Source organism: Mchenga conophoros, linkage group LG19 (assembly GCF_057382185.1).
Source record: "Mchenga conophoros isolate Kocher_MC1m ecotype Shallow Benthic linkage group LG19, M_conophoros_male_GT1.1, whole genome shotgun sequence".
NCBI lineage: Eukaryota > Metazoa > Chordata > Actinopteri > Cichliformes > Cichlidae > Mchenga > Mchenga conophoros.
The window spans coordinates 23,366,140-23,652,809 of NC_140544.1; the positions used below are offsets into that span (position 1 = coordinate 23,366,140).

The following is a 286,670-nucleotide window of genomic DNA, read 5'->3' on the forward strand; positions in this document are numbered from 1 at the left end:
GGATTAGGCCTTGCAGAGTATCTCAAGGGGGGGAACAAAGCATTTGGTGTTGTTGATAGCTTAACTGACAGGAAGGCCGTAACTGACTGTTTCCATCCATCCATCCAATTTGTCTTCTACTTGTTCAGTTCGGCGTCACAGTAAATTCAGTAATCACATTACAATTACAATTATCTTGTTGCTTATGTTACAAAGATTTTTTCAGTTATCTGCATGATGGGTTGATAGAAAGAAAGAAAAAAAATGTCAAACATGCCTTTTTCTTTCTGCCCACCTACTCTAGAATCAGCTAATATTAGTTCACATGGTGGAAAATGGTGCAGCGTCTACAACATAAACTTAAACTTAAAGATTACAAATATAAAAGTTACGTTTGGATTTTATTGCATGAAGGAGAAAGTGCAAACAGAAACAACTTCATTGTATTACTAACACAAAATTGCCTCTTTGCAAGCATCTGCAAAGACAGCATGCAAAGACAAAGCTAACGAAGATCCCAGAATGATGTTACAGCTGAGTTCCTGCAGTCAGCCCGGCAGACTCAGAACTTCAGCAGGTACCAAAAACAGTGCTGAACAATCAAGCTTGTAGCACTGTAGAGTTCATTTCAAGCTCTATATCTTTCTACAGTGGAATCACAGTTGCAATGACTTTGAAGTCTCTTTGGAGCAGTTTTAAATTTTACTTTGCGTTGTTGGCTTTATGTTCAAACTTAAGCTCTAAAAGAACAATCGTATGACCAAACGATTGGGACTATGTATAAAAATGGCTGTAACCCCTAAACAGTTCATGCAAAACTTTTCTGCAAAAGCCTGAAAGTCTGAACTTGAATCACCTTTTGACTGTTTGATTTACAATCCAATTTGTGTCCAACAAATTATGGACCTTAAAAACCTGAATACTTGTAGCATTTGGACAACAGAACAAACAATGGCGCAGCTTCAAGAAGCGATATTTCCTTTCATCTTTCTGTACTGCTGCCACAATGACAACATATAAGGTATTTTTCATAATGCCGCTTGTGCTTCAGAAGACAAGTTATTCATTTTCTTTCATGTTACTTGTTTGTGGAGTTTGATTTACTTTGATAAGTTCCTGGTTAACAAATCTAAAATGTCCTGTAGACTTAATATGTTCTACATACACTACCATACCACCTTTACTTATTACGGTGCACTTATTTACAGTTAAGCTGAAAGACTAAATGAGTCATTTTCCACGGATGAACAGTAGGTTTTTATAAAATTCAACATATGTACACAGTAATGAAAACCTCTCTGACTGCACTCTGCCTTCTCATCCTCGTACTAGACCCGCTTGTTCTCTGTCTGGTGTTTAAGTGTAACTAATCTGATTGCTGCCATGTTTCATATTGACAAAGACATCCATCAGTGCTAATTAACTCTCTAACTGAAGACTTCCTTTTGGATGGTACTATAATGTTGCTGAATATTGATTTTTTTTTCTTCCCCCAGTTTTTATTCTTAAGTTTGTTTGGAGAAAAATGACAAATAAGAAAAAAAAAAGAAAAACTCTCCAGGATCCGATTCACGAGAAGGATAAATGTGAGAAGGACATGGTTTATGGATCAAGCAGTAGACTAATGGACCCAGGATATCACTGGTGCAGTTGCTGAGCCTAAGACTGCACATGTGTGAAGAAGATAAAGGATGGGGTTTAATTTAAAACTGAGGGGCAAAAAGAAAGAAAAAAACAGCTCCCAAACAACTGAAATGGATGAGCAGATAGGATCTGATGTGTTGTAGCGATACAAATTATTTTTGTAACTGCAGACTTTTCTGTGGAATAGTCCAGAGGGCAAGGATATTAAGTCGTTTTACACTTTGTACCTTTAAATTACCAATAAAATCATCCACTTTTAATCTTGAACAATCTTTTTTCTGCTGCGAACTATCTTCAAATAAAACAGCGTGCATGAAGTTTAAAGATGGTCCCAATTCCACACAGACTCATTGTTTTTACCAATGAATCAATGAAAGAAGTTTGTAGGAAACGTCAACTTCTACTTGAATGAGGCCCCAGGACCCTGACTGAACCATACATTTCATAGCAAACACAAGTTTAATCTAGTCTAAATGAAGTTTACTCCATGGCAATAAAGAGGTTCATTTACTTTATCTACAGGGGCACCACATTTTTGATGATTTCCTTATTGCTTTTATAATGAAAAAACATAGTTTCTTGCTGTTTTATGAATATGACATATTATTTTTCTTAATAATATGATGATTGCGTAGACTTTACACACCAGACAGTTGTAAAACACTAAATTAACTGTGGAGTTGAGCACCCTGCCTCACCACTGAAATTGTAAATAAGCAACAAAAATGAGCACAGACGAAAAGCAAAAGAAAATTATTCATTTCCTTTGAAACACTTATCTCCTGTGGAGTGGAAAGTGAGATAAGGTGAAGACTGCAGCAAAAGAGAACCACAAAGAGGTACAACAATTACAGACACTGCAGAGACACAATCACAACCTTCCACCAGAATTTTCTCACACTCGCCGTTTGAATCCTCACCTCCTGTATCTAGCCCACCTTCCTCCAAAACAAATTTTCGTCTCATCGTTTTTTATTCCTCCCCAGCTTTTATCAGGCTGGCTGTTGAGGAAAGGCGCATGTGGCTCCTTCAGTAATATGACATTTACACAAATTCACTAGACGTACTAGCGGGATTCTGCCCCCACTGTGCACCAACGTGTGCAAATACACCTCAGTGAGTCTTTTTTTCTGTCATATGCATATGCGTGTGCTTAAAAATTGGGTTGACAATCTCCATAACTGTGAGAGATAGAGGATTTTTGGGTGGAATTTTGTAGGTGCACGTACTAACACGCATGCTGTTTTGCCGTTTGGCAGACAAGCTGCAGTCCTTTTGATGTTGGTGAAACTGAGCTTTCCTCTTTCAAAATCTACAGAACCCAACTGTGCTGCTGAACCAGCAGCCATTATCTCTTTGCAATAACATCAATACTCTGTTTCCTGATTTGTTCCTTCCCCTCACTCCACTCTGTCACCACAAAACTCCATCACCAGATCTGTCTGGCTGTGAGCAGCCTGAGACAGGCGGTCATGGTGAATTGGCATCATGAGTCAGCTGAGCGTCGAAATCATGTCGGGCTTCTGTGTTTTTTTTCCCCTCACAGAGCTTTTAAGAATCGCTGCAAGGCAGCATTTTTGAAAAAGGTTGGAATACACTGAATGAGATGCAGATACAGATGAAATGAATCAGATTGCATTGTTTAAACTCTCGGGATGAGAGGGCGTAAAGAGGGTAGACACTGAGCAGATGGAAATGAATTCAGATACATCGGCAGAGGGAAGAAATGATGCAATGAAATTAAGATCGAGAGACAACTAAAGAGGGCACCTCAGCCACACCGAGAAGAGGGAGAAAATCAACAAGAAGAGTGTGTGTGAGTGTGCGTGGAGGGGGGCAGCCAAGTGTGCAAAAAAAAAAAAAAGTGTTTGCACCTCAATCAGTGAGAGTTCAGACGCAGGGTGACAGAAAGTGCAGCAAAGGGGATGATGAAGAGAGCGGTTTAAAAAGAGCGAAGGAAATTAGATGAATCAATGGAGGCGTCTCTCAGGTTATTTTTCATCTTTTGGGGTCAGTTCTATTCCATTACTTGAGGACTGTTTGTCCTCAATCACACTGTTTTTGAATCATAGCAAAGCGGAAAGGCCTGGAAAAGAAAAACACGGGGGTGAATTTAATTTCTCAATCTCCAAATTGATTTAGTGGAACCAACCAAAAGGCTACAAACTGACCTCTGAATACAGCTTATTGTGCTTCTGCTGAGCGCTGTCAAACAGACGGGATTTCAGATCAGTGCAGTTATGACCTGACCATGCTAAGATGATAAGATGATTAAATATCTAATTCACTTTAGATCATTAACTTTAATCTGCTTATACTTAGGAGGCAGAAGAGGCAGCCTGGCAGGAGAGGGAGGGGGAGAGGAGGGGAGGGGAGGGGAGAGGTACCGCAATCTGGCTTCCATATTTCAATATCCATCATAGGATCAGTTTTATCTTCTCTGTCCATCTGACAAAATGGAAAGAAAGGCTCTGGGAAAAAAAGGGAAGTAAAATGGTTCACAGGGAAATAAATGCAGAATTTCTTTTTTTAAGTGCAGGATCCATCTGCTGCTGCATTTCATGTTATTGATGTGACGTCAGCGAGGAGTTATAGACTGCACTTGTTTTAAAGGAACATTTCACAGTTTGCACGTCTTCTCTTTCCACAAGTATATCAAAGTGTGTTTACTATCCAAACTGCACCTGCCCTCTGCTCATTCAGCGAAAATCAAAATACCAAAGCTTGTAAACTGCTGGCAGCAGAGGCATTTAGTCAGTACAAGTGAAAATTGCCTTGCAGGTGTGTGAAAATTCAGTCAAAAATGATGGACTGCTTTGAAATATCATATCATGTGTTAGAATCCTGACAAACGACATTTCAGAGTCAGCTGAGCAACATTGTGTTCATTTTTTGTTGGTTTGTAAGCTTTTACCCTCCGTCAGTGGCGGTCCAGATGCGAAGCTGTTCTCAGGCCAGCTCTTATCTTGTGTCAGATGTCAGAATTTCACTTGAGCCTCTAGAAACATCCTCAGAGCTCTGGGAGAAAAAATAACCCTTGCTGTTTACTGAATTTCATGCAACAGTGATGAAACCCTGAGGAAGGTGAAGTGATTCTCTGTTAAAGATCTTTTTCACTTAAGGAATCTGTGCTGTCAGGAAGTGAAACTAGGGGCTTTCTGAAAGAAAATGCCTATATTTTACAATATTTTACAAAAGTCTCAGCCACCGCTCATTTCTTTATATTTTGCTAGAAAAATTAGAAATCACCGTAGATTTATTGAAACACGCAAATGAAATGAAACTACATTATATAAGGCTAAAACAGAGTTTGTACACTATTAATGAACATTTGGTATAACTTTAATTCTTCTGTTTGGCCCAAACTTTCTTCGGTCAAGCTTTAGTTAGGAACAGATCGACAGGCTTCTTGAAGGACTTTCAAAGCTCTTCTTGGGATGCTGACTGCCTTTTGTTTTGCTCTCTGTGGAGGCCAATCCATGACTGATAATCTTTTAATGTGTTTTTCTATCCAGGTATGTGTTTGTTGCATTGGGAGTTCTTTTAGGATCATTTTCATGCAGAAAAACGAAATTATTGCCAGCTGTTTTAGGCACGTCTTCTTTTGTCCACCAGTTTCCACAAAGTTTTTTAGGGACAAACATGCTGAGATATGCTAAGTTTTTAGCTGACAGATCTTTGGGATTTGCCTTGTTGGCACAAAAACACTATTTTATGCTTGTCAAACTGTGTTATCTTTTGGATTTTTGTAGATTCGACTAAAGAAATGTGAACAATTATGTGTTTTTGCAACAAGCTGGTAGTAACAAAGTGCCTAAAGATACAATTTAAAAATGGTATTTAAGGTTAGGTGCTTTTTCGACGCTTGAATGATTCACAGGGCAGTGTTAAGCAGCTTAACAAACAAAGGAAAATTCCTGTGAAAGTACAGGGACTGGACTGGACATGAGTAAAAAAGCAGCCAATGTGTAAAGAAAAACTTTGAAAGACATTCAGAAAGTCCAGAGAGTTATAGCTAATGGCCACTTTTAGAGGTACACAAAGATTTTGCCCCTGGGAAGCAAAGGTGTGGCTCAAAACTTTTGCACAGCTCTGTATATTTATGTATATTTAGTTAATTATCATTTCTTGCATGCAGCAGCGCCTCAATCCCTATAATTAATGTGTCATTTGCAGACAAACACAAATGTTAATCTTATTTCCCAGCATTTGAGTTCCTTTCACTGCTGCAATAAACATGAATTAGAGAAGTTAAATGATTCTCGACTTCCTCTGAACGCGGTGCAAACATTCTGGGAACAACCTCAAAATTAAGGTAGTGCATGTTGGCAGTGATCGCAGCTGACCCTCATTAACTCTGAGCACTCTTACTGCACTGCTGCAAATGTTTGTTCCCTTGTCCTGAGAAGACACTTTGGCAGGTTCATTGCACAACTGAAACCAAGCTTCTATTAGAATCTGCAATCTGCTCGTGGCAGGGAGACAACGCCGAAGCCAAACTATGCAGCTATCTTTGGAACAATACTGCATTTGCCAATCAGTCATGCCAATAATGTGCAACTAGCATGAGGCAGAAGTTGAGCTAACGGGCAAGAGGGAGGGTGAGGATGAGGGGAGGAAACTTGTGATTGTGAGGTGAAAACCACCTACAGCACAGTAATTACTGTCCATTTATTTCAAAGGAGATAAGCGGTGTGACAGGGGATATTGTGGGTTTCTCTGTGCGAGAACCCAATGCCATGTGGCTCACGAAAGGAAGGACAGACGTGGTGAGGGAAGAGTACAAGGGAAGAAAGAAAGATAAAAAGGGGGAGGAGTAGGGAAGAAAGAGAGTGAGACAGTGTGAGGTTACGCAGCTTCCATTAGTCGTCCGTTGTCTTCCAAGAACTGGAGCAGCGGCTAGATCAGGTTGCACCTCACTCAAACAAAGAGCTTTGGTTATTTGAGTCCTCTGCCATTGTGCCGGCTAAATTTCCCAAGGCAAATGTTGACAGAGAAAATTGATATTGAGTGCAATATTATTCTTCACCGATCACAAGGCATTTCCTTCATAAAAGTTGTTATCTGTGATGTCTGCATAGCATTCATCTGCTTTTATACAGGACTGGGAAAAATGCCTTTATTGAGAGTTTTTAGACACACAACTTAGATAAAATGAAACTTTAGTGTAAAACAAAAATTCATAATAAAACTTACTTTGTTAAGTAATACAGCTCAAAAACATACAATTTGACTTTTGAGCCAAAAGCTAATCAATAGTGGACTAGGCGGCGGACGGTAGCTATGCACGGCATTTTAAATAAACCCATAATCGTTAAGAACTGCCTTGAAATGTGAAGCAACCTAGTTCCCTCCAGACACACCGCTTATGGACTTTAATCTGTCATGTCTGTGAGAGAAAATAAAATCGTCACACCCGCAGGAAATATATGTCCTCGTGCAAAAAGGTTCAAGGGTCAGCTTGTCACGAAAAAATGTTTGAGCTTGCAGAAGATTAAGCCTGCAGTGTTTTGGAGGTCTGTTCTAAAGGAGATTGCAATAATCTTTTGTATGAAGATCCAAAATCTCTATACACACAATAATCAATACAAAAGACTTTGTGAGAAAGGTTTGAATCTTACTGTCACACATACATCACCTTGCACGGTGTGTTAGTATCAAAATGACAGTTTTGGGAAGTTAGGAAAACACATTCAATACTGAAAGTTTAGCAGTGAGAGGGTTCGGCGGCTGAATCAGTGATCTGACTTTGTTTGAACCGTGTTGACATTTTTGGTGAGAAGGGGGAGATCGCTGTCTACTTGAACTGGTAATAATTGTGTTGTGTTTGAGTGAAAAATAAAAAATCAACCTTCAGTTGCACAATAACACACTGCAGCTCCGTCTACTAAAGGTTCAGATTTAACTGCTTCTGATTTGCAGTAGCAAAAAAGTTTTAAAAGAAGAATTTAGGGTCAAAATAATAATGTAATGGCCATGCTTGCAAGTGTGACAAGTTGTCCACCAACGGCTGAGCGAGTGCCGTGAAAACTGTATACATATTTATGGTTGACAGCAGAGATGGGCAAATCGATCCAAATATCGATAGTATCAATGCCAACACTGGGTTTGGTATAAAATTGATAATAGAGTGATAAGATAAATACTTTGTATCTTCTATCTTCAGTAGTTTTTGGAGGAGAAATCAAAAAATGTACCTCAAACATGCATAATGAAAAATTTAGGTTAAAAGTATCCATACTGGTATCAGTGTCGGTATCTGCAATACTGGGCCTGTATTTACTTGGTATCGGATAGATACCAACATTTGCAATCTCACGCTTACCACATGATGAATCCTGATGAGTTTCATGATCCTCTGTCTTTTCCTGTAGTGCCAAATCAGATACTGAAGTGATACATCTGTTCTTAAAATCCAGGGATGATCCTGCAAAGTAGCCCTCTCCTGATTAGTGCTTGTCAATGTAGCATTAACCCCAACTCCTACCCTGACCCTCCAATTAAAGCTTGATTATAAAGGGGACCTGCAGCTCATTGTTCAGTCTCTCCTGGCTTTTCGGGTTTCATCTTAGTTGCAGACAGCAGGGGTGGAAAATGGATTTCATGTGTTCAGCCTAAATGTGAGCGGCTCCTTTTTTATGATCTGATCCTGGTGTTGGTGGACCAGATTTCTTTCTCTTGTTGACTGTTTTTGGTTGTCCAGTGCCTACTGGTTATGAGTAGGGTCACAGCATCAAGGTTGTAGTTTGGGATTCCAGTAGGGTGGACCTCAGATAACATGTTTTCTCCTTTTTATAGATCTCCCTTGCTGCTGGCTTCTTTAGGTCTTTTCTTTAATTCGACCTTTTTTGTTTTGTTTTTTTCTTTTTAGTAAGGAGAGGAAACTCTTGTTGGGAGCCTGGGGACATTTGTTGAGGTCCCCTTCCCACACTTGTGCCCCAGTGCCTGTACTTAATTGCATGAGTATAATGGACACTACTTTAGTTTGCAGTGACAGTTGCAGTCAGACAGTCAGTTGGGCTGCTATTTTACCACTGTGATTGTGCATGTCTTCTGTTAGAAATATATATATATATTATATTACAGTAATATTTTTACTAGAGTATACTGTTTTTGCCTGTTTAACTTTCTTGCGTTGCAGTCTTGTTTTTGACTTACTGATTTATTACTGCCTTATTGAAATTAACTTGCCACAGCTGCGCCTTGTCAGTAAATAATTTGTGTGCTTTACAATTAAGGTTAATTAGTGTAATATTTCCTGGGGTGTAATTTCCTAGGTGTCATATACAGTGTTTAATAACTTTATTAGGCCACCGCCCAATGCAAGGTTTGTGCCAGTATTGGTAATTATTAAAATAATTATCTCTACCGAGGAGGATATGTTTGTGGTAGCATGTGATTGCGTGTCGTTCTGCCTGTAAGCACGAAAGCTGAAAAAGTGTTGAATGAATTCTGATAAAACTTTGTAGCAGTGTAGAGTCGGGTCATGTTTACAGTCTGTTAAAATTTGGTATACATCCACTGAGTTCAACCGAATGATTTATTCAAATTTACAAAAAGTCTTATAACTTAGAAACTGTGATTCTTACAAGTGTTGGGTGTGTTGTCAACATGTAGAAAGTACCGTAAATATCATGACACATTTGACCTTTGACCTTCAAAGTCAATAGATTGATCTGAAGGTCAAAGTGATAATAATGTTATATTGAGCTATTTACAATTATCTTACTGCCATTGCTTGTATTGACAACATAAAGGCATATAGGGAATGGTTAATGGGGACGCTAAGTACCATGTTACTTTTGACCTCTGACCTCTACAAGGTCAAATAATGCCAGCCTTTCATAAAATTTAGTTTCTTTCAAGCTGTGTGTCATGGTCCTGGGTCATGCGACCCAGTGTTTCTGAGTTCCATGTTATTTTGTTATTTCATCTGTATTCTAGTTTCTTTTCAGTTATCTAGTTAAATTCATGCCTAGTTTACGGTTTTAGTTCATGGGTTATCAGGTTCCCCTTGTGTCATCATCCCTGAGTTAAATATCCCCTTGTTGTTGCGTGTGTCTTTGTCAGGGCTCTGTGTGCGGGCAGGCAGAGAGGAGGATCCAAATGCAGGACTCGGAAAACGGAATGCAACTCAAAAACCTCAGCTTTATTGCTGGCCAGAAAACAAAACATGAAGTGAGGACTGAACACCGAAACCAAAAACACACAGGCATAATCTGAGGGTACGACGCGACACTGGGCATGGGAAAACACAGGGCTTAAATACACAGGGTAGTAATGAGGAAATGGGCCACAGAAGGGAGACACAGCTGGGAGAGATCAGGGCTAACGAGACATGGGGAACAAAGCTGCACACACTAACATAAGACAAAGTCTTTCACAATAAAACAGGAAACATGAATCACAACTCAGAGACATGGACTCAACACAGAGACAGAAAATGAAACATGGAACTGAACTATACATGAAACCACCATTCCTAAAACATGGATAATAGAAACATGAAACTCTAATAATGATAATAATAATAATAATAATAATAATAATAATAATAATAATAATAATAATAATAATAATAATAATAATAATAATAAACATCACAACAAGAGAATGAGAAACAATCCAAAACACCAAGATAACTGAAACACAAAATACCAGAGAAACAAAGAATAATCCATGATGCAAAAGTGAACCAAAACATAATAAACTCAAAATACTGGGTCCAACGGACCCAGAACCGTGACAGTCTTATTCTGTCATGTTTCAGGTCTGCATGGTTGATGTTGTCAAGTTCGTGTCATGTGTGCTTCTCGTCATGTTTTCCTGTTTACTTTGAAAGTCCGGTTTCCATGTCGTTGCGTTCAGGTTTACGTTTTTCTGTGCATCATGTGTTCGTTCTAGTCGGCTGTTTCCTCATGTGTCTCCAATTCCCCTGATCACCTCGTGTCTATTTAAGTCCTCCGTCTTCCTGTGTTTAGCGTTGCGTCGTCTGTGTTACTTCACTCCATGTTTTTCATAGTCTTCATCGTCATAGTCTTCAGAGTTATCGTAGTTATCTCAGTTTTAATAGTTTCTTCCCAGTTTAGGTTCCTGTTTAGTTGTTACTCCTGTTCTGCTCTTGCTCTCGTTTTTGTTCATGATCACCAGCCACAATAAAAGGCTCGATATTTGCTTAGAGTTAATTCCGTCCACACCTGAGTCCTCCAAACACCCTCCACACGGTCTCTCCCACAGATCGTGACACTGTGCATGAAATTCTAATGCCTTTAGTTTGAAAACTTCTTAAAGTATGTTCAAAAACAAGAAAGAAACAAAATGAATATATGCAAAATACAGTACTATTCCCTTTACAGTAAATGTCACCCAAAGAGCGAGCTGCCTCGGCGAAGGTTTACGTTCTCTGAGTGAGAATGTTTAATCCACCAATATGTGTAATTAATATTACATTACATATATATATCTTTTTATTAAAACATTTTTAAAATATAATTTTTGTTGTTATCCATGAATTTTCAAATTTACAATTTTATTTTGAAAAGCAGAAAAAATATTATTTTTTGAGTAAGATATTAAATTACAGCTATTTACTTGCATTCCTGAACATTTTATTTTAGTGATTGAAGTTTATGCTTGATCAAATTCCGACTTCTCGGAGAAGTCGGAATTTGATTATAAAAACGGATTATAAAAATGCAAATTTCGTTAAGTTTTCTTTTTTGTTATATTTGTGCTTCCTTGTTTTTTGCTCTAATACATTTCTTAAGCATTGTATACTTTACTTACTTTAATACAAGGAAAAGTAAAAAGATTTAGCAAGCCTATGCTGCATGAGAAATGCAGGCGTATTTCTAGTTCTATATCTAATTTATCACAACATAATTGTCACTGTGTGGAAAAATCATGTTGATGAGATGAAAGAAAGGCCGCTGAAGCAAATGCACTGTCAGGAGGTGGTGCACTCCAGCCGGTCGTTGAGAATCGCTGATCTGACACCAAATCCACACACACAATGATTACGCATAGGGGCACAAAGCAGCACATGAAAGCAGCCCATAAGCCATGATAAATATAAACACGCCGCACATGTCCTGATGCATCATTTTGCAGGAATACTGACAGAAGATAAAGTCAGGCATACTCACCGGGGCAGAGCTACCACATACAGTACATTAAGAATGAGTCTTGTGTTGCTACCCTCACAGAGAACAGAGCCCCTCTTGATACACACACTAGTATTAATGATCACAGTCATATAGAACAAATATAGTAGACATTTCAACCCAACCAGCTTTTTTTCTTTGGAGGAGTTCATATCTTTATCCAGGGGGAGCTCAAGGGAACACAGTTAGAATGGCTCATTAACATCATACAACATACACATTCCCACAAATGTATACTCGCTTGTTTAAAAAAACATGTGCATACGCTGCAGCATATTTGCACGTCTGTATGGCTAACGTACATGCACTTATGTCTAACACACACTCGCATGCATCAAACCTCCTGTGTGCCCTCCTCAAACACACACTCAAACAGACTGTGGAATGTAGGAACTACATGGCGCCCAGTTTTGTTTTCTTTCGACAGTGTGCACTTCCCCTTAGGCACATCCAAAGAAAATATTTGTGTCTGAAACACTCTGAAAGTTCAGGGAATAATTCATTTCTGGGCTTCTTGATGAAAAAAGATTTTTTTTATTTATCTTCGGCCTGTGTATTTATAAGGGAGAGCAAACAAATGCGTGATTGCGTTCATGACAAAAAAAAAAAAGAGAGTTTGGTGTGTGCGTTTGTGTCATTTTCTGCGTGCGTGCTTTTAATACCTTCCTGCTCTTGTTTTCATGTTCTTTGCACACAGTGGTATTCGGTCCTGGTCGCTGGCTGAGTAAAAAACAAAAAAAGGGGGGGGCACATACAAACAGAAGGAGGGTGTGTGAATATGATGTGTGTGCTTGTTTGTTTGCAGGGAAAAAATCTTAAAAATCAGGAAATGACAGATATGTAAGCACCTTGAATGAACCCTCTTTAGCTTGTGTCAGCAAGAGAACCAACAATAACTGAGGGTGTTTAATGTCTCTTCTGCACATGTAAATATTTATATGCTTTTATTTTCATGCATTTCTCATATTTGTTTCTCATAGTTTACAGATATAAGAATGTTTATTGGAAGTTTCTTCCTGTTAAAAGGAAGTTTTTGCTTCCCATTGTCGCCAAGTGCTTGCTCATAGGAAGTTAACTGATTGTTGGGGTTTTCTTTAAAGTATTATAGGGTAAAGACCCTATAATACTTTAAAGAAGTATTATAAGAAGTATTATATACAACAGTTGCTTCAAGGAGCTTTATATTGTAAGGTAAAGACCTTACAATATAAAGCTCCTTGAAGCAACTGTTGTTGTGATTTATATAAATAAGATTGGATTGAATTCAATGACTCAGTCTCAGTAGAGTAAAAATAAGACAGCAACCTTCTTGAAAGTAAGAAAAATCGGTGGTTTTGCTGTAGTTACATTTTTTTCACATCTGGGAATCAGTTGCAAGTAGATGTGATGACCAATTGGTCTCCCAGACATTAAGCAGGCAGCCAACCACTTTGAAGGGTCACCTGGTCTGAAGCAGCCTATCTTCAAATAGTCAGTCTGACTCAGACTGACTGCAGTCACTCTCGGACAGATTGGCAAAGGGTTGCAAATGACTGCCATCTAATTAATAAACACAGACAGACTTTTTGCAAAGTGTTGGCAATTTAAGTCAGTCTTCACCAATGAGCGTAATTCATCTGTGGATTCAACTCAATTGGTTGCCTACTGGTTGTATTCTTGCATAAAACCAAGGTTGCTGAGTGAAAATGTCACTTTGATGTGAAATCGCTATCGTGCAGCAGCTATCTCACTGTTTGTGGAGGCAGAGTCAATTCTGGACTGGAGTTAATGCAAATTTCTGTTTAATGTGAATTTATACATACGTAGAATTTCCTTTGTACGTCAACATATTTGCAACAGAAGGCAACTAATTTGCAATTTTTAACCATTCAATTGCTGTAATTTGTGTATTATCACAAGTATATTGCATGGAATTCCCAACTTGACCCCATTCAATCACAGAATTACTTTTTTGACATGTCAAAAATACTTTGAAAATCACAGCTGACTCCAAGCGCTGGCAGACCTGCTTCCTCTCTTCGAAGTCACAGTTTCAAAAGCATCATTGTTTTTCTTATTGTGATCGTAGCATAACCTAGATAATATATTCTATGCAGATATACATGCTGATGTTGGTTCTGAATATAAAATACTGTAAAATGAAAGTATTTGGATGACTTTTAAGAATACTGTCTAAATATTTATTGACTGGCCGACTTCCCGGCAACATCTTATGATTCATTGAGAATCTTGGTAACATGTGACCAGCATTCAAATTTCAAATCTTACATCTCTAAAGTCACCCAGGCTTGTATTTTCCTAATAAACTGCAACTTTAACTACACACTTTTCCCTCCATCTACAAATTCCCTTTTCATGTTTCTCCAGAGCAGGACAACTATAATGTTAACGAAACTAAGTCGCACATCATCATTCTTGCTTTCCTTCAGCAGCGTCCAGTGATATTTAGAACTCATTTAAAAAATGTACAGCAGATGTGCTAAGACCTTATTCCAGCAATGGATCACCAATGAACTGATCAGGGCATTTTAACTACTCCATGGTGCTATATCAAAATCCAGGCTTTTGAGGTTGTAGCACCCAAAAAATGTGGAACAAACTGCCTTCTTCTATGGTTCATTTTAAATGTCTGCACCAAAAAGTTTGGGCTAGTATTAAAATTGTTGCTTGTACGCAAGTATGCCTGCACATATGTAACATATGTATATTGCTAAACACATTTATTAGACCACATGTTACAAAAGCAAGAAAACACAACTCTGTATAGATAAATAGAATTATTTTAATATATTGGTTCCACAGTAAAACAAAAAACAAAAAAATGCACCCCTGTTTTTTGTATGAATATAGCTCAGGGATTCAATGTGTAGTTTAACATCTTTATCCTGACAGATCGGGGAGTTTCACTGGCCTGGCCCACTTAAAGTCAAAGTGGGCTGCATGTGGCCCACAATGTAAAATGAGTTTGACATCCCTGCTCTAGTCCAATCATCTTTCTGCCTGCCTTCTTTAAGTTAATCACTCTGCGTACTTTAAATCTCACTGCTCATCTGTCATTCTCCGTTGCAGACGCCTTCATGGAACGCACCTCCTCCCCCTCTTTATCTTCACCGCCACCAGCGCCTAGACTCTGGGGGGGGGGGTCCTGCCCTAAATCCTATCACCACTGGGATTCCGTTCTGCTGCAATGGGCCATCGGAGTCTAATTGCCAAGTAGCTAAATTGAATTCTGTATATCAATAAATCACGTTCAGTTCCTTCTAATGACCTCTCCTTATTGAAATAACATTTATTCCAATCAAGACATTTAGCATTAAGCTCACGTCTCCTCATTACTGGATCTAACTAGCAGGCCTGCTAGCAGAGCCTTTAACTTCATCATTACGTCAAGGCTTCCACTAGTGGTATTCTTGGGCTAACTAAACAATAACTACTTGCACACACAAAAAAACAAGGTTTAAGTATCTAAAAGCAACATTGTGTACAAAACAATTAAGACAATTGGAAACAATTTCATGCTTTTAACGCTTTTTAAAATTATGCGTTTAAGAGAGTTCATGCTTTTTAAGGATCTGTAGCCACCCTGTAAAATACGTAGCTCTCACTTCATTATCACAAAATAAATCTCATCTATACATTATGGCTTAGACACATTAATATAATGCATTTGTACAAGAGAAATAGAGAGACTCGATGTGTGCATGGACACTGAAGCGGGACATAATCCACAAGTCAAAGCCTCTGGAAACAGCATGGAAATATCCATCTAAACAGCAACATTATGCAAAGGCAACAATAAACTGGTTCTCATGATAAACAGACTGTCATATCTCTATACCCAAGCCAGAGGGCAACACACTCAGTGACATCCATCTTCTTTAAGTAACGCTGCTCGTAATGGCACTGTGCATGGCGGGAGCAGAACACACACACAAGTTAACACTGCCAAACACACAGTATTAATATGCTCACTTGCACTCTCTCTCTCAGCCTGACACACATATATAGACTCTCCCAGTATTTAATACAACTGGGTAATGCCAGGGGCGAGGCAGAACTCATAATCACGAGTGTGTTTAACAGCGGTGTGACAGGCGGATGCTGCTTCACTGTAAGTAAAGCACATGTAAATAAGCGGGCTGAATTATTCAAGACGGGAGACTGGCTCGCTCGTGCTGGCTCACCCTCACACACTCAGATCCAGACATGCTGGGATAATCTCAGGAAAAAATGCCTTTGCTTGTCAAGGTGCAAACAGTCCAAGACGGAGCCAAGCAGGAGTGCTTATCATGCAGCGGGCGTAGTGAACTCACGTGATGTGCCTGCAGATTCAGGAGTTTGGTGAAGTTGTGAAGAGGCACATGTGGCTTCCACAAGGCTCAGGGGAGATGTCAGGGATGTGTACGGGATGACAGAAGAGTTTTGTGCTGCATATGACCAGATGGGGATGAAAGAAGAAAATAAAAAAAGAAATAAACATATTTCTTGCAACTTTATTTTACAGCAGACTTTTCCTGTTTTTTTCCAACTTGATATTCTTGGACTGTACTGGAGTAGCTTTGCTTTCATATACTGGGTTTCGTTGGCTCCCTTTAAGCCAACTTCGCTATGATTGGCTGCCTTTCATAAACAGATGGTTTGAACAGCAGTTGGGTGGGGCTTATGAGCTCATAGCCAGAGCTGCGTGCCTGAGATGACCATATTAGGGATTTCCATACTCACTGACATCCTAGAGATCCAAGAAAAAGTATTTGGAGCAGTCTGAAGACAAGGATTACTTGCACATACCCTGACAACATTAATAATAATATTATTATGACATTCAAGTTTGTCTTATAAATAAGAAAATGAGCAGTAGGACCACTTTAATTAAAAATTTCAGGCTTTAATATTTGATTAACATGGACAATGTGACACTAACACATGTACAGCATCTCTCAGGAACATGCGTCCAAGTGCACATCTATCTGTGATTTGTTTTTCCCCCCATATTTCACGTCTTGATCATAATTTACTCTTCAGGTAAAGGTCAATGTCTCTCTACAGTTTATTTCAGTGATAGACGTGGCACAGTCACTCTTTTTGCTGGCAGTTTTGTCTGCAGCCCTTTCCATATGATGGCTTTCTTGCAGCTTTCCCAAAGTAGCATTTGCTGCCATTCTTTGTCTTATTTAAACATTTTCGTTAGATGTTTTATCGACCAAATAATCAGCAGTGCAAATTCCTGCTATTTCATTATTTGCTGAGTGAAGTTGATAAGTCGAAATGTTTGCTTTGTTTGGTTTATAATGTCTTCTTTATGTTTCTAAAGCCCAAACTGGCATCATTAAATGCCATTATGATAATAGAAAACATCTAAAAAAAATGCTTACAAGCTGTAAAGGAAGGCGTATAATTACATGCACAAGGCAAGAAGGTGAAAGGCTCCTGTAAAGCGCTGCCAATAACAAGAGGAATGCCTGGACGCAGACTTTAAACCACAAATTTGCACAGACAACTTTCAGATGTGAGCCAGATTTTCCTCAGGCAAACAAAGGCATTTGTGGTTTGGAGTCTGTTAGCAGTGGTGTCCCTTTATTGAGATAGCTCACACAGCAAATAACTACACTCTAATAAGGGACAATATTGTTAAGGGTTTGTGACTAACACATAGCTTTATTAGGAATCAATCGTTTCATCATTCTACTCATGCCAGATCAATTATAACACATTAGTGTGTTATAATTGAAGGTCTAAAATGGACTATGTAACCTCTGGAATAACACGTGGAGAGAATCTGTATCAAAACCAATCTGTTAATATCTCTTTGGGGTTCCTGCAGCTTAAGGCGTGTTAGATTTTTAAGCCTTTTTAATATCTTTTTGTTTTCTAAGAAAAGCTGAAGGGAAAAAAACAAGATTAGGTAATGTAAGAGTTGCTTGGGTTTTGTGGTTTGGCTGAGGCTGTTTGTGAACATTGAAGCGACACATCCAAGATAGCTGATCTGAGATCTTCAGGGCTTAAACAAAGTTGCTGATTCCCAATGTGGCGAGTTTTGCACACTTGTTGCACAAAATCCACAGCGCCTCATATACATTGCCTGTTTTCAACCAAACCACAAAACCCTGCGATATTGATTGCATCTGCAGTTCCCTGTGACATTGCTGACAAGCAGCCAGTGCACCTGACCTGAGCTTCCCTGCAGTAAAATAAGCTATAATTGTTGCTGGCTGTGCTTCTGATCTGCCTAACTTAAATCTGAGAGTCATTCGGTTTTGATGTATTTCGTTTATGTGTTACCAATTAACTGAATGTGAGAAAAAAAGAGAGTCATAAAAACTGCCCATGTTTCAACATGTTCAAGGGATTTGAACTATAAGTGTAAGACGTGTTAATACCAATCACGGTCTGTTTTGTGCATTTTTTTCATTAATCTGAGGGAACCGTGTTGTCAATAACGGTAAATAAAACCCAAGAATATTTAACGATTAAAGCTTTTATGTGTGTGTGTGTGTGTGGGGGGGGGGGGGGGGGGGTAGATTTAAAGTAGCTAAAAATGAAAGAATATTTATATAAGTGGTTCTCCATAATCAAATCATGGAGAACCACGAGGCCAACTACAGCCTGACTCAACGCGTAACTCAGCATCAACCGAAACCTCTCTAAGTGAAAGCATACCCTCATACCTTACTTGCTTACTACCCACAGCCAACAAACTGCTGTTTTCACAACCCCAGTCTGCTGATGAGGCCGATCTTCCTGATTAAGCCTCATTTAAGAGACATGTGGGAATCAGGGCGGGTAGTTTGGTGAGATTAGAGGCACATTCATTTCGCTCTGTCACATTACCACAATAAACATCTGCAATAACAAATGTGTGAGAACCTGCGAGGTAACCACAGGGAGGGCAAAGAAAACACACCGTCAGCTGTGATGAAGCAGCACCTGGCTGTTAAAACATGCCTCTTTCTTCCACTCGCACATGTGATCAGTCAAAACATGTTCGACATTAATCGCCCCGAGGAATCGCGTAAATATGCCTGACAAGTTGGAAGGCTGTCTCGAAGAAAAGCGAGCAGGAGGACTCTTTACTGCCCACCAGCGGGAGCAACGCGAGAAGCAACGTGAAGCACAGGGGGAAGGTTGATCTCATGGTTGTCGGATATTCGGTGCTTTCTAGTAAATGAGCTAGGGGAGCTTTGCTCAACAGAAACTTGTACCTAATGCTGCTTTTCTGGCTGTGTGAAGTGTGTCTTTGTGATGGAGATTTCGAGGCTATTTTAAATATATTTATATAAATTCTTAATTTATTGAGCAAGAGGAAAAATAACACAATATTGGGTTACCCCAATCTAAAGATGAAAACAGAGAAAAAAAAATAACAACAACAAAAGGAAGTTAGAAGATTTTAAATAAAACATGTGCCTATAAAAATGTGGATTTATAAGTAATGTGTTTTTGAGAAAATATCTTTAAAAATTTAAGAAGTAGTGTCCTTACAAAAACATACAAAAGGCTATATTTTCAGAAAATCATCGTCTTTTTGCCAGATCTTTTGAAACTAATAAAAAATGCAGGGGCCGTTTAAGGACCATCCGCTCTCGCTTTTGTTTTCTGTTAGGGGAAGGTATTAGCAAACAGATCTGTGAATAATCAAATTACTGCAGAGTAAATGCCACACAGACCCACAGGAGCCGGGTCCCCAAAGCCCCTGAGACTGCAGCATTCATAGGCTCATCACAGGTACTGTACAGACTAATTCAACTCCAGAGATCTCGAAACCACTCTGCAGTTACTAAAAATTTACCATTTGTGATGAGTGTGTATAAAAAGGTTTAAAATAAAAATTCTTTTATTTTTATTTGAAGTCCTTTTTCTGAAACAAAACTAAAACTCAGTCCTGGTGAGGTAGGACATTTTCTGTATGGTGTTTTATTGTGTTAGTTTTTGTTGAATGTCTTTCTTAATTATGACATTTTCATGTGACCTGGCATGGAACCACAGACGTAGATTAGCAGTTCTGCTTTAATCTGGCATTACATTACATTACATCTTCTATTCTTTTGTATTTTTATGTACATAAATGTGTGTTGTCCCTGGTGAAACAATAATATGTACTTACAAAACACACTAAGGTCAGTTTGGAACATTTTCTGAGCACAACTTGACAGATGGATTTTGCTACGTTGGTTTATGGAGTCATGGGTTGTCTACATGCTGTAAGTGTGCTGCCAGCACAAAGTGTCCTATCAGTTAATTTTAGAATTTGGTATTTATAGTTTGGTATTGATTTCTGTTTCGTTTCTGTTTTCAAATCAGTTGAGTTCCAAGTAATTCCCAGAGTTGAGTTCCAGTTCAGTAAAAAAAATAAAAATAAATGTCTGAAATGTTTTCATTTTCACTTAATATTTTATATATATATATATATATATATATATATATATATATATATATATATATATATATATATATATATATATATATATTTTTTTTTTTTTTTTTAAACTTTGAAATTCCTATTACTTTTTTAAACTATAGGTTTTATTTTTATTACCATTTATGTGTTAATGTTTTTTTCCACACCCAGTTTTTAGTTCACTTTTAGTTATCTGTCTGCTCAGAACTCCTTTGAATCTTGGCTTCCACATTAGAATAATTTAAGGAGAAAAAAAGTCTAAAAGCTACGCTGATATTAATGAGAAAAAGCAAAAACTGAAGGATTTAAACAATAAAAGTAAAAGTAAAAGAGCAAATGTATTTTGAAAGTGAAAACATAAACTCAGAATACAACATTATAACCACTATGACTCATTCAAATCCCCCTGTTTGTAAAATAATCCAATACAAAGTATTTAACTACAGCTCGTTACTGTAACGCTCGATCTCGCTGTCTATTGGCTGCTGGCAAATGCCGCGGTCGTTACATGTCAACCAACAAATTAAAGCGATTCTCCTTTCACTAGATTTTCAGAGAAAGAGAGAGGGAGTGAGAGAGGTTGAAAGGTAGGTTTCGCGCTGCATCCTGGGTACATAGCTCCACTGTGATGCAGTGAGCCTGTTGTGTTGACTGGACACCAAAGTAAAGTGAAACTGGAGCGGGTCGGCTCCGAGGGGCTCTCCGAGCGAGTTACGATGCGTCTTTCACGGTGTTGAACAGTCGCGGTGAGCCATGAGCCACGAGCCGGTCGCCTCGAAGCGGAATTAGCCACTGTTGAGCCCCGAAAACGATTCCTTCTCGGAGGGGGGAAAGCAAAAATGAAGAAGCCGAGCGCCCTGCTCCCCGTTGCCGGCTTGACTGGGAAATGGTAGCGTGCTGTAGGGACCGCACTGGGAAGGATCATGGTCGAGAGGAGCAGCAAATTCTTGTTGATCGTCGTCGGATCCGTGTGTTTTATGCTGATTCTCTATCAGTACGTGGCCCCCGGGGTGATCAATTTCGGCTCCCCGCACGGTTATTTCACGGAAGAAGACGAGGGGGACATCTTCCCCACTCCGGACCCCCACTACGTTAAGAAATACTACTTCCCCGTTAGGGACCTGGAGAGGACGATTGATTTCCAAATTAAAGGGGAGGACGTGATCGTGTTTTTGCACATCCAGAAGACCGGGGGGACTACCTTCGGTAGGCACCTGGTGCAGAATGTCCGTCTGGAGGTCCCCTGCGACTGCAGACCGGGCCAGAAGAAGTGTACCTGCTACCGGCCGAACCGCAAGGAGACCTGGCTGTTCTCTCGGTTCTCCACCGGCTGGAGCTGCGGTTTACACGCAGACTGGACGGAGCTCACCAACTGTGTGCCAGGGGTCCTCAACAAGAAGGAGAACAAGCAGAAATCCCTGAGGTGAGACTGGGAGGTGTTTGGTGTAGTCAGGCTACTGTAGACTATGGAAAAGACACAAAGTGTGGTTTAGGTTCTAATCTCCCAAACTGCGGAGGATTTTGTTTGTCTGAAACTTTAGAGCTCTTCTCCATTGGAGGTACAATAAGGTCACTGAAAGCTCGTAAAAACTTACAGTTGATAAATAAACTTATGTCACTCAGTCAAACTGCCTTTCAGTTCTTAGCAGCTTCTTTCTGTTCATGACATATTTTACCTCATCCCCCTGGAGACATTTTAAAAGGCATAATAGTCACTGGTTTAAAGATCATCTCTCCTCATAAAAATATCAAAAGTCCACCTGGAGCAGGGTTTTTTTTTCTTTTTTAATCGCAGGATTGTTATTGTGATCCCAGAGAAGATAAAGCACAACAGAGGGTAATATAAAGGTGTTATAGTCTCATAAACGAATGTAACAAACGCATGAAAATCCCCACAGCTTCTTCACGGATGTGTTGTTCTCTGCATGGGACAGCATTACCATATAATTTTCATAAAGTCATCTATCTGTAGGTCGAGAATAGATGCTGAGAGGCAAATGTTGATTGACATTTCAACACTACACTGTCACGAAATGCCACAGGAGCTCAGCAGCATCTCTGACAATTGTTGATCGGTGCCAATATCAGGGTGCCCTCCCACTGAATCGTACACTGAGATTTGGCTGAATTTATTTCAGGAGGGCTGTAATACATCCAGGCAACATTTCCGCTCAGTAATAATCCCTCGCTTTGACTGCGAGGTACCCAGACACAATGCGCATCTTATTAAGTTATAACCCATTTCTTCTCCACGCCTTCCCCATTGTTGTTGCCCACATATTGCATCCCTCACCCAGACATATTGACGGCTGTATCAACTTCCATTTCACTGCACCCCTGTGGTTAAAGGGTACGCTTGTTGAATGGGTTATGTGTCTTTGTGTTGTCTGAGCTTGTTCAATATTTTATTTTGGCTATGGATGATCAATAGGACAAAGAGGGATTAGAAATTGTGGAAATTTGTCTGTCTGGCAGCCAGGCGTGGTGGAGATGTCAGGCCGGCTGCTCTGCTTCCCATGGCTGCTCAGACTGGGGGATCAGTGCTGCAGGCTGGGCTGGGCTTGGCTGGTAGAGGGGGAGGGAGATCGGGGGACCCTGCGGGGGTTTGGCTCCGCTCTAATCCGAGTGATTATTACCACTGGGACGCGCATACACACATACACATACACACACTAGCAGTGGTATTTGCTACTGGCGTCTGTCCTGACTCCTGTGGTTTCCCTGGGGCAGAGGTGATAACGTGTTCGGCCATTCTGCATGGAGGGCTGAGATATCACCGTGGATGCAGGATAAACTGCCTTTCATCACTTTGTGAACAGTTTCTGAGCCCGCGCGCACCTGAAGAGGCCACAGGAAAAGAACGAGACAAGAAGGCAGAGAAGATGAGAGTAAATATGCACGGGTGAGAGCACAGATGACAGACGATCGCTTGGCCCGGGTGTAATCGACTGTCTGAGCACTCGGGGCAGGAAAAACAAGGCACTGCAAGGGTAAAAACAGCCTAAAGGAAACTGTGCCGCTCCAAGCTGTGTACAGCGCAACTTTCACAAAGAAGAGAAGTGAATAACTGCAAAGAAACAAGAAGCGCTCTCTGTTTCTCTCTCTGTCACGGCTCTGTTTGTTCCTTTTTCTCCCTCGTTGCCTCTTTTTCTGGCCTCTGTCCTCATTGTTCGGTCCTCTTGTGGCACTCTTATAATGCTGGGAGCATTTATCTTGAGGGCATTGTCGTGCAAAGGCGAGTTAAAGCGTGAATTTAAAGGTGTCAGTGTGGCATTTCTCGGTGTCCCCCCAACCCGCAGCTTTCCGATCAACTGCGTATATTCGTAGTGCGTTTATGTTTGAGGAAGTGGGTTTGAGTGAATCTATGTCTGTGTGAAACGGAAAATGATTATTTAAAACAGACCTATGTAGCAGGAGCAGTTGTTGTGCTGACAGATCCAGCATCCCTCTCTCCGCAGCTGTGCGCTCATACAGCTGTCGAGTGGATTTTACACAAACGTCTCAAATGCTGCAAAAATAAAATGTGAATTAGGACCATTTCCATCAGCTGGATTGAGGCACATAAATACACCACCTGGCTGTCAACGAAAATATATATCTGCAGAAAAACCTGGATAAAGTCCAGACAAACAAACATATTTAAGATTTAATAGTGGACAAGTCACTAAAGATGGCTACCACTACTACTACTGTAAGGGTATGTGAATACATCCCAAACTCATTCAGTTTGGCTTTGCTTGGTATGCTGTGCTCTATATGATATGGATATTTCCTGAGTTTTAATGTAAGCCAAACATCTATTTCATGTCTATGTCTTTATGTTCACACGCCCTTAATGAAAATCGATGAGCTTTCTCCCACAGTGTTTTGGCAGCACACCAGTCCTTTTCATCCGTGTAGCAGGCTACCAGGGTTAGCCTTGCAGTGTTTCCCCGAGGTTAACTGTCTCCAGAAGTGGATGGGAGGGTTGAGGAAGCTTATCGGTGGGGTTGCAGCTGTAATGACATCAGCAGGAGAGCCACCAGGGTCGTGGTCAGGATTGGCTTCTCTACCAGCAGAGCTTCTTGCAGCGTTGTCTCTTGCTACTAGCTTCATGTGGGATGCATATTAAGAAATAATAATGATGACTAGGAGATTTTAGGGCTGACTTTCGGACGCTGGGGTTGTCGTTGGGTTTAAGTGGAGCTAAAGTGTTTTAAAGCTTTTACTCGTCGCTCAGTCACATGGTGAAACAGAGAGCAGAGGAGAGAAATGACAGTAAAACAGAGCAGATGCACACACTGAGCTGGAGTGAAATTAAGACTCATATAATATGTAATTATCATTAATGAAATGTTTCATTCTTACATTGTTTTAATTTTTTGATTATATTTTATCCCATTTTAATTGATTTATGCTTTGATGCAGTGATTCCCAAATTGCGGGCGGGGCCCCCTGGTGGGCCACAAAAGTATTGCATGTGGGGCAAATTACTAATAGAAAATCAGTTTGAGATTACTCAAGTATGTACAGTTCCATATTTATTTAAATTTGTGTATTGATGTCAAACGTTAATTAAAACTGGTAATATGGGTTGGTTAGTCTGTGGTAGTACTCATTACTGCTTTTGTATTGAAGTTTGTGTCAAAGTGGCAGGTGGGTCACTCACTGGGCTCAGCAGTTTGCATATGACTTGGTAGCATTAGCAATTTATAGCCAAGAGCCTGTTTCTGTTTGTTTGTTTTAAATAAAAATTTCAAGGAAACGCATCACAATCACAGATTCCATGGGATTTTCAGGTTTTTAAGTAGGCTGTAGGACTCTTGACTTTGGGAACTTCTTTAACGTGATGATGAAATCAAAGAACTTTGTCTTTGCTTGTTTCGTTCTGCTGATTAAGCATACCAGCAAAAAACCAAAAAATACTTTCAAGCCTTTTGTGAAAGAAGTATCAATATGGTTTTTGTCCAAACAAGTGCATCCATTAATAAAATTCTGCGATATTTGACAGTTGCCTAATTTATTAACTGTTTCTAATTATGTTTATATGGGGGCATGTTGCCCTTTTAATAAGAGCTAGAGAGCATCATAATTACCCTTATGAGATTTCCAAAACATTTGTGGATTTGGGAGCTGTTTTGTATTGATGCTGTAACACTTTCCAAGCCCAGTTGTTATGGCTGGATTAGTTATTGATTGAACAGATGAGTCTGTTGCACCATTTCTTCTGAATATTTCCACTTGAAGAGAGCGTAACAGCAGCTTTAAAAACGCTGAAGAAAGTAGATAAAGTATGGTTTCTTTTTTTTTTCCTTTTAAATACAGTGAATCCTAATTTTTTTTTTTTTTTTTTTTTTGAAGAAAATAAAACAGTTGATTGGACATAGTTTGGTGTGGAGATAAATGTGGCAGCTTCAGAGCAAAGCGCATTAAAAGGAGCAAGCAGCGGCGTGATGAATAGTTGGTAATGGGGGAGACAGGTCTGGCTTTGATTGGTGATTAGATGAGATCGATATGAACAGTGGCATTGTGGGAGAAAGTAACTCACTTACTTAGCAGAGCGCCACTGAGAGTGGATTTGTCATCTTCCCACTCCTTATACCAGTTTTAATGTTCCCCACTGATCCCATGGGACACACTATCTCGCGCTCACACACGTCCACTAATAAGTGTGTGAAACAAACAGTCAAATGCAATGCTTAAGATATGGCGCTTCTAATTGGTTAAGGAGGTTCCTATCACTTTACTCAAATTAAAGCACCACTTTCAAATGGGGGAAACCATCTGTCCTCTGGAAGTGTGTGTGTGTGTGTGTGTGTGTGTGTGTGTGTGTGTGTGTGTGTGTGTGTGTGTGTATACACACACATCTCATGACTGTGTGTGCCTGTTTTTTTTTCTTTTTTTTTAATCCTGGCACGTCAAAGAGTGTCTTAGTAAGCAAAGTGATGGGGCTAATTTTACTGCCTTAGTCTCAGTCCTCTTTCAAATCGCTCCCTGTTTCTTTCTCCCCCACCTCCTCTTCAGCCCCCCTTGGCTTTTCTCTAGAACACTTTCCCTCCCTCCCTCTCCTTCCATCCTTTCCTCCCTCCTTCCGTCCACATGACGGTGTCACTCTAATCAAACAGCAGGCTTGCTTTCTGCTTGGTGGCTTTATGGCTGGGGGCTCTCTTGCTGTCTCTCTTTCACTTTTCCATCCATCTCGGGCCCGTTGTCTCTCTTTCCTTCCTTTGCCATCGTTCTCTCGCTCTCCCCCCGAGCGTGACTACTGCATTAGAGGAAATGTCTTTTCATGGAAGATTTGCTGCAATTTCCAAAATGGCTGCTTTGCCTAATGGACAACTGCCTTGGTTCTAATGAATGATTACATGTATGAGGGAGGGGAGGGGACGATGGCAGGGGGGGAACAGAAGAAGAGATGGCGGCGATGAAGAGCAATATGAGGAAGAGGATGGAATGAGTGTGGGACAAGAGGAGAGCTGTCAGGGAATGATTGGAAAGATAAAGGATGGAGGGGTGAAAACGTTTAGTTTCATTGCTGGGGAGGGGGCTAGTCAATTAGCACGGTTGTCAAGCACTGGGCATTACTGTTCTTTCAATAGGTCTGTTTCAGATTCACAGCACAAATCACTGCACCCTAAGATGGCTGTGTGTGTGCGTGCGTGCGTGCGCGTGCGTGCGTGTGTGTGGCGTGAGAGCGGATGCGTATGCATGTGGTAGCCCAGCATGATGCCAGTGCAACCCAGCATCCAGATTAACTTTGCAGAGGCAGCCACGGCTGATTGGCATATCATATGTGCGTGTGTGTGTTTGTCTATGCGAGCACATGCACGCGCTCATGTGTAGTCAGGCAGGTCAGTGTTAATCCAATCAGATTAGCTGGTTTTAAGCGCTGCCGGCCAGGAACACCAAAGCCGGTTACGTCCGTTCATCCTGTGGCTGCGGTTATAGTATTCCCGACAAACATTCCCAGATCAGTCCAGCCAGTTATTCCGTTCATGAACTCAAATCCCCTTTTCTTCTCAGGCAAGCCTGCTTATCTTCCTAGAAACCAGGCTCTGATTGGGTTTATCTCTCATGAATAATACCAGTAGCTGCTTTACTTTACCTGATGAATATCATGTTTGTACAGTGGACATGCAGTGATAAGTGTCTGGATGGATGTTTACATTTAGTCGTGGGAACATTAGTAGATTAATGGAGTTTTCAAAGGACACACAATTGATCAATGACAGTTGTTATGACCTGTTTGGTAATTAAGTAAAATATCAAACACTTGCTGTAGGAGGCGACAGGAAGGGCATCCAGTGTAAAAATCCATGCCAAATTAAATATGCAGATCCATCCACTACGGCGACCCCTTAGGAATAAAGCAGAATTTGTGGTTCAGCAGGGATAGCACGTTTGCAGTCCATCTTTCGGCAGACCGATGCATCATCAACTTCCAGAAATGCACAGTTAGAATTTTAGAGGACTGGGCGAAGACCACTCTCTATGCACGTTTGCAGGACCATACCGAAAGAAGCTTTATAGGTTGTATATCTGTACAAGCTGCCACCAGGCCGATAATCCAAAGTTCTTGCTGCTCAACCTGTTTTATTTAAAGTTTTCTTTTTAAAGCTTAAAATGCTTTAGTGTGGATTCGAATAATGAAGCCACCACAGACGTGCCAAAAGCTTCAAATATCAACTCGTTGCTCACAGCCTATTTGAGACTTTGACAGGACAGTGGATAATGTCAGGTGGATCGGTAAACACTGCACTACTAGTTCGTCATTTAGCTTTATCTTGAATTGGGAAAAATGATAATCATTTGTTATCATACAGCAAATAGTTTTGTTTTGGGGATTTTTAAAAGTTAAGTAAAGGTTTTGATTCTTTGTAGTCTGTTTAGTTGAATGCTGTTTCAAGATGTCCTCAAATAAAATGGTTATTTCTCTACTGTTAGAAAAAGTTGAGATGGATTCTGTATCTGTTTTCTCCTTTGGTAACGTAGAATTGACAGGTCTGTGCTTCACTGCTGCTTCGCGTTGACTTCAGGAGTTCAGCTCAGGTTCATTCTCAGGTCATTGCGTCAACGCATAACACACCCTCAGGATTCAGAGCTGAGACTTTAGCTCAATAGAATATGCCAATACCTCTGTTGGGCCTCATCACTACACACATACGCAGGGTTTTAGTTTGACTCTGTGCCACGGAGACCATCTGCAGACGTTTTGCAGCAAACGAAAGGTTGGCTTTGGTTGATCAGGGATGCAAATGTCTGATTAGAACCAAACTGTTGACGTTGGGCATTACAGAATCGACCTTAAAGTCAACATGAACCGGCACAGAAATCAAACCAGTACAGTGAAGCCGAGTTGAGGCCATTGCACGTAATTGATTGGCCGCAGCTGTTTCACCTCAGTGGATTGTAAGGGCAGGAGAAGTAGAGGGACTGCTAAACATCGTCTCCATTGATGGTATGTGAAAGGTTATCATTACCCTGCCTGCAAGACTTCATTATTGATTGAGTGCTATGGATTAGATAGGTTGGGTTTTTTTTGTCATTGATTGATTGAACTTGAATGACAGTAACATAGAGCAGAGTCTTACCAGACCAGTATGGATGTATGCTGAAGACGGACGACAGACACGCAGACAGAGAGAGCATGAGCGCGGGACAGAAAAGCAGGAGTGATGTGTTTCTTAATCATTACACAGCCCCTACCGCTCTGTGTGTCACTCCTTTTCTTCCACCCTCTGTTGCCGACTGTCAAATGTCAACCCTCGCCACCGCCACCGAAGTGATTCTGCGGCCCTGTGGACAAATAACCGTGCGGTGAATGATTAGCAGACATTTCTATGGCTGTTAATAAGGGGTGTTACGCTGCAGCAGCTCCGCCAACAGGATTACCGCCTATTGATTATCCTAGCCTAGCATTAGTTTTGCTAGCTAAAAGCGACTGGCTGATTAGTGAGCATTTCTATAGTGGTTAATGAGTGGTGCTGCGGAATGCTATGGTATGCTGTCCATGAGAATGGGATTACAGTCTATTAATCAGACAAGAGGCTCGCTGGAGTCATTAGCCAGCCCCGCGGCAAAGTCAGCGCATCTGTGGCTTATTTCTGGTTCCTAAATGAGGTTTGGCCTTGTCTCCATTGTCTGGTCTCTCGCTACATATCAACACTGAGTTTCTTGTCTTTCTTTTAACACCCAATGATTCCCTATTCTTTGATCGCACTTCTCATCTTTTGCCCTCCCTCACATCTTCTTTCCTTCCTCAGAGATGGAGAAGGACAGAGAGAGAGAGGGGGAAGGAGACATCCCTAGGGGAAGCCTCTCTCTGCATCCATTAACGGCACTGTCTTTTCACGTCCCTCAATATGACAAGTCCAGACAGGATGTGAACCCGGAGCTGCTCCTCATCTCTCAGTGTGCATTCCCTCTCCTTTATTTGTTAACAAACAAATAAATGCGACCGTTTTCTGCATGCTAGGATTTATGAATAATCTATTCACGAAGCTGATGTGTGTCTGTGGGTGCGTGCTTGCGTGTGTGCGAGCGAGAGATGGCCAAAGGAGGCATGTGAACGGAGAGGCGAGGCTGACAAGCGTGTTAATTGAATTGTGGGAAAAATGCAAATCCTGCACTGCCTCTTTGAGTTAGGGGGAGGAGTTTCAGCTGACTGTGACCGTCTCTGCTCACACACGCCCATGCACACACACACACTGAGCTAACTTTTACCGATCCCCCAAAAAAAACAGTTTTGCCTGCTACTATTTGACGCCTCTTCCCATCATTACCCATCATCCTTCTCAGTTTTTCTGCCCGTCATGCCATCCCAGGACCTCTTTTGTCTCTGTGTGTGTGTGTGTGTGTGTGTGTGTGTGTGTGTGTGTGTGTGTTCATATGTGTTTGCATGTGAGGGTCCCGCCAGAGTGGGGGAAAAATGAAATTCCTCGTTCTGCTACACTTGGTTTGTGTACTTTGCTTTAGGGCAGAGCTGTAGATCACCAGAGTTGCTCCTTGTTTTGTTTTGGTTGTTTTGAAAGTGCAGTGTGTGTCTGTGTGCGAGTGCATGTCCTCTAACTTCATTGGTGCATGTGTGTGTGCCGTGTGAATGTGTGTCCTGTGGGATCTGTGTTCACAGCACTGTACATTAATTTGATTTGTGAGCCTGCCCGTGACTGCATGTTTGCCTGGTAAACCACAGATGAAATGTGTTGCTTACATTGCTGCCAAGCGTCACTGAAAATGCATATTTCTGATTATCTTCTAATACAAATAATGAGCTTTGAGCTGTGATTTGTTACAATTCCTAAAAGCCAAGGTGTGTTTGTGAACATTTAGGTGCACCTTACCATTATTTCTACACAATGTCAGCTTCAGATGATGCAGTTTCTTGTTTCTGAGGCCCTCCCAGGGATGTGTCTCCAAAATCACTGCATTTACATGAATAAGATTGACGTTGCATAATAATATCTACATTTTCTAAAGGCTTTAAAAAGCGAAAAAGCTCGACGGTGGTCACTTTAAATATTAACAAGGACAAACCGAACAACAAAAAGTCACTCGCTGCTTTCTTTTCTCCAGTATGAACAGAGCGATAGTTGTGACGTCACATCTGCGCTCGCCTCTGTTCCATTGTTTCCATAACTCGCTGCCGCCTCTCATCCAAACTGGCATCTCCTGACTCGCCCTTGGATTCTTCTGTCGGATTAGTTCTATGTTACAAATGCCACTGGTGACATTGAGTGTTTTTGTCTTAACTCTGGAAACAAGCCCCCGAACTTCTGGTTTCATTTCAGCCCTCTGTGCACCATCTGTAGCTGGGCATAAATAATAAAAACTTCATCGGGCTGCTCGGAGAGATTTAGGTTTTTATTTTGTGCTGAGCAGAATTAAAGGCGAACCGCAGCTGATTACTTGTACCACAAACAGTTGCATGAGGAGCTGTCAGGTGGCAGCTACTAAAAGATGTTTCTTGCACACAAACGCACACAGATTATGCGAGAGGCCTGGTTGAGTTAAGAGTTAAATCCATACGTCTCCTTGTTTGAAAATCAGCACCGACTCTTGTTGATCTGAGCTTTAAATGTAGGGCAGGCCTCTCCTGTAACTGCACTAAAGAGACGAGTGAGAGAGTGTCACTCTGCCAAATAAAGGTCAGCGTTAAAGCTAATCCAGTTATACTATTCTTAGTGCCTCTTCACCTCTTTGTCTCTTGCCGCTCTTCCTTCTCCTCCTCTTCTTCATCTCACTTGGCTCTGTGGATCTGGGCTGCAAGTATGTCAGGTTCACCTTTGTTTTCCCCTTCTCTCTTTCGCTCTGTCAAAAAAAACTTCTTCATCCTGCGCGCCACCACCGCTGTCATTCCGAGTCCCCAGCGCGTGTCAGCTTCCTCCAGAGAGAGGAAGTGATGTGTCAGGATGCGCCTTTATCCGCCAGTGATCTGATCTGATGTGAGATTGAGATAAACACAGGAGGAGTATAATGTTCTCTCCCTCTCTCACCCTGGGGAACTGTACGACGGGTTTCTTTTTTCCCCCCACCCTCTGTCTGTGCCTTTTTTCCCTCATGTGCACAGACAGAAAAATCAGGTGGTCTTGGGGTAATTGCCAAGTTACAAAGGGAATTCTAGGGAGTGGGTCTTTCATGTCTGCTAAGCCCGTCAATTCCTTAAAATATCTCCTTTGATACCTTATACTAGAAGTTTAGGACGAAGTCTTGTAACAGTGAGATCACTGGTTTGATCCCCCATGATATGTAATATTTCTTCCGACAGCTTTGTGTTGTTACAGTCTTTAAGTAAGATACTAAACTTCCATCAGCTTCTAGTTTTATACTTTTTGTTAGCCTGTCAAATAAATGCAAAAAAATACTAAATTACTTCAGGAGCTCCTACAGATGCATAGTAGTGTTGTGACATTTTTTAGACTAGTACTTGAAAAGGATACAAAGTGTATCAATATTTCAGATTTTCCCCTGGAGTTGTCCTAACAACCACATAGATTGGTTACTTAGGCTTTAATAGGCAGAGAAAATCCAGTCCCACTGAGGCTGCACTGTTTTCAGCAGACAGTCTAGTGTCTTATATTTAAAACTGCTGTATTTATTAGAGTAGATACACATGGAGAGGCAAGGCTAATACCATAACCAACCACTTGAACATTGCATCCTTCCATCTTCTACCAGTTATAAAATCAGGGTCGTGGGGAGAGGATAGGCCAGTACATCCTAAACAGGTCACCAGTCTATGGCAGGGATAACAGAGAAACAGACAACTGTTGAAAATGACATTCACTCCTATGGCCAATTTAGAAATCCCAATTAACCTAACCCCATGCACATGTTTGGACTGTGGGAGGAAGCCAGTATACCCAGAGAGAACCCACTCGAGCACAGGGAGAACATGTGAACTCCATAAAGAAAGGACTCAGCCGACCAGTGTGGATTCCCAGAACCTCCTTCCTGTGAGGCAGCCGTGCTAACCACTGCACCCTGGTGCTGCCCGTTGCGGATATTTTTAGATAACTCCCCAACTAAGCCTGAACATCTGTTTCAAAGTTTATTTTCATACTTAGTCAATGGCATCCACTGCTAATACGCTTTCGAGCATTCCACTCCAGTCTCGGCCTAAACCCCGGAAATTTTGGTATGCTGTAATTATCTCCAAGGTAGTCCTGCTACCTCCTAAAAAAATATTTTATTAGACAACCGAACAGATGACCAAAAAAGGAGCTTTGACGAGTTCAAACGCATGAAAACGCATCACTTAGCGGTGCTTAAGAGGGCTTTGTCATGTCCCGGAAAGTAGAACATAACAGCCCAATTAGAGCTGAGTATGTAAATTAGATGTTTATGAGAGACAAGACTTATCCTGCCTCTTTAAGGCAAACAGTTAATTATGTGCGCTTCCCTTTAATGGAGTCTTCTCCCCATGGTTGAAGGCAAATGGGATCCGAAAGTCCCACCAAATGCTGATAAGACATGCCTTGTTACTACACTGGATATTAAGAGCTCGAGATGTATTGAAATCGTTCAGTCTTTGTTTTTGTGTTTTTCGCTTGTTCTGAAAATTGGACTTGTCTGCACATCCCAGTCTGTAATTACTCGACAAATGAAGCCAAAGTAATAACTATCAAACCGCTTTCCCAATGACTTCTTGTCACTCCGCTGCCGTCTATGAATTTCATATTCTCCTCTAGTGGAAAGCCAGGTAATTTGAGGTGTTAGCTCCAAAGCTTTGAACAAACGTTACCCCACCACCAATGAGCCTTTAAGCACAGAGAAGCTTTCAGAGGTGAGTGTGTCATTGTGAAGCAAGGTGTTCCCAGAAAATGAGTAAAACAAGTGAGATTGTTCTCTTTTATTTAAGCTTTTTTTCCTTTTTCCCTGCTAGGAAAGTAATTTAAACACAGTGTTGACTGAAAGAGGTGGCGAGGCAGAGGGTTTTGGAAAAAAAATGATTCAAATTAAGCAGCTGATACTCAGAAACACTACGCATAAACAAAGACAAATACCGGTTATAGGACTAAAAGGCTATTAATTTGCAGAAGGCAAGATACTAACTGTAATGCAACACTTAAACCACCGAAACAAAATAAAGAGAAGTACCATTAACAGTATTTGAAGAAGAAAAAAAAACACAGGAAAAAAGACCTAGGCAGTAGCCGTTTTCTCTGCTTCTGAGTGTCTATAGCAATAGATGAAAGAGAGTAGAGGTATTAAAGGTGCATGAAACTCCCTGGAGTCCAGAAAGATGTCACTTCATCACAACTTGGACTATTTCCCATTTGCGTGATGCTGGCCTTTTGAGCATCACAATGCAAATAGTCCGAGGCACTCATGCAAAAATGCAGACCGTGCTCTCTCTGCCACACACATGCTCCCTCCGTCCCTTACAGACTTTATGATGTTCACTGTTCCCCCCCCCCACATGTGCCTTTTCCCCCCCCCCCTCCCTCTCTTTTCCTCCCTTCCTTCCCATTCTCCCCTCGCTCTCTGCCATCTTTTGTCCGGCATCTCTTCACGCTTGACCGGCCTTGCTGTGACTCTTGACTTCAAAGAGCTACTTCATTCATCAGTCACTCATCAGAAAGAGAGGGCCATTCAGCGCTGCGCTAAAAGAGAGGGAGGGGACGAGGAATGAGTGTATAAAAAAGAAAAAAAAAAGAGTGTGCTTTGGGGGGGCGGGGGATAAGTGTATGAAAAGAGGGCACGAGAGAGAAAGGGGATCCGCTCTTGACCGCGGGAGACCTTGGGAGTCACAAAAGCAAAAAAAGGGACATGCTCCCACACATCCACACACCCATACAGAGTCCCTGTCAGCACTTAAACAAACTGTCTCACACTTGTTTTCCATCCTGTTGGGTGTGTGCAGATGCCTCGTGCACATTTCCTTCCATCGTTTTCTGTCAATCTCCGTTTTCTCTCTCTGTCTTTTTTTTTTGTCTTCTCATTCTTCTCATTTGAGCCAGCGGTGCAGAGGGGGCGTCGAGTCCCGTTCCTTCTGTAATCCCCTCACTGCACCTGGGTATTTTTTTTTTCTCTTTCAAATCTTTTCTACACGACCGCTCGCCACTATTTCTAAATGTGTATTTTCACTCCATTGGTGTTCACTGACATTCTCCCTCTTTTTTCCCATTCCTCTGTATTTTGAGGTGGCTGACAAGCTAGTTTTCAGGTCAGTGGGAATTGCTATTGCCTCCCCTCTCAGTTGGAGTCTGGCTCACACTCGACTGCATACAAACACACTCGCACACACAGATATGCACACTTATTGTTCATCCTGCTCTTTTTTCTCTTTTATAACCGGTTTATATGGACATGTGGTTCTGTGGCCTTGTACACACGGTTTCTTAACTTGTAAAGATTTCTTGTAGGTGCGCCAGGTGTCTTTCATCCACCTTCATGTCTTTTCATCATCCCGGCTTTTACTTGCGTTTCTCTCTCAAGTAATAAGTCACAACTGAAAGACTGTGACGCTCTGGGTGCTACGATCTGTTTTTGTGGTTTTTCACTCTGTATGGAGAAGCGATTTCTTTATGACTCACCTTGTTTGTGTGTGGGCATGTACCGTATGTATCTAAACTCTTACCGAAGTTAACCTTTCATGCTCAACAAGCAGGTTTTAATGTTTTTACAAGAGGTAATTATGGTCTTATGTAAGGATGCCAGTGCCTGTTGAAGGACTTTTAAAAGTTTGAAACGGCTTTTTGTTGTATAGAAAGTAAAAGTATATGCATACAGTGAACGGTAATATGTCATTGTCATTTTTATTATTATTTTTTGTGCACCCTGCAATTACTGTGTGCTGAGCGTAAGAGCCTAAAATAATATTTGACTGTTAAGATGTTTTGTTTTTTTCATATTTATTTAATTTGATTATTATTTTTTTTTTATTGTTAATATATTTTTTCCCATACAGCACAATTTAACAGTTTTTCTAAGGTGTTACGTAGGCACCCCTCACTATCTGGTGCTACTTGAGGCTTCACACTTTTTTCTGATGGGAAATTCAGCGTAAAAGATGGGTGTAGCATCCATTACTGGTTTCTGAAGCGCTGTTTTGAAGCTTCAAGATGTTTCCGTTCATATGTTGGGGTTCTGAAACCAGATCTGAGGAGCGAGGTGTAGCTCTGACGGTCATCCCGGATAATCTTCCTTTCTGAAACTGAGACTGAGTAAAAAAATGGAGTAAATGTAATGATAGACTGAACCCATGAACTCGGCAAGGAATTGTATACATAGGTCAAAATAGCATTTTAATTCCTTAAGTCCAGTTAGCTTTTTTTTTTTTTAAAGTGCAGATGTGTAATTTTGTTATACATGTACGATGGCAATAAAGGGCTATTCTACTCTTAAACTAATTCTTACACTAATTACACAAACTCCGGTCTTTACTTCTTCTTTTTTTTTTTTAGTTCCTGTGGCAGAAACTGTGGCTTTTGCACCAATAAGCTGAATTCGTTCAACAAATTTTTCACAGTCCATTGTTTTGTTTTTATAAATCTTGTGTTCATGTCTTGGGTGCACTATTATTGCAAACTGCGTTCTTAATCTATATCATCTTAAATTATGCGTTTGACACGACTCACTCTAAGCAGTGATCCTCTTCCTGTTTCAGCTTGACTGTTTGTTGCTACATTTAGCAACTTTGCAGACATTTGGTAGCATTTTTCTCACGTCAACCAACTGCTGTTCAGCAACGAAGGTCCTTCTACAGTCAATTGTCTCCTTCTGTGCCATTCAGCAAGTTGGAGAGCAGCATGCACTGAGGAGAAGGAAAAAAGAAATTCTGCCTCTTTTGGATCATTTTACTGTCAACGTCTGAAGCCCAACAAACGATAGTCAAGACAGCCCTAAGTGTAACTTATGTTTTTTGTTTATTTTTTTGTACCAAATTTGATTTCCTTCAAAATATTCAAACATCAAAGTCCTCCTCAAATACATTTTACGTTCATTTTATCAAAGCTCAGGATAGGTAGGTAGCTAGGATATTATTTCATAGAAATGAGAGATTTCAGAGTTTTATTATAATTGAATTCACTTCAAATGTAGTTTTCTTAACGCCGAAAAGAGATTTTAATTGCGATTAGAGGCAAAAATGTGAAATTAGTAGATACACAGTGCTGTTCATGCCAAAGCAGCTCTTTCTGGCATTGTTTTAGCTCTGTTTGGTAGAAGTAACGATGCATTGGGCCGTGTTTTTTAATATTTTACCATTCTTGTGTGTAAATAGGGACAAACAAAACATAAATTTGTAGCTTTAAGCAACACAGAAGCCCCGTTAAAGGCATTCAACTAATTAACCGCCTGAACGAGCCTGAGAAGCTTCAAAAATATTGACATGTTGTTTTTGTCGCTGCATTTTAAAAAGTGGGGGAATGAAAGCAAAGAAGAGAAATTGCGCCCACTGAGAATCCGTCAAAAAATTGGCAGGAGAGCTGACGTGTCCGCAGACCGCAGTGTTTGGATTTTAAAGTCAAATACCGTGTCCGTGTGCAGTCTTCATGAGCTGAACTTCACTCTAGCAGACGCACACACAAGCTGCTGGGCGCAGCTCTGCACCAACGGCCACAAAAAGCCCGGAGAGAGCAGGTGTAGAGACGAACATGAGTCACAGGTCTTAATAAAGCAGAAAAGGTGCAGAATAGTTAATGAAACACCTAGTCATTTTCCCCTTTTTGTTACTCTCGCTGCCACAGTGATAAAATGTGTGTTTCTGCTTTTGTGTCCATATATAAAAATATATCTGTATTTTTAAGTATTCATCTATATAAGTCTGCGTGTAAATTATGTACACAAACTCTGGCCCTATGGGGCTAGTCGGGCAAGTTCTTGTAAGCCTGGTGGCTGAGAAACAGACCTGCCAGGACATGCCGGCACACATGCACACTCCTGCTAAAACATTAAAACACCCATAGGAGAAAATGGATATGAAGGGAGAAAGAAGCTTAATAAAAGCGCCACGATGAAGGAAATTGGAGGGGTGGGATAATTGTGTTTGAGCAGGCAAACAGAAAGAAAAGCCTGGGAGAGATGATGGAGGTTTTTCTTTAAAAAAATAAATAAATAAAAAGTAAAAGAAACAGAAATCAAGAAGGTGAAGTGAAACTATCTCGTTGCCCCTCCTAACATGATGGAATGTTAATCAGTGTAAAGAGGTCAGCCCTTGCGGCGTTTTGTGCGTCTGTGTGAGAGAGTGTGACGAGGTGAAAAGGTCAGACATGGGTGTACTGGCTCTTTGGAGCCTCATCTTAAAGTCCTTGAAGTGAACGACTTTACACAGGGGTCCGTTACGACTTTCTTCACAACACAGTCGCAGTCACAAATTGTAGATAAACACCCGATGATGATCCATCAGTTTTGACAGATTTAGAAAAGTGGCCTCAGATATCTGTCGACTGTGTTTTTGTCTATTAAATATTAAAAATCTATCGCACTTACCATCTTTTCAGCTTCTCTTCCTTCACTCTCTGTTTTGTAAGTGCAGCCGTCAGCCTTTATGAGCAGCTTTTACCTGCCTGCTTTTTTTTTTTTTTTTTCATTCCCAGAAAGGGAATTATGCTGCCAGTGCATTAGATCTACAGGTTGGACCCACAGGATTGTAGATCATTAAACAGCCACAGAGCCATAATGTGTCGTCCACAGTAAAGATTTAAAACATGTTGTGCATTTCCTCTTATTAAAGAAGTCTGTGGAGGATTATTTCAGGGCAGCGATCGCCTTGGGGTGAGAGAAAAGGCTTTTGCGATATTGACAAAAACATCATAGACACCCCCCCCCCCCCCCCCCCTTCTGAATCGTGCACATTGGCGTTTCAACAAAGTGAATGAAAATTTCACTGCTTAAAAATAAACACAATGCATAAATAAAAATTGCAGCTGTGAGACTAAGATGCTTTTGTTATAAATGAACTAAAGGATTTTCTCCTACATGAGTCTTTTTTTGGTGGGTAAAAAAAATTCTTCACACCAATAAATTAAGTTGTATAGGAAACTGCCCGAAATAGTCTGTGATGTAAAAAGAAGGAAACACAGTCTTGGATTGGTTAAAATGGCAGGAGTTAGCATTGTACTAGCTGTACTACATATGATTTATCCTATGAAGAAACCCATCGAGAGAGATTTGAAGATTGTATGTTCAGTTTTTCATTAAACATACGAAATAATCAGTATTTTATTTTAACCAGATTTTTTTTACTTAAATGTAAAGCTCTCGTATTTGTGTTGTTTCAAATTATCTGTAGTAATTGTTCTTGTGTAAAAGATCCACTTTTAGTCTTCTCTCACTAACTTATTTGACACATCTTAAAGCAATTTGTGTATTTGTTCGGTCACTAATTGAATCTGGAGTAGCAGTTTGTGTCTGTACGTCTCAGCTGAGGTCATTTTTACAACTAAATCAGTCGAAGTAGCTGAGAGTGCTTTTCAGTTTAGTGGGTCGTATAAGAAATCGGGCTGTGTAATTTCACTTGGGAACAAAACAATCAGACCAGGAACTCGTTGAGAGGGCGTGCTGCTCGTCGACTCTAAAGAGATTCTGATCTTACTGGCGTCTAACTCTGTTACATGGAAGAAATTGTAAGATTTCCAGAAAAGTGTTCACGACGGTTCAGTCGGTCCTTGTGTTGAGAAACTGAGAATTCCAGTGAAATAGGATGACTCGTTTATTCGCAATCTCATTTTGTAAATAGTGATGTGATCCTTTGTTGTACATTGCGACCACATCAGGATACGTTTCTAAGGGGAATTTGGTAATGTAGTGTAGTGATCCACATCTGCAGCAGATGCTTCATGTTTGTTTAGCTGTTAAGGAAGTCCTCTCCAACTGGAGATTAATGACTAACAAAGAAACAAGGGCCATTGGGGGAAAAGCGTTTCCTTTTGGGTAGCATATACATCGGAATTAGTTTAATGAGTAACTGTACAAAGTCAAGGTGGTGACATGGATGTGATGAAACCTGATGAGGCAAGACACACTGGTTTAGTTAAAGTGGTAAAAGCTAAATAGGGTAGTTCTTAAACAGTGCTTTTTTTTACTCTACTGATCAGTTTCGTGCCCAAAGGATACTTTGGCATGCTGAATGGAGCAGCCATGGATGGAACTACGAACCTTCCAGTTGGATGACCTGCTCTACCTCCTGAGCCCGATAAAGCTATAAAGCAAAGCAAACTTAAATTCTTTCTCAGTGTTTAGCTGCTTTATCCAACCTGTCACCAGTTTTGTGTTGAAAATGGATTTCATAGTGCAGGTTCCATGCACATCTGCATTGGCTTCACTTTTCAAACCCGGAAGCTACGTCGATTTTTCATACGCTCTACACTTGTCGAAGTAGGGACAGCACAGATGTATTAATGATGGATCCATACCGCATACAGGAAAGCCTTGTAGACGGATTCACTGTTATGGCTTACTGGGACACTTAACAGACCTGAGCCATCGTTAGTACCTGTGCTTTCCCCACTGTGACAAGTCAAACTATCTGCTGTGCTGCTAAAAAGGTCTATAATAGCGTACTAATAGCGTAGTAATACAAGACATTACGCTAAAGTCGTCATTATTATCCTAGATGAGATCAGTCATTTTAGCTAAAGAGTCCACTTGCAGACACAGATGTAAAATAAAGAGCGTATTCAATCGGCAAGAGAGGAATAACAGGATGTATTTTACCAACTTTCTTTGCAAGGGTGGATTATACTGGGTGGCCGTGGCGGGAGTTACCTTATGTTAGGTAGGGACTCAGTGTTTTGTTCTGGTAACTGGTGAATTATTGTTAGCCTGTTGATAGATGCTTGTTAAACAGAGGTGCACATAAGAACATTAGCTCGTCTTTATTCTGCCAGTTCCCCAAATTATGCATCTAACAGAAAATAGGCATCATAGATGAAATTGATTTAATTCCCTGGGGTTCAGTAATTTTTTCTTTCGCTTGTTTGGCGTTCAAGTGCATTTTGCTGTCTGTCATGGAAATGGGAGAATGCTACCAGCGCTTTCATTGCTTTCCCTTTTAGGTGGATTTATTTTAATACATGTTTTTAGATAAGCTATTAGTGTGCCCAGAGCTGTTGTTGTATAAATGATAGAAAATTTGGCTGAAAGTTTAAAAACATAAAATAAGCCAAGATGGAACAAAAGATAAGGAAAAGGAAATGCCTTATTAGCTCCTTCAAACCCAGCCACTCTCCTCTCTTTGAAGAGTGACAGACTCCGACTGTCACTGTATTGGGGTTCATTCCCCGCTCTTGTACCCAGTGATCTGTGCGTGCGTTAGCGTGGTAGTAACGTGGCATCTCCATCCATTACTACATATGTATGACCACAGACACGAAGGCTGTCAGCTTCGCCACGCTTCGTTTTAATTAACTCAACTCTGAGGCGAAAGTGACTGTCGCGTGTTCGCATGAAGCAAGACGTTCGCATATGGTGTCTGACATGCTGCGGATATGTCGAAAGGAATGGGCGTCTTCTACATCCTGATCTTTCTCCCCTCTCTCTTGGTGTGTAATCACATGCTTATGTATCAGGTGATTTTCTCTATTTTTCTTTCTGTCTGTTCTTATCTTAACCGCTCACTCCATCATCTCTTCCTCTTCTCTTCTCCCTCTTCCTTTCCTCAGAAGCCGACAGCTGCCATCAGGCTTATTTCAGGCACTGGCGCACACACACACACAGGCACACACACACACACGCATCATCGCCTGCTCCCTCTTCTGTTTTCACACTTTCTCTCCATTTGTCACCATCTATCCTAATTTCACCGTCCTTCTGTTTAACTCCATCTGAACATACCTGCTTGTGAGCGAGCGCCTGTGTCCGAGTTGGACCGTCTTCTGAAGCTTTGGCCAACGCCAGCAGAAGAACTGGAGGAACACCAAAGAAAACTGGCTCCTCTGCTACTACTTCCTTCCTCCCTTCTACCTTCCTCCTCCCCACCACCCGCTTTCTACCTGTCCATCTGGTTGCCAGCTCCAGGGAGGAGATTTCTCACCATGTTTGTGTGTTTGTCCCCCCAGCGTCAGCCTCTTTGGGCACGCATCTCTCATTCATTTATAATGAGGTGTCAAGCCTTCCTGTCCCCGTGGCTGCACAGGCTCCCTGCTTTTGGCACACTCTAAGTCGTGTCTGTATGTCTACTTGTCCATCTCACTCTGTCTCTTTCCAATTTATGCATCTGTCTACCTGTCGGTTTGCCCTCCTGCCTGTCACTCCTTTTGTCAAATAAATAGGTCACCCACCTATCACTTTGTCCCTCCAACTGGCCTTCCTACCTGTCGATCTTTCTGTGCCGCTCTGCCGCTCGGGGTGTTCATTTTTCCCCTCACTTGTCAGCGTGTCAGATTAATTCTTCTGCGTCCTATAAATGAGCCAAGGAGTGGCATTTTGAACTATTGATTTCAGACTGTGTGATTGCTATGGGGATTTTCTGTGGTTCACTTACTGTTGACACAGTGTCACTGTGATAGGACACTTTGTTCCACCTTTATGTCAGCACAAGTCATTATTTACCACTCTTTCTTTTTTTTGTGTTTTTCTTCCATGGCTCCTCCTCCTCCTCCACGTGGCCTCTTCCTGAGCAGGTAAGACCTTTTCATCTGACCTCTTTTGTGTGTTCATGTAAATCAGATCAGTTGTCACAAGACTCAAAGTTACATCGCGCGAGTTTGCTAATCAAACAATTTGCACTGCCCTTGTGGCTTTACACACACACACACACACATGATCTCTTGTCCCCGAGCACGCAGACACAGACCCACTTTGTTCTTCACACATGCGTTTACAATCGCAGGTCACACTCGCACACTCAAGGTCCACGTGTGTTGATTTACTAAACTTGTTAAATGTTAACTCGACTTTGAAGCGCTGAAGGTCTTTGCGTCTGTGTTTGTTCTCCTTCGCGGCGTGTTTGTGCGTGCGCGTCGTCCTCCTGTTGGGACGTTTCAGCTCTCCCAAATGGGATTGGCCCTTTTCCTTTCTTCCATTCACCCAGCCTGTGGGACCCGTTTGTATTTGTGTGATTTCTTTATAAGTGTGAACATTGTGTAGTCTGCGCGCGTAAGTGTGCGCGCTGCTGTCTCATCACCTGCAGGATGTTGTTTTCCCTGAGCTGTCTCTTGTGATCTCTCTCGCCTCTGAAGCACCTCTTCTCTAATTTCCCATCGTTCTGTATTCTCCCCATTTTCTTTTCAGTTTTCTTTTTTTTTCCCCCTCAGCCCTCCTCTTTCTCCGGTCCCTTATCTCTTCTTTGCAGCCAAACCCAGCCCAGAAACAGCACCTGTGCGGACCTGTGTGTGTGTGTGTGTGTGTGTGTTGCTCTGGTGCACTCTAGTGTAGTCTGCAAAGGTGTTTCTCCACGTTCCACGGCTCACTCGTCTCTTGTGTCCAATTCATTTTCTTTTGTCTCTCTCTCACTCTCTCCCCACCTTTCCCCTGGTCTTCAGTCTTACAACCAAAAGTCTAGCTGAGCACCTCACTTCAGTGTGTGTGTGTGTGTGTGTGTGTGTGTGTGTGTGCGTGTGTGTGTCCTTGGTCACTGGTGCATCAGGCAGCACTGCAGTATTTTCTTCTTTGGTGAAAAAAAAAATCACCAAGCTTTGCTTCATCCTCTTTTTTTTTTTTTTTTTTTTTTTCTTCTTTTTTTCTATTTCTCAGTTTTTGGGGTATTTTTTTTTTTTAAATAACTAACCAGAAGGCCAACAAAAACAGCCAAAACAAAGTAGCTTCCATCACAAATACGCCAGCCTGTAGAGTCTGTTGCTTCGCTCCCCGGGCTGGCAATCAGAACACAGGCTCAGAGATATTTAATTGTCTCGGCATGTGGAGTTTGTAAAAGAACAGTCGGTATGGAGACTTTTGGGGAGGGGGTGGTGGTGCTGGACTCTCCTCCGCTGATATTTGTCGGAAGTTTTTTTTTTTTTCTCTCTCTCTCTCTCTCTCTGTCTTATTTTCTGTTATTTATTTATTTTTCTTCTTGCCTTGTTCTGTACCTAATGTACGCCCGCAGGGAAGCAGAAGAAAGGATGACCCAGATAGGGGGTGGGGAAGAGAAGGATTGAGGAGGAACAGAGGCTGCGCTGAGGTAAAAAAGTGATATTGAGAGAAAAGAAAGGGGAGGGGTGTGACAGTCGAGAAATTAACTGGCGACACCTGCTTCGTGTCATCGCTCCGTCGAAACGGGCGCTTTTATTCGTCTCCCTCGTCTCTCTCCTCAATCTGGTTTTATTTTTCTGTGTTTTCCACATTTCTTTTTTTTTTTTTTTATTTCTGGCGCCCGTGAACCGAAAAGGCGAGGGAATAGGAGGGGACAGACAGGAACATGTCAAGCTGGGAGGGAGGGTGCGAGGCAGAAGTCCCGTGCGCAGCTGTTTTTCAGTTCGTGTGTGTGCGGGCGCCTCAGCGTGTGTGTGTTCGCGAGCATGTCTGAGAGTGTGTGTTGAAGAGTTACTCTCAAACAGCATTATTAACTCATCCGGGTTTTGCATGAGTCGCCTCCCATTCCCAGACAATGCACACACACACACGCACGCACGCGCGCACGCACACTGTCTCTCTCACACACACACACAGTGCAGTGAGTTTTGACAGCTCCCCAGGCTCCTATCCTGGAAAGGCGAGACAGGAGAGCAGTGGAGCATGATGGGATGGTAGAAGACCCGGACGTTCATCTCTGAGCCCCCCAGCCCAGTTAATACTTAATGTCCCAGCATGCACACACACACACACACACACACACACACACACACACACACACACACACACACACACACACACACACACACACACACACCGGCATTTGTAGTACGTAGAGCTAGAAAATCATAAACACATGCACACACACACACAAGACGTAAGCATGCTTTTACACACACATATAACCTCTCACATACGTGCACACAAACACACACAGGCTCACAGTATATAAAATATTCAAGACCCCATGAAATAATGATGACCATTGATGGAATGAAACTTGCTAATTTAACTGGGACTCTCTCCTCTCTCCTTTGTTCGAAGGACAACAGACAGTAACTTGGGACTTGGATGCACACGCACGCACACCTTCACAGAGTTAATCACAGCAAGAGAGCTGAAGTGACAGGGCATGGGTACCATTTGGACCGTTTCTGAACCAAAGTGCGACGTCTGCGTGCGTGCACGATGGCGCACATGTTCACTCGGCTCATATCATAGTGAATGCATGTGAATTTTACAGTGGTTTGATTGTTAAGTGTGTATACGTGGAGTGTGCAAGTAGGGCAGCTGTCCCTTTTCCTTCGGTGCAACAGCTTCAGCAGTGAGTGGGAAGTGCGACAGTATTGCTATAATGATTAATAATGCTGGCTGCTGTTTGTAGCATTGAGATAGAAGTTTGGTAATCAGTTAATTAAATCAGCTAATTAAATCAGTGTTTGGAGGCGAGCGTGTTTTTCACATTTTGCTTTTCTGAATGGTTGCAAACAGTGGGAGGGAGACGGAGGAGAAGCCCAAACGGAGAGGAGGAGAATATGAGGGCCTGTTGAAAGCTGGACATCTTAGACGATAAGGCCACGTATGAGTGTGCGTCCGGGGCGGTCAGTCTGGGGGCCTGTGCGTTCGTGCGCAAGTGTGTTCACGTGTGTTTGCCGAAGGGAGTTCATGAACGTGTGTGTGGCCATGAGTATTTACAGCGTGTAAGTAAATGCACTCGCTCATTCACATGTGGGTGTTTTTCAGAGAGCATTATTAGCTCATCTGGATTTCGCTCTCCTCTGTGTGTTTAACTTAAACAGTTTCCAACAGCAACAACTTCACATTCGCCGAGAGGCAAATTATAAGCGTGTGTGCACGGTGCACATTTTCCACTGATGTCAGCACTTGGACGCGGAGTCACCTTATAGTGAAAGTTGTTACAATGAAATGCTTTCCCTTATAACAACCTCCGTTTACGCGGCGTTACCTGCCACCGATTGTGCTCTTTTTCTGGGTTAAGCTGTCAGATAACGGCAGAGGTGAAATGAAATGTTTCCTCTTATATTCATGAATTCTAATTTAGACAGCTGCTTGAGCAGCGGCGCGATTTGAATCACAGTAAACTTCACATTTGCGACTACATTCAAAACACAGTTAAGAGCTTTACAAAGCAGTGAGGAAGCGAAGCCATTAAGAATAATAGTATAATGAGATGGAACTGCTTGATGCGAATTAAAAGCACGACTGCGGGAAAAGAATATGCAAGTACGCAGCCGGAATCAGACTGAAAGAAAATAATGTGGAAGCTCGCCGCTAAGAGTGCAAAATGGTTCCGAAGTTGGGGTTGATTTTCTTTGCCTCAGCTCCTCAGGCTCTGTGCTTAAAGGCCTCAGAGCCCACTCCACACCCAGGCCCCCACCGTTTATTGCTTGGTGCAGTGCCTGCAACCTGCAGCACATAAAAGCTAAGACAGAATTTGTGTCAGCACTGCTCTGTGATTCTAGTCATGGTGACGTTGGGGTGTTTGATGTTGCAGAGAAGAGGAGGGAGCATTTGTTTGAGCCTCACTGTGTTGGTGCATAGTTTGGTTCACCAATGTGGACGATCCCCTGCCGCCCAGCAGATTGACACCCCAGATCTCTGTTTGTGGCGCCCTTTAATCTGTCTCCTGCGTCTCACCATAATCCCTCCCCTGCCAACCTGCGCTGACAGGTGGAGGTTGCGTTGGGGTGTCCTTGACCTCCACTGCATGATGGGTTGGCGAGGGACTGGATTAGACCAGATCAGGCCCTGCTCACTCTGTGCTTACGTGTTTCAGGGAGCCGGAAAGAGCTACAGGTAGCAGAAAGGCTTTTGGGGGATTTTTATTTTTCCAACAGCGAGTGGAATGAATCTCAGTTGAGTCAATATGTACTGTAGTATATTTTGCTGCAGCAAATGTTAACACCGTTAAGGGATAAATGCTGAACTGAGTTTTATCCCGCGTATCGGTCGGTGTGTTGCTTATGTTTTTTTTCCAAACTCTTTTAGCGAGAAGTGAAAATCTGGCAGCTAATAATTGACTGTAAGTAACAGGGATGGGAATCAGTCAGTCAAGAGCAGTGGTATCAAGGTACAGTCCCACAAATGATCACAGTACTAGCACCACTACAAATACCAGTTTCCATGCCACGATCCTCCAATAACAACAATGTTACACATAAAAAGTAACAAAAAATAACAGGACCTATTGGTGTTTAGGACCTAATAACACATGAGAACACAATAAATAGCAGGCTGGCTGTAATGAACATAAAAGATATACTCAAGTAAAAGAAAGGTGTTCCAGTTCAAATAACTCTATGAGGACATCTGTAATAGCAAAACACGAATCTAATGCTTTGTAAGATCCTATCATGCTCTTTTAAGACTGTTTCCTGGCAGAGGCTTCTGTCTTCCTGTCAGTTTCAGTCTGCTGACAGTAAGCAGAGTAGTGTAATGCAGCAGTCGTCTGAGGCCAGGCTCGCTGGAATAACCCAGCGCAGGTAAAAGCAAATTAAAACGTCATGTTTGCTCTCACTGACCACCTCGCTGAGACAAATAAGCTGGGTTTTTTTTTTTTATACTATATGAAAGTGAATGGCGGCTAACCATTTCTCCTTTAAGGTGAGAAAATAAGCCCATATTTCATTTATGCTGACTGTGTTTATATGCTAGCAGAGACGAGATGGGGGGGAACATGGTGGTGATTTGCTAAACACCAGCATTATCCTTGCTTGGAAAGCCCTGCGGGTCAGAATAGATAAATCTGTAAGGCTCAGGTTTTATCTGTGGAGGCACACTCACTCATATCGAGTGGTTCGTGTTGATGCTGAATAGAAGAGACCACAAAACTGATAAATGGAATAACAAATCTATAAACGGAGGATAATGTGGCAAACATTTTTTTTTTCTTTTTCTTTTTTTTTAAGCAACACTGCAGCTTTTCATAGAAAATTCCTTTCCTGTCCAAAATGAAATTTGATTAGCTGTCCCAGCTGAATGCTGAAAGGATGACCAGTGGAGCAGAGAGAGGAAGCCGACAAATTCCTTTATATACGTTTGGGAGTGTTGCTACGGGGAGGGATGCGGAGAAAATAATAAACAACACATTATTACACCATCTTAGACTTCTCTGTCAGTTAAGAGTCTACGGGGATGTTTGTTCGAAGTTACTTGTGTGGAAGAGGAGCAAATGAGTCTGCACATGATGCACAGGAGCAAACCTGCTTTTCATTTTCTGTTTGAAAGCACTCAGCCACAATAGGACACAAGCCTCCCCCCCCTTCTTACAGATGTAAGTAATAACCGTCATTTTCATCGTCAGATAATCGAGCCGGTTGTTTCCTCCAACTTTGGAGCTGTAAATGTGAGAAAAATCCATAGCAATTTACTCAAATTCTAGATATTTAAGCCTTGCGTCATTTGAAAAGTTCCAAACCAAAACGATTAATGAACAGAGAAAAGAAAATAATGATTTTTTTATGATAATCTAGTAGCTAATATGTGTATAATGCTGAATGTGTAATGTAATGGTTAATAAATTAATTGCCTAATAGTTTGAGGTTGCGGACTAATGAGAGAGGTTTGCACTGGCTCATCAGTTATATCTGTATACTAGCTAGGGCCCTTATTTTCCCAGTCTTTACACACTAAACGGGAATCCAAAACACAGGAGATTAATAAATCCTGCCCTGTCCTATACAGAGGCTATCCAGTAAAGCATAAATGCCCACTCACATAATAAATGGGAAGACTGTCCTCCAGCTGGAAGGTCTGTTTCCATATTCCCCCGGGAAAGGAAGCACCGATGTGGATGGAGTGTCCTTGTGTGAAGCACTTGCAGACCCTCCAGGTACCTGTTGGTATCACACATCACAACATTTCTGTGTTAAGGCTGTACCTGGCAGCCCCTCCGTTGCCCCTGGAGAATTGTGAATACCCTAATAATCACATAATGGATGCCGGTGGCTAAAAGGCTCCAGACTGCGCGATAGTTTTGAGCTTTTTAAAATGTTTCCTGCAGGGGTGATTAGCAATGTGGCCATCCGGTGTAGACAAGCGAGCCGGAATTCTCAGACGAAATGTCGGCTGCTAGAGCCGAGGTGTCCTTGCAGCTCGGTGATTGATTCGAATTTGAATTATGTTGCTCTCTTCCATTTCCCAACAGAGTCCTTGCTGACATCAGCTCCCCATTAATGAAGCAAAAAAAGGTCTCACCAAAGTGAATCTCCGAGCAGCTATTTCCTCTCGCCACACTGTTTTGTTTTGGTTTTTTCCTTAAATATTCTTCAATAATTTTTTTCTTTCTAGGACAAGATAAGAATTTAATTTATTTAGTTTAATTCCAATTAGGTGAATTTTTGGGGGCTCGAAAGAGGCCTTAACACTTCTGCACATTTCCCAACACGGGTTCATATCAGAGCGCAGCTGTCCGGCCCAGTCAGGCATAAACTGGTCTTCGGCCTGCCAGCTTCCTATTGCAAAGTCCATGTGATGTTCTGTTGTGCTGATGTGCAAACCGGCAAGTATTCCAGTGGATTTACCGCTTGCGAGTAGGCGTCATGTGTGTTCCCTCCTGCACCAGCAGTGTGGGCAGCACTATTTCTTGCTGTGTGCTATATGTGAGAATAGAAACGGACAGAAATATCCCATCCTGATACTCTTGAAATTGTTCCAAGTTCATGTGTGAACATGTCTAAACTGGAATACATCATATTAGGTCTGTTTGTTTTTTTTTGTTGGGTTTTTTTTTTTTCTGTCCCCCAAACTGGGAAAAACAAAACACTGAATCCTGCCTTGAAAATTGAGTCTGAGGCTTTTTATTGTGCAGGTGATTGAAATCCCGTTTGATCGATTACAATAATCACCACCGAAGCCATTTGGAGCCGAAAAGGTGCTTTTACATCACGGTCACCCATCTATTTTTCCAGCTGACCTCTTTCCACTACAGGCCTAGTTCCAGTCAGATGGGTATGGATCTGTTGTCAATGGCATCCTGTAGTTTTCTGCCTGTGGTCACTTCTTCTTATCCCCGCAGTCAGACTGTCCACCACACGTAGTTCGTGCGCTCACGTGTGACGTTTCGAGGAACAATCGATTCAATCACGTTGAGATTTTCTCAGAATGTGAAGACTTCACACTATGTAAGTATCGATGTGATTTGAGTTTTAAAGAGTTTTCAGCGGCACAGCTTGTTTTTGCAATTGATTAGAAAGATTTGTTTTCGTCGTGTTTTTTAAGCCTTAGTTTGATATTTTATTTTGCCTTGACAGTGACCGTGCAAATGGAGCCTTAACTCAGTAGTGTCTCTATTAAATCTCACATGAAATAAAGTCACAGTCATAACTACCATCTGTACTTCTTGGTAATATATTAGAAGATCTCTTAGCTGTGAGCAGTCGGCGAACAACTCTAAAAGTTGGCAGCAGTTGATAAAGCTGGAGTTTTGTACTAGGGTATTAAAAAATAAAAAAAAACATGCTTGAAATAGTCTCAGAAATATCTAAAGGTTGCCCAGTTTTTAACCATATTAGTGTATTTTTAAACTGCTGCTCTATATTCTGTGCACCATGAAGTTGATTTGCTTATTTGGAGGTTGAAACGAAATTAGATTTTACTTTACCCGTATCACAAGGAAGTCATAAGCAGACAGTCTTCCCCGTTGTCATTGGATAGGTGCTGATTTTTCTATCCGTGCTGGTTTCAAATTTCACCGACATTATTTTCAAAGACAAAATACACCTTCGGGTCGCTTTTTTTCCCCTTTTTTCCCTCAGTAGCTGCTTCCTTAACCTAAAATGTTTGCATTCCTGCAAATGTCAGTGTGTCAAGCTTCAAAATAATAGAGCACGCTGTGATGTGGTACTGTTTGATATAAGATACAGCTGCGAGTTTGTTTCTTGTGAACAGCTGTGAATGCCTGTGATGTATGTCTTTAACTTCTTTATAGATCTTTTTTTTTTTTTTTTACTGCTGCCAGGAGCTGATTGAACATGGGAGGAGAATAGGAGGGGGGGTGAGATTAGAAACCTACAGTAGAATTGTAATTCTCTTCATCTAATGGCCTACAGTAGAGTCAGGGTAATGTGAAAAGGATTAACGCTGGGATGAATGCACGAGAGGAGGGAGAGAGCCTGAGATTACAATGAGAGCTTTGTTTCTCCAACTATCGAGCCGAGGTTCCTGTAAGGATCCATTATTCTTGCTTTAATGCTGCTGTCTCAATGAAAAGTAGTTGGCGGCAATGCATTGTTTCAACAGCAATGGGGATATCACTGCAGTGCTATTCAGCATAATTTAACCCCCCTCCCCCTCCCCCCCCCCTCCCCCTCCCCCCCCCCCCCCCCCCCCCCCTCCATGCTCGTCCTTGCCTACGCCCCCCAAGTTACTTCCCGCCTGCTTCGTTGTGACTCTGCAATTACCTGCGGTGCTAAATCAGAGCCTGACAGCAGTGGCTAAATATGGAGCTTCATGCCCACCTTCACCTTATCAAACTTTCAGTGCTTTGCCAAGCAGGATCCTATCCAAGAGGGATGGAGGCCCCTGATAAACGTCCCGGTTACCCTGGACGACGAAAGTCCTGGGTACCGTTTATCAGTTATATGGGCTGGTTGTCAGGGAGCAGATTGTCAGAGAACAAGGAAGTCGGCGACAATTAGAAGATGGGTGATTTATGACACCTGATTTAAAAAAAGGAAAAAAGAAAAACAGCCGCTTTAGCGTTCGGTGTGTGTGTAGGCGTGAGCGGCGCAATCCTCAGCTGTGCGTGCTTGTGTGTGGATGCACTTGGGCGCGTTGATATGTCAAAGAGTGACAGATATTCCAAGCTTGGAGCTTGCAACATCATTTCCCATTGCTCCTCTCGGCACAGATGTTCGTCTGCGCACACCCTGTCTCACACACACACACACACGCACCCCGCTGCACACATACACACACATTATGGGCAGCTCACTGCATGCATCCCAGCTCCAGCTGTTCCAGCAGTTAGTGGGACATGGTAGATGCCTCTATTAGAGAGCCGCAAATCCCTGCAGAGGTGGAGAAAAGAGATGGAGTGAGCGATGGATAAGAAATGAGCAGAGAGGGATGAACAATGACCCCGGTGCTGCAGGGAGGGAGGGCGGGATCGCGCTCTGGCTCTGGCAAATCTCACAGCAGACATTCTGGACATTTCTGGATCCAGCTTCAGGGAACTTTGTGGAAGTGGAGGGAGAGAGGTACACACAGCAGGGGTGTGTGGGGGCTTTGTGAAGAGGTCTTGGAGCGGCTGATGAATGCTAGTGGAATGCTCCAGGAATGTCGGATGAGGCTTTTTAGGGGCGGCCTGCTTAGCGGAGGCAGATGTGGCCTCGGGGGAAATCACAGGATCATCATTCCATCACTGCTTACCTTTTTCTCTGAACGCACGTGCATCAGACACTTCCACACACACAGACACACATTCCAGTGGAAAGGGGAAAGTTTAAGGGATAACTTAACCCCCAGCTGTGGAGCTCGCTCGCCTCCAACCCTTACAGATGGTTTTATTTACTTTTTACAAGGATTTATGTTTGTGAGTTTGACGCTCCTGCCAGCTGCTGCTTGTACACAGGAGGTTAAATGCTACAAAATAAAGTACAGGGTTGGTAGAATCCCTCTGCTACAGCAGCATCTCTCTGGTACGCCGAACCGTGTCTGACCTCTACAGAAGTCTATAGTTTACTCCTCCAATCTCTCCTGTTTCGTTCTTATCCGTCTGTCCTGTCACTGCTCTCCCGGGGACAGGTTGTGAAAGCTCCAGATCACCGTCCAAAGCATTGTGTAGGTAGATCGGCCTCACTGTTAGGCGAGACAACACAGTGCAGGCCAGACGAACATACTTATCCAGCGGGCTTTTGGAGTGATTAGTTTTCCCTGTGTGCCTTGAGGTCGATCTCAGCAGTTGGTAATGTTTCCTGTTAGTCTGGAATGAACCAATGTGGGCGGATTAACAGATAATAGTCAGTGGGAAGACACGGGAAAAAGACACGGTGAGCTTTCAGCGTGGTGACCCAGTGTGGGAGGTATGCAGGCAGACTCTGATAAGGGCCAGACTGCTAACTGTTTCCTCCAGTTCCTACTGAATGCTAATCAAGAGCAGCAGAAGACAAGATTGGCTAGTTTTTCCTATTTTCCTCTATTGAGCGTCTGCTGCTTCCCTCCCTATCATCTCTTGTCCTCTCCTCTCATTCTGTGTTCCTCTCGTCTCTTTCGCTTTTCTCCGTCGCAGGCTGAGCAGGGATAGCAGTTAGAAGGCTTTGCAGATTTAGCATGAAAATGAGGGAAAGCACTTGGCTCGTCAGCGCAGACGTGTGTGTTTAGTGCTCAGTTGACTCACCATATGGAGGAGCTTTATTTGCATAGTATATTGTTCCCTTGGCACATGGTCTCTTGCGAGTTTTAATATACTCTCTTGTAACCAGCACATTAACACGGAATCACTAACCGGGACCTCCAGTCGCCTAGTCTGGCTTCTTATTTTTCCTCGTTCCACTTCCCAACACCGTCACCACAGCATCTGATCCAAGGATTTGTTTGGGATTCTCTTGGATTCACCCTGATTCTCCCCTTTATCAGTGCGCTCGTGTGCTCGTCTCTACATGTTTCTTCTGGCTGGGCACATGAGGATAATTACATATCAGCCTCCCACACAGTCTCTAATATCTTTCCAACAAGACAAAATCTCGCATTGTTCGTATTGGTGAGGGTAGGATGTGCTGCCGCACATTCGCGCACACACTTTCACACACTGATACTATTACTGTTATGTAGACATTCCATTGACTAATATCCGCTCCAAAACACAGGACATAGCTGTTATGAATAAATGCCCAACTCGGTGTACGATGCAGTCTGCAGCTTTTTTCCACATAGATCTGGCCAACTGAATGCTTGTGACTCTATTTACTGTCATGGTCCTAAATTTTTAGTAGATAGCGTGATGAGTTTGATGTTATTACAACATAAAAAAGGTGTTATAAAAGGACCTTCATAAATAGGGTTGCAGACTCAGGGTTAGCTGATTGATTGGTTGGTTGATACGCACTAATCAATACGTGTTATTGAGACAGTCAGCGGTGTTACTTTTATATGGTGAAAAGCACAACATCAACAGCTTTTCAAAAACACCCCTGTGCTTTTGGTAACTTTGAGCTCACCCAACCTAATGGAGACCGCTGGGTCTAACTTATTTAATGCTTAGTCTGAGTTGGCTCCAAACTAAGTGGCACCATGTCAAACGAGTCAACAGAGTGGCTGTGTTTTGTTAAAGTGGATTGCGAAGAAGCTGAGTGGAAACTCTACAAGCAGCACTTTTCATATAGCAGCAAAAACAACTGCTGTGCGTTATCTGAAACAAAGGGGGCTAACTGGTGTGCGTTATGATATCTTTTGTGTTCAAAGGCTGTGATCTCACGCGGCCAGCACCTGAACACGTGCACCCAGCCACAGTTCTGTTAACATGAAGCTGGATGTGAAGCCTTCTCTCTCATCAAAACAGGAAAACGGTATCTGAATAGGAATTTAAATTGCAGGATTCAATAGATCATGTGTGTTGTTGTTTAGTTTGTTGAGTTTGGGAAAGTCCGCTCAGAGTGTTTTTCATCTGGCAGAGCTTATGCCGGATGCCTTTCCTGGCACCACCAAAATAAGAACTACTAATAAGAACTAAAAGCGCTGACTTTTATGTTATGTTTTCATAAAAATATGCATGCAGAATTATTTTTTTCCCCCCCTTGTTGAGGGGTTAAAGAGTGTGATTTGAGACAATCAAGATTTCCTTTTGCTGATTTCAGACCTGCACACGATAAGCTACAAACAACCTTTTTTTTTGGTTCACATGAGACTAAATGGTTTTTCACGGTCTTCCAGTTTTTGCTCTCATTAAACATGTTACACCCTTTACCCAAACTCTCTATTCAGCTGGCTTTTTGTTCTTTTGTTTCTGTACGAGGACTAGTCCAATTACATGACCATTAAAGGAGATATTTATTCACTCTATTTTCATTTTTCTTGCCTCTCTAAAGGGAGCACTCCAGCTTTGACCCTTGGCCTTTGTTTACTTTCATTTTGGAGGATAGAATAAACCCGTCAGCTGTGATGTATATTTTTTCCATCAGCCTTTCACTTGTTGTTTTTCCATGTCATTCGTCTTCTATTGGAAGAAAATCCCAAAGCATGTGGTTGATTCGTGCTGGGAGAACAGCAGCCTTATGCCACTTTAGTTATATAAAGTAAATGAATAGATATATGTGATATATATATGAAACATATATGTGTATATATTAAAAAAAAAAATTACACATAACATATAATGTAATTACAAGGAGGTATTTCTGTAGTCTATTGATACTAGATAGTGGAAAAGGGGTGGGATTAAATAAGCTTATGCTTCTTCCTGCTCCTTTTTGAACATGGACGTTATTTGGAGTTGTGGTTGCTCGTTTTCCTTTTGTTTGCTTTGTTCATTTGTCTCTTTTAATTCTATTTTTTTTTTATACTTTTTCAACATGTTCAAAATAAAGATTCAATCAATCAATCAATCAATAGATTTTTATGCCAAATCCAACCAGGTGGCACAAATTCTGAAAGGCGCTGTTGATACCAAAACAGGTCTCTGGGCTTTTGATTTAGCACACTTTTTTTTTCCAAATACCAACATTTACAATTGTCCTGCTTTTGAATTCTGACTAAATAATTCCAGGTAGGCTCCTCAGCTGAATGCGTAATAGTTGCTGACAACATGAATGGTTATTTAAGCTGACACACACACACACACATATATACACACACACTGCATGTACCCTGTCCTCTGCTGTGTTGAATGTCGGGGTGTTGATGCTTGGTAAGTTTTTATCCCAGTTGGTTGGCGAGGAGTGTTGCCAGGATAGCAGCTGCTCCAACTCCACATTCCCCTGCATGTGATCCGAGATTGGAAACTCAGGGGAGCGTCTGACTCGGACAGACACACACACATGCGCACACGGTGAAAAACACATGTACTTAGAGCCACACATGCACAGCTTAGAATCACATAGACACATATGCAGGGTGAAGGCTGAAGAGCTAGAGAGGCTAGATGTCACGGGCCTTATAATAGAGGGATGCCCCCTTAAGCTGCTTCACAGCAGAGCCCAGAAAATCAAACTGTCATATCAATGAGCAGCTCAACACCCCCCACCACTACAAAAAATACTCCCCTCTACACTTCACTTTTCTTTTTCAGTCTCTCTTCTATCTCTCTGCCTCCCTCTTTCCATGCTGAGAAGCAGGTTTGAAGTTTTCTGGAGGACGGAGCGGGCTTTTCAATTATTTTCGGTGTCATTCGTAATGGTATAAGACGGATAGAGGAAGAGGGAGTCATGAGAGAAAAGGGGAGACGGAGCTGAGAGCAGAAGAGAACATGGGCACTGGCAGAGCAGAGCTGTTTGTGGCAGGCTAAATGGAGATCTAATTCAATTTTAGCTATGACCAAAGGCCAGGTTCCTTTGCTAAAAGCCTGCTTGCATCAAATGCAAACACAACATCTGTTTTTTTTTTCTTCTTCTTCTTCTTTTTTCTAAATCCTTTTCTTCCTTTTAACCCAAGACGGAGACATCAAAAGGGCATGGTTTTTCATCCCTCTTCAGTCTTACATCTTATCTTCTTTTGCCTTTTCTAATTCCTGTTTAAAGGTTACTTCATAACAGCATTTCCAGGTCTTCCCAGCTGCCCTCTGTGTTGGGTTTTGTGCAGAATTAACAGCCTTTTGAATCTCTGAATGCACAGTCAATATGCACCCAACAGATGGTGCCTGGCTCCACTGCTTTTCCTCTTCTTGTTTTTTTCCTCTCCACTAGCTAGGAACAATTTGCTGCTCGGTGTACGTTAGCTGCATGTTGCTCTGCATTGGTTTATTCTGCTCTCTTTCTCTTTGTCGCAGATGTAGCCTGAAATCACGTCTGTCACACTGGCCTTAATCTCACTGATAGCAGCTGCCAGTTGATTTTTTGTGTGTGTGTGTGTGTGTGTGTGTGTGTGTGTGTGTGTGTGTGTGTGTAGAATTAAATAAGCAGTTAAAATCCCCCTTAACGCTCTGGTCACTTGAATGTGTAAGTGTGTATTTAAAGCTGTTGGTCAGTGGATAATTAAAGGAATAAACTGATGTTGCAAGCTGGACCGACACACACATGCGCACACAAACTGTCTTGATTCAAGTTTCACTAGAAAACTTCTGTCTTATCTGAACAACAGCGCACTAGTGCAACGGAATAAGAAAAAAACACACAATAATGTGCAAAAGTCTTGAGCCACCCTCATTTCTTTAGATTTTACCAAAATGATAAATATGCAAAAGTAAATGGAAATGCGCTATGTAAGGCAAAAATAGAGCGAACTCAGTTTAAATAAAATTTCCAACGAGCTTGATAATCAATATTTGGTATGACTTTTATTCTTCTTGAACTCTGGGGCAAATTTTTTTTTTTTATAATTTCTTTAAAGTTACAGTATGTAAAATTTCACCACTAGATGTCAGTAGGTTGCAAATTCCTGTCAACTGAATTCTGTTTTCCTTCCTCCCAATCCAAGTGCAAAATCCTGGCTACGGTGGCCAATGTAGAACAAACAACTCAGTCTATTGTTCATCTGTAGTGAGTGTAGGATGTCAGTCGGCTGTTTACCTATGCCAGGCTGTAACACTTTGTGAAAGGAGTCCAATACAAGTTTAAGAATCAGGTGACGGTGATACTGAGGTGAGTTATAGAACTTTTCTATTATTAAGCGCTGGTGTTTTTATTGTTGTTAGCTAGATTTAGTGAAGCTTTCTTTAACCTGGATTTTTGGACTCGGACATTTAACAATTTGAGAATGTGATCAAACTGTTTATCAGAGAGAAAGTTTGATTTTTACACTCGAGCTTAACATTAGCTGCAATAAAATTAGTCTCTAACCAGCTGTTGTTGTTTAGCTGGCCTGCTGTCAGCCATGGAGACAGGAGGGCCGCATGTGTAATCTGACAATAAGTAACTGTGACGATATCAGGAATAAATAAGCATGTTTATGCACAGCTTTGTGTGTTAAAGCCCTGACTTCAGCTTAGGAGGTGAAGCTTGAGGTGAGGAGGAAGATGATGACGTTTTTAATCCACATTCTAGTCATGTTTTGTCTTTCCTGATGATTAAACATAGATCTGATTCACACTAATCGGTTTATATTTATGAGTACAACATTCTTTTTTTTCTATTAAAGTACCTGAAAACCTTTAAGTAGTCTTCAGGAATAGTTCTCCAGGCATCCTGTAAGCCATTCTCTTCTTTGGATGTTGGCTGCCTTTTGTTCCATTTTCTGTCAAGGTGATCCCACACTGCTTCAATAATGTTGATGTCTGGGCTCTAGGGAGGCCAATTCATGACTGATGTATTTTTCTATTCAGGTGCGCTTTTACTTCACTGGCAGTGTATTTGGGATTATTATCATGCTGAAAAATGAAGCCGTTGGCAATCAGATTGTTCCCACATGGTATTGCACGGTGGATTGAAATCTGACTGTACTTTTCAGCGTTTATAATTTTGTCAAGATCCCTAACAGCACTTTGAAAGAGCAACCCTGGAGAACTATTGCAGCCGTTAGGTGAACTCGGCCTCTAATAGCTGTACAGTGCTGCACCAGAAACCTCCTTAAGATTGATTTGGTCACCTGTTAATTGCTGCAGTCACGGAGTGCTAGTGAAGCTATTGAATGTGAAATGTAAACTAAAAGGGAGACTATTCACCTTTAAAGTAAAGGTCTTGCCTTTTATAACATGTTGGTTGGTGTGGCAAGGCACGACCTTTACTTTGAAATTCTCCAATTTCACCTGGTGACAACCAGCAACCACCTGCAAACCAGTCGGGGAATACATTTTTTCCTAGCAACAGGTAGTTATCTCCTAATCTATAGGCCTGTGTGGCTCATGGGCCTTACCCTTTCCCCTGTTATGCTCTGTTCTAACAGGGAAATAAGGCTAAGCTCCAAAGTCAGATGTGGCTTTGGTCACATTAAATAAATTTGCCTATTAGTGTCTCTAAAGCTCCAATATCTAATCGTTTTTGTTTAATCAACACAACAATTGTGAGCAAAAAGTGTGAAAGCCACAAATTGTAATTTTCCATGATTGTTTGCCTAAATATTTTTAGACCGTGACAGGTCTTTCCCATTTTACATAATTTCTCTTGTTTGCCTGTCACAGGCTGTTTTTGATAAAGGATTTTTAGCAGACTATAATGCAGTTAGTGTAATAGGGTTATTGTGGGGTTATTTCAAGTAGTGTTTATACCACTTAAGCGGACGAGTCATAACATGTTAATTAGCAAGCTTGTAGGCAGATATAATGACTTTCAGACGAGGGAGGACTTGCTGGGGTTTTTTTTTTTTTTTTTAAGGCCTCTTAAGCTACCAGGCTGTTAGCCATAACTATACATCAGCTTCTCATTTAACTTGCACCCCAAAATGTCAAACTGCTCTTTTAGGAATAGATTGAGCCTTATTGAAGAGATTGAAGGTAAGGAGGGAGGGAAGGCGAGGCGGAAGGATGCTATAGCCTCACAGCTTATTCGAGACAAAGCTGGAGCTGTGAGCTCGAGTTATGTTACTAGACAATAGTCTTCTTTCACCCAAACGCACAGACACACACAGCACAGGGGTTCTGTAGAAATCAGTTGTTGTGTGCCTGTTGCACAATATTTGGCTGTTATTATTTTGCTATGCCCCCTTCTTCCTGTTCTCCTGCCTCTGCTGACCATCTCTGATTGTAATTTCCTTGGCTGCTTGTTTTTGCCCGACTGATTGGAGGGGGTGGGGGTGTGTGTGTGTGTGTGTGTGTGTGTGTGTGTGTGTGTGTGTGTGTGTGTGTGTGTGTGTGTGTCTTGTGCGTTTGGACTTGCCTTGCCCTGTCACATGTATATAGCCTGTGTCGTATGATTGCGCATGATAACAAAGGCTAATTTTAGCTGTGAAATCCCCCTGACATTGTGTCTCCAAGTTGTGGCTGCATAATGAGAGAGTGTATGGGGACACAATCTAGGGAATGCCACCTTTATTCTTTAATTCCCTGGAATTTTCTTTCCCATTTTCCTCCACACCTTGTTCATGCCAGTCCCTCCCTCCAGGCACTGCTCATTAGCCCCTTGGCCCTCTCTAAACAGGTGGGGCATGTTTGGCACAGCCCTCCGACATGCAGTCAGGCTTAATTGGGCTTAGAGGACCCCTTAACCACGCACGCGCACACACACACACACACACACACACACACACACACACACACACACACACACACACACACACACACACACACATCCATCACTCATATTCACCCCTCCTCCTCCCTTCACACTTTTCCCTCCATTCTTAAAGAACCAATTGTCCCCGTCCTATTCCCCAGGGTGAGGTTGTGGTTCCTAGGCTGGACCGCGTAAATCCAGCCTCAGGCTTGTCTCCAGGCCTGGCTGACTCACTGACTGACTTCCCCCACATCTCCCTTCTCCCCGTTTTCAGTCAAAAAGATAATAACTACTACCAATACAAGCTCCATTGACATGCAGGAATATATTCCAAATTCACTGGGCTCTCCTGGCCTTTGGCTCCTCAAAGTCTCCGTGCTCGCTTTTTTCCTTCCTAACTCCACCTAGTCTTTACCTCTCCACTACCTCTTTTTCCTGACTTGTCTTTCTTTCCATCCCTGACTTGTTTCTAAGTAAACTTTGTCTTACTGCCTGAGAATATATTTATTTATATATATGTTTTTTACCTGAAGAGGATTTTTTTTTTACTTTTCAAAGATACTGAGATTTATCCTCATGTGACTGCAGTTTTTGTTTTTTGTTTTTCTTTGTGCTGCACATATGCTCAACTTTCCAGGTAATCGTGAAGCATCAGCGTGCCTATCTATGTCTGCGTAATTACACCCGCATCGGGCTGCTCTTTTAAAAATTTATTTCTTTTTTTTATCGTTCTCGGGCAAACGCTTGACACTACCTTAAAAGGATGTTTACTTCAAACGAAAGAAAAATCCCCAGTCTCGCTTTTTTGCCTCCTCGCCTTTTTTGTCTCTCGGTAACGAACACACAAGCGTACACTATCCACCGCTGCTACTGGCTCAGCAATATCTCATTATCCTGTTTATTCACACAGCTGAATGCCTACTTTCTCTACACGCGCATGCATATATACAGATGTAGCGCTGGAGCCGAGAAGTAAAGAGAGCGCCGTGGTGTGTCTGCGCGTGGAAAGGGTTGCGCAAGGCAGGTGGGGAGGTTTGAATGTTAACTGCCTTATCACTCCAATTTCACACTCTCGCCTCCAGTCACGCACGCACACACAAACACAATGCACGCACACAGAAAACACCCTGTTGCCTGCAGTCTCGTATGTGGCGACTGATTAACGGACAAACAGGGGGGTCTCTCTCCCTTTCTTTCTCACACACATGCACACACGCACACACATAAAGTGCACACACTAATCCCAGCCAGAGGGGAGGTTTGTGTGTGTGTGTGTGTGTGTGTGGCTGCTTCTGTAATGGGGCCACCTGTCTACTCATTAGCCTCGTTATCCAGCCTTTTAATTGCCCCCAAACTCCGCACAGTCTCCTCCTTCGTCTTCTTCTCCTCTTCTTCCTCCCCCCTCCCCTTCATTGGAATAAGTGAACTGTTGGGACATATCAATAATCTAACATCACCGCATATGGCGAGGATTATGTCACAACTTGCAGGTGTGTGCTCGAGTGCGTTTGTGCAATAGGAGTGGGTGAGGTTGCGTTGATTGCAGCTTTTCCATATGTCAGCAAAGTGATTGCTTTGACCTCAGTATCAGGAGGCATGTGAACATGATGCTGGGTGGAGGGGACTTTTGCACGCACGCACGCACACACACACAACAGGATATCAGGTTTAGTCTGTTACCTTAAACAGCGTGACGCTCCACCTTCATCCCTCTCATTTCCTGGCTCACATTTCCTCTGCTTAACTGGATGCACGATTATGAAAAAGGACTCTGATTACTGAATTTTTATTACTACTGCGCTCACACTTACAACAACGATTATTTGTCTCAGCTTTGGGAGACTATAGCAGATTGTTTTATTGGATTTTGTTTGCAGCTTAGCATACATTTCCACTTTATTTCCGTGCACTATTTCTTAAACTTGCTTAGAGTGCTTTATTCCACACTCTGCGATCTTTATACTCTCGTTGTGGTCCTTTTTGCACCCAATTCAGTTAATAATCACTTCTTTATTACTTTGGGACACAGCTGCAGCCCAGAGGCAAACTTAGCACACATTCTGCAGTTATTTGTCATAATCTCCCTTAAAACTGAAGATAAACTCAGATTTGGGGAGGGGTCTTTTCTTAAGATGAGCCAATTCACTCTGCATCACAAAATTTAACTGCTGTTTTTGGTCACAGTGATGAGCGTTACATGCTGGAATGAATATGAGGTTATAAGTGCGTATCACGGACACGAAAGTGGTTGCTAACTACTTTGATAATTATCAAACTGTCCCAGCTTGTCAAAAACGGAGACATTCGTCAACTGTCGTGCTAGCTGCAGGTTAACTTATCTGGATGGCTGAATAATCAATTAATCATCATTTCCACTCTAAATGTTGAGGGGAAACATCGACATTTAAGAATTGTATATCTGCTGCAGATACATCTCATACAGCCACATCTTCCTATCCTAACATGCGCGCATAACATAAAATTGCAAAAACATGAAAAATGATCTGCGATTACTTGTGCAACTTTCCTTGTCCTCCACCCATCTACCTCTCACCATATCCATCTTACTTTCTCCCGGCTCGCTCTCCCTCCGTCTGTCAGACAGTTCTCTGGGCTGTTGCCAGCCAAGTTACATGAGCGAACAGGCGGCCGAACATTCCTGCCGAACATAGCTTTGCACTCAGGGGATTCCCTCCCCTGTCTCTCTTTTCCTCCTGCCCTCTCTTTGTTTTTGTCCATTCCCGAACTGTAACGAACAGCTCCGTAAGCCGTGGGCTACACTTCCATACGACGCATTCTGCTCCCTGTTTGCTGCTCCTCTTTGTCTTGTAATCACGAAGAGGATGCATTTCTGTGCTGAAATGCAGCGAGCCATGAGTTATTTTGCACTCATGGCAAAAGCCAAGGTTTCACACGCTCTTTTAGTTATGGTCGCACAGCAACTCCCACTTGCATTGCCAACTTGCATTTTTTTTTCTTTTTTTTTGTGAAGAATACCTTGCTTGTAGAGAAGAGCTCGCCTGAATGCTTTGTTAATGACTGCAGGGGCTCTGAAGCATTCTCGGTGTTGGATCCAAATTTACTGCCCCAGTGGAACGACGATTCAAAATTGTTACTGTACATCATAATAAGACTCCTTTTTGGGGGCGATGCTGGCAAAATGTGCGCCTAATGGCACTGGTTTCATTCTCTTGACAAAATAATGAGTAATAAAGGCTGGTTAATACAACTACAGTAATTGTTGTTTTGCTAATCTTGCAGTCCTACCAAAAACTCTTGAGTCACCCCTCAGTTCTTTATATTTTGCTGGGTGACATAAATGAAATGGGAGCTATTGAAACATGTGCAAATGTACAAGGAAGTAGAGCAGGGCGATATTACCAAAAATATTTATCACTATATACATTTGAAAATTTGCAATAACAATATAACTGACGATATAATTGACACTAGACAAAACACTTTACAACTCCACAACTTTGATGGGTTTTTTTGCACTAATAATGTATTTTTACTTAAACTAGCAGCTGTTTTATGTGCATTAAAGTTCCTTGCTGACAGTTTAACCAAAAGGCATTTCCAGTGGAAATTGGCCGACATATCCTCAGTATAACCATGTATAATATCCACAAAACTTAAAAAGAGGTTATACACACACAATACGGTAATATTATGTTGAAGCACAGTACGTATCACTCCGCAAGGTTCCTGCCTACGATAGCCGTAATGCTCCGACAATCCATCAAGCAGTCCGGGTTCGTAGGTTAGGAAAGTCGTACTAAAACATTTGTCAGATTTTCGAGCGCCGTGTACGACATAAAATCGTTTCGAGGTCAGTAAACACAACCAGAATTCATACATAAGGCACACGGGATTATAAGGGGCACTCTTGATTTTCAGAAAAATCAAAGGATTGATTTTTAAGTGTGCCGTATTTTCCAAAGAACACGGTAATAACGACGGCCTGCTAGCATGCTCTACCAAAAATAGTGCTTTGTTGTGTGTCTGACGGACGAAAGCTAAACCAGTTCCACACCACTGAAGTTGCAGCATTTTTACAAACCAATTCTGGTTCATCCGTTTCATTCAACGATCCGCTGTCGCCCTTCTCATTCTCCATCGCCGCCATGCTTTTCCTGCCATGTGCGTATGAAAACAAAGGCACTGCGCATGCGCGGTTTTACCCATATTCTATCGCGATATTTCATTTTCTTATCGTTGCCCAACATTATACCGGTATTACCGTGAACAGTATATGGCCCAGCCCTACAAGGAAGTACAATATACAGTGCATAGTGGCTCAAAATCTTATTCATACTTCCATCAATGACAATTTTGAACCAAAAACTTCACATTTACGACTCCTCACTCTATAACACCTTTTGCCACAAAATTTCGTTCTAGTATTTGCGTACTTTGGGAAACCCCAACCAATTCTACCAGTTTCCCTTTCTTAATAATGGCTTCTTGACAGCCACTGAGACCATTTCTATTGAAGCTTCAGTGAACAGTAGATGGATAAACTGAAGGACCAGATTCATCTTTTAAATCTTTACTGGATTTGTTCCTATTTTTTAAGGGCATAACTTCACTGTTCATCTGCTGTAGATATTTTTCTCTAAACCTGTCACTTATTTTTTGTTCTTCACCTATTTCTTCATAATTTAAAAGAAAAGTCTATATACACATCATGTCAAACTATTCATTTTTTACTAATAGTTCTTTAGGAATCAGCTAGTTGGCGCACAAAAACTATTTTATGCCTCTGAAATTGTGTTATCTTTCCTTAGATTTGACTAAAGAAATTGAAACAAATTGTGTTTTCGTGTCAGGCTGCTACTGCCTAAAGATACAACTTAAAATTGGTTCTTTGCTGTGATATTGGTTGTGTGGAGACAGAGCACTGGCTCATCCCTTCAGTTAGATACCTTCACCTACTAAGACTGGATTGACTGTTTTTTCACTCATTTTCAGTGTCTGAAAGAAAGTCCAGAACTCGGAGAGATAAAAAGAAGAGGCAAATCCACACTCTTGATAAGCTGGAGCTAACCAGTGTTCAATATACAGACTGAATAAATGAGCAATTAGATCATTAATAGTGCTAATTAATTTCCTCTTACCTGTTCTGATCAGTTAATCAACGATTTCATTTTGCATCTTAATAGTGGCAGTAATCCTGTCTGTTTGTGAAGCTGAATGATGATGTTAATCGCGTGATAATGTGATTTCTCTAATGGAGAAAAAAAAAAGTACAAATCTAAGTTGCTGGTTTTGTGTAACTACTACAAAACCTGCTTTTGAATGTCTTCAATTTACTAGATAAAAACCACCGATTCTCATTTCAACATCAGTTCAAGCAGGGCCCTTTTTTACTTCTACTCTCAATCACAAATAGACGGCTCAGTAATATTGTCTCATTAAGCAAAATGTCATCAGGTTCTCTATTAAATGGTTTGATTTGCTGTTTTTTGGGGGTTTTGGACATTTAGTTGCACAAAGCAATCCCTTAGTGGATGTTCCACATGGTTAGGGACAACTGATTTTTCATTGTTTTGCCAAATAATGATTGCAGTTACAGGTCATAATGTGATATAATTCTGAATTCTGTTGCTCTGAAGGTTGGCCTTAGCCACGTTACCCCAGTCACATTTTCTTTGACACATCAGCACATATCCAGTTGCATCCAAAAATCTAAGTCAGGATGTTTTGATATATAGAAAATGTGGATACGCTAAATGGAAAATATTTAGAAACCATAAATTTCCTCTCTTGCTGTTGAGAGAACAAAGAATTTCTGTTAATGTCCTTAATATTTAACCACAAACGCTCTTGGATGTCTGCTTGATCCCACCGTGCTCCCTCTGCGTCCCCTCACCCCAGCGCTGTCCCCACTGTCTCCTGTTCCTCCCACTTCTCTCCCACTCTGTTTTCTTTCCACTCAGTCTCTCATACGTCTTCTGTGTTTAAAGTCCAAATTACCAAGGCAGGCTGTCTGAGTCCCGAGGCTGTTATTGATCAACTAACAAAGAAAGCGGTACAGGGAGGAAGAGTGAGCTAGGGCAGCCAGAAGAAGAAGACGCCCGGAGAGCTTGTCTGAACCGGAGGGTCTATTTCTGTCTGTCTCGGTGGGTCATTATTGGCTAGAGACACTTGGGACAGGAACAGGAAAACAGGAGTAGGGGGGAGGCCAAGAGATCACCTTTTAGAGGGACAAACGGGCACTATAAGTCAGCTTTGTGCGGGTGGGACGGTTCTGGAGCTTGAAGCCTGCCAACTCCGAAAAAGACTGACTACTTGATTTATGAAATGAGGTCAACATGTGTCCAACCTGACGATCAATTATTTTAGGCCTGTGTCGAGTGTGCGCGTTCATCCAAATGATGACGTGAAGGAAGTCCTCAGTGGTAGTCTGCTGAGAGTCAAGTCTCGACATGTTGATCCCTGCTTTCACTCCAACATGGCTGATGTCATCTGAATTTACAGCCATCTTATTCCACACACCAGCTCCTTTGCCAGCATTCAAAGTGCCTGTTATTGAGAGTTAAACCACACGCACACATTCAAAATCTGATTCTTATTTTTCGTTTTTGGTGTAGACCTTGTCAAATCTTGATGTTCGTTTGTGGTATTTGGGCGAAGAAATCTAAATGTGACAAGAAAAAAGAGCAAAGCCACACTTGCATATATTGTGCTAAAAGGAGAGGATGTTAAAGTCCGATTTCTGGCATCTTTTGTGGTGGTACTAATTAAAAACCGTTTATGTATCAAACGTAGCTGTGATGTTAAAAATGATGGCTGTAACTGTGATTTTATGTATATGTATATAGATATATAGAGATATATATATCTCTCTTAACCAGGCTCCTGTTTGACAGGTTTTTATGTCTGATGCATTTTCTGATGCATTTTCTGTGTCTCCTCCCAGGATCAAACTTGAGAGCTTTCGCTTGTTAGCCGAATGTGCAAACCAATACTTATGCATTTATATTATATGGTTTATATTTAAACGTGCTCTGCGTTCCTGATGCATTTTGTTTTAGTCTTCGTTATTGCCACCATGCAGAAGACCGTAAACTTCTCACTGGTCCACATGGTGGATTTTGACAGAAAGAAGTGATGGGATTTGATCACCTCTGGCCAATGTCTGATCACAGTATCCCAGTTTCAATCAATCCTTCCTACTTTGAACACATTAAGTGAAATAAAGTACATTTTAATTTGCTTGTTTTATCTAAAATGAGGTTCATTTTTACACAAGTTATCCTCAGCGTTTCTTCATCATCTTTAAGAAACAAGATGTGCTGCTGGAATTTCAAATCTTTGCATAATTGACCAGCAATCTGAGGATATTCGTGCACGTTTTTCGCCTGCTATTTCCGACCTTTTCGTCTGATTTTTGAAGAGAAATTCACCAGCCTGTGGCGTTGGCATTAAAGCGTAATGGTCAGTTTGGACTCTCCTTGCGGTGGTTTTGCTTCCAATTCCATTTTTAGAGGTGGAAAAAGTTCATTCTTGAGTGGATCTGGTTCCAGACTATTAATAAATCATGGCTGCGACATCATAGGGTGCTGTTGGCGTCACTGTGTTTATAGGGCCGGATGAGCATGATTTACGGATGTAAACACCCTCAGATTTATATTTAAACAAGTTGTCTTAACCCTTTCATGTTCTTAAGGCATTAAAAAACTGTTTGCATCTCTTGTGTACTGAAGCGAACCTCTGGTATTTCTTAAAAAAGAGATTTTAATTGGAGGACAACCTGCAGACCTCCTCACCCTAATTAATGGCAGTCTTGCTTTCTAATGTTTTACTAACTAACAGTAAAGTGGTAGAGAAAGATTTGGGTGTCGCACTTTCAGGGTGTTACTCCAAAAGGAAAAAAATAATTTCCTAGATTGGATGGGCTAAAGTAGACGACCCAGAGGGAAGGGAAGATTTAAACAGAAGGAAATAGAGGCTTAAAAAAAAAGGAGGTAGAAGTTGTAGAAGTGATGATTTGAGGTCCTCAGGAAACAGGGTTATGTTTTTTTCCGGGCTCTGAGGGACCGTAGCCAGCCCAAGTTCTGTGTGTTTCCTCTTGATAACACTCAGCAACCTCACTTGTTGTCACACTTACTTGCACTGTAGAGAGTCTGGACTGCGTTGTTATAGAGGGATGAGTCTAGCACGTTTTGTGTTTATTCAGTTGTCCTCCAAGTTGTCCACCAAAACCTGCAAGGAATCACAAGCATTCAGTGTTTCCTGACATCGTCGTAGTTTTGGCAAAGTTGGAAATGTGAGTAAAATATAAAAATGTGGAAAAATACAGATGCACACAAGAGACAAGGAGGAAAGGAGGGGGAAATTTCTCGAAATGGAAAACTACTGGAATCATTGCATGATGGGCTTGCTTTGTTCTTCGTCCTATCTTTGTTTTTGTCAGTCAGTCAGCTAGTGAGCTTCATAATGAGCTTATAGCCTCAATTTTGAATTCAGTTTTACTGATCAGGACAAAGTAAAAAGGGATGAAGTAAAAGAGATACTAGACAAAGCCCCGCAGTGGCTTCCTCACACCTCTCCCCATCAAGCAGTCGTCTTTTTTTGTCTTTTTTTTTTATCAGTGCTCCACACACCACCAGTCTGACGGGATAAATCCATAAGTGTTCGCCGATTAGTCGACGTGTTTCATAAATGTAATTTTGACTGCTTTTGCAGATAACGCAAAGGCAAACCGGCGAATCTTATGGAAGGAAAACAATGCAATGCATTTAAATGTAGTCTGCAGGAGGGGACCTTTCAAGCTGCAGTGTCATGACTACGAATCCACAGCCGTGCTCAGCCGGAGTATGACGATCTTTAATCTCGCCGGTGAGAGATTGAGCAGTTCATATTACCTTTGAAGCTGATTTGACAAGTGCACATAAGCTTCAGCTACGAGCCATGTCACCTGTGGTGGGGGAGAAAAAACCAGAATACCTGTTGTAATGTTCCGCTCCCTCAGAGCCAAGGGAAAAAACATGGAAAAGGGAGTGGCCTTGCTGGTGAGTGAGTAAAAATACGTGAGGCTAGGTGTGTGTGTGTGGGTTGAACCATCATTACCTTGGGATCTGAGTACACGGCCAGACATCATTAGGCTTTAAGGCGAGAAAGTCTCCGCGGCACTGGTTTCGCAGTCTGCCTGACCCAGCAGACACGACAGGCCGGCATGCCGTTTAAGATCATTTATTTGGCTTTGCGTGTGTGTGTGTGTGTGTGTGTGTGTGTGTGTGTTTGTGTGCGTGTTATTTATTTATTTTGCCTGGTAATATGCCTGAGCCTTCATTATAGCGGGAGCCATAACTTTGATAAATCACTTGGGCTTGGGGCCCTCACTGCTTTCACAGTATTAGAAAACTAATTGAAATTCTCTTCCGCCCCCTCCTAACTCTCTCCCTCGCTCTAGCTTCCCCTTTTTTCTTTTTCCCTCCCGCTCTGTTTTTCACCCTTTCCCTCGTTCTCCCTTCCCGTCTCCTGTATCGAGGGCCAAACAGTACCGTGTTTTTTCAGTGGAATGGAAGCCAAGAGGGGGAAAATGTCATCACTGATTTAATAGGCATATTCTTACTGAGACACACACACACACACACAGTTCACTCTGGGGAGTGTTAGGAATCTTGATAATGTCATCGCAGGAATCTCTATAATGTACTCAGGTGTCCTGCAGGCTCCAGTTTGACTGTGCCTCTCCTCTGTTTTTGATTAGATGGGTGCGATGGGGTGGGGTGGGGGAGATTTTAGGTTTAGGGTGATGGGATTTAGAGTTTAGATTCTTGTTTCTGTGGCTGTGATTTCCACCTCCCCGCTGTCTCCGAGATTGAAGGTCTGTTTGGTTCGTTGCCTGGGATCTCCCAGCTGCCACTGGATTGAGGGTTTAGTCGTTTCATTGTTCATGATCCCCCCCTTGCCGCTACTTGATTTGTTTCATTTGCAGAGATGTCTCTGTGCTGCAGCTACAATCGGGGTGTGGCTGTTTTGTCGTGCAGGGTCTCCCAGATGATTTTTTTTTTTCTTTAGCTGTCCGGGATCGCCTCATAACTGCTGGATTTAGTTTTTTTTGTCTTTATAATGATGCTCTATCTCTCAGCTGTGGCTAGATTTTGGGTTTATTTGTTTTGTTGTCCAGGATCTACCTCCTCCTGCTGCAGCTGCTAGTGCTGCTGGATTTTAAGGGATGTTGCCACTTTTTAATAGCCAGACACTGCTACTGTTTGTGTGACACTTGGGGCTTTGTGTCCACCCAGCAGTCCCGCTTCTCTCGCCAGGCGAGCTTTGTAGTATGAAGCCCAAGATTTAGCGATGAAAGCAGAGACTCTGTGTGTATATGAGAGGCGGCTTGTGTGTGAACCAGGCGATTTCGTAGAGTTCTGTCAGCACACAAAATTCCCTCTGCAAACATTCCTCTGATGTGATGCAGGCCCAGGGGAAAAGGGCAGCGTGTGTGCCTCTGCGTATGTGTGTTTTTGACAGTTGACGTGCGTCTGCTGCCCAGACAAATCCATACCGCCACTCTGAGCCACGCTGCAGGCACATAGTCACACATAAGCATACACACGTGGGTTATATGTGTGCGTTTTGGTTAATGAGGATGTGTTGATTGATTAGACTGCAGTAATTAGCTGGAGTGTGAAGGCCTAGAAAGGTCTCCACTCTGGTGGGAGTGTCCCCTCTAGAGAGATGTTGAACTGTGCTATGCACCATTACATCACACACAAACACGCACAGACAAACACCACAGAAATGGTTCCATCCAAATCCAAGATGTGGGATGAGTCATCTCTCAGAGAGACTTGGTGCAAGCGCGAAGGAAGGGGAAAGGATGTTTGCCGCGCGCGTGCGTGCGTCGGAGCCCGAGACAGAAGGATGTTTGCAGCGTGGAGATGTGTGCTGCACACATGAGATGTGCTTGTGCCAGCAGTTTCCTTTCCTGCACAGCATGGCCCCAACACTGACCCGATCCCTCTGCCTTACAAATCAACTCTCTCGCTCACTTCCTCCTCCTCCTGTGCTCATTTGCAGTTTGGCTTCCAGTCTTCCACCCAGATTTCTTTTGTGCAACACGGAGCTGCTTCTAGTAAATGCAAATAATGTGGTACTAAATATGACAAGCTCAGTGTGAAGCCCTGAGTTAGGAGCATGCACAATGAACTGCTTCGGGAAACCATTGCACACAGTGCCACCATATGGTCGGCTAAAGAACTGCGTGTTGATTTAGCGTTCTTGTTGGCATACTTGATGCGTGTAAAGAGGCGAATAAAATTCACTTAAAACTTTAACTGTGCATACACCAAATGTTCTGTACAACTGAGGTAACCTCTGCTTTTTTTCTCTCCTCCCTTTTGCTCCATCCTTGTCCCCAAATAGAAAGTTCTACTACATCACTCTGCTGAGGGACCCCGTGTCTCGCTACCTCAGCGAGTGGAGGCACGTGCAGCGGGGCGCCACGTGGAAAACCTCCCTGCACATGTGCGATGGACGAACCCCAACGCCCGAGGAGCTGCCCTCCTGCTACGAGGGGTCCGACTGGTCGGGGTGCACCCTGCAACAGTTCATGGACTGTCCCTACAACCTGGCCAATAACAGACAGGTACAGAGGGGGGGAGATCATAAGCATCAATGTTTATTTTAATCTCAATAACTTTAAGAACATCAGACACCAAATGTCTCAAATCACTGGAAAAGTTTCTGTACACCATGTTTTTCCCTTTTATTTTACCTCATAACACACAAGAAGGTGTACTGGCAAATTCTCATAGAGCTAGATTGTTATTTTACTATCATTTATTCCTGATGTTTAAAACTGTCTGTAGTCTTGCTTTGTCTCCTCTAAGATGTGTGGCCTGTCCTGGCAGTGGTAGCGACTGGTGATCGGGTACCGCAGTTTAAAAAAGCTCAGTTTGCTTTCTTATTAAAAGTAGCGAGGAAGCAAAAATCCATACCATAAACATAATGGAATCACAAAGCTTTGTAATGTATAAAACCAGCCTCAAACGTTGTCTAAAGTCAGCACAAAAGTGTCACCAGGAGTTATTCCTTTGTATCCATTGATTTGGTTCATAATTTAATACTGATGGACTTTTGTGCAGTCTTGTGTGCCGTTTCAGTTGAAGTGTGGTTGTTTTTATCCACCTGTCCAGGGATAATGGATGCAAATTAGATGCTGTGCAAATACTTTTAACTGTGTGCTGTCACTTTTTAAAAATAAGCAATAAAATAAGTTAAACCTGTGCACTGTAATAGGCCTTGACCGATATAGGATTTTTAAGGCCAATACTGATATTTGAAAAGAAATTGGACATTCATATTATTATAGATACAGATTTTTTTAACAGTTTTCACACAAATGGTCAAAAATGGTCCATCAAACTTGCATCACATCACCAGGCCTGACTTCTCTCCTATCAGGTTGCTTTATCACCGTGAGAATTACTGTACAGATGTTGAAAACACCAGCAAAGATGCACTTTGGCTTGAATTAAAGTTAAACAAGTTCTCCTACTACTTTATTTCATTTCTTACATATAAAAAGTGCCTGGTACACTTGTAAGATGAAATCTGCATGAGTGAAAATACACTAGATCTTTCTCCCTCTCTCTTACACACACACACACACACACACACACACATTTACTAGTACACCGTCAGGAGTTTGCCTTCTGGTCATAAACACCTCAAATTCGCACCTCGTTTTCTCATGCTATCTCAGTCTCCCACCTCAACGTGTTGGCCAGCTTATCTCATCTGAGCCTCGGGGTGTTATTACTCAGGGTCCTATGACTTATAAATGCGACACGCGCGCACAAACACACACACACATGCATACTTGAGGAATCCTGATAGACCAGCGGGCTATGGTGCATGCAGTGAATCCAAATTTATGTCCAGTCTGTTTGTTTACTGTACTTTAACAGCCCCCCCGTATACCCTTGCTAATGAAGTGATCTCTCACTTTGGAGCAAAATTTTCTTGGCTCTAATCTGCTCCTGCTACTGGAATTTCAGAGGGATATTTGTTACTGATACCAACATTTTAAAGATAACATATGATGTGCCGGCAAAATCAAAGATTTCAGGATCAAGGCTGGACGATGAATAGTGAAAATCCAAGTAATATTTGTACCACCTACATAAATTCTGTTGCACATGCAGTGAGTGACAGACACTCCATGGGCTCGCACAGCCGCCTTCACGTCCTTTTCTCCCGTCTTTAGGTTCGTATGTTGGCGGACCTGAGTCTCGTAGGCTGCTACAACATGTCCACAGTTCCAGAGAAGAAGAGGGCCCAGCTTCTCCTGGAGTCTGCCAAGAAGAACTTGCGAGACATGGCCTTCTTTGGCTTGACGGAGTACCAGAGGAAAACACAGTTCCTCTTTGAACGAACCTTCAGGTTGCGCTTCATCAGGCCTTTCATGCAGTACAACAGCACGCGGGCTGCAGGGGTGGACCTGGACAACACTACGGTAAGTGCAACATTGTATTTACCGGTAACTCTATAATGCCAGATGTATCATCTTTGATATACGAGTTCTCTTTTCCCCTGAAAAACCTAAATAAATTGCACAAAAGTAACAAAAGTAGTAGATGTAGCAAAAATTAACAAACAAAAGTTAAATAAAAATTACATTCCTTTCTTTCTTATTTGTTCAAAAATAAGAATTTTCTGGCAATTATTTTAAAGCAGCTTATACTATAATCATGCTGTTTCTATTTTAAGATGATTTATTTCTCATTGCGTTCAAATTTGTATTACTTGGCAGATACTTTATTTTAATAGAAACTGGAAGAAAAAGGAAGAAGTACAATAAGCTCAAACGAAAAATGAAGAAAGGGGGGGGAATTTCAAAAAGAGACGGAGAGAAAAGTCTGCAGTCTGATATTGCTGTGAAATGAGTTGGAATGACTGTTGCTGTTGAGAAAACAGCAGCTTTAAACATGTTCTTCACACTTGTGTGGGAGTTTTTAAGCTCAGTTCTCATCTTAAAAAAAAGAAAGAAAGAAAAGAGAAATCCTCCAGTATACAGCAGACTGGTGATTTATACATCAAAACCAGTTGGAGCAGAGAATATAAAATATGCTTCCGACAGATGTGGCGTTTTGTGTCGCATTTTGTTTAAAAAGTAGGTTATAAAATTGGTTTAAATCTTTGCGAAGCTGAATTAGTTTTTTTTAAAGGAATTCAAATAATTATATCAGCAGGTTTGGCGGAGACTGTTTACTTTAGACTGTCCTCTAAAGCTGCTGAAAGCCCACTCTTACCCTCATCCCTTCAAGATCTCAGTGAGTCATTTTTGTTTGAAACTGGTTTCTAAATAATTCGACGCCTGTTCTCAGATAGCCGTGCGCCTTCTCCCTGGCTTTCTTTTGCTGGTGTCCCCCCCCCACACCGCTGATCAAACGCCTCAGATTTTCTAACATCGACGCATCACGTCGCTTCCCCCTGTTATCCCACACATGGCTCGCAAATGATATCCGGCACTCCATCACAGATTTCAAAGGGATTCTCTTAATTAAACACACACACCCCCCACCTCCATGTTCAATCTGCACACAGCAGATTACAAAGCCAGCTGCATGGCACAACCAAACAACGTGTTTCTGTTGTCTCCACGCTGGCGATGCATTCTCTTTCAGTTCCCTCTCTCTGCAGACGCGCTATAAAGCATGTGATCAAATGTCACAATGGGATATTTTCGCAATTCCAACTTTGAAACTTTCCCAGCATCGCATGGAGGAAACTGAGACTATATTTAGTTTCTGGGCTTGTGCCTTGAGTGTTTTGGGAACTTTCTGGGCCTGAGTTTGTAATATTGAGCAGTATTGATGGGTCATTAATCAAAGAAATATCCCTGTGTCCCCAGAGTCAGTGTTTGGGTTAGGAGTGGACACAAGTTGATGAAGAAATTAAGGCTTCCACATCAATCCCAGAGCAATCCAATACCATGGCTAAAGTGATAATACATTCAGCTCCATGCATTTCCAAGCATATCGGCCTTACTTGTGATCCATCTCACTTCCCCTGTGAGTTTAGTTGACCAAAAAAGGGAGATGAGCCGCGTGTCAAGTATGATCACTGTGTTCTGACCTTCATCTCTCCACAGAGAGTTTTCTTTTTACTCCCGCCTACATCAACACTCCAGATAAGGGAACACTTTGTGTTTTTTGCATTGTCAGCAAGCGGCCAGGCCGTCCTTGACGCAGAGCACGAGGTAGAGCGTGACGCAGTCAGGTCACTGTGCTCCAAAAAGGTCCGCCATGACTGACCCTTTCTGGTTCCTCAAACTAGAGTGAGAGGTCAACTTTAAAAATCTTATGGAAACAATACCGATTAGAAATCAGTGCAATCTAAGAAGAAACCTGGAGCTATTGAAACTTTTAGAAAAGCTAATAAAAGCCTTCCCTGTTCTCTCCCCCCCCCCCCCCCCCCCCCCCTTTTCTCCATCTCATCCACCCAGCTAAATTTCTCCTGCTCTCTTCTTAATAGGTCCAGCGTATAGAGGAGCTCAACGAGCTGGACATGGAGCTGTACGACTACGCCAGGGACCTGTTCCAGCAGCGCTACCAGTATACCAGACAGCAGGAGAGGCGGCAGCAGCGCATCAAGAACCACATGCAACAGAGCCACCAGGGCCTGGGCATCAGCCTGTGGCCCTCCCGCAGCCAGCAGAGCTTGGTGTCGACACTGGAGGACGGGGACGGAGAGCGGGAGGAGGGCGAGGAGGGAGGTAGAACGGAGGAGGCGGGAAGCAGGCTCCCCACTGAGGACTACATGAACCAGATCATCAACCGCTGGTAGCAGAAGAATGAGAACAAAGAACAGACATGCATATGTAATGTGAAATGCAAACACATACACACACACTTACACTCACACACACTTACACTCACAGAAAGTGGCGCCTGCTTCAAAGACCCGACTGACTGGAAAAAAAAAATACAAAAAAAAAGAAAACTGACTTTACCAGAGTTGGGCTGCGGGAATCAGAATCCGAGTGGGTTGCTATGGAAACCTGAGCTTGGTCGATTGCATCAGCTCACATTATTGAGGTTTGCCCAGTTGTTATTAGCGCCTGCTTGACCTTTCCTCCCCTGTGCATTTCTTTGTCTCTCCCATCATCATTACTGACTGAGCAGAGGAGAGATATTTTTAAAAGTCGCTGACAGCTGAGTAACCCAACCAGCACTCCCGCCTCCGCTCCTCCTTCTGTATTCCTCTCCGTCTCTATGGCCTGATATGGAGCATGAGAAAATGAATTTAAGTCTGTGAATTCCCGCTAATCCTTGCAAAAAAAGAAAGAAAGAAAGAAAGAAAGAAAGAAAGAAAGAGGGAGAAAGGAGAAAATAAAGGACCAGTCTACTTCCTGGATTCTCCAATTTCAAAGGAACTGGGAGAGCAATGAAAATGTGCTGATTGCTGGGCCGAACAAAGAAAAAGGTGCGTCAGAGACTGCCCCAGAAAGATGGAAAGAAAAGTTGTGTAATAAAAGCTTTCCGCTTTACAAATAAAAAAATGAAATAAAAAAAATCTGTCATCTCACCCATGAACATGCTTTGGCCATGAAATAGTGACATTCTCATTTTAGGATGAATTTATTTGTATTTTTCCTTCTGTGTTGATGCTTTTTTTTTAAAAAGCACAATTGTAATAACACTGAGACCAACATTGCTGCCTAAAGAAAAGTAATTCCTTTATGTCTTTGTTTTTATTTGTTTTATAAGTCAAAGCAAATGGATTAGATTGATGTACTATGGACCATAGCCATTACTGAAGCCTTGCTTCTTAGGGGTGGGAATTTTTGTTTTTTGTTTTTCTAGTCAAGGTTTCCACAGCCCTTGTCGCTTGATAAGTTCATTATTTCTCTTTTTTTTTTGGTCTCCATCCTGCAGAGAATGACAGCCAATTACAGCGCAGAATCTCACATAGGTGCGAGGAAATCAAAGGGAGGGGAGAGGAGCAAGTGTGCTGCAGGTTGTTGCCAGGAACTGTGTGAGCGGCAAGCGCTTTGGAAGCCTTAACTCAGACAAATGCTTGAGATGGGAGCCATGGAACTTCTGGTCACCATGGCAATGTGAGCTCTTATTGCAGTGGGTGGCATTTTCAGTTTCACCGTTTATTCCCATTTCTTTCTTTTACCTTCTGACTGCGTTGTAAAAGTAGCAGTCTCAAAGAAGCTTCCGCCCTACCTGCTGAAAGGGCGCCCACAGCGCCGGTGACCCGCGGTTCGTTAGTGGGAGCTGTCTTTTTACCCTGAAGAACGGACAGGGCGAGGTAGCAGTGCCTCTATGTACTGGGAATCATAGTCACCATAATTATTGCTGATACTATGTCTGCATTACACTACAGTAATTTCTCTGACTACTCGTGAGTCTGTGTGGATGAGTGCAATTCTGCAAGAGTGCGTGTGTTTGTGTAAATAGTATGTACAGTATGCCTTTGATTGGCATATGTGTATGCCTTTGTAAATAGTGTGCCTGACTGACTGACAGAGGATGTGCGATGAGTTTTGCGAGTGAGTGGCTTCATGACCAATTATAATGCCTTTTTTGTTTTTGTGGAGGGCAGCATGTCAGAGCAGTGCGACCCTCACAGTGATGCAAGCCAATAATACTCCCCTCCCCTCTCCTCCTCCCCCGCGACCTGTCCTTAACCCTTGTTTTTTTTTGTCTGTTACCCATGATGAGGCTACGTATAAAGACTATCAGTACGACCACTTAAAATCCTAATGTGCATTTTTGTCAATCAGTCATAAGTAAGCTTAGTGGGATTTTTCTCCTTTTGTGACCTTAGTTCCCCTCTATGTTATTCAGTGATTTGGTCATGTAGCGTTATGTATGCAAACTGCAGGAGGGAATCCAAACGTGCTATCCAGCAGCTGGCCGTATCTTCAAAGGCTTTTCCACGTTCCCACAGGGGTCCGCTTTTTAACTGAAAAGTTAAATATTTGCATGGGGAAGACTGAAAAACTATTTCCACGCAGCGTGCCAGCTACTGGCACAGGTCGAGCAGGAAGCCTGTGGAAAGATCGGATTTAAATGCGTCTTTAGCCCAGGGTCATCATTTTATTGTTTTCTACAGTAAGTAGCTGCTTGAGTCACCACAAAGAGAACTGGAGACACAACTTCTATCCAGATCACAGGTAAAAAGAAAATTAGATTTTGAGTTCAAAGCCCAAGGTTGCGTAGGACCTCTGACGTGGTCACAGATGGGGCTCTAATGGCAGCAGTTTCCAGTCATCTGTAGCTAATCGACATTAAGTCCATAGCAGCTGAGAGATATCTGCAATTTTCTGTATTCTGCCAATGATTGTTTCCTTTCTATAACTGCTGGGAACTTATCTGGTTAGCTGAACACGTCTCAGGAATATAATCAATACTTTAAGGTCATCAAATTAATAGCGCCCAGCTCACTGAAAAATATGGTGCAAAGCTACATCTGTTCATTATCACTTAATCAAGACTTTGTGCTACAGTGGGATTTCGCTTTAGGCTTGAGTTACAGGCTGGAAACAATAAATGTATTTGTTTCACATGCATGGAAGGAAGCATTTTGAAAGAATTTGGGTTTAAAAGTGGATTGGAGTTGGAAAAAATCCCTCATCGACCCTGCCTGCAAGCAAACACTGTCAGCAATAAAGCGGGAAAACGAAGAGAATGTAAAAGTGGGACGGGAAGAATCTAAACTGAATGTAGTCCGCTGTTTGTGTCCTCAGGCAAAGGATGCAGGCAAACAACCTGCTTTCCTGGTATCCAAATACATAAGATGATTCATCTGGTTGTTAACGTTATTTTATTTTTATTTTTTTTTGTAAACAAAGGGAACAATTTAGCTGAAATTTAACAGGCCGGATCCTCCTGTCCTCCTGCAGATCTCTTTATTTGATCAGCTCTGTTTAAATCAGGGATGATTTATGAAGGAGAAAAGAACAAGGGCGAGGGGGGATGATGAAAATGTACTGGGACACATCCAGAGTCAATATGCTTCTTTTAAAGTAATGCATTAGGGAGAGGAAAAATGGTTATAGAACGAGAGAGCTCCCTTTTTCATATTTTTCCGTCTCAGTCATTGTATTCTTCAAACCGGAGATTTTTATTTATTTTTTTCCCCCCCTAAGCTCCGGGCGTTTTGCCCACAACTTCTTTTTCAGAGTCACACTCACATTAGTCCATGTTTTGGCTCGAAACCAATAATATCTGGCTCCGCATTAGTGGTTTCGGAACAAATAAGACACCAATTCTGTATCTCAAGAGCGTTTCATTTTCAGCGTCCCAGTTTCAAGTGTAGTAGTCCTCAAAAACACTCCCCGTACCTGAACAGAGTGTGAGAGGAAATCTCAAACCTTTCACCGAAATGATTCCAGTTACCGATGCTCTGAAGCTATGCTCAGATTTTTGTGTCTGATCTCTGTGTATATCTGATGTCTTAACAGCATTTTTCTTTGTGACAATGAAGCAACCCGGGTGTCGCTAGCATCATGCTTTTTATTTTTTTAAAGAGAGATGTGTGTTGTTTGTTTTTGTTTTTGAGTTGGTGTGCAGTCTGTCTCTGGCTCCTTCTGTATGCATATTTCTGGGATTGTTTCTTATGATTGCAAAAATGAATCATCAAGCCACCAATTAAAATATTTCATTTTTACAGACCGGGCTGTGTTGTGGTTGTCACTGCGTGTCATTTCTGATGTTTCCCATTCTGTCACTTTATTATCAAGCATGAAACATATCTCCCGTTTTTTTTCTTTTTTTTCTAGCTGGAAATTACATCCAAGGTACTGAACTTGAAAACGAGCCACATGTTCAATTACACTCAGTGATTTTTTGACAGCTTGACTGCAGGTTTCCACACTCCCATTCACAGGCCAATTTGTAACTAAAGGATTTCTTTCTTTTTTTCTTTTTTTTAACCTTTTGCCTACACTAACTGCAAAACTGTGACCCCCCATTAGGTTCCCCCACCTAATGACGGTCCTCAGTCCTGTCGCCAGTGATCTACAGCCTAATTCAATGTGCAGACACTCTGAGCCTGCCTGATGCACTTATATGCACACAAATATGCTTCTTCCTCTGCTGTGGCAGGTGGGTGTTTGCGAGGAAGAGGACAGCCTGTATAAATATAATTCCGTGTCCTTGGCTGAGCTTCCAGAGGAGAGAGGCCTCCACCCTGCCTCATCAACACACCAGTGAGCTTCAACTCTGACCTATCGAGGCAGGCGTAGAAAATAATTTGCCAGGACAGTGACGAGCAGGGCCAGTTGGCTGGAGGGAGATCAAAGCTGGCACGGACAAGAGCAAGAGTGTCGAGCAGATGAGGAATCAGAGAGAGTCTTTATGTAGGACATGAGGAAAGAGATGCTGGGTTTTTTTTGTTTTTTTTCTGCCTGACATACGAACAGAAGAGCGGGATGGAAAAGGAAGAGCTGCGAAGCCTCTCTGGCAGCTGGCAAATGGTGTATTAGACTGAACGCAGTCTTTAATCCTCCCCCTAGCTCTGGGTCGCTGTCATTCCAAGTGCAGCTGGACTGGACAAACAATAATGGCTCGACCGTTGCAGAGGGGTGGACAGCTTTTGTGTGGCTGAACGTGTGCATGTGAGTGTTTGGGAGAGAAAGCGCTCGCTCGCTTTTGCAGTGGGAATCCAGCTCCAAGTTGATTGTACGGACTCTGGCTGCAGTCCATTATTAGCAGGTCAAACTGGCTACAGCTCCTCAGTGCTGGTCCCATACGTGCGCCGTGCAAACAAAGAAACTCTGGCGTTATTACTGCTTATTTTCAGCGTGGAATTCTGCAGATAAGTTCATACCGAGTTGCTCCCTTACGTGCATCGAGCCAGGCTATTGTAGTTCTGGAGGACTGCCCTGTTGGCGCCGGCAGCTGGTCACGATGGAGTTTGGTCTTTGTGTCCGGGCTTGAGTCATTTCCAGCAGTGGCATGGCTTAGACCCTCATCGCCAGATATACAATGTGGATAAATCTCTCTACACAAACAATTTGCAGAGTTTCAGTACCCTGTTTTGTCAGATTGTGAATGCGGAGGGCGGTGAGGGAGAGACAGCAGTCCAGAGTGGGAGTACGCATTTTTCCCTTTAGCAATAAAATAAATATGATTAGATGGACCATCTGGGGCTGTTATCTGACCTTCCACTCCACGTCTGGCTAATCTCCCAGGTCAACACCAAATCACCTCTCGTGATACTGCAGGATTGAACAGAAGAATCTAACCTCCCAGGCAGTGCTCTGCTGACTTACACTAGTGGGAGTCCAATCTGAAGGATCTCACAATCCTATTAGGCTTGAAAAATGTGTGTTCATTATGTTTGTTTGCACGCACGTGTGTGTGTGTGTGTGTGTGGAGCTTTGGAGCTGTGGGACAGGAGCTCATAAAGAGCTGATCTGCTGCAAACTTATTAACCTCAACATAAAAGCCTGATAAATGTTGATGTTGGGGAAATGTAACAGGACACAAACCCGCAGGGGCTGGGCCAGCCCATGAGATCTAAAAGGCTGTTTAAAAGGGATAACATATTCACATTAAGTGACACATGGATCCTTCAGAGAACACAAAAAAATGCTACAGTGCAGGGAAAAAGTGATGCGCTCATTAAGCGTGTGCATTCTCAAAAGAAAGCACCTGGATGTTGTTTTTTGAACATTTTTAATGGACTAAGCAAATATTTTACTCAAACATATACATTTATCAGGGTGTAATTAAGGCTTCCCAACAAATTAATGCATTCTTATGAACTTTGAATTAATCAATTAAAAATATAGAGGTGCAGGCATCGGTTTGTGAAAGCGCCATGTAAGAGTTTCTGTGCAAGAGTAAATAAACGTGACTATATATTAACAGCTGAGGCGAACAGCGAACTGACAGCCTACACTCACTGCAGATGAATGACCAGAGTTGTCATACTGTAGCCACCAAGCCAGGATTATCCACTTTCAGTTCACCCAGCCTGCAATCTACTGACATCTAGTGGTGAGATACTGCATATTGTACCTTTAAGTTGTGGAGACGTTTCACCTCTCGTTCAAGAGGCTTCTTCAGTTCTAAAGCTAAAAGCTGGAGAATCCCAGCTAAAGCCTAGTGGGGGCTGTCCCCTTCAGAGGTGATCGTTGACCCGTTATTGATCATGTGAGGGTGTGGATCATTGCCATCACTGGGGGTTAAGGGTGAAACTACTGTAAGACCTTGGCTGACTTACTCACGTCACCTGAGGTAAATTTGTGAGTGGGGCTTGAAGCAATGCATTGTAGGTGGTTGACGTAAGCCACCACCATGCATTTGTGAAGTTTCTCCTGCGTAGAGATCCAAGCACTCCTCACTGCCCTGCACAGCATATGCTACATTGTTTAGTTAAGCTGTGGTGATGAAGTCCAGTTGCCTTCCTTCTTTTCAAGCTCTCGAGACTACCGTGACCTGAATGACTGAGAACCTGCGCAGATGTTTACGTACGGGTGTAAACAAAACGGTCCTCGTCTCCGGGTGTATTTATAGGAAGCGAGCTCAGATCAGCAAAGAGTGTTTGGTCGCTGTTATGTGGTGAATTAGCTTCATGTTAGTGACCCCAGCTGACCCTCATTATACAGTCAGGGACACGTTTAATTAGCAGCAACTCACGTGAAACGACAAAATGTATTAATATTAATGGAGGTTTAATTGAGGTCGTTTTGGTCCCCCGTCGAGGCTTTCAACCTCTAAAATGGCTGACGTGCGATAGTGTGAGGAGAGGGAGCCCACAGCCCGAGCTCGCCATTTCGAATGTGACCCCAGAGAAGATGGCAACCATCTCCCATAATTCATCTGAAGATGTCACCTTCCTGACAGATGAACAGGCCCTGTGGGCAATGTGTGTGTGCATGTGTGAGACGGGTTTTAGCTATACTTATGCGGACTAATGGGATGTTTAGGCCTGTCCTAATAGAGATATGGCTGAGTTTTCTGTGTATGTGTTAGATTTTGCGAGTCTGTCCGCATGGGCACGTCAAAATGAAGGTCAAAACCAGAAGGATAATTAATGTTGCTGCTTTTTATATAATGTTAAATCAAACCCTGGAACTGCTCCCTCTGGAGGATCAACTGTCCAATTTAATTTAGGCTGCTAGAGCGAGTAAATGAAAATGCAAGAGCCATGTCTCTGCACCCTGGGACACTGTCTCCGTACCTTTCATCTTCTTTATCAAGACCACACAACAGGTAGAAAGGCAGTCTGGCACATTTTACCAAATCTGCCCCACAGGGATTGTCTATCTAAAAGATATCGCACAAACTCAAGGTAAAGGTTTACAAAATGATCCCAGGTGCTCCCAGGGTTTTCAGTTTATCTACTTTTTCATTACCACATAACAAATACTTTTAACCAAAAGGACAGGTATGAATGAAGGATTTATTTCCCATGGTTATTACACTGTGCATATAGAATATGTAATTCCAGGAGCTGCATTTCAGAGTAATACCTAGAATCCCAAATACATATAGCTCAACAGCCACTACACACTGAACAATGCTCTCTCTTTTACAGTTCTACAACAGGTGAGTTTTTCAGATTTGGATCAGCACCGGAGACTTGACTTCAGAATATGCATGCTAATCAGTCACAACATTAGGAAGTGAAACATGTGTCTTATCATAGTGAAACGTGTGTAAGGGGTTGGATGTATTGGCACCAATTGAACAATTTTTCCTTGAAGTTGATGGGCAAGTATAGTATCTGAGTGAGATTAGGGTCATGGACTGTAAAGATTGATCCTAATTTGACATAGACAAAGTGTATGGAGACGGTCATGAGAGAGGTACAACAGTGAGTGTCTATTATGAACATAAAAAAGCATTGTCAGATTTTAATGTACCATGCAATACCATGAGGAGAGCAGCAGGTTGGGAGCAGCTTCATATTTCAACATAGCAATGATCCCAAATACACTGCCAATGTGGTAAAACTATACTTGGATAGAAAACAAACAATGCAACACTGTCAGTCATGGATTGGCCTCCCCAGAGCGTGGGCCTCAATAATATGGAAGCAGTGTGCAATCAACTTGACAGAGAACGGAACAAAAGGCAGCTATCCAATGAAGAGCTTTGAATGCCCTTCAAGAAGCCTGGAGAACTATTCCTGCAGACGACTTAAAGAAATTATTTGAAAGCTGAATAAGACATTTCAGGTCGTGTTGAAGAACAGCGGCAGTAAAGTGAACTGACGAGCCAGGGGGATGCTGGCGGGAGGGGCTCTTGCAAGGCTGAAATGAACTTTTTTGTTTCAAGTAATTAGCATCATAATTAAGCTGCCTGAATAAATAAATTGGGAGACTGAACCTTGATTTAAAAGGATTGTGTAGGCTTTCTAATGCCCCTTTCACCCTTTACAAAGTACGACAAAATAGTTTAGTCCAGTCCTTTGTATTCCCAGAAAAGCAAAACGTATCAAAAACAAAAGAAAGGGAGGAAAGTAAGCAAACTAAGGGAAGTCAGCTGTGTAAAGTCAGTAACAGGTTAAGTTGCTTGGTTCACCTATCAGCAGCTGGTAAAGAAAGTGAGGCAATGTGGAATGTGACTCCATATCTATCAGAATGACCCAGCACAACTTGAAATTCGTGGCCCTTAATTTCAACAACAGACTCCAGATATTCAAGATGAGACACAAGGTGAGCTCATATAGTGGCAATTGACAGTTTTTCCAAGGAATTATATGTTCTGGTAGCAGGTTCAGTTGAAAACTTAGCAAAGCCATCGTCAGGCAGCATTAAGCTTTATTCTGTGTTAGGCCCACAGTTTTTAATTGGTATGCCATGAGGTAAGCAAGAGATTTTGAGGAAGCCAGTGAATTTCAAGCAGTTGAAAGAGTAGTTTAAAAATACCACAATGACTCTGCTTTTTAATGTAACCTTTTTTTTTAAAGTAGGTTGTCAGTTATATGTGGATGAATAGATTTATTTATCTTTTTCTAGTTCTAATAAAACACCATCAGACAGCACACTAACATGTGTACACCCTCGAAAACCATTTAATGTTTTACTTAATCACACAGTATCCACAAGACTGTTAGAGTGAACACTAACAGAAAATAGCTATTATATATCAAATCATTGCACATATCATAAACCTCATTTAACCTAATGCATTGTAACATAATGCTCTTCTGCCAACTCAGCCAAGGTACTATAATTACACTGATGCAGGTCTATAAACACAAATAGGTTTGGATACTTATTTAAACGGACAATATCGAGATGATTTCATTATTTACAGTCATTACGATGTCCCTTAGTCTCTGACCTTTGATGTGCCATAGCACCAAAAAGGTTGAAAACAACATCAGGCTGTCTGTGCAGCAGAAGATATAAGTCATAGAAGCTGATGGAAGTGAATATGCAAGAACAATAATGGCCGCCCTGAGGGTGATGGTGAGGATGAGGAGCAGACATAGCGTGTTAGAAACTCAGATTTGACTTTTAAACTTTGTTTATAAACCATAAGCATCATGAATTCTTATATAAATTAAGAAAATAATACAATCATAAACTTAATACTCGAAGCAAAACTTATTTAACCATACAAACCGTGCATATTTATGAATGTATCAGTGATTTTCTTTTTATGCAATATGGTCTATGAACACAAAATCATAAGATGTGCAAGACACACACGAATCAAGAAAGAAAGGAGGCCCACAGAGACTGCCTGGAGTTCAGCTCTACAGTCCTGTTGAAGAATAAATATTGTCACACCAGATATTGACTTTCGAGCTTGTTAAAATCTTACAAACTCTGCTTATGCCTGATTTACTGTATTCCTATTTATGTTTCCTCGTGTTTCAATAAATATTTATCCAAAATATTAAGAAATTGGGAATAGTTCAAGACCTTTCCGACTGCTCATGCTGACCACTGTCAAAGGCCCATAGTGGACATATGGGTGTCAGAATTCACTCATAGAGCAATGGAAGAAGGTCCTGTTTGGTTTTATGAAGTGCATCTTGTGCATGTGTCAGTTACATCGGTAACAGAAGTCAGAATCTTTATTGTCATTGTGCTTTAAGTAGAACGAAATTGTGTGCAAACCCGTTCGGCTCAAGTGAAAAGTGAAAAGAGCGCATTTTTAAAAGAAAAATAAATAAGACAAGAGAAACCTCTGTATATAAAAAAAAAAAGAAAGCACTGTAACAGGAGACAGCAGGGTGCATGATTGGCAGAGGTGGCAAAAGCACAGGCATTCTACACTTAAAAATGCTTGTGTTAAAAAAATATTCAGATAAAGGTTAAAATACTGATTCAATTTCTTTGCTCAAGTAATAATTAAAAAGTAATGACTCTGAAATGTCCTCAAAGTATAAAAGTAAACAGGAGCTCTTTGGAAGACATTTCTACTGGGTATTTTTGTGAAAAGCTATCTGAACCTCATGTCATACTAATATAAAAATACAAGAATTCAAAATGCAAGGAATTACAAACTTACAAAACTACAAAATTTAGCTGGGATAGGCTTCAGCTCTCCCAGGACCCTTATGAGGATGAGCAGAAGAGAACGGATGGTTCTTCCTCCATCTCTGAGTAAAGTTATCAGTCATTCTTTTGTCTTTCTGAGAAACACAGCAGATGCACATTTAACTAGCAGACACACTGCACAGAAAAACTACACAGGGAAATGTTGTAGTTGAAATGATATGCTTTCAAAAGCAACCCCTTTCATTCCTTTTTTGTAGCATAAGCTAGATGCCGTAATACAGCAACCACAACTTCTGTACATCTGCACCAAAAAGATAATAAATAATGCATGAACTATATGCTTTTTTTGGTTCTTTCATCTCATCTCATGTAATTATATTTACCTACAAATACTTAGCATAAACCACTTTTTAAACAAGACAACATTTTACTGTTTTTAAACACATTTTCAACACATAAATACTTCCTTCTAACTGTATGACGTTTTTAATTCTCTTGTAATTTCTTTTTTTTTCTTTTTTTTTATTATTGACATTTTAGAATCACTATACAATACCATCAACTTCAGCTATCTTTCAGTACATATATTTTTTTTTCTTTTTTTCTATATTTAAACAACTAAAATATCCATACAATAAGAATGAAAGAAGAAGAAAAAAAAAAGAAAAAGAAGCAAAACAGGAAATAACAAACAACATAAATAAAAAATACATAAGGAAAAAGAAAAAGGAAAGAAAAATAAATAAATAAATATAGGGAGTGTGTTTTTGTTTCCATTAATATAACTAATATAACTAATATTTCCTCTAGTCTTCTAGTAGTTAACAAAGTCAAAATCTAAAGCAAAAGCAAAAACTGGCCTGCGTTTTCTAATGTAGTCCATCCATTTCTTCCATCGTGATACAAACAGGTCCCTCTTGTAGTTCACATCAATTCTCTTGTAATTTCATTCTTACCGTAGACTAGGAATGTCTTGTTATTTCAGCTTGTCTCATTAACAGTTTCAACACTGTTCAGCGAGTAGTTTACAGACATGTCTGCATCTTCCATGCAAACTGCTGAAGACCACAGCAATCACAAGCAGATCGATGCAGCACTGTACACCTCTTTGCAACCTCCAGTAATCACTTGCCAACTGTTTAAAACTAAGGTCTAAGAACAAAAGAAGAGAGCACAAAAAGCAAAGAAATGACTGAACTGTACAAATAGAAAAGGCTAAATAACGTTGTCTTTAGCCAATAAGAGCAGTTTATTGTAACTGTGTTCGAGTTTGAATTACAATTAAAAATTTAAAAAATATTCTATTGGAGTCTTTCTTCATTTGTGTTAATCATTTGTGTTTTCTCACAGTCCTTTTGAAAGTTCTGATTGATGGTTGATCATTGTGAAAGAAAGAACTCAAGTTTGACTATCTCCATTAATATAGAGATCAAATGTGCCTATGTCCTGCAGTTTTTGCTGGTGGGTTTATTTTAATTTTTTCTAAGTAGGAAAGGGACAACAGTCTTTAATCACATGTTTATATGTAATATAGGAGGACAGTTGAATAGTGGAACATCTGTGATGCACAGAAGTATTAGGTAGTATATAGTATAAGTAAGGTTAAGCTACTACATAATACAGCGGCACCCCAAAAAGTACAGTATATTTACACTGTAAGATGTAAAATTAAAAATTAACCATACAAAATGCCTGGAAATTTACTTAAAATGACTTACACTATAATTCTTCTTTCTTGTTAAATCTTGAACTATTACCCCCTTATTGTAGTCTATTTACTACTAAGTATTTGTAGGTAAATATAATTATATTGTAATTCCAGGTGATAATACGTGGAAATTCCATTTAATTCTAAGATAATTACACCCTTTGTCAGGCCCGTATTAAAAAGTGTTTGTTACCTGAAGCACTTTGTTACTTCCCACCTCTGACCATTGGGAAACAAGCTAAAAGAGACAATGGTAAGTCCTTGGTTAGTGCTATTGCCAAGAGCTGGCAATACTTTCTTTTCAAATATCTTTAAGTGGGTGCTGCTTTTTTTGTCAGTGGTTTTAATAATACGGCTTATTAAATTATGTATTTTCTGCTTCTCACTTCTTACACTTTTAAAAAATAATGTCCTTTCACATAGTTTACTTAAATCAGGAAAATAATTTTAGGCAACAACACTAACAACAACAATAATAATAAATATAAAAAGAAAAAGGATTTTGACAGTCTTTGTTTTTAATTAGTGAATCAATTATCAGCGAAATTTGCAGTTCACCGTCTAAGGCACGTCTTATTAGTTAATCATTTATTGCTGAGAGGTTCAGTAATTTTGAACAGGCAACATTGTGGTTGCCTAATGAGCCTGTCAGGACCCGCCCACTCCACAGCGGATCATGAATTCAGGAAGCTACCGAGCCGGCTTCGGTGAGACTAAATCATTAATTTTCTGTGTTGTGGAGCTTCATACGCTTGTAGCTAAGGCTGTTTATTGTCTTTTCAACAGAATTTGACAATTTGTGCGTGTAAGTAAACAAAAACAGGTGCAATCGGGCAGTTTTGCTTTTGTGCGGGAGGCGTTAGCTAGCATTAATTTCAGGTAGCGCTAGCTCGCCGTGAGTTTTCCGGCTTTGAATGGGCTCTGAAGAGTAAATATAGCAGACATTAGAGCTGGTTAAACCAGTAAAATTTGAACGTGTGAGGTGTTTGTTACAATTAGCAGTTAACTCGTGATTACAGCTATTATGACAGCTCTGAGGGTTGTCATTGAGACAGCCCGGATGTCCAAACTGTGCACTCATTGGACGGATGAGCCACGCTGAACTCTCCCATTGGATAGAAATGATGGCACGTTTTGTTTACAGCCTCAGCATCCTGCTCTGCTGTAATTAAGCGTAACACTATTAAAGAAATCTGTAACGTTATGATATGGCGATGAAGGGTTCATGCATTTCCTCCTCGTCAGTTTGTCTCTTCTTTTTGTCCTCTCAGACCTTATATCTTAGAGTTATTTAGAGTTTGACTTGCTGGTCACCCAGGTGTCTTTCAATGAAGTGTAGTGTACCCAGCAGATTATACATAACCACTGGTTCACTACCCATTGGTTGTTTTGTGGTAGGGTATTTGAACTCGCCCTTTTGGCCCAAAAAACACACTCGCCCCTTCTACCAGGCAGAGTATCATTATTGACCATAGCAAGATAACTTCCAACTACTGTGATATTGGATTAGTTACAGCAACACCACCAGCCTGAACCACTGATAGGATGCAGAATGGGTCCATTCTTTCACTGTGTACCTTCTGCTGTAGCCAGCCTGCTTTAAAGTTTGATGTTTTGTGCATTCAGGGATGCTCTTCTGCATACATTGGTTACAACCAGTGGTAATTTGTGTCTTATTCCCTTTCTTCCTCATTTCTGCCATCAGAATGGGGAAGAACTTTACATGCCTATATTAATTGAGTTTCTGTCATGTGATTGGCTTATTAGATATTTGTGTTTAAAAGCATTTGAACAGCTGTAAAGATGAACTGGCAGGACACATTTACATTTACTGGTGCTGGCTTTTGTCATTATATATTTATAGTCTATTCTTTGGAGATCTCTATCACCAGTTCCTGTAATAATGTCTCTGACTGAAGTAGGCAGCACTCGATTGATCAATTTTGTGTGGAAGAAGAGTGAATCAGGCTATATGTGAACATGCACAGAGCCTGAGGCGAAAGGTCTAGGTTAGTAGACAAAGCTGATAACTGCTGTTTTGATACCTGTTAATTCTGACCAGGTTTTTAGAGTTTATTGAGCCAGGTAACACAAAGAAACAAGGTTACTGGTGCATCCTCTTTAGGCCTTTAAAGGCTCTAAGGCTTTTTTTTAAGCCGTTCTAAATACTGAACTCCTAAAAAAATATTTCTAAAATGCAACAATATGGAAAACCTGGCATCATACCGATGTTTAAATTTGACAGATGATCCTGATACCAGCATTAATTATTTATTTCATTAATTTTTCATTGCTGTTTATTTGTCTTTGTTGAGCTCTGATCCAGGGCAAAAAATGATCAGACACAAAAAAAGTAAACCTCAGCCACCACCTTTGGTAAATGTTATTTTGTTTCCACACGGTAATCGGCAAGGTCTGACATTGCTGTGTGGTTAATAGCTGTGCATCCCAAAAGCAAGAAGAAAAATTGTCATATTAACATACGATAAAATATAACTAATATAACTTTTACAATCGTGAATAGGAAGCATTTTGTTATGTTATTTGCAGCTAAACTTGCACAGGTAAATGATTCTGCATAATATGAGGAATAAAATGTTTAAAAATCCAGCTTTGTTTAGATTAATTACAGTTTTTTTCCCATGAAGTGATAAATAATGACCAGGTGTTTCTTTTCTTTAATATTTAATTTATGTGTATTCTTGTATAATTGCTAAGTAGTCAAACATGTAGAATCAGTTGCACAGCTTGAGGAGATGATCTGGTACCTTGCTTTAGGTGAACACTTCACAACCGTGTTTGAATTTCTTAGCAAATTATCAGTATCCTACTGTGCCTGGCAAGCCTTATGTTGTCGGCAGCACTGCTGAAGGCGGTATCACGATGTTAATAAGGAGTCTTAAGGATATTTTCTGACACTACACTTGTTGAAGCAGCGCAATGTGTCCTACTATTAAGATGATTATAAAGTCTAGACCACATAATCATACATATGTGTAAAACAATAATATTAATTTTGTTTATTTTAATTTTAAATGACTAACTTGGAACCATTTATTGTTTGAGCAGACTTTTTATTTAATAACAGGATTTGATCAGATCTCAATATTATTCAGTGGAAAGCTGATAAAAGCCTGTTATGCACACCCTGTGGCACTGAATAATGGATCGTTCAGTGCCGTCAGAAATTAGAGTTCACCCACCATACTGTGGTCTTACAAATACATACAAAGGCAAAAACAACGCTCATTTTGTCCATTAAAATATAAGAATTGTTTGTCCTTGCTACTGAAACAGTTTTGCGTGTAGTTTAGTTAACAGACTAACATAAAAAGACCGCAAAGGAAGAACTAACTCCTTCCATCTATTTATTTTGTTGTCTGTTTATCGGAGCCGGGTTGCGGGCGCAGCAGCCTGAGCAGAGAAACCCAGACTTCCTCCTATCCAGGCCACCTCCTCCAGCTTATCCGGGAGAACACCGTGGCCTTCCTAGGGCTGCTGAGAGATATAGTTGCTCCAGTGTGTCCCGAGACTACCGCACGGCCTCCTCCTGGTAGGACATACCCACCTCACCCAGGAGGCTTCCTAATCAGATGCCCAACCCATCTCAACTGGCACTTTTCAATGTGGAGGAGCAGTGGCTTTACTCTGAGACCCTCTCAATTGACTAAAATCTTTACCCTGTCTCTAAGGGCAATCCCAGCCGCCCTTCTGAGGGAGCTCATTTCTCCCACTTGCATCCACCATCTCATCCTTTTGCTTGTGACCAATAAACGAGTGAGGTGGGGACTTAAATCGACCTTGCTCAGGAAGGCTAACTTTATTTTTGTCATATTGCTGTGCAATATAAATACAATAAAATCAACCAATTATGTTAAAATCAGTGCCCTTACAGCCACTGAATATTTGGTGTTTAATTAAGGTGAAATCCAAATATAAGTTGCTAAAAATAATATAATTTGGAAATGTTGTTTGCAAGAACTCAAGAGAGCATAAATGAAATTATATGATAAGCAAAAATGAAATTATATGATAAGCAAAAATGTGTAAAAATGGCAACATGTGTTTTCTATTTAAGCGCTGTTTCTCTTTCTTCAGAAGTCTCTTTGAAACATTTCCTTGTTTCAGGAGCTTTTACTCTGAGTTGAGATGTTGTATCCTACGGAGGGTCTTTTGAAGCAAATTCTAGGTAAAAAAAAAAAGCACCACGGTACAAAGGTTAGAACTGCACATAGACGGCCTCATTTGATCCCTGTGTTCCCTAAGTCCATATGGCCCCATCCATGAAGAAAACCAAGGTTTAAATATGTTCAATTCAAAGGTCATCTTTAGTATATAAAAGTGTCAGCAAACAGTAGCACCAACGCATTAGGACAGAGTGTAAGCAACTAAATGTTATTAATATACAATTAATAATATATGTTGGTTATACACAGTAGTTGTAGTATGTTATATCTGTATGTTTTTATTTGAGAGATAATTAACTGCATTCTTGGAAATCTGCATAAACAGAGCTGAATTTGTTAAAGGAAATGATTTATTGTTATTAAAGGTTTGACAGTGGCTACATATTGTGTTGTATTTCCGTTTCCATGTTTTTATTGTCTTCATCTTTCAATGGCATCTTTGTGGTCACTGAGCTTGTAGTTTGTTAGGATCTGCCTCTGTGTTTTATCTCTGTTGGCAGTGAGATGTTCAGCCAATTCGTACAGAGCCAGATAACATTATAATCTACTTTGGTGGCTGAGTGGGCTCCGTTCTTCACTACCGCATAGCACAATGGGCGGGATGATACTATCATTCACACTGTTTATTTTGAGCTCGACTTTAACAGCAATGTGGAAATCTTTAGCCTCACTTCCCAACTCTTCTGTTCCCTCAGGTGTAGGCTTGAGGATGTGGCTTCTGTGGATCGTGCTGCTCTCGCTGCTCTCTGTCGCATCTGGGGGTGCGGACTCAAAGGCTGTCACAACCACTCTTACAACCAAATGGGCTGATACACCGCTGCTGCTGGAGGCCAGGTATGACACTGCACTGCTCAAAGGGAGCAGCACTTTGGCTGCATTACATATAAATGACATTTCAAAAGGAGATAATAGATAAATCAGTGTTCTGAGGTCATTCATGTGACTGTCCTCTAAGTGAGTTTAAACTACACTTCTGTCTCACTGATATGTCCTTGAGGAAGACTGTGAATAATTAAGGGCTTTAGGTGTTGTGCTGTTTGCAGTAGCTGACACTATGCATTTCCAGCTTATGAGACCGCCACTTTCATATTCTCCTTCCCCAGTGAGTTCATGGCAGAGGAGAGCCAGGAGAAGTTCTGGGACTTTGTAGAGGCCAATCAAAACATAGAAGGAGAGCATGACGGTAAAGTAAAACTTTGGACTCTGTGGACAAGATTTCACTTTTAGTTTCTGCGCTGTGAGCAGCTGAATTTATGATGTGTATGCAGCATCTTGGCAGTAATTGCATTGTCGGGGTTTTAGCCACATACTCGTTGGAGCAATAACACAATAAAAAGTGTATCTCAGTTAGACCAGAACTGCTGTAACACAATTTCAAGGGGACCTATTATGCTTTTCCTTATTCTCTTTATTATATATACTGTACCAGTGGTGGTTACTCATATTAAATTTGGTCAGATTTTTCGATATTGAGGTCAGCGCTTGTGCAAGTAATCCCAGTGAAAACTCAGGCTTCAGATTGCTCTGAACACAGTTTTTTCTCCTTTTTTTGATTATGGCACCTTATGTTGTAAGTGAGAACAGATATTCTCTCAGCACAGCAGCCCCGTCCACCTGCTGTTCAGACCTTCCGTTTGTGAGGCCCAGCGAATTAGAAGAAAGTTTGCTTGCAGGGAGCGTGACCCTGAAGCGAGATAAGATCTGTGGTTATTGCCTCACAGCCCAGTGTAACATAAAAAAGGATTATTCTGAATTGTGAATTCTGCAAAGCTATTTAATATAGATTACAGTAATTAAATATGAAGGGTAATAGGTCCTCTAGGGAGGGGCGAGACCACACCGAAATCTTACGTGTGCACATTTGCTGTCCCCACACAGACACAGATCAGGCCTACTATGATCTGATCATGAAGAGAGCCAGTGCCTTGCTCAGCTCCGTCCAGTTAAACATGCTGAAGTTCGCACTCTCACTGAGAGCTTACTCTGCAACAGTACACTCCTTCCAACAGGTAACAGCAGGGCAATTTAAAGCTGTTTTGAAGGCTTGAGCATACATGTGAGTAGGATGATATTAGTACTGATTATGCTTTTTGGGTGTATATTTTTAGATAGCGTCCACTGAGCCTCCTCCTTCTGGCTGCTCAGCTTTTTTGAGCATCCACGGAGAGAAGACCTGTGATGCAGAGAAGTTAGAGGCACTCCTAAAAAGTGCACCTCAAAGGTAAAAAAAAGTCACATACATCTAAAGCAAAAGGATTACGAATTATATTATTAAGATTAAATTTTTTTTCTCTCTTCCAGGACAAAGCCATATCTTTTTAAAGGTGATCATAAATACCCAGGTTCAAATCCAGATGCTCCTGTTGTGATTCTTTACGCCCAGTTTGGGACGGCAGATTTCCAGAAGCTTCACCAAGTCATTCTATCCAAAGTTAATGAAGGCTCGGTGACCTACGTGCTTCGCCACTACCTGCCTGTAAGAATTGCTTTACTTCTAATATAATTTAAATGAGAAGATCACAATAGATAGTTTGAGATTGAGCGTATTTAGGTCACTACTACCGGTATGTGAAATTATCAATAAAGCAAATGCTTTCCATGTCAGGAATAGTTTTATAAGTGTAAGTTGGTTTATAGTCATGTGGTGAAATCCCAAAGTTACTTTGGGCTCCCGTGTTTTATCCTCGTCTTACAAAAAAAAATCTGCAGTTTAAGACGGTCCTCATTTACACCTGGGATGAAAAGAGCTTCTCCAGTTCCTCATGCTAGACTGCAAGTTTCTCAAGTTGGATTACTTTCCCCTCACATGCAAATCCATTTGATAGTGTTTTTCTTTTTTTCCCTCCCCCTGATTATGCTAAATTATTCTCACCATCTGTCTTTCAGGCAGGAAGTCCTGGGCACTAGAAAGGCTGTAACATTTAACTCTTACTCTGTGCATATAGCTCTGGGGCCAGACCAGGGACAGTTAGTGGCTTAAGTACTTAGCAAGCTGGTTGTCTGCACATGGAAGATAGTCAGCAAGCACATGCATTTATAATGTGAGTGGGATTTATTTTTTTTACAAGTGGGAACACAAGAACGTTCACAGAGCTTTTTACATTAAGAAAAAAATTTTTTTTTGTTTTGTCATCAGGTTAGCATAACTGTGTCTTTTAATCTGTTTGCAAATGCAATTAATTGCAATTAAGCGTTTTCTGTGTGTGACACAATTATAAGCATGTGATGTCCCATCTTTTCTTATTTTTCTTCTTCTTCTGCAGAAGTCAAGAGGAAAGAAGGTGTATCTGTCCGGGTATGGAGTGGAGCTGGCCATCAAAAGCCAGGAGTACAAAGCAAAGGATGACACACAAGTCCAAGGTGTACATACTCACAGGAAGACACACAGTCGATACACACATGCCCACAGTGTTGTAATCCCAGAGGAGTCCTGACTTGAAAATTGAGTTAATTGATTGTGGTTTCAGGGGCGGAGGTGAATGCTACAATGATCGGAGAGAATGATCCAGTGGATGAGGTTCAGGGATTCCTTTTTGGCAAACTCAAGTGAGTGACTCTGTGTCAGCCTATGATAAAAATTCAAAGCTTGGATTAGGTCCAGGAATTGCACCACACTCTCTCAGCCAAGCCTTTCTTTTTTTTTTTTCCTTTGTTTTTCCTCCTGTCTTGAAGCACCGACCACATCTGTGCTCAACTAACCAGAAATAATCAAATCAATCTGTGAATCCAACAACTTTTTCTTAATTAGCACTTAAGTCATTTAACAGATGCATGCATTCTGTCCATCTTTCTCACTAGGACCCTCTACCCGGAGCTCAAGGAACAGCTTAAAGAATTGAGGAAGCATTTAGTTGAAAGCACCAACGAGATGGCACCTCTGAAAGTCTGGCAAATGCAAGGTGGGCCTCTTTCCAAATTTAATTGTCTTATTTCAGACATCAGCAGATTTTTCTGTGTTTGCAGTTTCCTTCTGAGTGATTGGTTTTGACAATATGAACAGGCTCTGTAAGGAAGTATCTGTTTCTGGTATTACACGTGTAAATAAATAATGATACAGCACAATGAAACAAACTTGTCAAAACTGACCGAGTCAACATCTTGACAGGCTAGCAGAAAATAAACTGTGAGGCCCTCTTAATCTACAGATAACACCTGTGGGCATTGCTCCTGTGACTTAATTTTTCAGAGAATCAATTTTATGATCCTGCAAATATACCTGCAGGACTTGAACTTCGTTCTCTATCTATTACTTCCATAGCTATGGCTGACAAAGACAATTATCCGATGGGAAAAATCCCATGTCCTCATACCCATTAAATTCAAATCAATTGTTAGCTGACCCAGAGCGTCCTCTGACGTTCTTACAATTTCACAGGAATATCTCGTTACACAATCATTTTAAAGATACCCTCCTTACTCCACAAATGGGGGGAAAAAAAGATCATTTCAAGGTTTTTTTTTCTAGCACAGAATGGGCCTTTGGGGAGTGACTACAGACAGCAGAAAACACAATCGCCGCCTACAGTAAAAGCAGTCAGCCTGTGCTTCCTAGAAGCCCATGTCTTTTCTGGGATTTCCTAACATGTGTTAAATAGAAAAAATGCCCAATATGCTTAACTATTACCAACTAGTTGGTAGTAGTTTTCATTATAGGTAGAGGACTGGTTAATGCGAGTCAAACAGGTGGACCAAGAAATGGGTCCACCTCAAAACAGTATTATATGAGAGAAAATAAACTGTATCTGTAATTTCACATGCTAGCACCGTACATATACTGTATTTATTTAAATCATCTGTTAACCATGGGAGTTTCCTGAACTATTAGAAAGTTAAAAACGCTTTCCTATTCTCTGTCTCAACAACCCTTTGATCAGGAATAAATGAAAATAAATTAACATTGGCTTCTCCAGTTGTCTTCTGTTGCTTTAACCATGATGTCATTCCACCTGTAAATCAAACTAGCAGCTGAAAATGTATCTGTATCGATCTCTGATCTACGACTGCAATCGATCACTGTCCTCTTGATGCGTTTGAGCCATAATACCTTGAAGACATGAAAGCTTTGTCTGCAGCAATATAAAAGCATTGATTAAGATGACATCATATATTGATTAACAGTTCAAACTCACTCTCACAGATGCAATCACATATACTTTTTAATTTTGTCATTTTCTTTTTGATGTTATCGAGCAAATAAAAAATTATATTGGCTCCAGCTCATCTGTTATGTTTATGTTTCTTAAAGAAAACGCTTCCATATGTAAAAGGTCAGCCTATCAGTAGGTGTAATCAGGATGTGAGCGTTCGGCTGCTTTTATATTTGGCAAATAAAGGCTCCGAGGAGATGAGGAGGTTGAACTCGACTGTCAGACTGTCATGTGGGCGTCTGTCTTTATCTCCTAACCCTGTGGGGCTCATTAGCTCAGCCTGTTTACAAAGAGAGGGAGACCTCCAGAGGCTAATAATCACACAGACTACAACACCATTACAGAGATGCTCACTGCATTGAAATAATCCTCACTGCTCTCTTCCCTCCTTGCACACCAAAGCTCCATACACCCCTTTATCTTTTCCACACTTACAAATTAACGTGATGATAAGTATATCTGCGTTTATATCAATTTAAGGTGGCGAACATCATAAACATTATTCCTGCTCAACACAAACATTTCAGCATCGACACTTTAATGTGAATCGTAATTTGCCCATATGAAATGTCTGTGTTGTACAGAGCTGCAAGCATATAGCCTTAGTCCTTTTAAATAATCAAGAGTAAGTTAATGATCTTTGAAGCAGCCCTTGTCTTTGTTTTATGTCTAAGTGCTCACATGTCTTCTAATTATGATCATTGTTTCTTTTTTCTTCTTTTCCTGTGTTTCCTGTTCTTCTTACTAATTTTTCCACTCATCTCTTTCCCATTCTGACCCTCATCGCCTGCCTGAACATCCACCCACCTTCTCTTTTACAGATCTGAGTTTCCAGACAGCTGCTCGCATTCTTGCTGCTCCTGCTGTTGATGCCCTCAATGTTATGAAAGACCTCAGTCAGAATTTTCCCACCAAGGCCAGGTAGAGGAGAAACGAAAACACACACAGATACACACACATGAGCAGTAACTACAATAAGAAGCTTGGTTTGTGTAGATTTTGGATAGTCAGCAGTTTCACAGTTCAGTCTTCCTTTTCTCTCCCAGGTCAATCACTAAAACTGTGGTCAACTCGGAGATCCGTAAAGAGATTGGCGAGAATCAAAAGGTACATGTTTGATCATCTTCTATTTTTTCCCACTTGCCCTTTTGTAACACAATGAAAACATTTCTGCTTTTGGTTAAAGATGAAAATGAACCCTTTAGTCTCTTTCACTTTCTTTTAACATCATGAATGCAGTTAATAGGCCTTCATGTGCTTGTTAGACTAACACTAAATGACTTGATCATTTCAGGTATTTTCAGGTTTAGAAACCACATGTAATTGTTACAACATGAATTAAGCTGACTTAATTTATGCAACATTACCTCCGATCCCAACCTCAACACGATGTGTCAGTGTCTTTAGTCTTTATATTCCTCTCTCTGATGTCATACGTCTTTGCTGTGTGACTTGGGGAAAAAACAATACTGATGTCACATAAAAATCTCATTAGGACACAAGCTTTTCTTGTCTTCTTGCAAAGACCGGATGACGAGGCTGTTACAAGGCTCTTTTTTTTGTTTTGTTTTTTTATTGACTCATCCAATCGAAGGACTGATAGGCTTATGTGATGGCAAAGCATCTCTTGTCCATACATATCTCCACAATTCACAAGAATTGGTGCAAGATGAAGGTCATATTCGTTTTCACAAGATCTGCTGCTTCTTTAAAGAATATTAGTGTGATTTTAGTGAAACAAGATTAATTTGTCCCCCTTATGGCTGTTTGTGATCCTCCCTGACTTCTCGGTGGATTTTACCAGTTACAACAAAACCTAGACCTTTCATTAAGAACTTTACATTTTACAATAACCTGTGAATTCTGGTGGATCATAAGCTGCTACATCATTGATATTCTGGTTCCTTCTTTTGTGCCTCCAAGACCTTTTCGTTGGCATAAAGTGAGATCTTTTCATATCCATCAGAAATTTTTTATTCTTTGGGCTTCCCTGGAGTAGCTTTGTATGCTTCACAGTTCAAAATAACCTTTATAAATCTTATAGTGGGCGTTGGTGCAGCTGCTCAGTTCATCCGCTGTCTGAAAGACGTCACTTTAGCTCCTTCCCCTATAGATTTGCTCCCCTTTTAAGCAGTATTTCTTGTGATTGGCTGCCCCTCACAAAGTGAGAGTAAAAAAAACTCTAAAATTGAGTTTTGATCAGCCTGAATCATTAACTTTTAGCTCAGCAGTTCAGTGGCTAAGACTAAATCATCTGCTTTCAAACTGCTCGATTTCATCATCTGTCCTATGTTTGTCTTTCCATTATCGAGGATCCTTATTCTTTTAATCTTGCAGACTGTGTCCTCTAGTGGTTAGGGATAATTTAGCTTTAGCTGTTTACCAATTTAATCCACTAAAGAGGACGAACCGAGACATACAGCATTATTGCAAACATCCACAATCAAGTAGCTTTTGTCTCTCAAAATGAAACTGCCCCTCCTGGTTTTGTTTTACCTTTTACTTTGTGATCAATTGTAAACATCATCTGATTTGAAAGCATTCAGTTTTTGACAATGTGTGTTTTGCTTCGCCTGTTAGTGGAATAGGCACTCACCCCTTCTTCTTGTCAGTGTTTTCTCTCTCTCCTTTGCTTGGTCTCCTCTCCTGAAGCTGTGCTCACATTATCTTGGTGTGCAGACAGGAGTTCGGGCTGATGGTGGGGCTGAGCAGACAAACGTCCTAATTACTGAATCGGTGATTCATTCAGCAGGCGCGCAGAGTCCTACAGCGAGAAATGATTATTGATTGAAGTAGTTTGAACACGTGCACTTGCTCGCACACAGACACGTCTTTGTCTTTCTCTCACACACAGGCATGCATCCACACACTCACACAATTTAAGTGGGATGAACAATATTTGTGTTAATCATGTCTTGTTGTAATTGCAATGTCTGGAGTATGATTAATCTGATGTCTTTGTCTTTCTGTAATGAGATTTGACTGTGCCAGAACGACTTTGAGCTTTCTTTTTGCCTGTGCAGACGCACAAACACACATGCGGGTCTCTTCTCATAGACAGACATATTCACACACATTTACACACCCCTTCTTTGATAATTAGATTTGTTTAGTGTGGGGTTTAATTGCTCTAAACAGGCTGATTTTGAACAGAGTTGTCAGTGCTTGTTTAGAGCTGTCAACGTGACTCGTTGTGGCTTTGTGTTGACTGTTGCCTCTAGTTTTAAAGTATAATTGACTACATGATGGCTGGTTTTGATGTTGTTTGCCTCACAGCTCAGCTGGTGTTGAATGGGGAGCTTGACACAAACAGGATATTTAGTCATATTGACGTTTCTCTTTCCATAGTTTTTCAAAGGAACTCTGGGGTTGCAGCCCGGGGATTCAGCGCTGTTCATCAACGGGCTGCATATAGATTTGGACGCACAGGACATCTTCAGGTACACATAAAAAGCCATATTTTGAGCATCTAATTTGCAGTAATTACAGCACAGAAATGCATCTGTGTTGCTTTAACCTTTTGCAAATGAAAGTATATAATCAGTCAAGACCGTAGCTTGACTGATTATATACTTTAACAATTGTTTAGAACAAAATGTAAAGTAAAATTAAATTAAAGATTTTTGTGTGTGTGCGTGTGTTTGGGCTCTTAAGACCTGGGAATGTTAAGACAACTGGGCCTAAAACGGGGCATGAAAAGATTTGAATGATAGTCACAGAAGCAGCAAATGCTTCCATATGGAAAACTGTACCCAAGTGATATTCTTGGGTTTACTGGAATATTCAAAAATTAGTTCTTGTATTAGGTATTAATAGGTTGTGCTTGACCAATCGATAAAATAAGTTGAGAGTGAGACTGTATAATAACGGAGATTGTTGCTTTTTCTTTGTCATGTTTTTAAAATCTGATTTCACATTCACATCTTACCTGCTGTTTAATGATTTAAATAAGCCAGATCAAAACTGAAAATAATGAGCTCTACTTATACATCTCTTTCAGATAATAAGGCAGTCTAGATGCTACGCTCAAATTCTTGATTACAATACACACACACTGCACCACTTAACTCGCCTCTGTCCTTTGCTACCTGCAGTGTGTTTGAAGTGCTGCGCAGCGAGGCCCGGGTGATGGAGGGTCTGCGCTCCCTGCTAATCGAGACACCTTTTATTCACGACATCCTGAAGCTCAACGTCCAGCCCTCCGACTCTGACTACGCCGTCGACATCCGCAGCCCGGCCATCAGTGTAAGAGTGTCCGTGTTCACACACGTCCCTAATAACTAACTGTTGAATGCTGCAGCAAATGAGGGACTTAACCAAAATAAGCTTGGAAAGAAATGTGTTGTGTTTGGAAGATTTTTGTTGTGCAATCAAGTTTCTATTTGAAAAAATTTGGAGGCATTTCAAGCCCTCCAAAATTATCGTTGTGCTTTCCTTCCGCTAGCAGTAAAAAGTAATTTCTTGTTGGCTCTTGTCTGCTCATTCTTGTTTTTAAACTTAATTTAAACCATTTCCTCTTCACTGCATTCTCCTTTTTAGTGGATTAACAACTTGGAGACCGACTACAGGTACAGCTCATGGCCCTCCAACGTGCAGGAGCTGCTCAGACCAACTTTCCCTGGAGTCATCAGGCAGATCCGCAAGAACTTTCACAATCTGGTAAGAGCGCAGTTTATTAATCAGACCCCTGTGAATCCAAATAGGTCTGAAGCTTTTCTGATGAATGCTAACACGCATCTGTTGCAGGTGATCATTCTGGATCCGACCCAGGAGAACACTGTAGAACTGCTGAGCGTCGCAGAGATGTTTTATGCTAATAATATACCCCTCAGGTTGGTGTTTCTGTCATCAAGATGTATACATTTTTTGGACATTTTCTTGGGAATTAATTATCAGCTTTTATGAATTTGAATGCACAACATATCACTTTTTTATTGCTGTACAGTAACCAGAAAACTAAAATAAATAAATAAAATAAAAGAGGTGCTGCAGAGCATTGGTAGTCAGTAGAAATGTGTAGTTAAAAATCCATTTTTAATTTAAGAGTTTTGTCAGGGATGTTTGGAAGACCTTTGATACCGCGCTGCATGTGGCATCTTGGGATGGTTAGTTTGTTTGAATACTGATGAAGCAGGCAGCACACGCTCTGCATTTTAACTGTTTTTGGAAGCTTACTTGCTCCGTGTTTGTGTTTAGGATCGGGCTGGTGTTTGTGGTGTCTGATGAAGACGACATAGATGGTATGCAAGATGCCGGTGTGGCACTCGTCCGAGCCTACAACTACATCACTGAAGAGGTGGACAGTCAGAATGCATTTGAAGCCGTCATGTCGGTGAGTCCATTGTTCACAGAAACTAGGAAGTGAAAAAGACCTTTGTAAGACTTTATCTAATCTGTGTCTCTGTTACTCTTTGCCTGATCCAAATAGTTAACGCATCCCTCCTATCAGGTGTCTTCCCCAAAAGCCTTAAAAACAGCAGTTATCAAACCAATATTAAAGAAAAAGAACCTAGACAGCACATTAATGCAAAACTACAGACCAATCTCTAATCTTCCATTTATCGTTAAACAGCTTTCTCACAATGAACACCCGCTTTGATATTTATCAGTCTGGTTTTCGTAGGCACCACAGCACCGAGACAGCCCTTGTCAAAGTGTTTAATGACATCCGTATAAATACTGACTGTGGGAAATCCACAGTATTGGTACTACTGGACCTTAGTGCGGCGTTTGACACCGTTGATCATGATATATTACTGGAACGTCTAGAGAGCTGGGCCGGACTCTCTGGTACAGCACTCGACTAGTTCAAGTCCTACCTTAAGAATAGAAACTTCTATGTGTCAATTAGCCAATTTTCATCACAAAATATAGAAATCACATGCGGGGTCCCCCAGGGTTCCATCCTCGGGCCCCTCTTATTTAGCATTTACATGCTCCCGTTAAGCCAGATTATAACCACCAATAATATTAACTACCACAATTATGCAGACGATACTCAACTTTATATCTCAATGTCACCAGGTGATGTTGAACCTATCCAAACTCTTAATAAATGCATTGAGCGAATTAACAACTAGATGTCTCATAATTTCCTTCAACTGAACAATAACAAAACTGACTTATCTTTGGGCCCAAAAAAGATTGATTAAATATCAGTAATCAGCTCAAACTGGTCCAACTAGAAACTACCGACCAGGCCAGAAATTTAGGTGTAACAATGGACTCAGACCTGAACCTCCAGGGCCACATAAAAGTTATAACAAAGTCAGCCTTCTATCACCTGAGGAACATTTCTAGGATTAAAGGACTGATGACACAAGGAGACCTAGAAAAACTCATCCATGCATTTATCTCTAGCCACCTTGATTACTGTAACAGTATCTTCACAGGTTTACCCAAAAAATCAATCTGACAACTGCAGCTGATTCAGAACGCTGCTGCTCGTGTTCTCACTAGAACCAAGAAAATGGAGCACATTACTCCAGTTCTAAAGTCATTACACTGGCTCCCTGTAGCTCAGAGAATAGACTTTTTAAAGTGCTTTTATTAGTTTATAAGTCCTTGAATGGGTTAGCACAAGAGTACATTAGGGATCTGCTATCATGGTACAAACCATCCAGATCAGTTAGGTCCTCCAGCTCTCGTTTATTGACCGTCTCTAGAACCAGAACTAAACATGGAGAAGCAGCTTTTAGTTTCTATGCTCCTCACATCTGGAATACTCTATCGGGAGAATGCAAAGCAGCAGAGACACTGAACTCTTTTAAGTCTAAAATTAAAACTTACTTATTTAGACTTGCTTATGAGTAACTGATCCTATTATGGCTCTCTATATGTTTGTTTTAATTTTTAATATAAATTATTGTCTTGATTATTGTTTTATTGTAAATGCTTTCTTGTAAATGTTTTCTTGTTTTTTACTTTTATAGTGATTTATGCTTTATTTTTTGTTTTATTTTAATCATGTAAAGCACCTTGAATTGCCTTGTGCTGAAAGTGTGCTATACAAATGAAATTGCCTTGCCCACTTGTTCATCCCGTTCTCTTCTCTTCTCCCTCTTATAGATGTTTAACCGTGTGCCAGTTGGTGGTCGGCTGAGTGTCGGGGATGTAGTTAAAGTGCTGGAGAAGAAGTTTCCCTACGTCGAAGTCAGCAGTGTCCTCGGAGCCGACTCCAGCTATGACAGCAACAGGAAGGTGAGTCGAGCAGGATGTTTTTTCTGTTCATATTATTAATCTAAAATTACATTTTTATTAACACAGCAAATCTAAGTGTACAATTACAGTCAAAAGAGCTGTATGTAGCACCAGAATAAAAGGATAACTGAGCAACTCAAGAGTAGTTTGATAATTCATCAGTGGATGAATAGTGGTCATTTTATTAGGTACACACATTAAACTGCTCACAAACACAAATATCTGAGCAGACAATCACACGGCACCAACTCAACTGAGCGTCAGAAATGGGAAGAAAGATTATTTTAAGTCACTCTGACTAAGGGATGTTTTTTGGTGGCAGAGGGACTGCTCTGAGTATTTCAGAAACTGCAGATTTATTCCGATTTTCCCCACGCAATCATCTCCGGAGTTTATAGAAAATGGTCTGAAAAAAGAGGAGAGAAAAAAAATCAGTGAGCATCAGGAGAAAAAACCCTTGTTGTAGTCAGAGGAGAATGGCCACACTGCTTCATGCTGATAGGAAGCCAACAGTAATTCAAATAACCACTGGCTACAACCAAGGTATACAGAAGAGCATTTCTGAATGCACATCATGTTAAACTTTGAAGCAGCAACCACAGAAGACCACACTGCGTCACACTCATGTCAGCTAAGAAAAGGAATCTGACGTGGAGTATCTGTCGTCTGATGGCTGCTTCCAGTAGGATAAAATCATCTTAAAGTGGTTTCTTGAACATGAGAATGAGTTCACTGTACTCAGATGACCTTCAGTCATCAGATCTCAATCCAGTAGAGCACATTTGGGATGTGGTGGAATTGCAGCAACTGTACAATAGTATCATGTATTTAAGAGGTTTTTAGATGCAAGAATATTAAGTGTGATTTTGTTCTAAAAGAGAAATAGAACAGCCTTTTTAAAGTGGTCACCTAAAACTGACTGCAGAGCCGAATAATTAAGGGTTAACCAGATAACATTTCTTTCTTTCTTCCCTTTCAGGAAGGACGGGCATACTATGAGCAAACAGGAGTAGGCCCGCTGCCTGTGGTCATGTACAACGGGATACCTTACCAGCGTGAACAGCTGGACCCGGATGAACTGGAAACTGTCACCATGCAGAAAATCCTGGAGACCACCTCATTCTACCAAAGGGCCGTCTACCTGGTCAGTTACAATCACATTTACAATAAAAGCTCATTATCTGCCATATCATTATTTTATTAAGGGTTATTCTAAAATACAGGTTTTAGAGCATCAGTCACAGTTTCTAAAAAAAAAAATCTGTTGCTGGACTTTAATTCAAAACAACCAATAATATATCTCAGTTTCATCTTTTGATATTTTATATTTGTATTATTTTGAACAATATGCAGAAAACTGCATTTTGCCTTAATTTCACAAGCAAACTTCAAATCTATTCTCATTTTTAACAATAAAAATGTGTTGTTGTTTTTTCTAAAAAGTACTTCATAAGATATATTTATTTGTCAGTCCTTTTTCTTTTAATTAGGTTTTTCTTTCCTGGACCTGCTACAAAATCTTAGTGTAAAATTAAAGGCAGAAGTTAAGCCACCATAAAGTAAACTTGCTAAAGTACACTGTCTGTCTTTGAGGTCATAAAACAAATTCTCTTTTCAGCAGGATCTTTGTGAGCATGCCATCTGTCATTTTTCCTCTTTTAATGTCAGCCCATCACACAGAGGAGCCAAATCTTTGAATTGATTCTTTCAAAGGATTTCTAAGGAATTTAAACACAGCAAGCAGCATTTAATTTGGTGGCTATAGAAGTCTTACTGGTCAGCATAGCATTAGTCATCCTACCTACCTTTTCTCTTTTCTTTTTTTTAATGTTTAACTCAAACTTATTCAGAGAAAACTTTCTAAACAAGCACCCGTAACTGCAGTGAAAAGGCCATTAACATTTAAGAAGTGCTTTTTAAACTGTGAGCAGGGAAATCTTGCAGAGAAGGACCTCCTGCATGACTGTCAGCTCTGCAGCTAAAGCGACGACTCTGACTTTTTACTTTAACCTCGCACGTTTCCTCTCATGTCACTCGCAGGGCGAGCTGGCTACAGACCACGATGTCGTCGACTTCATCATGAACCAGCCCAGTGTTGTTCCTCGAATCAACCCCAGAGTGTTGTCCACCAGCAGAACCTACCTGGATCTGTCTGATACCAGTAAGTATGAGGGTTTCTTAAATTTCAATTTTTTTTAGATCATCCTCAGAAACTAATGTGCTGTCTGTGACATGGATGACTCAAAGCTTCATGTAGAAGCACAGTTAGTTTTCCAAATATTCTTCAACCATTACTGCTACTATTTATTTCTATTTATTTGATGATTATTATTTTGTTGGCGTTTTTTGCAGTACAGATATGATGTAATCAAAAGTTTGTATATTATAAAAACATTTGCTCCAGAATCGATACTTTACTCCTTTTTTTTTCATCTCGTTTTGCAGATAACTACTTCATAGATGACTACGCTCGCTTCTCAACGCTAGACACAGTAGAGAAGAACACAGCTGTGGCCAACAGCATGAACTATATGACAAAGAAAGGTAAGAGCACTCTGGCATCTGATCACTGAGTAGAAAAGCATGCCTGTGGATTTTTTTTTCTTGTTGTTACTTGTGAAGATAAAAAATTTCAAAGCTAAACTCTCTCCTGGTGTATTCTCCTTCTGTCCCCTCCTCCTCCTCCTCCACTTCCGCCTCTTATTCATGTGTTTTTAAATTCCCTGCATCAGGGATGACCACCACCAACAGGCATGGTAATCACCCTTTTTCTCCACATTATTCCCCCTCCTACTCACTTGCTCTTTTTTTCAGTTTTCTGTTAACGACATTGTTGGCACCGTGTTTGTGAATCCACCACCACTCCTCCATCTGTGTTCAGTTCTCAAAGGACACAAATGACTAATAATTATGCATGTGATAATTGTACACCAGTCTCCAAGCATGAGTACCAAAATTTGTTTATGTAACTGCTCACTATAACGTTGTTTGTTCCAGTGGGAGAGCATGATAGTTCACCCAGTATGATTTCAAAGAAACTGCATGAAAAGTTTGAACGGTGTGATAAGGAAGCAAAATTTGGAGCAGAGAGCAGCACTTTAACACTCAGTGGTCACTTTATTAGGTACAGCTTGATAGTGCTGGTTCCTTCAGAGCTGTCTTAATTGTTTGTACGTGCTGGAAGTGAGTCTCAGAGGTTTTTGGTCCATATCAACACGATGGCATCAAACAGGTGATCTATTGGATTGAGCTCATTTGAGTAGAGCGGTCATGTGATGTTCAAGAAACCAGTTTGAGATGATTTGAGCTGTGCAACATCCTGATTCATTGGGCGTAGCTTCTGTTCTTAGCTGACAGGAGTGGCACTCGGTGTGGTGTTCCACTGCTGTAGCACATATGCTTCAAGGTTCAACATGCTGTGCATTCAGAGAATCTGTTCTGCATAGTGCATACTTGGTTTTTTGAGTTACTGTTACCCTATCTGGCTATTCTCCAATAACGTCTGGCATCAACAAGGCATTTTCACCTAGAAATTTGCAGCTTATTGAGTATTTTCTTTTTCTGACTACATTCTCTAAATCCCAGTAGATCAGCAGATTCTGAAACTCTCATACCAGTATGTCTGACACTACCAACTATCCCATGGCTAAAGTCACTTAAATGACCTTTCTTCTCTATTCCTATGGTCTGTATGGTAAATAACGCGCGCGTGTGTGTGTGTGTGTGTGTGTGTGTGTGTGTGTGTGTGTGTGTGTGTGTGTGTGTGTGTGTGTGTGTGTATTTCTGATGAGTTGCTTGCTTGTTTGTTTTTTTTAGATATAAGTGACCTTGATCCTTGATGTTTTTATGTGAAGCTGTTTGAACTTCTATATGTGATATTGGGCTATAAATAAATTTGAACTTAATGAACCGTGAACAGGCGTACCTAACAAAGTGGCCAGTGAGTGTATTATCTTTGTTTGCCAACACCATTAATACCACTGAAGTTGATCTGTAGCACAACTGTGGTTGTTTATTCTTACCTCGTGTCTTTCTTCTTCTGTGGTTGTCAGATGATGCCTACATTCGTCCTGTGACTTTCTGGGTAGTGGGAGATTTTGACAAACCCTCAGGACGCCAGCTCCTTTATGACGCCATCAAACACATGGTATGAAATGAGCTGTGTTTAAAATAATTGTTATACAATTTTTGATGTCAAGTAAACTGTATAAAACAAATTCTGATACCTTCCAAAAGTTGCTTTTTCACAAAGGATATGTGACCTAACCACCACATAAAGCTACTACTTGATGTTTTTATTCTGCAGCCTGTGGCTGCTGCAGACTTTTATACACAGCTAGGCTAATGTGCAGCTCGCTATAGCATCATTGCGTGCAGACACAAGAGTGATGACTTTATTGTTGTAGAACTTGAAGGAGAGAAAAGCAAAAAGGCAGAATGCCAAAAAGTAATTGTGTTCCTTCGCACAAAGAAAAACACGGATGCAAAGCAATGAAACGTGGTCTGTGACATTAACCAAATAAATGCACATGCTTGTTAAAAAGAGGTGAACCAGTTTTAAAACTGAGACTGTCCACTCTGTGTATCATAGTTTCCTTTACAGTGATACTCATGTGGAGTTTAGCTTATAGATGGTCAGAACATTAAAGCCTGCAGAAGCTTACCATCTCTCCCCTCTTGTACAACAGAAAACCAGCAACAACGTCCGACTGGGGATGATCAACAACCCGTCAGCTGACGTGTCTGCTGAGACGACCCGCGTCACCAGAGCAATCTGGTCCGCCATGCAGACACAAACTGCCAATAATGCCAAGAACTTCATCACAAAGATGGCTAAAGAAGAGACCGCTGCGGCCCTGCAGAAGGGTGTCGACGTCGGCGAGTTCGCTGTCGGGGTGAGAGGGTTACACACAGAATCTAAACAGGATCATGGCTTAGTGGCTTAGTGCAAAGGCACTAAGCCATCCTAGTTTTTTTTACTCCTAATTTGTCCTTTTGTCAGCTGCCTACAAAAATATCTATGTTTTTTTCTTCAGGGTATGGATTTGTCACTGTTTAAAAGTGCGTATGAGGCTTCCAAGTTCAACTTCCTGCTTTCCCACGCTGCTTACTGTCGAGATGTGCTCAAACTGAAGAAAGGACAAAGAGCAGTTATCAGCAACGGAAGAGTGAGTCAGAAATTTTAAACCTGTCCTAGATGTTGTATAGGTTCAAATATAGCTTATATTGATTTCAAAAATGTCCATCTACCCACATTTGCTGTAGTTATTCAGTCAGTATTTTTGTTTTCTTCTTGACAGATCATAGGTCCGCTGGAGGAGGCGGAGGTGTTTAACCAGGACGACTTCCTGCTTTTGGAGAGCATCATCTTAAAGACTTCTGGAGAGCGCATCAAAAGCAAAGTTCAGAATTTTGGAATCGAGGAGGACAGGTATTTTCAGGCTCCTCTAAGAAGAAGTTTACAGATGAACTTTTCTTGTCGCGCTAACACTTCATTTTTCTCAGGGCCAGCGACCTTGTGATGAAGGTGGACGCTTTGCTCTCGTCTCAGCCTAAAGGAGAAGCCCGTGTGGAGTATGGCTTTGCAGATGACCGCTACAGGTACAGCTGTGTATAAATCAGATGAGCAAGATTTCTTTATTGAGTTGAGAGGTTTAAAAAGTGAGTACTTCACAAGGGTGATTTGATGGTTTATTTCAGAAGGGAGACCTTGAAGAGGTCGGTTAAAGTTTTTTTGTTTGCTTTTTTTTCTGGAGAAAGCAGGAGGATCTTAAATAGGTTTTGTTTGATTGATTTTCTCGTTGATTTGCTGTTTGCTGGCAGTGCTGTGAAGATTCGTCCCAAAGAGGGAGATGTATATTTTGATGTTGTTGCCGTGGTAGATCCAGTAACCAGAGAAGCTCAGAAACTTGCTCCTCTTCTTCTGGTAGGTTATCTGTGATAACTCCTTTGAATTTGTGATCCATCATGCTTGTATGTCCAGTTGATTTATTTCCAACGTGTTCTGCTTTTGTTCTGTGTAACACCTTTCTCTCCGCGCCTCCTGCAGGTTATAAAGCAGCTGGTAAACGTCAACCTGCGTGTCTTCATGAACTGCCAGTCAAAGCTGTCAGAAATGCCCCTGAAGAGGTGAGAAAACAAGCAGTTTCTGTACTCCATGCTGAAATTGTACATCCTGGTAACACCTTCATGGTCTTTCTATTTCCTCTCCCACATCACTTTTCATTTATCCTTTAGTTAAAGTACAGAATCATCAAATATCATATTATTATGCAGGTTTATAATAATATGGACATCTGCTAACAAGTTGTTACCGTTCCTGAATCTTTTGATGTTGCTTCATGTGCATATGGCACTTACTATAAGTCAGGATTGTTCTGTTAAAGCAGGCAGGACGTGGTATAAAGACTCCTCCACCATATAAAAGTTCACCTGCTTTCTGCTTGTGTGTTTGTCTTCCAGTTTTTATCGTTACGTCCTAGAGCCAGAGGTGGCGTTTCAGGCTGATGGTAGTTTCTCTCCTGGGCCTATAGCAAAGTTCCTGGACATGCCCCAGTCTCCACTCTTCACTCTAAACCTCAACACTCCCGAGAGCTGGATGGTTGAGTCTGTGCACACTCGATATGATCTGGACAACATTTACCTGCAGGAGGTACAGCAGTACATCTGTTTTTAGGCAGGGTTGCTTGTTTGTTTGTTTTTAATTATTTAATTTTGCTGTTTCAGTAACTCACCTGGCTGGACAACATATAGATAATATAAGTAGCTTATATATTGAACATTTTGGAGTCCAGTCCTCATTGAGACCTTCAGCTAATTTGGGAACCATTATTAATGTGTGTCTGTGGAGCCCCTGGGCGCTGATATCGGGCTGCATGAAGTAAACTTTCCTTGGCTGTGCTTCCGTGTTTGCAGGTGGAGAATATTGTAGCGGCAGAGTATGAGCTGGAGCACCTTTTGTTGGAGGGCCATTGTTTTGACGTCAGTTCGGGTCAGCCTCCACGTGGCCTTCAGTTCACCCTGGGAACCGAGTCTGAGCCCGTCATCGTGGACACTATCGTCATGGCAAACCTGGTAATCGCTTCAAAGCACGGCCCTCTCTATAACACAGCTTTGATTTGTTATACTTTAATGCTTTTCTACTTGATAAATAACATATTTTTTACTTTCCTAGACATTAATATTCTCTCAGCCTGAAATTGTAAATCTCCTTTGTTCTGCTCTGCAGGGTTACTTTCAGCTCAAAGCCAACCCAGGCGCCTGGATCCTGAAGCTAAGGAAAGGGCGCTCTGATGAAATCTACAAGATTTACAGGTAATAATGTGCAGAATTGGCTATATTCTGTCACATATAAATGAAATGTCAGCCACTCCTCTTTGCTCCTGGTTTTATAAATTAATCTGAAAATCTCTCTTCTAATGTTTTCATTATCATTTCTTTCTTCTGTTGCAGCCATGACGGCACAGACTCTCCAGCGGACTCGGACGACATTGTAGTCGTGCTGAACAATTTCAAGAGCAGAATCATTAAAGTCAAGGTCGGTTCACTTGCAATGCAGTGACGTCTTTCTGGCACAAAAGCACAGAAGCAATGGCAGGAATCTGCCCTTCAGCACTGTTAGCTGGATAAATCCAGGATGGAAAGTTGGTGAGCAGAATATCCAGACTGCTCAATTTCTCAGGTTTCTCATAAATTTTAACGAGAAGCAGAAACTGCAGTCTGAACTGAGCCGTTTTGAGCTGAATAAATATGTAATTTGTGCAAAGATGACTAAAGTAAAATCAGACTTTGAAGCGGTATTTGCATATGACAGATGTGCCCACGTGCCAGTGCATTTTTCAACTACAGACAAAAGCACATACACATTAAGCTTCTCTCACCTCTTTGTTTTTCACATTAAAAAGCCCATATTATAAGTTTTGGGCTTTAGTGGGATTTATAGTGTTTTGTTCGTGTTCGTCTTCTCAAAAATTCTGAGAAGTTGCAAAAGTATGCTTCAAAATTGTCTTCCACCATTCATCTACATCACTGTGTAACACATTTCCATAATGCCCACCAAACAGCTTGTTTGGCCCTTCCTCAAAGAAGGAGCAGCTGCCTCACAGTCGACCTTTATTCCCTCACTGTGCTTACTCTAAAGGTTAGCCACAAGCAACACATGCCAGTTTTTGTAATATTGGCTGCCAGAGTGAAGAATGTCTTCACTCCAGGTCTTGCTTATGCCCCTTGACCCCTGTGTGGTAAATACAGTCTCATCTCCTATGCAAAAATATAGGTAAAATCCAACAACACTGTCAGCTTTTACTCTCAGGTTGTTGACCTGCTGTTGTGTCTATGAGTGGAGGTTTTTGCAGGAGAGAGGTTTTCAACAATAGGTGTGGTTGATGCTTTGTGTAGGTTGAATGCTAATTGGTTGACAAGTGTGCTGGGAGGGGAAGGGAGCGACAGGCACTTCATATTGTAATCTAAAGACTCAACAATATTAGACGACTCCCTATGAGCAAGCGCTTGGTGACAGTGGGAAGGAAAAAAACCCCTTTAACAGGAAGTAACTTCTGGCAGAAGCAGGCGCTAAACCTGCCGTGACCGAGAGGGAAGATGCAGCATGAAAAGTACAGACAGTGACCATCCTGGAAACTTCATTGTTTATCACTTCAGCTCTTTGTTGTTAGCTCTTCTCTGTGGCTAATTGGTGAACCAACAACTAGGGCTGCTCAATTAATCGAATTTTAATCACGATTACGATCTGGGCTTTCAACGATCATTAAAAATGACTGAGCCGATTATTAGCCCCTCCCTCATTTATCCGCGACACCTTAAAGGCCGGTCCGTGAAAATATTGTCGGGCATAAACCGGTCCGTGGCGCAAAAAAGGGTGGAGACCGCTGATTAAGAGGACCCGAGGGAAGCTCGGAAAGCTAAGCAGAAGTTATTTGGAGAGTGACTGCCGTTGGTTGAAAAGAGTTTAAAAAAAAAAAACTTCAGTGGTGTTGCACACCATTTTATATTATTTTTTTAAAGTCATTGTTAACCCTTTAAAGCCGGTCAGAGCAGCACGCTCCGTTTTGCGTAACTATTTTTAAATCCCTGTAGAACCTGAACCGTGTAAGCTAGCGCAATAATTTGTTTTGCATATGAAACCGGAGGAGTTGTACTTACATCTGATGCCATCAGCTTGTCCTCGGTCACGGTTTCGTTCCACATATAGCTTTGCAAAAATTGCATAAAAAGCGCTTGCATGAACAAAAACATAATATTCCAGAAACACGCTTCGCCGTTCCTATCAGCTGTTCGTAACACTTCCCACAGTGAAATGATGCACATGCTGTTTTCTTTGCAAATTTGCATCATAGGATTGTTTTTTGTTTTTCCTGCAGTATATAAAAATTGCTGTATCTCCAAAATAAAACTATGAAGACACTCAAAATAAATTTCCTGTGGTGGGAAACTATTTTTTGCAACTTTATTGTATTTAAAGTTTTGAGGGATAAACCTCTTAAACTTCTCCAAGTAGAAATATATGTAAACAAAACAAAAGCGATTTTCAATTTTTTTTGTAGTTTATTGCACTTTTTTGAATTTTATGTAATTACTATGCACTTAATGCATACATATTATTAAAATATGGGCTATAACAGTTGTATTGATGTATAGCAACTTGAAATGCTCCCACAAATGGCACTACAGCATGTAAAAAAAAATAAATAAAAATAATATAAGCTCTGGTGGACTTGGTTCTATAGTAGGTCTTAAAGGGTTAAATAAATATCGTCAAATAATCGTGATCTCAATTTCAGTGAAAATAATCGTGATTATCATTTTTGCCATAATCGAGCAGCCCTACCAACAACAGCACAAACAAGAGACTATACTTGTCTGTTGTCTACAATTCTATTTCCAAAATTTAAGATAAAAAGATGAAAAGCTTTTGTGACTAAACTACTGTGAAAGTCTTTCATAAATATGACATCTGGCCCAGTATCCACCCCATGTCTGTAGCTCTGCTCCCAGAATCTGAGGGTCCTGAGACTCTGTGGATTACTCGTGTTTTTGAAGGCAACATCGCCGCAGCATTAGCTTAGCATTAGCTTTGATAATGTGCCCAAAGAGCAAAGCTGTGTAAGAAAGCAATCACCTGAAGCACTTTGACTTAATATATCGAGAATTGCACTCTTGAACTCATGGCAACATGTGAACATGCGATCTCGTGTGATCTTAAAGCCAATACAAAATTTAAGTCAGAGTAAAAACTCAACCACTAATGTTTTGTGTAAGTTTCAGTCCTGAATCAAAACCACGTCATATGATATTTGATTCATATTTTAAACAGAATAATTGATTTTCTTCTTTTCTCCTCCCACAGTATGTTGTGACTGACTGAGTTATGATTGTGTGTTGATCAGGTCCAAAAGAAGCCAGACAAGTTCAGCGAGGAGCTGCTGAGTGATGGGACGGAGGAGAACGACACTGGTTTCTGGAATTCTCTGACCAGGTGCAGCTCAAAACAGTGATCTCATTTTTCATTTTCAGATGTTCAAAACTGTCAAATAATCGCTTTTCATTTTGTCTTTCAGAGGTTTCACGGGTGGAGGCAAGACTGAAGAGCCTAAGCAGGACAAGGAAGATACGATCAACATCTTCTCTGTGGCCTCGGGGCATCTGTACGAGAGGTTCCTCAGGTGGGTGTCAGAGATGTGACCAGGCAAAGAAAGGGGATTGTTGTGTCAGCCAAAAATCCTTGAAAGCGAACATCCCTGCTTCTTCCTTATACTTTTGATTTTAGAGTCTTTTTCTTCCCAGTTCTGTTGCCACCAGTCTTTTTACTGTCCTCCTTCTCTCTCAGAATCATGATGCTGTCAGTTCTAAAGCACACCAAAACTCCCGTCAAGTTCTGGTTCCTCAAGAACTACTTGTCTCCCACTTTTAAGGTAGGATTTTACTTTATTTTATTCAATTTTTTGCCTCTGGTGTTACTTTAAAACTCAGCTGGCATCTCGTCACTGATGTGGAAATCTTCTCCAATGGCTGCAGCTTTTTCTCTGTCCAACATCGATGTGAAGCTCAAGCAGAAACGTGCAGCAGGGATCGGATTACTCCCTGATTTTTCTTTTAAATATTCTTTCGTTTTTATGTCTAAAAATAATTTGTGTGGGAGATACTGTTGGCTTCTGAAGGTGCTGCAGTTTAGTGGATAGGATGCTGAATGTATTGCATGTTTTAACACGAGCGTAACAACCTTTGCTTGCAGGAAAACAGAGAAATGTGGGATGTACTTAGTATTTCACTAGAAAACAAGTTATTTGTTTAAAGCACAGTACACCCACGGTACAGTACTCTGACAGAATAGGCCCAAAGGAGCATTTCTCTTATGTTCTCACCATAAAAGCAGACTAAACCTTCCTAACGCTGCCGAGTGCAGCTAGTGTGAAGAAATGTAACAACCACCTCACTGACGCTGTTTTCATACATGACCTCTGGACTATTTCAGGAAAATTGGGTCAGGAGGTTGTCCGAAGTTACTCACATGTGACACACAGCAGTGAACGTTTGAGAAGCACTAACTGGACATTTTTTGTGCCCACAAGGCATCACACCTGAAACCCATTTGTTCGCGGTGAAACCACCGGAGTGTTATTGAATATCACTCTGAAGCTGATGGCTGATCCCTTGTGGAAGTTCCAGGCTCTGGTTGTCGGGTCATGTGTCAGTCAGCGGTATCCTGCTCTCTCATTGGTTGTTGCTTCAATTGCTCGCCCGGAAGCTTAGAAAGTTTGTCAGGTCCCGGGCATTGGGCATCGCCAGCGGTTATTTCACCCGTAGACGGTGTTGAATTCTCCCAATTCTTTGAATCTTTGGGCTGAAGGAGGGACAATACTCGGTGTATAAATGCTCAATCAACAATCATTTATTTCCATACACTTCAACAGTAAGAGCATTACAACGTCCGGACGGGAGAGATGCTACCAGAGGGTCAGGCACATGTCTCAAAATGGTGACGGGTTGCTCAGCTTTTTATAGTCTCTAGTGGCCCCCAGCTAGTCGTAAAAGCCAAAACATCACATTTTTTCTCTGTTACAGCGCCTAAGTTATGACCTCGGCAGTTGTTTCTCTGCTTTCTGTAAGGTGGGGGTGTGGAATGTGGTCTATCTATCTCCCCTGTCTTTAGACACAGAGTCTCCTGCTTACAACCTTCTCTTCATGATTCAACAATTAAGCATGTCAAGAAAACAGTGTAACACATTCCCAGCAGATCAAGGATACAGAGTGATGCACATTTATCTAATGAACTAATATGTGAATATGTTCTGTTAACTCAAAAGTATAATGAGAACTAAACTACATACAGCTCACACACTCTATATTAAAGGGTATAATGTGATCTACAGCAGTATTCTAATTCAACTACTTTGATTACATATATAAGGTAACATATAATAACAGAATAATCTAATAATTCCCCCTTTTGATCTCTGAAAGAGATCACTTACAACATGCACTCCAGGGTCGCAAGGTCCAGGTTTTCTTGATCCTGAGGCCCTCTGTCCCCCTTTAACGGGTGGACCATATGTGGGATGACCTCTGTGTTCACGCAGTTCAGATGCAAGCAAAGTTAGATTTACAACCATAACAGCAGTTACAGATGACTCTCCCATCACTCCCCAATTCTCCCACAGCTTTATTTTGGTGCTCCAGTTTTCCACTCCCATTTTAATGTCCCCTTATACCTTTCAAATGTACTTAGACTAGAACCTCTGTCTAAGGAGCTTTTAACCTTTATTTTTATTGCTGCAGCTACCAGTGTCTTCCAGTTGGGTGATTCTCAGCTTCTTTCTTCGACCTCCGGGGTTAGACCACCCTTTAGTCATTGCACAGTTCTGGGGATTATTCTGCCCCGATTTCAAACAAAGATCTGTGTATTTTGGGGTCACCGGCGTGTCCCCCTTTTTGCCAAAAGCCTCTTGAACCTCGTTGGTCTGGTGTTCCTGGTTTTCGCCAACCCCTTCATGGTTATTGCTGTGTTTGTGGGATCCATCTTCTCCAGGAGCCCAAACGTCATGACACTTAACCCCAGTTGCTGTCTGGCAGTCCCTACATCTGTCCCTGCTGTGAAGGGTCCTCACATCTCCGGGTCCCCGTCTGGTGTCTGTTCCTTTCTCTGCAAGAGACAGAAAACCAAAACACCTCTCTCCCTAGCCTTGATAATCTAATATTGTTATCCATTGTTCTTCTAATGATTCAAATTTGGTTTAAAATATTATGTTCAGGACCTATTCTAATCATAATCTATGTGTGTGTAAAAGAAATCAAAAATTAGTGAACCCTTTCTAAGTCTAACACATTATAAGCTTAAGTTTTACCATAGCTAAATTATTAAACACAGAAATAACGTCATAAGATGTTCATAAAACCATTGTTTGATGTTCGGACTCAACTTCCCCCTTTTTGACACACTCCCATGTGTCAATTCATTGGAGCTAGACAATTAAAAGAGAAGGTTGGTGACATCATATCTCAGAAAGTATCAGAAATTCTTCTCTCGAGTACCGTTGCTCCAGCCTTGTCATCCCTGAGGATCTTCGATCCCGAAAATGTCCCTTCTCCTCATGTAATAAAGTCTGTCATCCTTCCATGCCCTGGTAACTGGTCCATCCAGAGGTGTAACATTTTGAAATGTACATACAACAAGCCAAACCACACCTTGGTCACACCAACCCTTTTCTGCCCTGAAGATGTCCAACACCATCTCAGTCTGGACCAGGGTTGTAATAGTTCTGCAATTTTCATCAGTTTTAATCAGTTTTTACCAATTCTTTGCTAGTTTAGTTTAGTTCTTATTTTCTGAAAATCCTTAGTTTCAATTTAGTTTTATTTGTGTTTTGCAAAAATTAAGTGTAACAAAATCCCAGTTCCATCATATCAGTCATGCTCTTCTGGTTATCCTTGGGTGTTGAGACTAATAACTATTAACTCTTGCCGCACCGAGTGGTCCTAATTTTGGTTGAAGTGAATTGATAACCTTTTGAAGGCGATTGTTTCACACCTTTATTTAGATGTCCCAGTCCTGTTGTCTCGGGATACATCACGCTGCCTTATCTGGGGTTAGCTGTTTTCTGGGGATGCGGGTTGAGTGGGTGAGCTCTTCAAGGAGGGGGAGTGTGCTCCTCCTGATGAGGTCTTCTAGGTAAGCTAGGTTAACCTTCTTGTGTGAGCTTTTCAAGTGCACTTTAAGGTTAGTGGGACTTTTAGTTTTATAAATGTCCCTCATGACCCCCTGATGACCCAGTATTTCATTTTTGCACACTGTAGTACACATTTTAGTTTTTGCTTGTAGCTCGCATACTCTACTTGCCACTCCTCTAATTCCTGATGTTTCTTAGAGAGGGCAACAGTACCTTTAAAATTATATCACATGTGTGGGGGTGTGGCCTTGCCAATTGTTTTGCCCACCTTTTCAAAATGGCTGGCGTGCCCACAAGCACATTTCATGGAAAAAGAAAGGTAAGCTTGATATTTACATTTAAAATGTTTTGTTAAACTCAGATTTTTATTTTATTCTTTTTGCAAGTACCCCTCCTCGGTGGCGAGAAACTGTTGGTGTGGTCAAGTGGGTGCTCTAGAAACAAACGCTCAGGACAGAACAGTTATCAGTCATGTACTTCCTACAAATTTTGCATATGTTTTATTCCATATTGATCCTCTGAGTGTAATGGTACATTTTAATTTGAATTTATCCAAACTAAACACAATATTTTCTTTATTTACTTTGCTCTTGTTCTTTTTCAGTACCACATCCTATCAAATGTCCCTGTCGATTATATTCTACATTTAATAACTTACTATTTCAAGTGAGAACCTAAATCACGTGGACCAATGTTTATTATTGCATATCTCTATTCTGAATGTGGCCAGTCATTCATAGGTATTGTCAAATTTTGGCGATTTTCCTCTATAAAATTTAATTGACTTTTTACAGTGGCCTGCTATGGTTAATAATAACATATTCCAGTCATGAGTGGTATCAAAAGTCTTCTCCACTGTAGCATTTGGCATTCCCAATAATATAACATGATACCTTACTCAAAACACAGCTAATATAGCACAGTTTTCTTAATGCAAACATCGGTAACTCAAAATCAGCAACCACAGTGTTAAGTCTGCAGTTCATACTTATGTGAAGCTAGAGTCTCCTCCTCCAGTCTCTCTTATCCTCCTGCTCCTGAAAAAACAAAACAAAACAAAGCGAAGCATCCACCCTTCTCTTGTCGGCTGGGTGAATTGTTTATTGGCATTTACTAATTCTAAAGTGGGTGCAGTCATTGTCTCAGTATCAAGTCAGTCAAAGCTTTTAGTCGTCAGTCCATCACAGTCCATTCACATGCATACCTCCATACACATTCATACCAGATGTTGCTGATAATGGAGTCTCACGCGCAACCTATTCGAGCATCCATCACCAGCAAGATGACGTCATCATTTTAAAGGAAAACAATTCCTTGTTGTTTTTTTGGGCCGGATTGACTCGGTGCAATCCTTTTAGACTCAGAACTTCTCAGTGTTCCCTATAAGTGAATTTCTCCCAAGCCAATTACAATCATGGAGAAGCACACTTTGCAACTGTTTTTGTAAGAATATTTCATAGCGCTTTAAATTTCAATCTTTCAGGCCTGGTTTAAAGAGCTGATTGTTAAATCATAAACTCACAAAATATCAACATATCACCACCGGTGGATCACACCTCTCAGATTTTCTTATCTCAGTGCACTGTAACAAAAACGAAAACAGACATAACCAACAAAATACTACTAAAATAACACAAACTAGGGCCCGTTGCAGACATGTCCAAGCATAAAACTATCCCTCTCTCGCTTACGAGAAAGAACACAAGCCAAAGCTCACTGATAAAATCAAGCTAGCGCTAAACAAAACCAAACAATCAACCAGAAATTCACAGGAACATTTTGCTTCCTGCCGGGACAATATTGTGTGGGAATGAGAACCTCAGGTGCCGTAACACCTTTTGTTCCTCCTTGAATTAAAACTCAATCACAGAAAATGCCGTACTCCGACCTAAAACTTACACTATTAATTCATCAATTTCACTCTGTGCCACTGTTCCTCATCAGGGCTGTGTGAAGCACAGCAAAGAATTCAGTCAAGGCCTTGAGCCATAAACAGACATCACGCACAGACATTGTTTTCATAACCAAACCGTTTTAGAGCTTATTCCTAAAATCTACATAAATGCCTTCTAGGTGACATATAACACATTCTAAGTAATCAATGGCTCCTCATAAAAATTATGCATTGGGATGTTTGTGTGCAGCATTTTGCATATCAGCATAAGCAAAGCATTCTTCATTGCATCAGCGTGTGTGTGTGTGTGTGTGTGTGTGTGTGTGTGTGTGTGTGTGGATCACTTCTCAGTGAATCAGCATTCCAATGTGTGTGTGTGTGTGTGTGTGTATATGTGTGTGTGTGTCATTTCTCACTCACTCAACGAGTGCACGTGTTCATGTGTGTATTTCACTTCATTCTGAATCTGTGTGTGTGTGTGTGTGTGTGTGTGTGTGTGTGTGTGTGTGTGTGTGTGTGTGTGTGTGTGTGTGTGTGTTTGTTTCTCTTCATTCTGAGTCAGTGCATGTAGATGTGTGTGTTTGTGTGGGTGTTTGTGTTCATCACTTTCCTGTTCTGGTGTTCTGGGTAAACCACGGCCTGAAGCATGCCCTGGGGTCCTGCCCCCCCTCCTTTTCAGTTTGTTTGCGACCATTGCTGCTGCTGCTGCTGCTCAAAATTCAGTCCGTCCTGGTTCTGACCCCAATTGGGGCAGTCCTTTCTCCAGTGTCGATGTTCACCGCAGGTGAAACCTGCATCTTCTTCTGTGTTTTTGTCCATTCTGAGGTGCCTTCTGTCCTCAGTTACTCCTCTTGTCTCGGTCACGCCCTTTTTCGCCACCCGATCATCCGTGTTGGTCCATCACTGTCCTGCACAGTGTGAATGCAAAGTTATCAAGGTCAGCATTCTTTTGCTCGGCCTTACTTTTCATTCGGGCTTGGCGGGCGTCTCGTCACAGCTCTGTCAGCTGACGCAGTCTGGGAATTTTCCCCCGTGTAGTGAAACGGGCCTTAGGTTTAGTGCTCTCCGTCTCGGCTGCATGAGATCACATTCCTGCAGGTCTGTTGACATTCTCAGGTCGTTGTTGTGGGTCCAGCTGTTGCAGCATTTGGTCAGTGTCACGTATGGGGGAGAGCAGGAGTCCAGTCAGCCTCGGCTTTCAGGGCCGGCAAAGCAGCCTGTAATTAAATATGTATAGAAAAAACAAAACAAAACAAAAACAAACAAAAAACAAAAACAAATGAACAGGAAAATGATGTTGTGTTGGCTGTGTTATTCAGAGGGGAGACAATGGGGCCAGGCCCTGTGTCAGCCTTCTCTCCCCCTTTTTTTTTTTTTTTTTTTTTTTGTCTCCCGATATAATCAACTCCTAACCCACCAAGTTGACAGGACAACACAAGTACATGTTAAAATTCTTAAGATCATGTTTAAAAGCCCAAAAAAGGAATTTTCTTTCATTCAGTAATCACTTTTATTAATCAATCAACAGAAAACATGTCACAATTTGACTCTTTTTACCACTAAATTTGTTGCGTCTTGCCTGGTTGGTTAGACCAGTGTTCCTTTTTTTTTTTTTTTTTAGTTAAATTGTTGTCCTGCAACCCAGAGGGTTTCTTTGTCAGTAATGTATAGACTTCATCATTTAAGTATGTTAATTTTTCTTTAACCTTGCTGGAAAATCTTCACGTGTTCATGAGTGTAAGCTGTTTCTTCATTGCGTGTATGTGCATTTGTATAAAAGCAGGTTAATTTTATCTTTTCTCAAACTAGGCGTTACCTTAAAAGGAGCCTTTCTCTCAGATTTCTCTGCTTGTGTGTTTTTGTTTCACCTTTTTGTTGTGATGCTCCGGACGCCTTCCCAACCTCCACAAGTCCGTTGGCCCCAATTTTATGTGTTAAAACTTCTCTTAATTTCTCCTCTAATTCTCTCCTCGCTGCTGTCTTTTTCACAGCTGCTGATTCGTGCTGGGTGTGGTTCCCATTACCTATAATTTTGCTTCGACCGCTGTGCTTGTGGGGGCAGTTGGTCCAGGTCCGCAGCTTCCTGTATTAACACACTAAGAGATTTATTTTAATTTCATTTTCATCACTTTTAAACCGATAAGCAGGCAACACGCCTACCTTGACAGCGTAAACTGTACGCCAGTCTCCCAACACATTCCTCTCTCTACTCCTCCATAATTCTCCACTGCACACCTCTTACTATCTCTCCTTTTTATTTTTATTACACCACAGAGTAATACACCCAATTATGCCCGTCTATCTCTATGTGGCTCCAAATTCCCTCTTTATTTTAATTTCACACTCGTCAGGGGACAGGCACACAACAATTTCAACCACTGAAACGAGGAATTTAACCTTTTTATATTTCTTTACTAATCTAGACTCAACGTTTGTTCGCAAAATGTGTCTTGTTCTAGTCCGGAATAAATGTGAACCCGTGATTACACGGCCGTTCCAGTGTTATTTCCGTAGCTATGCGGGGGCCCTCACCTCCCCAAGTCACCACCTCGGCACCCGGACGACGCCGGTCCTGGCCACGCGTCCACGGACAGGAGGGTCGCCACTCCTAGGGCAAAGTTCCACAGGTACACTAGGCATCAACCTTTGATCCTAAAATGTGTATTTGCTCTAATGTCCTCCTAATCAAACACATCAACCGTCACTGTCACTGTGTTCACGCTTCACACTTCACACAAAAAACACACTCAGAGCGCGCCTCACTCACACTCTCACTCAGTGCGCGCTTTACCCACAAAACAGCACCCAGAGCGCGCCTCGCAGCTTCACACACACACTTTTCCTCAGCGGGAATTTTACACAGAAACCTCTGAGCTCAACTATTAGATCTTCTTAAAGCACACTGCACCATAGACCAAAATACCCCTTTCTCTGCGCTTATGACCGCCACCACGGGGCAAAGTCGCATCATAAAAGTGATGCTTGCATCCCCGAAGTTATACCTGACATCATAAACCAGGTGTTGCTATGTACTAAATTTTTACTTTGTATTATGACCGCAGCCCTTAAAACTCGACTGACGCCACAAACCACCGTCAAAACCTCTATCCAATGTACTAAAACTAGCACCAACCACTACTGCACTTCACGGCCGCACCACCGGAACACGGCCGTATCATAAACCAAACCTACGGACGTGTTTCGCTCTCGCATTGCCAGCGTCCAACTGCACCGTGAAGCCAGCATCTGCTTTTCCTTAAATCAACTTCTATTTCATAGCCGGCAAAAGCCAGGACGTCACTGACACCATAAACAAAATAAACAAACCTCGACTTCAATGTACTGGACTAATGGCCGCGTCTTCAGAAGAAATTCTAATGTATTATTGCTACAGAAGCCAGTATTAGACAAAATTAAATGTGGAAGGTAAAGTGGCTGCAACTAGTCCAACGTAGTATGTTATTAGTATCTCGGTAGAAGCAGTTTACTGCAACTAGTCCAACGTAGTATGTTATTAGTATCTCGGTAGAAGCAGTTTATTTAACACACTGGAATTCAGCCTCAACTTATGTTGTTAGTATCTTGCGCCAAAAACCAGACACCGACAAATTTACTGTGAAAATACATGTAACTCAGTGAACAGATTAATTTGGAAAGCCCAATATGCACATTTGGTATTTATAATACAACAGGCTGTGCTTACCTTTTTATTTTTGGACCGGTCCTCTGTTCACCTCGCCTCACGATCTCACCAAAGGTCAAATCTGCACCTCCTCAGCACACCAAAGATCCGGGTCACACGGCACCAAGTTGTTGAATTCTCCCAATTCTTTGAATCTTTGGGCTGAAGGAGGGACAATACTCGGTGTATAAATGCTCAATCAACAATCATTTATTTCCATACACTTCAACAGTAAGAGCATTACAACGTCCGGACGGGAGAGATGCTACCAGAGGGTCAGGCACATGTCTCAAAATGGTGACGGGTTGCTCAGCTTTTTATAGTCTCTAGTGGCCCCCAGCTAGTCGTAAAAGCCAAAACATCACATTTTTTCCTCTGTTACAGCGCCTAAGTTATGACCTCGGCAGTTGTTTCTCTGCTTTCTGTAAGGTGGGGGTGTGGAATGTGGTCTATCTATCTCCCCTGTCTTTAGACACAGAGTCTCCTGCTTACAACCTTCTCTTCATGATTCAACAATTAAGCATGTCAAGAAAACAGTGTAACACATTCCCAGCAGATCAAGGATACAGAGTGATGCACATTTATCTAATGAACTAATATGTGAATATGTTCTGTTAACTCAAAAGTATAATGAGAACTAAACTACATACAGCTCACACACTCTATATTAAAGGGTATAATGTGATCTACAGCAGTATTCTAATTCAACTACTTTGATTACATATATAAGGTAACATATAATAACAGAATAATCTAATAACGGTTTGAAATGTGAATTACACTTATGTGTCTGATCTATCTAATGTGGCTTTGATGTGACTGCACCAAACATTTATACTAGTCTTCAAAGATTTAAGCCCATTCATAAACACTGAATCGAGCAGCTTGTGCTATTTCTGTAGCACGGCACAACAACAGCCTTCTTTCAATAAAAGAACCAAGCAGACGGCTGCAATAGGAAAAGAGATTATTTTTAAGTCAATATTGAGCCAAAAACAGTAACAGCAAAGTGTAGAAAACATATTGTCATAATAAATGTGAATTCAACAAAAAGTAATTCAGTGAAAATTAAATACATCACAAATATTAAATTGGTAGATCACTGTTACTGTTAGATTTGTATTGTTGATTGTCATTTATGCTTAGAAATATTTAACCATATATGCTTAGAGGTGTATATAATCATTTGTAGATTGAAAGAATGTCTCATCCTAGGAGGTCTGTAACAGCTCTGTGTAGCATGAAGGGGGAGTGCGTTCACTCCCTCTACAGTGTTCCAGCGTAGATCACACCTCCTAGGAGAGGTCGTATCTTTTCTTATTGATTTATGGTATAGCAAGCACACGTATATCTGTTTAAGTATAAGAGCCTTTTGTTCAGATGGACCGCTAGACTCCTGGCACCAGCTTTGGGGAGTCTTCACAGGGTCACATCTGGATCTCACACACACACACACACACACACACACACCCACATACACAGGCAAGGTACTCTTTGTGTGTATGTAGACGTCATATGTTAATGAACCGATGCATATTCATGTAACCTCAATAAAAGAACAGTGGTACGAGAGAACGGACGAGAGCAACTGGGGTCAGGCGAAGGAACGGCGCTTTGTCCGGTCTCTCCCGTGCACGAGAAACATGAAGAACTTTGCCTACTGGTGTCTTGCTTTGCAGTGTAATTATATTGTCCTCAACGTTCCAGCGGATAGGTTCAAGCTACAAACCTATCAGTTACCATAAATAAGATTTAGTTAAAAATAAACATCAATATATATAAACAATTTAAGAATAATAAAATCTGCTAAAACTGAGTGTAATCATACTTATTTCACTTGAAAATTTCTATGAATGAGTTTCGTTCCTCAGTAGATTACTGCACAATTTTATACAAACATGTGGCATTCACTTTACTTTTGATTTCTGCTGTCCTACAAAATCATCTGTCATGCCACATATTTCACTAATTTCTAGAAATCCTACGTAAACAACACAAAACTCAACATTTAGAGCAACTATTCAACCACAGAATGACTGCGTTTCACTTAGCTTACCACTCTTAGTTTCAGTGTTACAGATGTAAGAGTTTTCTGAAGTCCAGAAGAACAGTGAAGTTTGAAATGCTTTAGGCCATTACTGATTGGTCCGTGCAATAATGTCTCTAGCCATCACATAGCCTGCTCTTTGCCAATTGGCTGGGAGCAGTTTGTGTCCTTCTACGACCTCATAGAGCAGCATAGCAAGGCCAGATTTGCTGTCTGTTGAAGTTACCGTCTTGTTTTGTTTTTTTTTTGGGGGGGGGGGGGTTGGTCTTACATTGTGTTTATTTAATTTTGCATTTTCGATATTTGAGTCCATTTTCATTAAATCTGTCAGGGGTCAGTTGTCGGTCAGCTGTCAGCCTGTTTATGAATTATTTATGGCCCCATATTGTCAAAGGGGAAAATTATGAGGTGTGCACATGCTGACAGCTCTGTTCCTGTGTGTCACCATCTTTCAGGAGTTTATCCCCCACATGGCAAAGGAATACGGCTTCCAGTACGAGCTGGTCCAGTATAAGTGGCCCCGCTGGTTACACCAGCAGACGGAGAAGCAGAGGATCATCTGGGGCTATAAGATCCTCTTCCTGGACGTGCTGTTCCCTCTGGCCGTCGACAAGATCCTGTTCGTGGATGCTGACCAGGTTTGCTCACATGTAGCTGTGCAAACACAGTCACTCATCCTGCATCTGTCCAAATATTTGTTCTTTTACTATTCAGTAAAGGAGGAAACTGTCAGCTTCAGAGAACCTGTTCAATATAATATTCCTCATGACTGCCATGAAGTACTAAAAGGTTTGGAAGTAGTTTTATAGAAAAGTTTGGAAGTGCACACTCAGTTTGCTCCACATGAGTTCCTAGACTCCTTTTTTTTTTTTTTCCTTTTTTTTAATGTGAGATATGTTCTCTACTTTTTATTTTTACTGTTTTGTGCCAGCTAAGCTGTTCACACCTCCTCCTCTGCTTCAGATCGTGCGCACAGACCTGAAGGAGCTGCGTGACTTCGACCTGGAGGGAGCTCCGTACGGATACACTCCATTCTGCGAGAGCCGCAGGGAGATGGACGGATACCGCTTCTGGAAGTCCGGATACTGGGCGAGCCACCTCGCTGGACGCAAATACCACATCAGGTAGACGCTGATCGCTCAGCTCCAGTGTCGCAATCAAGTTTCAGCAGCATTTAACATCAACTATCTGCAAACATGCTTTCCTGCAACTTTCACGTGTTACCATCGTTTGCAGCGCGCTGTACGTCGTCGATCTGAAGAAGTTCAGGAAAATAGCTGCAGGAGATCGACTCAGAGGACAGTACCAGGGGCTCAGCCAAGACCCCAACAGCCTTTCCAACCTCGACCAGGTCTGACGCTCTCTTCACTCACTGTCTGCATTCGTGTTTTTATGTACACGTGACATCAGAGCCACGTGTTTTATGTAAAACAGCCATATGTTTTTAGATTGATTGAACACTCTTCTCCAGTTTTTCAGTGAAGACTTTAGAGCAGCCTCGCGTTAGCGTGCGTCTGTTCCTTGTCGCCGCTCGTGTTTACTCGTCATGTTCTGCTCTGCTTCTGATTTCACGACAGCGCATCGCTGGTTTTATGATTGCGGCATTGTTCAGCAGCTTTTACATTTCAGGCTCTGATGTCCTTGAGCACAGCGACAGGACAAACTGTAGTCTGTGATTGCAACTTGATTACTACGCAGCTGAAAGAAAACATAAAGACAGCCAACTGTGAAAGTACACAGGGGAAGCAGATGCTGCTTCTAATGCTTGTTTGTACATGATGGTTCAACCTTCCTAACAATAGTTTTCCCTTTTTCTCACTAGTTTTTTTTTTTTATATGATTTGATTTTTTTCCAGGATCTTCCAAACAACATGATCCACCAGGTGCCCATAAAGTCTCTACCTCAGGAGTGGCTGTGGTGTGAGACCTGGTGTGATGACAGCTCCAAGAAGAGCGCCAAAACAATAGATCTGGTAAAGAATGCTTCTTTTTATTTAACTGTTTTCTGTACAGTTTGTCAGAGTTACAGAGGATTGATGGCAGTTTTCTAAAGATTCACATGTATCCTTACAGCCACTAGAGGGCAGGCAGGCTTAAGAATGAGTTCACATTAAAAATAAGACCACCTTCTTCTTCCACCACAGCAGATCATCTGCTTCCATCTCACCCTGTCCCTAGCATCCTCCTCGGTCACACAAACTCTCTGCCTGTCCTCCTCTACATTCATGAAGCTTTCTCTTTTCCTCCTGCCTGGCAGTTTTATATTTAATATCTTTTGCCCAGAATATTCACTATCCCTCCTCTGCACATGTCCAAACCATCTCAGCCTTGCCATGAAGGTTTTAAATAGTCGTTTTATAGGTGGACATAAATCAGTTTTGATGCTGCATCCTGTTTTTGTACCAAACCACATTATGTGACCCATGATATGAGCTGTTTTGTCTTTTTTCTCATTTTCCCAATATCAGTGCAACAACCCGATGACCAAAGAGCCCAAGCTGCAGGCTGCGGTGAGGATCGTGGCAGAGTGGACCGACTACGACCAGGAGATCAAACGCCTGCAGGCCAGAATCCAAGACAGAGCGAACCACATGGCGAAGCAGCAGGACACAGGTGCGCCTCGCTCGCAGAAACCGATACGCGCAGCTTTCCGCATTAATCACTCAGACTAACGTCTCTCTCCTCTGTCCTCTGCCAGATGCTCACACGGAGCTGTGAGGCGCTCGCTACGATGAGGCGCTGAACTGGACTCTGTTTAAAGAGTCTGCTTCAGAACGACGCTCCTCTCCTGCCTCGGGGACTGCTGACAGACTGACCGACTGGTTGAAACAATGTCCAGTTTTTTGTTTTTATAGGTTTCGGTGACTGTGTGGGTGCAAACTGTGAGGATGTGTTTTGTGAAGCGAATCGTGCATTTTTTTTCTCCCTGTAGTTGAGGTCAGTCTGTTTGCACTGATTGGGATTCTGGTTCTGGCTTTTGTAGAAGCACAAAGGGAGGAGGACTTCAGAGAATGGTATTGCTGGTTCATTTTGGTGTTTATTTGCTGTATGTCAAACATCTGGTGCTGGGAACACTTTGCATTCGCTCATTTGAAGCTGTTTGGTTTTTCTCTGGATTGCATAAAGATACAAGTTCACGTGAAGGCTGTGATTTTAAAGAAAACAAGGAGAAGCACTGTAAACTCTCACCCACAGGTGTTTGACCTGAAAATGAACATCAAAATCAGTAGGATTGTTGTCACTGTGACTCTCAGGTACAGATGTTGCAGCATAAAGTCAGAAGCTGATCAAAGTTATACTCTAAAGGGAAGAGGAGCCTTAAAAATTTGGCTTAAAGCAAAAGTGATTTCTGTTCTTTGGTAACATTGATGGATTTGTCATCTTCATCTTGTTTCGGCTGTCAGATATTTTTGTTAAATAAACTCCGATTAATGGGTGGTCCAGTGTATTTTTGTTTACATGTGATTACTTGAACAATATTCTGCTTTAACTATTTACGTCCTATGCAGATTCTCCTAATCCTGGTGAGAAAGCTAGTTAGCAGCCAGATAAGTACACTGCTGAAAAAGGAAACATTGGATCTCATGATAACAGCAAGTCCGTTAAACTTCAGGGATATCATTCTGTCCTGGTAGGAAGCATGAACCACTGTGAGTCCAGATCACCTGCTCTGGTGCAAATCACAGTGACATCAGAGGCAACAACCAGACTGCCCCTGTAGCCCTCGTGACTGCTTTTTCTCTAGTTTTGGTTTTTGCCTAGTGTCCTTGTCACATCTGGCAGCATGAGGCAGTACCTGCAGCCCATGCTTGCTGTCAAAAGAAGCTTTGCTGTGTCTCCCAGCACAGCCTCAAGACTGTGGAGGAGCTGCAAGGAGGAACGGGAGAGTAGCCAGAGCCCTACAACATGACCTCCAGCAAGGTATTCATGTGCAGGCTGTCTGAATCAGAGTCCACGAGGGTGGTGTGAGGGCCTGACGTCCCTTTGTGGGACCTTTTCACCCCAGCACTGCGCAGCTTGACAGAACACCAGAACTGGCCAGTCTGACGCTGGGACTCCGTTCTCCCATGTGGAGAGCAGATTCACTCTGAGCCTGAAAGAGTGTGGAGAAGCTGGGCAAATGTTTCACTGCTTCCAACATCATCCAGCATGACAGGTTTGGCAGTGGGTCAGTGGTGATCTGGGGGATTCATATCCTTCAGTCACACAGACCTCCACAGGCTGCGCTGGCATTACCAGGATGGCATCATCAGACTGATTATGCAGGCCAATGGCTAGACTGTGTAGGTAGTTCCTGGATGACAAAGTAGTGATGTCACTTCCTTGCACCAATCTGAATCCACATGAGAAACCAGCCTTTCTGAAAAACACCTAGGATTATCAAATTTATCTCTTAGGTGCATTTACTGTGAGACTAAAGTTTCCACTGTGATTATGTCACAGCTAGAAGTGTAATGAAGACAGTATGGATATTAACAGTGTACCTTTTTTGCATATAAGACTGGGAAACGACCCCTCTCACACATGTAGCATGTCGTGATGGTTCTTGTTCTCACATTATGCACAGCTGAGTTTCTTAAAAACAGATCTGATGGCAACATCTGGATCTGCCACAATGCCGTTTAATATTACAGATCTACTTTTTCCAGAGCAGCGATTCATACTGTGATCTCGTTGCACATCACTGCTGGTCTCTTCCTTTCCCCCATTGTTTACTGTCATCTTACCTCTACCAACCATCAGCATCTGCATACTCTCTAAAGCGTAACTCTCTTGGTGCAGGGCGTCCCATTTCTGCCCCCGACACACAAAACGTGTTACTGGAAGGTTTCAGACTTTTATTGTGATCCATTTGAAAAAAGGTTTTACAAAAAGGTAACATTCAATTTTTACACCAATTCTTTAAAAAAAAAAAAAAAAAAAATCACTTAAAATAAGGTTTTGATACAACAAAATTCAGTTAACTAATGGCTTCTATGAACAATGTGAAAATAAGATAATATACATGTAAATGAATGCTACAAAGATGAGGACGAACAAAGGGATTACATCAATTAAAATAAAAAATAAAAACACACAAACAATGGCATTGATTGTTTTGCTTTTTCACTTGAGTGACATCTGGCCAGAATTACCAACAGAGCGGTTATTGCAAAACGAATCCCACAGCGTGTGGCGTGCAACTGGAATGTGATGACACAAAAAGAAGCCGGGGGGGGAAGAGTAGAACTGCCTTTAATGAGGCCGATTTGATGCATCCGTTTTCTTCACATGGCAACACTGGTGTGTGCAGACTCCTCCTGCAGCCAACAAATAACCCAGAACGCTTTAAAACCTATGATTCCCATCATCGTGTGGCTTCAACATAGACGACACCCAGACCAGCAAAGAGACGTGGAGAACTGAAACATAACAAGAATTAACCCCCCCCCCCCCCCAAAGGAAAAAAAAGGATGTGGTGTTTCTTTAAATGTTGACAAGCACAGCGGACGGCGTGCTCATGAAAACAGATGCTGAAAGAAGTTGCTTGCATTTGTTTCCCCCTCCCCTCGTCCTTGAGGCAAAAATGCAAACTTCAAACCGGTTAATGGTGGCACTGTCATCTTAACCTGACCAGCCAGCTGCGCCCGTGCTCTGCGTCGAGCAGCGCGCGGCGTGACATCAGCACCGCTGCCCTGACTGGGCTGGAAAATAACCTGATTTGCCGTCTTACTAAAGTCTGTAACGCCAAACGCGAAGCCCCTGTGAGCAGCTGGTTACCTTTAGCACGACGACAGTGAAGGGAGGGGGGTGGTACCAGACTGCTGGATTTTTTTCACTCTCAAGAAAAAAGCGAATCAGCACATTTCCAAAAAACATTTAAAAACTACTTTTAAAAAAAACAAAACAAAAAGAACAAATCAAGGCAGCGGTGTGGACGCCGCGCCGCTTCAAACAGGGCGCTCAGATTTGTCACGACTCTCCCCGAGAGTTTCCACGGCTTCCTTTTCCCTCGGTCCGATTTCACAAACACATTTACCCCCGTTACAGTTACATCATCTGCAAAGCTTTTTCTTTAAAAACAAACAAAAAACCAACATGCACCTCCAGCATTTTATACAAGAGTATAATACAAAATAAGGCATTTCATCGTGTTGAGTATTCATGTCGTGTTTTGAGTGTTAATGTGTGTTTTCGTGTGTGTGTGTGTGTGTGTGTGTGTGTGAGCGTGTGTACATAGCAAACACATTTTAATGTTATTTCTTTTTGCCCGCCTATAAAAAGACTGCAAAAAACAAACATAAAGTCAAGATAACTCTTACTTAAAATATATATATTTGTCATATACATTTAGGTATATATTCATATGTAAAAAAAAACAAAACAAGGAAAAAAAAAAGGGGGGGAAGAGGGGAAGAGAAAAGCCCAAGAGGTCCCTTTTGATAGGCCAGTTCTCAAAAAGCCACCTCACCACATCAACCCCCACCCACCCCCTCATTCCATGACCTCGCTGGGCGCCACTGTGACCAGCTGCAAGGGGATCTCCTGATTGGCTACAAGGTCGTGCGCGTTGGTGGCCTGGAGGATGAGCGTTGTTCCGTCCGTGTTGATGATGGCGTCGGAGGTGGGCGGAGACGTGGAGGGGGGCACCCCGCCTTTTTTATTCTGGTGAGTCTTTATGTGCTTGGCCAGGTGGTCGCTCCGCATGAACCTCTTGGAGCACTCTGAGCACACAAACTTCTTCTCCCCTGCAGGGTCCAACAAGCACACATCAGTGGCGACGCACATTTTTGTCTGCAACTAACTGAACTGGAGCATTTGGAGACTTTGTCGCTTGTTTCTAGCATCAGATCCTTCACTTAGCAGCGGGGACGGCTCCCTCGAGCCTACTCAGGACCCCATTTTAAGCATTTCCTTTCCAAAACCCTCTTCTTAGTGTAACTGTTAAATAGTTTTCAGCATCACATTAATTTAGAGTCATAACATTTCAGGGCCTTTACCTCACAATATAAAGCATGTTGACATGAATCTTGATTTTGAGCAAATAAAAGAAAGAAAAACATCCCTACAGCATGATGATGACGCTGCACACTGGACAATAGGGATGCCGTTAATGAGTTGCCTTTCCTCACTAAGATGCTACAGAGCAACTTTATTGCAACGCGACTTGATTTGCAGCCCTTGTCGAGGTCATGTGACCTTTCCTCTCTTCCATACATCTTAAAAAATATGTGATGTTGAAACCATAGATCTCTAATCTGATTCTACACTGAACTTCCATCTCCTCAAAGGAAGTGTGGATCTCACTCATCGTGACCACTGGATTCTTGGAGTCACGTGAGCAAGAGCCTTCATCACCATCTACTCAGATTCACGACATCACCTGGTTGATCAGGTGACCATATGACCCAAGACTCAATGCAAAATCTGGGATCAGAGCCTAAACTTTGGTTTCCTCCCTCACCGACTTAGAGGGTTTTCAAAATAAAAGCCAAAAAGGAACCCAAAGGCTTTACCAAGATAGCAAGACTGAGCAGCTACACCTCTACATTAATACTGCTGGAAGACTGTTGATGGATCTAATGATTTATTAATGACAGACGGTCACATATTGCATCATTGTGATAGAAATGTGATCGCAGTAATGGGGTCAGATTTCTAAAGAAATCAGAGCCTGACTCTAGTTGTCGTTTAACCCAAAGTATTAATTAAGGACAAGCACACATCACAAGTTTGTCATCACAGCCCCCGACTACATCTCAGGCTTTATCACAGCAACGGCAGCCTCGTTAAAATGATTTAATAAAAATGCTTCGTGCTGAGTTGATATTATCTGCTACTTAACTGCTCAGATGAACAATGATGTAATTTCAAGTGTTTATTAGCTGATTCAATTCATTTCAACTACAAATAAAATAAAACTGATATCGCTGATGATCTGCTGTGAAGTGTCGGTTTCTCACTTTTTTTTCCCTTCGTGTTTCACACGTCTTTGCTGAACATTGCGTGATCGCAAACCAAAGCTCTGGACAGCAGCAGCAGCAGACATGAAAACATTTTGTAACTGTAACATTGTAACGGCAACGCGATCCCCACATGAGCTCCGACCATAAAACTGTTACTTTGTTGTTATTCTTTTCTTTTTTTTCCCAATTTCAAAACAAAAAGCGTGTCGACAGGTGATCTCACCTGTGTGCGTCCTCCTGTGTCTCTGCAGCTCGTCGCTCCTGGTGAATCTCTTCCCACAGAACATCCAGTTGCAGACGAAGGGTCTCTCGCCGCTGTGCCAGCGCAGGTGAGCTCGGAGGTGGGATGTCTTCCCGTAAACCTTGCCGCAGCCGGCGATGTGGCAGATGTGCTGCTTCTTCTTCCCCATACCTGAACCCCTGTGGAAACGAGGGAGAGTGAAGATAAGAGGGAAGTGCTTCCATTTTCCAAACTTTGCATTTACTAGTGTTTCCTTTTTTGTTCTGCTGGTCAAAGGTGAGCTCAGCACCTACACCTCCTGTTATCCATGGCGTGTGTGTGTGTGTGTGTTCTCTCAGAGGCCCACCTTCCTCCAGACTCTTTGCAGTTGGGGCAGGTGCAGGCGACTCTGCGGAGCCTTTTGCCCTCCCCGCTCGGCGTCTCCATGTCCTCGTCTCCCATCTGAACACGCAGGTTGTTCAAGTCGCTGGGGTTCAACGTGGAATCCCCGCTCAGCTGCCACTCCTCAGAGTCTGGCTCTTCCTTTATCTGGATACCTGAGCAGAGGAAAACAGAATGAAAGAGGGAGATTTAAGAAACTGTAAGGGATTAACTAAATGAATGAAATGAGGAGTGATATATGCACAAGCATACAGCCACGTACCTGCTGGACTGTTTGCATCCTCTCCCTGCGAGTACTGGACCCCAGTTTGTGTTATAGAGTTAACTGTGACTGTTTGGAGGTTGGGCAGGCTGACCTGGCCTGTCTGGCCCAGGGGAAGGGTCTGGACTGGGGCTAAAGTCAACTGTTGGGCCTGGCCCTGACCCTGGGGCAGCTGAAGTCCTTGGAGTGACTGGACACCCTGAACCTAAGAGAGAAAACAGATGTTTTTGGGAATCTTATGGCAAAGCAAGCTCACCTGAAAGAGCAAAACAGCCCCTTGAACTTACCTGGAAGGTCTGCCACTGGATCTGTCCAGTAGCAGTGACAGTTTGGGCCTGGATGAGAAAGGTCCCAGGGTTGACCAGCTGCACGCTCTGTAGAGTCTGACCTGCTCCTGCAGTCAGGTCCTGACCCTGAGCCACCTGGGCTACCTGGGCCTGACTGTCCCCAGACAGCTGCAAGATGGGCTGTGAGATAGTGGTGGCATTGGAGGATGACACCTGCAGGAATAAATTACACTTTTAAACAAGGGCCAAAAAAGTAGAATTCATATGTTTCCCCTTTTTTTTTTTTTTGAATGCAGTACTTTCTGCAGCGGAGAAACTGCACATTACCGCTTTATGTAAAGGCCCAAATAACACAAGTGCATGAAAAAAATTAACCAAACCTATTATCAGCAGTGCACTTTTAGGCCCTTTTGCTTTGTATCATGTGCAGATGCCTTCTTGTCAATCACATCTACTAGAAATTATCCCCCCAAAATTGTAAAAAGACAGATGTGAGATGCACTGCAGCGCTCTGATCTAAAGAAGAACTGATGAAAGTACACAAAGCTACATTTTTATGGCCTGACAAACCAAAGAACTGCATTTTTCGAGTGAAAAGAAAGTGGACATCAGCAACAGACTGAGAGGAACCATCAGCAGGAAGAACAGGAAAAGTGTGATCAGTATGTGTCAGTGTGCAGTGATTTAAAAAACAATTTCCAAATATGAGTTGAGGCCACATTTTGTGAATGCATTTGTGTTGCAGTTGGATGTTGATTATTCAGACAGCTGTGAGTAACAGTTTCATAAGTCCTTTAGTTGACTGCTAGCATGACACGCTGTGCTGAAATAATAGAGACATTGTGCAATCAAATGACTTTAGCCAGCTACATCATTTTAACATGATTTCAGCCCTCAGTCGAGCCCAGGTTCTTGGTGCGTTTCCATAGGAACCACCAGGTGGTCTTGGCCAAAATATGTTCTGCGATACACATCAGTCACAATAAAAACTTCAACAAACATAAAGAGGAGTTTGTAAACTTTAAATGCACACCTTAAAGCAGTGCCTCACAGACATTATTGGCCTTGGGGTGATTAGAAGAATCTGCTTAACCCCTCATTACTTGGGCTGGGTGTCATTTTTCACATTCTGTTGCCAGTAACGACAAAGTTATTAAATTGTGTTTACTTTACAGGTTATTATTATTACTATTATTATAGATTTTCTTTAGTATCTTTTTCATTAACAAATGTTTTCTAAGTGTTGTGGGGTTGTTGTGCAAAACCTTCCCATTAAACTGGCAACAGTATGACTAAAGCTGGGAATCTGTCAACTCTTGCAACAAATAAGTCTTCAGGAATGACGATATTCCAGGACCTATTGTCCCCACTTATGGCTTTAGTGCAGACCAAAAACTTTTCCTTTTGAGATTGCTTCATTTTATTAAATTGCTCACTTATAATTTAAATTGTAATCAAATGTCTCCAGAGACCATTGGGCATGACACACATTCACATGACATGCTGCTAAAGCCACACACGCTGACCTGGATTTGCTGCAGGTGGTTGTGGGAGTTGTAGTTCTCCGAGGACGACAGATCAGACACGCCTGCGGACACGGCAGTCGCCTGGGTGAGAACTCCTGTGCCGTCGATGGTCTCAGGAAGCTGGGCGGAGTTGGAAGAGGAAGTGGTTGTTGGCACGTAGAGCTCTTGGTTGGCGCTCGGGTCACTCACAGTGACCAGCGACTGTTTGGCTCCGGTGTCCTGGTTCTGGGTGTCGAGAGCCTGGCTGCTCATTATCAACTGGCCTTCAGGTGTGACTCCTGTTGCGATGGGGACCGTCTGAGCTCCGGTCAGCCCCAGCGACTCCAGATCCACACTGTTTATAGGGACGAATGTTATGTTGCCAGGAAGCCCTACAGGCATGGTGCCCGTGTACGCCGAACCTCCAGCTAGCGAAACGCCTTGGATCGACTGAACCTGCCCCGCCTGTGTCAAGAGATCTGTGGTTGCCGTCGTGGCACAGCTGATTCCAATGCTGCCCTGGCTGCCATCTTGGAGTAGCTGAATCTGCCCCGTACCGTCATCCAAACCCTGCGTGGGGAATCCTGCAATTGTCCCATCTGCATTTTGGATTTGAGGGATGACCTGAAAGACAGAGCGGGGGGGGGGGGGCAGCTTTGAGCATGCTGATCACCTATGCTGGAGTGCTCTGATCTATATGTTTTTCTTTGTTCATCTTTTTTTTTACCTGATACTGAATGCCCGACACTCCATTTGCTGCAGCCTCACTCCCGGTTGCTGTAACATATATGGGCTGGCTGGGAATACTCCCAATAGGAAGCACGTACTGCCCGTTGGACGTGATAATCCCCGAGTTTGGAATGTGAACGACTCCCTGGTCTTCCTTCCCAGCCGATACGGGAGTCAACACCTCCCATCGATCTGAGCTCGTCAGCTGAATGGCTGACATATCTGTCGTCTGGGAGCACAATCAAAAGTCACATTAACAGGGACAGATCACACTTCCAACAGGGAGACAGTGACTCCTCTCAGCTTCAGATTAGATCACAGTCTGGCTATTGTCTACCAATCAGGTTTGGATTCAGAAACTGTGCAGATGCACGAAAGGAACAAGTGGAGCACGGGCAGGAGTAGATCATGCAGCATTTAAAGTCACAAGAAAGATGTGAGCACTACCAGCACACATACACATATACAGAGTGAAGATAGCAGGCTCAGATACAGCCGAGAGCAGGGTGTGGGGGATGGGTGGCCATTACAACACAACTCCAAGCTACTGTTTTGATTATGGACGCTATCCGTGCTACATTATCCCACCCCTGCATCCTTCGAGCCCAAGGTACACCGGCTATCTTCCAGCGAGCCGACCCAAGTGACTGACTTCAGTGTCCTACCCACTATGGGCGGGTTTTACAGGGGTAAAGTGGGTGGCCGTTATTGAGGGGAACACAGGAAGTGTACGGCTTTCTCCCCATGCCATCAAAATGTTAAAACCTGTGAACTTCATGCTCCCAAAACAAAACACAACCGAGAAATCGAAAGCGAGCGAGAAAGACGAGCTAGAAAATGTCGGATACCTGTGTTTCCGCGGCGCCGCCGGGTTGCAGAAACTCGCTTTGACTGCTGTCCACGTCCGCGGACGCCATTTCTCCTTGTTTCAGAGGCTGCTCTGGCGCTAGCAGGGAGAGAGGGGGAAACTCAGCAAAACTCTGTAATCTTCAACTCCTGCCTGCCAGAAAAGCCCGCAAAGCATCCCCACTCTCCGGTCCCAAAAGGAGCCGACTGCGAAATTCTACTTTGCAGCGGAGGTTCTGAAGAAATTTGGGGGGCCGAGCTCGACTGTTTACTTTGTCAACTCCGTGGCTAGCCAGCTAGCTCAGTCAGCTAACCATATCGAGCTCGTTAGCAGCAGAGCTAAAGATAAAAAGACGTAGCTCGCTCGGCTCCAGCTCTCACAAACTCACCGATTAGCTGCACGCTTCGATGTGCTGAACGTTTACGTACCAGTCATAGCGTGAGTGGTAGTAACCCAGGGGATTATCGGATCAACTAAACTCCGAACATGATTATTTTATCAAAGGCGGGCCAGTGTTGATCGGCGAATTCGGGTCGATTTTTTTTCTATTTTGATTGACGGTGCGGGAAACACAAAAAGGTGGGACTAACAAGCTTGACCGTCGAATTTGCATCACATTACAGGACGTTCCGCCCTTCTTCTCTACGTCGATTGGCTGAGCGGAGGTTGTGGTGGAACGTCATTGGTTAAAATCGGGCGCCAGTCATTTTTTTGTAGGACGAGTGTTTCCTGTTTGTTGAAGGAGACAAGAGAAGGAATGCAGTTGTTGAAATTTAAACAGGGCTTAGTTTGAATACGGAGACGCTCCAGTACAAAAAAAAAATAGTTATTTATTTATTTTGTATTGCTTTATCTCTTTTGATTTGCTTTCGCTTTAAAGCCGTAGACGTTTGCGATACGAGGGGATTTTTAAAAAAAAGTTCAAACTACTTATGTTCACTGCAAACGTCATTTAACCTCCATAATTACAACCAGGCAGCTTCACGTGTTATCACAGCTTCACACCGAGAGCTAGCTCGTTGTAATAGTTAATTCCACATCCCAAATGCCACATAATTAAAGAAAGCAGTGCTATCAAACATCGGGAGCTCTTTAATTCACTTAATTCGGGATTAAAACGTCCAAATGTTTCAACCACTGCAGATCTGTTTGTCTTTTGAGTTTATAAACCCATAAAAATATGTTAAAATAAACGTTTAAAAATTAAATTCGTTCTATAATAATAATACATTTTATTTATGAGCGCCTTTCAAGTCACCCAAGGACACTTTACAATAGGATAAAACACTTAGTAAAACAATGGCAGAATAAGAACAATAAAATAAAAGCACAAGATAAAATGAACAAACAGTGGATTCACAGTGAATATGCAGATTTGAACAGATGAGTTTTGAGTTGGGATTTAAACTGGGGGAGAGAACCAATATTTCTTATTTCTGGGGGCAGAGTTCCACAACCTGGGAGCAGAGCAGCTGAAAGCTCTGCTTCCCATGGTGGTGAGGCGGAAGGAAGGTACAGTAAGCTGGATAGAAGAAGAACGAAGTGAACGGGCAGAACAAGTGGTGGTTAACAGGTCAGAAAGGTAAGAAGGAGCGAGGTTATGAATGGCCTTGAAGGTGAGCAGATTATTTGTTCTGGCTAAATTTCATGTGTGGGTCCACGATGAAAGCTTATCCATATATGAAAATAGGTTAAAAACATTTTTATAACCACCAACTTTGAATTAAGCTGCCACATGACTGTATCACTTAGTGCATGAAGCCCAGTGAAGTAATAAGACCGACCTCCAGAACGTGTGAAAAGTACAGCAAAGCAGTCTTTCGTGTCCGTGTAAAAGTATACAACTGCTCTGGTAGCGTCCTTAGACACTTTGGTTACTAGCAGGACAAAAAAAGAAGTGTCAAAGAACAGAGAGATAAGCCACCATTGTTCAATGAAGCTTCATCAGAAATGGTCTCAGTGGAAGGTTGACTATGAAGAAACCACTGTGTAGGAGGAGAAATGGTGAGAAAAGGTTGAGGTATACCAAATTACACAAAGACTGAAAATAAAATCAGTGGCAACAGGCCTTATGGAGCGATGAATTCGTATTTGACATTTTTGGTAATATGTTTTTGTTTTTCAATATGTACAAAGGTAAGGAGAGAGGTACAGCAGTGTCTACAGCCATGTGTAAAACAGATGGAGTCACAGTTTGGATCTCCGTTTCAGCCAATGGTGTTGGAGATCTTGTGAAAATTGCTGGAATTATAAATGCAGAAAATCCCAGGAAGATTTTGATCCTCCATGCAATACCAACTAAAAAGTGCCTGAAGTGCCTTCATTTTTTTAGCATGAGAATAATCCCAAACACACTGCCAATGTAGTAAAAGCAAATCTGGATAGAAAAACACAGTGGAACACCAACAGTCATCGATCGACCTCCTCAAGGCCTGGACCTGATTTTGATCTGAAATGGACCCAAACATCCAAAGAGCTTTTTTTCCTTATATATACTGCACTGCCACAAACAACTGTACATGTTTCACAAATAATTTCAATAGATGCTGCAACTTTTTCCTATCAAAATATAAAGAGATGAGAGTAGCTTGGGACGACGATCTGTTTTGCCTGGAATGAAAGAAAATAAACATACAAAACCGTAACAGGTTTATCTCCTTTTATTGACACATGCATATTGATGAGGGTGATACTTATTGTACACTGGTTTCCATAGGTCAGAAAGATTTCTATTTTAGTCCACAGTGTGGCAGCATGTTTATGAAAATGAGCATAGTTTGTGGGCAGTGAGAGAGGTGAAACATGATGCAATTTAAAGCTGTACAGTCCAAATGATCCACAATGGTGCATTCTCTCGTTATGCGGGGCGGACTCCTTTACGTCAGGAGTGTAAATCAATAAAAGCAGCTTTCTCTTCAGGAATCTGATGAGGCACTGCCACCGAGGTCTCCGTTCCTCTTTCTAAAATAATATCCCTCATGTTATCAGCACAATACAGTTCAGCCCCACCCTCAATGAAACACCGACCGATGGCTTTCGTTCTCCCAAGAAGAAATGATGATTGATTTTTGGACACAATATATTTTAGCACCTTTTAAATTTAATAGAACTGTGCTGCTCTTTTTAAATTTTAAGGGATGACATCTAAAACTAATTCACCTGCAGCACGTTGTTGCTTTATGCAATTATGAGTATTTTTATGATAGAACAGCCATGCCTGCCCTTACTAATGCACCAAACAACAGGCTCATTAGAATGTGAAAGCTTACAGATTAATCAGCTGTAGCCATGACTGCAATTCATGAAGAGAGAAAAGATGAGCTGCTCGGAGCAATAAAACACTTAAGTCTTAAAAAAAATCCAAAACAGAAACCTGTCTCAAAAGAAGTCTGAGCTTTTCTTTAAATTAAATTATCAAAAAACAGTCTTTTATGTGTTAAAAACACATGAACAACTAAAGCATTGTTACCAAAAACTGATTCGAACAGCTGAAGCCATCAGAATCAAAAAAGAAGTATGAAAACCAGCAGACAGTGTGCTCTGTGGGACTAAACTGTATTCTGAGTTTTGATTCCCCCAACCCAGTGACTCTGTGGTCTTATTTCTTTTTGGGTGCATTGGGTGTGTTGAATTTGAAAAAGATAATGTCCCCGTCCTCCACAATGTAGTTCCTGCCCTGTTGCCTGTACTTCCCAGCAGCCTGAGAGAGAAAGAAACAAGGGAAAAAAATTAGAGTTGATATATTCCAGAATAATAACAGTTATTGATGGAAATTCAGCACATGCAGCAACTCAGGAATAATTGGGCTGGGGAAAAACAAACAAACAAAAACACCCAAAACAAAACAAAAGCTCACACCTTGGCTGCAGTTTCACTGCCCTCTTCTTTGAAGTCTGTGAACTTCATCACCTCGGCCATGATGAAGCCTTTCTCAAAGTCAGTATGGATCTTTCCAGCAGCCTGAGGAGCTTTTGTACCTTTCTGTGGGACCAAAGCACAACAGGACATGTTATAAATAAAATATGTATTTATTAAATGCATCACATTTAAGAAATTCTGCAAAAGTAACAATCTGCGCTCCTGATATCATCACAAAATGATGACAACTGTCAAAAATTTACTTCAAGGCTCTGTTTTGAACAAAGAAACAATAAAATTTCTATCAGTATTCAATTATAGAACTGTTGAAGACACCAAATGGCAAAAGCCAAAGTAATATAATATCACATATATTTAAAAATCTATGTCAGATGTTTCCATCACTCAGTTTTACAAGTCAGATCTTCACTGACTACTTAAATATAATAACGGAAAACAAAAGTGAAGCTGGTTGTCAGAAAAAAAATAACAAAAATGACGCAAAATGTTGGAATTTTAATACAAGCCAACATTCTAATCACAAATTAGGAAAAAAAAAAAAAATTGGAAAATTAAGCTTTCCAAAATATTCTTTGAATAAATTATTTTTTTATTTTTTAAACTCAGTGAAGATCTCTGAAATTCAAAACTATCAGAGTGGTTTATCTTCAATCACAAGAGTTAATTATGTATTTTTAAAAAGGTTACACACACACACACACACACACACACACACACACACACGTCAAAACACTCACCCTGATGGTCCACGCTCGCACCTCATCTGGTCCTGCTGTGAAGAAGTATTCCAGCTGCAGCGCTGCATAGCCGGTCTTTATTATTTTGGTCAAAACACTAGAAACACACAAACAAAACAAAACAAAAAATGGTTTGCAAATTCAATTTTTGCACAGGGTATGGACGTTTCAAAGCACATTAGTAAATAAGGACCAGTGCAAACTTTAATTAATTACTCAGTACTCAGTATTAAGTTGCCTGCAGCCATTTAATATCATTACAGCAGAAAGGTGCAACTAACAAAGAGTGATTAAAGGGTTAGTAAGCCATGAACTTAAAATCAAAGTTTTTAGTGTTGTTCAGTTTAAAGTCACCTCAAAGTGCCATGTCTTCCCCAATTATTCCTCTGATTGCAATACAGAGTTTGCCTAAATAAAACTGTTTTATGCATGCAACGTGTTGAGCCGTTCCTTACTACTACCCATGAATAAACCCTGCTGTGAAAGTTACAGCAGCACAAATTGTGCATTGCATTCTAACTGACATGTGCATGTATTCAGGGAGCAATGCATTTAAAGGCATCTACACATTTCTTCTGCCCTGCTGGAATTGCACCTACAATACCAGAGACTGCTTGCTTCACAGTACACCCATAAAGAAAGTACCCTTCAAGTTTAGCATGATATTAACAACTTAAAGACTAATGACCAAATACCTCTGTGTCTTCTGTTCCTCGCAGTATTTATTCCTCTCCTCCTCCTCCATGTCCTGCAATTTAAACTCCAAAGCTCCACTTAAAGGAATGACCATAGCGCCAGGATCATGAGCATCTACCCACTCCTTGATTTTTGCCAACCTGATGAACAACAGGCCGCAGGATGAGTCATTTCAAATGGCAAAGAAATGAGAGGACGGTAAGATTAATATATGCGACATGTAGACACGCAGGGTGAAAGCAAACATACCACTTGTTCTTTTTCCTGATGTAATCTTTCTCTGAAAGATTAACCAGGTAGATCATGGGCTTGGAAGTCAGAAACAGGTACTTGTTCAGAACTTCAATCTGTGAAGAGTTAGAGATGAAGTTCTTTATGAAAAAGCCGTTTCAAATAGGGTCTCAGGGAGAAAAACTGTTTACACTGGAACACATCAGTACCTCTTTGTCATTCCAGTCATGGTAAAATCTGATGTGCTTCTTCTCTTCTACCACCCAGTTTTTTATTTTCAGCATGATATCCTGAAGCAAAAAGAAGCATGTGAAGCAGCATATACAGACCGATTTAATTCAGAATCAACAAAAGACAAAAAGTAAATGCTTCTACAAAAAAACCTTCACTTACATATTCAGGTTTTAGTTTTTTGTCACTTCCTCTGACAGCAGTCTTCTCCAGTTTGTCGATAATTGGACCGATCATTTCTTCGTCTTTTAGCCGCAACTCCTCGTGGATTATCTCGATGTCCCTCACCGGGTCAACGTTGCCCTCCACGTGGATGATATCCTCATCATCAAACGCACCTTAACACAAACAAGCGTCAGCAGACTGTCGGTGCAACGACATAGCTTGAAGAAAAAAAAATGCAAATACTTTCACTGGAGAAGTACAGCAACAGCAAGACTTAATAGATTGTTAATCAATTTAAAACATATTTTAAATTTTCAATTCTGCTAATTTATTTCTAAGCAAACTGATGTCCCCTTTCACTTTTTTGAAAAGTGAAACTAACAAATAAGTCAAGAGCCAATTATTTTGCCTTTTTATTTCATTTGCCTTCATTATTTATTGACTAATTGGTGAGAGGGAAACAAACAAAATTAATTGTTCTTTAGTCTCTCAAGATCTGCCTAACATTACCTTCGAATGACCACAAATTTCATTATACCAATTTATGAAACAGAATCATTGAGATATGGACACAAATGCAAAATCAGACAATGCTGGATAACACCTCTGGTCTTGGATATTAAAAAACAAAAAAACAAACAAACAAATGCAAACTGCTCAGATTTAATACACAGATTTCACTTCTAATATATAATATAACCCTGATAAAGATTCCTTCTTCTTTTTTTAATTTTAACTTAAATGTTCCCATCATAACCATTCATCCATCTTTATTCTCAACTGCTTATCCAGTTAAGGGTTCAGAATCAGAACACACCTTTAAACTGTAGATGGAAACAGTTTGGAACTAGGCTTCAATTCCCAGTCCTAGTCAAAGCCAAAAGTACACTGAGAAAAGTTCTTAAGATGGACCTATTACCCCATAAGACCTTTATTTCCAGCATGCCCTGACACCTGTGCTCTCTCTCAGCTGTTACTACACCGCAGCAACTGTAACTCACGAGTCATATGGAAGATCCCATCACAAGCACTGATGTTAGAGAGGAAGGCGTTTCCGAGTCCCTGTCCAGAATGAGCTCCCTTCACCAGACCAGCAATGTCCACAACATTCAGGAAAGCGGGAACCTTACTGAAGTGACAAGGAAGATCATCAGATGATGCAGATGTCCTTACATCTTCTAACCAGCTGTTGCAATACACACCTGGCAGGTTTGTGGTACTGGCAGAGGAAATCAAATCGCTCATCAGGAACGGGTACCCTGCTCTCATTTGGGTCAATTGTGCAGAAGGGGAAGTTTTCCGCAGCAGCTTGGCTTTTAGTCAGCACATTGAAAAATGTGGATTTCCTGCAACAGCATTAAGAGAGAATGGTGACGCCTAACACTTTTTCCCACTCATTCAGCTAGGAAAAAATGCTATAAAATTTACATACCCAACATTAGGTAATCCCACTATTCCTATTTTTAGGGATGTTCCAAATCGTCCAATCAATGGAGGTTGCTTCGGAGCTTCTGTCTTCTTTGGAGGCATCTACGAGATTTAAAACAAGATGGTCAGATTAAGACACTCGTGTTGGGATACTAAAAAAAGCAGAGTTTTTTTTTAACCAACTCCTCGGCTCTGCTGCATGTCAGCTGGCTCCACTAAAAACGTGTAGGGTCATATGCTCATTCAAACACAGCATGCTAACGCCAGCTAGTAGCTAACTGGAACCACTCCTAGCTAGCAGATGGGAAAATTTAAACCAGAATACATAGTCCTGTTTGTACCGTCCGAACTTTACAAAGACACCAACATTTATTTGGCTAAGAAAACGTCTCTTTTGCTACCTTAAAACCTGCAGGCTACGTGCTGTCCACTCCTGATGCGTGTTCACACCGGCCGCTCTACTGGAAAGACAAGCTGGGGAGCAAAGCGGAAGTGTTTTGACGTAAGGGCTCTCTGATTGGTCGGGCGAAGAGCTGGAAATGCCACGACATAACTCAACTTGGACATATATTTTTTATTTTGCCCCAAATTATTTAATTTAAATGCACTTTTCTGCCTTTCTTTTGTTATACGATACGTGAGTCGTCTCGTGAGTATTTAAAATTACTCCGCGGTCTGTTTCACCGTGACGTGTGCGTAATGCGTTCAAGAACACGAAGTCAGTATGGCCAGAACCCATAAGAAAAGACTTTACTTCTGAACTAGCTTCGATAGAACTGGATATCTGAGGTAATTTCTTATTAAAATACCCTGGACAACAACAGAAAGGGGTCTACTTTTTCAAAATACAATGTCCTCAAATTAAGTGAATATAGGGAGCAGGTAGAAGAGAAGCCTGGAGAGGTTGAAGTATGCACTGGAGAGAAGAGGAATGAAAGACAGCAGAAGCAAGAAATGCTGGAGAGATGTCTCTCAGATATCCTAAGAATGCTTTGGTGTCCCAGTGGCTGGACAGAGAGAGGTCTGAGCTTCTCTGCTTAGCCTGTTCCCCACATGGATCAACTATCCATAGCAACAGAAAGTGCACAAGAAGTGAAGAAGAGGGCAGGCAAGGTGGAGGGAAGATGAGCGACAGGGGTGTTTTGTGACAAAAGGACAGCAGAAAGATTTTCATGGACAAGATTATGAGTACATTAGATGAGTAGATCAGGTTGAGTGGATTGTAGAGGAATATAATGGACAAAGGACATGGAGCTGACAGGCAGGAGGAAAACAAAACCACCACAGCGAAGATTCACAAATGTTGTGGAGGATTTACAGTGTTGCTGTAACAAAGATTCTAGAATAGGATGAGATTGAGGCTGATGATCCACTGTGCTGACCCCTAAAGGGAGCAGCAGTGCTTATGACTGCGTGTAGCTGTTGCTGTAATTTATTAAAATAAAACCCAAACGTTTGTTTTTATATTGTTTGTAGTAAGCAAGCAATACTTTTCTTACTGGTGGAAGACATTAGTTTAATCAAATAATGTTCAATAATTAATGCTTTAACCAGTAACTCTGACAATTTTGATAATAACACAATTTAGGTGTGAAAAAAATGGAAGCACATCTTAAATACAAAGAGCACAGCATGGTCAAAGTATTATTATTTTTTTTTTTAATTTCTTATATACAAACAAAAGTGGACGTTCGATCAAGCAAAAACAAACTGAAAAAGAAACATGGCATTTAAAACTTAATGAGGGGCAAACTAGGCTCACGACAGTTTAACAAATCACCTACCAACAAAGAGCAAAATGAGAAAGTGTAAAACTGGCACAGAAAAATCCAGCTATGATACATAAAAACAAAACAAAAACTACTGAGAACATCCTAGCCTTTTTACAACCACTGACTGTGCTTTCAATTCATTTGATCACACTGAGTCTTCAAAAACAAAACAAACCAAAACAAAACTTTTTTTTTTTTCTTCCATTTTTCAGAAAAAAATAAACAAACCAAAAACGGATTCTTCGCACAGACTTGGTGCAGCATGATTCCCTGATGACTTTTTTGTGCTCAGGGAGAAATTTAGGGGGTTCTTTTGGATCAATTTTGTTAAACTTTTGATACACAAACAGATGCAGAGTTTTTAAACCACATACATAATATTGTCAGATTTAAAACAAAACACTGTCATCCAAACAGTAACACTTCTGTCGCCTCTTCTCTTGTTGCTCAGTAGTGACCTGTTTAAAAATACATAAAGTTTAGAGATTGAGTCAAATTGAAGGTTTTCTAAATAAACTAGTCTAATGGCAGAAACATGGTTTAAACATACGTGGTGAGTAGGATCGTGATCGAGAGCGATATCCTCTACTATAGTAAGGAGATGGAGATCTGCGCCTGTAGGATGAGGGGAGGAAAAAAAATTTAGTTACAGTTACTGACTAATTTGAGTCTTTATCAATCATGCATCATTATCAAATCTTCGTGATCAACACTGGGATACAAACGGTGCTGGAAAAAGCACCAACCTGTATGAACGGTACTCGCGGTCATCGTAACGATCGTAGTCACGATCGTAGCCTCTATCATAGCCTCTGTCGTAGCCCCTGTCGTAGTCCCTTGAGACACGACGTGATGAGCCACCGCCGCCGCCACCGCCGCCTCCTCCACCACCACCACCACCACCACCACTTAAAACAAATGATAATGTGTCAATTTTGCTCAAGTAACCATATAACATCTCAAGCTCCCCAGTGGACAAGCACTCACTATGTGGGGCGTCCCATGTAGATTCCTGGAGTGGGAGTATGGGCTCGTTTGGTAATAGAGAAATCCACTCGGATCCTGCGTCCATCCAGCTCCATTCCATTAGCTCGCTCCTTGGCCTAAAATAAACACACACGCACAGTCTAACTGAAATTGTTTGCATTGCAAATTGTTTCACTCTTCTGTAGACACTAAACAGCAGACTGGACGGACAAGACGAGCTGCATAATTAAACAAGTTTCACTTTCACATTTGTCTTTTATGCTATTTTACTTACTATTGTTCACCTTGTACAAAACCATGGATGTGCTCTTTGAAGTTTAGTTTGAACTAAAATAGCTTTTTAACAGCAAAGAGGTTAACTATATTAGGACAAATAAGCCAACTATTTTAAGTTTTTAAATACATATCCCTATGTTATTCTACTGACCTCCTTGGAGTCCTCGCAGTTCTCAAAGTAGACAAAGGCAAAGCCTCTGGATCGACGTGACTGCTGGTCATACACAATGTTGACGTCTGCCAACGGGCCATACTTAGAGAAAACCTCCCTTAGGTCCCTCTCAGTGGTATAGAGGCTCAAACCAAACACACCCAGACAGTTGTTGGGGTCTGGGTTGGCCTGTGAGCAGAAACGTTGATGTGTGGGGACAAAAAAAATAATTTAAGATGAGAAATTCATGATTGTGACATGTCAACATATCTCACAATGTCACACAAACACACACACCTTAAACTATACATCACACAGTCAACATTAAACTGTTTAATCTAAAAATTGATGACTCGCGTCTCCATAAACACCTTGAGTACAAGTTAACAAAGTAGCACCATACCCTGTTGCCAATGTGTCGGCGTCGATTCGACATGGGGGAGCGGCTGTGGCTCCTGCGCCGGCGGTACTCAGAGCTACGAGATCGGCTCCTGGAGCGGCGCCGGCGGGAACGAGAGCGGGAACGGGAGTGGTGTCTGCGTGAACTTCGATGGGATCGAGACCTGCAGACAAAAAAATAAATAAATCACAGGTGAGGAAACCAAAATCTCACACGATTATCTTGTTATGTACCTTAAATCAGAAACCTGACTTACCTGGATTTAGATCTTGACCGAGATCTAGATCGGGACTGAGATTTGGATCTGGAATGATGGGAACCACCTCTGGAGCGCGCTGGTGAGCGGCTAGTGGATTTAGGTGAGCCTCCAGGGGATGCGCTCCGCGAGCCGGCCCGAGAGTCCTGAACAAACCAGACTGCAGATGTCAGAAACACTCTAAAGCCAAATGTACCAAAACAACAACACTACAGGGCCTGGAGGTGACACCGCTCACCACCTTCAATGCCCTTTTCAGAAGAAGTTAACCACATTTTCGCATTTAACAGGTTTGAGACTAAATATTGAGGAATTAGGTGAAATACTAAAGATATTTCAAGCAGATATTAAGAAATGTAGCTTAAATATTGACTGCACAAAAAGTTAATTAAAAATAAAGAATGGAGGAATTGACCAGTGATGTGGCTGATACAGAGAGGGAAAATCATGCATGCTATAGAGAAAAATAATAGGATGAAATAGAGTAATAACATAGCAGGCTGTTAGGAAATTACTCATACCCTGGAAAACTTCTCATCTTAACTTCATAACTTCTTTAACTTCATTACTTCATAACAACCCTTCATTTCTTCTTTCTTCCGTTTGAATATATGACTTCTTTTTTTCCTCCTCTTCCCCCTTTTACCATCTGCCATTACAACACTAGACGCGGGGACAGCTCTTGATCGCTTCTTTTTTCAGCATCTCTCCCATACATTAGCATGCATCAACACCATCAGCTTCAAACAACAATAACTTCACATCTGAAACGTCTTCCGCCTTTTTCTTTCTTCCAACCTCAACCTTAACAAAGAACAAACAAGGGTGATAAGGCATGTTGGTGTCTGTTAAAACCAGAAATTTAAAAAAATGAAAAGAAAAGGGAAAAAAACATCAAGAAAAACTAGGAAACATTATTATTAGGAATGAAAAGGTGCACTTTTTACGTTTAACTGGCCTTCATTGGGACTAAACTACAACTTACTCACAAACAGCTGAACGTTGAGGTAGCTAACTATTAACTGTACACATATGTTTGCTGCTGGCTAGTTATATTTTCAATAAGCAACGTTAGATAACAAGTAAATGAGAAAGTGAAAGCACCCGCGGCCAGGTGGCGGCCTCCTCTACCGACCGCTGCGCTTAGCAGGCCGCACGCTTTAGCTTAGCAAGCAAGCGCTAGCCCTCTTATTTTCACATAAACGCCCCAATAAACTTTAAGAATCTAAGTCTATAATTCACACAACGTGCTTAATATCCTTGTATAAACTCGACTTTTACTAATTTCGAGGCCTGTTTAAAAAGAAAATATAGCCGTTAAACAGATCTGCAAATGTAGCTAACAGCTTATTTCGTCCTAACGCTGATTGTCATGAATCGTGAACTCACCTGCTCCCTGAACTCTTTCTCGTTGTCGCTCATTATAAAATAACACGTTTAGCAAATGCGTTAAAAGATATTTAACGCTAAAATTGCTCTGAAGACTAATCTTACTGCTGCCTCTACCGAAAACGCGTACTGCTTTGACCTGAACAGAAACGGTCTGCGCCTAAGGAGGACGCTTTCCTCTTCCGGTTTGAGTTTCAAGTTAAAAGCGCCTAAGTCAAATATGCATAAATAAAGTTTAAAGAAATCATGTATATTTTGAGCGTATTCTTATAATTTTGATTAGATCCCTTAATCAATGGAATGTAGAACTGTATTTGGAAAAACAACTTCTTACAAAAGGGGGCAATAAAATCTAGCTAAATCTAAAAGAGCTAGCAAAATCTAATCGAAAAGAGGTTCCGATATAACGGAGTGACTATATTATATCCAATATATTTATTATGTGTCGGAGTAGATTTTCTATTTAAATTTGACTTGTTGACTTGTGTTTCTAAATTACCCTTTAAACTTTCCAGGTTTAATCCGATGATAAGCACAGTTTCAGTCCTCAGTTATCCTGTTTGTACTAACAGATGTATAAAATCCCTTTATTATTGCAACTTGGTGGAGAGAGGTATTTGGATTCAAAGGGGAATTTTCTTGAATATGATGTATTTACTGAGAAGTATTTTTTTGAAATGCAGTAATAAAAATAATTTTCAGTGTGTTTGATGATACCACAGAAGCTGTTGTTTTATATAAATGATATAGATTGTATGGAAATTAGATTTTCCACACATACAAATTGATAAGGGGCACATTTACATCCAAGCTCTCTCCTTCACCTTAAAAAGGAAAAATCTCTTTAAAGATCAACCTGAGCTCACTCTACCTATTATCACCTAAAGAGAAAACACTTCAGTCTTAATAAAATAATAATAATAATAACACTTGTTATTAAACTTTAAAACATGTTTTGGGATTGTAATCAAACTCGGACTTTTTGGTTAACAAATCAAAATCGGTTTCCTGAGAAATAATTTTTATTTATATTAAATTTGGTGTTATAATGATGGAAAGGAAAAGAGAATTATTGTACAGCAGCTTTATTATTATGAACAATTTATCAAACCACTGTTCTTAATATTCATGAATGAGATGATTAATTTTCATAAGACTTTAAAAAAATTTAAAAACCTAACATGCCTTGGACATTGCAAAAACACTATTTTGCGATTAGATCTCTGTATTTCTTTTTAATACTAACCTCCATTTTCCAGGCTTATATATTTGCAATACTTTTCCTAATATCCCTCAACACCTTTTCTTGTGGCTGATCCAGTCCACAGACACAGATTATTTGCCTTTATCTCACTTAATCTAATGATAAATCAATCAATACATAATTTAAAAAAAAAAAAGGAGAAATACTTTATTTTAGCAAAAAAAAAAGAAAAAGAAAAAAGACATGAGCACAAACATGCATGTGTGTACAGTAGTTTGTCTTTTAAATGGAGTATACTATAATTCGAGTCTTTGTAACAGCCCTAAATAGCCTGCTGCAGTATACTTATTGAACAGATTCACAGCTCTAACAGCGCTTTATGGTAAATATGGAGAGACAACTATTAATACTCCAGTCATGAAGAAAAAAAAAAAAAACTATACACAGACACTCCAAAATACACTCATCCAGTCATAAATAATCGGGAATCATACATCTTGTCATTACGACAAGCACTCAATCATGCACGTTTTGTCAGACAAATGTCTGGAGGAGGTATTTTAATTGCCATTGTCTATATTTTTAGAAAAAGATTAAGTTTCACCCCAGTCATCTGCTGTCCACTCTGATCATAGCTGGGAGGGGTAAACTACACCTAGATTGTTGGGTTGTAAATAACAAATTTCCCAACTGAAGGGAAAAAAACAAAAACAAAAAAAACTATGCCGAGCTCAGTGTGAGAAGACTTAAGGCACTTCAAGCAGCACTTCAAACAATAAGGAAACACAATCAATAACAAGTCATTCAGTCAGTAGTGCCAAAGTTTCTTTAAGACACACACTTGTTACAAATACTGTCTCTAATTACAACTCAGAGAATACAAAATGTTTACATGTCCCTGACACGATAAGCAACAATTAACTCTTAAGACTAGTGTTTGTTACTCCAGATCTGGAGAGCGAGACTGGGTTAGATCTCAGTCGGTAAAGTCCACTTCTTTGGCCCATTTATTCTTCTCTTACTTCACATGTAGTCACTGTACACGAGAGGTTGTTCCCACTGACTCAGTCTCTTCTGGTAGGCCATTAACAATGGATGCGACCCTTCTATTCTATAGCAGCTTCTGATGAAGAATTTCCCAAATCATCAACTTCCTGAAGAGAGGCATGTGGCACTGTAAAGTAAGAAGCAGATGTTATTCGTATATCGTTTGTTATCTGTTCATATGTATATTTAAATTGGACTTTCATACATGGTTTCACACCAATTCACTGATATGCTGCAATGTGCCAAGAAAGGCAGGGATTTCAGAATACACACCTGTTTAAAGGTAAGGGGCTGTCCTCTTGCGATATAGTCAGCATATTTACAGGCAAAAACACCGCAGTCGCTTCCATTTTTCTGCTGGGGAATCTCCTACATGCATAATACAGAGTCATTAATTTCACTGTGAGGAATAACACATTTGAAGTGTTACTTCATTCATCACAGACTTACACTAGCTTTCAAGCTTCCAACAGTCCATTTGGTGCAGTCGAGCTCTCTACCCTTTTTTGCTTTGTGCTCCTCTATAAGGTAGAGTCTGAAAAATCAGCACAATTACATCATTTATAATGCTTCAGTAAAAACAAATCTATAGTGAAAACATGTCTAACGTAGCCAGTAAAATGGAGCTTAAGAGAAAATTGACGACTCACAGTAAAAGACTCGAGATGTCATCGTGTCTCCGGCCCATCGAGTCATAAGACTTCACTGTCTTTGACCGAAAATCTATCACCTGCAAAGAAAAAGGTGAGCGATTAAAATGTGCACTTCTGCTTCTCTGGAATAAAAACAGTGCAAACATTTGATTTGTGACAATGACTGGCAAAAATACTGATCACAGTTTAGATGTACAGAGTGAGCCTTTGCAATATTACAGGTATTTTTAGGCAGAGCAAGTCAAAAACTGGTAGATCCAAAGTGACTCACAGCCAATGCCCAGTGGACGCCTAGATGCAGAGGGACCAGAATGAGGTCAAACGTGAAGAGGTCGACAGCTTTGGTCCAGCGCTTCACAGCAGCGTGTCCTCCAGCCTGCCCGCCTCCTCCACCCCTCAGCTTTGGGAAGAAGAAGGTGCTGAAGGAGTAGACTTTTAATCGCCCTGCTTCACCAGAGCTTCGCTCCATAATCAGGGAAAGGTAGAAGTTCATCACCTTGGTGGAGAACACAAAAATTGTAATATAAAACATGCCATACATAAACACTCATTAAAGACACACATTGAATAATCTGAGTCTACAGCTTTTTTTTAACAAAACATTTACAACAAAATAACATAAATTAGTATTTATACATGCAATTAATTAATAATATGCATACTGGTTGGTTTAACACTCTTTGGCATTAAGGTGATGTTCTTTCTCCTACCCTGTGTACAATTTATTTAGCTCTTAGAATTAAGGAATCCAATTTATATGGGTGATTTCGCCCTGGGCATTTGATTGTATGCAGATGATATTACCATACTGGTTGAGTCTGAAGATAATTTGTAAGACATTAAATGTATTAAACAGCTAGTGCTATAGATGATGGTCAGCTACAAACATAATTAAATAAGTAAGAATTTTAATTTTAGGGAAAAAAGGCACACTAAGAAGCAAGAAACCTCTGGCCTGTAACACTGGATCAGACACAAATATCTTGATGCATTTACGAACTATGAAGCTGCTAGATTTAGCTGACATGTTGGGTTTTTCTTAGGACACAAATGCATGATGCATGTGATAACTCTATATTAAATTATGCTGCAAAAAACAGGGATTTAAAGAATGCTGTGGAGCTCTTTGGTGTTTTTGAGGAAGCTGAACCACTACAGTATCTCTACAATGACATTTTAGTAGCAATGTGAATCAAATTTGAAGAAAGATAAACATATAAGACAAATACTTAAGATATTTTGTTAACGTCAAAATTGTGAAGATGTATTCAAATTATGCCAAACATCACTGTTGAACTCTAGGATGGCAAGAGGCTATGGGGATTATGAGAGGTTGAGAATGAATTACACCTTCTTTTGTACTGCCCCTATGATTAATAAAGAATATCTAGTTAGTCCACTGGCTCAGCTCCTTTGTCACTGGTGCCTTATAAGGCTGCCTGGCCTGGGCGTGATAAATAAAATTATGCGTCACACAATAAAAATCAAGCACTCACATTAACTAACAACAATTATCTAACAATTATGAAAACAAGAAAATCAAGGTAAATACAGACATGATTGTTTCCTCCATTGTTTTTGTGCAAAACTTGCTCTTGTCCTGTTTTTGACTTTTTGTGCTGTGTACTTTTTTGTGAAGTTTTCAAGAGCTTTTAGATTAAATAACTGTCTAAAATAACCATGAAATTTATTCTATTTAAAAACCTTTCCAGCATTTCTACTTTCTCACCTCATCGTTGAGCCAGCTGCCTTCTTGTAGTGTACCCAGGTCTCGCTGTGTGATGCGAAGTTTGAAAGCTGCACTCAGGACACGGTTGGGATCACTTTGAGCCAAAGCTCCACTCACCTCTGCTGCCATTTCCTACACACACACAGACAATATACACATTAAAAATAAATAAATAAATAATCTCAGCATAAAAAGTCCACATTAAACACAGACTCTTACCTTGGTCAGTCTGGGTATGTCTTCCTCACTGTGCCTTGTATGTGCAGAATGTGTGTCAGGCAGACCGACAGCAGGAGCGTCTCTGTCCACGAGGTTGAGGCGAGTAGCTACCTCTGTAGAAAGATCCAAATCTGCTGGATGTTTCTGCTGCAACACAGGTCAAGATTATGGACAGGACAGACTCGTATCCATGCTGTGGCATGTCAGAGAAGAGGAGGAGTGACTACCTTTATATATCCAACAGGCTGTGGGTCCTCAAAGGGTCCACTAATTGGCTTACTAAAGGTGAAACTCCCCCTGCTGAAGACGAGTCGCATAAAAGAAGTTAAAGCAATCATTCCTCGTTATGCATGACGCAGTCGTTTAAATAAAAATAGCACCGCACCAACCTGTCGTTAGCCGCAGATGCATTTCTCCATGTAAATAGACTTGCAGCAGCTGTGAAATAAACCATAAACCATGAACAGAAGAGTCACTGCAACATGTTTACTGATCAATATGTATACATGCATTTAAACCTACTTTGGGTGAAGTGACTGTGTGATATGAAAGGCTTTATTTATTCTAATAAAATATTACAAATAAACCAGAGATCAAACAGTCATGATTTAATCAACACACCATCCCCCCCAACTAAGTATCTGGACAATTCTGTGATTGTTAAAGTTGTTTTTTTCAAGTAAAAGCCACTTGTAACCTTACAAAAGAATTATATTCATTAATTGATATTTGATCATGTGTTATTGACAAAATTATTTATAGATTACAAAAAAGGGTGAAGTTAAACTAATAACAATCTGCAATTAGTTGTAATCGTCAACAATGAATAAAAACAAATCAGCTTTGTCTGTAATGGATAGCCGAGTGCCCCACCTATCTGTCCCGTCTTCCTGTGTACTGATTCAAAAGTTTTTACTGAAGCAGCAGTTTTGTGATCAACCTGTGACAACGGATCTCTGAGGATAAATACAAAATAAGCCACTTATTAGCTCATGGCCAATGGAAATATTAAAATGAAAAGAAAAAAAAACACGTAAAAATCAAAGCTAATACTAACTCTTGTGGTTTTGATTGGTTAAAAGGTAGTGGCTGGCTTTTGCTGTATTTCTCTGTCACCATCTCCAGCAGCCGCCTGTAGTGCTCCTTATTATTCTGCTTTATGGCCTGAAGACACCAAAAATATCAGAAATGAACGTGCAGAGGTTCATACTTTTAAAGTTTGATTATTGGCACTGTGAGGTGGGGAAAAGTGGAATTTAAGTATATTTTCATATATACAAATAACTGACTAATTTACCTCTTCCACAGTAAGACTGGGCTTGTAGCAGCGGTTGTGTCCAAAGCCATTGCATGTTGGGTCAGGATTAGCATTTCCCACCCTGAGCACAGGCCTTGAGGACAGCAGCTGGAGGGATCCTCTCCTCTCCCTGTCCTTTGCTCTGTCTGGAAGCCCTACAGGGAGCGTTGTCCCACTGGATTAAAATAAAAAGAGGGAGGCAGATTAGCATGGGACCCGTTTTCAATAGGTGGTAACATAAAAGAAAAAGAACAGCCTGAAGACTGCAAGCACAAAGGCTAAAAAAAAGGTACTGGATGACTTGTACTTTACATAAATCTCCAGTACTGAATCACTTGCCTGTATTTCCTCATTAAAGGAGGTAAAGAGCTCTGAAAAGGATTCTTTCCCTGACTCTCATTACCTCCAGCTACTGGTTTATCTTTGAAGAAAGAACATCAAAACAAATGACATTGGGTATAAGGATGAGATCATTCTGCACTGACAAGCTTGGTTGAAACACAGTGACGTGAGTATAATCATGAATTGTGCACTAAAAGGTCCATCTTCGCTTACCCATTCTCCATTCAGTACTGTTCAGCCATGAGGTGTGGAGCTCATCTATGCCCATTAGAGCGACAGGCTGGATCAACAGAGGAAATTCAATGGAATTACAGAGAGTTACACGGATAAATAAAGTTAGCTATGAAACTGTATGTATCCACATGGATAAAGCAGCACATGTAGTATGCATCACATCTCACAAAGAGACTCCCAAAAGACTTAAAGTGTTGTTTTGCCTAAATTAGCCATAATCGCTCCTCCATAAAGGTCCGAATCACTTGATGAGTTTGTTAACTTGTAGCTTTTCCCTGTGATTTGGTTTGTTTTCACATAGAAAATCTGAGTGAGCTCCAAGTGAACCAATATGCGTGACTACAAACCATGTGAGAATTTTCTGTCCTATTGGCCAGATGTGTCTGGGGTGGGAGCAACAAAAGTAAATACAGGAAGAAGGGCCTGTGTTCTGGATTATTTGACAACATGGAGACTTGACATTCATTTCACAGCTAGTTGCTAGCCTGTACAGACCCTCTGCACATCTATAGTACCTTGCTGCATCCCAGAATGCAAGGCTTATGGGACATTTTTTTTGTCTGTAAAGGTTCTCAGACATCCAGGTCATCGTACTTCAAGGAGCTTGGAAAGAAGAGCCACCTCCATGGGACAAGACTCGGCTGTCTATCTACTGTACATCTAAAAGAAAAAGGTCACTCTTTCGAGGATGACAATGTTCACATTTTGGACAGAGAAGACAGATGGTTTGAAAGAGGAGTGAAAGAAGCCATTTACGTCCACTGTGAACGACCACCTTTGAACAGAGGCGGTTGCTTACGGCACCAACTGTCTGCCATCTATAATCCAGTTCTGAGATCCCTTCCCAGACGCCTTAACGCCTACTCACATCCTGGGCCATCTAACCTCAGGAAATCACATGACAGGGTGGGGTTAGGTTAGGTTTCACAATGACCTCACCCGAAACCTTGGCTGATTGTGACCTACACCCATCTTAACACCTTGAGTCGTCTGACTAGGTAGAGGATCATTGTCCCTCTTGGGGGACACTCCCACGGGGCTTACATCTGGGACTCTCCACCCTTTGACCCTAGAACTGAAGAAGCTTTTCGGATGAGAGGTGAAACATCTTGAAGCAACTTAAAGAAGTGTAGACGCTGTTCTTTCCAAGCTCCTTAGAGTAGCTGTGAAAACGCCCTAAGAAGTGGTGTGTGTCTACCTATCATTACACCTCAGCTTAGAACTCCCAGTCATTACAGTACTTGTCTATTCGATGAACTCTGATACACTGTAGCAAACAATACCAAATGTATGCGTCTGAAGCACAGACGGGGCACTCACCTGTGTTTCTTCATGAGATCTGGGCTTCTCACACCTCGTCAGTGATTTCCGCAGTCTGAGTAAACCTGCTACCCGAGCCACAGTCTTCTTCATGAAGCTGATGACGACATCTGAAAGACAGGACACCACAAATCACGATCACCGAATTCCACGTCAGGAAGCAAAAAATATTAAGCAGTTTTATATTCTAACAAACCTCTTTTGCGTCTTTTCACTTCGACTTGCTCACTCTGGCAAACACTCTCTGCAACATGCACGCTGTAATAACAGAAAATGGTTCGAAATGAGTGGTTTTCAAAAATACATAATCTTGCAAAGAGATTTTAAAAAAATAAATAAATAAATCTCACATTCACAAATTACAAAAATACATTTCAAGAAAAAAAATGTATCAAATTCTCAGAGTTTAACATATACTTTTTTCTACCAACAAAATTTACAATGATGCCACTGTATTTGTTTCTTTTCCAGTCTTTCTAGAGCTTGTTTGTGTACTGATAGTATATACAAACTGCTGACTGTGCTGCCTGAACCCAAACAAAACCATGCAGATATCATTGGGCGACCTTTACCAGCAGGCTTACAAAATCAGTTAAAATTACTCTCAAGTCTGCCGTGCTGTGCTACAGTAGCAAGCTACTGGATTTAAATAGGATTTTAAACAAAAATAAGTTAATATTGGAACGGTCATAATAGTTTGTTTTAGACTACTTCCGCTTTCGCTATGAGTGTACTTGATATTAAATGTGATGTGGGTGTCCACTGACACCGTTATAAACATACTGTCAGCAAACTTCAGTAAAATAGTTTTTTAAAATTCACCTGCTGTGAATAAACAAATTCCATCTAAAGTTAACTCAAAACTTAATGTTAGCTAGCTGGAAGGGTGAATGACTGCCCTCAACAATCCAAACAAATGATTAAATGGCCAACGAAGTGTGAACTATTTAGGACTGAAAAAAATATAGACCATTTTCAATCACCGACCTCTGGTAGTTCCGTTTAGCGGGTCTGCAGTGACTCTCCTGCCGCCAAGCTGCTGTTTTTACGCCTGGTCGCGTGGGTACCTCTGCGCTAACGCTACCTTTCCCAGGCCACTCCGTGGGGTTTTGCCCCGTAATGGGCTCAAACAGCGACGAGAATCCGCCAAGTATCCATCCATACATCCCAGACAAATACGAGAAAATTGTAACGACGTTTTCAATGCGGTCCAGGACTATTTCTCCACAGGCAAGATGTCAAACCGCAATCTACGACACACCGCCCACCATTAGCTTAGCTTAGCATTAGCGTCGCTGTGCTGAAACGCCAACAACGTCCGTCATTCCGTGTTGACGTTCTGCGAAGGGCAAACGTTTTACACACCAAAACAAAACGAGTGGGCGGTGTTCTAAAGTGTAAAGTCTAAAGACGACAGATAAAATACTAAACATAAAGCATCGTGGCGGAGATAATAAACAAACGAACCCCTGATCACGGAGTGGTATCTTTGGCAGCTTTCTCATTAGGAGAGCAAGTGGGAGAAGTTAGAGCATGGATTTCTTTAGATTTATTTAAAGATTGGTTTCATTTAATCTAAATCACAATTTCAGCGTTATTTACTTCTTACAAAGCTGACAGCAAACCTCTAGCATAGGTCCATTCTTTGTTACATAATACTAAATCAGCATACGGAGAAAAAAAAAAAAAAAAAAAAATCCCAAATACCTCAGTATTCTAACCTCTCTCAAATGTGGCTGTCATTAATAGTTGATTTAGTGGCTGATGTTTCTGTTACTAATGTAATAATGTGTATTTAAAAATCCCTATTTTTGTAGAAAATGTAAAGAGACCAAAAATAAAACTACCCAATTAGAAGTTCCTTACTGACTGGATTTACCTTTGTACAGCTTTAGTATACCAAAATGCTCACTGCTTTACTCTGTGCACTAAAAACTTCCTGTTTTAAATCAACTCTTTATTAAGCCTAACAGTGGACTACAAACAGAACTAAAACACCCCGCCATTGTTCAATATTTATCAGGATACCTGTGTTTTGAGATTTTGCAAGAAACACTCCATCTGGTTCATAGTCACACTTTATTTACTTTATGATAAAAACAACATGGACGTGGTTTACATTTTATAATGGTGCACAAGTTTAGCACAGATCTTAGACTTAGAGTATAAAACTAGTGCATTTAGTAACACGTGTGGAGAACATTAACACCATTTACAGAGCACAAAAAAAGCAAACAGTGTTTGAGAAACAGTGTATAAAGAGTGACTTTCAAAATATTGGCAGTACACAGGATAGAAAAATTACCCCCCAAAAATAATTAAAAAATAATTTAGTATAAAAGTCAGGAAACTTATAATTTCTATACATTTCTACAAGATGTAAGGCATGAGCAGTTTTGAAACAATATGCAGGCAGATTCAGTCTTTAGATTTCAGGCTACTTTGGATCAGGCAGGAGACCAGATGAACCTACAGAAAGGGGAGAAGAAGAAAAATTAGATGCAGCAACAAAACTGGCACCTTACATAAACAGGAACCAAGCTAAAGTTTAAAATGGTCTTGACTAGAAGTTCCTTTCAGTAAACGTAGTAGTTATTTAGTAGTTTTCCAACTAGTTAATAAACAAAATACTTGACTTTTAAAATTATGACAATGTACTGAAAAATAGCACTGACATAATTCTTGTTAGAGAACTGCATCTCTAGCTCTAAGACTAAAAGCAGTAAGGCACAGGAGCATTGATGGCGAAAGTTATGAGATAAGTAGATGAGCATGTGCCACTATTCCCTCAAAATTTCAGAGTGCACCTCAAAACAGTTCAACATTTACACAAAGTTAAATAAAACAAGACATAAAAACAAATGTAGCTGAAATGGAATAAACTATTCCACTCAGTGACTTCATGCTCTGCAGGGTTTTGCATCCACGTTATGCATCTACTGCACCAGCTTAACCTCTTTTCTTCACACATACAGAGCCACCTGGGCTTCAGACATTGTACTCGATGTAACTATGTACCTCCTTTGTTCTACTTTTCCAGATGCATTCAACTCGTTCACCGTGTTGACAGGAAGCTCTGCCATGTGCTCAGCCACGGTTTAAATCTTGAATCATCACTTATTATGGCATCATCATGCCTCAGTATCACATTTCTGACAGCTTAGCTTCTCACTGCATTGACAGCCAGATCTCACAGCACACCACATGACATGTCTCTCAAAAATTATTATTTAATACGTTTGAATTCAATTTTATAGAACAACCCTGCAGGACATGTACATTTCCAGACCAAAGTTATCCCCTGTAATAGACTGTGCTCGGTGACTAGTGACAAGTCAGTCCCTGAGCACTGTGCTACTTTGTCCTTCAGTGGAGTGAGTGTGTTACACTCACACTCACCTGGCCCATATAGGTAAAGGGGCGACAAGCAGCTCAGGTACAGCCAAGTCCCGTTCTCTTGCAGCCAGTGCTGCCGATAACCAATCATATCAGGGGAACAGGGTGACTGTAGTTTCCTTTCCTCTTTGGGGGGTGGGGATAAATGAGTCTTGTTTACTAGGTTGGAAGATGATAGAGCACAGGTTTTGTGGGATGTGGAAACAATTTTATTTCATTTTTTTAAACCAGTATGGTCCCAGGGGGTGGGAGGAAAAAAAAAAAAAAAAAAAAAAATTATATCTATCTATCTATATCTGAATGGTTAACTGACTTGCACCAGACTAATGGCTATAAAAATGCATAGGAAACATCTCCCAGAAACAGGGTGATTTATTTAGGAGACATGCATGAAGCACCAGGATCAGCTCACACAACATTTATCTTTTTAGAGGGTTGCTAAGTCACACAGTCAGATTCACAAATTCTTTCAATGGCAGACAAAGCAGACTAGAATGCTCATGCCTGCAATACATTTTAACAGAATTTTCAGGTACCTGGGAGTTTCTTCAACAGCACAAAGTGCATTTATATATGCAAAAAGCCCAACATGGTCTCCTTTATGTAGGGAACCAGCAAGCTTTTGCTTCCCAGGCAAAAGCTCCCCGGCATAACTCCTTCAGGGTTATGTCGGGGAAGGGCATCTGGCATAAAACCTTGCCAAATCAAACATGTGGAGCAACCTGCTGTGGTGACCAGGGAGCAGCTGAAAGTCATTTTAAAGAGCCCGATACAATTTAGTCACTTGTCAGTAAAGCCGTCTCGTGGCTGGTTGGTTAATTTGGTTTAGGGCACTTCCAAGAGAGATGATTGTGTGACTCTTTCCTCCCTTTTCCATGTTTACAAGTATTATCTTGTGTTCTTTAGAGTGGACTGAAAGTACACTTGGGCCAATACCTAGGCTACTATTGTGTAGTCTGATGCTGGTACAAGTGCTATATCCCAGTGCCCTGAAACATCTTCCAGTTTGATATTCAAATAAATTAAGTGTTCAGAACCCCTTAAATTGTGCTCAATAAGGCAAACCCAATGCTGTCAGTGTTGAGCTGTTTGAAGACCATCACCACAGTGTTTTCTCTCAAGCCTGTGCACTGCTCAATCTGTCATGGTTTGCTATGGCCAAGCAGACATACAGCAACAGTGTTCCCACCTGTAAACCAATGAACTTACCATTAGGGATACACCCTGTGTTCGCAGTGAATACCTTATAACCCCCCCCCTCCCCTCTTTCGTATTCTAAATGCTACTCACCTTGCTTGGCTCCCACCAACCGCTGCTGGACTTTCTCTAGATGACGGATATATTCTGTCAGGGATTGTTCTGGATCCTGAGCTGTTCCACCTGATTGTACAGAGGCCAAAGGGGTACTGGAGTGTGACCTGAAGAGTGTAGAAAGCGTATTTAAGAAGACGAAAAAAAACCTAAAAACTAATTGAATCATATCAGTTTCTAATAAAATCTGCTAAGCGAGGCCAAACCTGTGGCGCAGCCTGAAGGGCGATTTGCTGGGTGGGACGAGCGCTGACAGAGTGTCTATGTAGATGGCGCTGCTGTCTCGGATCTGCGTCGGGTCAGAATTTGATCTTGGCTGCTGCTGCCTTAAAACTTCAGCTTTAGGCCCTGCCAGGAACAATAAAATTAAATTACCTATGCACTCATACTCACTTGGATAATACACTTAAGTCTAAACTATGTAGACAGAGCTGACCTGGAGCATGCCCATTGACAACCCCAGTTGATAATCTTCGGATTGCTTTCTGCCATTTCCTCGTCAGGAACCTCATTCTGAAAAAGTGCATGGAATTAACTAATAATCTCTGCCTTCTAGGGAATACAACTAATATGTATATGATGATACATTTCTTACCTTGAGACCGCAATTATGACTTGCACTGCAGCCCTAAATCGTCCGAGGGGTCTACGCTTGGAGGAGACTGGGGGTGAGGGTCGAGCTCCCATGTGAGCGATAAGACACAGCGTGGCTTGTTCACACTCCTGGAATCCTCCTATCAGCAGCAGCAAGTAACGCTTCTGGTACACCAGAGCTTTCCTGAAGCTCTCAGCTCGCAGGTAGCGCTCATAGTAACGCTGAAGCTGCAAATCAAGCAAACGCTGTCAACATTTCATCCCTATACAACCAACAGCGTACAGCGAAGCCAGAAATGGCAATTAGGTCCTTTGGAGTCAATATCTGTTCTTGAAAAGCTGTTGCAAAAATGGTTATTACACCCCTAATTTATCCTGATGTGCTGCCTACTGACCTTGCTCTGGCTGGATATGTCGTAGACAGGCCTATTTTCGGTTTCCGCGGTGACCTTGGCGAGCTCATTCTCTGTGCGGCGCAGTTGTCGCTCCAGGCAGGTGAGTTTGTGTTTGAGAGTGGCCCTCTCCTGGCTCAGTGATGTCACACGCTCTGTCAACTCAGAGTTCTCCTTCAGTAACGTCTCCAACAGGTTGGAAGACGACTTGGACGGCGTCTAAGGTGAGAAAAAGTTCATTTAGCAATGATTACATGTGCTAAAATGTAATCCTAATGAAAAACTTTGTCACAATAGTTTGGATTCCTCATAGGGATTAAAGCACTTGAATACCTGCTGGTGCTGCTTTAACACTCCTGCCTGGCCACCATCAGTATGGAGGTTGGTGTGGGGGTGCTGGAAAGGTTCAGCTTCGCGTTGTTGTCCCGCTGTTTGTCCAGACAGGCGCTGAGCAGCCATCTCTCTCTCGTCTCTTTCCAGCTCTGCCAGAGTGCGCTGCAGCTCCTGCATACGCTGCTGGTCCTGCTGCCTCAACAACTCCAACTCACACTAAAGTCAGAAATGTTCACAATGATGTGTCTGTATGGATTTGCATAGGCAGTGAGTACACTAGAGAAGATTTGGGCTGATGCATCTTACCAGTTTGCTGTTGATCCTCTCCTGTCGCCTCTCTCTTTCCATCTGCTCTTGCATCTCCTTCCTCTTTTCCCTTTCCCACTGCTCCTCCCTCTCCCTCTCTTTGTCCTTCAGCACTCGGAGTCTCTCCTTCAGCTCTGCGAGTTCCACCCCTTGGCGCCTGGACTGCTCTCGCTCCACCTCTAAAGCCTGGTTTGCTTCCTGTTTCTGCTCCTTCAGAGTCTCAATTGTGATACGATTTCGGGTGGCTGCTTCCTGCTCCTTCTGAAGCTCCTCCCTCCTCGTTCTGTCCTCTTCTTCCCATCGCCTCCTGCTCTGTAGTAACTCTGCCCTCAGTCTGTCCGCCACAGCTGCCAACTCCTCCCCTTGCCTTCGCTCTTGCTCTAGCTGGGAGCGCAAGTCCGAGATGAACTTCCTGTCTCTTGCAGCGTCGGCATCATGTCTACGGCTGAGCTCATCCACCTGCCTGGAGCAGCGGTCTTGCTCTTCATCAAGCTTCCTGTGAGAATCTGCAAGCTTCGAGTGAATTTCAGTCAAGCGAGTTTCTGCTTCAGTCAGCAGGAGCTCCTGACGAGTCTTTTCTTGCAAGCTGAGCTCTTGTTGCTGGGAAGAACGTTTGCGTTCATCTTCTAGCTCCTTCTGAGTGTCCTCCAGGCGTTTCTCTAGCAGCAAACAGCGGGACTGTTCAATCTGAAGTTCTTGTCTCAGGTTGCTACAGGCCACCCTTTCCTGCTCCACCTGCCCCTTTAGAGACATGACCTCTGACCTCAGCTTCTCAGAAGACACCTGTACATTCTAGACAGAGTACATTGCATAAAAACACAAACATTGGGTAGTGATGTTACAAATGTAGCGAACTGAAGTTTTCTGTACGAATAGAAAATTTTAGTAGTGTCCATTTTTAGTGCTCTCTTACCTCTCTCCTTTCCTCCTCCTCCCTTCCTTTACGCAGACTTAGAGCCCTCTCCTGCTCCAGTTCTTGTTGAAGCTCACACACTCTGGCCTGCTCTCTCCTCAAAGCTTCCTCAGCCTCTTCTATCGTCAGCCTGAAGAAAATTGGTCATTTCCAACTTTACCATAGTTACATTTAGACTAAAACATTAAAAAAAAAAAGTTTAGGAAAGGGGCCCTTTAACATGCCTCAACAATGAAGTTGAAACCCATCTGATATGCAAAATGCTGATTCACAGGGGAGGCCTGTTTAAGTGCCTGTATTCTGAGCAGGTAATACATACCTGAGCGACATCGTTTTGTTCTTCTGCTCTTGCTGAGCGTCATGTGCACATTTGAGTTGTTTCTGGCTCTCCTCCAGCTCTGCCCTCAGTTGGGATTCATCCCGTCGTTCAGTCTGCAATTGATCTCTGTGCCAGTTACTGTCAACTCTGTCATCAGTCTGAGAAAGATGGTGAAAAAAAAAAAAAAAAAAAAAAAAAGGATTTATACAGATACAAGGTAAGTTAATGCACCATGTTAAGTTAAACTCATCTTACACCTGAATGAAAAATAATATCTTCATGCCAATAACCGATTTAAAACAAATTATCCTTTAAATAGAAGAAATTTTGAACCAGCGCTTGAAACTCACTTGGGAGTGTCTTTGTGCCATTCGACAGAGCAGCTCTCTGAGTGCAATCACAGTCTCCTGCAATGCCCTCTTCTCCTGCTGCCAGCTCATGGGAGGATTAGATGATTTATCTTGGTGGTGCAGTACAGCAGAGCCATCTTCAGCATGATGCTGCGACAGACTCAGTGAGCAGGCTTTTAAGTCCAACACATGAGACTGTGCTGATGGATTGACACGACGCTGAGACAAGGTCAGAATTCTGCAGCTTTCTTGATAAACTTTCTTCAACAGTCCCTGCGTGAAGAAAGTGAAGTGAAGAAAAATCTGGCTTTTTGTTAGTTTAACATGTTTATCAAATGTGTGTGAAGCCTACCTGAAGCTCAGGTGACAACAGATCATCACTGTAGCTCATACTGCCCGCAGCACTGTCCGTGTTAGCGGTGGGGTCAACTCCTCTACAGCGGAGGTACTCAATAAACTGAGCATCCAGTCTCTCAGTCTGCTCCAACTCCAGTCTCAGCCTAGCACCCAGTTCTGAACTCACATCTGAATAAGAGGAGAACAGCGACGTTCAGCTGCCTTTATGCAGAATATCCAGATATAAAAGTGACTCAAAATCCTCACAAGTCACAGGTGTGGAAATACTCACTGCTGCCATATCCGTCACTGGCCCATTCAGGTGCCGACAAGGAAGAGGTGGAGCCAAGTGGTGAGGAAGGAGTCGTTAGGTCAAGTCCTTCCAATTCACGTACCTGTGAACAAGAAAACATAATAATCTGAGTGAGAACTGAAACCAAAAGAAATGAACACATGGTTTGCATATCTGAGCTCGAACTACATACTTTATCGGCATCCAGTGAATCGAGGATGGAGTAGTTCTCAGACACTGACACAGAGCGTGGCGAGTGGGAACTCTGTGTAGCTGGGTCTGGGGTGATCGTCCTGGAGTGTGAAGGAGGCTCCATTACAACCCTGGGAGAGGGTTTGACCTGGGGGAGGTCCAGGCCTGTGTTATTCAAGCCACTGAGCTCAGAGGTGTGGAAACGTTCAAGGATTCGGTCCTCAGAGCACTCGAGTCTTCTTAAAACCTCCGGAGAGCTCAGAGAGTCTTCGTGGTGAGACACAATGTCCTCGAAAGCTCCGACAGAAATATCTGACAGCGAAAGAAAAGAAAAAAAGATCAGTATGAGAACATGTTTCTGTTAAAACGTTCAGGGGGCTCTATAAATCATGTTTTAAACAAAGTTTGCATTTCTTATTTTAAAACCCAAATTCCACTGTTCCTTGTAAACATAAAAGGCTAGGTCAAATAGATTTCCATTGTCATTGCTTTTTATAGGCTTGCACATAATCATAAATCAATATTTACCCTCACACAATCAGTGCAAAGACTTATTTAGTGCTCACCCTTATGTGGGTATCCCTGAAGTGTGTCCTGTTGGCCCTGCTGTCGGAGCTGCTGCAGCTCTCTCTGCTGATAGGCCAATTCCTCCTCCTGTGCAGCCAAGTCCTCCTGAACGCTTTGAAGTTCTGCCTTCAGTTGTTGGTTGTCTGCTTCAAGGTCAATGAGAGCACGATCTTTGGTCTGCCAGAGAAATTGTGACATTAAAACGCAGCAGTCAAGCTTCAAGCACTCAGACCACCACATTAAAACCACTATACATCTTATCTGATAATGTGTGGTCCACTCCGATTCCCACCTGAACTTCCTCATGCAGTTTTTCAGCCCTTTCTGTACTGGTACTCAGACCCTGTCTCAGTGCAGTCAGCTCTGTCCTCAGAGCCTGATGTTCTTCCTTGAGCTTGGACAGCTCAACCTCCTTTTGTCTCAAGGCAGTGTCTGCTTTAGCCAAGGTCTCCTCAGCATGGGTCTGAAGTGGAAGAAAGACATCCACAGAAACATTAAGTGTCATATCACACCCCTTTTCCTTTAGCCCCCCCCCCCAAAAAAAGAAAACATACACAAACCTTATATAACCAGATTTAAACACTTTCAAATATAACAGCATTTTACTGAGTATAGTCAGTGTATGCATCTGTTGCATAAGCTGTAATCTTTCACTCGCATTACAAACAACTACATCAATGTAACATGAAGAGAGAAATTTGCCAAAAGCAGCTGTGAACTAGTAAAAAACAAAAACAACAAGCTCCGATAAAATGCAGAGACATGCTACAAAGTAACCAGTGCATTAAATAAGTCATGCTCTCTTTTCTTACCACATCCTGCCAAGTTAGAACAAAACACGAAAAATAAAGTGCAACACAGCTTTAAAAGCCAGTGCTACCAAAGATTTTCTTCCTGCTTCCTCTTTTTAATGTCACTTCCTCTGTGCGGGTCAAGATTTTGCTATCTCTCAGTGCTGCGCCACGTCACAACAGCAACGCCCCTAATTATAACCAGATGTGGTCTTGCGGCACAGCTGTATGCTTCGGAGGGGAAAGAAAAAGAAAAGCAGCAGCAAAATATTTCCTGTTTCGTACTGAGGCTTGTTTAATTTTAAAGAGGTTGCTGGACAACTGACATTTTTGAAAAATAACTCTTTTGAGTGACAATAAACAGATTTGTTCAGTGAAACTATTACAATTTTAAAAACTGAAGATTAGAGCATGTTTTACTGCTCTGTTTAATGAAATACTCAAACAGTTAAAACATTTTAATATTATATGGTTATTACAGATTGAATGATAAATTGAGCGATTCTTGTATAGCACTTTTCTACTCTCCTGCAGCACTCAAAGCGGTTTATACAAACGTGTCTCATTCACCCATTCATACAAGCACTTTTTTCCTATGCTGAAATGCTTTTAATCCAACAGTCACACATGTTCATACTCCAATGAATGTGTCAGACTAGAGCAGCCAGGGATCGAACCACCAACCTTCCAATTGTACATACACACAAAGACAGTAAAGGTTTATGGGAGACAGAAATATGGCCGACGTATCCGCAAATTAGACCATCACTGATGACAGATAGCTGTGTTCAAAGTGAATGAGCCAATAATAAGGTTTGTTCTTTAAAACTAAACCAACACCTACTAGCACTTCCTTTTGAGCCTCTTCTTGACTGGTTTCGTTTTCGTTTAGCTTAACTGTCAGGTCCTGGATGAGGGCTCTCAGTGAAGTCACTTCCTGTTGTAGCTTTTCAATTTCCTCTTGGAGCTGGCCCTCTCTCCTCCTCAGTGCCTCACGTTCAGCAGAAAGCTCCCCCTTCACAGTCTCCAGGGTTTTAATTCTTGCCCTTTCCTGAGCCACCTGTTCCTCCATATCGACCACCTCTGCTCGTAGCTCCTGGACTTGTCTCTCAAGAGTGAGACTGCTTTCTCTGAGGATGCCCATTTCCATTTCCATCTCCGTCTCCTTTGTTTTTAGAGTTTTGATCTCTCGCACCCTCTCCTCTTCATTAGTCTGGAGTTCCAAAACCTGAGAGCTGAGGCGGGCTTTTTCCTCCTGCAGGGTACCCGCCTCTTCTGCTTGAACTTTCCAGCCGTTCCGCTCCTCCTCTGATAGCTTCCTCTTCTCCCTCTCCTCTTCTAGCTGGGCTGTGACCTCTTCCAGCTCAGTTTCCTTCAGGGAGAGGAGACTTTGGATTTCATCTGACTTTTCTCTCTCAGCTTTTAGCCTCTTTCCAAATTCTTCCCCGTGCCCTCTGTACTCTTCCTCCTGGGTGAGCAGTAACCGTTCCAGTCCCTCTTTCTCTGCCACTGCAGTCTCGAGTTGACTCTGAAGGGCCTTGATACGAGAACGAAGAGATCGGGAGGCGGTAGAATGAGTCAGGCTGAGTTCATGCTTTAGGCTGTTCGGCCCCGCTTTCTTCTCTTGTTCTTGGATGGTATCGTTTTGAGGTTCGGGGCTGGGGGCGGGTGAAGGATTGATGCTGTCACCGTCCTGAGAGTCACTGACTTCATGCAGGTTGGGTCCCAGGGTGGCGAGTTCTGCTTGCAGCGTACTGATTACCTCGTGAAGGCGCTCCTCTTCTTCCTGTTTGTCTTGGCGCACTCTTGTGATTTCAGATTTAAGATGTTCCACCTGTGAGCGCAGATCTTCAAGCTCAGCTTCCAGAACCTTTTATCAAAAAAAACAATCAAAACGATTCCATTAAAAATAAATCATGGCCTCACCAGGTATGTGCACTCAAATATTTAGTTAGCGTTTACACTGACCTTGTTATCGCTGGTATTCTCAAGTTCCTGTTCCAGTCTTTGGAGTTCACTGTTGAGGTGGTCGATCTCGTGGTTTTTCTCCTGAAGAAGTGCTGAAGGGAGCGTCTCTTCATCCATTTCATCTTCTTTGCAAAGTTGCTCCTTTTCCTCCTTAAGTATCGTCAGGGCAGACACATTTTCCTGGAATTGGTGGTGCATTATCAGTTATCCTCAGATTCAACTGTTTTTCAAGTAACCATAATGAGTGTAACTGAGGAAATATTAAATAGAGAAAAAATAAATCTGCTGCAAAACCAGAAAAACTGATATTTAAAAAAATAAAAAAAATGTTATTGATGCGTTTTAAACTGTAAAAACCTATGATTCACGGTACAGGGCTAGCTCAGAGCAGCAGATAAAACAGTCTTCCCATCTGCACTGCTTCACTCAGTCACATTTAAAAAATAATAATAATAATTAAAAAAAAAAAAATTTCAGTCAGGCTTTGTTTGGGTGTAGCAGTCTGACGTAGCAGGCTTGATAGAAGTTGATGTAGCAACAGAAAAGTAAATGCAACAAGTAATCATCTTACTTTTATCAGCCATGAAGTGTGCAAGTAAGCTAAGGCTACAGTAAAGTAACCGCAGGAAGGGAGGAGACTCACAAAAAAAACCAAGTCTTCAAAAGCTGAGATGACAATATAATTATGGCACAAGTATTCTTTGCTGCAGTCATGGTTTTACATGAAAGTACAAATGTTGGACCAACGCAACTTATTGAATTGTATTGAACTGTATAGTGTAACATATTTTAGGTCCGTTACATTGTTTAGTCATCTGAGAAACACATCCCACTTCTTACCTTCAGGGCAGTAATTTGCTCTTGGAGCTCATTAACATGTGCTGCATTGGAATTAGTCAGCAGTTCCAGCTGTAGTGTGAGGTGTTTTACTTCAGCTTCCTTTATATTCAAGTCTCTCTGCACGGTCTCCAGCTGGCCAAGCAGAACCTCAACCTAAGAAATGCAACGTAACTATTTAAATCAAAACCAAAATACAATTTTCAAGTTCTGCATTTGCTGATAACTAATCAGACTTATGGCTTTAAAAGATTGACTAAGACATCACAAACATTTTTCCAACCAAAAGGTGGCAGCACAGCAAAACGTGTCAAACAACAACCGCCACCACACATCTGCTCAAATCTTCTTAGCTACTAAAAACTAGCGTTACATAAAACCTAACAGACCTCCTGCTCTTTGCTCTGTAGACTCTGTTGAGCAGTGTCTAGGGCATCCTTAAGCTCCTGGGTGGGGTCACGCATGTTGTCATGGTAACAGTGTCTCGTCTCATCCAATTTGGACTGCAGGGCTGAGATCTGAAGCCTGCTGGACAGCTGCTGCTGCTCTAGTGCCTGTTTATCCTGACAAAGAGAGCGAGAACATCAGCTAACTCTTGAGAGAGGATGCACACCAACACTTCACCTGAACTCAAAGTGTGCACTTTGCCCTTACTTGTGTAAGCTCCTGCTCTCTCAGCTTCGCTTTTTGAAGTTCTTGTTCCAGTTGACCGACGCATCTGTTACTCTCTACACTGTTAAGCAGCGCTTGCTCCAACTCTCTGATTCGACCGGCCAGCTTGTCTATCTCCTCATTGCGTTCTGCAAGATCGCACTGGGCTTGCTGACAGGTTCCAAGCAAAGAAGAATAGTCCTCGGTCTTATCTTTGATAACACCTTGCAAGCTCTCAACCTGCAGAGGCAGAAAGATTGATTCAGTTTCAGGGTTTTAAGATGGAAAACTGCAAATTTAAAACAAACAAAAACAAACAAGCCAAAGAACAAAACGCTTACACGATAAGATGCAAACAAAAAAACAAACAAACAAAACATAAACACAGCCAATCCAGATCTGCAGCCACTGGTTGGGACACTGAATTTAAGCCATTTCAGAGAGCAGCAACATGAAGATGAAAGACAGATGACGTATGAAAAAGATGCAAATGAATATTAGCAAATGGACTACTGAATACTAATGAATGCAGAACCTATAACCAGTACATAAGCACTACAAAAAAGATGATGCAAACCACACACACACACCATGCACGACAGAGAGCTAAGACAAGCATGCTACAGTTAGATTTCATACCTGCAGAACCAAGTCCTCAAACTACAGCAATCCATTCAGCACAGGGATAAACACATGGTAATAGTCAGGCTCATTGGCAAACACCACATTCATCACTTCAACACCAGTAACACTATGTACTCCACAGCTGACTTGCAAACAGTAATCACACCAAACAAACACTACAACTGCGACACACTAGAAACAGAAACATTTTGTTTAACAAATTCTGGTTAAATACATCGTGCTTCAGTATTTATGGGTAGATATAAATCAGAGCATTGAAATACTTTAACCTGTGTTTAAATCACAAAACATTGCACACAAAAAAAGACATCTGTTGTTGAAGCCAACAAAGCCATTGATCCAAACACGAGAGTTTTAACTGAGACTATGCCTGTGGTAATGAATTTGAAATTTAGGCTGAATTACAGGATAGCAGTAGATCTGATAAGACAATGTTTGAAGGAAAAAGAAAAGAAGAACAAAAGCTGCTGTTAAGGTACTTCTGTTTTGAGTTTAAGAAATGCTTTGTGACCACATCACAGGCTGAGAAAAGCTGTAATATTTACAGACACACACAGTTAAGTGCCTCACCTGGTATCCTTTATTATCCACACTAGGAGTCTGTCTGAGCTGGGCCTCAAGCCTGCGGATCTCCTGCTGGAACTCATCCCGCTCGTGTTCACGTTCCACAGCCTGCTCCTATTATGGAAGGCAACAAATTCAGTGAAAGCCTGTCCGCTGCATTAAGCACCAACTTGGAAAATAGTCTATGACACTTTAATAACCTTGGAAAAACAATCAAGAAAGAATCCATGATATCCAAATGCAAACAAACCCAAAGATTACACACCAGTTTAATTTGTCAAGCCTCACCTCGATAAACTGCCTGTCATGTTTAAGCTGCTTCTCCAGTGCTTGGACACGCTGGTTGAGGTCTTCAGTGTGGGTCTTGTGGTGCAGCTCCGTCTCCAGGCCTCTGGTTTCCTGCTCCTCGAGCTCCCTCTCCAGAGTCCGGAGACGAAGGGACAGAGAGCGGTGGTCCTTCTCTGCCTGCCGCTGCAAGTCCAGCCTATCTTGGGACAAACGATCAGTCTCTGCCAACAAAGCTTGAAAAATTAAAAGAGGAATTAAAGTCAGTAAAATTGTTTTCATTCAGTTAAATTCAGATGAATTAAAAAAAAAAAAAAAAAAAAAAAAGCAGAGGCAGAATATGAGTGAGGTTAAATACTGACAATTCAGCATAATCTGCCTTAAGAAATAGAACAGCAAATGACAGCACTCCAAGATGCTTTGCCACACGCTATTGGTAATTGCAATATTACAAAAAGCAACCTCACAGCACTGCAAATATACTGCATATTCATCCCCACTCCCTTCTCACACACTAATACTCCACTCTGACCCACAAACCTGCGTCAGGATCTAAATTGAGCCAATGGCCTACGGAGAGAAGACACGTCTGAGCACAGACATTATATAAGCGCACAGTCAAACTCGCTAAAGAGGTCATGTAGCATTTTATGCAGACAAATGATTTCATGTTTTTGTACTCCCCTCCACTAACCTTTCTCTCTCTCCCCAAGTCCAGCAGAGAGATGCTCCTTGTGTCGCAGGAGGATGGCATGCTCCTCAGTCAGCTCATGATGCTTCACTCTGAGAGTGTCCAGCTCTGCGGTAAGACCCTCCATCTGGTGTAGCTTCACCTTCAGGTCCTCTAGCTCCTCCACAAGACTCTCCTCTTGAGTCTCCTTCTGCTGTAGAGACTCCTCTAGGGCTGCTTTTTCAGCCATGTAGCCTTCAAGAAGACCTGAAGAAATCATGCAAATGGTACAAGTTTATTTAAAAAGGGAACGACCTCAAACACGACTGAGCGTTACAAACGGCAGAGCTGTTAAACTGTGGTGCAAGTGCTAAATGTGCAGCATAATCAGAAGACAGCAGCAGTATGCCAAACAAAGACATAGTGCTCACCTTCTGCTTTGTGAAGCTCCACCTGAAGCTGACTTTTAAGCTTGGCCTCCTGATCAAGCTGCTCCATTAGACGCTTGTGCTGTTCAAGGAGTTGTGCAGAGTCTTCTCTGCCTTGAGAAAACTTTTCCTCCAGAGAAAGATGAACACTGTGAGTCTGCTCCAGCTGGAGAAATGACCAGCATAAAATGATCAGACACCTTGCAAGGCTGTAAAACAGGAAAAAAACAAACAAAAAAAAACCCTATGTGGAATGAAGAGCATCTCTACTTCCTTTACCTGCGTATTGGCTTGGTTGAGCAGCTCTAGCAGTGTGTCCACTGTATGTCGAAGTCTGCTGCAAGCACTTAGAGCTGCTTCTTCTCCACCAGGATTGATCTCACCATCTGAAACCAGGAGACTCTCACAGAGCAGCTGAGTGAGCTCCAATTCCTCTGAAGACAAGTCTGCAACTGAAATACCTACAAAAGAGCAAATTAAGTGTTTTTAACCAATTCTCACATGAATTACACTAAGAGTCATCCTTGGTTCATTTAGAAATAAAACAATTTTCAGTTAATCCCCAACAAACAAAAAAAATCCTAGCATTCATTGTAAATTTATAGAATACATCAGTCAGACCTGATTCTTGTGCCTCTTTGTTCACGCTTGAGCTCCTTTGGCGAGTCGCCTGCTCGGACGTTTTGGCTCGGGCACTGATCTTTTGTCCAATCAGTTCTTCTGTTGCCACGATGCCGCGGAGCATCTCGATCAGCACCTGCCTCAGCTTCTCATTTGTACGGTGCAATTTGCATCTGGGTTAACAGGTACACAGAAATGAGAACATTCAGGATTTGCGAAAGCTCAGAGCTGCTGCTTAAGATATAATTATAATAAATATTAACTACACAACTACATGCACACCTTTCCTCTTTAGCCGTCTGCAAGTCATCAGTGAGCATCTTAAGAAGGTTCCCTCCCTCCTGTGTCTCTCGCTCCCTTCGTTGAAGGAGCGTGTCCATGGTCTCCATTTCTGCACGTTTTCCTTCCAACTCTCCCTGCAGGCACCCGACCTCTGCCCGCAGCTGTTAAAACGAACAAAGATATCTTGTTAATTCTCCTTACACTTGTGACCAACCTTTAGTTTCTCACCTATGCCATGGCTTGTTTAAAACCTGTGTGCAGCTGAAACCCAGAGAGGACAGAAGTAACAGACTGAGAAAAAAAAAAAAAGGGCATGGCAGGACCTCTAAACCCAAAACATAATAAAAAGACTGAAACACTGGTTCTGCACCATCCAAGTCTCTGATTAAAGCCTCTGGGTCTTAACAAGGGAAATGGGAAAACCACAAAAACATCCAGATCCAAAAGCATAACACAGAAGACATTTACAAGGCTGAAGAGAAAAATACTCCTCATTTTAAAGTATATAATATCAAAGGTGTCTGATGTTAAGTACCAACCCAGTACGGTGACAAAATCCAACTTCAGGGCGTCAAACACTCAAAAGCTGGAAGAGTTTTCTTGCATATCTGTTGTAAGCGTCCTTACCCTTCCTTCCTCAGCCTCTCTGATCTCTCCCTCAGCTTTCACCATGTTTTCCCTCCCTTTTCCCCTCCGCTCCCTCCCACAACTGCATCTCATGCAGTCACCTGCCTCACCAAAACAATGCTGTAGCCATGACAACAGCCCCCTCCCAACCTCTCTTAAGCGCTCCTTTTTAACCTCGTGGGGGACACAAGTGTGGCCGTCTGTTAGTATCTCACTACAAAGAGTCAAGCTAGACAGGTGCCATGGAAACAAATATATGCAAACACCAATCAGTCATAAGACCGATCAGTTTGTGAAATCCAAGAACGGGACTGCAGGTTTTAGGAAATATTAATGCAGGTAATATTGCAACTTCCTTGTTACAACCCTAGAAGATAACCAAGACCAATCAAAAAAAAAAAAAAAAAAAAAAAAAGTCAGTGAGGATAAATTATAAATCCCAAATACATAACTGAATACAGTTATGTGCCAGGACATGATTTATTATTATTATTATTGTAACTGCTTTTTGTAACTGTCCAAATGAAGTTACAAAAATGTGAGAGAGAAAAAAGTCATTTTCTGAAGATCAGGATGAAATCAAATACTTGCTTTACTTCGGGGGAGGGACAACAAACAAACAAACAAACAAAAAAAAAAAAAAAAAAAAAAAAAAAAACAGAAACAAAAAAGCCAAAGCAAATGCAGTAAAACTGTTTTTCTGTTGATCTACTAATCGATTATTCGACTAATGCTTTTAACCTTAATCTGAAAAGCAAACAAAAACAAAACACCAGATTGGTGATTTTATTCATTAATATGTTCATCTTCCACAGGATACCATCTGATCTATGGCGAATAAGGAAACTAACCCACAGATCCACAGTCTGTATAACCATCCCTCACTCTTTGCTTTAGTTTCCAAATCATTGCATCTCCTCAGTCCTCTTGTGGACCTTTTCCAGTCCTTCAGTAAAAATACAACATTTTTTCTGTCCACTTCGCCCAGTTAGTCTTGCCTTCCCCCCCCTTAAGTAAAACAGCCATTGTCAACCTATCCAAGTTAAGACTTCATAGATATATTTATATGCATATATGTATGTATGCATGACTGGTACCTGGGCCACCACAGCATCTAGTTGCTGCAGCTGGGCAGTGAGTTGACTCATTTTCTCTGTGTAGCTCTGCTCTTTTTCCTCTTGTTCAGACGTGAAGCTCCGCCTCAGGTTTTCAAGCTCCGCCTCCTTCTGCTCTTCAAATTCCGTCTTCAAAGAAAACAGTGATGTGTATAGATTAATTCAAAAACGCAGAGCAACAGCTGAAGTACACAGTAGGTTCATTCATTCCAGAGATCTTTGGACTGACTGGCTTATAGCTGACAACTGGCTTGCACATTTCAGATGGTAAAATGCTAAAAGTCTGGAGGGGGGAAGGGGAAAAAAAAAACAAAAAAACAACAACTTCAGCCTTAAAACCTTCTGCATCAGGGGATAAAAAGCTTAGATCCATCCCATTTAGCCACTGTTCAGATGGCAGCAACACGAACACATGCACGACCCATCAGCACACACATTCAGAGCACAGACGGACACGAACACTTGTACATATATGATGGAGGGATTATGAGAAAACTGGGTTTGGATGAGGCCTCAGTGGGATAGAGTCCAACAGAAAAAAAAAAAATCCCTGGGAATGAACTGGTGCAGCTAAAGCTTAGAGAGGCCAATGGCATCACACACGCGCTCCAAATAATCCGGAGCTATTCCATAATAAATGTTTGAAACGAGTTAAATAAAGAAACAAATATAGGGAACATCAATGTATTTTCACAGAAACTGCTTATATGGAGAAACATGGCTACCTCAAAGGTGTTCAGCATTAATAAAGATCTTAATTGAAAGGATACTTCTAATCCTAACTGTTTCATCTATCCCAAGGAGTTTTTTCTTTTTCCCCCTCCTCTTACCTTCAGTTGATTAATCCTGTCCTGCAGCCGCTCTTCTGATTGGACTTTGAGGAGCTCCACCTCTTCTAGGAAGTGCTGTCTTTGCCTTGACGACTCCTCTTCAAGCTCCCTGCGACATGCCTCTAGTTCCCGTGCCGAGACTCCCTTCAGCTCCTACAGCAGACACATGTATTTATTTAATACCGCAGTACTCAGTTAGTCAGAAGGTCAAATTTTTAGTGCTTCGGAGAAAACAAAATCCAAATAAATACTCTGTGCCTCTAATAGACCATTATGAAGGATCAACAATAATTGAGTGTAGTCCATTCACTAATGGGCTTTTAGAGCCACTGAGACAAGAACCAACAGGTCACCGTTAAAACAACCCGCAATTTAGAGAACGGGATGTTAGTTCACGTGGTTTTAAAAAAAAAAAAAAAAAAAAAAAAAAAAAAGCAAGAGGATTTATGACAGACTGTGACGCACACACCTGCAGCTGGACTTGGTGCTGTTTGGTTAGTTGCTCTTTTTCAGCAGTGTAGGTTTGCGAGAGCTCCTGCAGAGCAGTGCTGTGTTGCTGCTCAAGCTCTAAAACCTGCAAAAGAAACCGATGCAAATCAAGTCCGATTTAGAGTCTCCTGGTACTTAATGCACAAGACTAAGTTAATCAGATGAAAACAAATCAAATTTGATTATCCAGCCAAACAAACTTTGCTCCAATGCTTTTATTTTGGATTTTAACAAATCAGTTTCATAAAGTTTTAATGGCTTCAAGTTATGAATAACTGCCAACAATCCCATTATATCATGTTTAAGCAGAGACCATCTGTTTGCCATAGTTACACATCTTTTTCAGAGATATTTGCATTAAAAATGAAAGGAAATCTGCAATTATATACTTATTGTTGTGACATTAAACCAGCCTAATAATGAGATGGTACTCAGCTATTTGGCTTTGAGACAGTGGAAAAACAAACATGATGTAGTTATCATGATGACTGTGCATGTACCTGGTTCTTGAGTGCTTCCAGGGCTTTGCAGTGTTCAGTATCCAAGGCTTCTTTTTGAGCAGCCAGTTGAGACTGTAAAAATAAAACATGAAGTTATTGTTTTGGTAAAAGAAACTTTTGGTATTTTTATTTGACGGGGGGGCACGATCCCTACTCTTCATTACTCACTTTGTGAACATGGCTGAGCTCGGCTGCCATGGCTTTAAACTTCTCCATGTGCACATGAGCCAGTTCTTTCCTCAGTTCTTCCCTGATGGACAGCTGCTCTGCAGTATGACGCTCTATTACCTGCTTATGTTCTGAATTCAGGAAAATCAGATCTTCGCGATGTTTCTCCTCAAGCTGAGCCATTTCATCACGTAGTGTCTGCAATTGTAAAGGACAAAGACATTAAAATCCACAAACAAACAGAGAAACTGTCTGTGGCTTCCATCTCCTTACTTGCACTTCTTTCAGGTAGGTGGCCTCCAACGTATCCATGTTACTCAGCATCCTCTTTTCTAGTTCATCTTTCTCCTCCTGGTGTTTAAGAGTCAATTCAGCTTCCAAAGCCTCCAACTTAGCACGATTAGTCTCTTCAAGACATTCAAGGTCTTCCTTTAGTTTGGAACTGAGGGATACTTCCAAGGCAACACGCTCTGCATTATGCTTACATTCAAGCTCTGCTGTTTTAGCTGAAAGCTGATCTTTGTGAGAGGCACAGAGTGAATCTAGCTCTGCTTTGTGTTTGGCATTGAGTGCATCCATTTTTTTGGAGTGTGTGTTCAGTAGCGTTGCCCTCTCATGTTCCAGCTCAGCTTCATATTTGTCCTTCAGCTCTGCCACAGACACTTCATATTTCTCGATTAAACGCTGCTCTACCGCTGCCTTTTCCTCTTGGAACCTGAATAAAGACATGAAAAAGTAACCAAGAAGCTAACATGTTTGAAGAGTAACTGAGACATTTCCAATACCATGTTTCAGTTTTTGATTTACTACCATGTGGCCTGAGTTTGCAGTGCAGACCCTCACAGCAGTACAGCAAGAGAAATTGTAATTTTTTTTGAGTGTCCATTTCATTACAGTTTACCTATACAGCTGCAACATCATTGCTATAGCAACCATATGCATTTGTTCCCTCCTGTATAACCCGAGACAAGCCTGGGCATGTCATGTGTCAGCCTCAGATTCAGTTTAGTATCTAAAAGGGAGTCATTTCAACAACATCCAACAAACAACAAGAAAACCCTTCCTGCTCAAGGTGGAAACAAACTTGTTGCATCACTTGAAGCAGAAACACCCTTGAGTGCAGCAAGGCTAGGAAGGAGGAGATATTAGCAGCTGGTGATGTGTGGCCTGGAGATAAATAAATCAGTCCACCATGCGCCGCTGGAGCACTTGGTTGTACTGTGCAAATGGTCAATTTATATTACTGGCACGGTTACAAAAAGCAGCGCCTTAGGCAGCTTATTAAAAAGCTACAACCAGGTAAAAAAAAAAACATTTTTCAGTTTATTACGTGACAATTTTGGGCAGCTCCTGAAGAACCCTAGGTTTATATTTTTCCCTTTATGACCAAAAATACTCAATATAATAAAAAGTTTCTTGAAATATAGCTTCAAACCATTGTAAAGGGTATTTCTCACTTATTATAATCATTATTAATTGAGAAAAAAAAAAAAATCATACACAATCAATATGATTACCTATTTAATACACTCTGGATTATACAACTTTAGCTTCAATCAACACTCTTGAGCTCACCTCTCTCTGGCCTGGCACAGCTGCATCTCAACCTGCTCATGAAGCAGCTCTTTGAATTCTACAGACATGCAGTCTTTGGTCTTTTGCAGCTCTGCGTCATTGGCCTCCACTTTCTGTTTCAACAACAGAACCTGTTGGCCTAGAAGGCAGAAATTAAAAACTCATGGAGAACCAAAAGGTAGATTCTGTATACAGTTTTCAAAACATGAGATCTGGCTAGAAGATGCAATTCACCAACATTTTCTATAAATAAAAATTACACGAGTCCTAGAGATTCTTACTCTCATCATTTTCCAGTGCATCCTGAAGAGACTTCAATTTCTCCTTCTCCTCATGAAGCGCTTTTTCAAGCCGTGCCTGCTCCGTTGCCATCTCATCATGGTGTGACCTCAGGACAGAGATCTCAGATTCATACTTCTCCTGCAGCTCTTCTTTCAGCTTGTTCATATTCTCCTGTGCTCGACTCCTCTCTAGTTCAAGAGCTTCCTCAAGACGGGCAAGCTGCTCAGCAAACTCTTGTTTCATCTGCATTATATTGAAGGAACATTAAATAGCTGTTACTAAACCGAAGCTTGTCACTGTATTATGAAATCAGTATTTTCATGCAACTACACCACCTGCTGCTCAGTTTTCTGTTTTTACTGTGTAGGATAGTTTTGAGTATGAAGGATTACAGAAATACCTTCTGCATGTTCTGGATCTCAGCATCATGCTGCTCGGTGAGAGCAGCCACTCTGTTCTCCAGAGTGTAGATGATGGTCGTTGCTGTTTGCAGCTCCTCAGTGTGAGACCATATCCTGTGTTCCACTTCAGCCTAATTATAACAATAGAGACATTCAGATTTTGGGCCAAACAATGTAATCTCATTAATGTAATCTCTTTGTTATCTATATTATTAAGCCTTCTTCTCACCTCAACTTGTATTGCTGCCTCCAAATGGACTCTGGTGAGCTCTACAACAAAGATATTCAAGTTGATTCATTTTGCAACACACACAGAAAATAAATGAATAAAAATAAAAGTATGTGAAGGACCTTGCAGATGTCTGTCAGAAAGTTTGGCTCTGAGTTGCTCAAGGTCCAGAGCATGACGAGTTTTCATCTCCTGCAGCTCTTTATAGTAATGATCAGTGAGGTCTGCGCGCACCTGATGTACAAGTTACAACATGCAGCAAGTTAACCAAAAACACTTGGTGACAACAAGCAGTCACATATTACTATGATATCACTTTAATAAAAGGCTGAACATATAAATTGATGTCTGACCTTCTGCACCTCTTCCTCAAAGCAAAGAGTCAAAGAGGATCGCAGATTAGAAAGGTCCATTGTGTGTTTCGCCTCAAGCTGAAGTGTCAAACTGTCAAGCATTTCCTGGATGAGGCACAGGAAACAAAGCAGCCTCTCAATCAATTACACTTAATATGTATCGACTTAAAATTTAACTGACAGCAGCACCCATTAAACATCTGCATCTCTTACCCGCTGTTTCTCCAGCTGAACGGTATAAGACAAAACGTCTTTATCCTCTTGAGCTTGACACTGAGACAGAGCACTGAAGCACAGACCAAAGACTTGAATATTCACAAAAACATTTGTGCAAAACTGCAGAGCATGAATCTTATTTTTATATCCAGATAAAGTGAAATACCCATCATCAGTCATTTTAAGCAGAGAGTCCTCCAAGGCACCTTCTACCAGCTTCAGCTGTAGCAGAGCAATTTCCTCTTTGTGACTCTCCTCTGTTGCATGTAACCGCTTCTCAAAATACCTAAAAGCAGGATGAGGGTAAAACATGATAGAGTAGAGAAATTAAGCTCAATTTAAAGAAACCCATAATTCAGATGTCTGTTTACACTAAATGTTAATATTCAGGAATAAATGCATCAAAAAAAATTTGTGTTTTCAGGTGATTCTATGGTACCTCCTCAGGTTTTCTAGCTCGGCCTCATTTTGCTCTTTAATTTCTCGTTTCTGTTCATTAAACTCCATCTTTAGGCGTTCGATGTCATCAACCCGAGATGAGCGTGCAAGCAGCTGCTCCTTAAGCTCTGTAAAACAACAAACAGACATATCATTCAATCACTAAGAACAGGCATTGCTAATAATATATCATGTTTGTTAGAATGTAAAGAAATCCAGTGTATGAAAAAAAGAAAGAAAAAAAATCCAAGCTTTAGCCTGGTAGGCTTATTCATACCACCCAACTCCTGACGACTAGTCCTCATGCTCTCCAGCTGAGTCCACAGCTGACTGATTTCCTGATCCGAGCTCTGTTTGAGCAAGTTCTTCGCCTCCTGTAGCTGTGAAACCTGGGTGGAAAAGTTTGGAAAAATGTTTTTATGAAATTAAAAAAGAAAAAAAAAAAATGACCCAACAGGTTTTTAAGATGTCAATATGTTTCAGGAAGTAATTATTATATTAATAAGTTAGTATCCAGAATTTTTACACACTGAGAAAAAAAAGAAAGAAAAAAAAAGGATTATCCTTTTTACTGTGACTTAAGACTTAGAAAGCTGCAGATAAAATGCATATTTAGGGTTGCAGTAGACCAGTAGTTCAAACTGCAGGGCATGCCCCTTTGGTGCTTGGATACATTTTTACCAGACTTTGTGGAACTGACCTGGGACATGCCAGAAACTAACCTCTTGTTGCAGTTGCTGCTCTTTCTCCTGTAGGTGGAGGACTTGCTGCTCTTTCTCCTGCAGCAGTGTCTTATTAGAAGAAATTTCCTCCTCCAGGGAACCTTTTACAACAACAACCAGAACAGAGTCGGCTTCACTCATCATTACTATGCATATATTAATGTAATACACAAATTCAAATCATAGATTTAGAGGACTGTGCAGCCTCTTTATGAAAGTGTATACTGTTGAGGAATATGGGAACTGTGGAAGGACTCACAGACAGCAGCATCTCTCTCAGCCAAGGCTCGTTTCAGCGCCTCTAGTTTCTGTGTCTGTTCTTTACTGGAGGTTTGGAGCTCCTCTATACTGGCTTGCGTCTCCTGTACCTCTAACTGTTTCTGGGACACAGCTTCCTGTGCTTCAGCGAGGGAGGCCTGGGTGCTGGTGAGTTCAGTCTGGGTGGCACTGAGGCTGTTCTGGATCTCCAAAAGGGACGTTTGAAAGTTTGCCTCCATGGCTTCAGCATCTTTCTCCCACTGTGCTCTTAGATCCTGAAACAAAATAAAACCAAAATGGAGTGAAATAGAATAATACACACAATGACAAGACAGTGCATGTTTTTAAAAGCCACAGCAGTTTTTTGAATTATATTTTTATACAAAAGCTGCTTTTTATAATGAAATTTCACCTGTATTTCTTTGGCCTGCTTTTCATCCATTGAAGCCCTTTCCTGAGCAACACGAGTCTCCCACTGCTCCTTCATCTCTTCTGAACACACGAGAAACGATTCTTTAGAAACCGGACGACTCAAACAAAGACAGCTAAAGAATGAAGATCATTGAGCAGCTGAGATGATCTTGTGTGTAATCACCCATGTCTTGTTGGTGCAGCTCAAGCAGCCTCTCCTGCTGCTCCTGGTTCTTCCTCTTGATCTGGTCCACCTCTGACTGATGGCGAGCCTGCAGGAGTGCAATTTCCTGGTCAAATTTCTCCTGCATAGAGGCCTGGACCTTGATGAGGGCAGACGTCTGCTCCTGTTCCACGTTTTCTTGAGAGCGCTCAAGATTAGACTTGTGGACTGTGGTCAGGCTCAGACGCAAGGATTCAAGCTCAATGGCCTTTTGAGCCTAGAGGAATAAAAGCATAATGAAATGATGAATCTAAGTCAGTATTTAAGAGGACAATAATATATTTCACTGACTTTGGAATATTTAAAAAAAAAAAAAAAAAAAAAAAGAAGAGGCTGACTGAATGAATAATGTTTTGGCTTGTGCGTCTGCATATAATATACCTGAACCTGCTGCAGTTCAGCCTGGTGAGCAGCCTCCATGCTCTCTCTCAGCTCCAAAGAAACCTCTGTCTTCAGCTGACTGACAAACTCATTGTGTTTGGCACTGAGCTCTGAGATCATCCGCTCGTGCTCACGTTCAGTTACCTGTCACGAAAGAAGAGCCAGAAAAAGCTAAAATGGCGCTCTTGGTGAATGGAGTCCTCACAGCAGTGAAGGAGTGAATTGCTCTGATACCTGTTTGATTAGACTGATCTGTTGTTTCTGTTCTTCCTCCATACTGGCCCGCTGCTTCAGCAGCTCTGTCTCCAGGCGAGTATTCAAGTCAGAAATCTAAAGAGTCATGCAGATTATATTTATTATTGCTTGCTACTAAAATTAACATTTAATCTAACTCTATTACAAATCCTACAGCAATTGATGAATCGCACCTCCTGCTGATGTTTCTCCATCAGATCTTTTATCTCCTGCTGATGAGATGCCTTCAGCTTTTCTGTAGCCTCCTCCACAGCCTGTGCCTGCTTCTCCAGGAGAGCCTTCACCTCGTCTACTTTCTCCTTCATTTGCTCCTCCAACAGATGTCTTGCATCAAAAATCTCTTTGTCCTTCTCCATCCTCTCCTCCTCCCATTTTTCCTTCACTTCAGCCAACTGTGAATATAACTTTATAGGTTAAATCACTGCACATTAGCATTTCAAACTGCCTTGCATTTAAAGCATGGCGTTACGTAATCTCTCACCTCGACATCCTTGGCTTTTAGCAGCTTCTCAAACTGTTCGAGTTCCTCCTCTAGCACTTGTTCCATTTTTTTGATCTGTTCATCCATCTCTTCTTCTCTTCTGCTGTGCTCATCCCTCTCCTTCACAGCCTGAGCCCGATCCTCCTCCGAACAAGTCAGTTTCTCTCTCAGACAGGAGATCTGAGACTCTAGCTCATGCTTCTCTTTTTCAGCACAGTGCAGACTATCGAGGCTCTGCTGCAGCTCCTTCTCCAGCCTCTCCACCTCCGTTTGGACACTTAAAATCTGCACACGTGTCGTTTCAAGCTCCTTTAAAACTGTATCGAGCTCTGTAGTCCTTTGACTCAACAGCGTCGATGCAGTTTCGTGCTCAGTTTTTGTCTCCTCGAGTTGTGACATGAGATGCTCATAGTTGGCCTTGAGAAAAGGAAGCCAGGGAAACTGTTTTAATTATTTATACAATAATTTTCTTATCAAGTCAAAACCTCCAATTTGATGTCTTAGTACTAATATGACTACTGAATCAGCTCCACCATTCCAACTTTGTTAGAAAAAAAATTTAAAAAAAATCTAATTGCTCAGAAACCTATTATCATCATATTTGAATGCATTGTAATTATTGCACACTTGTGGTACTGGCATACCTGTAATGTTTGCAGCTGGTTGTCATCTCTGAATTCTGTGCTCTCTAAATCTGCAGTCTGCTTTATCTCCTGCAGAGATGATACGAGCAGCTCCTGCTGTTTTTGATGAGACTGGAGTGCAGTTTCCTCCTCCTTTAGTTCCCCTACCAGTTTTTCATCCTCATCTGATGGAAAGGTACCAGATATGAGGAGGGAAGTTTCAGCAGAGATTTCAGTTTCCTTTACTGTCAACATTACTACATTCTCCTGCTCTCTTTCTTCTGATAAGGCACAGTGTTTGCTCCTAAGGCTGTCTTGTTCATAGACTTTCAAGTTCAGCTCCTCCTCAAATTGTCTCCTCATTTCCTTTTCGTCTTCGAGCTCCTGGAGAGCTTCCCTAAGCTCTTCTGTGACTTGAGCCCACCTAAAAAGACAGATAATAATAATAATAATAATAATAATAATAATAATAATAATAATAATAATAAAAAAAGATAAAATTTATATCAATCTACAGTAAGAAATAAATGTAACCACAGCAAACCAGCTTACATTCAAATGTTTATTGTAAACTAGTGATTTATTTCTTAGAAATGCCTTTTTCCAACGTGGACATTTAACAATATTCACCTTGAGATAAATATTTATTATTAATCAAAATTAATAGAGTTATGCAATTTACTTTAGAAGTAAATATTACTGTATTAACACAATAGCAACATCATTGTTAGGTATAGAGCACAGAGTTGTTTTTAAAAGGACTTTGAATTAGTCATTTGATAAACGGCATGAACTTCATTACCTGCTCCTTGCCTCCTCAAGCTCTTCTGCACTCTTGATTACTTCCTCCTTTAACACATTTAGATCCCTCTCCTTAAGGGCCAGCTCCTCACGGAGCTCCTCACACTGCTGACTCAGCAGTTCTTTTTCCAAGTTAGTGTCCTCAGACTGCTGCTCGGACACGTTACTCCTTTCCATCCTGCCCGAAGCGACGTTGTGAAGCCACTGAGGGTTGGACTCATCAGCCAGAGAGTCCTGTGGACTAGAGGTGTTTTGGCGGTCGTCGTGTTCTTCAATCAGACGTTTGGAAATTGATAACAGTTCTTCTCCAAACACATCACTATTTAGCTCAAAACTGAGAAGACACAATGACAAAGAAGATTAATATATATAATATAATATCTACAGCTGATAGATAGTGCAACAATAACAGCTGCTCTCACCTGCGGTCTGCAGATATGTCCAGCTGACTGCACTGGTCAAGGTTCTCAGTTATCGCTGAAGACTGCAAGTGTGCAAGCGGAGCTGAAGACAAGTAGCGCTCCATCAGAAGATTTCCAGACATTGATTCATTCATACTGCCCTGGTCAGCTCCACTTTCCAGATTAGCCTCGTCGATACTGACAGTCTCATCAGAGCTAACGCCAGCTTTTACCTGGTTCTGCCAATTCTTAGACGCTTTGAAACCCACCACCTCCTCCTCTTTGATTTTTAGTTCTTTCTCCCTCTCTTCCAAAAGCTGCCTGACTTGCTCGACCTCCACTGTGTGCTCCTCTTTGAGCCTTTTCATCTCCTCCTCAAGACTCTGAAAACAAAGGGCAGAGCTAGCAAGCTTCTCACTATAACTCTTCCCTGCATCTTCCTCCTCCTGAAGCCTTCTCCTGAGCTCTTGCAGTTCTATGTTGAGGACCTCTTTCTCCTCTTTGTATTGTTGCATCTCAAGGCACTGACTTTGAAGTTGGCTTAACTGGAAATGAAGGTTTTGCAATTCTGCTTCCCTTTCTTTTCGCTCTTCTTCTCTTTCTTGCTTCTCATTCTCCAGCAAAGAAAGCACGTGCTTGTTTTTCTCCATCTCCTCTACTAGTTCGCTACATATTCGCTGGCTGTTTCTTCTTTCTTCCTCCAGCTCGGCTCTCAGCTTGCACAGAACAGTTTCTACATCAGTTTCACCTTCAGCATCAGACTGCGAGCCAGAACTTCCTGAGCCCTCTGATGGCGCTTCCTTATGACTGATGTTTGGCTCTTGGGAGGACGGTTCATGGTAAGGCTGCTGATTATTAAGGGCTTCAGTTCCTGACAGATTTTTGATACGTAGAAACTCCACACTGGTCTGTGTGACAGACGAGAAGACATTCAAGCAGCAGTTGTTGTGCATGAGCAACGAAGCACAAATAACAACCACAGCCACATTCGGTTTGATTGGCACTTACCTGCTGGAGCTGCCTCTGCAGTGCCTGAAGCTGTCCAGCAAGAGACTGTGCCTCCACCTGTACCTGGTCTCTGCTGGCCAGTGCCTCCTGCAGGTTGGAGCTGAGTTTGGCAATTATTTCATTACGCTTCTCCACAGCCTGCTGTAGCAGCTGCAAGCAGGACAAAAGTATGTACCGGTATTAGTTTTACGAGTAATCAAACACTCATAACTTCACACACTTCCATTAGCTTTTGCAGAACATATTATCAAATGTCCAGCATGCATTCCTACTTCCAAATTAATTTTCTATTTTTCCCTCTGTGGCTGGCCAGAAAACAGACTAAATACTTCAAAACAAACAATTTATATGCAAATTACAACAACAAATGAAGCCCACAATCTGGTTGGAAGAATCAAACCATTAACTTACAACACCTTATATACAGAGAAAACACCCCTAGTTTGAGATTTAAATACACAGTGAACACGTGAAACACTACGTGCCAAAGACACTAACCAGATTCCTCTGCATACAAAGCTTCACATTAGACCAACTGTGCTGCTTTTTCAGTCCAGAGCACCAAGCAGCCATGCAGAAGAGGAGACTTGGTACAATCCCCCATGGGAGGTGATGACACAGAAATCCAAACAAACAGTCCTCCTCACACGCATAGCAATATCATAACAAGACTTTCATTGTCTTAGTGAGCAAACAAAGCATCAGGACAAATTAAACACATCCAATTCCAATCACACAATGGAACCGATTTAGATAACTGCTCAGTTCTGAGGTTACTGTGTGTCAATACAGAACTTAAAAATGTGAGCCCAAGTAGATTACAGTATTCATGACAAACCCCATCTTGTTTCTCCATTTCCAGTTATGCTTCAGCCAGCTGAGTTTAACATGATGATGAACTCCAATCAAACGGCTTACTTACGGATTACTGAATTATGCCATACAAGACAAAGACATGCAAATATCCTGACATGCTCCTTGGAACTGCACTAATAGATGCAAACCAGCCAACTTGGAAAATGCTTCAAGAAGTTAACTTGCGCCAAATATGGAGACAAAGCCCTTTATGTAATTAATCCAATCAGCACCAGGACATGGGGGAAAAACATGTTTGCAGAAGTACGGGTCAATTCTGATAAACCTAAATCACTCACGTTTTTATAAAGCCATTCACACCACTTGTTCAACCTCTACAGCTCAATCCAGGGGACAGATTTGGTCAACGTCTCTGGCTCATCTCACGAGAACAAATGTAAATCCTCTGTCCTCTTTAACAATAATGACCTACGCTCCTTGATTTTATTCTTCTAAACAAAACCAGCTCCACGAGAGAACCCATCTATGGTATTCTTGAGTTTTCCCCCAGACACACTTTAAAAGTTTGACATCCTACAGCAGTCTCCAGATACTGGCTTTGTATACCTTGAGCTGCTCTTTGCCAGTAAGTGCAGCTAACTCCTCTTCTCTCAAGTCATCCACAGGGGACGGGCTATGCTTGGGGGTGAGCGGCTGATCCTTCGCTTCGTTTTGCCGAACCTCTGGTTTCCCTGACATTTGAGGCTCCTAAAGGATTAAAAAGTATTAGAATTAAAGTCTAATCGTACCTGAGTCCACAAAAGAAATGTCAGGAAAAAACGCATGTGCTGCAAATTTGCACATTTAATGTCATTAGTGAACTCTGCCTTAGTAGAGAAGAAGAAGAGAGAAAAAAAAAAAAAAAAAAAAAAGGGGGGGGGGGCAGTTAATCCTGGCCAGGTTGTCATGACAACATGGCCTACAGGCAATGTGATGGTTAGTGACCCATTTCTGTAATGTATGTTTACAGACGGGGGGCATAGACCACTTGTTGAAGCATACAGTGAATAAACAAAATTAGACAAACAGGGTGGGGGGGGGACGGACTGTGAGTATGAATGGAGACATGACCGTCATGAAAATAACCAACAGTTTTAATTAAAACTAATAATCTTATGCTCCCTACATATCAAAATTGCTTCAGTGTTTGTAACTATTATTGATGAGCTCTCGAGGCAATTGGCGGCATACCTCATGGTTGGTGCTGTTGTTATGCTCTGTAGCACTGGCTGATGGAAGAGCTGGTTCTACGTGGTGATCTTCCGTCGAGCGGTCATTCTGCGAGTCAACCTGGCCCTTCCTCTTCTGCGTCTTTTTCGCCGCCCCCGCCCCGTCGCTTTTCGCCCGCTTCTGTCTGAAACTAGCAAGCTGCGCAAGAAGGACAGCGAGAGGTAGATGGACACGTACGTCAGCACCAAAGAGCACCACCACACTATCAGCATGGTGAACCTCAGGGGTTGAAGGAGAAATGAGGTCAGAGTCCAGATTTATCTCCTCAAGGTAGGGAAATGTATACAAAATGAATCAAAACCAGACAAAAGTCATCATGTGAGGTTAGTGATAGTCCACAGTGTAGAAAGGAAAACCCCTCGTCTTGATGAGTCAGTTGTGCAGCAAAAAAAAAGCCCAAAAGTAATCCCAACACTCAAGTCCAAAATAGATTACACCATAGCCTGACAAGATATCCAAGTTCAAAATGAAGTGAGGCAGCTAAATATTCTCAAATCTCCAGAGAACAGGCTGATGAGAAGTGCAGATTTTACATTGACACACAGTGGACAACCTCTCAGCAGAACAGAAACAGAGCAAGGTTTTAAAAAGGACACGCAACTGTCACTTTGTATTTCTCAGCTTATCAAAACCTCAAGAAAATAAATAAATAAATAAAATCACAGATGCAGCTTTTTTTTCCCCCCTATTTTTTTTGGAAGGGTCTCTTAAAGTCCTCTCTGTAGCTATAAAAGGAAAAGTATATCGAGACTAAACCTGACAAGAAAAAAAAATGCATAATTACATTAAAGCTACAATATTTATCTTAAATTCCAGAGGGAACAATTTGATAGAAATTCACCTCGGTCGGTTTGACTGCAACACACCCTCTCCTCTGTTCACTGCCTCTCTCATGCCCCGTCTCTCTTCCTAAGCAGCTTAAATCAGATCACGGCAGTTCACATTGTGACAGAGACCCTCATAGAGCTTTCCATCAATATCTGACAGCAATTATTGACTTCCTTTCTTGCTGCCTGTCAGACCTATCCATTCTTCCTCATCGGACAAGTTGCTCTACTGTCCAGATATAGATCTTGCAGTCTGCAGGCAACAGCGCAGTCAGCCCAACCTTTCATCCAAAAACTCACTGCCAACAGCCAACATCCAAAGCAGAGGGATCCACAAACTCTGGGTAGAGGATGGCATGTGTCTAGACTAAAGAAAGAAGGTGGAGACTGGGACATGCATTCACATAGAGAGGAGGAGACAGAACTCTATGTGTGGCAAGCAGCACTGGAGTGTGCATGCTCAATTCAATTTGAGATTACATGGCCCTGGGAGACCTACTTGTTGCTTTATGTGATGACTCACAAGCGTGATGCATAACAATATCGTGTGTGCATGTGCATAAAACCTTGTTCTGATCACATGTTCCTTGACTACACTGCCACATTGTAGGTTCTGCTTTATAAGCAGCCTGAAATGCATCCATCACTGTACAACCTCAGTGTCCCACTCCTGAAAGCAGCCCTTTATCAAGTTAAGCACCCTTAAATGTTTTCCTACCTTAAATTGTCAGCTTTCTTTCCTTACTTGCTTAAAACCGCACCCATTCTCCATCCATCACCCTATTCACTGCCTCCGCTTACCACAAAAAGAAAAAGAAAAAGAAGGGAAAAAAAGCCCTCAAAGACAGCAGGATGAGCTGTGTTTAGCCCAAGGCCACTTCCGCCCTACTGAGACTGACTAACAAGCTGGCCGAAGCTCACTCTAGTCAAATTAGATGTAATTGGACTGCTGAAAGCTGCTACGGTGTTCTCAACAATGTCATCATTGGTCAGGAGGGGACTGCTGTCTCCAACAAGGGGTTAATTTGCTGTCCACGTTGGTGATTGTATCAAATTTGTGCCACGCTTTTAATGCCAAAGAGAAATCAGAGCTTACCGATGCCACAAACATAGTAAAGGCAAAAGACAGCACTGCATTACCATAGCAACACCATTCGTGTGAGACACACGCGCAACATCCTCCACCTCACCCAATCTCATGGGTGCACTGCACCACCTGATGGCCTGTAACTAACATGACAGCATACGCAAGGTGCATGGCTATTTTAGGCATTCAGATCATGACTGCAGGCAGATTTCCTTTCAGATGCTGTATTGTTTGAAGAGCAATATACATTAAAAGGTGACAGCGATTACCCCACGGCGCAGAAAAATAAGAAAGTTGTGATTGATCACTCAACAGAAACAAAACAAAACGAAAAATCAAAGAAGAAACAGCCACAAGCCCACAAGTCATTGATTTGCTCCTTCATCCACCACTTTCTATACTTACATTCTGACTCCGAGGCATGGTGGAAGATTTCTATAAGGAATATAAATGTTGTAGTTGAGTAATTTTTTGTTATTATTATTATTATTATTATTATTATCCCCAAAATGAGTTCCATTACAAATTATAGATGGATTATATCATATAACACATGCCGTGTAAATGGCTATCCTAAAAAGGTGACTTAGTTTCATACATTGTTTCTAGACTACATGGCTTGTTGTCAATGTGGGACAAGCCATTTTTGACTACTAGGCCATTAATAATATGGCTTCCCATTAAGGTGAAATCAGCTGCTTGCCATTTCTACTTGTAAACACCAGAGGAGTCAATTTCAAAACTGATGAGGGCTGAAATTTTTTATTTATTCTTTTTTTTTGCTACTTTGGGGCTTGCTATAACTAAATGAAGCATGCATACTGCTCTCTCAGAAAATCCTGGAGAAGAATGTCAGACCATCAGTTTGTGGTCTGAAGGTCTGACTCACTAGTTCTCACCAGCACAATGACCTGAAACACACCAGCAAGTTCACTTCTGAATGGCTCAAACAAAACAAAATGAAGGTTTTAGAGGGACCTTTCCCATTAAGATGCTTTGGCATGGGATTAAACGGGCTTTTCATGCTGCAAAACCTCTGAATTCACACAATTCCACAAAGAAAAGTGGCACAATATTTCTCCATAGTGATGTGAAGGACTCATTTCCAGTTATCGCAGATTGCAGTTCTTTCTGCCAAGGTTGGAGCAACCAGTTAATAAATTAAATCATTTAAAAACATTTTGCATTTACTCGGTGGTGGCGGGGGTCTTTGGCTAACATTAAAATTAGTTTGATCTGACATGTATGACAAGTTTACAAAAGAATGAGAGAAAAAAAATTCTTCTTCCTGATTTTTGAGCACTATGTCACTTAGATACAAGTAAACAGTACTTGTTTAGAGAGCTTAGTGGGGGATAGGCTCACATAAAGTTTTGCCACAATTTTGAAACACAGATGACTGACTTAGTGAATAGTTAACTTTGGAATTGAGGCTCTGTTATAACCACTGCACAAGTAAACCCTTTCAGTGAGTAAACATATGATGTTGATCCACGTTGTTTAGAGCTGTAATGGCCTGTGAGTAATGTGCAACCTGCATTCTCAATAGCAAAATAAATCAAGCAAGTGCCACAAATCTCCCACCGAATACATCTTCACTGCACACGAGTTAAAGGCAAACTTAACACATATGTCTAAATAAAAATGAAAGCTATTTGCTATGGTCAATGGAACAATCACATATGCGTTTACTGCTGAACTACCAAGTAACTTATATGAAAACTGCCTTCATTTACCAGCTGATTAACCTGCTTCATAAATGATGTTACTCTTCGCTTCTCATATTCTACGCCCAACCGCGGGAAATACATGGCGAGAGCCTGCAATTTAACATTCAAAGGTAATTCAAGCGACAATAAATGTGCAGTCATTTTGGTGGTGAGTGTAGTTAGCAATGGATAAACGCAGGGCTATGACAAAAGAGTTTGCTAAGTGCTAGCATTCAATATTAGCATGCGTTACATGTTAGCAACAAACCTTAGCTCTCCCAGCTTCTACCTTCCTCCGACGTTCATCTTCATCCATGACTCGATCGAAATAAACGCGTTAACGGTTTAGGACATAGGTCCTGATTTAACTGAAAATAATGCTAAACCTTCCTTCAAAGAATAAGTTAACCCTTGAACAAATCTTTACATGCAACTGTCAACAGACAACATTGAGTATGGCCGCCAAGTCAACGTAGCTCCGCCCTTATCGGGTTCCCCTTGCCTAACTGCCCAATTAATTAGCTACTTTCCTCACCTTCAGCCAATTAAATTCGTGTTGTTTAAAAATAAGTTAAAAGCACCGCCTACTGTATATAGCAGTCAAAACTAGCACTCAGTTAACCAATCAAATTGCTGCTTTAAGCCGCCTAGACTGGATTGACGTCTCTTGTAGCCAACCACAGTTAGCTCATACAAATCATACTCCTGTCACAGCTGGATGACGAGTTTTTCATTTAGGGGGCGTTCGCAGTGAAGTACGCAGGTTAAAAACATGAGTACCGTTAACATTATATTTATTAAAAACGCAAAGCAACGATCTACAGTTTATATTAATTAAAGATTGGTGCCTAATGTACTCAAACAGTGCGTTTCCGTTTATTAGGAGTCAATGATTGTGCCACGTTAGAAAGGTTTTGACTATACCCAAATGAGGTGAGCATCAGCAGCAGCCAGCACTTAAGCACTAAATCCATCCAACAAAGCCCAGTAATAATTCAGAACCCAGCTTTAGGCTTTTGTATGTGACAAATCAAAAGAAGAATAGGACACATTTAATGTTTTTATTGTTTGAAGGTTCTCTTCACTGTCCCACCCTTAGTTTTTTTGGCAGCAGAGAAACCAGACCAAGCAGGTAATGCAAGTCATAGTTAAGTCCAGTAGTAATAAACAGGTGTGTCCCATGGCAGCTACTCTGTGGCTTTAGTTTGTCTGAGTTACTCCAAATGCCACGACATGAAGTACAGTTTAGCTAAGTCAAGTCAAACTTTATTTCTATAGTACATTCAAAACAACCTCAGCTGTCGAGAGCACTGTACAACTTAAACAAAATAGGCTTAAAATATAAACTCTACATAAAAGTCACAAAATCAAGCTGTAAGTCTGTGTGGTTAGTACTTCATAAAAAATATATTGGAACAACTTGAATTTGGATTTGGATGGAAGTATTTCTCCATGCATTCTGATGAAAGTAGGACTTGTCTCTTGTATTTCAACCTTTTATTTTTATTTCATATATTAGTCCAACAGAGAACCCATAGCTTTTAATGATCAGAAACATGGCACGAGTCGCATTTCATCAGTGGTCCTCACCATCCACCCACAGTACCCACCCATCTCCATCAACCAGCCACTGGTCTGCCCTTCCTGCCCTCTCTACCACTACCTGTCCCAACTCAGCCTCCTCATGTACTCCAGCAGACTATGAGATACAGATCTCATAACACCCCAGTGCCCCTCTGTTTCTATTCGGTCTGTTAAGTGTATTCAATATTGTTCTCCTCCTCCTGCTGCCTGACCCAACCTGACCTACACTGCGTACAAGATTGCACGGATTAGATTTAAAATGCTCTGGTAAAATCCCCAAGTAAAGTTATCTTTTTACCTCCCTGCATTATACTATATCCCAAATCCCATATACACCAAAATAAATTGAAAATGTGCAGTTTGATTTAATCTAGTGTTATATAGATTATTTGAGTTTTAAGACAAGGAAACGGTATATATTTTTTAAATAAATTATTTATCCATGTGCTTCTTGTAGTATTTTTTTTTTTGCGAGATTTGTTAATTTGTAAAATTATTGATTATATATGAGAAAAAGGTCAAACCACACGATACTTTTGACAGGGGTGACGTTTCTTGGCACTGCAACTATCGCAGCACCCCGTGGCAAGGCAACTGCAGCTTCCTTGGATTCTTCTCCTTCAGTCCTGCCCTGCAAAACAGTCATCACAAAGGGTGTGTAACAGCACTGCTTATGTCATGTATAGCTACAGTATATGTTTGGTACTGTTTGACATGGTGTAGCTGATGTTGACACAAAAAGCCCAGATTGATCAGACCATGATGCACGACATCATGCTCCAAGCCATACCTCCCATTTCCGTGGCCGTGTCATCACCTGGTGGGCTCAGTCACTGTGCTTTTCACACTACATTTCTCAAGCATGCAAATAGACACAAACACCTTGACACATAGAGACAAAGTGAAAAAATGGCTACACTGTTTACCAAATTGACATTTTTTGTCTCATTACTTCCAGGCAAGTTACCATGGATATCATGTTTGTAAGACCTGATTTCAAAATAAAGAGTGTGGCTGTGCATCAACATCAGCATCACTGCAGTCTTGCCCCTAGATCACCGCAACTGCCTCCAATCCGCAACCATACATGCTCATCAGCCACCAGCGGTGACGTTTCTCACTGCTGCACATGTAGAGACCTTCATCTTCCTTTGATAGACCCATGAATCGGTGGTCCTCCTCTTTTCTCATCTCAGCCTTGCCTCTCTCTCAAACTTCGTCTTCAAGCTGCTCAACCTGAGCTGTCCCTCTGATATACTCATTTCTGATCTTGTCCATTGTGGTTACTCCCGCTTAAAATCTTAACATCTTCAACTCTCCCACCAGCTTGTCCTGTCTTTTTGTCAGTGCCACCATCTCCATCACAGCAGGTCCTCAGTTCATGTCCTGCGCCATCTTCACGTACTTCTCTGCCACTCCTGACTTCCTCATGCAGTGCCATAGTTCCTCTCTTGGCACCCCATCATATCTTGTTTTCTTTAGATCCACAAAGACCTAGTGCAGTCCCTTCTGACCTTCTCTGCACCTTCTCCATCATTACTCTCAAAGTAAACGTCACATCTGCTCTTTCCGAAGCCTGATTGTTGCTTGCCTGAGCGTCATCTCTCTTCTTAACCCAGCTTTAACAACTCATACACTTAAATTTGTGGTAAGGCTCATCAATGAAAAAGTACTTCTTCAAAGTTTTCAACACATTGTCTTCACTCATTCATACCAATTTTGTCTTTATAATTAATCACCCTAACCTGCTGCACATCCCTTCCAGCCAATTAATACAAGTTATTTTCTCCTTTCTCAGTGTCCATGCTCATATAAAACGTCCAACAAGCCTTTTTTCCCTTTGCCACCTCTCTCTTTGTTTTATACATCGCCTCCCAGGACATCTGGCTACTTGGAATGGTGACCATTCCATTTTTTCTTTGTTCTTCCTTTGCATATTTCCTCATTCTACACAGTCTCCTTGTCTTCTTTCATCTGTTCAGCACTGGATCCAAATGACTGATCTTAAGTAGACTTCTTTGAGAGAATAGATTTGCTGCACTTAGGAAAACTATCTTAAACAAAACTAATAAAAGGAGAAAAAACTGAGGCAACTTAGAAAAAACTGCTCAAAGCAGCTTGTAAGAACTATATGACTGAAGGTTTAAAACATACATACAGCTTTAAAATGGGTATGTCTGCTGCAGCGATGAATATCGTTCGTGTGTTCATTTTTGTCGAAGAGCAGAAATTAAACTTTTCGTCATTCTTCGTTCGAAGGGAAAAAGACTGACGCCCGAACAGGGACTTGAACCCTGGACCCTCAGATTAAAAGTCTGATGCTCTACCGACTGAGCTATCCGGGCTCTGACGACAAGGCGCACAGGACACAATAAGAATTACAACCAGACTGAACGCCGCCAATTTATTTCACCAGTCTCAGAAACTTTTCTTTCAGCTTCCGTGATGTCAAGACGAAACGGCCGTTATGTTAGCAGCGAACTACGCTAGCAAGCTAAACTTAAGCTAGCGCTGCAGACAGCCTTTTGTAACTTCATGTATCCTAGAGCGACGTTAAAATACGAAAGGTTAGTCACCGTCAACCTACTCATCATAACACATTACAAACCGGATCATGTTACTTGTGTCAAGCCAGCCTCCAATTCGAGACTTGCAGTCAAGCCAGCCTCCAGTTTGTTTTACGTTCCCTGTGTATTCAAAGTATTACGGGAATGGATGTGGAAACCGGATTTCAAAATAAAAGCCAACTTCGAGTGAATTAACAGATATGTTAAGAACATAATAACATATAATTTAGGCTTTTTTTTTTTTACAAACTCTAATGTTAGATCTATATGACACAGCCTTGTACCCTAATTGTGCCCTGTCACTATCAAGGCCATCTTATTTTGGATTTCAAAGTAAAAGCCCTGTGAAGCTTCATTTTTGAACTACTCTTTCAATGACTTAATAATGCTCTTAAAAGCAAAAGTCGTATTTCCAAATACTATTTGAACTTTATATCAACACTTTCCAACCACAGTCTTTTTACAGTGATACCATATCAATATCAAGTCAGTCTGATTTTGCCTTTCATAGTAATGGCCCTTTGAAATTGTCCATAATTGACTTAATCTTCTAACGATTCAAAATGCTCTAAAATGAAAAATTCTTGTTTCCACAGGGTAATTCCACCTTAGATCAACAGTATACAGCCCCACAGTGATACCATATCAATATCAAGTCATTCTGATTATGCCTTCCAAAATAAAAGCCTTTTTAAATTGTCCATAATTGACCTAACTTTCAGTGATTTCAAAATGTTTTAAAATGGAAATTTCCTGTTTCCACAGGGTAATTCCACTCCAGATCAACAGTATACAACCTCACGATGTTACCATATCAATATCAAAACATTCTGATATTGCTTTAAAAAATAAAAGCATTTTCAAACTGCCCATATCTGAGTTGCTCCTGGAACAATTTCAAAATGCTCTAAAATGGCACATTCCTGTTTCCACAGGGTAATTCCACTTTAGATCAACAGTATACAACCTCATGATGTTACCATATCAATTTCAAGTAATTCTGATTATGCCTTCCAAAATAATGGCCTGTTGAAAATGCCCATAATTGACCTAACTTTCAGTGATTTCAAAATGCTCTAAAAAGGAAAATTCCTGTTTCCACAGGGTAATTCCACCTTAGATCAACAGTATACAGCCCCACAGTGATACCATATCAATATCAAGTCATTCTGATTTTGCCTTCCAAAGTAAAAGCCTTTTCAAATTGTCCACAATTGACCTAACTTTCAGTGATTTCAAAATGCTCTAAAATGGAAATTTCGTGTTTCCACAGGATAATTCTACTCCAGATCAACAGTATACAGCCCCACAGTGATACCATATTAATATCAAGTCATTCTGATTTTGCCTTCCAAAATAAAAGACTTTTCAAATTGTCCACAATTGACCTAACTTTCAGTGATTTCAAAATGCTCTAAAATGGAAATTTCGTGTTTCCACAGGATAATTCTACTCCAGATCAACAGTATACAGCCCCACAGTGATACCATATTAATATCAAGTCATTCTGATTTTGCCTTCCAAAATAAAAGACTTTTCAAATTGCCAAGATACGACCTACTCTTTTAAAGATTTCAAAATGCTCTAAAAGTGAAAATTGCTGTTTCCACAGGATAATTTCACTTTAGGTCAACAGTATACAACCTCACGATGTTACCATATCAATTTCAAGTAATTCTGATTATGCCTTCCAAAATAATGGCCTGTTGAAAATGCCCATAATTTACCTAACTTTCAGTGATTTCGGAATGCTCTAAAAAGGAAATTTTCTGTTTCCACAGAATAATTTCACTTTAAATCAACAGTATACAACCCCACAGAGATACGATGTTAAGATCAAGTCACTCTGATTTTGCCTTCCAAAATAAAAGTATTTTCAAATTGCCCGTAGACGACCTACTCGTTTAACGATTTCAAAATGCTCTTAAATTGAAAGATGCTGTTTCCACAGGATAATTCCACTTTAGATCAACAGTATCCAACCCGACAGTAAAACCATGTAAATTTCATGTTGGTCTGATTTCGCCTTTCAAATTAATGGCCCGTCGAATTTGTCCATATGTGATATACTCTTTCAATTATTTCAGAATGTTTTAAAAATGAAAATTGCTGTTTCAACACATACTGGGTTTTCATTTTGAAAAGCAAAATCAGACTCAATTGATTATGACAGAATTGAATCATAAAGATGATGTAAAAGGAAGCTGAAATTGCCACTAGGTTGTAATTGATAGTACGTTTATATTTTAAGTCTGTGGAAAGATGTCATGGTTGGTTTGCAAGCTGTTTTGTAATTTCTTTATTTAGAATGACATCTTTGTCATTCTTTATTTAGAATGACATCTTTGTCATTCTAAATAAAGAAATTACAAAACAGCTTGCAAACCAACCATGACATCTTTCCACAGACTTAAAATATAAACGTACTATCAATTACAACCTAGTGGCAATTTCAGTGGCAACCAACCATGACATCTTTCCACAGACTTAAAATATAAACGTACTATCAATTACAACCTAGTGGCAATTTCAGCTTCCTTTTACATCATCTTTATGATTCAATTCTGTCATAATCAATTGAGTCTGATTTTGCTTTTCAAAATGAAAACCCAGTATGTGTTGAAACAGCAATTTTCATTTTTAAAACATTCTGAAATAATTGAAAGAGTATATCACATATGGACAAATTCGACGGGCCATTAATTTGAAAGGCGAAATCAGACCAACATGAAATTTACATGGTTTTACTGTCGGGTTGGATACTGTTGATCTAAAGTGGAATTATCCTGTGGAAACAGCATCTTTCAATTTAAGAGCATTTTGAAATCGTTAAACGAGTAGGTCGTCTACGGGCAATTTGAAAATACTTTTATTTTGGAAGGCAAAATCAGAGTGACTTGATCTTAACATCGTATCTCTGTGGGGTTGTATACTGTTGATTTAAAGTGAAATTATTCTGTGGAAACAGAAAATTTCCTTTTTAGAGCATTCCGAAATCACTGAAAGTTAGGTAAATTATGGGCATTTTCAACAGGCCATTATTTTGGAAGGCATAATCAGAATTACTTGAAATTGATATGGTAACATCGTGAGGTTGTATACTGTTGACCTAAAGTGAAATTATCCTGTGGAAACAGCAATTTTCACTTTTAGAGCATTTTGAAATCTTTAAAAGAGTAGGTCGTATCTTGGCAATTTGAAAAGTCTTTTATTTTGGAAGGCAAAATCAGAATGACTTGATATTAATATGGTATCACTGTGGGGCTGTATACTGTTGATCTGGAGTAGAATTATCCTGTGGAAACACGAAATTTCCATTTTAGAGCATTTTGAAATCACTGAAAGTTAGGTCAATTGTGGACAATTTGAAAAGTCTTTTATTTTGGAAGGCAAAATCAGAATGACTTGATATTAATATGGTATCACTGTGGGGCTGTATACTGTTGATCTGGAGTAGAATTATCCTGTGGAAACACGAAATTTCCATTTTAGAGCATTTTGAAATCACTGAAAGTTAGGTCAATTGTGGACAATTTGAAAAGGCTTTTACTTTGGAAGGCAAAATCAGAATGACTTGATATTGATATGGTATCACTGTGGGGCTGTATACTGTTGATCTAAGGTGGAATTACCCTGTGGAAACAGGAATTTTCCTTTTTAGAGCATTTTGAAATCACTGAAAGTTAGGTCAATTATGGGCATTTTCAACAGGCCATTATTTTGGAAGGCATAATCAGAATTACTTGAAATTGATATGGTAACATCGTGAGGTTGTATACTGTTGATCTAAAGTGGAATTACCCTGTGGAAACAGGAATGTGCCATTTTAGAGCATTTTGAAATTGTTCCAGGAGCAACTCAGATATGGGCAGTTTGAAAATGCTTTTATTTTTTAAAGCAATATCAGAATGTTTTGATATTGATATGGTAACATCGTGAGGTTGTATACTGTTGATCTGGAGTGGAATTACCCTGTGGAAACAGGAAATTTCCATTTTAAAACATTTTGAAATCACTGAAAGTTAGGTCAATTATGGACAATTTAAAAAGGCTTTTATTTTGGAAGGCATAATCAGAATGACTTGATATTGATATGGTATCACTGTGGGGCTGTATACTGTTGATCTAAGGTGGAATTACCCTGTGGAAACAAGAATTTTTCATTTTAGAGCATTTTGAATCGTTAGAAGATTAAGTCAATTATGGACAATTTCAAAGGGCCATTACTATGAAAGGCAAAATCAGACTGACTTGATATTGATATGGTATCACTGTAAAAAGACTGTGGTTGGAAAGTGTTGATATAAAGTTCAAATAGTATTTGGAAATACGACTTTTGCTTTTAAGAGCATTATTAAGTCATTGAAAGAGTAGTTCAAAAATGAAGCTTCACAGGGCTTTTACTTTGAAATCCAAAATAAGATGGCCTTGATAGTGACAGGGCACAATTAGGGTACAAGGCTGTGTCATATAGATCTAACATTAGAGTTTGTAAAAAAAAAAAAAGCCTAAATTATATGTTATTATGTTCTTAACATATCTGTTAATTCACTCGAAGTTGGCTTTTATTTTGAAATCCGGTTTCCACATCCATTCCCGTAATACTTTGAATACACAGGGAACGTAAAACAAACTGGAGGCTGGCTTGACTGCAAGTCTCGAATTGGAGGCTGGCTTGACACCAGTATCATGTTTGTAGTTTGTTTTTCACTGCACACACAAACTCATTGCATCGTTTTAATAGACGAATTTTCAGCTGTACAAATTGGTATTTTACAAGATTTATAATATAAACCAACAAAAACGCTAATCACCTTCAAATTAACATGAATCACTTCAGTCTCCATCGACAGTACTTCATCATCACCTTGGCACATCCCTTTGAAAAATAAAAATAATTTAACAATATGTGTACGAAAATATACAGATGCAAAACAATCCAAGTTAAGTGACACTCTGCATTAGCAACTTATTAAAGTGCATCATTCCCAGTGTAAAGACCTGGCTTATTGACATGGGGAACAGAGTGCTTCCATGCTCTGACTGGATATGGTAGAGTTTCTTGCTGTGCCATCAAGTTTGAACTTTCCAGAAGGATGAATATGTGATGTCCATGTACTTTGGGAGATTTTAGTATGGCAGAAGTCAATATTACATGCCTTGACAGCCTTGTTTTTCTACTGAACTATTAGTCTATAAGTCTGTTGACAAATATTTAAATGGGGGAAAAAATGGGTGACATCAGATTTTAAAGTGTCTGCAAACACATCAAAATGGATTCAATATTCCCCTGGGCTGCTGTGAAATAACCTGATAACACAGTGCATGTTTGCATGCAGAACTCAAATCAGTACAATTCATTTTTTAAACAAACATCAATTTGTGCAAATGCATCCAGATTCCTGGGCTTTGGGACATTTTTAGAAAAATCTCTTGTAAAGCAATTAATGCAGAAAAGGGTTAAATTAAAAGATGATATGAAAAATATTATGTGAATTTTATAAGAGTTGAGATCTTCATACTTTTTTTCCAAGAGGCAAAATGCAAGCTGAAATGCAGAGTATATGGTATAATCCACACCCTGCTGCTATCAGTACAAGAACAAATATACACAATGAAAGTCTCTGTTTTTAACAGCATCTGTCTAAACACATTTCATTGTTATGGAGACATTCTTCATTTTCTTTATTTCATGTTATCATGTTTGCAAAAGTGGTCGACAGCACAGTCCGGACTGCTGTGGTCTGGTTTGGGCAAACTATTTACTTTCCAGCAGTGCTTGGTGTTCACAAGCACTGTCTCCACAGCATACGCACTTTCATCCCACGTGATGTTAAATATGTGTAGTGTAATCTGATGTGCACAGTGGCTATTAGAAATAACTTGATCCTGAAGGTCCTCTTCTGATAAACATGTTTACTCCAAATGCCTGTTAAATATATCATTGATGTCGCAAAGTCACAAAGTATTTGAATGACCAAAGGCAATAACTATCTAAACCTGTTCAGATGGTTTTACTGCTTTTGCATTATGTCAGATCAGATGTTCAGTCCTGGAAAAGGGTCTGGATGAGGATCAATGTTGTGGGCTCTATAGAAGGGCAGATGCAGGTATTCACATGGCTTGATTATGTAACCTAAAGTGAGAGAAAGAACAAAATATTCATTTACTTGCAGTGAATACAGACAAATTAACATTCAATAGCACACACAGAAAGAAAGAGCATTCACCTTGTGTATGTGAGGAGGCATTTCATCCTCTAAACTCTCCTCTGGTAGTGGTTCATGGTGTCGTTGCGCTGTTTGACCATCCTCTGCCCATCCCCCCATTGGCACACGTGCTGACCTCACTATCTTTACCCCTGTACCAAACGGGTCTTCAAAACAAACAGACAGGTAGTCAAGATTTAACACACTTCTGTGACTTCTCCACAACTGGCTTCTTTTTTGAGTCGCTTCCTTATGGCCTTTTGAAAGGATGCAGGTTTAAAGCACTTTGCATCAGCTTTCTTTTCAATTCCAGACTCTACATCTATCTTTTATATACAGTTTATAAGTAGAACTGAAGAATTACAGTATTTCCACTGCAGGCAAATTTTCACATTAGTCCTGACACAGCTCCCACACCTCTTCCTAAAATGAACACATTTTCTTAAAGTTTATTAATTTATATTTCCATTCATTGTAATAATGCTACTGCAAAAGTAAAGATTTATTATAATAACCTTAAAATTAATAACATTAAAAAGAATACCAAGCAACCAAAAACATAGATACCAGTTGTAGGTCCACTGTGGTGTCTCTGACTGCTGCTCTGTGCTGTTGGCCTCTCCTGGCCCAGAGCGGTGCTGCTGGTGGCTGAAGCTGAAGTGGGAATGGCACTAGGACTGGGAACTGTGGTGGGGAAAGTGTGCGATCGAGGGAAATTTCTTGAATGGGGAATGGGTTCGCTCCTTACTTCATCTGGGATGCTGTCGCTGCTTTCATCGCTCTCCTGTCTGTGCCAGGTATGGCGGGACATCTCGCCACGAGACTGCTGTTTATGGAGCTTCGGAATAAAAGCGAGAAAGATGAGGATGGATAAAGATGGATGAGATCTGTGAAATATTCATAATACCTCTGTTATGCACGCACATACCTCATGCATATAAAGTGCATGGATGCTCATCTCAGTGGAGGCATACTCTGATAGGACCAAACTTGTAAGCTGACCTTCCCATGCGCTGCTGCCTGAGCTCACAGTTCGAGCGTCGGTCCTACCGGAGGAGAGAACAAATGTGGAGAAAATTGGACACAAGGAAATGGCAAAGAGAAGGAGAACATGAGTTTAGTATAACTGAAAGAGTATCTTTCCTACCCTGAGCCTGCCATTGTTCTGCTAGTATGGCCAGCAGCCCTGTGAGCTGCACTTAAGCTGCCTCTCAAGTGGAGGCTGCTGCTAATTGGTGAAAGAGAGCGTAAGGCGGACCCCCCATCGTTTATGCCAGCTGCTGCATGATTTGCTAAAGAAATATCCCGGTCAAAATGAACTGAGGCCAGTGTGGAGGGACCTGTCAAGAGGTTTGCAATGAGACTCCGTGGCTAAAAAAGAAAGAAAAGACAACAGAGAAAATAAATTTTTACCAGTGAAAATGTAATTACATTAATTAATCACCACTTTCATACTTGGGTATGCATGGTAGTTCATCAGCCTACCTCAGACTCTGACAGAGACATTGGATGTGTGTCTGAAGGAGCCCCTGTGGCTTCTCTGTGAACTCTTTCTTTCAACTGGCTGATAAAGTGTGTGGTCTCTCGAGGAGGCTGCCACTGGGGGTTAGTGATGGCAAAGTGCATCAGCGATAACTCCGTCTTCCCATCCTCTGCCTGCTGATAGATAGATGCCTCTGTCTTCCCCTCTGACATCCACTACAAAGGGAGGATTAATTATCAATCAATAACACCACATAGTTTATACATAAACACTTTGTGTTTACATCTACATATTTAGTCATAAAATTGGCTGCGTTGTGACAGTCTCTCACCGCAGGGTGTCCATGCTGCCTAATGTCCATCTGAGCAAAGGAGCAGGTGTCTCCCACCCCAACCACCTCCACAGTGAAGTTTCTGAAGAAGTCAATGATCTCCAAAGACTTTCTCCTTAGACAGAAGATGAGGATGATGGGAGTCACCACTGGACTTAACAGCTCCTCTAGAATAAACACCTGGAGGAAAACAAAGCGTAAACTGCACACTGAAAACGAGGAAAGTGTTATGCTAAATTTATTCTTTTTGAACACATTCAAATTTAAACTTCAACGTTGCTTTCAGCACTAAAAATCTTCAAGGGAAGAGTAAATTACTTCTAACAAGCAGTGATAATATGCTCCTCAGCATGGGACTAAAGACCCCCACAGTCAATAGCTAGAATCTGCTAATTTTCCAATCCCTACGAGACATGAATGCAAATGACAGTGATTGTGAAGCTCACTATTAGCGGTGGGTGGTGTGTGTATTCAGGCCATAGTCTCTGGTAATTAACAGCTAAATAGCAGAAAATCTTCAGAAGCCTTTCATGGTAAAAAGAAAGTGCACCTTCTCTCAGTTCTAAGATTTTACATATCAGGAAGTAATAAAAATAATCTGGGCCTCAGCAAGTCTTAAAATGAGGTAACTTTAGATGAGCTACAAAAACACGGGATATTACACCATGTCATTATTTCTTTAACATAAACGAAGCCAAAATGCAGGAGGAGTGTATGAATACCTATGTGCTCCCTTATTGCTTCCATATCACTTAAAAGGGTAAGCGGCGGCCAAGTGCTGCTAATCAAATGCACTTGATTGATCATAAGCAAGCGTGAGCGCCTGAATGTTTCTGTATTCCAAAGTATTCTAGCGTCAAATATGAGGTTTCAAGCTAAAGCTCGTCCCTTGCAACAGGCCATAGTTCCCAAACACACCAGCAAATCTACAAAAGAATGGCTGGAAAAAGCATGCAGAGCATGGCAGAAGTAAGCAGGAGCAGAACATGTGTACATAATTTGTTTTTTTTTAAAAAAACAATGATTGGCTTCCATTAATTGTCCTTCAGTCAGTTTTCAGGTAATGACATGTTCAGTGTATAATTTGAAAAAATAAATGCATTTAGAAAGGTTTATTCATAGTTAAGTTTCTGTACTCACTGCTTTGTACTGGAACAGCTGGGAGAACTGGTCTCGGGTCTCGTATCTGTGTGCATTGCCTTGCCAGTGATCAGGCATGTAGTGGATATGAGCCAGAATGACCCGCAACAGCTGCTCAGGGCAGAACACCATATGTTTATCAGGAATAAATGACCTGTAGAGAAAGAAAGACAAGTGGTGGAGACGGTCTTTTTTTTCCACATTTACTGAGATATGTATGATGACACAAAGCTTTGGAAAACAGATGCATATTAGACAAGAATGAACTGTTTAAGTAAAGTAAAAGTGGATATTTTTAAAAAATTATTAATTTCATTCATAATAAATTACACATATGCATAGTTTTTTTTTCAGTGTTTTGGATGGCTGAAAGCGCAAAATAATTAACTGTGTCAAATTAACTTTTGGAATTCAGATGTAAAGAGCCAGAAGCTGCTTAAGGCAAGGAATCCATCTTCCTTGCATAAGTAGGAAGAAGAACGAGATGCAAAAGAGCATTAAAGGGATTACAACTATGAGTAGCTTTAAAAGGGCAATAAAGAAATGGCTCGGGGTTAATGGTTGATATTCTACATGATGAGATTTGGGTCCTATAGTCTTAGTTTGTAGCAGATGTATGCAATTTAATTTACAATATTGTTAGTATTTTATAGATTTATAAAGTTTCAATTAGTTTTACACAGCTGGACTGATTAGCGGTTTCTTGCTATTCTGCTTTCTACCCTTTATTTTACTTTTCTTCTCCACTGAACACATTTAAATTTAGGTTTTTATCTTATTCAGACTTCCCATTAAATTATTTCACCATCAGTCCTTACCTGCAGATTGTGATACACACTCCAAGGAGTGTGATTGATGAGAGCACATGCTCCACTGCAAGAACGTCCTCATCATAGATGGTCAGGGCGATGAGAACGGCCAAAAGAGACCCGGCAAAAAATGCCACATTTTTGGCAACCACTGTGAGCAGTGGTGAAAGGAAACAGTTCATATACTTGGATGCAGCCTGAATGAAACAGGAACAGAGTACAAAGAAGAGGAAGAAAGGAGGAGGAAATGGGGTTGATTATTAACTCTACAGGCAATGAATGAGAAGCACCAGAAAAATCTTTTTCCTTGCTCTTATCTACAGGAAAAATCCCAATTGGTCTCATATATTTACAGATTTGCCAGATTTACGGATTAGCCTTTATAATCATAGCTTTTACAAAATAAGAAGGTAGGTATGAGCATCAAAGATGTGCAGGAGATGAGTTGGTGCACTGACCTTGTAGCCTTTGCTGAGGCGTGACATGAGCTCGTGGTCCAGCTCATTGAAATGACGCAGATAACATCGACCATACAGAGACCAGCATCTCGCCCCCAGAGAGCCAGGCTCTCGCTTGATCACCTACATACAAACACAGATAAAAAAACAAAACAAAGCACTGTCGTCACTATTAAATGCAAAAGGAAATGGCTTAGTTAATTCATATGTAAACCATTTACCTCAGTATAACTGAAAAAGGCATAAAGGATCTGCCACACAAGAATGACTGGACACAGCAGCAGATTTGCAATGCCGATCCACAGGATACGAGAGGCTAGCCTGTCTGCAAGCTCAAGCCTGTTCCCTCCCCTCTTATACTCCTGTTTCAGGCTCCACTCGTTCTCAAACAGGGAGCCTGCAGGAATGAAAACAATCAAAATCAGCAGAGTTTAAATAAAGGTTTCTTCTCATAAACAGATCAATTACTTACACAGGATATAACTCGTATACAAAAGCACACATGCATAACTGATGACAGACCTGGTCCCCAAAAGAAGATGAGCTCAAAGTTGTATTTGAGACCCCGAGTATAAAACACGTACTCCCCAAGTACAGGAAGTCGAAATCGCACAGGAAGGAGTGATTTATTCACCATGGCAACCTAGAGAAGTACAGGAAGAAAGGTTTGGTTTGAGGTTACATCATTTTGTTATGTCTGAAAGGAGGTGTTCATCCACCAAAATCTTTAATAACATTTCACTGCAAATATACAAACCATGTAATTCTTAAAGCGGAGGATGCGGTGGTAAATGTCCAGCTCTGTCAGCTCCTTTTTATGGATGCAGATCTGATGTTCCTTCTGGATCTCAACAATCCTGGCCTGAACCTCCTGCCACGTTGCATAGGGGAGCTCTGACTGAAGCACAAAAGCACTATAAAGCTTAGGAATTGGGCTTTATTCTTGGCAAAAATAACAGACATTATTAGGGGTTTCTAATGTCAACAGGACAAACTGTCCCACAAAAAACTCACCATGGTCATTTTAAGGGCGTTGATGTAGAAGGATCGGATCTCCCAATAACAGCACACATTGTAGATGAATTTAAAGAGCCGATGTAGCCAAAACACCCCGGAGATTATCAGCACAAAGATCACAAATGCATTGTTTCGGATTCTGTAGACCAAAAGACATGTTATTATTTACCAGTATTGAAGCAGTGCTTCAACAAAATGTCATATTTATCAGAAAAATAAAGAAAACTGGAGGCTTTATTTTACAATATTTTCTGAAGATAATATAGTGAAGATTTAAGGTAGACTTAAAGTGGACCTTTTATGTTTTCCTCATTTTCTGTCTGGATTCTCATATCTAAAATGGTCAAAACATCAGCATGTAAACATAAACCTCAGACTGCTCTAAAAGCTTGATGTCAGATATTCTATTTTAATCTAGTCTCTGTATGACATCATTTAGGGCAGATGTCCTTGACATGGTCATCTCAGCCACACAAAGCCATGGCTGTAAGTATAGATGCCCCACCCACCTGCTGTTAAATCTTCTGTTTGAGGTGTTGCAACCAATCAGAAAAAGCTGTCTCAAAGATAGAAGGACTAAAATGTGTAGTTTAAGGCAGTCAATAAACTAAGGGGCTCCACCAAGCACAGCATACGGTAAATATTATTATTGTTTTGAACTACAGCTGGAGCACTGTCTATGCAAAAGACACCATAAGGACATTTTAACAAATACAGAGTCTTAGACTCACCTTGCACTGCAGACATCCACTGGGAGGAATGCATCTGGCAAGGTGACTTTAGATGAATCGGTGTGATTTACAAACTTGTTGGCAAAGAGGACGTCATAATCCACACAGTTAGCAAGGAACACTGTAAAGCCAACCACAAACAGCAGCTGACTGCATAGAGAAAGAAAGCGAGCGGTGCCAGGTAAAGAAGAAAGACAGGGAGAAATAGAAAATATGAAGACAGACATAAGACACAGTATACTCTACAGATAAAAGTTAATGTTAAATTTGCTGAAAAATACAACTTGTGATGGAGAGAATACATACACCAGCTCAAAGATCTCTCCGAGCAGCATACAAGTGAATCCATTCTTTTGATGCAGATTATAGACGTAATAAGTGTTAAGGAATATCCTAAATCCATCTGCGGTAAGAAAGTGCAGCGCAATTCAGAATGTGGTGAGCAAGAAATGTGCCAAAATTATTTCAAAGGATATTCTCTGGAAAAACAGGTCCAGGTTTTCTATGTGGTGCCATTGAGCTGCAAAAGAGTTGTTTCCAGTTAGTGACATTGTTATTCTGAGGCATCACTGTGAATATAAGACAAAAGGGGCATGCGTTTTTGAAAAAGTCTTATATTTGTTTGTGATTTGTGCATGTGTATCATACATTTAACTCCTTCAGGCACATGCATCAACAGGTTCTCCTCTCCCGGGGGAGAGTCGCTGTATGATGCCTCCAGGCGCTGGTATTCTGTGTCAAAGTGCGCCATACCGACAGCAGCTTCAGTCTCACCGAGTTGTCAAACTTGCTGCTACAGACTGTAGAAAGGAGGGGAGAGAGTTATGGCTCTAAATTTTAAAGAACGTGACCAGGTTTCACTGCTAAGTTTCATTTTCTGCATAAATATCACTGCATATGTACGACCACACCTCATATCTTGGTTAAAGATCAACTAAATTTGAGACCCATACATTATAGAAAACACGCTATACAGGTTACAACATCCACAAAGTCCACCAGAATTAACCTCAAGTATAACTCTTTATTGGTTTATTCATTATTGACTGTACAGATAAATGCCATTTTTGCTGACCCTTCGGAAGGAAGGCCAAAGGTCAGGATCACAGACAGAAGATGAATGTAGGTACTTACTCGGGAATTCAAAACTAGGTCTACTGGTCAAAATGCACTCTGTTTACATGATACATGTTGGAAGCAGATAAAAGTTGGCCTAAAGTGCATATATAAAATATGTCCATAGAGCAGATAGGGCAATATCTTTATGCATTAGATACCAGCAACAATTTTAGAATGTCTGAATGCGACACAAAGTAATAAATATACCCGAATGACCAAGTAAAACCAAACAAAAACACAGTCCTTCAAGCTTTGGTCTGACTATTGTGTTACAGCCGTGACACCAACGCCCAAAGCCCCCAGAAAACCCCACAAAAATTACATGAAAAGAAGACCAACACTCCTCATGACGTAAGAAAGACTTATTTTACATGTAAGCTGTGGCTTATCACACGATAAACAACACATTGTGGTGTAATGCTTTGCTTATAGGTAGCTTATAAGAGGCCCCTAAAAATACACCAAGAAAAAAATATAGACATATCTATGACAGGAAATACGAAATATACATACCTCCATTCCAGTACAACACGCCCCGAACTGGTATGGTATTTGCTGAACATATCCCGCTGTAAAAAAGAAAAAAAAGGAGGAGCAGTTTTCTGTGAGCCTTTCTCCTGCTTGTCTTATCTAAAACCACAACAAACCGCTTGGACAGAGAATTAAGCAGTATTTCGTCAGAGGGGGTCAACAAACACGTCTGCACATGTTTACACTCGCTTGTAAGTAAACCGTAATTAGCTTGAAGCTAAAATAGGAGAAGCGAATCAGGTGTTGTTGTTGTCGTGGTTTGACAGCAAAGGCCTGACTCCCAAAAAAATGTCCCCCCGTCTCTCGCATCATCTTATCCTTACCGTTTGTGTCTTGAGCCTCCGCTGTGTCCGGCCGCAAGAGTGAATCGCCTGAAATTTTTTAAAGAAGCGTTTTATTTTCGTTTTCTCGTCTTTACCTATCAAAGTCAGAGGTAAGCCAGTTTCATTTTCGAAACAGCTAGCCGTCTGGAGTCCATCACCGCGGAGTGAAGGGTATCTTGTCCAATAAGAAACGGAGTTCTCTCATGGCATAACGTCTTCCAATCGGATTTCCCTAGAGGCGGGCTCATACTGACACGGCCTATCTAAACGATTCACCATGTAGTCAACGTGCTCTAATTAAATGGCTGATTACTACCACCGTCTGGCCGTTTAAAGTAGAGTCATGCTGTGATGTTTTTTTTCCATTTATTCTTTCAATTGTATATTCTATACAATAAAATTTAATACATAAAAATATACAGTGCCCATATGTATGTGTTTGTGCAGAAAAACAATACACGTACATAAATGAAACCCAATCAATGGTTAACAAATGTATTAGAACAACTGTCATTAAATGTCAATCAAAATTAGTAATAATAAACAAAATCACTACTTAGCAGCAGTTCGTTTAAGACAATTCTACCTTTCCTTGGAGTTAATGTTAGCAGGTTGTGGTCAGAGTGTGATTTGATCCTCATAACCTGATAAAGAAATACATAAAGCTGCCCACCTGGTTTTAGCTGCATGCAGTTTTACTATAGAGAAACGTTTAAGGTATCTTCAAAAATGAAAGCCATAATTCGGGTTTCCGTATGAATTTCCATTTTTAGCAATAATAATATGACTGAGAGCAAATCAGTGCAAGGTTTTCTAACTTTGTTAGTCAAGCAGATTCTGACTCTTATTTTCTTAAATTATTTTTTAGCATTAATTCAGAAGTTATGACATGTTTTGTTAACCATACTAAATTAATGACAGGCTCCTAAAGCTGCTGTTAAAGCTAAAGGAGATGAGGTGAAAGAGCTGACTCCACACTGACTTCCACAAAGACCACGCTTTGCAAAGCCAAGCTCACCTTCTGTCGCTCTCGTGGCTGCCATGAATATTCATGCATAATTGTTAAGCCTCTAGAGTGACAGCTGGGCTTTTGTTCAGTGCATGTGTCATTAGTTACACTGTTAACACCAGTGCTTGTGTGCGTGTGTGTTTAACTTAATAATGACAGATTCATTAACCAATGTCCACTCCCTGAATTTGTGAGACAAGGGTCTGTTTAAGTTAGAAAGACCACAAAGAGTTACAATAGAAAGAAATGCTCAAATACACAAAGTCGTCCTATTGCTTTTCAGCCATTTTCAGTCTCGCCAGTTTCACCCAACCCATCTCATCCTATTTTTTCCCCTGATATTTTTAAGAAGTGTCTTAAATGAGGGGGAGCCCATGTAATCCAGTTATTATAGCGATCTGGGTAATTTCAAATGCGCTCATTAGGATTAGGCTTCATTTAACTTAATCCAGTAGAAAAAGTCGGTCACAACAAAGCTCAGATGAACTCTAAACATTAACTGAGATACAGATGTAGTATGGACAGTAATTAAAAGCTGCGATAATAATCTTGAGAAAATCTCTACCTACTGAACTCCTTCAATTTCTTTTTATTTATTGACAGGTGTACAGGAAAAGTTGCCAAAGGCGGGGCTGATGTAGCAAAGAGAAGAAAGTATCTCCCCAGACTCACTTAAAGCATTTGTTTGTGTGGTCACAAGAGACAGATGATAAAATAATTTTTCTCTATTGTATGAATTTGGATGTCTGCATGCGTGCTCTCCTGCAGGCTATAGCCGACTGATTAAATTACCCCCACTGTCTGTTGGGAATTAAGGGGTTGCAATGACAGCTAATTTGGTTCAAAGACGTGCTATCCTACTGCCATGTAATATGAATGGTGCATGAGTGGGGTGTGGCAGTGGCGGGGTCTGAGTAGGGGGAGGGAGAAAGGAAATCATGATGAAGTCATCCCTCTGAAGCGACTTAATTAGATCGAACCCCTTTCTGTACATGCATGCATGTAAACCCAACACAGCTGGCATAAATCTGCACACATGGGGGTGTTTGCAATTCACACAGGGTGCAACCTTACACTGCAAACATCTCTGCAAAATGTCCAGGAGGCCTAATAGTGCAATGCCTTTTAGGGTTTGTAAAATAATAGATGTACTTACATATTGTTTTAATATAGCTGCACGTAGCCTAAATATCTACACATAAACTGATGTTGAAACATCTTATATGAAGTCACATATTCAATCACATTAATAAACCCGTCTCCACCCATTTTTATTTCAACAGATGATTTGAAAACTCAAGATCCTAAAACAACATGCACATAAGATCATATTGATATCAATTTCCTGTTCACGTTTTACAAAATTGGAGACATGCTGACAAGCTTAGATTGTTTTATATGCTCGTGTTACATGTGCAACCTGAATAGAAACATTCCTAATCCCTGCCTTTTCTGTTAGTCAGGCCAGATACAATGTAAAAATTAAAATATGTATATCTAAAAATAAATTTATGTATCAATGGAATCACAGCTCATTGGAAGAGACTGCGATCTCTCTATAAGAGCCCACAGCAGCAGGAATCAATGAAATAGTCTGCTGATAGTTTAAACATGTATATTTGTACATTTTACAAGAGGCCAGCCCACCACCCTCAAACCTTAAATGAAATATGAAAACATATTTCTTTCTGGGATTTATGATTTCAGGGCCACAAACATTGTTGCCTGACTCATACAGATCAGGTGACATCACATGTATATCACTCTGAAAGTGCTCATGAATTCATGAATGCAGCATTCATTCCTCTGTTCACCATCCCCAAGGAGTGAACTCTGACACCAGGATGCACGAATCATCTCTCAGAAGAACCACAGTGGCTCAGCTTCTTTGTATTTATTATTTCCGCTGTACCTTAGCTTAACTTAGCTACTGATACTACAGGAAAATTGCTTTGTAACTCGTTACTCATTTTTCTGTCTTTGCAGTCTGCACTCTTATCTCTGTTGTCCGTGCATTGTAAATGCTTTAATATTGTGCAGCCAGACATGCAAATGGACACTAGACAGAAAGCCTTTTACTAAACTAAAAGGTTAACGGTCATCACCAACAGTGCAGCCAATAATCAATACAGATGTAAAGAGAAATGGAGGCTGAAAGAAAATGCAAGCAAGAGGCTGTTTTTATAGAGATTTTATAAGACATATACTTTGCAGACTTTCACTTTTGATAAAACTTATAGTTAGGACTGACTCAGGTGCTCCTGAATTGTCTCTAAATTATGCTGCAATATACTTAGGCTACTGGGGGGGCTTCCCAGAATGCACTGAGCATTTCTTCTTCCTTGATCTCTTTTTTCCTTGTGTGTGTTTATGCATTACAACTATATTTAATCATTAGTTATTATGAAACTCTAGCTCTCTCTTATAGTTTAGTCATAGCAGATGTTTGCCTCTCCCTTAGCTTCGTCCTTTTGTAGGCTTCTTCCTGTTAAAAGGGAGATTTTCCTTCCTGCTGTTGCCAAGTGCTTGCTCACAGGGGTTTGGGCGATTGTTGGGTTTTCTTTGTCTTTTCTTGTATAAAGCACTTTGAGGTGACTGTTGTTCATATTCTGTTCTCAATCTGAAGTTAAACAAGCTGTTGCTAAACAAACCAAAACCTTGTTAGCGCTAACTCAAAGAGGTTTCTGAGTCAAATGAGGCTTTGTATTTCAAGTCTTTGTGTCTGATTTTAACTGGGTTTGTCTTTATGTGTTGGTGAGTATCTCAGTGAGCATTGCTAAAATAAGTATTTGTCCTCTGCTGGCAGAGATTTGATATTTATGAGTAATTTGAAACAAATCAAATTAGAAAGACTTAATAACCTCAGATTCCTTACACCAAGCCTGTGTGTGTATCTCTTATTATTGTAAAAGCATGCAAACCAACATTTAAATGTGAACAAAACTGCTACAGTTGCAGTAATAATACTTTACTGCAACTGCAATAATACTTTTAATAATACTTTGGTGATTTATTGCAAGACAGAGACATGTTTAAATATTTTCATAAAAGAAAAATAGCCAGTGGGCACATTATACGATCTTACAGGGCTCTGGCTAACAACAAGGGCTGCGAGTCTTTTATCCACTTGTTAAATTATTTCTTTAAATATCTACAAGTCAGAGACTGTTTTAATAAAGAGATGAAACCTAATTTGATTAACATATTTGATGACCCGGATAAGCTGGAGGAGGTGGCTGGGGAGAGGGAGGTCTGGGCCTCTTTGCTTAGGCTGCTGCCCCCGCGACCCGGCCCCGGACAAAGCGGATGAAGATGGATGGATGGATGGATATTTGATGACTAAAAGATAAATAAAAGATTGTATATGAAACTCCTAAAGGTTACCCAGCTGCTGATATTTGAGGATGATTGCAGTAATATCTGGAACAAAAAGCCTTCTTCATAATGGGAATGTTGGAGGCAGAGTGGTAAATCAGTCGCAGGCCATTTTTCATACATTTTCCTTACTTTACTTTTCCTTTATTTTACCCAAGGGATTGTTAGTGAAGAATATTACGTCTGTGAAATCACTGTCACATCATAAATGGGAAAAATCCAGAATAAACTAAAAAAACCCCCCAAAACCTTAGTTTATCCTGGTCACAAGCTTGAACGTTATCATATAGAGGTGGATTCAAAGGATGACCCATCTGCTCCATCAGAGAAAAAATGAATTTTTTCGTAAGAATGCAACCTCATAAATATTTAAAGAAATACAAAACATTGACTAAATACTCCCTGTGATCCCATGTAACCTAAAAACTATTCTGTGATGCATATCTGTCCATGTATCTGACCACACAATGCTTTTTTGTCTTTGTGTGACCATTTATAGAACTTGCTGAGAACTAAATATAGCCCCGAGGCCTTATTTTGGATTGCCCCATTTTACCAGTTAATCACTACAAAGTAGGGTTGATGATCAACTGGGACATTTCACGCTGAGTTTCTCTGGAGCTCTTTCAATCAACGTGTCCTTTCAGACAACCATAAACACATCCAAAGTGAGAGGGGGAGGTCACAGAAGATCAAAGACTTAAAATGAAAGATGGTAATAAATGTAGAAAGATTTATGGGTGCTCTGCTCATAAAACTGATTGCATGTATCACCGGGAGTGATGCCTGTTAGCACATGCAACATATGACATGCACACACTCAGTCAACTCAATTGTTAAATTACACAAAAGTCTTGATCCGGTCTTGGAAGGTGGCAAATAGGTGCAGTGGGTGGAAGTACAGTATGTAAGGTAAAAACTGAGTTTTCACAATACAAATGAGCTTGAAAGTCAATATTTGGTATGACCACCTTTAGTATTTAACCAGTTTTCACCCAGAGTACCATCAGACTTATTGATGATCTGTCCACAACACCCACCCACACCCACACAAATATTCAGTTAACAGTAAGAGGAGAAGGAGACATCAAGGGGAAAGAGATGAAGCTGTGGTCAGATGAGTAAGCAGAGTTGCTCCTGACTTGCAGGGAACAAAATCTATCCCACAATTCACTGCTGAGGGTCACTCAGTCCTGGTGTTGTCATGGTAATGAGAATTTAATAGCCCATACTTTCTTGTCTGTGTATTTCAATGTTTGTGTGTGTGTGTGTGTGTGTGTGTGTGTGTGTGTGTGTGTGTGTGTGTGTGTGTGTGTGTGTGTGTTCCTGTACACATGTGAACATTGGATGAGTTAGTCTGCTGGGTCATGAACAGCAACGACTCCTCTGTCTTTCCGCATCAGAGATCTTTCTGGGCAAATTTGTAGCTGTTACTTTTGCTCTATTGACTCCCATGTAAAAATCAAAAATACAGTCAGTGCGTTTGTTTAAATCACCCTCATGTAGCAGCCAGGAGGGGTTTAGTGCTGACAGATAATCAAAAAGAAGATCAGTGTGTTGTGTAGTTAAAACTTGAACTGGAAACAATAAACAACAGATTTTTTCATCATAGACATTTTTATTTTGCTTAAGAGATCATTTGTGGAAGCCCTTTTGCAACATCTGAGACCTGAGAGTTTCAACTACAGTAAAAAAAAACAGAAGGAAGCAGGAATTTTTTCCCATTTGATGGTCTGGAAGTAGAAAAAATGTTTTAGTAAATTTTACAGATGATAATTAAAACATTTTTCGGATCAATTTGTGCTGAGCATTTAATCAGTGAATCAATAAATCAACTAATCATTTCCATTTTGCTTAACTTTACCTGAACTGTCTTAGTGTGACAAATCCCGGTCGTTAGGTGTAAAATTGATGCTCAAAATCAGGTGAAAGTCCCAGAGTACCAATGTTCCTTTTCTTTCAAAAGTGAGATCAGAGAAATGATCAGTAAGATTGGGTCTCATTTCCTGAGTGTTTGTGTACATGCATGTGTGTATGTGTCTAATCACAAACACAAAACGCGCATGGGGCCCTGCTGGCGGGTCTAGTTTTTGAGCTGTTGCTCTGATGAAGACGGAGGGTACAGCTAAATAATACTTCCAAGCATGCACACAGGAGCCTCTCCACCCCTATACCTCCAGGGCTCCGTGGGGAACAGGCTGAGCTTGTGCTTTACCCAAGAGAGGCCTCAGCCTGCTGGGCTCCTAAAAGCTGCACCTGGCCCCTGCAGCCTGGTGCTGTGAAAAGAAGAATAAAAACCTCACACGGTCCACATCACATAAACCAGCTGTCTGTTTATTTATACCAAACTGTGGTCTTTGGAGACTTCATTGGTTTTTCTTTCTGATTTTGGGATGTTTCACCCTCACTGTTATGGTCGTGTGTGTGTGTGAGTGTGTGTCATGAGATATCATTTTTCAGCCTGGGGGCAGGGGCTCTGACTGATTCTGTAACCAAGCCTACTCCTATACACCAAGCAACATTTTTTTTTTTGAAAGAAAGAAAGATTATATAGCAATGCCCCCACCACCATCACCAATCCCTCTGGCCCCACTTTCTCTTTGTGCACTGGTTTTGGAAAAGCATGAATGCTCTTGACAGCACTTGCCTCATTGCTAATTTAGATATCATTTATTCAGCTTTATAAACTTCCATGTCAGCTTGTCTGTATTCATGGCCTTAATGGTTATAATAACTTTATACTCTTGATACACAAGCAAATTTTTTGCACAGAAGGTAACAGCTGTGGTAACAGGTTTTATACAATCTATCTGATGTCTTTATTACTCAAATGCTCACTAATACTCTGGGAGCTACATCAATAGCAACATCTTGTGATTCACTGGTAAATGAAATTACAAGACAATAAAATTCAAATAATTTTGTTCATGATTTTTTTTGCGGCACATGCTTTTGAAAAAGATCAGACATCAAAAAACTATACATTACAATACATTAACACATTAATTTTTTTAAATAAAGTAGTTCTATAACAAAAAGAAACCGTCTACATTGGCTTTGAGTTTTTCATTCTCGAGCATTTTGACAGAACACATTTTTAAATAAGAGACCTAATCTCTCCAAACAAGGCAACCTGCTTCACCAGCATTTATCATCTTATTTCATTTATAAAAACAAAAATACTCTTTTCTTTCTTTCTTTTTTTCCGGAACTCATTGCTTTATGAACACTGACGTGATGGGATGAAGCCGGATAATCTGGTTCGGGATGATCATCTGTAATTAGACCAAGAGGGACAGAGGTTCTTTCATCTGTCAACAACCACAGAAGCGTCATCTCACCTCTAGGTGGACTGTCTGTGACCGCAAAAGCGCTGGTTAAGGTTTGCTTGCACATCTGTACGTGTGAGCTTATAATGTGTGCTTTATATCGGAGGGGGCTGTGTCTGCACCGCCCCATCGGTGTGTGCGAGTAGACAGCGTCAAGCTCATCCTACCCCCGGACTGGTCCTCTCGCAACCCCACGCAGGATACTCACATCCTCACACGTGCACACATACACACACATATATCTACACACATACGCTGATACACAAACCAGGCAGACCTGGAAAACCGGGGCGCTTCAATTAGCGTTCCTCCGACGGATCCCTGGCGTGGACATTTTTCATTTTTTTCCTCTCAGCCTCCGTGGAATTTTCTCATGTGTGGTTTTCTTTGCGCATAGAGCGTGGACGCAGCTGAGGTGTGTTTGAGAAATTGGGCTATTTCGGAGGTCATAGAATAAACGCTCGTTGAATGGGAAACACCAACACAGAGGCACTGCTACCTTTCCCTCATCTCGACAAACAGGCTCACTCTTCAGTTGGTGAGATTTGCGCACCCGAGACCGGAGCCGGTGTCTGCGCTCTGCCGGGCCGGGCGCGAGTCGTCAGGGAGGAGTAGGCAGGATGGAGGCGTTTTTTGCAGAGGTAAGGCCACTGAGAATCTGTGTCACGGTTACGGAGATAAACATGAATGACATTAATGGCGTGATGATGCCTGGATTTACACCGCTGCATGTCTATACTGCAAGATACGGTTTCATTTTGATTCACGTCAATTATGGCAGGTGCCGCTTTGCTTCCGTCGAGCAGAAGCATCCTCACCGTCCGCCCCCCCAAAACCCAGAGGAAGGCCTGGTCCCACTATATGTTATAGTCTTCATGTATCTGGGGGAAAAACACCGTTTGTTTCATTATCACTGCAGAGGATCAGGGCCTGACTACCGGCTTGGTGAATTAATTCAGAGCAGAGCCGCAGAAAAATTGGCCAAACGGGAGCTGACATGGGCTTTTGCATCCATAAGGATGACTGCCGGATTAAAGCCAATCTGTTAAGGGAGGGTAAACCGTGTTGGCCTTCAGCAACAGCCCTACCACGGCATGCTGCCGCGAACAGACCCACTCTCTGTGTGTGTGTGTGTATGTTTTTTTTTTTAAATTGCGCTGTGAATGGGATAGAGATCGGATCCATGGCAGGGTTTGGGCCGGTAGAGGAAGGTAAAAGAGGAGGGAGGAGGAGCAGTGCAAGGGATATGTCTGTGTGTGTGTTTGTGTGTATGTGAGACCGAATAGGTGAAGCAGGAGGGAGATAAATTAACTGCCCTTGTAATTGAAAATTAAGTAAAACATTGGTTATTAATCAATCTCCCACTCTCCCACTAAGATGACAAAACCAGTCTCATTTTCCTCTAATCTGATCCAGAGTTGTAAGCATTTTAGGCTGTCATTGTCTGTTGCTTTATTTTCTTTCCTTATAGGTCCTTTGCCGTACATGTTCACACCCTAATCAGGAGATACAAGCTTCCTACCAGTCCCTGTCTTCATTTGTGTCTTGTTCCTCAGACCCCCCATTTAGTGGCTCAGGCACCCAAACAGTCTCGTCCACTGACTCCGATGCCAGTATCCATCCTCTCCAAGCTACTTATCCTCCCCCCATCTTAAGTTAATCTGATATGGGTTTAAATGCCTCTCACATTGGCAGTGATGTCATGCAATTTATTAGTGTGTGTGTATCCATGTGCTAGTGGTTGTGAGGGTATATGTTTGGGCACCAGAGCTATGAGAATCACTGCTGATCATACTTCTTCTCAAACTGCATGACATAACCACCATAAGCCCACAGATTACCACACAACTACACCAAAACACAAAAACCAACACTCCCGCTTCATTTCCCATCAGTTTGTCTGTAATATATTGATCATAGCATTGATTCACAGACCACCATAAAGCAGCCCCACACTGCACAGACTATGAAAGGCTGCATTAGATCTGAAAATGGAGTGACTTATTGAGTTACGAGGCCCTGCAGACATGCATAAGCTGCTACCCAGAAACATGACTTCATGCAGTAGTCGGGTGCTGAGTAATCAATCCTTCTGGGAGGTGTCTGTCCAGCATCCACTTAGTTTCTTTCCTCTTCTGCTTTCATTGCTCCATCCTGTACCCCTGCATTCCTCCATTTGGATCGCTGAAGAAAAAAAAGAGTGAACAACTGACCGCTCTGTCTCTGTCTCTCTCAACCCAGGCAGAAAATGTGATGGCCATCCAGCCAAGCATGAAATATCAGGTGGTATTAGACTACTGTATAATCCCCGCATAATCATACTGGCCTGGTTAGTAGTCAATTATGGCAGTTGTGGTGACTTTATGCACTCTTAATATGAAAAGAACCCAATCACTTCCTTGTTATGGTGGCTGAAAAAAAACAAATTGTTACTCCTGGTGCAGATTCCATCTGGTATTTTGAGTGTTTTTTAAATTTAAAAAGTGCTTCTTAAGTTCTTATATACTCTTAGCTAGTTTCAAACAAGTTATTTCCTAAACTGGGTTAAAATTTTAAAAACTTTTAAAAATGTCTTAGCTTCAGTTCTGTTGTTTATATGTAAACCTGACTGGGCTTTACAGAAGCTGGAAGTTTTGGAGCACAATCAGCAAACATTTTAAGTGCTTTGTCTTTAATAGATTCTATACATACAGTTTTATGTTTTATCAGTTTTATCAAAAATAATTTTCCCTGGAGCTGCTTCATGATGACTGCTGAGTACTTTGCTGTCAGCACTTGAGTATCTAAATTTGAGTATCTAAATGTGCTTATGAGTGACATTTGTTTTCAGAGGTGATAGTTTGCGTTCGTGTCAGTGCACGTGTAGTAGATTTGAACAGGTGTAAAGCTGAAATGAACCAATAACTGTGAGATAGGCATGTGCGAATAGACAAGGAACAGCTTTGGTGCCATTTGTTTTTATCCAGTTTGATATTCACTAAAGACCCTTCTGTTTCTGTCTCGCTTGCTTGTCCGTGTAACTGAATAAACAGTAAATCTTTATTTACTACCTTTCAATTTGTTGAGTGGTCGCTGTATCCTGTACCGAGAGTAGCTGAGGAGCAATAAAAGGTTTCTCACACTATGAGGGTGATTATAAAAATGTAATATTCAGTGTGCATTCTCCATGGCAATTTGCACATATGCAGTGAAACATTCATGGAAGCATTTTTATGCAGCTTGAACAGCATAAAGTGTCTTCTAATTGCAGAAAAAGAAAAATCGGTCCTTTTTCTTTCGTGCAATGGGTGTTCATGGAAAAAACCTTAGGGTAAATTAAGCAGAGCCCATGCCAATCCATTGTGGTACAAATTATGCCGGATTTGGTATGAAGTGCATACTGCAGGAATCTGGTTCAGTGGAGGTAAGGGAACAGTCACTGGAGATGTGTGACCTATATTCAGCAGCTCCAAACACATTTGTTCTGCTTTGGAGCTGCATCAGTTTTGCTTCCCTCTCTCTCTCTCTCTCTCTCTCTCTCTCTCTCTCTCTCTCTCTCTCTCTCTCTCTCTCTCTCTCTCTCTCTTCTTTTCCCTTCCCTCTGATGCTCTCTCTCTCCCTGCGGCCACTCTCTTGGTGCTTCTCCATCTCGCTCAACCAACCGCTTTAAGAGCTGCTCAGTCAGCCTCCCTCCCCCTTCTGGCAGCTCTGTCTTTCTCTATTCTCTCCTCTCTGTTTCCACTTTATCTTTTTTTCTCCTTTAAATCACTTCTTTTTTTTGTTTTTTGTTTCCGCCCCCCAGCATGTGTAGGTGAAACAGCTCTGCCTCATCTAAAATAAAGCTATGTTACAAGATATGAATTTAATTACATTTCCCATGATGCTATGGTAGTATACAACTATCAAATGTCACAATTTTCTGGGTAACAATAAATGAAACATAGCATATTTCATAATTTCTATTGTATTTTGTCTTTCCTGATTTAAAAGTCTTTAATTATATTTATGGGCTTCTGGACTAGACTGTGCCCAATTTGATTGATTGGACTAATGGTCCTTAAACCAACAGAGCAGTTCGATTTCTAAACCAAATGAATTTGTCTGGTTTGTCCAATGTCAAAAAACATTCTAATGCTATTACGATAAACTCAGATATCAGATATCATACATATTAAGTTGTAATTAAATTGGCAAAAATCTGAACCATTTCCACAACCATTAATCATTATTAAAACAGCCATGAAGTAAACCATGGAGCCAGTGTACTCTCTGTACTGGACATTTGGTGTTAAATCTTTGCCAAATCAAACATGCGGATCGTTGAGAATGAGATTTCTTATGCTGTTGTTGAGTGAAAACAAAGGAAGAGGAGTGGGGGTAGGCACGTTTAGAGGCAGCGACAGAGAAGGGAAGGTAGTATGGTGGCTATAGAGAAGAGTTTTAAATGTAGGGACTGTGACTGGTAATGCCATTGAGGCAGGAGGAAAGAAAAAGGAAGATTACATACAAGGTTTATGGATATAGTGAAGGAGGACATGCAGATCGTTGATGTGTCAGAAGAAGATGCAAGGGAGAGGATAAGATGAAGGAAGATCATCTGTTGTGGTGACCCCTAATGAGCAGAGGAATGAAGAAGAAAAAAAACATTAGGCATGATTAAAAATCCCCACAGGCCATTGGCAGTGTTTTGCAATTTTTTACTATAGGGATCTAGATATGCAGGGTTTATTCCTCTGACCATGGTTCACCTCTAGAAATGTCATGAAAATTGCTCATTTAGATTTTGCATACTCCTGATGACAAGTTGCAAAAATTCTGCACTGAAAGCAAATTATCCCTTGATAGAGATCTGCACCAAGAGGTCTTCTTTCAACCCTGCTAAGCTTCTTCATTGCTGAAATTTGGTAGTTTTTGTGTAATCATGGTGGCAGATTGACAGACAAACAACAATAAAAATAACAATAAAACACAAGCTTTAGCACAGACGAAGGATATTTAAGACAAGTTAAAAACAGTTAAAAAAAATTAAACAAAACTGTGAGAACAGTATTAACATTTACTGTGTTCTTTGGTAACAGCCTAGTCCTTCATCAAGTTTTCTAAAATTTGACTTAGTTTTTGCTTAACAAACAAACAAACTGTGCTGAAAACATTCAAATCAGATCGCAACCCCCTTCACCTGGTCATCAACTCCCAGCATCTACCAGTGCCTAGAGGAGAAAGGCTGTTTCCATGGTATCCTGTTTCCACACTGTTGCCGTGGAGTCCTGTTGCCAGGGTGTTAGTGGGGGTGTGACTGTAGTTTAATCCAAGATGTGAGAGAATGTGATAATTAGCACAGAGCTCAAAGAGGATTTGTACTTTACATACACACACACTTGCTCCTGGTTTGTAATTTAACAGCAGACCTTGATCCAGTTTACCTTCGGAAAATCATGTTTGTTTTGGAATTAAGCTGTCCAAGGCTTCAGATATTCCTAAAATAACAGCTATGCAGCCAAGCAGGAAATAAAGGGCACTTATGTTCTTAAAACTCGTTGCATTTCTGCTGTCCAGTAGTTATATGGACTGCAGGTTAAATCCATGACGTAAAGATCTTTCTGCATAAGTGCCTTTGCCATCCTAGTTGGATGGACACAGGGGGATAGAAATCAGGCACTTTGTTAATTGTAAAAAGTTTTGAAAAGGAATCACGTAGAGGTAATTTCTAAACCATACTTTAAAAAATCCCAGGCAACTATGGGAATGTTGGTTTCTTTCTTTTTTCCCTGTAAGATTGTTTTGAAATTAGCAGCCACCCATGTGTTCCGATCATCCAAGATTCCCCAGAAAAAAGTAGTTCTATAAAGATACATACATATACACTACATTAAAAACACAGGCATCCTGGTACATACATATAATGGGAAAACACTGAATGATGAAGTGTTTTCCATTGGTGGAGATGATGTTAGTAACCAGGACTGATGTTGTTATACATAGATCTGTCATAGTTAAAATGGTTTCTAATGCCCAAGCGATTTAAGATTTTTAAATATCAATGCTGATACTGATATTTGGTGATTTAAAAATCTGATATTCTGGTATTTTGGCCACTATGTTTTTCTTTCAGCTGCACAAAACCTAAACAGATTTCTGTAACCTTTGTTATGTGTGGTAATTCTTTGAGTTATTTATGCTCTGCTCAGATCAGTTATGTTTGTCAGTTGTTGTCTTTGTGCCGTTCCAAATGCATGTTGGCATCAGGCAAGTGGACAGACTATGCAATGTTAATCCTCTTAACAACATTAAAGGGTGTTTCTCACCTGTCTTATTTATTGTTTGTATTTTCATTTGTTAGCTGTTACAAATGCCAACACTAATAGAGCTAATACACTTATATTAGCTAATATTGTAAAAGTTATCAGTCTTGTGATACATTGACCTGGCTCTAATGGTTTCATTGCTCATTATCCTCAAGGTGCCAACATAGGTATCCAACAATTGCTAAAGAGCACTGGTAACAAAAGATGGCAGAGACTACAGAATGTAGACCGCTGACATATTCTGTTCTCAACTGCATAGAAAATATGGATTTTTCAAGATTTTCATTAAAAAGCAAAAAGAATGAATCAAGACACCTGAGTGATCAGAGACTACATTTGAACATACAAGCTTCTAGATAAAGAGGAGGGAATTCTTCAATTCTTTGCAAGAGTAACTGTGACCACCCCACATGAGTGGTCACATGGGGTTAAGTTTGACCACTCATGTAACAATTTGTTACCTTATGCTATATGGTTTCCTCCAAGGATCGATTCTTGGACCCTTTTTTCATTTGAACATGCTTTCTCAAAGTGAAATCTTTTAAAAGCACCTAGAGACTCATATCTATGCAGATGACACCCATATTTCTTTAGCTCTCTTCCAAAAAAACCTTTGTAGATATTGATTATGTTTGTGTCTTGAAAACTCCCCTAAAAAGGGTTTTTGGCGACAACTGATATCCCAAACTTTCTCATTGAACCTTCCAATTTCAATTTAAAAAGTGTTAGTTTTAAGCTTTGTTTCCTACAAATAATAAAAAGGATAAAAATAAATAAATAAAAATAATTATAATTATAATAATGATGCCCCTGCAACATTTCAAAAAATGACCTGGAGTCATTTTATAAAACCTAAATTAAAAGACACTCATGGTATATGACTATGGATAAATTAATATGCTCTTAATGTTTTTTGCTGTGATCATGTTTCCATTTACGCTCAGATGTTTATTTATACCTGCAGTGTTGAATCTGCACTGCAATCCCTTTTAACGGCAGATGTACAGGCCAGTGACACCCACTAGCCCACATGCACATAAGGATACACACAGACACACCAACATGCACAGACCGCACGGATAAACACATGCTGTTGCTCTCCTTCCAGCAGCCATAATCTGCTAAAAGCCTCGCTGTCCTGATTGTATTATCACCTTTAATGGAATATTACTGACACAGTTTAGGTCTCCAACACAGGCAGCGCTACGCTAAGACGACAGATCAGAATGCTTTTTGCAAGGAAAAAGGCAAAGGAAGCTGTCTCTCCAGTTCACATACAAATTTACTACATATTTGTGATAATCCTACTTGTTGTGTTTACATACACTGCTAAGATGGTGAAGGGTTGCTTACAAGGGGGACTGAATATGAACATATACTCAGTTACCAGTAGGGGGCTCTGTGACTAAGGATGATGGAAGGAGAGAAGAAGTGAAGTGTATGGTGAGATGTAAAATGGCGAACTACTGCTGAATATATACGTTCCATTACAAACCAAGCCGTCTCCGTTCTTCTGTCGAAACACCACAAATTGGCGACGAGGATGAGCGCATCAGTTCCGAGTCCACCATCTTTTCTTCCACATGTGGGTGAGCCGCCGATTCCATTTACTACATGGCGGAAAATATTCGACAATTACATGCTAGTAATCAATGCCACGGGAGACGCATGGCCGGATGCTAGGAAACGCGCTGTTTTGCTACACTGCTTGGGCCCGGAGGGACAGCGGTTATTCTACACGTTACCGGAGCAAGGTGATACATATGCTGACGCCATGAGCACACTGGAGAAGCACTTTGTGCCGAAAGTGAATGTCGTGGCGTGCCGTCATACATTCAGACAGCGTATGCAACGAGCGGATGAGACTGTTTCTCAGTATGTGGTGGCTCTGAGAGCATTAGCTTCATCTTGTAACTTTGGACAAATGGAAAGTGAAATGATAAGAGATCAGTTGATCTCCAATGCTCATCTCAGCGCTGTGAAAGACAAACTGTTACTGGAGGATGAACTCACACTGGATAAGGCTCTAACTATTGCGAGCCAGGTAGAAGCAGCAGTCAAAAACGCTACTCTACTCTCCACACCCGGCTCGTGTCCGACCGCGCCTGTTCAGACAGTCGACGCGGCAAATTCCCACTCTCACCAGAGGAGAGGACCTCGCCCCGCTAAAGGCTGCACTCCAGACCAACGCAAACGGGGAGGTTCAAAGCAGCAGCAGCGGAAGTGCTTCAGGTGTGGTTCTCACAAGCACTTAGCTAATGATAAAAACTGCCCGGCTGCTTCTTCAAAATGCAATAACTGCGGGAAAAAGGGACATTTTGCCAAGGTATGTAAGTCGTCAGTCAGTGAAGTGAGAGAAGTAGTGGTTCCAGAATTGGCAGTACTGTGCGTGCAAGATGCTAAAATGATGGCAGCTATTCAAGATAAGCTTACCTGCACTGTCGACATTGAAACTGTACAAGGTGGCTCTAAGACAGTAGAGCTGATAGTAGTAACTGGAGCTTCTGTGTCTATTCTGCCAGAAACTATCTACAGACAGTATTTTGCAGACTGTTCACTGGTGCGACCTAAAGTCAAACTAGTTACTTATGCTAAAGATGAGTTGGCTGTGATGGGTTGTCTGCCTGCATCAGTTGCACTGCATGCACAGAATGAAAAAGTTCCTGCTTCCTTCTACATTGTCAAAGCTGGTTCCCCGCTATTAGGCCTCGACCTCATTAGAGCACTGAACGTCTGCATCGTCGGAGGCAAAGTGGACCGTATTCAGGATGAAACTGCAGATGAGCCGGATTCGTCTAACCAGAAGTCTGCTGTGTACAATGTTGATCCTGTTCCACCAGCTCAACTTGGATGTGTTAAAGGGTTCATCCATAAAGTACAGGTAAACAACAATGTGCGGCCTGTACGCCAAAAGCTGAGACGCCTGCCACTAAGTGTACGTACAGAGGTGTCAGCAGAACTCTCTCGCTTACTCAAAGCTGGCATAATTGGAAGGATCGATGCAGCTGAGTGGGTGAGTCCTTTGGTCGTGGCCAGAAAGCGAAAAAAGGAGTTGAGACTGTGTGTTGACCTTCGTGAACCCAATAAGAGCATTATTGCTGACTGCCATCCTCTTCCTCATATGGAGGATCTGTTTTCTGACTTGGCAGGTGCCACTCACTACAGCCAGATTGACCTCAGCTCAGCATACCACCAATTACCTTTGCATCCGGAGAGCCGCAAGCTGACTGCTTTCATCACTCATGAGGGACTGTTCCAGTTCACACGTGTCCCATTTGGCCTAGCATCAGCACCTTCGGCGTTCCAGAAAATGATGCAAACGGTCCTGAAAGATCTGCCTGGTGTTCGCAACTACTTGGATGACATCATCGTCTACGGAACATCAAAGGAGGTGCATGATACACGCCTGCAAGCTGTTCTCCAACGTCTCAGAGATGTCGGCCTGCAGATTAATGCTGGGAAAAGTTCCTTCTGCCAGTCACACATCACATTCCTGGGCCATGTAATCTCAAAGGAAGGCCTACGTCCAAGCCAACATCACCTTACTGCTATTGCTGAGGCTCCTGCTCCAAAGGATATGGCTGCATTGCGCTCGTTCCTGGGTTTGTCATCCTGGTTCAGTAAATTTATTCCAGATTATGCTACACTGGTGGAACCACTGCGACAGTTGCTGAAAACAGACATGAAAGTCGAACTCCAGTGGAACGAGGCAGCACATGAGAGCTTCAGTAACCTGAAAAAACTCCTTCTGGAAAGTCCCGCACTTGCCGTCTATGACCCTGACTTACCTGCTTTTATCACCCCAGACGCATCAGACTATGGGCTAGGCGCTGTGTTGACACAGTTACATCCAGATCAAGTGGAGCGGGTTGTGGCGTTCGCCTCCCGAACACTGTCTCCTGCTGAAAGAAAGTACTCCACCACAGAAAAGGAGGCGTTAGCCTGTGTCTGGGCGGTGGAAAGATGGCGTACATATGTATGGGGCCGCAGATTCACACTTCGTACTGACCACCAAGCTCTTACTACCCTTCTCAGCACCAAAGGTATGAACAGAGCGGGCATGAGAATCGCACGATGGTCTGCAAGGCTGATGTGTTTTCAGTATGATGTGCAGTACCGTCCTGGTGTTCAGAATGTCATCGCAGACTGCCTCTCACGGGTTCCCCTGATGTACTCCAGCACTGACATTGATGCTGAAAAAGACCTTCTCTGGGAGATAGCTGAAGTTTCTCCTCTCTTGACAGCGACACCGTTGACGGATTTTAAAGCTGAATGTGAGGACTGCCCTGACCTTTCTCTGCTCCAACAGGTTATCCGCTCAGGCTGGCCTAAGGTGAAAAGGTCTCTCTCACCTGAGATACAGCCGTATTTCCTGGTGCGACATGAACTTGCTGTGGAATCACCGTTGGTTTTCCAGGGGACACGTCTGGTGGTCCCAAGGTCCCTGCGGGAAAAGGTGATATGCCTCGCACACGAAGGTCACCAGGGCATAGTTCGCACAAAGCAGCGGCTCAGAGAGCTTTACTGGTGGCCATGCATGGATACTCAAGTCCATGCGATTCTGTCGTCGTGTTCAGTCTGTCAATTGTGTGACAAAACGGCCAAAACTGCTCCTACTCCCTTACAGCCGGTTCAGTTTCCAGATGGTCCCTTTCAGCATGTGGCCGTTGACATTGTTGGACCTTTTGACCGCGGGTCGCAGGACTGCAGGTTTGCCATCACACTGGTCGATTACTTCAGCAAATGGCCAGAAGTAGCCTTTACTTCATCAGCTACTACAGACACTGTGATTAGGTTCTTGTCTTCAGTTTTTGCACGGGAGGGAAACCCTTGTGAGCTCACCACAGATAATGGACCACAATTCACTTCATCTGCCTTTGCTGATTTCCTGACGGAAAGGGGCATCAAGCACATCAGAACAAGTGTGTATCACCCTCAAGCGAATGGGTGTGTTGAAAGATTCAACAGAGTGCTGAAGGACTGTGTTCAGGCTGCACAGGTGTCCCAGAAGCTGTGGAAGCCCGCCGTGACAGAGATGCTACAGAATTACCGTGCTACAGCTCATGCAACGACTGGAGCAGCTCCGTTCCAGCTTCTCAGAGGGAGACCCATGAGAACAAAGCTAAATGTCCTGCCGTTTCCCAAAGACACAGGACAGTATGACCAATGCAGGGCCAGAGTCTCTCACCAGCAACGTAAGAGTAAACGCTACACTGATGCAAAGAGAGGGGCAAAACCTCCCCAGCTTGTGGTCGGTGACAGGGTGCGGATACGTAAACCTTTCCGAGTGGGGAAGGGAGAGAGACAGTTCACTGATCCACTGTCAGTGCAGCAACAGACTGGACTGAGCACCTTCATCTTGAGTGATGGAAAGAGATGGAATGCAGCCCGTCTCTCACTCTGCCGCGCAGAGAATGCTGAGCCGTTGCAGGCTGGTGACGAGGTTGAAAATAACACAAGAGAAACTCCTAAAAGACCTTCTGTTCCTAACAGACCGAGACAGTTACCAGCTTGGACCAAGGATTATGTTATGAAATGAGTTTAAAAAAAAACAAAATGAAAAGAAAAAAAAGTGGAAAAAAAACACGCTTGAGCTGTTGGGTGCTAATGTTAAGTTCCATACTGCTAGTTCTGAGGTCCAAGTATAATAGAGGATTGATTTACTGTGATTTATTTGTGAGTTTTGTGACTTAAGGTTGTTAAGTTACTACAGTAACCTTAACGGTACAAGTATTCATTATAAAGGACGATTTAGGCACCATAACAAGATTGTATGTTAAGATCACGGGTATAGTTCAAACACCCAGTAATGTTATAAGTGAAATAGGTATTGAAAATGCTGTCTGGTTGCAAAGTTTACTACTGATAATGTTCTGTGCAAATAGTAATGTTGCCATACTAAGTAAGTAATACTGAGGTAGTAGAATTCTGTGAGAATGAGGAGAGATGTTGTGTTTACATACACTGCTAAGATGGTGAAGGGTTGCTTACAAGGGGGACTGAATATGAACATATACTCAGTTACCAGTAGGGGGCTCTGTGACTAAGGATGATGGAAGGAGAGAAGAAGTGAAGTGTATGGTGAGATGTAAAATGGCGAACTACTGCTGAATATATACGTTCCATTACAAACCAAGCCGTCTCCGTTCTTCTGTCGAAACACCACACTACTTTCTAGGATTTTCTGCTGCTCTTTGTTTTGTGCTCTCTGCCTCATATTGACAGTTCACTCGTGTGGCATTTTCATAACGTTATGGTGGAACTATAACTAACTAATTATATATAGTGATACAGGGTTAATTAATTAACTGTTAATAACTTAAACTACAGTTAACTGAAGATTTGTCACATTATTTAACAAAATCACAGAGGACCAGGCCATAAGTGGTCCCTTCATCCTGGAGCCTAATAAAAATTACTACCTGATGCTTGTGATTAGAAAGGGATTGACAGTTTTTACAAACACAGATACACAACCCCCCCCCCCCCCAAAAAAAAAAAAAACCACGCTGGTTTTTATTTTTCCTTTTATCTGCTGCTGAGCAGTCATCTGCTCTTGGCATCATTTATTAATTCGTGTCTCGTTTCTGTCATTTTGTGTCTTCTTCAACCTCCTGTACTTGTAACCTTTTGTTACACACTTTGCTGTTTTCCTGCCCTCGTCTTCATTGTCCTCATTTTCCCCATTTGTCTGCCCTCTCTGTCTGTCTCCTCTCCTCTGTTGTCCTTTTAGTTTACACTGAGTTTGTCAGACGTGACTTTGCCCCACAGTGACTCCTCTCATTCTTTAAGCTGTCATTTATTTATGTGTAGTTTGACTTTTTATCTCACCTTTTTCTGATTGCCATTTTTTAAGTCTTGTAGCTGTTGGTCAAAGTCAAAGTCAAAGTCTGACTGTCAGTGTGTCCAGTTTGAACATCTACAAGAAGCAATGGAACAATTTTCAGTGTCCTGATATTCAGTTTCCTCTGAAGATGGACCAGTCCAATATTATTATAACTCGCACTTAAACTTTGTATTTTAAATTAGCTAAACATTAAATTGCTAATACCAACATGTGCCATTGTGCATGTGCATTTAGCTTAAAACAGCACAACTTCACAGATAGCCAGGGCATCAGGACCAAAAGTGTCTGTTGAGAAGGTTAGCGCGGGCTCATTAGTGTTTGTAAAACATGCACAGCTCTTGAGTATGCTTACATAAAGAATTTTATGGTGCTTTTACAAGCCAAAATCATGCATGATTTAAAATCCCCTTCCTGTGTCCCTCAGAACGTCTCCCAGCTCTGCAGCTATTTTTAGATCACTCCCTCTAAGTCCTGTTCTGACCACAAAAAATGATATAAAACCAAAACCAAAAAAGCAGCACTAATGATAGAAGAAGTCCAGAAATGCACAAAAACAATCTTTAAAGGGTGGAGTCATGAAACACGTTGTCTACAGTTGACCCTTTGTTGCTACATTGGATTCATATGAACCAGAGGGGTTTATTTCTTCGTCTCTTATCTTTCTTCTCAATGCAGCCATGACAGTCAACAGCTTCTTTTTAAGTTGATCACATATCTCAGCTCGTGTTAACCACAGAGCATAGCTTTATGTCATGACCAGTGAAAAACATTTAAGGTTTAATGAGTGATTCCATTCCTGCGGATGTTGGTCATATGTTTGCACTCAGCATTTGCTTTGGAGAGAGCTCCTCTCAGTAGGAGAGATCCTTCATCAGAGACTATCTCCATGGGAAGAGCCTTAATTATATGGCACAGGGGTCCATGTAATTGCCTGAACAGACAAAAGGGCCTCTATCAAACATACGTATAGCTGAGCGCTCATTGGATATGTCTAAATTTATACCTAAATGTCTGACTTTACTCTCTAAATTGTGACTTTTCTCAGAAGAGGATTAAGGCCAGAATTCTGATAAGAATAATTCACAATTTGAAAAAGTGTTGCGTTCAATCAATCAGTTGTGAATAAAAAAAAAAGAAGATTTGGGGCTCACAGAAGAAAAAAACACACTCATGCATTAGCCATCATCATCATCATCATCATCATCATACATATCCTGGCTGTACTTGAAATTATGCTGCTGTATTTCTGTCACAGCATTCTACGGGAAAGATGTCTCGCTATTGTTTTAGCATTTCTTGTTGGTTATAGAGTCGGATGTAAGACTTGAGGTCAGAGGTCATCTCTGAGGGTAAAGTGACAATAGACGCTTAATGGAGCTTGACGAAAGGGTAATGGGGCGGAGCCTGGGGCCTGTTTGACTGTGGTTTGGTTTGAATTTCATGGAGCAGAGAAACAATGCGAAGCATAGTGTTAAAGGCGATGTTACAGCCATAGATATTAGGCCACAGAAAGGTTTGGTGTTTGTTGTCATGCATGGCTATTTCTGTCTGTCTGGGGCAGTAATAGATGGGAGGAGGGGAGGAGGACACAAACAGGAGGAGGAGAGGATGAGTCTGAGTGGAGGCTTTGGTGCTGGCAGGTCATTTATAACCCTCTGTCTCCCCTTAGTTTGACCATGAGATTGCATATCGATCTGGGACTGGAGACCAATTTGCTTAAAGAGGAGACAGAGAGAGAGAGTCAGAAAGCAGAAACATTCATTGCTTTCTGGTTCACATAAGGTGAGTTTATGTCTGTATGAGATATAAACTTGCTGTCTTATTTAATGAATCATTTCAATGTAAGCAGCTATCTCCTGGAAGTTTTCAGTCTTTTGAATATGTGGCTTTACAGCTGAAGGCCCCATCCAAAGTTGTGTTTCTTAATGTTTACAGGCCTCCCAAATACTGCACAGACTTTTTTAATGACCTCAGTGAACTGCTGTCTGTGATCTGTGTTGATTTCGACTGTGTAATTATTGTTGGGGATTTTAACATCCATGTGGACAACCCTCAGGACAAAGGGACTAAAGACCTGAGTAACACTCTGGGCAACTTTGGGCTGACTCAGCATGTAACAGAGGCCACACATAATAGAGGACACACTCTTGACCTACTGATCTCCAAAGGCCTGAGCATTTCAAAGGTTACTGTGTCTGATGTGGGCCTGTCTGATCATTACTGTGTTTTCTTTGAAAGTAAAATCTCAGCCCACACAAATATATCAACAACAGTGATCACAAAACGGTGTATAACTGAACACAGTAGTGAGATCTTTAACCAGGTCTTCCCATTAACACCTGACCTGTCCAGAGGGTCAGTCAATGAGCTCGTCAATAGCTTCAATGCTAACATGTTAAATGTAATGGACACTATTGCTCCCATTAAGGTGAAGGTTATCTCTGGAAGGAAAAAGTCTCCATGGAGAAACTCCACACTGGTGAAAAATGAAAAAAGAGAGTGTAGGAAAGCTGAGCGCAGATGGAGAAAAACAAACCTCCAGGTTCATTATGACATTTATAAAGAGAAACTTCACAATTATAATTTACAACTGAGGAATGCAAGAAGGTCCTACTTCTCTGACATCATCACTAAAAACAGCCATAATGCTCGGGTCTTATTTTCTACAGTTGACAGGCTAACAAACCCCCCTGTGTCAGTGGCAGCTGAACTTCATTCGACCATGGCCTGCAATGACTTTGCCAAATTCTTCACTGAAAAAATCCAAAAAATTAGACAAGCAATTGGTACATCAACAGCAGATCCAGGATATGTACTGTGTCCACCAAAAAACTGTTTAAACACCATGAAACAGTTTCAACCTATTAACAGCAAAGACCTGGAGGACATCTTAGGTCAACTGAACTCCTCCTCCTGCTGTTTAGATGTCCTGCCAACAAGTTTTTTCAAAAAGGTCTCAAAGACTTTAGAGTCAGACCTGTTACAGATCGTCAACTTTTCTTTATTATCAGGTGTGTTTCCAGAATCACTAAAAACTGCTGTAATCAAACCTATACTGAAAAAGGACAATCTTGACAAGACACAAATGAACAACTACAGGCCGATCTCAAATCTCCCGTTTTTAAGTAAGATCATTGAAAAAGCAGTTTCCCAACAGCTCAGTTACTTCTTAAAACAGAATAATTGCTACGATGCCTTCCAGTCAGGTTTTAGACAGAACCACAGCACTGAAACCGCTCTGACCAAAGTGTTCAATGACATATGTCTGAATACAGACAGTGGAAAAATGTCAGTCATAGTTTTACTGGATCTCAGTGCAGCATTTGATACAGTTGACCACAACATATTACTCAAATGACTGGAGAACTGGACAGGTCTTTCAGGAACTGTACTAAACTGGTTCAAAACATACGTAGAAAACAGGAAATACTTTGTATCAATAGGTAACTTCACATCTGAGCAGACAAGTATCACATGTGGAGTTCCCCAAGGTTCCATCTTGGGACCCCTTCTGTTTAACATCTACATGCTCCCACTGGCACAGATTATAAACAACAACAAAATAAACTATCACAGCTATGCAGATGACACACAAATATATATCACAATGTCACCAGGAGACCGAGGCCCTGTACAGGCTCTTGGTAAATGCATTGAGGAAATCAATGACTGGTTGTGCCACAATTTTCTCCAGCTAAACAAAAACAAAACTGAGGTAATAGTCTTTGGCGCCAAAGAAAAACGATTACAGGTCACCAGAGAACTTCAATCTATACATCTAAAAACCACAAACCAGGCGAGAAATCTGGGTGTAGTGATGGATGCAGACCTAAACTTAGAAAAACACATTAAGACAATAACAAAGTCAGCTTACTATCACCTCAAGAATATATCAAGGATAAAAGATCTGATGTCTCAACAGGACCTGGAAAAACTAGTCCATGCATTCATCTTTAGTAGGCTTGATTACTGTAACAGCATCTTTACAGGTCTACCTAAAAAATCAGTCAGACAACTACAGCTCATTCAGAACTCTGCTGCTCGAGTCCTCACTAAGACCAAAAAAGTGGACCACATCAGTCCAGCTCTGAGGTCCTTACACTGGCTGCCTGTCCGTCAGAGGATAGACTTTAAAGTTCTGATGCTGGCCTATAAAGCTCTGAATGGTTTAGGACCAAAATACATCAATGACCTCCTGACCCAGTATGAACCATCCAGATCCCTCAGGTCATCTGGATCCGGTCTTTTATCAGTTCCCAGAGTCAGAACCAGACACGGAGAAGCTGCATTCAGCTTTTATGCTCCTTATATCTGGAACAAACTCCCAGAAAGCCTCAGATCAGCTGAAACACTCAGTTTATTTAAATCCAGGTTGAAGACTCACCTGTTCTCAGCTGCATTTGAATAAAGCACCAAATCCACACTTTAAGCTTAAATTTCAAAACTTACATTTAACTACTGATTTTATCTACTGTTCTGATTTTATCTGTTTTGATTTTATATACTGTTGTTTGTTTGTTTGTTTGTTTGTTAATTAGTTAGTTAGTTTATTTGCTTGTTTTAATCAATTTTAAATCATGCTTTTTATTTGTTCTTGTTTCTAATGTCTCTGTAAAGCATTTTGAATCACCTTGTTGTTGAATTGTGCTATACAAATAAACTTGCCTTGCCTTGCCTTGCCTAAACTCACCTACACAATGACTGTGCTTCAGGTCAGACGCTACAGCACCAGTATTTGAAGATTAAGTTGTCTCAAAGGCCAATTTATTAGCTAAAACATGTGGTGGAGTACCAGTGAACTGTGAGTAGGTCATCAGGTCATAATAATGTCTCAGTGCGGTGGAATCTGACAGAAAAAAAGACAGAGAGGATAAAGAGGAGCAACAAGGCCGCTATATATAGAGAGAGTTGCTGTGCAAAGAACAGTGAAGGAAACCTTTTTGCAGACTAGTGCAGAAGATCAACTATAGATGGGTTTATGTTTTGCAAAAGCCAACAGCCTTAAAGTCTGTTTTCAGATGGATTCAGTCATTTTATCCCCTAAGCCTCACCTTAAGCAACCCATTTGTGTGCATAAGTAACACACTGTATTGGTGTGTGACTGGTTTCTGCCTGGTTAGCTTCATAGCCTGAGGCATGACTGGGTTTCTGTTATTATCCGTGTGCGTGTGTGTGGCACTGAGGGATTGAAAGAACCCAAAAAGAGAGAGTGGGAGAGAGGGAAGAGGAAACAGAAAGTGATAAAGGTTGTCAGGGGATGCTTGGGGCTGTGGCACCATCTGTTGCTAAAACAATTCTTTTCCATTTGTCTTCTGCTGCTCACGCCATTCATATGCACACATCTGCTGGTCCACCGAGCCTTTTAGGACTCACGCCTCTGCTTAGGATTTAGACTGGAGCACTTATGCCACGAAACTTTGCTCTAACTACAAGAAAATTCATACATTATGGATAACACCATCACTTAAAAGGTGGACTCATCAACAAGAGTGCAGTGAATGTGATTCAAACACCCACAAACATCACCATCATTATGACTAATTTGTCAGAAAAAGTGAAAAAAAAAACCCATTTCACACATTCCACATGTGAGAGCACAATGTAGAAAGAAATACTTTAAATTAATTTCAGTGCACAAAATTCAGCTCTCTAGTGAGATTTTGTCGTTAACAAACTACAGTACTGTGTGTTTTCTCTGTTGACAGTGTAACCTTTTATTTTAACTTCCTCTGTTTTGAATTCAAACAGTTAACAGAGTGCAGAGAATAGTAGTCGTATTCAGCTGTAAGCACATTTGAAGTATTTATTGATGTAAAGTGTTTTTCATTAATAGCTTCTTGTCTGAGGATATATTTTATACTGTAGTAACACGACACCAGCCTCCAGCAGGCGCCCCGTGGTTGGAGTTATAGTCGTTAATAAAATAAGCAACGTTTTTTATTCAAGTATTGTTTTGATTACATTTGACACCACTTCTTGGACCTGTTTTAGAGGCAGTGCTTGGGTAAACTCACAAGCGATTCAGTTTAAGCTAAACTGTACAAGTGGACGTATGGTGTGCCTCCTGTTTTTCCAGCGCTTCAGTCGCTCCATTGACTCATCTGTCCTCTGTTGCACTGTCCTTCTGTTTATGGTTTCAGGTCAGAGGTCAGTGACTGTGTGAAGGAGGGCTTTGTCTGTTTAGAAATATTTAGGAATAGTACACTTCCTCTGAACATGAATAAACTCCTTGCACAAAAAGATAAAGACACCAACTGCAAGCGCTCCTGCTTCACCATGTTAGAAATTAGGTGTGGATACTAATTGGATGGGATACTAATTCTAGCTTGAAAAACTAGCTTTAAAACAAAATGTACATACTTTATATCTGAGCAAAGCCAAACTATGCTTTGAAGTCACTCAAAGCATAAATAATTATCCACAGCTTACATCAATACAGTTTATCTAGATGAATTTTAGCCTGGCAACAAGATTTAGCGGTTACATATTTTCCTAACAAGTGAAAGATTTCCAGTTTGATTCCAAGATGCAAGAGGAGATATAAATCCTTTTGAGGTTGCATCAAGAAGGGCATCTGCTGGAAAAATCTGCCAAATCAATCATGCAGCTGTGGTGACCCCTTGTGAATAAGGGAGCTGACCAAAGTAGCTAAAAAGATGAATTATTTAAAATCTCACCTGTTTAGGGTTGCAGTTATTGGCTGCTTAACATCTGTGATTTGTGTGCTTGTTACAGGGTGCCCGCGTTTGGGTCAGGGAGAAGGAGCAGCTGCTCCCAGCCACCGTCAACTCCTGTGGAGATGGAACCCTTGTGGTCACAACAGATTATGGGGAGGTATGAAATGCACACTTTGCACGACCGTCTTTCTGATCTCTTTTGTCTTCAACACTGTGATGAGTGAGCAAAAGTCTGATTAGGACCCTCCATATACAACCATGCATTACACCGCTCATCATTGATGTGAAGGTGAAGCAGCTGTGTAGGTACATCTTCTCCTGTGCTGATCAATGCAAACTCCTGGTCATGATGTTCCACTTTCCCTGCCCCAGTTTCTTCCTCCTCCTCTTCCTCCGCCTTCTCCTCCTCATGCATATTCAAAATTCATCTCTGGATCGCTGACACACATTCTGCTATCAGAGGAAAGCCAGAATAGATAGAAGGCATTATGGGAGTGTAGATGAAAACGGTCAGATGTAAGGATGGGGTTGCCTGCGGCTGATCTAAAAAAACAAAACAAAACAAAAAAAACAACCTCAACCTTTTGATGCCACGCACACTGCCAAAATAATGGAATTGAATGTTTAAATCTCATTATAAATGTGTGTTCGTGTGTGTGTCTGCGCTCATCTAATCTGTGTTAGATCAAGGACAAGCACACATTGCTGTTTGGATTTAATATGTTTACACACACACACACACACACACACACACACACACACACACACACACACACACACACACACACACTCTCCAATTGCTCTCCATTTAAAGATGGAGGTAATAATAGATTTGTTTATTCCTTCCAAAATCAAGAGTCTTAATCCTCCTTTTCCAGCCCTACAAGAACACAGTAGATGTACAGTAAAGATGTACAATGAATTCATGCTTTTGAAGTTGTTCCACTTCTGATCCAACTACTTCAGTGTTTCTGTTCAGTGGCCCAGGAGAGACAGACAGGGATTTCCCAAAATAGAGGACCAGTTATAGGAGCAGGCATTCTCTTTGCTCTGGATTATGAATGTCCTTAACCTCCCTAAAGCCCCATCCATCTCTCTGCCCCCCTTCTCTGCTAGATGATGGTGTTTAAATGTTGACTCTGCAGGAGGTGATGAATATTTGATGGAGAATCAGCAGGATGGTGGGGTTATACCCCACAACAACAGGATCTGACCCATGAAAACAGTCCCACGGTCCCTATTCATTCATTCCCACAGCTCTGCACCGTGTTCTCCTGCTCAGAAATAAATGTTTGATTTGAATGACTGCAGAGCACAGTGAATCCTAACCTTGTTTTGAAAGTAAAGAAAATTGCAGCAGTTTGCAGGTTTATGATTTTTTTGCTATGTTATACATGCCATCAAGTTATGCTTTAACAATGAAACACTTGTTAGTTTAGTTAGTGGCATGGAACACAACCCCCCTCCACATGTGAGCCTACAGTATAAAGAAGCCTACAGGTGAGTTAGGGTTTATCTTTACACAATATGTATAAAAATATTGGACCACCTACACATTACACCTACAGGAGCAGCTAGGGCTGCTCAATTAATCGAATTTTAATCACGATTACGATCTGGGCTTTCAACGATCATTAAAAATGACTGAGCCGATTATTAGCCCATCCCTCATTTATCCGCGACACCTTAAAGGCCGGTCCGTGAAAATATTGTCGGGCATAAACCGGTCCGTGGCGCAAAAAAGGTTGGAGACCGCTGATTAAGAGGACCCGAGGGAAGCTCGGAAAGCTAAGCAGAAGTTATTTGGAGAGTGACTGCCGTTGGTTGAAAAGAGTTTAAAAAAAAAAAAAACTTCAGTGGTGTTGCACACCATTTTATATTATTTTTTTAAAGTCATTGTTAACCCTTTAAAGCCGCTCCGTTTTGCGTAACTATTTTTAAATCCCTGTAGAACCTGAACCGTGTAAACTAGCGCAATAATTTGTTTTGCATATGAAACCGGAGGAGTTGTACTTACATCTGATGCCATCAGCTTGTCCTCGGTCACGGTTTCGTTCCACATATAGCTTTGCAAAAATTGCATAAAAAGCGCTTGCATGAACAAAAACATAATATTCCAGAAACACGCTTCGCCGTTCCTATCAGCTGTTCGTAACACTTCCCACAGTGAAATGATGCACATGCTGTTTTCTTTGCAAATTTGCATCATAGGATTGTTTTTTGTTTTTCCTGCAGTATATAAAAATTGCTGTATCTCCAAAATAAAACTATGAAGACACTCAAAATAAATTTCCTGTGGTGGGAAACTATTTTTTGCAACTTTATTGTATTTAAAGTTTTGAGGGATAAACCTCTTAAACTTCTCCAAGTAGAAATATATGTAAACAAAACAAAAGCGATTTTCAATTTTTTTTGTAGTTTATTGCACTTTTTTGAATTTTATGTAATTACTATGGACTTAATGCATACATATTATTAAAATATGGGCTATAACAGTTGTATTGATGTATAGCAACTTGAAATGCTCCCACAAATGGCACTACAGCATGTAAAAAAATAAAAATAATATAAGCTCTGGTGGACTTGGTTCTATAGTAGGTCTTAAAGGGTTAAATAAATATCGTCAAATAATCGTGATCTCAATTTCAGTGAAAATAATCGTGATTATCATTTTTGCCATAATCGAGCAGCCCTAGGAGCAGCTAAGCCATGGAAACTGATGCCATGAAGCTTATGGAGCACAGTTTTTGTGCTGATATTAATGCCTGAGGAGGTTTGGAAGTCAACAGACAATTGATGGACTTTATGCACTGCGCACCTCAGTGACCTGTAAACTTTATGTGGTCTGCCTGTGGTTCCTTAATGCTTCCATTCTGCAATAACACAGCTTAGAGTTGATCATGGAGGATCTCTGAATATAAAGATTAAAGGGTGTGGCCCACTACTTATGTTCCTGTATATCAGGGGTCCCCAACTCCAGGCTTCGAGGGCCGGCGTCCTGCAGTTTTTAGATCTCACCCTCAAGGCCTGGAGTTGGGGCCCCCTGCTGTATATGGTCAGTGGCACTTCTCAATGCTCTTTGGTGTAAAAACTATAGCAACACTAGGTCTTTTCAACTGTTATGAAAGCTAGAAACCCCACGAAAACAAACTACAGCCGTACACTAAGCTGAAGACATAATAGCTATAAAAATCTCCTAATGCAGTAAACTCAAAGGGCTCAAATAACTCTGATGTAGGTCGACATGAAGTGTTTAATGCGAGCACTCACTGAAGCCTTCTCTCCACGTATTGGCATTATATTGATTTGAGAAAACCACAACCTTTCTCACTTTCTCAGAGGAATACATGAAACAACCTTGAGGGTTATTATTGTTTGTTCACACTTTTGCAGTCTTTAATTACATCATCTTGTTGTGTGTTATTTTTCTGCAGTTACTTAATGGAACAGCGCCTTCAGCTGTTCATCTCAATAAACCGACTCCTCATGTAACTGTGGTGATTAGAAACACCGGCAGCAGGAGATAGCACTTTCATCACAGCTCGAAGAGTTTACACATTCTTCCTGTGGCTGTGTGAGCTTCCTCCCACAGTCTAAAGACATGCAGGTCAGGTGATTCTAAATTGGCGACAGCGTGAATTTGAGACATTTAAGGTGCTGTATCAATGTTTATGTGAGTGAATCTGGATTGGTAAAGCACTATTATTGGTCCAAATAACCGTTTATTCCAATTTCAAAGAGCCAGACTGTTGTAAATTTGTAGAGTGGTCTAGAGCAATAGTTCTCCAGTTTTAAACCGTATATTTGAGCACTTTGTTATTAGCAGCCTGTCACAAAACAAATCATTTGTTCTTATTTCTTTAGTTGAATCTATGTAGACCAAAGACAACACAGTTTAAAACACATAAAATAGTGTTTTAACTCCACCAATGTGGTTCCAAAAGGGACAAAAAACTTGAAGCAATATTAGTCATGGTTTGGCCTCCCCTGAACCTTTGCCTCAAAATTATTGAAGGAGTCTCGGATCATCTTGAAAGAAAACAGAATGAAAGGCGGGATGGCTGTAGCTCAGGCAGTAGAGCAGGTCATCTACTCATTGCAAGGTTGGTGGTTCAATCCCTGGCTCCTCCAGTCTGCATGCCAAGTATCCTCGGGCAAGATACTAACCCCAAATTGCTCTCTGATGCGTTCATTGGAGTATGAATGTGTATCAATTAGGAATTGTTAGCTAGCACCAAGAAACTTAGAAGACAGTGCTGGTGTGATTGGGTGAATGTGTTGAGCACACCGGGAGTATACGAATCAGTCATTTTAACATTAAAAGGGCTTTGAATAGTCCTTCAAGAAGACTGGAGAACTATTCCTGAAAACTCATTTGAGTTTCTTGAATTTGCAGTATCATCCCATCTCTCACCTCATGACAAACTTATGACCATGACTGAGGGTTAGAGCTAAGCCAATCCAAATGCACTGATAAAAACATCCACCTTTTCCTTTAAGTCTGAATAGTTTTCTTGGTAGAGAACTTGATAACGTTAGGCTACATAAGGCAAAAAATGAATGAACCTTTGGGGAAACTGGGTAATTTAAAAAATGGGTAGATAAAACATACAGCAAATAGAGCACTTTAACTAGTTGCAATTGATTTCAAAGAGCTCCCATTGGCATTCTGAATATCCTGTTAGTTTGTGTTTGATATGATTAAAGGGCTCCTACCTATATATTCTTTAGTGGGGGATGTTACATTTTCTGCCTCCACCGGGCACCTTTGCCATACACTTATATAGCACACACACACATGCACGCACACTCAGGTTACGTTTGCGATGATTTATGGACTGTGTGTGCTGTGTGACCTGGATTTCAGTAGCTAGCGTGAAAGCTGCAGCGAGAGCTCACGTGAGCACAGAACATGCTGCAGGGATGCAGCACTCCTTGTCCACACACACAACAATTGCATACTTAGAAACACACACGCACACATGCACTACTACGCACAACTACTCCTCCCTCGTACTCGGTCAAATGTGCCTAATGAAAAGTTCAGAAATGTTTGGTCCGATTCGCCACGGAAGAAAGCTAGTGTTGTTGTGATCTCCTGACCCACTTCCTCTACTCAGTTTCACATTTCTAACCCTCTGAGGATCCCCGTAGTTACACACTTGCTCTGTATAACATAATGAGATTAACATAATTTCACACAAAAATACGGATGAACGCACACACATTTTGCTAAAGTATCTGTCTTACTCACTTGCATTTCATCTATTCACACCTTTCCAGGCACTGCAGTGTTCTTTATTAATGCAAGGCGGAGACCCCCTATAGGGTAGTGTGAGTGCTAATTTTTAAAGGAGGATTTTTAGTCCAATTTTAGTCAGTCCAGTTTTAGTCAGTCCAGTTGATTAGAACACATGTTCAGTGCTAATTCTGGCTCTGTGGAATAAAGTAATGTTTTAAGACAGGGCAAATTTATTCATCAAGTTTATTTGGATTTTATAATAGTCACCTAGTAAAATAATCATCTCCATGGGTGTTGGCTCTGTTTTATGTTTGATGCCAGTTGCAAAACTGTTCAGATGGCGATCAAGGCAAATTATTATTGAAGCCATGTTAGCATACTGATGCTAATGTTAGCACCGCTGCTCCGTAGTTTCCCTAGTTTGTGAGGGTGGTTCACAAATTACAATCACATGCTTCACACAATTTTAGTGTTTCCTCTTCAAACTCAAATCCTATTTTTCCTTAAAAAGTAATGCAGTACATTATTTAATTACTTGCAGGAGAAAATTACATTTCTCATTACCTTATTTTCTCATTACTACATAAAATAACCTGAAAAACATTTAACGTAAAACCTTACCCTACAGTCCTATACACCGACACAAATCCTTGTTACAAATCTCACTTATGTGATCTTTCTTTTAGTTTTTATGTATGAACACAAAACCGACATCACAAAACAACGCTGAAAACCAGCACATTGAGACTTCCACTGTGATTCCACTTTAGCAGCATGAGCAGGAAGAAACGAAGGTTCCAAGCCTGACTGATTATCTCTGCTTTTGTTACCTGTTGAACTTCTGGCTGCTGAGCTGTGGTCGGCTTTCACTCAGCTTCATCATCACTCTGTGTTCCTGTTTAGTTTTGTGTTAACATGCTGTCTTTGCAGGGGCTTGCAAAGAACTGAAGTTCTGCTAGCAGCATAATGTGGCTGTTCCTGATATAGTTGCTTTACTACAATAAAGCTGACTATAGCACAGAAAGAAAAAAGCTTGTTATCCACCTGCTGTGCAGATAACTGAAGAACCTTTGTAAAGCAAGTAACAATGTAATGCAGTTACTGAATTAAGTCCAGTAACGTGTTCCTTAAAAATGCAAAATGTTTACAGTAGTGTGAAAGCAAAACCAGTCATTATAATGTAATGCATTACACCCAATACTGTCTTGACTCATACCCAAGCAAATCAATGTTGTCTGTAGTCAGGAATGCTGATAAATGTTTTAAAAATCCTTCTTCATATTCTGCAGGCTTGATAGTTTTTAGCAAACGAGCACTGCTAAGCACTGCTGGCTGCCGTTGCCCACAGTGTACTTTGATTTCAGTGATCAGATTACGCTAAAGACCTGCTCATCCCAACTGCACTCATTTAGATCTGACACTTCAGATCCAAGGTCAGTGAGGAGACCTGCAGGTGCTGTACGGAACTATGTGATACTAAATCTGCACTGGCGAATAGAGGTCTACCGAATATGTAGGTCACTGTGCTCACAGCTCTCTTCCTCTCTGTCTCTCCATCTTTATCTCCTCGCTGTGGTTGCAGCTAATATGTGAAGTCAGATGAAGAGGCTCGTCTCCTCCGGCTCTCCTCCTCAATCATGCAAAGCAGCTTCAGACATCAGAGAGTTTTACAGAAAGACTCGAAGCACTGCATGTATATGTGTGTGAGCTTAAAAATGTCTTTACATGGCAAAGAAAATGATAAAAGGGAAGAAGTGTTCTGAAAAAGTGAATCATACTAACCTGTTTTGTCATTTTCAGTCTGAGATCATCCCAATAGGCTTTCTTTGCAATGAATTTGGTGCAAGTTTTCTAAAAACAATACTACTCAGCCACTTTAGGAAAGTAGTTTTATCAGATAACTATCTTTGTGAATCACAATTTTAAGTCTGGCGTCTTCAGCAGAGTGTAGGCCTGAATGTTAGGTGTTGTGAAGTCAGAGAGTACTCAGAGATGGACTAAAACAATTTTTCAAATTTTGTGGTGGGATTTTCTGACCACCTTCTCGCCGAGTATGATCTCCCACTCCTGTCTTAGTGAAGACAGATAAGAGTTAGTTAACCATCCTCTACTTCTACTTCAGCCTATCTCTGTATTTTCCTCTCGCTGTTCTTCTGCTCCTGTTCTGGATGATGAATTATTGAATATGAACTATCCCATTTTAGACTCTCTGGGTAGTCAGATTTATCGTGCGTACATCTGCATCTGCATCACAGCACAGTTTGAGTGTGTTCGTACCTATTTTCTTTGTGGGTTAATGTGCAGATAGGCTCCATGTAGAGAATGTGTGTTAAAACCTATTGGAGGGCAATGAAAGAAAACAGAGACATCTGCAAAATTCTTTTCCCCCTCTCTCACTTCAGCTGCAGGTTACTTCAGTTACTGACACACTTTCCAAATTTGAAGCATCTCATCTCCCTGAATTACTTGTGAATATCTGCTTTAAATGCTGGGGTTTTTTTTGGCTTCATAACCAGTTATATGTTGCAGAAAAGTATCCCAGGAATTTATTTGTTTAGTTATTGTGTTAAGAAATTCTTCAAATATACATTTTAGCAATCCCCTCCCCCCTTTAATGGTAGTTTGCCATTTGTTTGCCATTTTCTCTTGTATGTTATGAGGATGTGATTGTGGCTCGTTTGAATATTCTTTCAACCCTGTAGGCAGTTTATTCTTTCAGCTCCATACAAATTAAATATAGATATAAAACAACCAGTCTGAACAAATATAAAAAATAGGTTACCATTTATATACAAGTTGCAGTTTGTGGAAGAGAGTATGCTCAAATAAAAAAAAAAACCTAAAAGGAGATTAGGTGCATGAGTTTAACTCACTGATTTTCCTATTGTAGAGCTTCTTTTTCCAATATTATATGGATATAAGTGTCCTTAGGGTAAACAGTACAATCAGTAAACTCCTTCACTTCAGTTTGACGTAATTCTGCACATTTACAGATAAAACTCAGCCAGTGTAGAGAATAGGTCAGCTATCTCAATGACGCACAGTGAAATGTTAAAATAATGTCACAGCAGCTGCTGAAAAATAAATAAAAGAGCAGGAGTGATGTCACAGGTGTTACAGTTTGAATGCATGTCTATGTTTTTTAGTGCTATCCCGCTAACCTGTTATACAGGAATGTTAGACTTGTATGAGGAAGTTGTTAGAATTTATAGAAATATTCAAAATCCAGAAGAGCAAAATCAAAGATTATTTTAATACATTTCAAGACTACTGCTGGATATTCCTGTTGGTCAGAGTTATGAAGATAAGTTATGCAAATATAGCTATGTAAATACAACATGCAGGCATCCATTTGTGTTTCTTCTCTGTTGACCTGGTGTGTTTTTTTTTTCTTAGTGTTGTGTGTGTGTGAAGTCTTATCTTCCCTTCCACTGTAATTTACTCTGGATTGCACAGGCGTGCTTGACTTTCTGATTGAAAAGGCTCTCGGTGTGCCTTCAATTACAGACGGGGGTCTCAGATTGAGCCATTTAGGCATTAAGTGATTCACTGTGAGGGATACACAGACACAGATAGATAGCAAAGTATACTGGAAAGACTTGAAGTATAAAAAACAAGCTGAAGGAAAACAGTATTGACGACGAGAACAGCAATACAGAGGAGAGGAAAAAGGAAAGGAAAAATGCAGTGTGGGGCAGATAGAAGAGAAGGAGGTAAATTAATGAAGAGTGGAACGATAAGAGAGGCGAGATCGAAGGAACAGAGACACGAGAAATGATGGGGGAGGGATAAAAGACGGGTGACATACAAAGAGAAAGAGAGATGAGAGAGACAGAAGTGATGTTTAAGACATGAAGACATGGAGAACTCCAGAAAAAAAACAGTGGGAGATCATGATTTAATAGGATGAGAAAGTAATGGAAAAAAGTGGAAAGAAAAGCTTTATGGAGTGGAGATCTTTCAAGAGTATTTTCATCTTTCTATTTTTAAAAAAAGGTCTGCCTGTAATATCTGCAATATGGATGTGCACAGCTGTCCACATCATGACAAACAAGCACGATGGTCCATCTCATTTCGTAGACAAGCGTGTGTCTAACTCACACATCAGGCAGTGATGATAGCACAACCACATACACTAACACACTCACACATAGATCAGCTTCAAAGGTTGAAAATAGCAGGACGTAGCATTAATTAAACCAAGAGAAAACAGATACGGTCAGATATGGATCAACATCATCATTCATTCACAGGGTGGATTTAAGTTCAATATTCATCCCTGGTCTCCGATGAGCTTTTAAATGTCTGGCTTTTTAGCTCTTAAATGCTCCACTATGATTAGCAGCTGGTTGCTACCTTTTTTGGTCTGTTTGGTCGTGAGCAGGTAGCGTAAAATGAAGCTTTAGAGATTCTTTAGCAGTGCAAAGTGTGAATAGGGAAGAAGTTAGAGCAGTGGGTCCCAAAATCAAAGCAGTGAAGTGAAGACTAATAACTCAGACATTCAGATAAATATATCATAGATGTTTTCCATCTTCTCATGTAACTCTCAGCAAGAAAGTAAATGACGCTGAGTTCTTAAATTATAAAATATTAGTAAGTTATACTACGTTATCTGGTCACAATCCTCTTCATCAGCTTCATGCAGCAAGAGAGTCAACACTCAGGCAGTCTTTTCCATGCATAAAGCATTCTACAGCACGTAACATTAAATTGATCCAATTTAGAACACAGGGCCTTTTAAATGGATGGGGTCACAGTAAAGATGCAGAGCTGTTAGCTGCATGTGTCATCATACATGAGTCATGCCTTCTATAATGGAGGGTGAGGTACAATTGGGTCATTTCATTTACAGCTCAGTGAGTGCAGAAATGTTACCGACTTCATTAGCATTGCGATACTTTAACTGATGTTTTGGCATTTCAGAGAGAGAAAAGTGGAAACACGGCAGCATATTGCACACAGGTTTCTTTTGTCAGCCACATGCAACAAACAGTTGGCATGGGATGATTTCTTTTGCCCTGAGAGAGTCGTCGGCACGCAACAGCTCTGTGCAGTGCAAGGCAGCGTCACTGGAGTGAAATAGATTTATTTAAGAACAGGATGTCGGAATGCCTACAGCTCACCCTTCTGCCGCTTTCAACAGACTTCCACCACATCTGTTACAGCAGCAAGCTCACTCAGGGTGGAGGCTGGCTGTGAGACTGAGATGACATATTAACGACCCAGTATCATAAAGGCCGTGGTTTCTATTCTTGGCCGGGCTGATTTCGCTGGAGTGAATGAGCGACCTTTACGCTGAAGTAGAATGACAGCCTGTGTGCGTCTGTGCACCGTGTGTGAGGAAGACGGATGGGAATTGTGGCAGCAGCATCCATGTGCCTGACCTGAATACACACTGAGCTGCATTCACTTGTCATGTCCTTCCAGATCAGATCCATTGCCCTCTCTCATCTTCTCTGCTTCTGTCCTCACGGTGTTCCTCTCTCGCTTCTTTCTCCTCCCCTCCCACAGCCGGCTTCTCCACCCGTTTTGTCCCCTAATTCTCTAGTTGCCATGGCAATGGATGACATAGATGAGATGGGGGGTCTGAAGGGAGCCGTGAGGCTCTGTATTCTCACCATGTGGATTTTCATCATGTTGCATCACAATTAGCCTGTTAATGCTAAAAATGGAGAGACGTTGGAATGCTGGAGTCTTTCATGTATTTGTTTGTGTCAGAAACATTGATTAGCCAGTTATTCAGTTTTGGTCTGTGTTATTTATTAGAATATTTCCTTTTAAATTACAAACAAAAGCCTTTAAAGGAATATTTCTAGTTTTGGGGACTACATTTACTCTAATTTCATTACAGTGAATATGAACCTATTTTACACCAGTGACAGGTTATGTTAGCTCAAAAACAACAATAACAAAAAAAGGTAAAATATAATTAAACTGGCCTAGAAACCTTTAGACTCAAGAAACTTACAAAAACAGCAATAGCAACAAAAAAACTACTAAAAGGAATTCCCTTAATAACGGCTGAATAGCACAAATAACCTAGGCAGAAAAGCAGCTCTGGACTCATAACATGTCAAACTGTAAGACGTCAAGGCTTCAGCAGCAGAAGACCACAGTGGTTGCCACTCCTGTCAACTAAGAATGGGAAACTGAGGCTGAAATTCACACAGATTCAACGTTACCTGGTCTCACGAGTCTCGATTTATCCACATTTGTTGTCTCCAAGTGACTGTCAGTGTTGCACAATCAGCACATATGCTGCTTTGCATTGCTGTTAGATTGCTATTTCACAACACTTGTGAATATTATTGTATTATTTCATGCCAAAGTATGAAGTCAAAAACTGGGTGATGATCTTTACGTCTCCTTGTATACAGGTGTTTTACTTGCAGCAGGCCGAGGTCACCAGGGAGCGAGTGTACGCTATGCACCAGTCAAGCATCGATGGGGTGGAGGACATGTCAGCACTGGCGGAGCTGCACGAAGCCGCTATCATGCACAACCTTTACCAACGCTACCAGAAGGATTGCATCTATGTGAGTGCATTCAGCGAGCCATGTGTGTCTATGTCTATGTCTGTGCAGGGCCATTATGTGTGTTTATATTATCACACACCTCCTTCTCCTTTGCTTACACGAGTGAGGCTTTTAGAAAGAGACACAAATCCACTCATCAGGCCTCCCCGTCTGTAAGTGAAAAAGACGGAGAGAGAAGTGAGTGCTATGAAATGAAATTGTCAGTGGTTAGGACAGGCCAACTTTAGCTCTTTAGGAGGACTGAAAATTGCTCCTTATTGAAACTGTCTAAAACTTTCATGTTTTATTAAATCAGGTGGTCATTTAGTGATTCTGCAGCAAGAGGAACCTAAATCGTCTCACGCCATTGGCAGGATTTATTCTATTTTTTCTTCTTACGAAATAAATTTATCTGCTTTGTTTCATATGTTGATATTTAAGCCCACTAACTGTAGAAGCATCATATCCCTGCTCACCATTTCACAGCATATATCATTCTCATTGCAAAAAATAACCATATGAATGACTTTATGGTGCGATAGTGCAGTTTAAAATCTGCAACATCACTTGATTTGATGGCCTTGTGGTTTGAATACATGCGCGTTTTACAATGCAGATAGGAAATAAAACGCATAAAAGTTTCTTTTTGATCACTAACCCAGGCATCCTTACACATGAATGCCCTCTCCTCCAAACTGTGGGATCAGTATGCATTGCAGTCTTTACATTTTGATCACTTTTATGCTGATGCACAGAAATTTTCAAAAGTCTGGAAACCTGGAAGATTACCAGACAGCTAGATTATCTAGACTGCCTAATCTAGATGATGAAATATTGTCCATATACGGATTTACCTTAAGATGATCAAAAGAATTTCTCTTGTGTGAGTCTGCTTTCTGTATTACTGCGCTCTCATGCACTCATGTGTATCTGTGTCCTTTAGCACTATTTTATATGTGGATAGTCCACTAAATGTGCCAATAAGGTCATATGAATATAGAAAGTGGATAAACGTGGACCAAATATAATCAAATAATAAAAAGAAAGGAAAGATGATACAGACACTGAACCTGAAATGTCTCTCCTTCGCTGTTTTCAGACTAACATCGGCAGCATCCTGGCAGCTGTCAACCCATACAAGCAGATCCCTGGTCTGTATGACCTAGAGAGGGTGGACTTGTACTCCAAGCACCATCTGGGGGAACTCCCTCCACACATTTTTGCTGTAGCCAATGAATGCTACCGCTGCATCTGGAAACGCCACGACAGCCAGTGCATCCTCATCAGGTAATGATGGAGGACATTCAGGGAATTCTTTACCCATCTATCCCTCTATCTTTCTCTACTAAGCTATCAAAACATGACTTTGTTTCCTAAATCTTGTCTTTCTAGTCTACTATTTCTAGTATGCTTATCCCCAGAAAATCCTGCTGTTCCTATGCCTGTTTGTAGTTGAAGCCTGTGCATAGATAGTGAAACACTGACAGCTATTAGACCTAATGAAAAATCAAGGTAAAGGCTTAAGGAAGTGGAAGTGGTTTGCATCCCAGACATATTGATGTCAGTGGTTGATTGGAAATGCGAGACAGAGCAATATTCAAGACCAAGCTAGAGAACAAATAGATTGTGATCATGACCGTGTCTCCCTTTGTTTTGAAAATAAATACAATTTCCTCTTCCAAATTAAAGTAGGGTTATTGGTTCGCATGATTAAGTGGCCTGATCTGGTTCTAGTGTCCACCATCCCATCATGCTTTCACTTGTGCTCAGCCTGATTACGATAGGCTGAATATCTCTGAGGTCTATCAACCTGCAACACCAATTAGATAACCGGAGAGGTTCAAGATACGGGAATGTCGGTGAAGGTCATTGTGTGTAGGATTTAATTGGGCTATGTGTGTCTTTGTGTGTATGTGTACTCCAGTGGGGAATCAGGAGCAGGGAAGACTGAAAGCACCAAACTGCTGTTGCAGTTTCTGTCAGTGATGAGCCAGAACTCAGCCGGAACTCCTCCCTCAGAGAAAAGCACGCGTGTGGAGCAAGCCATCGTACAGAGCAGGTATGCGAATCAGTGAAGTAAACATGACAAGCTTCAGGAAATGCCAAGAAACAAGTCAGTGGGTTAGCATCTTTTCCATGGAGCGTGCTACCTGCTAGGCTGTGGTGAAGAAATAATCACTAACGCCAGAAAATATGATGAAGTCTAAGTTTCTGTAATGACTACTTGTGTAAGTAGTAAAAGGACGGGATTAGGAGTGTGTGTTTTACACATTTTATATATCAGATTAACAGCTTACATGGTAAAGATGGCAGCCATTCAAGGCCTGCTTATGGCCTTTGCCTTTTCTTTGGGATTTTACCAGCTCATTTTACTTGAGACTTTAAAGCCTTTTATTTACATCTCTAACAGGGTGTTAAGTTCTCAAAGAATAATGTTTTGTGTAACTGAAATTTCATATCATTTAAATCCAAGTGTCAGGATTACAACTGTGCGAGTGCTAAGTGAGCACGGTTTGAGCTCATATGGATATTATGTTCTCCTTAAAATGTCGAATTTGTTGAAGTTTTTTCTGGAAAACATATGGTAAAAAAAAAAATACTGTAAAAATAATTTTTCCCCCTTTTCAGTCCCATCATGGAAGCTTTTGGTAATGCTAAGACTGTTTACAACAACAACTCCAGTCGCTTTGGGAAGTTCATCCAACTTCACTTCTCTGAGAGCGGCAACATCCAAGGAGGCTGCGTCATAGATTGTATCCTTGCTTTAAAGCACAATACATCTAACTGCATGAAATTTACACCTGTGTATGATTGAACGGGTGCTTGTTTTTGCATACACGCATAAAAAGTTGTGGTAGAAATGTATGTTTCTGATTCTTAGAAGGTGAATTATATGAATGATGAATTTCTTTGACTCACTTCCTGTCAGATTTACTTGAAAAGGTAAGGATGTCTCGACCTCCTCGTATCAAATTTATTAGGAGTCACGTGTCAGTCTTACATTGTCAATCACAATAAAATGTTCATGGAAACTTTGCTACCCTGATTTTTCTGTAGAACCGCGTGGTACGACAAAACCCCGGAGAGCGAAACTACCACATCTTCTACGCTCTGCTGGCAGGAGCTAGTAAAGAGCAAAAAAGTAAGAAGCTGTGCGAGCGTAAATATCAACAGCGAGCTTTTATTATTTTTATTATTTTTCAATGATCCAATTTACACTTTTGGCTTCATGTGAGAAGTTATTGTAAAAATAGTTTGATTTCAGTTATAATAGAGAAGAATAAATATTGATGGACAAACATTATTAATCATTAACTTTTACCTGTGAATACATATCGTTTGCTCACATTATACATTTGCTCTTGCAGGCCTCTACTTCCTGGAGGATCCCGCTGAATCTTACCACTACCTCAGCCAATCAGGATGTCTTAAGGACAAGAGTCTAAATGACAAAGAGCTGTTTAACAGTGTTATGGTCAGTATTGATTTTGTCTTCAGTTCTTCAAGTAGATGTACTGAGGTCTGTAAGAACAGTTCTCTATTGTTATCTATTGTTTTTTTTATCCAGTTACAAAAGTAGCAGAGAGATTCCAACGCTAACAGGATGATAGCAGGGAGGATTGGTGACCTTAGATTGTAAAGTTTGATGTCCTCACAGCCATAAAACTGTTAATCTTTTTTGCTGAACACTGACATATTGTTGTCTTAAGAGCAGAGCAGGTTAGCCTCAGAGAAATAAAGATCTTTTCCCCTCCATTTATCAAACCTTTTTCTGGGATGTGAATGTTATCAATGAACCTTTGGCTCTGAGAAAGTGCTCACAATCTCTTTCCCCGTGCTCGTCTTTGCACAGGAGGCGCTAAAGGTCTTGGAGTTCACGGAGGAGGAGATCAGAGACATGTTTAAGCTGCTGTCGGGAGTCTTACAACTTGGCAACATTGAGTTCATGACTGCAGGAGGAGCTCAGATCACCACCAAGCAAGGTCAGAGAAGTGCTCATAGAAAGTGAGTTAGATGATATAAAAATCGAGGTAGACATAGAAAACGTTCCAGATGTTTAACATGTCTTTGTCCATGTTTCCAGTGGTTACCAATGCCAGTGAGCTGTTGGGGCTGGATGCCTTCCAGCTGTCTGAAGTCATGACTCAGCGCTCCATAATCCTCAGAGGAGAGGAAATCTGTTCCCCACTTACTATTGAGCAGGTCCCTATACACACATGCATATAAACACACTTTAATTTACCCCTCCATGTTTGATTTCTGCCTCTTCCTGACATAGTCACATTACTCATTTCAACCCTCCCTTGGGTTTCCCCCTCATTGCTGCAGGCTATTGATTCCCGGGACTCTGTCGCCATGGCGTTATACTCCCAGTGTTTCTCCTGGATCATCCTCAAGATTAATCAGAAGATTAAGGGGAAGGAAAACTTCAAATCCATCGGCATCCTTGACATCTTTGGCTTTGAGAACTTTGAGGTGAGGGCTTTGACCTTCCCTCTGTTTGGCATATTTTTGATTTTGAGGTCATGAATTTTCTCCTCCGCTTCCTAAGCTGCCAGCTGCTACTCATCCTGTTACTAAGCAAGATTAATGAGTTTCTTACTACTGACTAATCACTTCACTGAAACACTGAGTTATCATTCGTACAGGATTCTGACAAAGACAAATGAAAAAGCTTACTAATAAGGTTTTTCTTTTCTATAAAAGAAAGAGCTATACGAAAAACACAGAAATTAGAGGCCAGGTGTAACAGAGAATAATTTATTAACAAAACTTAAGAATTTACAAAAGTATTTTTTGAGTCTCTTTAGACCAGGGGGATAAAAAGGCAGAGAGGCAGAAGGGAAATAATATGGAGCTGGCAGGTTGAGTACTGACTGCAGGAGAGCACTGAGATGATCTGAGCCAAGCCAAGGAGAGGACAGAAGGAAAGCCAAATTAGGGAAAGCTGCAGAAGCAGGAAAGCTCGATAGGACCAAAGCAGGACCGGATCTGCCATCTGATTAGTGGACACAAAAAAACCTTATAAACAAACATATTAAACAGCGGTTGAATGAGACTAAATGGGAGTCTAATAGTGGAGTTTTCAAGGCAGAGGAAACCACAGAAGAGGGTATAGGGTTCCTTTCTGCTTGGTTAACTTCTAACAGATTAGCAAATGCATTACTTGTTCATAATGATACAGCAAAGAGCCAGAATTAGGACACTTAAAATAAAAGAAGAACTTGAATAAGCATTTTCTCTTTTTTCTGGCAAAACTGGAATACTTTGGAAACGTGCTACTAGCTGGATTCATGAACCCAGAGTTAGCTGAGCCACACAATAACCAGCTTTGTGATTGCCGTTATGCAGGATCGCCATTTTTAGATTCACTGATCCAGATGATCCAGACAAAGTTGAGCTTGTTTCACGACACAGAACCATGACATGTCTGTAAGTCAATCCCTGCCTCTGTGCCTGTAGGTCAACCGGTTTGAACAGTTTAACATCAATTATGCCAATGAGAAGCTTCAGGAGTACTTCAACAAGCACATCTTCTCTCTGGAGCAGCTGGAGTACAACCGGTACGGACGTGAATATGGAACCTAAAGACATTCGGATTGTGAAGCGGACTTTAAAGTGTTTAAGGAAAAGGGAATGGAAGAGTAAATTTAAATATGACCTTTTTCTTTTTCCTTGCATAAATATTTTGTTGTGCTCTCCACAGGGAAGGTGTTCAGTGGGAAGCAATTGATTGGATGGACAATGCCGAGTGTCTTGACCTCATAGAGAAGGTAAAAAATACATTTGCTATAACTCATAGCATAAATGTAATGAAGATGTTAGTTTTTGAGTGCATGATCTTTTCTCAGTCCGTTGAAGGGAATTGAAATAAAAACTCCAGTACTTCACCATTACTAAAGACCAGCTTGGGTGCCTCCTTCAGATCTGTTTTTGGAAATCTAATAATTTGTGGGGCCGATGTCTTAGAAAGTGGTGCTGATTTCATAATACTGATGCAATAACACCACTTTACCCCTCCCCCCTCCTTCTCTGTCCTAGAAACTGGGCTTGTTGGCACTAGTGAATGAAGAGAGCCGATTCCCCAAAGGAACAGACTTCACTCTGCTGGAGAAGTTGCACAGCCGACACTCTGTGAGTTATTTACACATCTCCTAATGACCTCTATGCGTAATTCACTAAATGCTGAGCTTATGTTAAATGCCATGCTTCTGTTTTTGCAGACAAACCCTTACTATGTCAAGCCCAGACTTGCTGATCATCAGTTTGGTATCAAACATTATGCTGGAGAGGTGAGTTTTATTCAGAACGGACCTGCTGCACGCCATCATTGTGTTGTAAAGTCAGTGTAGTTTATAATATCTGTTTCCGACAGGTCCTCTATGATGTCAGAGGAATCCTGGAGAAGAACAGAGACACATTCAGAGATGACATCCTGAACATGCTCAAGGACAGCAGGTAATATCTGCAGATATGATGGTTAATTAGGACTCAGAGGTCTAATTAACCAGTCATTCAAAGAAAGAAGGGTTTTAAAGGTAAATCCATGTTTTGTTTGCCTTGTTTTAAGCTGATATGAATTATTGGGCTGAAGTCCAAACAATAACCAAAATAATGGATATTAGTTTCTGAAAATATGAAAAAAGTGTTTCTAAAAGCTTCTAATGAGCTTTGAAACTGACCATCCAAACACACTGTGGTGGATTTTTTTGTTTATTTTTTCCAGCTCTGCCAGTTTCCTTGTTGTTATCCCGATGTACCCTGTAATACGTTTTCTAACATGAGTTAGCAGATGCGTGTGTTTCATCCTTTGTATTTCTGTCGATTCATAGACTGGACTTCATCTACGACTTGTTTGAAAAGGTCGGCAGCAGGAACAATGAGGAGAAGATGGGAACAGCCCGGCGTAAACCTACAGTGAGCTCCCAGTTCAGGGTGAGTGATATGATGTTGGTGCTAACTGTTAACTAAGGGTCTTGAACTGAGAGAATAATTAAAACGCATTAAAGAAAATGTTTTTGGGGTTTTTTGGAATGGTAGTTATGATTGTTATGGCGATGTATCGGCATTTATTGTTTTCTTAATCTCTTTAGGACTCTCTTCACGCTCTTATGGCCACTCTGAGTGTTTCCAATCCTTTCTTCATTCGCTGCATTAAGCCCAACATGGAAAAGGTCTGTTTTTTCTATCCAATGTCTTTATCTACTCACATATTCATGTTAATATCACTATCTGACAGTATTATTCTGTACTATATCAAGGTTATGTGTTAAATCCTTTGTATCATCCTTTCAGACTCCAAATGTGTTTGACCCGGAGGTCGTGCTGAATCAGCTGAGGTATTCTGGGATGTTGGAGACCGTGAAGATCCGTCGTGCTGGCTTCCCAGTTCGCAGAACATTCAAAGATTTCTTCTCTCGGTAAAGATCTCTAAATCTACATTCTTACATATTTTTCTATATCTGTGATTTGTTTTTTAAAAGTATCAATTCTTTTCTTTAACGTTACATTTTTATGGCAGTTATAAGATCATTCTGAAAGAAAAGGTGCCGACAGCAGGAGATGATAAGAAGAGAACCACAGACCTTCTGACCAAATATGATAAGACCAAGAAGGAGTGGCAGTTAGGCAAGACTAAGGTGAGGTTTTTTTTTTTACCTTTTGGAGATCTAAAATGGCAAAGTTTTGTACAGTGTCTCATATCAAGGTTGTTTAACAGGCTGGCTATAAACTGTTGTCACCTCTTTGTTTTGCAGGTGTTCATGAAGGAGTCTTTGGAGCAGCGTTTAGAGAAAGACAGAGATGAAGTCCGCCGCCAAGCCGCCATGATAATCCGAGCCCACCTACTCACTTTTTCTGCTAAGTAAGAATCTTGTGACGTGAAGTCATGTTTTTGGGACCAGTTATGTTTGTTGCTTTGAATTTTGTGTTATTCGATCCACAGGAAGCACTTCAAACGTGCACGTGCCAGCGTCGTCACCCTCCAGAAACACTTACGAAGGCACATCCAACGCAAACGGTTTGTGAAGCAGCGCAAGGCAGCGGTGGTGCTGCAGAAACACCGACGAGGTCAGGTGGTGCGTGCTCACGTTCGAAAACTGAGAGGGGAGAAGAAGAAGAAGGAAGAAGAGCAAAAGACGAAGGAGGAAGAGGAGAAGGAGAAAACGCTGGGCGAAGGGGAGACGGAGGAAGCGGAGGGAGCAGATGCAAAGGTAAAGCCGTCAGAAGCATCTTCACTGGCATTAATGGGAGTGTTTTAACCCTTTCGTCTGCTCTTTAGGATGAAACTCGCCAAATGGAGGAGATCCTGCAGCTCGAGAGAGAGATTGAGCGCTTGCAGAAGAAGAGGGAGGATGAAGTGTCGCAGCTCTGTGAGTCGTCCAAGCAGGAGCTGCAGCTGCGCCGGGACGCTGAGCTCAAGCGGATGAAAAAGGAGGCATCGCGCAAGGCCACGGAGCTCATCGACCTCCTGAACTTTGGAGGCGTTGATCCCTCACTGGGAGCAGTCGGGGCTAAGCCCGCTGCAGAGGTGAAAGCTCCAAAAGGTGCCAGCACCACCAGAGGAGCATCCAAAGAAGAGGATGTAGACGAAGGCTTTCATGCTGAGGAGGAGTGTATCCCCTTGCCTGACTTCCCTCCCCCTGCTGAGACAAATGCTCCTGTGGATCAGGAAATATTTGCCCAACTCCCTCCTCCACCACCTGCCTTTGCAGAGGGAACAGTGCCCCCTGTACCACCTCCTCCGCCCCCCCTTCCATCAGACAGCATGCTTGCGGGTGGAATTCCTCCTCCACCTCCCCTCCCTCCACCCGGAGATGGCACCACTGTGCCTCCACCACCGCCTCCACCAGGAGAGGAGGAGAAGAAAGAGCCAGAAAGGAAAGTGAGCATGGTGGAGAGCCTCGTAGATGGCGAGGAGCCGATCTACAGCATGCCGGCCGACACAGAATCAGATTACGACCAAGAAGAGGAAGAGGGGTCAGTCACCGCTGGAGACGACAGCTCCGTGTCGGGAAGCAACCGAGGGAGCGCGGCTGTGGCGGACGAGGAACACCCCAGGAAGTCGACCTGCACCAACGCCAGCATCGAGTCCTACAGAGGCAGCTCTGACTCTGTGAGGACACACACTTACACGCATCCTCACAAGCGTGCACGCAGATATGTATGAGCAGCTAGAGTATACAGTGCATTTTAACTCATTGTAATAAACTGTTAGCGTGCTATCTCATTATGGAATAAAAGTAATTATTATTAAAAGCATAAGCAGGTCACTAACGTTCTTGTGTCATGTTGCAGTATGCGGACAGTGATGATGAACATGATGGCATGATGGACACTGATGAAGAAGTGACAAATGGCAGGGTGACTTTGCTCAATGGAAATGGGCCACCATATTTCCACGGCTACCTATACATGAAGGGTATAGATGTTTTTCTTTGTAGAGCTGGTGTTTCTGATCTATTTCTGTAGCACTTGCATTATTAAATATAGCAGATAATCATAGCTCTGCTCTTTCAGTGTGGGCACCAAATCCTATCCACTAGACCTTTTTTTTAATTGACTATGTCTCCCAATTGTGCTCCCTCAGCTGGTCTCATGATCCCATGGAGGAGGCGCTGGTGCGTGTTAAAGGACGAGACCTTCATGTGGTTCCGGTCCAAACAAGAGTCTCTGAAGTCAGGCTGGCTCTACAAGAAAGGAGGAGGACTGTCCACTCTGTCACGGAGGTTGTTGTAGTTATTACTGAGCGAAGCCTGCATGCTTTGCAAATAAAAGCACTATTACAGCTCAGCGCAATCTGATGATGTGATGATTTTTACAAAGCTGTTCAGAAAATGTCAACAAGATGGGTCTGTGAGATCCTACCACACTGCCAAGCAGAAGATCTTAAAATGTAACTGAATGTTTCATATTTCCTCATAATTCTATAAAAGGTGAAGTATAATACAGTATGACAGCTTCATGTAACACCACAGTGTTTGTTAGCTTGATTTATTTAAATGTAAATAGCTTAAAAGTCACAGATTTATTGAATCCGCATGAATGGGTTAATTTGTCTGTAGTTCTGAATGCCGTTGAGTATTTGTGTAACTATAGGGATTAAACCCCCTGCAGGAGTTCACTACAATACATTAAAGCCAATGTATTAAGCTTTTAGTGGTTCTTCAATTAGTTGGTAATTGATTTAGGAAAAGTATGTGTTCAGAGTAAAAGTTGGTGGTTTTCTTTTTGGGGAAAGAGATGTAGTTGTGATCTTGTTAAATAGAAAGGTTGAGAGGGCAATATTAAGCTTATGAAGAGTGCTCATGGTGTCTTATTTCTCTGCAGGAATTGGAAGATGCGCTGGTTTGTTCTGAGGGACAGTAAGCTAATGTACTACGACAACGACAGTGAGGAGAAACTCAAGGGAACCATCGACATCCGAGCAGCCAAGTAAGATTTCTGACAAACCCCACCACCAGAAAATCACACAAAGTTTTCTTCACTATTTGTCTAGAGTTGTGTGGCTAGCAAAACTCAAGAAAAAACAAACAGAAAATCACAAGCAAATACAGAAACATGTTTCAAGCAGACCAGATCATAATGGAAATTTACTGATTTAAAATGTGTTGTATGCAGCTCGGGCATGTTCTTCAGCTTCTCGCTGGATCAATGGAAATTTCCTCTTGATTTCTGGTCCACTGGTCCAGACAGAACCTGAATTTCTCAAACGAGTGTCCTTTTTATGACTTCATAGGGAGATTGTGGATAACCATGAAAAGGAGAACGCTCTGAACATTGTGACAGATGAGAGGACATACCAAGTGTTCGCAGAGTCGCCTGAGGATGCGAGGTATGACGTAGACTTGACCATAGACTGCTAATAATAAAAACAAGCACCTATCCCTGTCTGATTTCATAGCTTTAACATGATGGCATCCTCTTCGTCTGTGCAGTGGGTGGTTCAACGTGCTCAGTAAGGTGCGAGTGTGCACTCCCGAGCAGCTGCTGGAGATGTCCCATGAACAGGCCAACCCCAAAAATGCTGTGGTCAGTCTTTTAAAAACACGAATCAGTAAATTCCTCTGATCTGAAAATATTCTTCCCACAAAATGTGCATGTTCGATAGCTTGTAATTGGTTGTAGGTGATTATTGTTTTAATGGTTTTCTTATCGAAAACGATACAGATAAGGTTGTGAACAGTCACGAGTTGGATTGGTTTATTAAGACAAATAGTTCAGTTTGAACAATGCTCTCCTTTCTCATTCAGGGAACTCTTGATGTGGGATTGATTGACTCCGTTTGTGCATCAGACAACCCTGATCGGTAAGTTTGATCAGCTAGAAAAGAAGCTGATGTTCTCCTCATATGCAGAAGAAGAAGAAATTCTCTCTCTGGTTGGAGTATGAATGAAGAACTTAGTAGAAAAGAATGACGAGCAACTTTATACAAGACCTGAGACTTACTTTAGTGCCAAGATCAGCACTAAAGAAATGCAATGCAGCCACAGGTGCTTGTTTTGCACCATGTGGCTGCAAAACAAACCCAAATCATCACCCCTCCAAAACCAAGCTTGACAGTTATTATGAGGTGTTTCTCCTGATTTGCTGTGATTGGTTTTCACCGAGCGTGCCACTGTGCATTATCTACAAACACTCCACTTTAGTCTCATCTGTCCAAAGGACTTTGTTCTTGTTGTGTGTTCAGATGTAACTGTGGAAACCTAAGCCATACTGTTATGTTCTTTTTAGAAAGAAAGAGGCTTGTTCAGTCTTCTTCTAATTGTGCTGTCATGAAATTTAACATTTAGCATGATAACTGAGGTCTGTAGAGTGTTAATTTTTGCAGTTTATGTGCACATTGCTTTATCTGAGCTTGAGATGAAGTCGCTCGCGGGAAGACTGGCATCGGTCTTGAATGTTTTCCACTTGAAATCTTTCTCACTGTAGCACCATGGTTTCCAAATTGTTTGGAAATCAATGTTTGCCTACTCAGACTGACTGGCAGCAACAGTTCTATCTCTGAGATAAATGCTGATATTTTTCCTCTGTGGCATCATGTCAATACCTGAATGGTCCATATGAGAAACCTGGCAGAATTTCTCACTATATTGAGGTGGTCACGCTTGCTGATCATCAATTGGTCAAGTGCATTTTGTTAGCAACACCTGGCTGCTACTTACCCTCATAGTTCATGTTTTCAGGCCAAACTCTTTCGTCATCATTACGGCCAATCGTGTGATCCACTGCAACAGCGACACACCAGAGGAGATGCATCACTGGATCAGTCTGCTGCAGAAACCCAAAGGAGATGCCAGGATAGATGGACAGGAGTTCCTTGTCAGAGGTGAGGGTTTTGGATATTTTCAAACTTATAGATGCAACTCTGTGCTTTCTATATTTTATTACTTTTTTTTTTTACTTTTGGGAATATTTTAAGCAAGAAAATATTGGGCCATTTATAGATGTTAGAACTATACGCATTATCTGTATTTAATTTTCGCTAAAAACACCATACTGTCATTTTTAAAACAGTCTATCTTCAACGTAAAGGTTTAGGTATCACAATATTTTCTACATTCTTTTTCCTCTTGTTGCCTTCCTCCCCTCTCCTCTCCATCTTCAGGGTGGCTCCAAAAGGAGATGAAGACAAATGCCAAGAGCACCTCCCTTAAGCTGAAGAAGCGCTGGTTTGTTTTAACCCACAACTCCCTGGATTACTACAAGAGCTCAGAGAAAAACTCCTCCAAGATGGGAACTCTGGTCCTTAACTCCCTCTGTTCTGTCATTCAGCCGGATGAACGAGTGCACAGGGAGACAGGTGAGCAGAGAGAAATGAAAGGAACGGGAAAGAAGGGCACATTTAATCAGGGATTATACTTACGAGGTTAGGGATATATGCCGGTGTCTCAGTTTACAATTATAGACTTGATAAATGTACCAGTACCCTGGTTTTATTGAATTAGATTAAAAGGATTTATTGCACAACTCTCATAAAACTTAATCACGATGTTAGTAGAAATAATTTTATTGGATTTAACCCACCCTCTTTTTTTTACAGGCTACTGGAACATCATCGTGTACGGGAGGAAGCATTCCTACCGTCTTTATACTAAGATGCTGAATGAAGCCATGAGGTGGACAGCTGCTATACAGGGAGTCATAGACAGCAAGACCCCAATAGAAACACCAACTCTGCAGCTCATCAGAGACATCAAGGTAAGACGCTCACATAGACAGAGTAAATTCAAATTCATCAGCAGATGTGTGTCTTTAAGATGATTTTTTTTACACCATTGTGTCTTCTCAGGAAAATAGTGTGAACCCAGAAATAGTGGAGCAGATGTACAGGAGGAACCCCATCCTCAGATACACACAGCATCCTCTGCATGCGCCTCTACTGCCCCTCCCTTACGGAGAGGTCACCAGCTGTGAGTGAAATAGAGAAACCTCTTACGCTCCCAACTTCCTGTTTCATAGGAAATTAAAGAGGCCAAAAAAACCCACTCAAAAAAGTGTAAAATGGAGTAAAAGTTCTGTCATAGGGTGAAAAACTGGGTATACCCAGGAGGGGTCGCCAGCAGATCACAGGACTAACATAGAGCTAGACAAGGACAAGCTCACAGATCCACAGCCAGAGCTAGTTTAGAGTTGTCATTAAATTTAACAAGCATTTCTCTGGACTGTGATAACAATTGGTGTCCACAAACAGGAGCTTCAGAAGGGAACCTGCACGGGCAGCCACAGGGAGAACATGCAGACAACATGTTTAACACTTTAAAATGCTGACATTGGCACAACAGTCATCCTTTAATGTAATCTTTCTTGATGTTACTGTTCTCATCTTTAGCCTAATTGATTACCTACGTGTTTTTTTTCTCCGTGCAGTACAAAGGCAGCAGGGTTACGCCAGTCTGCAGGATGAGGCCGTGCGAGTTTTCAACTCACTACAGGAGATGGAGACACTGGCAGACACGGTGCCCATCATTCAGGGCATCCTGCAGACGTGTCAGGACCTGCGCCCTCTCAGGGATGAGGTACTTTTGTATATTTACTTTCAGAATAAAACTTGAATATTTTATTTCCCATAGAATATTCTTTCAGTTTTCCAGCTGTTTACACTCTGATAAAAATCTTTTCCCCACAGGTTTATTGCCAGGTGATCAAGCAGACCAATCATGTGCCTCAGCCTAACAGTCCAGCCAATCGTGCACACTGGCATCTGCTCACCTGCATGAGCTGCACCTTCCTACCCAGTCGAGCCATCCTCAGATACCTCCGCTTCCACCTCAAGAGGTGAGCGTCTGCATTAGGGATAGCATTTCCCTCACAAAGCATCCATAAAATGCATGCGTGTAAATGTGTTGTGTATATTTGTGTATTTGTAACTCAGGATACGTGAGCGTTATCCAGGCGCGGAGATTGAGCGGTATGCCACCTTCATTGGAGAATCCCTGAAGAAGACCAAAACTCGTGAGTTTGTTCCCTCTCAGGAGGAGATCGCCGCCCTGCTGCTGAGGCAGGAGATGAGCACTACTGTCTACTGCCATGGAGGAGGTTCCTGCAAGATCTCCATCAACTCACACACCACTGCTGGAGAGGTGCATAAACACAATAGATACACAAACATATTTCTCTTTGAAATGCATTATTTAAAATGCACGCCTGTAAGATAAAGTTAGAAGTGTATTCATTTTACACTTGTATTGAGTGTAATGATCCATCACTCACACCTATATCTGGAGACTTGCAGTCGCATTAGCTCATCTTAAACATAAAAGAACAAAAATTAACCTTGAATAGAAGGAGAAAGCTGAGGCTGGGTGCATGTGATTTGCAAGTGATCTTTGAATTATTTGAAAAACCCTTTCAAGATGAAATAAATCAGTTTCAATGGGAATACTAAACGCCGTCTGAATGTTGTTACTGCAGGTTGTAGAGAAGCTGATCAGAGGTCTGGCCATGGAGGAAAGCAAGAATTTGTTTTCTCTGTTTGAGCACAACAGCTTCACAGACCGAGCTCTGGAGAGCAGAGTGATTGTGGCAGATGTTCTGGCCAAGTTCGAGAGGTATCCGAGTCTTTGTGAACAAACACTGCCGTCCATTTAACCGTGTCTTTGTTGTACACTTTGCAGTAACGCATGGCATGTTTTCCTTTATTTTTCAGACTGGCAGGCAGCGAAGAAGAGGAGGAGGAAGGAGAATGGAAACTCTACTTTAAACTGTACTGTTTCTTGGATGTAGAGAGCATGCCCAAAGAGGGAGTGGAGTTTGCTTTCATGTTTGAACAGGTGAGATTTACTCTAATTATTATGTTTAGCTCAAAGTGATAACCTAAATGCTGACACAAGAAGAAGCAGGTGAGACCAAAAAAGGTGAGCTTTAAAAAATATTGCTGAAGAAGAACAGAAGGTAGATCAGGCATGAGTAAAAAACTCTAAAGGATGTCCGAAAGAAAACAAGGAAATCTTATTTGTATAGCACTTTTAAAACCAAAATGCTTTAGAATAAAATTAATGAAATTTTCATAAAGTTTAATCCTACACACATTCACAATATTTCTACATAATAACACAACAGCAGCCTGTCTTCCAGAGTTCCAGAGATTAGCAGCTTCTAGAAGCTTCTCAAAAGTTATTAAGAAATAAACCTTAATAATCTTGAGTCAGTGTGGGTGTCTCGGGTTGGTGTCAAGGTTGACCCAAATCCACAAGAAGAAGTTCAGCAAGTGACGGACAACAATGTCTATAAATCGAAGCAGGAGGAAACATAAAGAGGCAAAAGAGAACAAACAGAGAACAAAAAGCACAACAGGGCAGAAAAATAAGGCAACCTGAGGCTTCAAATATACTGGTGACTACAGTTAACTAAAAGTGATCTAACAACTAAAACTAACTAAACAAAAATAAAAACTAGACTTTAAAAAAACCAAAACGATCTGAAACAGTTTTGTATCCATCCATCCGCTTCTGTTTATCCTTTTCGGGGTCGCGGGGGGCACTGGAGCCTATCCCAGCTGTCTTAGGGCGAGAGGCAGGGTACACACTGGACAGGTCACCAGTCTGTCGCAGGGCTAACACATAGAGACAGACAACCAATCGGACTCACATTCACTCCTATGTGTAATTTAGTGTTTCCAATTAACCTAACCCCACTAACTGCATGTCTTTGGACTGTGGGAGGAAGCTGGAGTACCCAGAGAGAACCCACGTAAACACGGGAAACATGCAGACTCCACACAGAAAGACCCCAGCCTGATGGTAGAATTGAACTCAGGAATTCTTGCTGTGACGCAACAGTGCTAACCACCGTGTCACTGTAAAATAAAAATATAGATGAAATATCGCTAATTTTAGTATTTGTTAGCTTAGCAAAATTGTTATTACAGGTTGCCTGATGTATCTGTTTATTCAGACTCTGGATATCAACAAGACTCTAAATCAACTGCTATGAAAAAGTTCTGTGTTTTTATTGTAATATATTTACTGATTTTCCTAAATCTTGCCTTTGACATATGTCCACCATACAATGATAATTAAAAAGACCAAAACTTACACTGAAACTAATAAACCTAACCATTCTCAAACAATAAAAACTAAACCGAAACAAGAAAATCCACTCAGCAAACTAACTGAAAGTACACTGTACTTAAAAAGTCAAAATGAAATAAGAATAAAAACTAATTAGAAAAAAGTAAACTGCAATAACTCTTCTGGGGATTAATCTGGTCACAGCAACACAGCTGGAGAAAATAAGGAACAGGTGAAACAAATGAATGATACCAAAACATGGGAAGTAAAACTTCAAACATCAAACACAGGAGTGAACTAAATACCAGAGTAAAACAGGAAGTGAGCAGGGCACAGAGACGGCCACTTAACATGGGAACACAGGTGAGGCAGGAATAAACTGAAAGCATGAAATGATATGAATCACCAAAAACAGAAACCAGATAGTGAGCAAGAACACAAATAAGAAAACTTAAACAGAAGAAAGAAAAACTGGACTCATGATATAACAAATCTAAGTTAAAGCAACAACTCTACAGTAGGCAAACATTACTCATAAACCCAAACCTTGCGATAACTAAAGATTCAGATGAAACAAAAAACATTGATCCAAAAAGAAACTAAGAAAACTCAAAATCCTGCGTCAGGGACCCAGTCATGTATGTAGGTTCAAGACCATTTAGGCCTTTAAACACAAACAGTGCCACTTTATACTGGATGTTTCTGTAAATCTTGGAATAACTAATAGATGATAGATAATTGACTAACTCCAGTGTACAGTGAAGAAAAAGATAATAACATCATCCTCCTAAGATAATAAGATAGTTCTGAGCTGGAAGAAACTGCTCTTGACCCCAACATTTCTTTGTTAAATTTCAAATTAATGTCCCAAGATTATCCCAATGTTTTTAACATGAATGAAAGGAATTAAAAAGCCCTTAAAATGTCTTATTTAACCTCTTAATTCGTAATCGTGCCAAATTATATGACCTCTGTTGTGGTTTAGCTGTAAGAAACTGTGTGACATCAAGTAGAACAAAGCCATAATAATCTCAAAGGAGTAAAAACCAGAAACCAAAACTAATTAATGTTGACACCTGACAACAATCAAAATCTAAGTCTGGGTTAAACAAACTGGGGAACGATACACAGATAAATCAACGAGGACCTAAAGATTGTAAGTAAAATGAGGCTTTCCTACATGAACGATGTAGTGGTGGCTGTTGACTCGCTGGTTCTCTGGCATGAATGTATGACTAGGTGTATTCATTTTTAGTAAGATTACAAAAGCAGTATTTGAACGCAATTCCAATTGAGCCTGATATTTTCTCTTCCTGCTGAAGATGTGATCCAGTCAGGAAATATAAGTGTCAGAAATGCAGACTGTCTTGCTCTCTCTCCCAGGCGCACGAATCTTTGATAAGTGGTCACTTCCCGGCCTCGGAGGAAACGCTGCAGCACCTGGCCGCTTTACGTCTTCAGTATCTCCACGGTGATGGGGCAGGTCGAGCCGGGTGGAGCCTGGGGAGCGTCTACCCAATTGGACGTCTGCGCAACCGCATTTTGCACTCCACCAAACCGGGTGTGGGGGTCACAGGTGGAGCTGGAGGGGCTGGAGGTGTTGGAGCTGTAGATGGAAAAGGCGTGGCAGTAGGACAAGGTGGTGTCGGGCCCTGCGTAGAGAAACGAAAGACTCCGAGCTTCCTGGATGGCACCCTTAGGAGAAGTTTCAAGACTGGTTCACTGAAGAAGCAGAAGGTCAGTGATGGAGGAAAAAGTAGCTTTTCATTAAAGTTAAAGAAAATATAGCTACTTCATTTTAAAATTCTACTTTGCAAAAGTGATTTGTACAATTCTGCATCTTAAGTTCACTGAAATCCGTCTCCTGCTATACTAAATAATAAATGAATAAATAAATAAATATACACATGATAGTTCGGAGGATTCGCTGATTGTTTCAGATGGAGGATGAGCAAATGCTTGAGATGTGGGTGAAGGAGGAGACGTCTGCAACACGGACCAGCGTGCTCGAGAAGTGGACTCGTCTGCAGGGCATGCCGCAGCATCAGGCCATGCTGAAATACATGAGCATCATTAAGGAGTGGCCAGGATATGGCTCCACCCTATTTGATGTGGAGGTGAGGAAAAACGCTCAGAAGATCAATTTTGGAGCTTTGTACAAATAAATTTGATCTGCTTCTTTTCCCTTCTCTCTTCTCTTGCTAGTGTAAAGAGGGAGGTTTCCCTCATGATCTGTGGCTGGGTGTGAGCGCTGACAACGTGTCTGTGTATAAACGAGGAGAACCCAAACCGCTCGAGACCTTCCAGTACGAACACATCACCTTCTTCGGAGCGTCACAGCCCTGCACCTACAAGATCATCGTGGATGAGAGAGAGATGTACTTTGAGACTCCACTGGTGAGAGCTCATCATTCGTTGTCTAATCACCCCCCCTCAGCGTATTTTCTCAGCGTAGGATTTGATACCTCTTATCTAGGATGTACTAATCTCCTTTTTCACATTTTAGGTCGGCGAGATCACCAAGATTATGCGGGCCTACATCAACATGATGGTGAAGAAACGCTGCAGCATCATGTCTGTGTCCAGTGTTGCCAGTGCCTGGGTCAGGTGATCTCTCCCAGCCAGTCAAAGCTCTTCGTTCATCCATCTAGTGACACCAGACGCCTTGGCTCCTTGCATTGGTTGGTTGTGTTTTATAAAGGGCAGTCGCACCAACCAGCTCAACCTCCCACGTTGAATCATGAGCAGGGAATGAGCATCAATTACAAAAATGGGGAAAAAGTGGACACAGAAGCCAAATGCACACTCAACTGGCCTGGAGATCTATTAATAACGTAACATGAAATAGCATGAAAAAAAAAACTGTTTTGGGGGGCTGTCCCATCAAATACATAACCCTCAGCAGTAGTCCTGCATGTAGATGTTCAAGCACACACCAAACTCTCCGTTTTTGGACAAATTCAGAAACAACAAGCACAAAGCAGCCACCCAGTCCCAGTCAGCCCCAGGTGGCTCCTCCAACCTCCATTGCACTGCCAGACAGAAGAAAGCCACACTTTCTCAGTTTTGTTAGTTTCTATCTCACTTCTCCTCTAATTTCCGAGTCTCTCTCTTTCTCTTTATATATCCTCACTCTTTGTTTGCAGTCGCTGTTAAGTTAAAATGCTAAATTCTTGTTCTTGCTTGCTTTCTCTGTCTGTTATCGATAATATCAGCTCTGTCACGTCTGAGGAAAAGGACTCGGTGATTCGTCACCAAACAACATAGTGTTCACCTGCTCACTCGTCAGCGCCACTGTGTGGCCACAAGAAGAAAACTCAGCCAAAGGAAGCGGCTTTAAGTATTTAAAAAAAAAAAATCCTATAAATATTCCAGAGAAGAAAGATTTACTTTGGATGCTCTCCAAAGTATGTGCATGGCTACGAGCCTCACTTGGCTCTGCAAGAACAATATCCAGAACAATGGCCAGAAAACCCCCCAACAAACTTTTCCCTATTTATGTCTACATGTCACACAAGCTGGATAAATGTGTATATTCGCCTACGTGCACACATAAACTGAACAAACATGTATCATTTTGTATCGTATATCACACATTATAATAAGAATTATTGTTACATTTTTGGTGGCCGCTGCACTGTACAGTATATAAATGCCATACTAAATGCAATGTGACACCTGCCATGTAAGATACATGCAAGTGATTGGTGTTAATAATGACCACTGTATGTCTGAATATGATGCCAATACTGTACACTGGCTGTGCCATTAATGTGACTCACAGAGAAGTAAGAGTAAGATAAAAAAAAAAAAAAAGAAAAAAGGAAACAGACTATAGTGAGTCTGGCTGGTATCGTGGTCATATTTCTAAGAGCATTTTGATGAATTTATCATTGTTGTTATTTGTTGGACTCACTCTGAAGAATTAATTGGAGCCATGAAATCCTGTCTATCCTCATCTGCTCAAGCTATTCTCATTTTTTTCTTCAGAGATCAGGAGACTTAAGCAAAAATGCACACAACCCTGTTTGTCTGTGTTTTTAGCCTATTTATGAACATGTGATTTTTATTTAAACAATTACTGATAATACTGTTATTATTGTATTCCCCCTATCTTAGCCAACCTAAAGTGCTGTGTCTGCATTGCTGCTGTGTGTGTGAGTGTATTAATGGCGTAAACTGTTGGATACGAGAAGGGAAAAGAGAAGCGATACTACTGAAGTGATACTAGTGATACTACTGTATTCCTTGGAAAAAAAGAGATGAATTTACATGAGTAACTTTTGCGAAGAATGGTGTTGTAATTGTGAGTTAACGGGAAAAGCATGGAATATCAGGGGAGGGTTGAGGGGTTGTTTATTTCCTATTGTGCTGTATGTGTTGCAAAGTTTGTTCAGGAAGAATGAAAATATGCTTTTGATTATTCTTTTTTTTTCGGCATCAGTGTACAAGAAGCAGATATGACACTGTGAGGACACGGGCTTGGAAAAAGTTTAATTGTGCACTTGGAATGCTGAAATTCATCACTGCTTTGTGTGTGTGTGTGTGTGTGTGCATGCGTGCGTGTGTTCTTTGGACTCGAAGTGAGGTCACCTGATGCTGTGCATTGCAGCTAGATGGCACTCATGTCAAACACCTGCAGAGAGCACTGTAAACAAAGTGTTCCCACAAAGCAGATATCCACTGGGCGTGCTCGCATAGCATGGAAAGTTACCGTCCAGCATGACAACATGCTCCAGTTATTTGTCTTATCTGGTTTAGATGAAGTTTCTAAACTTGTTTCTGTGGCAATAAGATTTTCAGGATTTGCCCCAAAGACAGATCTGGTTTGGCTTTTCACACCAGACACTAAAGTGAAGTTCTTCAGGTGAAATATGTTGTTGTTTTTCTAGTTCATCACATACTCTACAGGGTGGCAGCGATGATTTTAGAAAAACTGAGGCTGTGAATCCAAAACCCCTCCAACCCCTCTGAAGTGTTGCCCAGTAACCAAAAATAAATTTATCCACAGATTTAATGAAAAAAAACCTGAATTGCTTCTTTAAATATAACAATTTAAAGTCTAAGAATATTGAAATCAGTCTCTACGACATGTAAAGTTGTAAGTGTACAATGCAGAGATTTGCTAAAATTCTCCAAATTTTAATAACCTCAGTGTCTTTAATCATAGCTACGGCCTGAAAGCATACACACAGCCCACTGGGATCCTGCCTGTAGATTTAGAATAAGCAGAACTCACTCACAGGTTCCACTTTGAACTTTTGGTTAATTTAGTTTAATCTAAAAAAAAAAAAAAAAGGAGTGAAAAACTGAAAAATTGAAGTTCACAAGCCATAAATCCTGAGGACCCTGGAGCTGTGAGATCTGGTTATTCTACATCTGTGGTTCTGTCTGTCACTGATATTACACTGAGTAAGAAGAACTTGCCCTGTAGTTGCTGAAATGTGATCAGCATGTTTCTTAATGGAAATTCTGATTACAAATCTGTCTTCAAGGGCAACTTCATCACAAAGGGTCCTGTTATCAGCCGCAGGCGGCCAAAGTGGGGCCCACTCTTATCTTGTGTTTCGCTTATTATCACCTTTACATAGTAAAACATTGTGCTTGTTTAAACAAAAAGAACAACAAAAAAAAGAGAGAAAGAGAGAGATATGTGTGGTGTTCTTTTTTTATTTGTAACTGGCTTTACAAAATTATGCTTTAATAAATTATTGAAAATGGTCCTATATTTACCGTGATCTTTGTGTACTTATTTTTGAACAGAGTGGAAGTTTTTCAGGGAGCTGTGCATGTGCTGGCACTAGGGCTCCAAACCTCTTTGCCTTTGGATGTCCTGTTCGTTTCATGAAGTTTATCATCTAATTTGTTGAAACAAAATATGGAAGCTTTAGAAGAGCTGAGGAGCTGGGGAGCTAAGCTGCCCAACAACATCTAGCTCATGAAGTCCTCTACAACAATTAGCTGTTATGTGTTAGCATTTGTTATAGAGTCACTTTCCTACTGTGGGAGGCCAACACAGAGCTTGGGAATGAATGGATTAAACGAAACAGCTGTAAAAAGGTATGATCCATCAGGAAAAAAGCTAATGTTTTAACTGTGACTTTTTAAAAATATACTTTTTGTGTGTGTCAAAGCAGCTATTTTTGTAAACTCCGTTTATTCAGCGCATAGTTTAAATGACGTATATCGAAATGCACTGCGCTCTGCCAACGCCTTTCCCTCTTTTGTCTGTTTGGGTGCGTAAAGAGAGCGTGCGTCAGGATTTTGCTTTTGGTTCCTTCCCAGCAAGTTCACTTCTCAGGTTTCAGACTTCTGTCGGAGCAGCCGAGGCATTTCCTCCTTTTGCGCTTACACTGTCTTCTAAAATCTTCTGAAACATAAAAAATTGGAGGAGAATCTGAGTCTACGCTCTTGGATGATGGGTTTACGGATATTATTGGCTGTTCTTCTCTTTGGTTTCGGCCTGGCGAGCGTTTTCGCCGATTCGTCCACACCTGAGAACGGTAGGAAAGGAATCGGTGAATGTGGGGGCTGAGGAATTAGTTAAGCTGAAAATCTTTGTTTTTTGTTTTTGATCAGATGTAGCTGCTTTCTAATTCATTATTATTATTATTGTTTTTAGTAGTATTGTTGTTTTTATCTTTATAGCTACGCGCAGGTTGCTCAAAACCCCGAATGTGAGTCTTTTATCTGTTCAGTAAAGTCACAACAGTTTTAAGGGCTATTATATTCATAAAGCATTGTTTCATAAGCCTTGAACTGAGGAGAAAAGCACCCAAACATCTAGAATTAAAATGTCATTGTTTGCATTTTCTACACTGAAACTATTTATTATAAAATATATTAGATAACCTTACGTACCGGCCACATTTAAGCTTAAAAGGAATAAAAACACAACTTTGTTGGTAGAATTGTGTCTGTGTAAGATTCCTGTCTCTGAAAACTGTTGAAACCTCTCAACAGGAACAAGGAGTCTCTTTTTCAGCCCCTGGGGTGCTTGATTGTTTCAGAGCAGAGACTAAGAGAAACTGTGGCACACAAATATGAGACATTGTTTCTCCATTTTACAGATGCATGGCTTCACTCGCACAAACCCGGCTGTTGTTCTGTGTATGTCTGCTGATAATAACATGACTGGTTCCACAGGCTGTGTAGTTGCTGTACTTAGTCGCCATGGAAAATGTCCCAGGAGGATTACCAGTAGTTGCAAAAACCAGAGTGGGCACATGCCAGGCCTTTTTAAATCTGCTCCTCATGGTGCTTTCATTTAAACTCGACAAGTTTTGCAGTCATGTTTGCCTTGACGTTTGAGGCAAAATGTTTCCACCTTGCCCATTATGTCCTTTAACTCGATTGTATTAACTTCTTTGACTTACAGTGTGTGAGTTGAAAAACGGGACAAGCTGTGAGGAATGTCTGAAAAATGTGACGGTAAGTTTGCTGAGAGAGCGTTTTATTTCTGCTTGGCTGATTTCTTTTTTGGGTTAACAGAGTTTCTGTGTGTGTGCATGGTCAGAATAGATGTCTCCTCCTCCAACCCAGACCTGTTTGACTGGTTTGAGAAGTAACTGATCTCATGAATTCTCACCCTGCTCCTTTTTTAGGCTGTGTGTGCCTATCACACACAGCCTAAAAAAGGTAATTTCCTGTAATTAGCCTGCATACCTCCTTTTTTGTTTTTCTGTTTAACTAATAGGGACATTGTGCACATTTTTTTTAAACAGTGCTTGTGGTGCATCACAACAAAGTCATGTGTAACATATCCAGTGAGAACCATCCTCCCACCCCATGCGCTCTGCCCTCTGAATGATGCACGATGGGGACTCTGCTGGAGTAAGAAAACACACACACACAAGCTGATCACATTGATAACATTTAGTTAATTGAATTAAAGTCGTTAAATATGCTGTCCAGTACACTGTCCGACTGAAGCTTATTTGCTGATTTTCTTTCTTTTTTTCTCTGTGTGTTAGTGATAATTAATAAACGATATTCTTGTATAAGACAAAAATACTTACATGTCCCTGAAGTTGAGAAATTACTGTGTTGCATCAGTCCAATCATGATAAAAAAATTGGAAAATTAAAAATTACTCCAAAGAAGGAGCTCAGGTTAAATGAAAAATACAAGAAAGTCAAGTGCTTTATGGATTAAAATCTAAATGTGATACTATACTAGGAGGTTAAACCTAAAATGAAGGCATGTATTGTGGTATGAGGTAGCAAAGAACTTCTGCGTCTGTCCTTGTGGCAGCTGAGCTGAAACAGATGTTAGATGAGGTGTTAATTAAGTGGTGCAGAGAGGATCTATAGCCACAGTCATTTGGCTGACCTCAGCATCAAAATGCAACAGCAACAATTAATTCCCTTTACGCATAACATGGACTCATTCCCACAGCTAGCACTTCAGTGTTCCAGATAAAATGTCTGGGATTGTGCAATCCCTTCACATAACACATCTTACTAAAGTCCTGAAGCCAGGTACAGTCACACTGTGTGCACAGTGTTTTGCTGCTACTCCAACACTCACTGTGTTCCCTCTGCTCTTAATCAGCTCACTGAACTAATCCATGTTATTGGGCAGCCACATACATTCCCCATGATGCTGGCTGTAACAGCTTCGTCTCCATCATTTTCCTCATAGGTCCCCCAGGTTTACAGGCCTCGCTCCGGGCAGTAGAGCCCCTTTCTGCGACTTGCTGAAATTGTAGTGATACGAAAAACCACTAGTAGGCTTGTTAGGCTATTTCACCTCCACATAAACTACAAGGAGCAAGAAAAATCCACTTTAGTAGGTTATGAAATAATTTCAAAATAAATAAATTGGAACAAGAGCTACTGCAACAGGCTCCCAATCAGCACCGTGCCAAGGATAAATAAAAACTAAATAGTTATATTTAAAGGCTCTTTCTCTTTAAAAAACTATTTTTTTTCCTAAAAAACCCCCCAAAACTTACAAATAGAGATTAAAAGATCCTGCATCTTCATAATTCTTATTTTTTTTCACAAATGAAGATTGGAACAGTTTATCCTGATTTGCTGTAGATGAAAGTTTCACTAAATCACTAGAGTGGAAAAACAAAAAACCCCTCCATGTTTGTGGATTTTGCGTCTGGGGTTGTTTGTTTTGAATAAGTGCTTCAGCGTGTAGATACGTTTTAGACAATAGCGGGATGGGGGAAAGCCCTATCCTGTTTCACCGTGACAGCCTCTCCCTGTACAAAGCGTGCTATCCAATAGTTTGGTAGTAAAATAGGAACCCATTCATGTTAACATTCATTTTGTCCACATGCTTTTGTACTATTACATCTTTAAAATCTTGATGCAGAACTTTTTACAGAAGTACATTTGCATATTAAACATTAAAATTGTCTTTGATCCTTGTTATTTTTATCAGTGAGTCAAAAAACATTAACGTTTTATTCAGTACATCTGTAGAATGATTTGGTTTGAGAAGAGGAAATTAAACGCAACCTAATGAAGGAGGAAGAACAAGAATTTTCTATCTGGAAGATAAATTTGTGATTTCTGAATGACATTGTCACTCTGGTTCTGTCTGCAGTGAACTTCCAGATCTTGATAATCACCTTGTCAGTGGTTGGTGGCATTCTTATCATTGCCTTTTTGGTCTGTCTGTTCTGCTGCTGCAAGTGTGAGAACATCGGGTAAGTGTAATGTGAGCTCTGGTTGACAAAACCCTCTCATTCCAGCCAGTGTGATGCTGGTAGAATACATTGTAGCAATTATATTATTAGTTGTGTGCAACAGGTTAAGATATGTACTGACTACCCATCAAGTCCTTCAATTAAATGATTATGTTACACGTAAGCAATCCTGAAAATGGGAGTGTTTCCGCTTATGCGTGAGCGTGAAGTAGCACAAAGGCAGTCTGCAGGCAGTCAGGTACTGCCCGTCTACCTGCAGAGAGTGTTTATTGTGGATTGGGGCTGTGTCAAAAACATGTGACACATCCAGTCTGTGGGCTACTCTTGCTTCTGCTGTTGTTGGTTCATGAGCCAGCCACAGAGAAAAGTGAAATTATAACTACAAAGAGCTGAAGTGAAACTGTTTAAAATCAGTGAAATGTGTCTACTGTGGAGCCTGTCTGTGCTTTTCATGGCATATTTTTATTCTTTGATTTACTCTTTTCTCATTCTTCTCCTGTTCTTGCTGGACTCTGTTGTCACTCTTTAACTCGACCCCCTTGTCAAGCAATTGGCAGTTGACTGATTCATAGGTCATCCACATCTGGCACCATTTTTGACTTTCAGATGCTGTTTTATTAAGTTAAGGCTGAACTAAAGTTGATTCAGTTCAGAAAAGTGTGGTAATTTAAAAAAAAAAAAAAAAGAAGTTTTCTACGTTTGCAGGGTTCAACCCCATCTTAAACTCACAACACTTGCCCACATTTATTCACACTAGGAATGCCACTAAATTGCTTTTCTTTAAACATACCTTGCGATGATTGCTTTCTTATGAGTTTGTTAGTAATAATCAGCAATCTTTTCCTTCTACTACATAAATCTAACACTGGTCTTGTTTTTTCAGATCTAGCAGGTCTGAGGCCAAGATGCAGCGGCAGGCCAATAAGCTGAGAACCAAGCAGGACGAAAGGTGGCAATATCATGTTTTGTTTTGTAATACTGTTTCACCCCCTATGACTGGTTGGTCTCTGTATTTGATACATCCATAGCTATAACTTAACAAAACGTGGCTTTAAAGAATTGGTGGACTCTAAATTGCTGCCTAAATCTCTAGTTTATATAATTAAAATTCAAAAATCATGAGAAAAAACAAAACTACAGTTCAGCACCATGTCTTTATGACCAAGTTTCTTCCTATAGAACAGCATCTCTCTCAGCTAACATTAAATATTTGCTATAAACACATACAAATTGGAGTTATTTCTCTATACTTTACATGTATTTCCTCTAAACAACAATTATACATTTTGGGCTTTTATTGGTTCTGTAATAGTTGCACTAGGTGCGACACACCGGCTACCTTTTGCATTGATAGCTATGATTAGCATCGCTTTCTTTCAACACACACGAGGGGGAAAAATGCAGACGTCATACTGTTATCAGCCCAAACTGGTTTGTTTCCACGAGTCTGACATTCTGAAAAATCATTAGTCGTCGCCCTGTGACTTATGGAAGAATGTTTTGTCTTTACAGGAGGGCGGAGATGAAGCAGAGACACCAGGAAATCAGGCAGAAATATGGTAAGCTTTTCTCTTTGTTAGTCTGTGTGTGTCAGCAATCGGCTACCTATACAGCATCTAAATTATGACTTACTCTACAAAACAAAATGTGGCTCTTTTTACACCTGTAATGTCATTTAGTAGATATGAGAGCGCGTGATTAAGAAAGTTGATTCTGTATTGTACTACCAGTATGAGGCACTTTGCCCAGTTTAGCATAACTGCTGGGGAGGGGAAAAAAGAGCTTGTCTGACTGTGTCCATAAGGTCCAGAGAGTTCAGAGCTATACTATTTAAATGTCTCTTTTCTACTAATGAAATTCAGATGTTTATGGATATGGAACTGGCTACTGCAAGAAATTCAGAGAAAGCATCAGATTATGTCCTCCAGGTTTTCTTTGAGTGGAAATCACCCCAGTGGGCAACACATAACACTATGTTAACTTTGCAGGCCTGCTATAATATGAATGATTTTCAAAAGACACCAATGAGTAATTACTTCTGCACTGGCACTCGCATAGTATCAGGGTTAATTGAGCAGAAAAGATAGACACAGTCGCAAGACTTGTTCCAGTTCATCCTGCAAGAGCACCTCCTGGAGTCTGATCCATGGAGGCCCAACCTACAACCTAAATGTTCCTGCTAAGGTCCTTGTAATGTTATGGCTGATGGGTGTATACCATAAAGCTAAATATAAAAGTTTAAGAGAGGCTGGTAAGTTTTTATTTAGCTATGATACAATACAGTGCGAGGCTAGCCATTTACTCCTGTCCGTGCTAAGCTACGTTCACCGTAATCTGGCATTGACTTCATAGTTACCATTTTGCGTGAATATATCAAACGATTTATTTAAATCAGGGCAACTCTTACTGATTGTTTAATGTTTTCCAGGTCTAAGTGGACAAAACCCATACTCCAGATTTTCTTGAAATGGATTTGTCAACTGAGATTATTAACTGCGGACAGAGGACATCCATGAGCTGTCTTGAAGTGACATGATTGGAGAATTGTTGTAATTGATATAAAAAATCAAATGTAAGAAAAGTAGTTTAAATAGATCAGGGTCATTTGGTCAATGAAGCTTTCAAAGAATCCTACATTTACTGAAATGACCCAAGAGGCTGGAACCAAATGCTAGAAGAGATATGTAGTGTTGGTATTTTTCCAAACACTTGTCATTTATCCTGTGACTCAAGATACTAATCTGCTAATCTACTATTTATTTGGGTATTTAGTCTAATGGTACTGAATGGAAGGAGTCCAGTCTGGCTGCTGGAATATTCTTTCCTTTAGCTTCTGTTGTAATTGTACATTTTCACATTGTTTTTGCTGCTGAGATTTTACTTTTATCTTGTTTTAAATGTTTTTTCCCCATTCTGAAATCTAATTACTGTGTTACTGCTGCTGTTTCCTACTGTTGACAACGAATTTTAAACCAATCACATTTGCAGAATATATTCTGAATATATGAGGTCAAAATGAACATAATGAAAGAACTTAAATAAAAGATTTCAGACTGATCCCTAATTCTGATAGTAACACTGTTTATGTTTATTTCCCATTGAGCTTTCATGTTAACCTACCTTTATAAAATACTGTATGTTTTGTACAGTTTATCAATAAATCAAACATTTGATTAAAAGATGTGTTATTCCTTAAAAGAAAAAAAAATCAATGATCTTCAGTTGTAGTCAGAAGATTACGTATGCTCACCACGAGTTACGACTTTGTACCACGTATACATATGGTATACATAGACCCACACTATTTGTTTAAATCTGCCTTGGTAAGTTGCACGTCAATCAGACACTTTTATCCATCAACAAGCTTCTGGCATATTTCTGGATAGATTTTTTTTAACACTCATGGCAGAATTCCTTTAACTTGGTTTCAAGACACTCTTAAGCATTGTTGTCCGATTTTCAGTATGATCGAGGTTGAAGCTCTAGGAAGGCCATGGAGTGGGGGGGGTCATTGCCCTGTTGGAGCACGAAGGAGGAGGTCTACCTCAAAACAAACACAAACAAATGCTAAAATAAAACCATATTTCAAAACATGAAAAACTATGAACTTATCGACTACTTAAATCAAGTGAAATAAAATGTAAAATAAAAAACAACGAAGAGGCACAGAGGACCTGATGTACTGGCAAAGTCTGGATCTTTAATTAGGCTGACCAGGTATTCCACTTTTTAATGGTATCTGCAAAGCACTTGTATCCCTTGCCCCATTGTTTTATGTATTTTATACCAAATCTGTTTGTCTGCAAACTCCACCAACATGCAGTCAAACTTGATGGTGATATACCAACAAGCTAAAACCACCAATTTTTTTAGCATTTATGTTATGAATACTGTGCAAAAGTCTCTAGCCACTCCTGCTTTCTTTATATTTTTCTTCCAAGGAAAATGGGTTCACTGTTAGTCTGTTGCTAGGCAATATGATGACCTCATGACATCTGATATAGATAAGAACTTTTGGGGCCCTGAGTCGTGCCTGTGTGTTATCAAACTCCTGATTGAGTAGAAGTTCACAGACGAACACACACACACAGATTTGTTGCAGGCATGTGCAGTTAAGGTCATTGAGTACATTCTTCTTCACTAGTACGGTTACTTCAACGCCAATGCCTTCTCCTTTGTAGATGAGAGACGCATGGTTTTCATTGACAAGCAGCAGACGCATCTAGTAAACGTAGAGCGGGCGCAAAAAATGACGTACCGGCAGAGCGCAGCAGAGGGCCAACAGAAAAATTCGCTCCAGCCAGCGGTCAGTGCAGCGCATGTCGCTCCTTGTGTCAAGGGGCCTTGAGAGGGTCACATCACCACAATGCCTAGAAAAAGGAAAGGCTCTTGCCGCAGCAGTAAGGATGCCATGCGGAAGAAGAAAATCAGGGCCACTGAATCTCAGCATCAAAGAGAATCTAGACTGGAAAACGCCAGATTAGCAGAAGCTGCACGAAGACAGCGAGAAACCAGCGAAGAGAGACAGCGTCGTTTAGAAAACGCCAGAGTATCCCAAGCTTCGCGGAGACGGCGCGAGAGCAGCGAAAAAAGACGACTTCGCCTGGAAAATGCCAGACTGGCCCAGGCTTCGCGGAGACAGCGCGAAACCAGCGAAGAAAGGCAGCGTCGATTGTACCATGCCCGGTCGGCTCAAGCTTCGCGCAGACAGCGGGAAACCAGTTTGGAAAGGCTGCAACGTCTGCAAAATGACCGCCTGGCTAAGGCTTCCAGAAGACGGCGTGAAACCAGCTTGGAGAGGGAGCATCGCCTGGAAAATAAGCGGCGGGGGCAAGCTTCACGGAGATTGCACGAAACCAGCGAAGAGAGACGGCATCGCTTAGAAAATGACAGATTGGCTCATGCATCACGAAGACAGCGAGAAACCAGCGAGGAAAGACGGCTTCGGCTGCAAAATGCCAGACTGGCTCAAGCTTCACGGAGGCAGCGAGAAACCAGCGAGGAAAGGCAGCGTCGATTGTACCATGCCCGGTCTGCTCAAGCTTTGCGCAGACTGAGAGAAACCAGTTCGGAGAGGGAGCATCGCCTACAAAATAATCGACTGGCTCAGGCTTCACGGAGACTGCGCGAAACCAGTGAGGAAAAGGTGCATCGCTTGGACCATGACCGGTCCGCACAAGCTTTGCGCAGACTGCGAGAAACCAGCGTGGACAGAGAAAGGCCGTCAGAAAACGACAGACCATGGCGCCGTGAACATTATAGACTGCAAGTGCTCAATGCTTCCCGAAAGACAAATGGACTCGGCTTTCCAGCACCTGTGTGGAATTTTCACGAGTCTGCTTTTGAGGAGGGACAGGTGCATTCTGAATTACCATCACTGTTCACAGTGAACATCCAGAGTTTTGTCTGCGTCTGATTATGGTGACAGTGTTTATATGTATGCTTCTCCGTCTCCCCAGAAGCCTCTTGATTCTGTGTATCACACTTACTCACCGTTGTATCTTATATGAAGGAGTGGGATTTATTTATTTAGAAGGCTGAAAGACATTTTAGCTGCACCTCCCATTCACACTGGTCTTGGAGAAACTGGATTTGAATACCTTGCTGCCTATGAAATGAGCTACAAAGAAAACAAAAATTGTGAAACTGCATTTTTTGATTTCATGTTAAGTGTCTGTCTGGATTTTTCTCCTGGTGGTGTCATGGTTCTGTTTGTTTGTTTGTCTGTTTGTTAGCAATCTTGACTCCACAGTTTTCAAGGTATCATTTTCATATTTTGTGTGATGGTATGCCAGTAACAGCCGGAGCTGATTTAATTTACAAGAAAATCAGGTCAAGGTCATGCCAAAATCAATAAAATCTTTATATTGCTCTTCATATTACCTTATTTTTTTTAATGGGTTGTCTTTACAAAAATATGCAAGCCTAGGTTAGCTAAGCATTTGACCTTGACCTTCATTGTCAGCACGCAAAGGTAAAGTTGACCCAGAAAAGTTTTTCAAAAAAACAATATCGAGTAATATATCATATAAAAGGCCATTGAGAGCTGTACAACCTACCACCCCAGCCCGGCCCTCCCCCAAATACCATGCCCTACAGTGTTACAGTGACAGCATAAAGATTTGCAAAATCACGCACTGAAAATGAAAATATTTTTAAATCTCAAGGTTTTTTTAGCTTATAGAAGCCAGAAATTTTAGTCAGTTGTGTTGCAATCATATAGGTAAAGATAATAAAACAGACTATTTTAGTATTCAATGCTTCAAGGTCATAGGTCAAAGGTCAGGCATTATGTCTTTATAAAAGCAGGCTGAGGTTGCTGCACTGTAATAAAAGCAGGCTGATGTCAGCATGTTATAATAAAAACATCATAAAACATCTATTTTTTTTAGTATAGTAAAAAAAAGTATAGTCCTTGCCCTTCAGGGTGAGTTGCACTCTCCGAATGCTCTTGTTTTTTCAATTCGACATCACAATGACACCATAAAGTCACAAAGTCACAGACTGCACGAATTTAACTTAAACTTAACTTTGACTTAAAATCTCTTTTTCTGCTTATAGAAGCCAAAGATTTCAGTTAATTCTGCTCCAGTCATATGGGTAAAAATAATCAAATACACCACTGTAATGTGGTATTTATGTTTGGTATATATTTTAGAATATCTTCAAGGCCATAGGTTAAAGTTCAGGGTCACACAAATTAGGAAAAAGCTTTAGTTTCCATTGGATCATCTCCTTAAAGTGATATATTAGTCATTGGGGGATATAAGCACTTTCTTTGTTTGAGCTCTTTAAAACATTATTTTTTCAGTACAAGATTATATAACTTCAAAACGCAAAAACACAAAAAGATTAATATACTACACTAGATTTATTACACTAGATTTTGTGAGTGTTCTTGTATGTTTTAGGGGATTTTTTGGTACTCCTTTCCCTCTTGAAAAAGATCTCCATCGCAGTGAGACTACCTGTAACTAAAGGACTTATTAGTAACACATATATACCAAGTAAGTGGGTTAAAGTAAGGCCATGATTTTGCTGTCAAAAGGGACAATTACACTGTAGCATGGGCATGCACTAGTTGACTCAATGTCCCACATATTAGTCAGCACAGCTCATAAAGAAATGTGAACTATGGATGCATCAGTACTGATGCCAAACAAGATAAGCAGAGAAAATGAGATGAAATGAGAGTTAAAGGTTAGACCATAAAATAAACTTCAGTTTCTATTTATCTGTGTTGTATTTAGTCAAAGGAGCTTGCAAAGAAAAGCGTCTGGACTTCTTTAAGTTAGTTGAAGACGTTTCACCTCTCATCCGAGAAGCTTCTTCAGTTCTAAGGTCAAATGGTGGAGAGTCCCAGATTTAAACCTAGTGGGAGTAACCCCCCACAGAGGGACAAAAGGACCCCCTGATGATCCTCTAATCGCCTGAGCCAAGGTGTGAAACTGGGTGTGGGTCCCAATCAGCCAGAGTTTCGGGTGAGTTTAGAGGATCATCAGTGGGTCCTTTTGTCCCTCTGTGGGGGGTTACTCCCACTAGGTTTAAATCTGGGACTCTCCACCATTTGACCTTAGAACTGAAGAAGCTTCTCGGATGAGAGGTGAAACGTCTTCAACTAACTTAAAGAAGTCCAGACGCTTTTCTTTGCAAGCTCCTTTGACTACGATGACCTGGATGACTGAGAACCTTCACAGACACTGTGTTGTATTTACTTTGCCAGGAAGCTGGGAACCAATGCCAAACCAGTGAGGGACTTGCATAGTTTTTATGTTTTTAATGTTAAACATATAAAAATTTGCTATACCAACGTTACCAGTACTTCCCACATTGCCCCACACATTGCCCCTTTCTTTAATCAAATCAAATCAAATCACTTTTATTGTCACATCACATGTGCAGGTACATTGGTACAGCACATGTGAGTGAAATTCTTGTGTGCGAGCTTCACAAGCAACAGAGTTGTGCAAAATACAATAATGTAAACAAGCAAAATACAAGAATGGCTACATCTGAAACTAATAAATATATGTGCAATATATAATAGTATATGCATTTCTGGATGTGTATACTAAATATTTTTCTACGTGTGTGTGTGTGTGTACACATATTTTACAAATTAAATAGAGTAAACAATAAATAAAATATATAAAAATATACAGAGTTGAGACATGT

At 41.1% G+C, this 286,670-nt stretch overlaps 11 protein-coding genes and 1 non-coding gene across 20 annotated transcripts; 5 read left to right on the forward strand and 7 right to left on the reverse strand.

Moving 5' to 3' along the window:
- The first annotated feature begins 20,728 nt into the window (after positions 1 to 20,728).
- hs6st1a (heparan sulfate 6-O-sulfotransferase 1a) lies at positions 20,729 to 79,519 on the forward strand. The gene is made up of 4 exons (XM_085256752.1): positions 20,729 to 21,604; positions 71,250 to 71,472; positions 73,096 to 73,344; positions 75,366 to 79,519. The coding sequence occupies exons 1-4, from the start codon at positions 21,105 to 21,107 to the stop codon at positions 75,675 to 75,677; spliced, it is 1,284 nt and encodes a 427-aa protein (XP_085112878.1). The 5' UTR covers positions 20,729 to 21,104; the 3' UTR covers positions 75,678 to 79,519.
- A 9,128-nt stretch (positions 79,520 to 88,647) lies between these two features.
- uggt1 (UDP-glucose glycoprotein glucosyltransferase 1) lies at positions 88,648 to 129,798 on the forward strand. Of its 2 annotated transcripts, XM_085258032.1 has the most exons (41): positions 88,648 to 88,731; positions 92,907 to 93,045; positions 93,315 to 93,394; positions 94,090 to 94,220; positions 94,320 to 94,432; positions 94,513 to 94,687; positions 95,475 to 95,571; positions 95,679 to 95,757; positions 96,010 to 96,110; positions 98,180 to 98,279; positions 98,405 to 98,465; positions 100,707 to 100,798; positions 101,453 to 101,603; positions 101,898 to 102,017; positions 102,105 to 102,190; positions 102,555 to 102,690; positions 104,427 to 104,558; positions 105,538 to 105,702; positions 106,599 to 106,719; positions 107,004 to 107,102; positions 107,291 to 107,314; positions 108,611 to 108,705; positions 109,247 to 109,453; positions 109,595 to 109,726; positions 109,859 to 109,989; positions 110,064 to 110,159; positions 110,382 to 110,484; positions 110,608 to 110,687; positions 111,021 to 111,210; positions 111,474 to 111,632; positions 111,787 to 111,872; positions 112,011 to 112,095; positions 114,962 to 115,050; positions 115,133 to 115,237; positions 115,402 to 115,486; positions 126,817 to 126,999; positions 127,325 to 127,485; positions 127,598 to 127,712; positions 128,218 to 128,334; positions 128,830 to 128,974; positions 129,060 to 129,798. In XM_085258032.1, exons 1-41 carry the CDS (start codon positions 88,701 to 88,703, stop codon positions 129,077 to 129,079), a joined length of 4,617 nt encoding a protein of 1,538 aa, XP_085114158.1. In that variant the 5' UTR covers positions 88,648 to 88,700; the 3' UTR covers positions 129,080 to 129,798. The 2 variants fall into 2 exon arrangements, with proteins under 2 accessions (XP_085114158.1, XP_085114159.1); XM_085258033.1 differs by lacking the exon at positions 107,291 to 107,314.
- A 1,387-nt stretch (positions 129,799 to 131,185) lies between these two features.
- On the reverse strand, positions 131,186 to 139,171 carry LOC146552303 (transcription factor Sp3-like). 3 transcript variants are annotated; one of them, XM_085258034.1, is made up of 9 exons: positions 138,988 to 139,171; positions 138,561 to 138,658; positions 137,711 to 137,941; positions 137,005 to 137,607; positions 135,479 to 135,691; positions 135,192 to 135,396; positions 134,895 to 135,084; positions 134,531 to 134,727; positions 131,186 to 133,089 (listed from the first exon to the last, which is right to left on the reverse strand). In XM_085258034.1, the coding sequence occupies exons 1-9, from the start codon at positions 138,992 to 138,994 to the stop codon at positions 132,836 to 132,838; spliced, it is 1,998 nt and encodes a 665-aa protein (XP_085114160.1). In that variant the 5' UTR covers positions 138,995 to 139,171; the 3' UTR covers positions 131,186 to 132,835. The 3 variants fall into 3 exon arrangements, with proteins under 3 accessions (XP_085114160.1, XP_085114161.1, XP_085114163.1); XM_085258035.1 differs by having other exon boundaries at positions 138,948 to 139,171; XM_085258037.1 differs by lacking the exon at positions 138,561 to 138,658.
- Positions 139,172 to 141,201: 2,030 nt separating this feature from the next.
- ola1 (Obg-like ATPase 1) lies at positions 141,202 to 146,453 on the reverse strand. The gene is made up of 11 exons (XM_085256800.1): positions 146,328 to 146,453; positions 145,931 to 146,028; positions 145,701 to 145,844; positions 145,500 to 145,627; positions 144,496 to 144,671; positions 144,312 to 144,392; positions 144,121 to 144,218; positions 143,871 to 144,011; positions 143,176 to 143,272; positions 142,418 to 142,540; positions 141,202 to 142,259 (listed from the first exon to the last, which is right to left on the reverse strand). Exons 2-11 carry the CDS (start codon positions 146,026 to 146,028, stop codon positions 142,158 to 142,160), a joined length of 1,188 nt encoding a protein of 395 aa, XP_085112926.1. The 5' UTR covers positions 146,328 to 146,453; the 3' UTR covers positions 141,202 to 142,157.
- Positions 146,454 to 147,562: 1,109 nt separating this feature from the next.
- On the reverse strand, positions 147,563 to 151,349 carry LOC146552305 (transformer-2 protein homolog alpha-like). The gene is made up of 8 exons (XM_085256801.1): positions 151,158 to 151,349; positions 149,769 to 149,914; positions 149,516 to 149,675; positions 149,113 to 149,301; positions 148,686 to 148,801; positions 148,445 to 148,606; positions 148,249 to 148,313; positions 147,563 to 148,156 (listed from the first exon to the last, which is right to left on the reverse strand). Exons 1-8 carry the CDS (start codon positions 151,188 to 151,190, stop codon positions 148,146 to 148,148), a joined length of 882 nt encoding a protein of 293 aa, XP_085112927.1. The 5' UTR covers positions 151,191 to 151,349; the 3' UTR covers positions 147,563 to 148,145.
- Positions 151,350 to 152,549: 1,200 nt separating this feature from the next.
- senp2 (SUMO specific peptidase 2) lies at positions 152,550 to 160,573 on the reverse strand. Of its 2 annotated transcripts, none has more exons than XM_085258369.1 (17): positions 160,190 to 160,573; positions 159,399 to 159,460; positions 159,203 to 159,312; positions 157,862 to 157,928; positions 157,646 to 157,727; positions 157,307 to 157,481; positions 157,067 to 157,173; positions 156,883 to 156,965; positions 156,399 to 156,447; positions 156,237 to 156,309; positions 156,010 to 156,153; positions 155,791 to 155,922; positions 154,333 to 154,557; positions 154,059 to 154,138; positions 153,859 to 153,943; positions 153,682 to 153,777; positions 152,550 to 153,535 (listed from the first exon to the last, which is right to left on the reverse strand). In XM_085258369.1, exons 1-17 carry the CDS (start codon positions 160,366 to 160,368, stop codon positions 153,473 to 153,475), a joined length of 1,812 nt encoding a protein of 603 aa, XP_085114495.1. In that variant the 5' UTR covers positions 160,369 to 160,573; the 3' UTR covers positions 152,550 to 153,472. The 2 variants fall into 2 exon arrangements, with proteins under 2 accessions (XP_085114495.1, XP_085114494.1); XM_085258368.1 differs by having other exon boundaries at positions 156,010 to 156,156; positions 160,190 to 160,572.
- A 694-nt stretch (positions 160,574 to 161,267) lies between these two features.
- Positions 161,268 to 195,228, reverse strand: pcnt (pericentrin). Of its 5 annotated transcripts, XM_085258367.1 has the most exons (63): positions 195,009 to 195,228; positions 193,437 to 193,466; positions 191,079 to 191,255; positions 190,455 to 190,595; positions 189,033 to 189,182; positions 188,046 to 188,932; positions 187,625 to 187,957; positions 186,844 to 187,246; positions 186,200 to 186,616; positions 185,892 to 186,110; positions 185,698 to 185,793; positions 185,464 to 185,607; positions 185,044 to 185,299; positions 184,861 to 184,940; positions 184,450 to 184,723; positions 184,191 to 184,291; positions 183,746 to 183,857; positions 183,470 to 183,596; positions 183,197 to 183,316; positions 183,028 to 183,100; positions 182,815 to 182,919; positions 182,584 to 182,695; positions 182,462 to 182,502; positions 182,232 to 182,363; positions 181,831 to 182,074; positions 181,550 to 181,688; positions 180,248 to 180,689; positions 179,975 to 180,172; positions 179,807 to 179,878; positions 179,287 to 179,391; positions 178,818 to 178,970; positions 177,970 to 178,116; positions 176,246 to 176,406; positions 175,964 to 176,136; positions 175,622 to 175,803; positions 175,346 to 175,508; positions 174,939 to 175,181; positions 174,785 to 174,814; positions 174,248 to 174,480; positions 173,966 to 174,073; positions 173,390 to 173,410; positions 172,754 to 172,990; positions 172,489 to 172,662; positions 172,103 to 172,255; positions 171,263 to 171,442; positions 170,139 to 171,164; positions 168,796 to 168,966; positions 168,503 to 168,680; positions 167,938 to 168,248; positions 167,745 to 167,847; positions 167,469 to 167,641; positions 167,117 to 167,389; positions 166,767 to 166,924; positions 166,448 to 166,577; positions 165,535 to 166,326; positions 165,229 to 165,444; positions 164,899 to 165,114; positions 164,505 to 164,731; positions 164,346 to 164,422; positions 164,116 to 164,257; positions 163,889 to 164,016; positions 162,602 to 162,757; positions 161,268 to 161,671 (listed from the first exon to the last, which is right to left on the reverse strand). In XM_085258367.1, exons 1-63 carry the CDS (start codon positions 195,054 to 195,056, stop codon positions 161,640 to 161,642), a joined length of 12,645 nt encoding a protein of 4,214 aa, XP_085114493.1. In that variant the 5' UTR covers positions 195,057 to 195,228; the 3' UTR covers positions 161,268 to 161,639. The 5 variants fall into 5 exon arrangements, with proteins under 5 accessions (XP_085114493.1, XP_085114488.1, XP_085114490.1 ...); XM_085258362.1 differs by lacking the exon at positions 174,785 to 174,814; XM_085258364.1 differs by lacking the exons at positions 174,785 to 174,814; positions 193,437 to 193,466.
- Positions 195,229 to 198,596: 3,368 nt separating this feature from the next.
- trnak-uuu (transfer RNA lysine (anticodon UUU)) lies at positions 198,597 to 198,669 on the reverse strand. The gene has a single exon. It is a non-coding gene; the product is annotated as a tRNA-Lys (tRNA).
- Positions 198,670 to 203,614: 4,945 nt separating this feature from the next.
- Positions 203,615 to 213,211, reverse strand: atg9a (ATG9 autophagy related 9 homolog A (S. cerevisiae)). Its single transcript, XM_085257397.1, has 20 exons — positions 213,043 to 213,211; positions 212,702 to 212,757; positions 211,718 to 211,869; positions 211,546 to 211,589; positions 211,376 to 211,440; positions 211,070 to 211,219; positions 210,336 to 210,477; positions 210,079 to 210,219; positions 209,844 to 209,964; positions 209,543 to 209,718; positions 209,322 to 209,444; positions 208,873 to 209,060; positions 208,055 to 208,208; positions 206,915 to 207,094; positions 206,586 to 206,798; positions 206,248 to 206,471; positions 206,029 to 206,146; positions 205,668 to 205,938; positions 205,122 to 205,267; positions 203,615 to 205,027 (listed from the first exon to the last, which is right to left on the reverse strand). The coding sequence occupies exons 3-20, from the start codon at positions 211,818 to 211,820 to the stop codon at positions 205,019 to 205,021; spliced, it is 2,568 nt and encodes an 855-aa protein (XP_085113523.1). The 5' UTR covers positions 211,821 to 211,869; positions 212,702 to 212,757; positions 213,043 to 213,211; the 3' UTR covers positions 203,615 to 205,018.
- Positions 213,212 to 220,940: 7,729 nt separating this feature from the next.
- myo10l1 (myosin X, like 1) lies at positions 220,941 to 274,559 on the forward strand. Its single transcript, XM_085256162.1, has 43 exons — positions 220,941 to 221,396; positions 240,622 to 240,720; positions 252,183 to 252,341; positions 253,420 to 253,607; positions 254,245 to 254,379; positions 254,949 to 255,073; positions 255,250 to 255,263; positions 255,378 to 255,462; positions 255,689 to 255,795; positions 256,174 to 256,303; positions 256,405 to 256,523; positions 256,650 to 256,796; positions 257,784 to 257,884; positions 258,028 to 258,094; positions 258,363 to 258,455; positions 258,545 to 258,613; positions 258,697 to 258,779; positions 259,154 to 259,256; positions 259,415 to 259,495; positions 259,617 to 259,741; positions 259,843 to 259,960; positions 260,078 to 260,184; positions 260,266 to 260,533; positions 260,602 to 261,435; positions 261,618 to 261,741; positions 261,910 to 262,048; positions 262,650 to 262,754; positions 263,059 to 263,154; positions 263,258 to 263,351; positions 263,573 to 263,628; positions 264,506 to 264,648; positions 264,928 to 265,122; positions 265,363 to 265,520; positions 265,612 to 265,732; positions 266,190 to 266,338; positions 266,449 to 266,597; positions 266,695 to 266,902; positions 267,234 to 267,370; positions 267,469 to 267,592; positions 270,215 to 270,568; positions 270,772 to 270,948; positions 271,037 to 271,228; positions 271,338 to 274,559. The coding sequence occupies exons 1-43, from the start codon at positions 221,376 to 221,378 to the stop codon at positions 271,440 to 271,442; spliced, it is 6,204 nt and encodes a 2,067-aa protein (XP_085112288.1). The 5' UTR covers positions 220,941 to 221,375; the 3' UTR covers positions 271,443 to 274,559.
- A 514-nt stretch (positions 274,560 to 275,073) lies between these two features.
- On the forward strand, positions 275,074 to 281,674 carry pttg1ipa (PTTG1 interacting protein a). The gene is made up of 7 exons (XM_085256161.1): positions 275,074 to 275,334; positions 276,210 to 276,262; positions 276,556 to 276,664; positions 278,393 to 278,495; positions 279,379 to 279,444; positions 280,008 to 280,054; positions 280,924 to 281,674. The coding sequence occupies exons 1-7, from the start codon at positions 275,247 to 275,249 to the stop codon at positions 280,959 to 280,961; spliced, it is 504 nt and encodes a 167-aa protein (XP_085112287.1). The 5' UTR covers positions 275,074 to 275,246; the 3' UTR covers positions 280,962 to 281,674.
- Positions 281,675 to 282,728: 1,054 nt separating this feature from the next.
- On the forward strand, positions 282,729 to 284,645 carry LOC146552312 (uncharacterized). Its single transcript, XM_085257113.1, has one exon. It carries the CDS (start codon positions 282,862 to 282,864, stop codon positions 283,909 to 283,911), a length of 1,050 nt encoding a protein of 349 aa, XP_085113239.1. The 5' UTR covers positions 282,729 to 282,861; the 3' UTR covers positions 283,912 to 284,645.
- Positions 284,646 to 286,670: the final 2,025 nt, after the last annotated feature.

Coding starts and splice junctions, on each gene's coding strand:
- ola1 (XM_085256800.1), bottom strand. CDS start 146,028: ATGCCTCCAAAGAAGACAGAAGCTCCGAAGCAACCTCCATTGATTGGA. Junction 145,628..145,700: donor CAGTACCACAAACCTGCCAG/GTGTGTATTGCA, acceptor TTGTCACTTCAG/TAAGGTTCCCGCTTTCCTGA. Junction 144,672..145,499: donor TGGGATCTTCCATATGACTC/GTGAGTTACAGT, acceptor GTTTGTGTTAAG/GTGCGTTTGATGATGAGGAT.
- pttg1ipa (XM_085256161.1), top strand. CDS start 275,247: ATGATGGGTTTACGGATATTATTGGCTGTTCTTCTCTTTGGTTTCGGC. Junction 275,335..276,209: donor TTCGTCCACACCTGAGAACG/GTAGGAAAGGAA, acceptor TTTGACTTACAG/TGTGTGAGTTGAAAAACGGG. Junction 276,665..278,392: donor ACGATGGGGACTCTGCTGGA/GTAAGAAAACAC, acceptor TTCTGTCTGCAG/TGAACTTCCAGATCTTGATA.
- hs6st1a (XM_085256752.1), top strand. CDS start 21,105: ATGGTCGAGAGGAGCAGCAAATTCTTGTTGATCGTCGTCGGATCCGTG. Junction 21,605..71,249: donor AACAAGCAGAAATCCCTGAG/GTGAGACTGGGA, acceptor GTCCCCAAATAG/AAAGTTCTACTACATCACTC. Junction 73,345..75,365: donor TGGACCTGGACAACACTACG/GTAAGTGCAACA, acceptor TCTTCTTAATAG/GTCCAGCGTATAGAGGAGCT.
- LOC146552305 (XM_085256801.1), bottom strand. CDS start 151,190: ATGAGCGACAACGAGAAAGAGTTCAGGGAGCAG. Junction 149,676..149,768: donor CGGTCAAGATCTAAATCCAG/GTAAGTCAGGTT, acceptor TTTTGTCTGCAG/GTCTCGATCCCATCGAAGTT. Junction 148,314..148,444: donor CGCGAGTACCGTTCATACAG/GTTGGTGCTTTT, acceptor CTCATCCTACAG/GCGCAGATCTCCATCTCCTT.
- LOC146552303 (XM_085258034.1), bottom strand. Junction 137,942..138,560: donor GCGGCGCCGCGGAAACACAG/GTATCCGACATT, acceptor TTGTGCTCCCAG/ACGACAGATATGTCAGCCAT. Junction 135,085..135,191: donor GGATGCAAACAGTCCAGCAG/GTACGTGGCTGT, acceptor TCCTCTGCTCAG/GTATCCAGATAAAGGAAGAG.
- atg9a (XM_085257397.1), bottom strand. CDS start 211,820: ATGGCGCACTTTGACACAGAATACCAGCGCCTGGAGGCATCATACAGC. Junction 211,590..211,717: donor TGTGCCTGAAGGAGTTAAAT/GTATGATACACA, acceptor ACTCTTTTGCAG/CTCAATGGCACCACATAGAA. Junction 205,939..206,028: donor ATGCACTTTATATGCATGAG/GTATGTGCGTGC, acceptor TTTATTCCGAAG/CTCCATAAACAGCAGTCTCG.
- uggt1 (XM_085258032.1), top strand. CDS start 88,701: ATGAATTCAGGAAGCTACCGAGCCGGCTTCG. Junction 96,111..98,179: donor GAAAGTCTGGCAAATGCAAG/GTGGGCCTCTTT, acceptor TCTCTTTTACAG/ATCTGAGTTTCCAGACAGCT. Junction 98,280..98,404: donor AATTTTCCCACCAAGGCCAG/GTAGAGGAGAAA, acceptor TTTCTCTCCCAG/GTCAATCACTAAAACTGTGG.
- pcnt (XM_085258367.1), bottom strand. CDS start 195,056: ATGGATGAAGATGAACGTCGGAGGAAGGTAGAAGCTGGGAGAGCTAAG. Junction 175,804..175,963: donor CAAAGAGGCACAAGAATCAG/GTCTGACTGATG, acceptor GCTCTTTTGTAG/GTATTTCAGTTGCAGACTTG. Junction 172,256..172,488: donor TACAGAGCAAAGAGCAGGAG/GTCTGTTAGGTT, acceptor TGCATTTCTTAG/GTTGAGGTTCTGCTTGGCCA.
- myo10l1 (XM_085256162.1), top strand. CDS start 221,376: ATGGAGGCGTTTTTTGCAGAG. Junction 240,721..252,182: donor TCACAACAGATTATGGGGAG/GTATGAAATGCA, acceptor CCTTGTATACAG/GTGTTTTACTTGCAGCAGGC. Junction 255,796..256,173: donor AGCTGTTTAACAGTGTTATG/GTCAGTATTGAT, acceptor GTCTTTGCACAG/GAGGCGCTAAAGGTCTTGGA.
- LOC146552312 (XM_085257113.1), top strand. CDS start 282,862: ATGCCTAGAAAAAGGAAAGGCTCTTGCCGCAGCAGTAAGGATGCCATG.
- senp2 (XM_085258368.1), bottom strand. CDS start 160,368: ATGTATGGATGGATACTTGGCGGATTCTCGTCGCTGTTTGAGCCCATT. Junction 156,966..157,066: donor AACCAATCAAAACCACAAGA/GTTAGTATTAGC, acceptor ATTTATCCTCAG/AGATCCGTTGTCACAGGTTG. Junction 156,157..156,236: donor AGCCTGTTGGATATATAAAG/GTAGTCACTCCT, acceptor CCTGTGTTGCAG/CAGAAACATCCAGCAGATTT.